The 243,793-nt window shown below is 35.7% G+C and overlaps 4 protein-coding genes across 15 annotated transcripts; 2 read left to right on the top strand and 2 right to left on the bottom strand.

Moving 5' to 3' along the window:
* Nucleotides 1-1,628: 1,628 nt before the first annotated feature.
* DBF4 (DBF4 zinc finger) lies at nt 1,629-30,122 on the bottom strand. Of its 4 annotated transcripts, none has more exons than XM_059171011.1 (12): nt 29,783-30,122; nt 28,124-28,293; nt 24,334-24,513; nt 22,605-22,655; nt 21,778-21,847; nt 21,503-21,579; nt 13,622-13,658; nt 12,355-12,400; nt 8,759-8,887; nt 8,186-8,300; nt 5,022-5,146; nt 1,629-2,756 (listed from the first exon to the last, which is right to left on the bottom strand). In XM_059171011.1, exons 1-12 carry the CDS (start codon nt 29,826-29,828, stop codon nt 1,778-1,780), a joined length of 2,025 nt encoding a protein of 674 aa, XP_059026994.1. In that variant the 5' UTR covers nt 29,829-30,122; the 3' UTR covers nt 1,629-1,777. The 4 variants fall into 4 exon arrangements, with proteins under 4 accessions (XP_059026994.1, XP_059026995.1, XP_059026996.1 ...); XM_059171012.1 differs by having other exon boundaries at nt 12,355-12,397; XM_059171013.1 differs by lacking the exon at nt 29,783-30,122 and adding an exon at nt 28,481-28,635.
* Nucleotides 30,123-30,209: 87 nt separating this feature from the next.
* Nucleotides 30,210-85,234, top strand: SLC25A40 (solute carrier family 25 member 40). 3 transcript variants are annotated; one of them, XM_059171024.1, is made up of 13 exons: nt 30,210-30,434; nt 35,458-35,492; nt 50,532-50,599; nt 52,163-52,283; nt 53,570-53,629; nt 55,866-55,972; nt 66,294-66,361; nt 68,386-68,510; nt 69,514-69,687; nt 73,565-73,674; nt 78,421-78,502; nt 83,107-83,181; nt 83,566-85,234. In XM_059171024.1, exons 4-13 carry the CDS (start codon nt 52,187-52,189, stop codon nt 83,676-83,678), a joined length of 1,011 nt encoding a protein of 336 aa, XP_059027007.1. In that variant the 5' UTR covers nt 30,210-30,434; nt 35,458-35,492; nt 50,532-50,599; nt 52,163-52,186; the 3' UTR covers nt 83,679-85,234. The 3 variants fall into 3 exon arrangements, with proteins under 3 accessions (XP_059027007.1, XP_059027006.1, XP_059027009.1); XM_059171023.1 differs by lacking the exon at nt 35,458-35,492; XM_059171026.1 differs by lacking the exons at nt 35,458-35,492; nt 69,514-69,687.
* Nucleotides 85,235-85,471: 237 nt separating this feature from the next.
* Nucleotides 85,472-88,325, top strand: LOC131829335 (AP-1 complex-associated regulatory protein-like). Its single transcript, XM_059171027.1, has one exon. It carries the CDS (start codon nt 85,830-85,832, stop codon nt 86,733-86,735), a length of 906 nt encoding a protein of 301 aa, XP_059027010.1. The 5' UTR covers nt 85,472-85,829; the 3' UTR covers nt 86,736-88,325.
* Nucleotides 88,326-90,103: 1,778 nt separating this feature from the next.
* On the bottom strand, nt 90,104-230,284 carry RUNDC3B (RUN domain containing 3B). Of its 7 annotated transcripts, XM_059171016.1 has the most exons (13): nt 229,732-230,284; nt 226,722-226,742; nt 211,560-211,675; nt 175,750-175,800; nt 169,885-170,018; nt 159,125-159,210; nt 146,199-146,288; nt 143,340-143,420; nt 127,542-127,710; nt 126,465-126,622; nt 107,675-107,821; nt 99,601-99,722; nt 90,104-92,527 (listed from the first exon to the last, which is right to left on the bottom strand). In XM_059171016.1, the coding sequence occupies exons 1-13, from the start codon at nt 229,851-229,853 to the stop codon at nt 92,382-92,384; spliced, it is 1,443 nt and encodes a 480-aa protein (XP_059026999.1). In that variant the 5' UTR covers nt 229,854-230,284; the 3' UTR covers nt 90,104-92,381. The 7 variants fall into 7 exon arrangements, with proteins under 7 accessions (XP_059026999.1, XP_059027003.1, XP_059027001.1 ...); XM_059171020.1 differs by lacking the exon at nt 107,675-107,821 and having other exon boundaries at nt 229,732-230,283; XM_059171018.1 differs by lacking the exon at nt 175,750-175,800 and having other exon boundaries at nt 229,732-230,283.
* Nucleotides 230,285-243,793: the final 13,509 nt, after the last annotated feature.

The raw sequence follows: 243,793 nt of genomic DNA, 5'->3' as shown, positions 1-243,793 counted from the left end.
AAATTCTATGTGGTGGTCTTGCTACTACCAACTGAAATTTAAGCATTTTAAAAAATGTGAAATACTTATTATGAAAATCTTTGGGGAGGGTTTTTTTGTTTTTGTTTTGAAATCTCTGTCAAATTTTTTTAAGATTTTATTTGTCAGAAAGAGAGAGTGAGAGAGCAGCAGGCAGAGGGAGAACCAGACTGCCCGCTGAGCAGGGAGCCTGATCAGAGACTCTTCCAGCTGAAGACCCTGGAAGCAGGACCTAAGCCATGGCAGACGCTTAACCAACTGAGCCACCCAGGGTGAGGAAGGGTGTTCTAAAGTCCTTCAAAATACTTCAAAATAGTGTGAAAATAAAGTTTAACAACATTTAACTACTAGAGGGGTTCCGTTTGAGTCTCTTACTCCATATTAAATACAACTAAGGCAAACAGTGCCACTGAAAATTGAAGAAAACTGTCATTCTAAAGTACAAGGATTACAGAGCAAGTTTAAATACCTTTCAATTATCTGGAAAAGTTAAGGGAAAACAATACCTTCCACAAATAATTTTCCAAGTTTCATCTAGGTTTCTAGAAGGCTATCTGTAAAATCTGATGTACATTTACATATATACACATGCATTTGTGACGGAAAGTGCTAACTTACAGTGGAAACAAGGTTTGCATGGATTCACTATAAAGACTATTTCAGTGACCATACTTAAAGTACTGGTATGATCAAAAAGTTGTTGAAAAGCTAGTATTTCTCATTCAGACTGTCCAAACAGTCAAAACATATGAACTAATCTATAGGGAGCCATACAGGGTTTCAAAAATTTAAAACTGGTAATCAAAGTTAATTTTTAATGATAACATATTCATAGAATATTCTGAATGAATGAAAAATGTCATTAGCTGTAAATACCACACTCCTGGTAAGTACACTCAAAGGCATTTAAATGCCTCTACCATCTAAAGATAACAGTTGAAATGTTTCTTATATCTGAGAGAATATATATATTTTCTCACATATATGTATTTTTTATATGAGAATATTTCATATATTCTCTTCTCTTAATTATTGAGTTGCCAAGTGCCTGATCAAAGGCAATCTTCACATGTTTCAATACTTTTATTTAGAGTTCACTGCCATCCTCCTCCTTTCATTTCCTGACATCAAATTAGGGTATAATGAGTCATTTTTGGAAGACTTTATTTCTAAAGGTAAACAATTATGAACAGTGGAAAAATTGTTTTATTCCATATAGTAATCTGGTTAAATTTTTCCTTCATGGCTTCTATTTACCCCTGCAAATAACCTAACTCTCCAGTGGCAACACACCAGCATGGTCCAACTAGGTCAAACATGAAGTACTAATGATTTCTAGAACCCAAACACAAAAATTAGTGGTTTTTTTCCTTTAATATGAGAATTAGATTTTTAGAAGCAATATTCCATTGTTATCATAGGAATCTATTTAAAAGACTTTAGAAAGAACAAGACTAAATTTATAATGGTAAATACTGATATTCCCAAAATTTCACTTGAAATTAGTTTTCAGTGCCATAAAACAATTATTCATAAAAATTCCTAAAACATAGTATGTAAAACAAGTCACAAGTTCATTTTATGATTTTTCTAGAATAAGTATCCAAATCTGTAGAAAAACGTAAATATCACCTTTATTAGTATTTACACTTAGTTCTGTAAACAAAGTTGGCAAAAAAGAAAAAAACTAAGTAACTTCCATACCTATTTATAAAAATTTCAAGAATATGATCTTCACCACTTCGGAAAGTATTTAAGTCTAAAAGCCAGTAAATGTAGAAGTTGAAGGAGAAGAGAAAAACATTGACAACAAATTACTTGAATTTTCTTCTTCCCAAATATCCAGAACATCACAAATGCCGCTGTTTTCAGTATAGCTTGTGAAACCCAAAAATTCTGACTTCTCTTCACTAGTCTGAAACAAGTCTAATAGAGATTGTACTGGGGTACTACAAATTCTGTTTCCTTCTTGTGTAATAAGATATTCAGGTCTTTTCTTATCTAATTCCACATTTGGTTCCAGATTTTCTTTTTTATTTCTTCCTAATAATATTTTCACTTTCCGATGGATTGTACCAGAAGGTAAGCCATCCATATTGTTGAAGTCACATTCATTGGGCTCCTCAGGGGGACTTCGGGATGGGGTCTTTGCCTTAATTGTTAGGTGCTCTTGTGAACTGTTTACTGCTAACAGACCAGAATCATGACTAAATATTGAATGAAGGTCCTTTTCCTTCAGATCCTTTGCTGGAAAAAGCACGGTATCTGACTTTTGTTTTGGTTGAGATGCAGTACTATCCATACTGAAATTAGAAACTTGTACAGATGTCTTTAGCCTACATGGACAATGATCTACCCTTAGTTCTTCTAAGTCACTTTCATTTGTCATTAATTTATGTTCAGAAACATCAAGGATGCATTCTGGTTTATTTTTATGTGGAGGTAGATGTGCAAAATTTTGTTTTATGTCATTTTCACCTGTATTTAACATGGAACATTTAGTAGTTACTTTTTCATTGAGTCCTCTCAATTCACTTGAGGAGTGGGGGATGCATTCTGAAATAAACAGAAACTTCTGTTCAGGTTCCTGGATTTCTTTATACAGGAAATGCTGCTCAATTACCTGTACATTATTTTCCTTGAAGTCTTTCTGAGAAATACGTTGCAATTCTTTTGGTTCAGACTTCTTCAGGACACTTGTAGTAATAGGAGAAAGTGATCCAATACTGTATTTTATTCTTTATAAAACAAGAAGAATAAACATTAAATTGCTATAAAAAATTCCTGAGTAGCTTAAAGTCAAACTAATAATCTTTTTTTTTTAAAGATTTTATTTATTTATTTGACAGAGAGAGATCACAAGTAGGCAGAGAGGCAGGCAGAGAGAGAGAGAGAGGAGGAAGCAGGCTCCCTGCTGAGCAGAGAGCCCGATGCGGGACTCGATCCCAGGACCCTGAGATCATGACCTGAGCCGAAGGCAGTGGCTTAACCCACTGAGCCACCCAGGCACCCAAACTAATAATCTTTTAAAACTATTTATGAAACTTAAATTTAACTTAATATTACAAAAATACTGAAATCTTAACAGTTAGCCAAATATACTTCAGATGTTTTTCATAATAAAACTTTACAGATACACAGCTGAAAACTCAAGCCATACAATACACTCTATTCTCATCCATATTCTTCTCCTTCCTCCCAGAGGTAATTACTATCTTAAATGTAGTGTTTAAAACTCCTTCATCCATATAACTCCAAAGGAAGATGAAAGTAAAGGGATTTCGTTTTGCTCTCAACTTCGTTTTCATTATCCTGAAAAATATCCTAACTTTTATGCTTTTACATTAATATCGTCTCCTCATTTTACTTAACAATGTAGAAAATGAGTATTTAGACAAAATAATAATCCTGATGTTTCACACATGTGACCTGAAAACCTCCTTCTTCAGGGAGTCTCTTAATATCTTTGGAATGTTAGTTTGTACTACACAATCCTAAATTACGTATTACTAGCTCACTACTGTTATTTTATGTTATACATGTCACAGATAACACTATAGAAATACAGAATTCAGTCTGCCCTTTTAGAACCAGCATGGACACTTCTATATTTATTTTGTTTACATGTTTATGTAGTTTTCTAGTATAATACTAGAAAATACTAGCCTCTAGTGTTTTCTCTCTCTCCTTTAATGTCTAAAGAGGTTTAGGTGACTTGCACACAGATAAAAATTGTGCAGATAATTAAGGAAAAACCAACTTATATGTGAAGTACTAGTTCAAAATTTTGATGCAGATTAAATTTTTAGGGAATTCTAAATTCTTATAGTAGCCTATATACTTTTTATAATTAAAAATATGGGCGCCTGAGTGGCTTAATTGTTAAGCCTCTGCCTTCAGCTCAGGTCATGATCCCAGGGTCCTGGGATCAAGCCCCACATTGGGCTCCCTGCTTTGCAGGAAGCTTGCTTTCCTTCCCTCACCCTCCCTGCCTGTGTTCCTGCTCTCGCTATCAAATAAATAAATAAAATCTTAAAAAAAAAAAAAGTTGAAAATATGCCTCCTCTCCAGATATCATATTATTAAGTCAGTCATGAACAACTATTCTGAATGTTACAGAAGAAAGAAGTTTAGGTAACCGTTCTACCTAGATATAGTAAAGGCTTTCTAGTCAATTTTCAGAAGCTGTACCTTGGTATCTTATTTTCTAGTCTTTATGCCTTAACATTAGTCTAAAAATAGATATAAGGACTGAATAACCTAATGATTTATCATCAATTTCAGCACTTCAAAGAATTTTTCATTTTGGATTTATGGGAACAATCTAACCAGGACCATTTATTCAACTGTGCAGTAAACTGTCAATGAAGAGCATTGTATTCACACCTAAAAGTCCTGTCAGTACCATTAGTAAGATTTATTGGAAAGAAGAATTTAAGCAAAAGTACTTGGTGAGAGTATAAACAAGCCTTAATGGAGGTTAAGTGAAGAAAGGCTTATTTAAACTCCTTAAGATTAACTAAAAATTCTAGTTTTTTAGTCCAAGTAAATGGTAATCTTTATGGTCCTAGACCAGGGGTTGATAAACTTTAAAGAACATGGATCAAATCTCAAGTTTTACTGGAACACAGCCATACCCATTGACTTACATATTGTCTGTAGCTGCTTTCATTGTACAATGACAAAGCTAAGTGGCTGAAACAAATGTCATGGTTCACAAAGCCTAAAATATTTACTAGTTTACCCAGTTTTTAATAAAGAATTTGCCAACCCCTCTTTTAGACTACAACATTAATATGAAGACCTTAATAATAATCTAAAGTAAGCACTTCTGGTAGTGGAGAGGGGGTGGAAGGGGAGAGAAAAGTAGTAATCAGTTCTTAACCAAATATACATTCTAAAAATATATATCCCTTCGAAGAACAGAAAACTTTGGATTATTTTTAGTTCAATGAAATTGTTTAGAATTCTGTTAAAATTTAAAACTTTGGCTGACAAATTACCTTTTCTTTTTCGGCATGTCCCTTTCATATTCCACAAAATCAAAAATTAACTTAGATACAATATCATCAACAACTTGATAGTGATTACTCTGTGCAAAGTTTCTGTGTTGCTCACTTAGAAGATGCTGGAACAAAATCAAAAAAGCATTTAATAAGTCATTTAATTATATTCTTGTTAATTATATTCTTAAACCAACAGATGCCTTTTTGTTTTCTAATATTTCCATGCCCCTAAAATTAGGTTTCTAATAGCTACTCCAAAGAAATATCCTTTACTACAATTTCAAAGGATGTTAAGTAAAATAAATTTGTGGTTTAAATGGAACTGACAAATGAACTACATCAGGAAATGAAGATAAAGATGGAGAAACACAACAGAAACATTTAACATTTACAGTATGCTAACATTGAGAAAAATCTTCCTTTTTATTTTATCCTTACACAATTGCCACTAAATAAATATGGTAGGTCTTATAAAATATTAAATAAATGAAATGTTATAATTTAACATGTAAGATTCCAAAACAAGAATCCAGAAGGCAGGTTACAAAAAAATGAAGTACAATGAATGCTGTGAAGTATCAAAAAAAGGGAAAAAATTTATTATTGAGGAACACATTTGAGAATGAGCAAGTAAAGGATCTCAAATTACCCAATGCGTATAATGGAGAATATAAAAATTATTCTCAGTTTTTTTTTTTTTTTTTAACTTGAACGGTAGTTGACAGTTTCTCAGTCTAAGAGTGGTGAAGAACAAAAGTAAACAAGCTCAGTTTACTGGGATAAAACTCAAAAGAAATAAAGTTCCTGCTACATAGGTGGAATCTCCAGGCTAATTCTACTGTCAGCTGATCAGAGAATGGCACCTAGAAGGCTGTAACAGGACGATCACGCAAGTACCTCATTTCTGTTTCTCTAGTTTCATGTAACTTTTGATGATTTGATTGTATTTCCAGAAACTAAATTCTCCAGTGATCACAAATAGTATTCTGGACTATTATACTTGCTTACTTGCAGAATTTACCACATACAAGTTATCTATGCCCAGTAATGTTAAATGAGAAACGATTAAAATTTAAAAAGAAACATTAAATAAGTTCAGATTCCATTTATACACATTCTTTGGAGAAGAAATCTCCAACTTTTATGTAGCTGCTCCCTTCCTCCACCTACCCCTTATCATTTACCCTTTTTATGTCTTAAATATTACTTTTTCAATTGAGCTATGTCCCTCATCCTACCTTAAGAACTCCCTCATTATTACCATTGTACTGTACATGCTACTTTTGTGACACTATCACTATCCTACTTGTAAATGTACTGCTTTGTATCTGTCTTCTCTGTAGATGTCTGCCTTGTTTGTTGTTGCTTAATCTTTGGTAATCCAATTTGCTAAATGAATGCCTTGATACAGGTGGAAATGAAGCACTGTGAAATCTAAGATTCAAAAGACAAAGGAATATCTTATTTTCAAGACTAAGAAATATAGATAAAACAACTATAATAAAAAATGATTTTGGGGCTGCCTGGGTGGCTCAGTGGGTTAAAGCCTCTGCCTTCGGCTCAGGTCATGATCCCAGGGTTCTGGGATGGAGCCCCGCATCAGGCTCTCTGCTCAGCAGGGAGCGTGCTTCCTCCTCTCTCTGGCTGCCTCTCTGCCTACTTGTAATCTCTGTCAAATAAATAAATAAAATATTTTTTAAAAAATGATTTTAAAATATCAACCCCAACATCTATTACTCATTTTCCTTCCTGTATCAATCAGTGATCAAGGTTTTCATTTTTAGTCCCAACATTTTCTGAGCATTAAAATAAATTATAAATTTATATTAAGGAAAACATCCATTATAAATTTTTCTATTGTAGCAACAGCAAAGTAATATTTTGGGACAAATCAATAATTTAAATTTCAAAATGATTTTTTGGGAGGGGAAATATTTGGGGTAATTTTAGCTTCTGATTTAAAATAATTCTAAAGTAGCCATATTTTTCTCTGTTATTATATAAAGAAAACACAAAAAACTAATACAAAATACTAATATATTTTGAGTTATAAAACAAACTTCAACTTAGAGCCTAAAAAGAGTGGGTTTACTTCTTAGATATTTATAAATATTATTCTTTTTCCTTAACTTTCCCACCATCTTCTATCAAACCAAGCACTAAAACATACATCTCTACTGAAATTAACAAATGAAATAGCAACAGCTAAAATTTAATAAATTAGCACAGAGCCTGCCACCATTCAAGGTCACAAGAACAAGAAACCAGGATTCAAACCTAGACCGCATGGATCCAAAGTTCTTATTGTTTGTTTTTAATCACTTTAGAAACCATAAATAGTTCTCATCTTCAAAACTGTATCTTCATCCCATGTCCCCTTCCAGCTATTCTATTTCTCTTTCTGCTACTTCAAAGAATAATCTCTACTTTCTTCTCATCCTACCATTAGTAAATCACATGCCCATTTTTTAATTGCTCAGGCCTGAAGCATCTTCTACTCACTCCCAACTTCCAATCCCCTGGCAAATTCTCTTTGCCCCACTTATAATTATATCCATAATCTGACCCAGTCTCATCACTTCTGCCAGGCCACCACCATTAGTTGAGTGGCTTCTTCAGTACTAACAATTAAGCTTAATTTAGCACTCCTGCACTGCTTATTTCAAAATCCACAAGTCATATTCCCTCACTTCCTAGGTTTCTACTCAAATATCACTTTATCAGTTAGCTATTCCTTGTCTAAATAAATAACTACACACTCTTTCTGGCTTCAGTTTCTCATAGAACTAATCTAATGTTCTCTACATATACTTAATTACTTTCTAACTACATGGTTACTATTTCTCCTCCCCTTTCATAGAATATAATTTTCATAAAGATAGAGAATTGGGTCTCCTGTGTTCAATGCTGCTTGTTCAGAGTAGTGACTGGTACAACATAGGTACTTAATAAGTATATGCTGAATGAATAAAAATTAGTTTTAAATATACATTTTCCCACTTTGGGTTCCTAAAATTTAAGATAATTCTATCAAGAAGAGATACATGTTATTTAGTCATTATCAAGTTGCAAACCACAATCAGAAAAACAAGCTAATATTTACACAGTAAATATTCATAGTTTTAGAAGTAACAATCCCCTAAATATAAAATCACATTTACACTTTCGAGATCTTCGTATTTCTGCAAGCAACATTCACAATATCCTTTTTTTTTCTTCTCTTTCAACTGGAGTTGAATTGGGATACCACCACGTTTATTGCCATCCGTTTGGATTCTAATAGAAATATATGATAAAAGAATTATTTGATGAACATTAATAATTTATAAAATGTACAGTCCTGACCTACCAATCTGCCATAATCTCCACAGATATTTATATCAATAATTACTTTTAAATATATTTCTTTCTAAGAAATTGAGAAGAAAACTAAAAATGTAGTAATTTTTCTAGAGAATATTTCAGATCACTTAGGAGAAATAACACACTTTAATTACTTGTAAATACTTACAAGCCACCCCTCAACCTTAATTTATTGATCTAACATGTCTAAAAGTGACATATTTAGAAAAGATTCAGACTTCTAACCCAGCATTAAAAATATACAGGGGGAAAACCATAATAGTGATTACACACACACACATACACAGACACACACACACACACAAAACCATAGCATTTAATGAATTGTTTTAAATGTCTGCTTAAAAAGAAAAAATTAAGGTTAAACAAACCTTAGTTTAACCTGAGTTTGCTTTTGGATGCTAGATGGCTTATCTACATCAAATGGACTGGAGGGCTTCTGAATAGAATAATTTATAAAAGGCATATTGTTCAGCTGAAGATAAAATGGTCTATAAAGTCTAAAAAAATAAAAAGACAAATACATGAGATTGTTTATGATAAAAAAAATACAACTGAAATCTTGTATTTCAAAATCACGGCATTCATCTGGAATCCGAAATAAATAATAGAAATCAATTAGGCTTCCCTTCTCAATTCCTAGACCTAGTATCTTTTTGTTTAATATAAGTATTTTTTTTAATTATGGTAAAATACCCACAAAATTTACTACCTTAAACTTTTTTTTTTTTTTTTTTAAGTAATCTCTATGCCCAAAATGGGATTTGAACTCCAAAACCAACATCAGGAGTCACATGCTCTACCAACTGAGCCAGCCAGGTACCATTTTCAACCATTTTTAGGAATACAGTTCAGCTGCATTAAGTACACTCACAGTGCTTTCCAACCATTAACATCATCCATCTGTATCCATTAAACCACAACTCCCCATTCTTCCTTCTCTGCCCACCCCTTACAACCATCACTCTACTTTATGAATCTGACTACTCTGAAGTACTTCATCAACTGGAATCTTCCAGTATTTTTTCCTCTTACTTCGCTCAGCATAATGTCCTCAAGGTTCATCCATGTATAGAACACTTGTCAGAATTTCATTCCTTTTTTTAAGGTTGAATTCTATGTATATACCACATCATCCATTTATCTATTGATGGACACATGGACTGCTTCTACCACTGGGCTACTGTAAATAGTGCTGCTACCAATATGCATATGCAAGCATCTCTTCGAGAGCCTGCTTTCAATTCTTTTGGATATATAACCAGAAGTGACACTGCGAGATCAGATCATAGTCCCAATTTCATGAAGACCCTCCGTACTAGTTTCCACAGTGGTTACATTATTTTACAACTGCACCAACAGTGCACAAGGGCTCCAATTTCGCCACCTTCCTTGCCAATACCTATTATTCTAGGTTTTTTGTTGGTGGTGGTGTTGTTTTTGTAATAGCCATCCAAATGGCTGTGAAGTGATAGATATCTCACAGTGGTTTTGACTGGCATTTCTGTGATAGTGAACATCTTTTCATGTATTTGTGGCAATCTGTACATCTCTGAAGAAATGTTAAGTCCTTTTCCCATTTTTAAAATCTGATAAATTGAGAGGCACTAGATCGGTTAAGCATCCCTCTTGGTTTTGGCTCTGGTCATGATTCATTGGTCTTGAGATAGAGCGCCAAGGCAGACAGCAGGGAGTTTGTGCAAAGATTCTCTCCCTCTGCTCTTTTCTGTACTCAAACGCACAAGGGAGCTCTCAATCTTTTTTATCTTTTTTTTTTTTTTTTAAAGATTTTATTTATTTATTTGACAGAGAGAGAGATCACAAATAGGCAGAGAGACAGACAGAGAGAGAGAGGAGGAGAAGCAGGCTCCCTGCTGAGCAAAGAGCCCTATGCGGGACTCGATCCCAGGCCCCTGGCATCATGACCCGAGCCACAGGTAGAGGCTCAACCCACTGAGCCACCCAGGCGCCCCAGCTCTCAATCTTGAAACAAAACAAAACCACCCCCCACAAAACTGATAATTTGATTTTCTGTTGACTTTTTTATATTTCATTTTTTTAATTGGATTTTTATTTGAGTTTCGATATAGTTAAAACACAGTTTCAGGTGCTTATAATAGTAATTCAATAAATCCCTAGATCACCCAAGGCTGCTCCTGTTTGCCCCAGGCATTGTTCAAGCTATAGCTTCTATGTTGCCTCTCCATAGGCTGCTATCCCTTTAAGGGTAGGGACCCAGCTATCACTTGCCCTCCCAGCTCATCCTGTGCCAAGTCAGAAGACTTTTAAAGCTCCAGGATCTAAGTCTGAGTGGTTATTCAAAGTTAGGGATTTTTAAACCTCTGGTTTCCAAACCCAGACATGACAGGGATTTATCTTCTCCTAATGGGCTCCCTGGTGTTTTCATCACCTCTCTGAGTCACAGCCTACAACTCCCTCCCTTCTGCAGGCAGCGCCCAGTCACCATCTCTGCCCTTCCTCATCTCTCAAATGAGGCTTATTCTCTACATTGTTGTGAAGTTTGTTCTGCCAGTCTTCACATCATTCTCTGGTTTATTTATTTGGATGCAAGTGCTAACCAGTTGTAAACAAGGGAAGGGGTGAGCTTAAGGTCCTCCTACTCTACCATCTTCCTAAGCTCCCCCACATATTACACTTTATTAAATATATATATGATCTGCAAATATCTTCTCCCATTCTGTAGTTCCATTCCATCTCACTCTGTTATGCACACAAATTTAAAATTTTGTTATTTGTGCTTTTGATGTCATATCCAAGAAATCACTGCAACATCCAATGTCATAAAGTTTTCCCTTGTTTCCTTCTAAGGGTTTAATGCTTTTAGGTCTTCGACTTATTTTGGGTTAATTTTATATATGGTATAAATTAATGATCCAACTTCATTTTTCTGCATGTGGATATGTGTTTTCTCAATACCACTGCTGAAGACTGTCCATTCCCCACTAAATGATCTTGACATCCTGGCCAACAGTCATTTGACCTAAATGTAAAGATTTATTTCTTAGCTATTTATTCTTTTCCATTGGTCTACACATCTGTCTTTACATCATTAAAAAGCTGTTGTGATTGAGCTTTTGGAAAATTCTGAAATCAAGTTTAGGTCTTAATTTTGTTCTTCCTTTCAAGATTGCTTGGGACATTTGAAGTCCCTTGCAATTTGATGAATTTTAGGATGGATTTCTCCCCTTCTGCAAAAAAAAAAAAAAAGTCACTGGGATTTTCACAGGGCTTGCAGTGACTCTGTAGATCACTTTGGATAGCAATGACATCTTAGCAATATGAAGTCTTCTAGTCCATGACGGTGTAATGTCTTTCCATATATTGGCGCCTTCTCTAGGTCTAATTTTGAACTGCATTTTTTTCATAATAATACACTTCATAAAAAGAGGGATTCAATACATCTTTGCCACTTCAGGGAGTACCCAAAAGAATGAATCACACATGTCTAAAGGATGAATGTCAAGAAAAAGTTATAAAATTCTCCCATGCCAAATTAATTTATTTATAGTCTTAAGATTAACCTATAAAACTTCAGAATGAGTTCAGGAAAACTACTAAATTAAATGTTATATTCCACTTTGTACACCAAAATAGTACCTACTAATATATTTAACAAAGTATAAGCAATCTTTAAGTAGTAGTTCTAATCACATGGTATTCCATTTAGCTAGTGAATAGTTATTTGAAATACTATGAAAATGAGTTGGTTTCATGATTGCTCTAAAGCAGATATTTGAAGGAACTGTGACCTATAGCATACTGAAACTAAGCGAAAACTCCTTAATTTTGGAGCAAATTTAATGCTATTTTCTGCAACTTGTGCCACGTGTGTATTAGTAGAATATAAAACTTACATACAAAGACCTAACGGTATTAGTGGAAATAGCTTAATTAGATTTTCTCTTTTAATATTATATTTAAATTACCAATCAACTTAGATACTTACTGGCTCGTATCTTCCACTTTTACAAAAGGTTTTTTGAGTCTACCTGCTTGAGAACATACAAAACATATTATTAGATATGTACAAGTCCAGGAAATTAAAAAAAAAAATACCCTGGCTAAAAAAAAAAATCCCTCCAAACTATGTACAGATCTTCCTCAATTTACAATTAGGGTTACACTTTGATAAAGCCATTTTAAGCTACAAATACATTTAATACACCTAACCCATCAAACATCACAGCTTAGCCCTAGCCTAACTTAAGAACATTCTCAGAACACTTATATTAACCTATAGGTAGGCAACATCATCGAACACAAAGCCCATTATATAATAAAAAATGTTGAATATGTGATGTAATTTGTTGAATATTGTACTGAAAGTGAAAAACAGAATGGTTTTAAGCATATTGTTGTCCACCCTTGTGACCAAATGACTGAATGGGAGTTGCAGCTCATTGTTGCTGCTGCTGCATCAGGAGAGTTTTGTATGGCAAACTGCCCACCCAGGAGAAGAGCAATATTCAAAATTCAAAGTACAGTTTCTACTGAATGTGTATTACACCATCATAAAGGTGAAAATTTTTAAATCAAACCATCGTTATGTCAAGGACCACCTGTCTCCATTATCTCTTTCATTTCAATTCAGTTTTAAGTCTCAGGTGAGCTATTATACAACATCAGTCCATTTCCACAATGACAGAAATTCTATCTACATTCTGAGGATCTTAAAATGAAAGGATTCCCCCAAAGGATCTCTGAATAGAATTCAGAAGAATCATGAGCTAAAACAGGAAAAAAAAATCCAATTTTTATTTTCACAGATCTCTAACCGAAATTTAACACTTCTCCTAGTTATACATATAAGCAATAGGATCACAGTGGTCTTAGCAGTGCCTGTAATTCTGAAACCAAATGAAATACCTTCATATTAGTTTTACAGATCTCAAGGCATCATTTATGCTCACCACTTCCAAAATTACAGTAGAATCACTGCTAGTACTTGTTTTAAGTGTGTAAAAAAAAAAAAAAACCAAGTATATCTCCATTTCATAATTAAAAATTTTCTGACAACTGAATTTCATTTACTGATTTACATGTTTTTTCAAAATATTGTTCTGAAAAGGGGTCCATAGTCTCAAAAAAAAATTAAGACCTACTGAACATGTTCCCTGAAGAGTTGTTTACGTGTTTTTTCAGAGGATTTTTATAAGATCTGTTCTACTTTCTAAAAGCATATCAAATACACTTAAGGATTTCAAAATACTTACTTCTTGCTTTCTGTGTGCCAGTACCTACTCTTTTTCCCTAAAAAAAACAAAACAAAAACAAAAACAAAAAAGAACACTGCATTTGAAAGTACAATAAAACAGCAACTGCTCCTTTTTATCTGAAGATAATCATACAGGAAAAGAACTATATAAAAGAACTATATAAAAATATAGTAATTACTATAGTTTTTTTGGGAAAAAAGAGAAACTTGCTTTTTCAAAAATCAAGTCAAATAAAGAAATGAAACAATGAACATAATACAAGCTCACTTTTACAAGACACCCAACAAATACCTTTCATTCTAGCTAAAATTTTTTTTGCCTTTACAGAAAGAAATCAACCAATGAGGAAAAGCTACAGTTAATAAAATAATCTAAAAATAGTTCTAAGGTTATTTTGATGCCCTTACTGAGCAAACTTTTGTGACAGACTAAGCAAAGGAATTATTAAAGTATTTATAACAGTCTGTCGATTCTTGTCAAGGTGGAATATGTTCAATACAGTCAAACAATCCCACTGATTACTACTAAAATTCTGGTGGAAAATACAATGAGCAACTACATGGGGACTAAAAAGTAAACAAAAGCAGGAATATTGTAGAAGGAAGCCAAACTCAGAGAAACCACTTTAAGGGGGTATATTTCCCAACCTCTTTTTCTCACAATGTTGCCTGAAGGATAAACCTCTAATTACAGAGTTGGCAGCAAGTAGTGGAGCCAGGAAAAAGACTCTAAGGTAAGGGCAAATACACTTAAAATGACGGAGAGATACAAATTCTCAGCAGAAAAACTGTAAAAACAAAAAACAAAAAATAACAACAACAAAAAAGGGAACTGTAGAAGTCTAGTATAGAAATCAAGTGAAAAATACATGATTTGAAATACAGAATTAACTGGATGGGCTTGAAAACAAAACAGAGATGAACAAGTGAAGTTTGGGCGAACTGGAAGACCAATGAATTGAAATCTTTAATTAGAAGAACTGAAAAAAGAAGAATGGGGGAAAAATGAATACCCAGTAAGTACCTTGTATTCTAGGCTATAATTAATATAAAAGGTCTAAATTTAGTGTTATTGGAAATGCAGAAACAAACAGAACAGTAAAGAAAAAGAATTTTAACAAAATAGCCCAAACTTTCCCAACAGATTTATAGTTCTAAGAATCTTAGTGAACAACAAACTGAAATATCTCTAAGTAATCCAAGCCAAGGCATATCACAACCAAACTGTTGAAAACCAAAGATAAATTAAAAATTTGCTAAGTACATAGGGAAAAATGATCATTATTTATAAGAAAATAAAAATCTGGGGTGCCTGGGTGGCACAGTGAGTTAAGCCTCTGCCTTTGGCTCAGGTCCTGGGATTGAGCCCCGCATCGGGCTCTCTGCTCAGTGGGGAGACTGCTTCCCCCTCTCTCTCTGCCTGCTACTCTGCCTACCTGTGATCTCTCTCTCTCTGTCCAATAAATAAACAAGATATTTTAAAAAAAAAAGAAAAAGAAAAGAAAAGAAAAAAAAAACAATCTGAATGACTGCAAATTTTTCATCAAAATTCATGGAAGCCAGAATATAGCTGTAGAACACCTGTGAAGTACTGACCTAAAGAATTTATTCCTAATTTGTTATCCAGTGAAAAGATCTTGCAAGAATGAAGGCAAAATAAAGACATTCTCACATTCTCTTCTACATGACTTTTTCAAGGAAAAAGGTTAACACGCCTGGTAGGTTTATCAATAATTGCAAATGTAACAAAAATAACTCTATCATGAAGACTGGTGGGGTAGGATAGAGAGCTCAAAAAGTTTTAAGGCTTCTATGTTTAAATTTGAAGTAGGTAAAATATTAACCCTAAAAAGACTGTGAAGATATGTAGATATAACTATGTAGATATAATTAAACCTAAGCAACCACTAAAACAAAAAAACATGAATTTGGCCAAAAAGCCAATAGAAAGATCTTCAAACAATCTGAAAAGCAGCAGAAAAAGAAGAAAACAAAGGAATAAAATGCAGAGAACACCATCAAAGAAATATTAGTATATTGGCAGGCCTAAATTGTACTAATATTAAGTGTAAGTCATTAAAACATACCAATTAAAAGAGATGGCCAGATATGATAAAAAGACAACTTTCAACTGTCTCTAAGAAACCAATTTTAAAATAAATACATAGACATGGTAAATGTAGAAGGAATAAAAAAGACAATGTAAACACTAATCACAAGGAAGCTGGAGTGCCTGTAGTATATTCAAAGACCTCAGAACAAGAAATCCTAAAAGGGACAAAGGAACATTATATAGTAACAAGGTCAATTCACCAAGAAGACATAATAATATTAGATGTGTGCACATCTAAGGTTCAAAATACACAAACCAAAAACTGTGATAGAACAAGAAGGAAAAATACACAAATGCACAACATATTTGGGAACTTTAATACTCCACTCTTTCCATAATGGCTAGACTAAGATAGAGTATCAGTATGAATACAGAAAAGCTATGCAATTTGACCTATTTGACATCTATAAGAATATTCTACCCATTAACCTCAGAATATACTTTTTAAGTGCCCATGGAACTTGCTGGCATTAAGACAGACTATATTCTGGGGGCATGTGAGTGGTTCAGTGGGTTAAATGTCTGAATCTTGGTTTTGGTTAAGTTTCATGATCTCAAGGTCGTGAGATGGAGCCCTGTGTTGAGCTCAGCGCACAGCCAGCTTGAGATTCTCCCCCTGCCCCTCTGTCCCGCTCTCTGTACAACATGTGTGCTCACTCTCTCAAATAAGTAAATAAAATCAGTAAAAAAAAAAAAAAAAAAAAAAAAAGACTGTATTCTGAACTATACAAATAGCAGTAAACTTAGAAGAACTGAAATCACACAAAGTATGTGTTCTGACCATAATAGAAATCCACAACAGCTCATTCATTGCTGGTGGAAATGCAAAATGGTACAGCCATTTTGGAAGACCGTTTGGCAGCTTCTTACCAAACTAAACATATTCTAACCATATAATCCAGCAATCATGCTCCTTGGTATTTATCCAAATGTGTTGGAAACTAGTGTCCACACAAAAACCTACACATGGATGTTTATATACATATAATTTACTCATAATGTCAAAACTTGGAAGCAACCAAGATGTCTTTCAGAAGGTGGATGAACTGTGGCAAATCCAGACAATGGTATGATTCAGCAGTTTAAAGAAAAAAAAAAAAATCAAGTCATGAAAAGACATTGAGAAATTTTAAATGCCTATCACTTACTGAAGATGACAATCTGAAAAGGCTATATATTGTATGGCTTCAATTGTATGACATGTTGGAAAAGGCCAAACTATGGAAAAAGGATCAGTAGTTGTTAGGAGTAAGTGAGGGAGGGAAGGAAGAAAAGATATAGCATGGAACATTTTTATGGAAAATATTCCACTATTCTGTAGGTTACTGTGATGGCAAATATATATCACTATTCATTTGTGTGAACCTATACAATGTACAAACAAAAGTGAACCCTAACATAAACTGACTTTAAGTGATGATGACTTGTCAATATAGATATATATACATGTATATAAATATATATAACATATATATTATACATGTAAATATGTAAATAAAGTTCCTAAGTATCTATGAAGTTCTACATAAAATGTATGGAACAGCAGTAAAGCAGAGCTCAAAAAAATTTTACAGTAGACCTGGTTCTTTGGAAAGACGAAACTGATAACTAGCCCAACTGAACAAAAAGGGAAAAAAAGGAATAATGATCTCAGGAATTAAAAATGTCACTAAAACTCTATAAACATTAAAAGCTTAATACAGAAATATTACAAATAGTTTTGCCATCAATTTGACAATTTAAACAACAAGCACAAATTCCTTGAAAAACAATTAATAACCTGAATTTCTTTTATCTAATAAAGAAACTGAATTCATAGTTAGGAATTTTTCAATTAAAAAAAAAAAAATTACAGGCCCAGATAACCTTCCTGGTAAATACTATCAACACTTAAGAAATAAAAGCAACTCTACAAAAACTTGTCTAGAAAATATAAGTGGAAATATGTTCCAGCATTTTATGAGAGCAGCATCACCCTGACACTAAAACCAAACACATCAAAAAGTAAAAGACTAATATTCCTCATGTAAATATGCAGAAAAAAATCCTTGAAGTTTGAGGTAAAATGAGAAAAATAAAAAAAACCTCCAAGGATTTAAAATAGTGAAGCACAACACATTCACTCAACTTTTTTTCTTTTCTTTTTTTTTTTTTTAAGATTTTATTTATTTACTTGACAGAGAGAAAGCACAAGTAGATGGAGAGGCAGGCAGAGAGAGAGAGAGAGGGAAGCAGGCTCCCTGCTGAGCAGAGAGCCCGATGCGGGCCTCGATCCCAGGACCCTGAGATCATGACCTGAGCCGAAGGCAGCGGCTTAACCCACTGAGCCACCTAAAAGATAAAGGCTAACAAGAGCATTTAAGAGAATATAATGCCTTAAAATTTGTATGTCTTTAGTGTGCAGATTTATACATGTCCATTCAAGATCCACAAATGCATCTTTTTTGAAGAGTTTATGTCTTAGTACTTGACAAACCAAAAATTTTCCAGAAACATTTTCTTTTTACATACAGAAAAAATTTTCAAGTATTAGAATTAAGTTGACCAGTTATACATTCTGGATTACAGAGATCTCTCGTATTCTAATCCTTTTGCTTTTGAGAGAAAAGTAAGATGTTTCACAGGTATTTATCACACTTGTCATTGTTTTTGTTTCATGAGGGCAAATACTCCTAGTGATTCACACCTAATAGGACTATCTGTTAAGTATTAATGGTTGCATGTGTAAACAAAATATTCCTGAACATTTTTTTTTTTAGGTTTTATTTATTTATCTTAGAACACAGAGTTGGGGAGGAACAGATGGGGATAGAAAGGGAAAGGAAAAAAACCTCAAGCAGAATGTGGACAGGACACGACGTTCAACCCTGAGATCAAGACCTGAGCTGAGGGGCACCTGGGTGGCTCAGTGGGTTAAGCCGCTGCCTTCGGCTCAGGTCATGATCTCAGGGTCCTGGGATCGAGTCCCGCATCGGGCTCTCTGCTGAGTGGAGAGCCTGCTTTCCTCTCTCTCTCTCTCTCTGCCTGTCTCTCTGTCTACTTGTGCTCTCTCTCTGTCAAATAAATAAATAAAAAATCTTTAAAAAAAAAAAAAGACCTGAGCTGAAAACAAGAGTGAGAAGCCTAATTCATGGAGCCACCCACCTGCCCCTCCCTGAATACTTTTTTTAAAAGATTTGAATTGAGAGTGAGCAGAGGGAGAGAGAAAGAATCTCAAGCAGACTCCCTGCTGAGCACAGAGAATGACATGGGGCTTGATCCTATAATCCTGGGATCATTATGACCTGAGCCTAAATCAAGAATCAGGACACTCAATCAACTAAGCCACCCAGGCACCCCCTGAATACTTTTTTTTTTTTTTTAAAGATTTTATTTATTTATTTGTCATAGAGAGAGAAGCGAGAGCAAGCACAGGCAGAGGCAGAGGGAGAAGCAGGCCCCCCGCCAAGCAAGGAGCCCGATGTGGGACTCGATCCCCGGACACCAGGATCATGACCTGAGCCGAAGGCAGCCGCTTAACCAACTGAGCCACCCAGGCGTCCCCCCTGAATATTTTTTTAAACTATGAACAGTGACCTATTAGCAGATTTAATGTCAATTTAGAGTTGTGACTAGTATTTTTTTTTTTTAAGATTTTATTTATTTATTTGACAGAGAGAGATCACAAGTAGGCAGAGAGGCAGGCAGAGAGAGAGAGAGAGAGGAGGAAGCAGGCTCCCTGCCAAGCAGAGAGCCCAGTGCGGGACTGGAACCTAGTACCCTGAGATCATGACCTGAGCCGAAGGCAGCGGCTTAACCCACTGAGCCACCCAGGCGCCCCGTGACTACTATTTTTAAAAAATGAAAATAGAATACTATAGAAATACTGGCACAAATCACATTAAGGATAAGCAGTATCTCATGAAACTTGTTTCAAATATATATTTATATACACTGCATACAGACAGAAATAATATACTGGTGTATTCTGAAACCATAATTTTCTTGTGGGTTTACATTTTCATACATCTATTTCTACATACAATCCAAAAAATCTGCAAAGTGCAATAAAGATAGTTTATATGTATTAAGCTTACTTCAAACAAGGAATATTCACCCAGTATTTTATAAAAATTTGGGAATATCCATTTGGAGGGTTTTTTTTTTACTTGTAAATAAAACATTCAAAGTATTAATACTTTTACTTAAGTAATAAGTAAACTGTTCTTTTCTGTAAATTATTTCTATCTTATACAAATGTGATTAAAAACATTAAAAAAAGACCTTAAGTGTCTGTGCGTGTAACACGCATTTATGGCGTAGTCATGATATAAAATAGGTTTCTTACTACCAATTTGTTCAAAAGAATTCAAAAGCCACTGTCCAAATGTCAGTCTTGCCAGGACACATGCTTTACTGGCAACCAGAAGATATTTCTTCTATCTATCCGATCAGGTTACTTTCCTATTAATCTTTTAATAATCTCCCAAAGCCTTCCAGATAAACTTAATTCCTTTAAATAGTGTTGCAAGGTCCTATGTGAAGTTGCTAATTTTTCCTGCTTCCTTTCTTACCATTCTCCCACTCAAAAATCAAGTTGTATTACATTACAGAAAATTTCCCAAACATGCCAATGTACTTATGGCTACACATCTCTATATATACTCATCTATACACTTTTCCTTTTAGATTTTAGTCATTTAAGTACTGAATGAAGAAAAAGCAGACCACAAAAGAATACACGGATATGAAAACCATGAGACAACTAAGATGAGAGAAGTTGCAGAAGAAAATAGGTAAATTAAAGGAGGAAATGAGCAACAGATGATAGAACCTAAATGGTTTTGAAAACTGTTAACTTCACTTGGCAAATCAGTCAGTAGTTTTATACCTCATAGGTTCAAGAGTGAATGGGAAGCATAAAAGTGGAGATTTAACAAGTCTGGATGATATAAAGATTGGAAAGTAGGGAAGGACATAGATTAAGAGATGTTTTATTGGGACACCTGGGTGGCTCAGCTGGTTAAGAGGCTGCCTTCGGCTCAGGTCATGATCCCAGCATCCTGATATCAAGTCCCACATCTGAGTCCTTGCTCAGCAGGGAGCCTGCTTCTCCCTCTGCCTCTGCCTGCCACTCTGTCTGCTTGTGCTCACTCTCGCTCCTCTCTCTCTCTCTCTGACAAATAAATAAATAAATAAATAAAATCTTAAAAAAAAAAAAAAAAAAAGAGATGTTTTATTGCACTTATTTCCAAGGAAGAGCCTTGATTCTGTATAGAGGCTTTGAGGAGAAAGCTAGTTTTTGAAAAGGGAAGAGACAAGATATGGAAACATCGGGTCTAACACTGTAATGCCTAATGCATTTACTTAGAAAACATTTTGAGGTCAGGCCAGATAATCATAGTCTGTAGCAAGACTTTGTTATAACACTACCTACAGCAATTGAAAGTATATTATATATATTAGAAGCTTTTCATGCATTAAGCCAATTCTGTTTTCCTTCAGAATGAACTAAAGCGGTTGGTTAAAAGCAACAGCAATCAAAGAAAAAAAAAAATTCCCAGGAACAACTTTTACCTCATGAGAAAATCCTCAAAGTTAAATGATATAGAATAATACAGGATACTCAAATAACGGAAACATGAATACAATACAAAGGTTTACCCTTAGGATATTCTGGCAGTAATACTTTCTGCTGGGTAAGAAAAATTTACAAGTTAAAAAAAAACAAAAAACAAAAAATCTTGATCACTTTAATTAGTTTAAAGATTAAGGAAAATAACATACCACATCTCTTACAGAAGTGCTTGATTTCTTGAGTAAATATAGTTCTTTTTTCTTCTGTTCAATGTAGTATCTAATGTCTTCATTAAAAAAAAAAAGGCTTAAGATTAGCATTTTTCACCTTTAAAGACTGCTATTTTCTTCATATTAGATTAAGGGGAAATAATTACCATTATAGCTATCTCTTGCTATCAGAATTCTCCCTATGTAAAATCAGGAACCACATAGCACAAATTAATACTTTTAACAAATACTGTAAAAAAAACTGATATCCTTACCATCAATATGAAGAATTTTTACTCCCCACGATAAGGCATTTGATAATATACTATTCGAAGGAATAAAATCCTGTAAAATAAAAGAGATTTAATAGTTTTTCTAGAAAATTAAAAATTTAAATGAGGCTAAATTTTAAAAATTATTTGAAGGGTACTGTCACTTAGGTGGGTATTCAGAACAGACTCTATATACCTATGATAGCAATCAGTACATCAGTTTTTTCTTTTGGAATTTATAAATTAACCCTGTTTAATATATTCCCATATTCTTGACAACTCAGTTGTCAAGAATGCAATTTTAGTCTCAGAGTTAACAGTTGCAATAAAGTTCATTTAAAAATAACAAAAATGGGGATGCCTGGGTGGCTCAGTTGGTTAAGCAGCTGCCTTCGGCTCAGGTCATGATCACAGCGTCCTGGGATTGAGTCCCGCATAGGGCTCCTTGCTCAGCAGGGAGCCTGCTTCTCCCATAGGGCTCCTTGCTCAGCAGGGAGCCTGCTTCTCCCTCTGCCTCTGCCTGCCATTCTGTCTGCCTGTGCTCGCTCCCCGCCCCCTCTCTGATAAATAAATAAAATCTTAAAAAAAAAAAAACGAAAAACAAAAATGCCATAAGCTTCATACAACTACAGTAATATTTTAAAAGGCCACAAGATGGAGATGTTTCTTCATGAAAAGTAGATTCTGTTCTTTGTAAAAATGAGATCTATGCTGACATTTAGGCTTTTCCTATTAAAAATGAGGAAAGGAAGATTTCAGGAACATCTCCATTTCCACTTGAGTTCTTAATAAAAGCATATATATAGTAAATTTTTATATTTCATACTTACATGGTCCTTGATAGCTTTTTCAACTAGTAATTTTCCTCTGCTCAAACATACCTATAAAAAAAATAATAAGAGCTCAAACATCAAAAAGTTGTAAAACAGTGCCTCATTAGAAAAAAACTTAAGGGCGCCTGGGTGGCTCAGTGGGTTAAGCCGCTGCCTTCAGCTCAGGTCATGATCTCAGGGTCCTGGGATCGAGTCCCACATCGGGCTCTCTGCTCAGGAGAGCCTGCTTCCCTCTCTCTCTCTCTCTGCCTGCCTCTCCATCTACTTGTGATTTCTCTCTGTCAAATAAATAAATAAAATCTTTAAAAAAAAAAAAAAAAAGAAAGAAAGAAAAAAACTTAAAAATATAAAATAGCTAAATTAATTGATAAAATCTATAAATTTTAATGTAACAATTTAAAGAGGGGACATTTATTTGTATAAGTCTTACTGAGTATCAACACAATGAAGTATAGTAAAAGGCAACTTCCTTAGGATCTTTATAATAAGACCTATTAAAAAGTTTCCTTCTTTTTTTGAAAGAGTATCTAAACAACTGAATGAGAACAAAGCCCAGTTTTGTAGTAAATTGTCTATAACTAACTAGTTCAGATTCTAATTTTGTATTCAAATGGAGACCTGAAAATATTGTATATACATATACAATTTATTTTAAATATATATATATAGTTATTTCTCATTTTAAATACAACACTGGAAAATAAATTGAAATGCTATGACCAACAATTTAATTTGGAACTAGTCACTAGTATATAATCTCATTCCTCCAAAAAAGCATGAAAGTAAAAAAATACATGAGCTTTCCTTGACTTTTCTTCTTGTATATATTTCTATTTCTCCCCCTCACTGAAACTTCTAACTTGTCAATAGAGTAATAGAGATGTGGTATCAGTAACTAAAAGAGGGGCTAGCAAATCTTTTCTGTAAAAGGCCAGGGAGCCAGTTTTAGGTTCTGTAAGCCATATAGTACCTGTCCAAACTATCCAATATTTCCTTTATAGCAGGACAGCAACCAGTTAATATATAACAGGTCTGGCTGAATTTCAATAAAACTTTACTTATGGACTTTAATATCTGAATTTAAATTTGTCATAAAATATTCTCTCAATTTTTGACCAAGCATTTGAAGATGTAAAAACCATGGTTAGCTCAAAGGGTGTTAAAAAACAGGGACAGTCTGGACTTGGCCCGTGCCATAGTTTGCCTACTCCTGCTGTGACACAAAAAAAAGGTTTCCATTTCTATTTTAAATAATGACCTGCTGTTACTTTTTAGTTGTAATTAACTCTTAAAAATAAAAGCCATCCCCAAGGGCAAAAAGTATTATTTCAGAGGAGTATGACCCAAAGTATTAGGAGACAAATCACCTTTCTATAAGACAGTAACCTTATTGACTGGAAAACCACCCATAATAAAGATATTGTTCTCCCTACATGAATTCTGCTGCCAGTCTGCTCTTGATAAATCATGAGATCCTCAGTCTATAGCCTTTCTGAACATCTCAAAGCACATTTTTTTTTAAAGATTTTATTTATTTATTTGACAGAGAGAGATCACAGTAGACAGAGAGGCAGGCAGAGAGAGAGGGAAGCAGGCTCCCTGCCGAGCAGAGAGCCCAATGCGGGACTCAATCCCAGGACCCTGAGATCATGACCTGAGCCGAAGGCAGCGGCTTAACCCACTGAGCCACCCAGGCGCCCTCTCAAAGCACATTTAAGAGACTTACTGAATCTGGAGATTTAAATGAACTTCCATCATGGCTGGGATGAGGTGAAGTTGTTTCTGCAGTATATGCAGATTCTGGACTTGGTACAGGAGAAATTCTTCCCAACGTTTGTGCAAATTTAGCCTCCTTTTTATTTGAAATAAGGTAACTGATATCTTTGCTGAGAAATTCTTCAACTCGCTAAAGGAAAACAAAGTATTTTCAAATAAGCCATAAAACCATAACTGTTTCACATTTCAGGTACCCCTTAAAATACCAATTTGACACCTTGCAATTATTTTGTAAATTGGTGGTTTTTATACTGTGTTCTTCTGAATCTAAGTTCTGAGGAAGTACAATGAGCGTTCCAATAACAGCCAGCATATGCTAGATACGATTTTTAAGTACTTCATATATCCCAATTAATTTAATCCATATAACAACCCCATGGTACTAATATTACTAATATCCACATTTTGTGGAAAAGAAAATTAAAGAGAAGTTAAGTGACTTGGTTGAGGTTACATCAGCATAAATAAAAGAATTTGAATACAGATATTCTGATTCAGTCCATGCTCTAAATGCACTACTGTCCAATAGAACTTAATGCAATGGTTAATGTTCTTTATTAGCACTGTTCAGTATGGTAGCAACTCACCACATGTGACTACTCAGCACTTAAAATGTAATAAAGGTAACTAATTCGACTGAGCAATTAAATTTTAATTTTCTTCAACACAGTATTAATTAAATTTCAATACCACATGTACCAAACGGCTATCACACTGGGCAGGACAGTTCAAATCAGTTAACATCTTACCATAGACTTTAACAGGAAGAAGAGGATCCTTACCCTTTGAGTGTAAGACTGAAAATAATTTCCCTACTAAAATGTCTGAAAATCACTGCTTAAATGCCTGAATTTATAAACCCAAGTACGAGATGTCAATGTTATCAAACATCACTTCCATCCAAGGGCAGGAATATTAAAGTAGAAATAAATACTATTAATCATTATTTTCATAAATGTAAGATTTCTATAATATTTTAACCTACATTTAGTTTCTATAGGATCTCATACCATAAAGGGAAATAATAAAAAAAAAAATGAAGCAATCTATGTAACAGATGAATTAATTCCATCTAAGTGATTAGGTAGAATTTGCTGCTTGCAAAAGTGGCCCCCTTGGTTAAGTATACATCACTACTGCCCTTTGTCTGAGCAGCATTTTCATAAACTAGTGAATAAGATATCCACATTTATTTATTTCAGGGATTACAAACTCAAATGCTCACAAGGACCAGAAGTAATATAAATGCACAATTTACGCATCAAATGCTTTCTTCATTTTCATAAATATGTGGCCTTAGCATTGCCAGAGGTTCCAATTTTTCAAAAAGAACATACTCTCCTACATATTTTTATTTATTTATTTGACAGACAAAAATCACAAGTACACAGAGAGCGGGGGTTGGGGTGGGGAGAAGTTGGCTCCCGCTGAGCAGAGAGCCAGATGCAGGGCTCAATCCCAGGACCTTGGGATCATGACCTGAGCTGAAGGCAGAGGCTTTAACTCACTGAGCCACCCAAGCGCCCCTTAACTATTTCTTAAAGTTGAACCCTAAAACTCTTAGTGTCTAGAGATCAAAATTCCTTTATAATTCATGTAACAGATCATCTGAAAGAAGTCTTTTTTTGGGGGGGGGGATAGAGATTATAATGCCATAAGAACAGAAATAAGACATCACTGAATTATTGGAAAGATAAGTGTGCGGAGGGATCTTAAGTTGATAATTTTTTTTTTAAAAAGAGAAATTAAGTAGTTAATAAGTCAAATTCAGTTGAAAATCCACAGTTCGAAGAAAAAAATGTAAAAATTCATGTTTTTTTTAAATTTTTTTTTATAAACATATATTTTTATCCCCAGGGGTACAGGTCTGTGAATCGTCAGGTTTACACACTTCACAGCATTCACCAAAGCACATACCCTCCCCAATGTCCATAACCCACCCCCCTTCTCCCAATCCCCCTGCCCCCAGCAACCCTCAGTTTGTTTTGTGAGATTAAGAGTCACTTATGGTTTGTTTCCCTCCCGATCCCATCTTGTTTCATTTATTCTTCTCCTACCCCCTTAACCCCCCACGTTGCATCACCACTTCCTCATGTCAGGGAGATCACATGATAAAAACTCATGCTCTTTACTTCATTGGTCTACTTCAAGCCATTTTAGGATAAAAATTTGAAGTATATAACCAAAAGGTCTCCCAAATATTATCAAATGCTTAATTTAGTTCAAAACTTGTTTCTTGCAAGTACCTCAGGAACTGCTGTGGGAATGAGAGAAAAAGGGGGCAAGGTAAGCATCCCTGTACTAACCAGAACTGGTTAGTTTCCTTTTTACTGGCTTTATACATTAGACTTCTGAAGGACTGTTTGAAGGGCTCTACTGCTAATAATACAAATCTAAAATGACTGATTTACTTTTTCTGAAGATTTTATTTATTTGACAGAGGAGCGCATCCAGAGGACAGAGCCCAATTAAATTCGGGACTTGATCCCAGGACCCTGGAATCATGACCTGAGCTGAAGGCAGATCCTTAACCGACCACACCAACCAGGCACCCCTGAAATCACTGATTTAGATCTGGGTTATTCTCATATTTGAGAAAGCTGTGAAACTGTCTCAGATAGCTACTTTGTAGCCATTGATTGCTAGAGGAATTAGGAGGCTAATCCTACAGTAGGCCAGTTATTTTACTTCTCTTAACTCTTAAGCACTTACTTTCTAAAATGAATAAAAGAAAGGAGTCTTTATTCAAAGGTGGCTGGCATATAAAACATGATTTTTAGGAATGCATTCATATGGTCATTATGATACATATTACTGTTATGACAAATGTGGCAATGTTTTAAGAAAATGAGTTAACAACAAGGGGTACCTGGCTGCTCAGTTGGTTAAGTGTCTGCCTTTGGCTCAGGTCACGACCCCAGTGTCTTGGGATAGAGCCCTGCATGCTGTCTTACAGTCTTTCAAATAATTAAATGAGGACCACACCAATAAATAATTCTAAGAAACTTATTACATGTTGTTCTGCAAATTTCTATTCTAGGAATGGCAGATTATTCAAAGATTATTCAACAAATTCAAAGTGCAAGCACAAACCCTTTTAAATAGGAAGAATTAGGAAAGAAATTAATAAATTCTTAACCTCACTTGCTATACCCCATATTAATCTTACAAGAAAATCTTAAAATTTTGCTCAGATTTTCTAATTTCTTAATCATTTACTCAATGTATAAGTTATGAAAGAGAGTTCTTAATATTAACCCAAGCTCTGTCCCCCTAATGACATTCATTCTATTGAGTTGTTTACCAGAGTAATTTAACTCTTTGTGGTTCAATGTGGTTCTCCTTATTCTGCAAATAACATTCTTACTATTATGCTAGTCCAGACAAATTTATGTAGTTCCCCAATAACTATAATCAAGGAGTTCCTGCTATCTGGTGGACACACAAACATTACATTGAGAAGGCAATCAAAGGTTCCACCAGGACAAAGGAGGAAGTCACATTTCTCACACTTTGCGAACTTTACATTACACTAAAAAATCACAGAAATCTGAAAGTCCTATAAGGCTACAAAAAGTTAAAACAAATAGTTTCTTGTTAATGTTAAATAGCTGATAAAAGTTTTAAGCTTGATGCTTATATGGTTATGTTTCCCAATATGATAATCTATAGTGTTTACATACTAAAAAGTACTAGCTAAAATATTTTTCTTTTTTGTTAAAGTGTATATTTTGACTTACCCCTCCCAGATCCTGAATGTCCTTTTGCAGTTTTTCAGATATGGTGATAGAAGGTAAGTCAATGTAAAATATTTTTCCCCAGAGCGGCTTATATTTGGATTTTTCTGGTTTGTTATCAGTTTTCATAGATTTTACAGATCTGTTTTTTTCATTTTTGACTTGGATCCCACCTGTTGTTTAAAAAAAATACAGAATTAGATGTTTTATGTAGACAGAAAATTTCTACTGTTTTAAAAATATTTTTATACAGTCATCATATCACAGAAGGGGAAAAATCTTTATAATCCCATCAGTTAAAAACTCAATGGCATTTTAATATATTTCTTTGTAGTACCACTTGGGATAAAAGCAAAATACCAGGGCGCCTGGGAGGCTCAGTGGGTTAAGCCGCTGCCTTCGGCTCAGGTCATGATCTCAGGGTCCTGGGATCGAGTCCCGCACTGGGCTCTCTGCTCGGCAGGGAGCCTGCTTCCCTCTCTCTCTCTCTGCCTGCCTCTCTGCCTACTTGTGATCTCTCTCTGTCAAATAAATAAATAAAATCTTAAAAAAAAAAAAAGGCAAAATACCATACTTGTTTTAGCAGATACTATATCATAAAATAATTACTGCTCTAAGCCAGTAAATTCAACTTGCAGTAAGTATTTATGCATTTGTTCCTGTTTTTACGTATTATGGTGAAAACTATCTAAAACCTTTTTGAAAGATTTTCCTCCTTTCTACGTAAATTCCAGAGGTATTTACTCAGAAATACTTATGAAGGATCTATATTCTGTTGAACACTGAAAACGGGCTTAAAATGTTAAAAAACCTGTCAACAGAAGAAACCTGTTACCCATGATGCCCTTGTCCACAAAACGTTCCAAGGTTTAGTTTCCTATAGTTTGTCTATATAATAGAACTAAATGGTCCATTTTAAGATCCAAGTCACCATTCACTTCATTATTTCCTTTAAAGACAGACCTGAGATGGAAACAACTTTGAAAATTAAACAGCTTTGAAAATTAACTTTCATAACACAATCTGTTCATACGTTGGAAATTCCTATATATATACGACATATATATTCTAGACATATTAAAAAGAAAAAAACTTGGAAGCTGTTGTATGTTTTACCATACAAAGTAGTCGAAAATGGAAATATGCTTTCATTTCTATCTATAATGTTGAAAACAGCAGTGCTGTGTTTGAAATACAAATAATATCTCTTAACTTTACGAGTGAAGAAAAATAAATTTAAGAATAAGGCCCCAAACCCGCCTACAATCACCCAATTTAATCATAAACCTAAAAGCCACGAGCACCTCTGCTTTCAAACCGGGAATGCAGCCTCAAAGGGCCTAAGCTGAGTCTCAACCTCTGTCCGAGGCCCGGGCAGGTCGCAGGTCCACAAACTGTTTTCTAGTTTTACGACCAACGGCACCCCCAGGAATTTGGGGCCGCGACTGGAGCGTGAACAGCGCGAGGGGCCCGGCTGGGATCCTTTCCTTTTCTTGAGGCAAAGCCCTGGACGGAGCCCTCCTTCAGGCCACAGAGAAGGACGCACCAGCCAGAAAAGAAAAGGAGCAGGGACCTGGGGGAAGAACTCTATAAAGAATCAATGGTGGAACCACGAGGGGAGAAAAGGATTAAAGGGACTGCAGTGGAGGAGGGGCTTCATACCCTGGAAATGTCCTTTGCTGTGGATCCTCATGGCTCTGGAGTTCATGGCAGCCGCCCGGCACCTACATGCTGGGTTCGGGAGAGGGTCACGCCAGGCGGCCCAGAAAACACAGCTCCTCGAGGCCGATTTATCACCCGGTCGCCTCTTCCCCTTCCGCAGACTACCACACCCACGCAACAGAGAAGCCGCGTCTACCGTCCGGGTTTCCGGGGCCGGATCCCACTCCGAGGCGCGGAGGAGGAAGAGGTAAAGCACAAACGAGTGGGCTGCGGCGGTTAAAGATTTGAAAACGCGTCACGCGGCCGCGGCGCCCAGACGCGCGCCCCGCCCTCTCTCACGCCGCGCGCCGCGCCCCGCCTCGCGCTCACCCCCCCACGTGCCCGCCTCCTCGCGCTGTGCGCCCCGCCCCCACGGGCCGCGTCTCCGCCCCCTCCGCCCCTCCCCCATGGTGATGTCTTTCAGGCTTCAGGTCCCCGCTCTTTCACCCGTGTCTTCGCGTCCCTCCGCTCCCTTGAAGAGCCCTTGGGACTCCTGTTGACCTAACACAGTGAATGCAGTTAGCCCCGGAGGCTAGTCCAGCCCGCCAACAGGGTCATTCCCGCCGCCCAGGGTCGCCGGGACCGCCTGCCCACCAGCTGCCTCCTACACCAGGTACGCTTCTTGCCCGCGGGTCGGCTGCCCGGGAGGCTGAAGGCGTGCCGGCTGCGGCCCAACTAGGACTCAGCCTCGGGCCAGGCCGGGCTAGTTGGCAGCGACAGCCTCTGCCCAGAACGCCCCGAGGCGCCGAGCGAGGTTTTCCTGCGGTCACCGCCGACCTTGCCTGCTCGAGACAGGCCGCAGAGGGACTTTCAGGCCGGGAGCGGCCTGGGCGGGGGGACGTCGGAGCCGGGGGTCGGAGTAGGACCCAGCCTAGAGCGAGTTCAGGTCGCCTTGGGCCGTTTGGTACTATTTGACTGTGTGCTGCTCCCTTGACCTCGGTTGTGCACAGACCTGATCTCGTTTTATTGTGAAATTTGTTTCAACAATAATAAGTGGAATTTGAAATCTCAAGTCCTAGGGTTTGGGGTCTGGACCTGCCACGTAGTAGCACAGCACGTACCTTGTGGTTAAATTACCTAATCGCTTTGAGTCCCAGTTTTTTTCACTTGTGAAATGGAGGGAATAATGGGATTATAGTAAGGATTATGTTAAAATATTTTGTAAAGTAAGTCAATTTTGTTTTTTAAGTGGGGAAAAACCGCTTCACAGAATTGTTCTGGGTTTGTTTCTGCTTATAGACTTGTGGAAGAAGAGCATTAACCCTTCCGCTATTTTGCATTCATCAGCTTTTGGCCATAATAGTTTTCCGTTGTTTAATGGTTGATCTATTTATTTAATTTTTTAAGAGAGAGAGCGAGAGGAGGGAGAGAGAGAGAGAATGTAAAGCAGGCTCCAGGCCCAGCGTGAAGTCCAAACCCTGGTTGAACTCCTGACCTAAGCCTAAATCAAGAGTCAGCAGCTTTATGGGCTGAACCACCCAAGTGCTGGTAATGGTTGATTTTTGAACTAATAGAGATGCAAGAAGTTAGTGCCAATATCACTGTTTCACAAATAAGTACTTTAAAGCATAGATAAGGATGGATTGTAATAACCCTTAGCCAAAATGGAGACTCCAAAGAGGTAGGAGGTTCAGGTTTGCTAAGGGAAATGAGAGTTTAGTTGTGGATGGCTTTTAGTTGAAGGACTTAGGGCGAGAAGCATGGAACTATCATTATTAGGCAGTTGGTAATATCTGTCTGTAACTCAGAAGAGACGTGGGGGTGGGATGAAAAGAGGAAAAAGATTGATTTGAGAGACATACAGACCTTCAGCTCCGAAATGATACATAAGGGAATCAGATCTTGAGAGACAGGAGGAGGTGTAGTTTGAACAAAACATATTCAACATTAGATGTTCTGAGGAAGACAACCTATTTGTAAAATATAAGACTTAGAATCACAGACCCATGAAAGAAATATTACATTGCATATTCATTAAAAAGTAAAAAATTTAAAAATGTGAACTACATGGGGCACCTGGGTGGCTCAGTGGGTTAAGCCACTGCCTGCTCCGGGTCATGATCTCACGGTCCTGGGATTGAGCTCCACATCCAGCTCTCTTGGGATCCAGCCCCACATCCGGCTCTCTGCTCAGCCAGGAGCCTGTTTCTCTCTCTCTGCCTGCCTCTCTGCCTACCTGTGATCTTTCTATGCTTTCTCTGTCCCCTTTCTGTGCTTTCCCATATCCCCTAAACCTTCCAAAGACCCTATCCTCCCTTTCTATCACTATAATTCCCTACACTGACAAATTTTCTCAAAAGTACACCATCTCCTCTTCAAGTCCCTTGTTCTTAACTAGTAAGACTTTTTGTTTATAAAAAGCTTTAAGGGGCGCCTGGGTAGCTCAGTGGGTTAAAGCCTCTGCCTCGGCTCAGGTCATGATCCCAGGGTCCTGGGATCGAGCCCCACATCAGGCTCTCTGCTCAGCAGGGAGCCTGCTTCCCTTCCTCTCTCTCTGTCTGCCTCTCTACTTGTGATCTCTGTCTGTCAAATAAATAAATAAATATCTTTAAAAAGCTTTAAGAATGAGAAACGTGGATGTAGAATGTAGTTAAAGTCATGGAAGGAAATGAAATTGCCTGGGAGAGCATAGGAAATAAGAGAAGCAGTGATGAGTAGATGATGATGAAATAGTGAGAAAAATGGAGAAAAGGCCAGAGAGTTAGGAAGAGAACTGGGAACAAAACTTATCATCCAAAGTCACAGAATTAGAAACATTGGGATCATGCAGTCTTCACTATCTGGCTTTGGGTAGTTTTGAGTCTCAATTTTAATCTAAGAAAAGGGTGTAATTAATACTTCCGATGTGAGGAAGAAATGAAACATTTTTGATAGCTTAATTAGTACACACAGTGAGAGCTCAGTGAGTACTACCCTTCTAGTGACCTCTGCACCAGCTCCTCCATCTTCAAGAATTCAGAAAGGCCAAGACTTGAAAAATGGGCCTTTGATTCTAGTGTTTAAGATGTCATTGTTTTCCGGGGCACCTGGGTGGCTCAGTGGGTTAAACCTCTGCCTTTGGCTGGGTCATGATCTCAGGGTCCTGGTATCAAGCCCCCTATATTGGGCTCCCTGCTCAGCAGAGGCTCTGCTATCCTCACCCTCTGCCCACACCCCTTCAAGTGTGCTCTTTTTTCCCCCTCTCACTTTATTTCTCAAATAAATAAATAAAATCTTTTAAAAAAAAAAAAGATGTCATTTATTTCTTTAGTAGGACTTACATATATGACTAAGATATAAGTACTAGTTAAGAACAAGGGACTTGAAGAGGAGATGGTGTACTTTTGAGAAAATTTGTCAGTGTAGGGAATTATAGTGATAGAAAGGGAGGATAGGGTCTTTGGAAGGTTTAGGGGATATGGGAAAGATTTAAACATATTTCTATTGAACGTTAAAAATGAAAACTCAGGGCACCTGGGTGGCTCAGTTGTTAAGCATCTGCCTTCAACTCAGGTCATGATCCCAGGGTCCTGGGATCGAACTCCACATTCCATCGAGTTGGGCTCTCCACTTAGCGGGAAGCCTTGCTTCTTCCTCTCCCACTACCCCTGCTTCTGTTCTCTTTCTCGCTGTGTTTCTCTCTGTCAAAGAAAATAAATAAAATCTTAAAGAAAAAAATGAAAACTCACTTTATGTTCCAGTGAAAGCTGAGTTACCTTTCATATTTATTTTAATGGGGAAACAGTAGCAAAGTTGTATCCTAGCTTTTAGACACACCCTTAACTGCATTGTAGTGATAATGCCAAGCTCTGAATAAGCAGAAAGTCTGTTTTACTGGTCAATAATTTTCTAATCTGTAATTCAAGGTTAGTTTTTAAAAATATTATTGGAATTCAGATCTTTTAGTAGGTACGGGAAAGACTTGGTCATGTATCTATGGCCTGGATGCATAGAAACCCCCTTACTTATGTCAATAATCAGGACTGTTGGTAAGATAATAAAGTTTATGTTAAAGTATATCTTAAAGTATGCTTCAGGTGAAGGATATACATTCAAGAAGAACTGAATGGGGGACGGGGCAAGGTTATTTGTGGTGAGACATTTGTTTAAAGAGTTTTATTAAGTAAAGTTTGAAAACACTGAGCAGAATCATTGTCTAAGTAAATGAAAATTTGGCTGTAAATCAGGAGAAATGAATTTCATTCAGTACTGGCTCTATTCCTAAGAAGTTTTATCACCTTGGGCAATTTTACCTCTTATAGTACATCATAAATGGAGACAATTGTCTGCATAGTCTGCCCCATATCTTTTTGTGGTTACCAAATGAAGCCTAATCTCCTTTTTCAGGCTATCTCACACATACATCCAAATTTGAGTGTTTTGTTCTGGGCACACTTTCCTATTGTCTTTCTTTTGCTTAAGCCTCTCCAACTGTTCCTCTTCCCTGTTCATAGCAAGCCCCATAGCTTAGATTGAGCTTTATCTCCTGCTCATTTGGGGCTTTATGTATATTTGCTATTTGATTTATATGCTAACTATTGATATATTATCTTCCGAAATATGTTCTCTTGTTTTTTTTTTTTTTAAGATTTTATTTATTTGACAGAGAGAGAAACAGTGAGAGAGGGGACACAAGCAGGGGGAGTGGGAGAGAGAGAAGCAGGCTTCCTGCCAAGCAGGGAGCATGCAGGGCTTGATTCCAGGACTCTGGTATCTTGACCCGAGCCAAAGGCAGATGTTTAATAAATGAGCCAGCCAGCTGCCCCTTGCTTGCTATTTTTTTTTTAAGATTTTATTTATTTATTTTGACAGAGATCACAAGTAGGCAGAGAGGCAGGCAGAGAGAGAGAGGAGGAAGCAGGCTTCCCGCTGAGCAGAGAGCCCGATGTGGGACTCTTGATCCCAGGACCCTGAGATCACGACCCAAGCCAAAGGCAGCGGCTTAACCCACTGAGCCACCCAGGCGCCCCTGCTTGCTATTTTTTAAATTTAATTTTCATATCTCATAGTCTCAATACCCTGGTGAGTTGGAGGACCTAACGGTTTTCAGTGGTTGTTAGTTTTATAGGCTAAGCATATGAAAAGATAGCTGTAGCACTGGAGTCCCTGTCTCAGGTAGTGGTGGGCTCAGAAACCAGGGAAATTCAGTGTATCAAGACCTTGAACACAACTTCAGTGAAGGGTAAAAAAAACGCAGAAAAAACAAAACAGGAGGATTCAGAATTTGAAAGTGGATTCAGACAATATGATTTGCAGGTCACTATGACATCTGTGGGAACTGTTAAAGATAATGAGTTGGTTCAGAGGTGATATGTCATTCTGAACTAGAGGGTAAATACCTTAAGGGTGGTAAAGAATACATACTATGTAACTATGACTATAAAATAATCTATCTGTTAATCCCACTTTCATCTTTCCTTCTGCATTGATTGAGCACCTGCCACGTGTTATGCTCAGTGAGATGGGTCTACATAAGACCCCATAGAAATCTCATTATGTAAATTTTAAAAGTTTCTAATAAAGTAGTCCCTTCTTATCCCAGATTTCAGTTATCCTCCATCAACCATGGCCCAGAAGCAGATGATTTTCCTTCTGACCTATTGTCAGAAGGTCAGTAGTAGCCTAATGCTTCATTAACCTCACTTTGAATCACGCAGGCACTTCATCATCTCACATTATCACAAGAAGGAGGGTGAGTACAGTAAGATATTTTGAGACAGCAAGAGACCACATTAACATAACTTTTATTTTAATATATTATTATAATTGATCTGTTTTTATTTACTGTTAATTTCTTTTTTTTGTTTACTGTTAATTTGTTAGTGTGATTTACTTTCTGATTTCTTAATGTGTTAATTTCTAATTTATAAATTAAACTATCCTATCATAGGTGTGTGTATATAGGAAAACAAATACGTTGAGTTTGTTACTGCCTGGGGTTTCAGGCATCCACTGGGTGTGGTGGAATGTATCCCTTGGCAGGTATAGCTTCATAAAATAGAGCCATTTTAAATGTATAGATGGACTTATAATAAATATGTATGACCATGTAATTACTACTGGAATCAAAATACAGAACCTTTCAAATTTTTGTTAGGCTGTATGTTTTTAGTTCTCTTAGTTATATATCTAATACTGGAATTGCTGGGCCATATGAAAATTTTGTGTTTAACATTTTGAGGAACTGTCCAACGTTTCCACAGTGGCTAACTGGTTTTACCTTCCCACCAGCATACGTAAAAGGTTCCCCGTTTCTCCACATACCTATCATTCTTTTTCTTTTTCCTTTTTTTAAAAATTATGAACTTTTTACTGCTGTGAAGTGGTATCTCATGGTATTTATACAATATGCTATGCTTACCACAAGTATAGCTACCAAAAGATATCATAGAACCCTATTACAATACCATTAACTATATTCCTGATTCTATCTTTTATCCCAGTAACTTTTTCAATACGTAGCTGAAAAACTATCTCTCACTCCCCTTCACCCATTTTGCCTGTTCCCCCATCCCCTACCCTCTGGCAGGCATCAGTTCACTGAACTTGTTCCATATATATGTAAAATCATATGGTATTTGTCTCTCCAGCTGATTTATTTCACTTAGTGTAACCTCCTCCAGGTCCATCTGTGTTATTAAGATGGTAAGATCTCATCCCTTTTTATGGCTCAGTAATACTACATTATAATATGTAAATATATATAGCATCTTTTTTATCCATTCATCTATTAATGTATACTTGGGTTGCTTCCATATCTTGGCTATTATAAGTAAGACTGCAATAAATATAAGGGTGTATATGTATTTTTGAATTATTGTCATTGGATTTTTGTTTGTTTGGGTTTTTTTGTTATTTTTTGTTTGTTTGTTTTTTTGGTAAATATACCACAGTAGAATTACTGGATGATATGTACTTCTGTTTAAGTTTTTGAGGAACCTCCATGCTGTTTTCCACAGTGGCTACACCACAACACTACAACAGTGTTGGTGGGAAAAGGGTTCCTTTTCCTCCACATTCCTCAGTGCTTGTTATTTCTTGTTTTTTTCATTCTAGCCATTCTAACAGGAATAAGGTGATATCTCACTCTGGTTTGATTTGCATTTCCCTGATGATGACTAATGTTGAGGATCTTTTTGTACGTCTGTAAGCCATCTGTTTGTCTTATTTAGAAAAATGTCTATCTGGATCCTTTGCCCTTTTTAAAAATCATATTGTTTGTGTTTTTGGTGTTGAATTGTGTGAGTTCTTTATATTTTTGCTTCCACTAGTATTGGATAATCATTTGCTTGTATCTTCTCCCATTTGGTACATTGCCTTTTTCTTATGTAGATACTTCCTTTGTCAGGTGAAAGCTTTTTATATCAGTGTAGTCCCAGTGGTTTCTTTTTGCTTTTGTTTCCCTTTCCTGAGGAGACCTCTACAAAAATGTCGCTCTGGTCTATGTCAAGGAAATTACTGCCTATGTTTCCTTCTAGGAGTTTTGTGGTTTGGGGACTCACATTTAGATTCTTAATCTATTTTGAGTTTATTTTTGTGTATGGTGTGAGAAAGTGGTCCATTTCCATTCTTTAGCTTGTAGCAATCCAGTTTCCTCAGCACCATTTTTTGAAGAGACTGCCTTTTCTTCATTGTTTATTCGTACTGCCTTTGTTGTATATTAATTGACCACGTACGTCTGGGTTTATTCCTGGGCTGTCTATTCTGTTCCACTGATAAATGTGTCTATTTTTGTGCCAGCACCATAATGTTTTCTTTTCATTACTACAGCTTTATAGTGTATCTTGAAAACTGGGATTGTGATGCCTCCAGCTTTGTTCTTCCTTCACAGGATGCTTTGCATATTTGAGATCTTTGGTGGTTCGATACAGATTTTGATATTACCTATCTAGTTCTGTAAAAAAAAAAAAAATGCTGTTGCCATTTCATTTATTTATTTTTAAAGATTTTATTTATTTATTTGAGAGAGAGACAGTGAGAGAGAGCATGAGCGAGGAGGTCAGAGGGAGAAGCAGACTCCCCATGGAGCTGGGAGCCCGATGTGGGACTCGATCCTGGGACCCGGCATCAAGACCGGAGCCTTGGGCAGTCGTCCAACCAACTGAGCCACCCAGGCGTCCCTGCTGTTGCCATTTTAATAGGGATTGCATTCAATCTGAAGATTGCTTTGGGTATTATGGACATTTTAACAATATCCTTCCAGCCCTTCAGCATGGGTATCTTTCTCTTTGTGTTGCCTTCAATTTATTTCATCAGTGTTACATAGTTTTCAGAGTACAAGTCGTTCATCTCCTCGGTTAAGTTTGTTCCTAGATATTTTATCCTTTCTGGAATAAATGTAAATGGAATTATTTCCTTAATTTCTGTTTCTTCTACTTTGTTATTGGTGTATAGAAATGCTACTGATTTCTGCATGTAACTTACATCCTGCAGCTTTACTGAATTCATTTATTCTAAAAGTTTTTTTGGTGGACTCTTTAGAGTTTTCTATGTATAGTGTCATGACATCAGCAAATGGTGACTGTTTAACTTCTTCTTTACCAATTTGGATGCCTTGTCTTTCTTGTTTGGTTCCTGCAGCTAGGACTCCAGTACTATATTAAATAAGAGTGGCAAGAGTGAACTTCCTTTTCTTGTTCCTAAAGGAAAATATCTCCATTTTTCACTGTTGAGTGTAATGTTCACTGTGGGTTTTCCATTCTTTCTATCTGGCCTTTATAATGTTGAGGTATATTACCTATAAGCCCACATTTTTGGGGTGGCTCAGTCAGTTAAGTGTCCAACTTCTGATTTCAACTCACGTTATAATCTCAGGATTATGAGATCGATCACCGCATGAGGCTCTGCTGGGTATGGAGCCACCTTAAGATTGTCTCCCTCTCCTTTTTCCCCCTTTAAAAGAAACAAAAACAAAAATAAACTTTTTGAGAGTTTTTATTATGAATAAATGTTGAATTTTGTCAGATGCCTTTTCTGCATTTGTTGAAATGATCATGGGATTTTTGTCATTTATTTTGTTGATACGGTATATCACAGTGATTGATTTGTGAATATTGAGCCATCCTTGCATCCCAGGAATAAATCCTACTTGATCATTGTGAATAATCTTTTTAATGTATTGTTGAGTGTCGTTTGCTAATATTATGTTGAGGATCTTTGCATCTGTGTGCATTAGAGATATAGCCCTGTGATTTTCATTTTTTTGTAGAATATATGTTTGGTTTTGATATAGGGTAATGAAGGTCTCATAGAATGTATTTGGAAACTTTCTTTACTCTTCTGTTTTTTTGGAATAGTTTGAGGATAATAGGTATTATTAACTATTTTTTAAGTGTTTGGTAAAATGCTCCTGTGAATACATCTGGGTCTGGACTTTTGTTTGTTGGAAGTTCTTTGATTATGGTTTCCATTTCATTACTAGTAATTGGTCTGTTCAGATTTTCTATATCTTCATTCAGGTTTGGAAAGTGTATATTTCTAGGAGTTTATCCATTTCTTGTAGGTTATCTAAATTCCAAACATATAAATTTTTCATATTATTCTCTTAGAATTTTTTGCATTTCTATGGTGTCAGTTGTTAACATTCTTTATTTCTCATTTTCTATCCTTTTTTAATGAGTTTGGCTAAAGGCTTATCCGTTTTGTTTATATTTTCAAAGAACCAGCTTTAGTTTAATCAGCTTTTTTTTTTCTTTCTAGTCTCTATTTCATTGATTTATTCTCGATCTTACATAGTTCCTTTTTTCTACTCATCATGGGCTTTGTCCTTATTCTCCTAGTTTCTTTAGGTGTAAAGTTAGATTTTTTTTTTTTTAATGTTTTTCTTCTTGAGGTAGAGCTGTATCATTTAAATTTATTTGTTAGAACTGCCTTTCTTATGTCCCAAAGATTTTGGACCACTATATTTTTATTTGTCTAGATGTATTTTTTTTAATTTCCTCTGATTTCTTGGTGTCCATTGGCCATTTAGTAGCATTTTGTGTAGCCTCGACATGTGTTTTCTTGTATTTTTCTTGTGATTGATTTCTAGTTTCATACTGTTGTAGTTGGAAAAGATCCATGATATTTCAGTCTTCCTGATTTATTAAAACTTGTTTCTTGGCCTTAATGTGGTCTATCCTGGAGAATGTTCCACGTGCAATTGAAAAGAATGTGTATTCCATTTTTGGATGGAAAGTTCTGTATATACTTTTAGGTCCATCTGGTCTAATGTTTTCTTCAAAGACTCTGTTTCCTTGTTGATATTCTGTCTGGATGATCTACCCATTAATGTAAGGGGTGTTAAAGTCCCCCTTAATGTTTGCTTTCTGCATATAGATGCTCCAGTGTTAGGTTTGTGGGTATTTACAATTGTTAAACCTTCTTTTTGTGTCTTTAGGTATGAAATTAGTCTCCTGTAGTCAACATATAGTGGGGTCTTGGTTTTTTATCCATTCCTCCACCCTGTCTCTTTTGATAGGAGCATTTAGACCATTTGCATTTAAATGTGTACTTATTGCCATTTTGTTAATTATTTTTTGGTTGTTTTTGTAATTCTCTTACTTTTTTTTCTCTCTTGCTCTCTTTCTGTGTGATTGATGACTTTCTGTGTTTTGCTTGGCTTTCTCTTTATTTTTTATGTATCTATTACAGGTTTTTGGTTTGTGTTTACCATGAGGTTCATGTATAAAATCTTAGATATATAACAATCTATATTTAATTGATGGTCTTTTAAGTCCAAACACATTCTAAAAGAACTTTTTTTGCATTCTAAAAGAAACTTTTCCATCTTTTATGTATATGTTGTCATATTTTACATCTTATTATTCATAATTTTTTTGCTTCTAAGTATCACCTTTTCCACTTAAAAGAAATTCCTTTAACATTTCTTGTAAGGCTGGTTTAGTGGTGATGAACTCATTAACTTTCATTCATCGAGAAACTATTGCTCCCTCAATTCTGAATGATAACCTTTCTGAGTTGAATATTCTTGGTGACAGGTCTTTTCCTTTCAGCTCTGAATATATCATGCCACTTTCTTCTGGCCTGCAAAATTTCTGCTGAAAAATCAGCAGATAGCCTTACATGGTTTCCCTTGTCTGTAACTTTTTTTGTTTCCTCCTTGCTAGTTTCAAAATTTTCTGTCTTTAACATATGTCACTTTAATGCTTATTTGTCTTATTGTGGACCTCCTTGGGTTCATTTGTTTGGAACTTTCTATGCTTCCAGATCCTGGATGTCTGTTTCCTTTCCCCAGTTAGGGAGTTTTTCAGGTATTATTTCTTCACATAAGGTTTCTGTCCTTTTATGTCTCTCTCTTCTTTTTGGAGGCCCTATAATGTGAACTTTTGTTCACTTGATGTTGTCTAAGAGATCCCTTAACTTATTCTTGTTTTTTTCTTTCTTTCTCTCTCTTTTTTTTTCCTTTTTCTGATGCTGAGTTTGGATGCTTTCAGTTACCCTGTTTGCAGGTTGCATAACTGTTCTTCTGCAGCCAAGTATCTACTATTGATTCCCTGTAATATATATTTCATTTCAATTACTGCATTTTTGAATTTTAATTGTTAGATTTTTTTTTTTTAAGTTTTCTATCTCTTTTTTGAAGTTCTCAGTTCTTTTCTCTTCAGTCTGGTTAGCATCTTTGTGATCATTGCTTTCCACTCTATGTGGTGTACTTCTTATTTCTATTCATTTTTTTTTTTTTCTTATTCCTTCATTTGGAGCAACTTCTCTCTCCTAATTTGCTTGACTTTGCTGTGTTTGTTTCTATGAATTAGTGAGTGAGTACTTTTACACTTGAGGGTATGGTCTTATTATATGGTCAGACCCTGTGTTGACTATGTGTGCCTGGTGACTTTGACTGGCTGGAACTATCTCGAGCATGTGCTGGGGGTCCTAGAGTATGCCACATTGGGCTGCCCTGGTGGAGTGACCAACGCTGAAGTGGGCATGGGCCAGGGCAGTTCCAGGGCTCTCCATGAAGAAGGCACCCTGGCAGCATAGCTAAAGCTGAAGTGGGTCCAGGGGGGGTATCCTGTCCCATGCAGAGGGCACACTAGTGGGATGACTGAGGCAGGGCACAGAACAGGGGTTCCTGGCATGTTCTCTGTAACAAATAAATTTGAGGTGGAGCCTGAGTTGGGGTGTCCCTGGGTGCTCTGCATTCTGAGCACTCCGGCAATGTAGCTGTAGCTAAAGTGAGCTGGAACTGGGGTGGACCCTGGGCTTCCCTTCCAGCATGTGCCCTGGGAAGATAGCTGAAGCTGAAGTGTTTGCAAGTCTGGGTGTCCAGGGGTGCTCACTGCAGAGTGTGCCTTGGGAGGGTGATTGGAGCCAAGGTCAGCATGGGCTGGGGTGTCCTGGGGGCACTCCCTGAAGGGGCAGCTTTCCAGGTGATTGGAGCTGAAGCAGGCATGAGTCAGGAGGTCCTAGAGTACTCTGTGCTGGGAGTGAAATGGTGTAGGCCTGAGGTGTTCTGCGGTGCTTATGTCTGTGTCAGCTTGGCATAATAGCCAGTGCTGTAGTGAGCACCCACCAGGGGTCTCCTGGTGTATACTGCCCTGGAGCTGCCTTAGTGGGACTGATAGGTCTGGTGTAGCTGGACCTGGGACTCACTGAAACTATAGGCCAGCTGTGGCACCCAGACCTTGCTCCTGTGTGTGCTGTCAGTTTGGAGGGACATAAACCATGGACCTCACCAGCACCACTGACCCAGAGAGAATTCCAGTAGCTCCCTCGCTGTTTGGTGGAGGTCTAGGTCTGGATCTTTTATATTTTAGTTGCTCTTTTAAACCTATGCATTTTTTTCTGTGTCCCAGGGCATGTGGAGCTATGGCAGGGCTCACTGAGGTGGCAGGCCATCAATGGTGCCCAGAACTGTGCTCCACTCTGCATTATCAGAGCAGAGGGTAAACATAAACTGTGGCACACTCACCAGCCCCTCCAGTGTCAAGAGAGGTCCAGCAGCTCCCTGGCTGATGGAATTCTAAGGCTGATATCTTAAACTGAGACTTTTTTTTCTATGCCCCAAGGCAGACATATCTGCTTTAGGTTCCTCAGTACTATCCGTTCCCTTTTAGAAAGTGGGAAGGGACAGTAAAGTCTCCTCCAAACTGAGAAAGTACTTTGAGACTGAAAAACAAAATAGGCGGTTTTGTACAGTTTACATAGAGTTTTATTCAGGGTAACTTACTGACAAGGGAGGTTTAGGTGGAGAATGATCCACGGCAACTGCATAGTTTTTCTCTGCAAAGTCTGGACTTCAATACACAGATTTTATAGAATAAGTGGACATGCAAAGGGCATTGTAGTGAGGCTAAAGGGTTTGCATGTAGCTCAAAGGATTCATGAGCACCTAATTGACAGTAACCTTTAATTAGATCTTGTGGCACCTCCTATGTGTGAGGAATGGGAAAGACTGTTATCCTTAATAGATTCATGGAAGGACAAATTAAGCCTTTCCCTATCCTGAACTTGGCAAGCATTTCTAAGGTATGTAGATTGAGTCTCCAAGGGGCCTGAAACTCATAGCCCAAGAAGGACCATTAAGTGAAATGAACAAGATGGTGGTCTATTTTTTTTTTTTAATTTTATTTATTTATTTGACAGAGAGAAATCACAAGTAGTCGGAGAGGCAGGCAGAGAGAGAGAGAGGGAAGCAGGCTCCCTGCTGAGCAGAGAGCCCGATGCGGGACTCGATCCCAGGACCCTGAGATCATGACCTGAGCTGAAGGCAGCAGCTTAACCCACTGAGCCACCCAGGTGCCCCCAAGGTGGTGGTCTAAAGATGGAATCCGTATTGTCAGCACTCCTACACTTCCATTACAGTCCCCTGCATTTGGGGGTTCCCTTCATTATCTTCTATCCATCTCTCCTGCTATCTTCTGTGTGGTCTCTCTAGCCTTTCTTTATATGTTCTTTTTTGTGCAGAAGCTGTTCAGTCAGCCCTTGGTTCTTTAAGAGGAACTGCTCTATAAATAGGTGTAGATTTAGTATGTCCAAAGGAGAGTTCAGGGTCTTCCTTTGTCACCATCTTGGACCAGAGCTCCACCTCTTCTAGTACATTTTGTGGATGTGTGTGGGGTTTTCTGTTTTGAGGGGGATGTTTGGTGGCTTCTGAAGTGATTACAATTAGTATTTTAACTTATAACAATCTGGTTCAGATTAATACCAATTTAATCTTAGTATACAAAAATTTGCTTTCTTATAGCTCCATTCCTTACCTTCTCTGTGCCTTTGTAGTCATACAGATTAATCTTTATATATTGTATGCTTATAAGCAGAGATTTACTTTATTGTTTTATCCTGTTACCTTTGCCACTGCTCTCATTTGTTTATGAACTCCAGTTACTTCATGCTCATGAATTGGAGGAATTAATGTTTTTATGTTAATATTTTATGTTAGTATGTTAAAATGTTTGTACTATTCTTAGCAGTCTACAGATTCAATGCAATCTCTACAAAAATATCAATAGCATTTCTTACAGAACTGAAACAAATAATAAAATTTTCATGGAACCACAGAAGGCCCTGAATAGCCAAAGCAATCTTGAGAAAGAACAAAGCTGAAGATGTTATAATTCTAGATTTTAAAGTATACTGTAAAGTTTGAGTAACCAAAGTAGTATGGTAATGGAAGAGTGAAACAGGATAGATCACATGGAACAGTGGAACAGCCCAGAAATAAACTCACACTTAACATGGTCACTTGATCTATAACAAAATAGGTAAGAATAATACAATGAGGGGATGACAGTCTCTTCAAAAAATGGTGTTGGGAAAACTAGATGGGTATGTGCAAAAGAACAAAGCTGGACCACTTTTTATACCATGTACAGAGATAAAATGGATTACAGACCTAAATGTAAGACCTGGAACCATAAAACTTAACAACAACATAGTAAACTTTCGGATGTCGGTCTTACAATATTTTTTTCTGGATCATTCTTCTTTAGGGAAAAAACAAAAATAAGCAGTTAGGACTACATGAAACCAAAATCCTTTTGCAGAGCAAGGGAAACCATCAACAAAACAAAAAGGCAGGCTCCCTACTGAGCAAGGAGCCCGATGTGGTACTCAATCCCAGGACGCTGGGATCATGACCTGAGCCAAAGATAGCCGCTTAACCAACTGAGCCACCCAGGCGTCCCTCAAATTTTTATTTAAATTCTAGTTAACAGATAGTATAATACTGGTTTCAGGAGTTGAATTTAGTGATTCCTCACATATAACACCCAGTTCTCAACATAAGTGCCCTCCTTAATACCCATCATCCATTTGGCCCATTCCCTGCCCATTTCCCCTCCATCAACCCTTAGTTTGTTTTTTATAAGTAAGAGAGTCTTATGGTTTACTTCCCCCTCTCTTTTTTTTTCCTTACGTTCATCTGTTTTGTTTCTTAAATTCCACATATGAGTGACATCACAGTGGCATTTGTCTTTCTCTGACTTATTTTGCTTAGCATAATGCACTCTTGCTTCATCCACATCATTGCAAAGGGCAAGATTTCATTCCTTTTGATGACTAATATTCGTGTGTCTGTGTCCCCACACACATATCCCCCACATCTCCTTTATCTGTTCTTCAGTCAGTGGACATTTGGGCTCTTTCCATAATTTGGCTATTGTTGATAATGCTGCTATAAATACCAGGGTGCCTGTGCCCTTTCAAATCAGTACTTTTGTATCATTTGGATAAATACCTATTATTGTAATTGCTAGATAAGGGTAGTTCTATTTTTAACTTTTTTAGGAACTTCTATACTGTTTTCCAGAGTGGCTGCAGGAGCTTGCATTCCCACCAACAGCGTAAGAGGGTTCCCCTTTCTCCACATCCGTGCCAACACCTATTGTTTCCTGTGTTACTAGTTTTAGCCATTCTGACAGGTGTGAGGTGGTATCTCTTTGTGGTTTTGATTTGTATTTCCCTGATGAGGAATGACGTTGAGTATTATTTCATGTGTCTGTTGGCCATCTGGATGTCTTTTTTGGAAAAGTATCTATTCATGTCTTCTACCCATATCTTAACTGGGTTATTTGGTTCTTTTGGGTGTTGAGTTTGGTAAGTTCCTTATAGATTTTGGATACTAACCCTTTATCACATAGGCCATTTGCAAATATCTTCTCCCATTGCAAGGCTGCCTTTTAGTTTTATTTACTGTTTCCTTCACTGCGCAGAAGTTTTTTTTGTTTTGTTTTGTTTTTAAGATTTTATTTATTTATTTGACAGAGAGAGATTATAAGTAGGCAGAGAGGCAGGCAGAGAGAGAGGAGGAAGCAGGCTCCCTGCTGAGCAGACAGCCCGATGCGGGACTCGATCCTAGGACCCTGAGATCATGACCTGAGCCGAAGGCAGCGGCTTAACCCACTGAGCCACCCAGGAGCCCTGCGCAGAAGCTTTTTATCTTAGGGTCCCAATAGTTCTTTTTTGCTTTTGTTTCCCTTGCCTTTGGAGATGTGCCTAGTAAGAAGTTGCTATTCCCGATGTCAAAGAGTTGCTGTCTGTGTTCTCCTCTAGGATTTTGATTTTTTTTTTTTTGGTGTGTTTTTTTTGTTTTTTTGTGTTTTTTTGTGGGGTTTTTTTTGTGGCAAATTTAGATCTTCCCTCCACTTTGAATTTATGTTGTGTGCAGTGTAAGAAAGTGGCCCAGTTTCATTCTTCTGCATGTGGCTGCTCACTTTTCCCAACACCATTTGTTGAAGAAACCTTTTTTTTTTTTTTTTTTCATTTGATACACTTTCCTGCTCTGTTGAAGACTACTTGACCATATAGTTATAGGTTTTTTCCTGGATTTTTTTTTAAAGATTTTATTTATTTATTTGACAGAGATCATAAGTAGGCAGAGAGGCAGGCAGAGAGAGGAGGAAGCAGGCTCCCCGCTGAGCAGAGAGCCCGATGCGGGACTTGAACCCAGGACCCTGAGATCATGACCTGAGCTGAAGGCAGCGGCTTCACCCATTGAGCCACCCAGGTGCCCCTGGATTTTATTTTCTTTTCCGTTGATCTATGTGTCTTGTTTTTGTGCCAGTACCATACTGTTTTGATGACTACAGCTTCGTAATACAAATTGAAGTCCAAAATTGTGATGCCTCCCACTTTGCTTTTCTTTTTCAACGTTGCTTTGGCTATTCAGGGTCTCTTGTGGTTTTATGCAAATATTTTAGGATTGTTTGTTCTAGTTCTGTGAAAAATGCTAGTGGTATTTTGATGGGGACTACATTAAATGTGTAGATTTCTTTGGGTAGTGTAGACATTAAAACAGTATTTGTTCTTCCAATTCATGAGTATGGAATGTTTTTCCATTTCTTTGTGTTCTCTTCAGTTTGATAAGTGTTCTATAGTTTTCATAATACAGGTGTTCCACCTCTTTGGTTAGGTTTATTCTTAGGCTTATTGTTATGGTTGTTGGTGCAGTTGTAAATAGGATCAATTCCTTGATTTCTCTTTCTGCTTCTTCATTATCGGTGGATGGAAATGCAACAGATTTCTCTACATTGATTTTGTATACTACTACTTTGCTGAATATGTGTATCAGTTCTAGTAACTTGCAGGGGCGGGTAGTCTTTGGGCTTTCTACATAGAGTATCATGTCATAGTGAAAGTTTGACATCTTCACGGCCAATTTGAATGCCTTTTATTTCTTTATGTTGCCTGATTGCTGACGCCTGGACTTCCAGTACTATGTGAAATAGTGAGTGGTGTGAGTGGACATCCCTGTCTTGTGAGTGGACATCCCTGTCTTGTATCTGATCATAGAGGAAAATGTCTCAGTTTTTCCCCATTGAGGATGATATGAGGGAAGTACGTTGATAGGACTGTAAAGAATTTAAAGCCCTGGAGAATACATCATAAGTTCTAGACAAACCAAAACCACATTGAGATACCACCTTACACCAGTTAGAATGGCCAAAATTAGCAAGACAGGAAACAACGTGTGTTGGAGGGGATGTGGAGAAAGGGGAACCCTCTTACACTGTTGGTGGGAATGCAAGTTGGTGCAGCCACTTTGGCAAACAGTGTGGCGATTCCTCAAGAAATTAAAAATAGAGCTTCCCTATGACCCTGCAATTGCACTCCTGGGTATTTACCCCAAAGATACAGACGTAGTGAAAAGAAGGGCCATCTGTACCCCAATGTTTATAGCAGCAATGGCCACTTTCGCCAAACTGTGGAAAGAACCAAGATGCCCTTCAGCGGACGAATGGATAAGGAAGATGAAGATAAGGAGTATGTATACTCCATATACACTATGGAGTATTATGCCTCCATCAGAAAGGATGAATACCCAACTTTTGCAGCAACATGGACAGGACTGGAAGAGATTATGCTGAGTGAAATAAGTCAAGCAGAGAGAGTCAATTATCATATGGTTTCACTTATTTGTGGAGCATAACAAATAACATGGAGGACATGGGGAGATGGAGAGAAGGAAGTTGAGGGAAATTGGAAGGGGAGGTGAACCATGAGAGACTATGGACTCTGAAAAACCACCTGAGGGTTTTGAAGGGGCAGAGGGATGGGAGGTTGGGGGAGCCAGGTGGTGGGTATTAGGGAGGGCACATATTGCATGGAGCACTGGATGTGGTGCAAAAAACAATGAATACTGTTACGCTGAAAAGAAAAAAGAATAAAAAATCCAGTAACATTAATTCTAAGTTCTAAAATGTTACATCTAAATTTCTGACTTTTTCCTTTTAACATTCTGTAACAATTACTAGAAACATAACTATCTTTCTGGCTTTAGTTTCAAGTTTGAACATATTCAGATGCCAACTTTGCTGGAATAGATGTCAAAATAAAGCATTGTAGGCCTTTTATTTCTGGAGGAGGAATGTACCTATATTCTTGCATGTGTATATTATTTTCCCACTTATCCATATTCATATAAAAGAATGTTAGGAGTATTTTCTTAGACTTAGAGATTCTGCATATATTTCACAAACCTAAAAAATCCTGTTGTTCAGATTTTTCCATATACAGTAAAATATAAAACAGTAAAAATACATTATACTCACCACCTAGATTTAGCAGATTATTAACTTAGGATATTTATTTTTGATGAAGTATTATGAACTACAACTATTACAGCATTTTAGCCTTTAATATTTATAATATGAATTTCTTCAAAAAAAAAAAAAGGCCCTTCCATTATAACTGGTATTAAACTGGTATTGGTATAATACCATTATCTCACCAAAAAATAATAATTTTTAATTTTATCTAATATTCAGCCCATGTTCAGCCCATATTCAGATTTCTTTATGTACTCTCAAACTGACTTTTAAAATTTTATTTGAACCAGGATGTATCTGGTTGCTGGCTCTCAGAAGATTCCCTTACTCTAGAACAGTTCTCCCTTCCCTGCTACCTTTTTCCCAACTTAATTTCATTGTTATAGAATGAAGACAGTAGTCCTATATGGTATTTCAACTTCGATTTTTTGGCATTCTTTACCCTCTTACTTTAGTCTCTGAATTTTCTATAAATTGGAAGTTAGATCTAATGGATTGTTGAGATTAAAATTAAAGGTTTTTTCCCTGCAAAATGCTTTACAGATAATCCTGATTACATAATTTTGTGTCACAAAATCTAGTTGACTCATGATACCAAGATTGATCAGCATGTTCAGCTTCTAGAATTTTTTGTTTTGTTTTGAAATGATACGAAACATAAATAGGTTCCACTGCCTGGGTGGCTCAGTCAGTTAAGCATCCAATTCTTGGTTTCAGCTGTGGTCACAATCCCAGGAGTCATAAGACCGAGTACTATGTCTGGCTCCATGCCTAGTGTGGAGCCCAACATCAGACTTGAACTCACAACTCCGAGATCAAGACGTGAGCTAAGATAGAGTCTGACACTTAACTGAACAACCCAGGTGTTCTGCTCTGAGAGTTCTTTTTTTTTTTTTTTTAAGCAAAATAAATTTACTGGGACAATGTGAAGATTTATAAATGAGGTTTAATAAATGAAGTTTATTATACTATTTTTTAAAAGATTATATTTATTTATTTGAGGAAGAAAGAGCAAGCATGAGCTTGCTTGTGGGAGGGGCAGAGGAAGACAGAGAAGCAGACTCTCCTCTGGGCAGGGAGCCAGGCTGACACAGGGTTTGATCCCAGGACCCCAGGATCAGGAGCCAAAGGCAGACACTTCACCGACCAAGCCACTGAGGTGCCCCGAAGTTTATTATACTATGAAGTTTTATAAATGAAATTTAATAAATGTAATATGAGCATTTGTGGAATGCTTTTCATATTCCTCAAAGCACTTAATAGAAAGTATTTAATAAATATTTGTCGATTTGTCTTTTTCCTTGTTTTTTAAAAGATTTTATTTATTTATTTGACAGAGATCACAAGCGGGCAGAGGGGCAGGGAAGCAGGCTTCCCACTGAGCAGAGAGCCCGATGTGGGGCTTGATCCCAGGACCCTGGGATCATGAACCGAAGGCAGAGACTTTAACCCACTGAGCCACCCAGGTGCCCCCACCCTTTTTTTTTTAATTTGACAGACAGAGATCAGAGGCAGGCAGTGGGGTGGGAAGCAGGATCCCTGCTGAGCAGAGAGCCCAATTTGGGGCTTGATCCCAGGACCCTGAGATCATGACCTGAGCCGAAGGCAGAGGCTTAACCCACTGAGCCACCCAGGCACCCCTGTTGATTTGTCTTTTAAGGCTTTTTTACATGCTCCTTTCCTTGAGGTTCTCCCTTTCTGGTGTGAAAAGATAAGACAATTATTTTCATTTTTCACTACAGATTTTCGCTACTGATGTTACAAACAATAAAATATTGGAGCATAGAGTTGAAGAAAAGACTTAAACCAGGTGAGTAATAATAAAAGTCTAAAGAAGCAATTAAACCACCATTCATTTTTATAAAGTTGATTATTGGGATAATTGATAAAATTGGAATATAAACTACAGAGTATTAAGTTTCCTCAATTTGATAACGTTACTGTGAAATATAAGAATATTCTGAAGTAATTAGAATAACAGGGTGTGTTGTATGCAAACTACTTTCAAACTGTTGATAAAAAAAGTAAATGGTATGTAACAAGAGGGAGAGTTTGGTGAAATTTTGGGTTAATAGGATCTTGTTTATTTCCAGTGGAAGTGTAAATTGGTCCCTCCTTTCTGCAAAGCATTTGGGCAATTTGTTTCAAGTTTTTAGTTGAGCCTCACAATCTTACTGTTTCTTCTGTAGTAATTCTAGAAAGACTACAAAAAGTTGTGTGTATGAAGATATTTATGTAAGAGTGTATGAATAAATAAGGAAAATTTGATGGTAACATAGTTATCTAACAATATGAGACTGATAAATATAAAAAACTGTATTAAAAATGACAATGTACCTCTATATTTATTGATACAGTGTCTGTATTTTTAAGTGCCCACTCTGGCTACTAAGCAATAGAAAAATATATATTTTTAAAAATATTTTATTTATTTGAGAGAGAGAGTGCTTGGTTGCAAGAGCAGGGGGAGGGGCAGAGGAGGAGGGAAAAGCAGAGAATCTCAAATGGACTCTGCACTGAGCCTGGAGACAGACATGGTACTCAGTCTTATGACCCCTGCAATTGTAACCTAAGCTGAAACCAAGAGTGGGACACTTAACTGACTGAGCCACTCAGACAGTGGAACCTATTTGTTTCTTTAAACAAGATCTTTTAAAAAGATGCGTGTACACAGATATATGAATATTTGTACATATTTGACTAGTAAACATGTAATTTGTATGTACATGTGTATCTGTATGTATTATATAATATGGACATGCATATAAATGTATTTGTGTGTACATAGACATTTGGAAAGATGACACTTAGTTACTAGTGGTTACTTTTGAAGAAAAGGTTTATAAGTGATTTTCATACTTTCTTATATTAATTGGCTTTTTGCAAAGGAGTATATGTTTTCTCACGAAACTTTTCTAAGATAATGCTTCTTTCAAAGATTATGTGTTTTTATTTTATACCTTCATAGCAACTTTTGGTGTGCAGTACAAATAGTGATATATTTGCTAACTCTCCATTAGATGAGAGTATTTGAGTAGTTCTTATGAGGCTAAATGCACAAATTCTGAGACTTATTATTCGGGTGCCTTCATTCTGTTACTTGGCCAGAGTCTGTTTCCTTACTGCTCTCTTACCTGTCTCATAAATATGTTGCTGCTCACACAGCTGAAGTGCATTTGGAGAATCAGAGTACATATTTTATTGATGACAGTTGTGTATTGCCTTTGTATAGAACTTAGATATTCATTTTTGATACTCATCAACATGTGCTTTAATATTAATACTGGTTGTTTTTATAGTTTATTTAATTTATGGAAATCAAACTTAAAGGCATGTTTGTTTAAACTTTTATTTTACATCTTTTCCTTAACAGATTTTTCTTCATTCAGTTAAAAATATGGATCCTGAATCAGAGGGACCACAGATTATCAAAGTGACACCTCTTCAACAAATGCTTGCTTCTTGCAGTGGAGCTATACTGACATCACTAATGGGTAGAAAATGTTACTGCTGTAGATTATGTAACTGAATGATTTCCATTTGAGGTCACCATCTGTGAAATAATGCTAAAATTATGATTCATGCTGCATCATGCTCTCTCTCCATGAGCATGGTAACATGAAAAGAACCTTGGACAGAGAATCAAGAGACTTGACTTTTATTCCTTGCTTTGCCATTTGCAGGCTAAATGCGCTTTGGGATAGTCCCTACTTCTCTCTGAACCTCATTTTTCATCTATAGAAGTAGAGGCTGAAACCAGGAGTTTTTTGAGGTTCCTGTCAATATTGAATTTTTATAATTCTGTTAGCCTTTTTTGAAATAGAAAGAAGATAGAGTGAAATATTAGTATAACGAATAATACAAAATTTGGACAAGTTATGGTAGAAACAAATACAAATTATTTTTTCCTTTGCTTGCATTAACCATGAATTTCTTTAATTCCTCTGGGCCACATTTTTCTGGTTTTTTAGTCCATTTCTTTCATAGAAAGACAAATGACTTAGGTGATAGTTTGTATTTCAATGGTTTTTAAGTTGGCCAGTTTATTTAAGGTAGATGATTAGGACAAATGTATTGCTTTCAGGTGTAATATTTTACTTCAGGTCAGCATGTTAGTGTTGCAAAGATTTTAGAGATCATCTAATGATTTACCGTGACCTCCTCATTCTTAAAGGGGGAGAAGTTTTCCTAGAACCACTATTTGGCCTTTTTTTTCTACCTGGATAAAATAGCATGCAAATTAAGACCATTCTCCTTTACCATGCTGTTCCTGAATGGACTAACACTGTGTGGTAGTAAAGATGATTTCTGGCTAGCTTATTCAAATCTTCATTATGTATAGTTTTTATTTGATACAGCTGAATTTAACAGATGAGGAAGACTAGTATTGTTTGATTATTGATTAGTTGTAATACAGTGTTATTCTCAAATTTTTACATAGACTTCCAAAACACTTATTCTTTACCTTAGATGATGTATTTTCTTTAAAATACTAGTATTTTAGTTTTAACATTAATGGAATTATTGTTATAGAAATATTATAAATGACAGTTTAGTAGTCATAAGAGAAATCATTACATTGTCTTCTCATTGATCCTCTTTAAACAGAATTCAGGGTCAAAAAATGAGAATGTTAAATTTAAAACCATTTTAAGATAGTAATCTTACTTATTATATAGTCATGAAGAGGAGTTGATTTGATATATTTTGTGAATTTTGGACAAATATCTGTACCATTTATAAGTATCACTGCCTAATTAAAATTTATGTTTCTTCATAGTGACACCCCTCGACGTTGTTAAAATTCGACTCCAAGCCCAAAACAACCCATTCTCCAAAGGTATGTGTCATGAATGGAGAATATTGTCAAGCTTTTAAGTGTTACTTTATTCATTTTTTTTAAAAGATTTTATTTATTTATTTGATAGAGATCACAGGTAGGCAGAGCAACAGGCAGAGAGAGAGGGAAAAGCAGATTCCCTGCTGAGCAGAGAGCCTGATGTGGGGCTCAATCCCAGGACCCTGGGATCATGACCCGAGCCGAAGGCAGAGTCTTTAACCCACTGAGCCACACAGGCACCCCATTTTATTCATTTTTGTTTGAATAATTTTTTTGTTAATTTTTAAAAGCTCATACCTCCTGGGCGCCTGGGTGGTTCAGTGGGTTAAGCCGCTGCCTTCGGCTCAGGTCATGATCTCAGGGTCCTGGGATCGAGTCCCGCATCGGGCTCTCTGCTCAGCAGGGAGCCTGCTTCCCTCTCTCTCTCTCTCTCTGCCTGCCTCTCCATCTACTTGTGATTTCTCTCTGTCAAATAAATAAATAAAATCTTTAAAAAATAAAATAAAATAAAATAAAATAAAAGCTCATACCTCCTTAGACTCAGGCAGAAATTTTTTTCAGTATTTGTACATCATGGGGTCTAGCCAGAAAATAAATAATATATAAAACAGTCATAACACTTTTATATACCTAATTAAAGCATAGAATGGTTTAATATTTGAGTATATGCCTTACAAGTAAGACCAGAATTCTAAGCATAAGGGGCCTTAGAATCTAGCTTCCTTCATAGTCCAAAAGCTGTGCACATTCTAAAACATTCATCCAACAGTTATCTAACTGTTGCTTGAATATAGTGGTAGAAAATGATTATTTTATCAGGCAGCTTGGTTAATTGTTGGCCAGTATAGTTTATATGAACTTGAAAAGAACAGTTATACATCTTTATTAGATGGGCAAAAATAGCAATTCCTTGATAAACCTCTTACAGTTTCATAAAGATTATGACAAACATGTTTAACTAGCGGAAAACAGACTGCTTGGACTGTGAGAATGTTGGCTCAGACAGAAATGCCACTCTGATGAGCACAGCACTGAGATGGAATGAACAACAGTTATAGTTCAGACAGACACCAGGATAGATGGATTGTAGGAAGAGACTAAAAGGAAAGCAGTTTCCTACATGCTTAAGAAATCCTTAAAAACAGTAGGAGACACTTAGATCTCTGTATCCAAGACTCATATATATGGTTGAACAGAAAAGATAATTTTGGCAGGCAGGGTGAGTCCAATAATGGGAAAGGGTAGCTATGAGGGAAAGTTGAGGTAAATTAACTAGAAGCTGATAAATACCGAGAATGAGCAGCATAAATACAGAGAAAGAGTCAACATAGCACTGTTTGCATTGATAGAGAAGAACTTTTTTTAAAAGATTTTATTTTATTTATTTGACACAGAGAGAGCCCAAGCAGGGGGAGTGCCAGGGAAAGGGAGAAGCAGGCTCCCTGCAGAGCAGGGGGAGCCCAATGTGGGACTGGATCCCAGGAAGCCAGAATCATGGCCTGAGCCTAAGGCAGTCGCTTAACCAACTGAGCTGCCCAGGCACTCAAAAAGAACTTTTTTTAATTGTGTATTTTTCTAATTGAAATGTAATTTACATATAACATTGTATTAGTTTAAGGTGTGCCATCTGAGGACTTGATGTATGTATATATTGCGAAAAGATCACCACAGTAATTTTAGTCAGTCCCCTCACAAAATTAACAATTTTTTCATGTTAAGAGAATTTTTAACATTTACTCTCTTAACAAGTTTCAGGTGTCCATTAGATTTCTGCATATGTTTATATAAAGTGTATATACAGATATGTATGTTTAATGTATGTGTAATTCAAAAAAAATTTTTTTGTCTGAATTTCCCTTGGGTACCAGAGTTTTCTTGTCAAGTGGAAGAGATGTATACCTATGTGCTCATTTCAAAACAGGTTTTCCTCCTTGATATTCCTATGCATTCCCTCAGATACCCTAAAAGAATTTATTTGTGTGCATTTGCTTACTACATTTATGAAAACATAAGATCCATCAATTTACTCAAATACTTTTCACCACTTTGAGTTTAGAGGCTAGTTCTTTGTCATTAGGTAAATTAATTTATGTATTTTACATCATAAAAGGTAAAAACAAAGTTGTATCTCTTTTCATAATTTTCTAGTCCATTCATTGTACTTTGAATTTGTTCCTCTGTAAAAATAGTACAGTTTTGTGAAATAATTTTTGACTGTTGGGACCTTTTTTGTTAGGAAAATGTTTTGTGTATAGTAACGGACTTATGGATCATCTGTGTGTCTGTGAAGAGGAAGGCAACAAAGCGTGGTATAAGAAACCAGGACGTTTCCAGGGTACATTGGTAAGGAGATTATGTTATTTATAATTACATTATGTTTTCTGGTTTTATATTTAATCTGTGTATGAAAGATCTACCAGTTGCAGATGAGTATTAAGTCCCTGATATAGTCAGCACACTTACTCACAGTTAAAGCATAGATGTTTAGGCAAGAAAAGGGAAGTACTCCTTTGCTTTTAATTAACTTGTTACTTTCATCTATTCATGCTTTTTTATGTGGAAAGAAAAAATGGAGTCAATATTTTAAAACTTCTTAATTAAAAAAAAATTATGTATGTATGTATGTATTTTATTTGAGAGGTTACATGCATGCAGGGAGGGGTGTGAGGCGCAGGGAGAGAGAATCCACAAGCAGACTCCCTGCTGAATGCGGAGCCTGACTCGAGGCTTAATCCCACAACCCTGAGATGATGACCTGAGTCAAATTGAGAGTTGGCCATTTTACTGACTGAGCCACCCAGGTGCCCCTAAACTATTTTATTTTAACATATTTGTAGATAATACTCAGCTTTAAGAAAAATATACAGACAGATCCCTTGTATCTTTTCCTCCCCCCACCCCCCCCGGAGGTTAAGGTCCTACAAAAGCAGTACAATATCACAGCCAGTATATTGATTTTGATACATTAAAGGTATAGAACAATTCTATCGCCACAGCATCCTTCCTGCTCCCCTGTTATAACCACCTGCATTTCCTTTGTGCTCTCAACTGCTCCTTAACTCTTGGCAGCTGGTAATGTGTTCTTCATTTATATCATTTTCTCAGTTCAAGAATGGAATGATAACAATAATATAACATTTTTGAATTAGTACTTTTCACTTAGCATAATTTATCTGGCAATTCATCCAAGTTGTTGCATTTATCAATAGTTAGTTCCTTTTATTGCTCCCTAGTTCCAGAGTATTGATGTACCAGTTTGTTTTCTCGGTTGTGGCCAGTTTAGAGCTTTTTAAAATAAAGCTGCTACATAGATTCATTCTCAGGTTTTTGTGTGAAAGCAAATATTAAAACAACAAACCACTCACTGGTTTTCTCTGGGAGCACTGTTTACAACACTATAAACCAGATATGTGGGTTTTTTCATCTGTGCCAAGCCATTCCTCAGTTACCAGTGAACACCAACCAGGTATCCTATAGTTTAAGTCAATACTGACACCATAAGACTGCTCCCACTTCAGATGACAGTCACAGGCCAGGTTGTCACCTGTGTTTTTGACTAACTGGCTGTAAATCTGAGGGTCCCACAATCCCCTTCGTGGATTCAGTGAATTGCTAGAATAGCTCACAGAACTCCAGAAAACAGTTTACAAACTAGGTGACCAGTTTTTTATGAAAGGATACAACTCAGGAGAAACCAGTTAGAAGGGATGCATAGGGCAGGGCTTGAGGGGTGGGTGTGGAACTTCCTTCTCTTGGTGTGTCACCCTCCTTGTACCTCCATGTGTTCACCAACCTGGAAGCTTCCAAGCCTTATAGTTGAGGGATTTTTATGGAGGCTTTCTTATATAGACGTGATTGATCAAATTTGTTATAAATAACAAAGATACTCTTTTCACCTTTATTCTCTGGATCTATTTTAGGACTGAGAACAAAAGGCTGAATATTATAACAAAAGATGCTTCTATTGCTTTTTGTCAATTAGGAAATTACAGTGGTTTTAGGAACTGTGTGCCAGGAACCATAGACAAAGACCAAAATGTATATTTCTTTTTTTTATTTTTTTAAACTTTACAAAATGTATATTTCTAATTATAAATCATAATATCACCATAAATCTTTGTTTCTCTAGAATAAATACCCAGGAGTGCAGTTACTAGGTCATATGAAAGTTGTATGTTTATAGTTTAAGAAACTGTTCTCTAGACTGGTGGTACCATTTTGCATTCCCAGCAGCAGTATGTAACTATTCTCCTTCCTTGACATCCTCACTAGCCTTTGATGTTGTCACTATTTTTATTTTAGCGGTGATCACTCACTGTGGTTTTAATACACATTTCCTTAGTGGCTACTGATATTGAACATCTTTGCATATGCTTATTATTTATTAGTATATTCTCTTCAGTGAAATGGCTCTTATGTTTCCTGTCCATTTTCCAATTGAACTATTTGTATTTTTACTATAAGTTTTGAGAACTGTTTATAAAATCTAGACAATAATCCTGTTAAGTGTGGATTTACAAATAATTTTTCCACTCTCTTTTATTTTCATCCTCTTTAAACAGGGTCTTTCGTGGAATTAAAGCTTAATTTTGAAGAAGTTCAATTTATCATTTTTTTTCTTACTTTAGGTGTCAAATCTAAGAATGCTTTATTTTTCTTTAGATCTGAAGATTTTCTCCTGGTTTTTTTTTTTTTCTATAAGTTTTACAGCTTAATGTTTTATATTTAAGTCCTTTATCCATTTGGAGTTATTATTACAGGAGGTATGAATCCGAGGTTTACTTTTTTCATTGTTTCTGTTCATTTTGCCTTTGGATGTCCAGTTTCATTTGTTGAAAGCTGTCTTTCCTCCAGTAAGGTGCTTCTGCACATTTGTCGACAATCATTTGGGCACACTGTGTAGATCTATTTTTGGGTTCTTTATTCTTTCTCATTTATTTGTCTATTACATATTTCAGTAGCACACAGTCTTTTTTTTTAAAGATATATATATTTTTAAAATTTATTTGACAGAGAGAGAGATCACAGGTAGGCAGAGAGGCAGGCAGAGAGAGAGGGGGAAGCAAGCTCCCTGCTGAGTAGAGAGCCTGATGTGGGGCTTGATCCCAGAACCTTAAGATCATGACCTGAGCTAAAGGTAGAGGCTTAACCCACTGAGCTACCCAGGTGCCCCAGTGCACAGTCTTAATTACTATACATGTATAATAAGTCCTGCAATCAGGTAGACTGATTTCTCCCTCTTTATTCTTATCTTTCAATATCTTTCAACATTTCAATGTTCAAAATTATTTTAACCACTCCTAAAGTTCCTTTGCCTTTTCATATAAATTTTAGAATAATTTTTTTTTAAAGATTTTATTTATTTATTTGACAGAGAGAGATCACAAGTAGGCAGAGAGGCAGGCAGAGAGAGAGGAGGAAGCAGGCTCCCTGCTGAGCAGACAGCCCGATGTGGGACTCGATCCCAGGACCCCAAGATCATGACCTGAGCCACAGGCAGCGGCTTAACCCACTGAGCCACCCAGGCGCCCCTAGAATAATGTTTTTATATCTGTAAAAAAACTCACTAAGATTTTTATAGAAATTGTGTTAAACCTAAATAGCATCTTTACTGTGTTGACAATGAACTGGATAAACAAGAGAAAATCAAAGTTCACTATGTATGTACAGGGGCTCCATAAGAAAATGTACCCCACAGGCAGGCAGTTGAGGTTTATTTGTCATCCACAATTAAAAAGAGGCAAGGGTCTGGGATTTCAAGGAAGGAAGACAATTCACTGCAAGGTGAAAAAGTAAATGTTTGGTAAACAGATGTGTGCTGGGCCACACAGAAACAGTGGGGCAGAGGCGCCTGGCTCAGTGGGTTAAAGCCTCTGCCTTGGGCTCAGATCACCATCCCAGGTTGGGCTCTTTGCTCAGCAGGGAGCCTGCTTCCTCCCTCTTTCTCTGCCTGCTTCTCTGCCTACTTGTGATCTCTGTCAAATAAATAACTAAAATCTTAAAAGAAAGAAAGAAAGAAAGAAAGAAACAGTGGGGCACAAAGAGGAATTTTAGCAGACTTTGCTAAGGTTCCTCCCTGTCTACTACACCTAATTTATATTACACTATAGTTATCTATGGTGAGAGCTCCCTTCCTAGAGCAATTCCTCTTTCTAAACTCTTTAGACAGAGGAAGGGTCAAAGGTTCTTCCTGAACTTTCTGTTTCTTAAAAATATTCAGCCTAAAATAGTCTACATGCCAAAGAGTTGCATTTTGTGGTTGCCAAGTTTTGCTCCCCTATAACAGCATAAAATTAAGTCTTTTTTTTTTTTAACTATTCTGTCAGTTTCTATCTTTGAGTTGATGTATCTGAATTATACTTCATAGAGTTACAGATACTGTAGAACTTAACCCTTGTTAGAAAACAAAATTCAGTTGAGTAAATTTGAAGATTTAATTGGCTTTATTCAACAATTCATGATTTGGGCGGCATTACATCCAGTAAGTAGAAAGGATCTCTGAGAAGACTTTATAGACAGAAGACTTTTTTTTTTTTTTTAAAGATTTTATTTATGTACTTGACAGACAGAGATCACAAGCAGGCAGAGAGGCAAGCAGAGAGAGAGGAGGAAGCAGGCTCCCCGCTGAGCAAAGAGCCCGATGTGGGGCTCGATCCCAGGACCCTGGGATCACGACCCGAGCCGAAGGCAGAGGCTTTAACCCACTGAGCCACCCAGGTGCCCCTAGACAGAAGACTTTTATAGGCAGAAGAAGATGGGGCTAGAAAGTTAATACTCTAACAAAGAATAGATTGTTACAGGCAATGTCACCTTACTCTGAAGGCAGTTGGGACTCTCTCAGGCATATTACCTCACTAGTGCTAACTTGGTAATTACACATTGACGGGTTAAAGGTCATGTTCTTGGTAGAGGCAGAAACTGCCTTTAACTTAGGTATTGTCAGTGTGCTGACGTGGGGTTAGCGTAAGTGACTCCATTTGGGGCCTGTTGTCTCATTGTTAACAGCCTGACATTTCCTTTTTGGGTTTTTTGTTTTGTTTTGTTTGTATTTTTAAATTTTACTTATTTAAAAGAGAAGGAGTAAGTGAGAGAAAGTATGAGTAGAGGGAGGGTTAGAGGGAGAGGGATAAGCAGACTACATGCTGAGCAGGGAATCCAACTTGGGGCTTGATCCCAGGATCATGACCTGAGCCAAAGGCAGGTACCTAACTGACTGAGCCACCCAAGCACCCCTTCTCTTTGTTTTCTCTTGCTGTTTTATTTGTCTTCCCTTCTATGCATTACTTGAACATTTTTTAGATTTTCATGTAGTTTTTGTGCATATATTTCTTTGCTGAGTCTTCCTTATTTTTGTTTGTTTTGGATGTGTTCATAAATGATCATTCAGTGGTTTTTTTAATGATTTTTTCTTAAAGATTTTATTTATTTATTTGACAGACAGAGATCACAAGTAGGCAGAGAGGCAGGCAGAGAGAGAGAGGGAGGAAGCAGGCTCCCTGCTGAGCAGAGAGCCAGATGCAGGGCTCTATCCCGGGACGCTGGGGGACCATGACCTGAGCAGAAGGCAGAGGCTTTAACCCACTGAGCCACACAGGTGCCCGCAGTGATTTTTATGTTGACCACTTTAAAATCTATGTCAGATAATTATAATATTCTTATCTCATTGTTGGCATCTATTGTCTTTTTTCATTTTAGTTTGACATCTTGGTTCTTAGAATGACAAATGATTTTTTTATTGAAACCAGGAAATTTTGTGTATTATATTGTGAATCTCATTTAAAAATTATATTTTAACTGGCTTTTTTGACACTTAACTCAGAGGAAAGGGGTTCCACCTTGTTAGTGCTGGGTATAGCTGGAAGTTCAGATTCCTTAATTAGCATCCACGGACACACTGTGTTGCGGAGGATCTCTTTACTGTTGGACAGGTGTGATGATCTGAATGTTGAAGTCTGCCCAAAATTCATATGTTGAAATCCTAATGCCTGAAGTGATGGTATTAGGCATGGAGCTGAAGTTGATGATGTCATGAAGGCAGGGACCTAAGGAATTAATGACCTTGTAAAAGAGTCCCCAAGCGCCCTTGCCCTTCAACTATGGGAGGATACAATAAGAAATCAGAGACCTGGAAGAGGGTCCCTCTGACCTAACTGGTACCCTGATCTGGGACTTCCAGCCTCCAGAACGTTGGAAATAATCTCTGTTGTTTGTAAGGTGGATGGTTATAGCTGCCCAAACACACTGAGAGCAGAGAGGAGTTCTGGCTTCCCTTATAGTTTGCACTGACACTGGTGGGGTGATCTCATTCCTCATGGGTTAGGGTGAAAGCCCTAAGCCCTCACTGTACCTCCTCTGCTCCTCTGACACTACCAGCAGAATGCTTGCCATATTCATCTTAGTTACTTTAGATTCCCAGTCTGGAATTCCAGAATCTCCGCCATATATGAGTCTGATTCTGTTGCTTGCTCTGTCTCTTCAGATTTGTTTTTTTGTCTTTCAGCATACTCTGTAATTTCTTTTGTTGAAAGCCACACATGTTGTATTGGGTTAAAAAAAAAAAAAAAAACTGAGGTCAGTACAGGTTTATTGTCCGGTGATAGGTTTCTCTGATTAGAAGTAAGGCTGTGTTTGCTGCTGGTTGTAGCTTTGTTATCAGAGAACAAAATTCCCTCCAGTGTCCTCTTTTTTGTCTTGCCTGTTATCTTTGAATTTCCCTAGAGACTTCTCAGAGTCTGAGTCTTGTGGTTCTGTCAAAGCTATGATCCCCTGTTGCTCTACAAGAGCCCTGTAGATGTGGTAAGGTCTGCAGGAAGAGAAATAATGTGTAGTTCTAGGACTAGGTCTTATTCTTAAGGAAAATGAGTTGGGTGCTTCCCTTACCCCAAGTTGGTTAGATTTTGATAAAACTGCAGTGGTTTAGGCTCTGAAAATATATTTTACCTTGAGATTAGGCTTTATTAAGGAGAATCCAAGTTTGGGGTATATTTCAAAACGGGTACATTTCTCCTTCTGTTGCTGAAAGCAGGAGGAGATTTTTCCCTAATCTTCACAGTGAGAATCTGGTAGGACTCATAGAGCTAAAATTCATGAGAGTGTGGGGGGCCCCCTTCAGTTTTTGACCCTCAAGTGTATATATCCTGACCTTTCAGCCAATTTGTTATTTATAAAGTATAGTTATTAAAATTGGTTCTAACTGCAGGCTTCTACTCAAGTAAGCTGTGAGTCTCTGTATCTTTTAATCCAGTTTTCAGGGTAGCAGTTTGCCTGTAACTTCAGTTATTTTATAAATCTAAGAGCAGTTGTTAGTTTTTCAGTTGAGCTTTTTTCTTATCATGAGGACGGAAGTGGCTACTGTGTCCTTCAGGGCACTAAACTTGATGTATCCTAATTTCAATTTCAACCAGTCAGTTGAAATATTTTCTAACTTCCCTTGTGATTTATTTTTTTGCTATGGTTATTTAGAAGTGTAATACTTAACTTATTAATAATTGGATATTTTATAGAATCCTATTGTTGCGGATTTCTAGTTTATTCCAGTCAGAGGAATATACTCTATAAATTTACAGATTTTTGAAATTTACTCAATCTTGCTTAATGGTCCTACATATGATCTGTCTTGGTGAATATTTTATGTCCACTTTAAAACCTATATTCTGCAACTGTTGGGCATAGTGTCCTGTAAACCATCAGGTCAAGATGGCTGATGTTTTATTTAGATCTTCTAAGTTCTTACTAATTTTTTTCTTCAATTCTGTCAGCACTGAAAGAGGATATAAAAATCTTCAATTATGATTGATGGTTTGTTTCTTTTCGCTTTGAGTTCTTTCAGGTTTGCTTCATGGGTTTTGAAGCCCTGTTTTAGGGAAATATACATTTATACTTGATATGTTTTTCTGATACATTTTTATTTTAATGAAATGTCTTTTTATCACTGGTAATACTCATTATCTTGGCCTCTTGTCAAATAGTAGAACAGCCACTCCAGCTTTCTCATACTGTTTATAAGGTGTTTCTTTTTCTATCCTTTTACTCCAAGACAACAGAGCTGGGCCTTGTTGTTTTTTTTTAAGTCCCTTCTCTGACAATCTCTGATTTTTAATTGGAAAACTTAGTACTTACTTTAAAGGACTTCCTAACATGGTTGGATGTCAGTCTATTATCTTATTTTATATATTTTTTGCTATTTTGTCCCTCTTTTGTTCTTTGGTTTTCTGCTTTCTTGCCTTCTTTGTAATTAGTTGAATTATAATAATATTACATTGATTTCTCTGTTCCAATTTCTAGAGAGACAATTCTCCAAGTCTTTCATGTTTCTACATATCTTGGGAACAAGGTGCGGACTGCCCTTAATACGTTCCTTACCATCTTTTCAAGGATTTTGTATAGTGAATAACCTTGGAAGATACAGTGTCTCCCTCTAGAGCAAAGGGAAGGTATCCTCACTGCCCGTTACAGAGGATTTGGGTCCCCTCAGGTCAGATTCCCCCTGCTGTAATAAAGGCCACTGTGTGTTGATGCCATCCAGCCTTCTTCACGTAGTCCTATGGAAATTGGGGCTCAGGAAATGGGTACGAAAATGCCGATACTGTGGCTGCTGCTGTTCCTGTGAGTAATAAACTGTCCTTTACCTCTTAAGCCAGAGATTCTTGTCTTCCACCAGCTCTCCTGATACTACGGCAGACTAACTTGTTAATTTTCACGTAGAGCGCATGTACTTAGGCCCCTCATGGTTCTTGACAGGATTCATTCTTTCCTCTTTCTTTGTGCTGTAGCTGCGTATATAGTACATCTTTGTACATTACAAATTCTACAACTCACTGTTAGAATTTTATTTTAATGAGTCTTATATTTTCAAAAGAGTTAAAAGGAGAAAGGGGGAAAATAAATTTTTCATATATAACTGTATATTTACCATTTCTTTATTTCCTTCCTTTTTTGAAGATCTAAGTTGCTATTTGGCATCATGGCCCTTTTTCCTGAAGAACTTTTTTTCAGCATTTCTTTCATGCAGGTATTTTGGCAGTTTTTCTCTCAGTTTTTGTTGTACTGAAATGTCTTTGCCATACATTTTGAAACCTGTTTTTGCAGCATACAAAATTCTGCAACTTAAACATGTCATTCATTATATTATCTTGTGACCTTCCCTATGTCTAATGAGAAGTTAGCCTTCATTTGTATCATCTGTTCTCTAGATGTGTTTTGCCACTTTGCTTTTCTTTTTCTGTTTTCGTTGTCTGTTTTTATTTTGCTTGGGATCTTTTCTGATTTGGGGCTCTGTAAATTGATGTTTTGCACATATTTGGGGAAGTTTGGGGCCATTATTTCCTATCCTGTTCTCTCTCTTTCCCTCTGTGATTCCAAATAAATCTGTTTTACCACTTGATGTTTCCCATCAGGTCCTTGAGCTTCTACATTTTTCCTCATTCTTTTTCCCCTTCCTCCTTCAGACTAAAGATCTGTGTTCATGTTCAGTGACTCTACTTGCTGTTTCCTTTCTGCTGCTAAGCCCACTTAGTGAATTTTTCATTTCAGGTTTAGAATTTTCATTTGGCTGTTTTTTATGGTAACTGTTTCTGTGCTGAAATGCCACATCTGTTCATTCATTAGCTGCATATCATCTTTTAAGTTTTTGAATATATTTTTAATAGCTGTTTTAGAGTTCTTGTTTGCTAATTGTATCATCTGAAATTTCAGTGTTGGTTTCTGTTGACTACTTTTTTTTAAATTTATGGGCACATTTTCTTGTTACTTTTTATGTTTTAGGAATTTTGATTATATAGTGGACATTATGAATGATGCATTCTTAAAACTCTGGATTTCTTTTATATTCTTCGAAAGAGTCCATTTTGTTCTAGGAGCAGTTAACTTTGGCTGGATTCACACTCCAAAGTCAGGCTCCTCTGTGTTGGTTTGCAGCTGAAATTTCCACTCAGCCTTTAGCTGATGTCTTTATGTGGGGGTTGAGGTGAGGGGTGAGCAGAACTTAGTTGTCATGCTCTGGGATTGCATAATTTATTGGTGAGCCAAGCTTGGTGGCTGATTTTGTATGCAAACTTGGAGGCTTATGGTTTCTCTAGAGCCTCTTTTCCTACCTAAGTTTCTGAATATTCTGTCAACCTGAATTCTGTATCTGCCATCTCAAGCAAGTAAATGTGCTGTTCTTTGCCACTTTTATGCAAAAAAGCTGCAAATTTGCAAATCTCACTCATTGTCTGTCTTTTAACAACAGTCTTCCTACTGATTTTTACCTGCAGTTTGATTCCTTTCCAGAGATTTCAAGTATTGGGTTTAAATAATATTTTCCCAGACTCTGTAGTTGTTCAGGAGAGTCAATATGACCAGTTCTCTGCCATTACTCAATTTCCTTTTTATAATAATCTCTTAAAACTAGGCATCTAAGCCCTAAGTAGAATACTCTGTAGCTGAGTGACATAAATTTCATTCTGTAAGCAGAAAGTATTATTCAGAAATGTTTTACTTATATTTAAAACTTGAGGAAAATTCCCTTAATTTTTTTTTAAAAGAATGGGTATAACATAAATCTGAGAAGCTCATATTTTGAAAATATATGCTTGAAAGAATAGAAGTACCAATCATTTATCAAAAAGTTTATATATCAGGTTCAGGGATATATTTGGACTACTTTTTCCTCTTATAATTTTAGGATGCCTTTTTGAAAATTGTTCGAAATGAGGGCATTAAATCCCTGTGGAGTGGCCTTCCCCCTACCTTGTAAGTTGCAATTTAATATTTTCTCACTAAATAGTGGTTACTGTTTTGTTTTGCCTTATAATTGGCATAGTTGGATAAAATTGTACATTTGTACTATTGGGGCTTTTTCATTTCCTGAAGCATTGTTTTGTGAGTCCCACAACCACCCAGGAAGGGCAAAGACACAACAATAGCTGACCAGGCAGGCATAAGACTTCCAGAGCCCTCCCCGGGGACATCCCATAGGACAGGCTTATTCTTCCAGCAGTGAATTAAAGTGGTATATGCAAAGTGTTCCTGAAAACGTGTTTGAATGACAGAGTCTGGGGCTTATGTTGGGGATTGATGGCAGGCAAGTTCTTTCTTTGTAATCACGATTACCAAAACCCAGACCCCCAAAAAGAAAGCAAATGTTTGCCAAAAGCCACATTGTTTGTACAAAACAACCTGGACAAGTTGATTTTGTGCTCCAGACATACCAAAAATACCTTATTATAGGGCATATTCAAAGGGCTGCATTCCTTGGAATTGACCAAAGGTAAAACATGCATATATGCTCATCTTCATATAAAGAAGATGAGCAACCAGGCCTGCTGTGGTCAGTCTTTGGTGCACAAGCATAATTTTTTTTTTCATTTTCAGAAATTAAGAACTTGGTGTTATTTGACTTTTATAATATGAGATACTGTGATATGCATACTTTCCCTTTTCTGGATAATCTTAATTCTCTACTAACTAGCTATTGTATGAGTTAATATGATAAACTAGTAAGGCTAAATGTAAAAATCCCAAGTAATACATTTTTTTCCTTCATTTCTTTTTAATGTGTCTTTTTTGTGGAGCAAATTAGTCACTTTCAGGCATACTTTCTTTCTTTTTTTCTTTCATCCATTTTATTTAAAATTTTATTTATTTGACTGAGAGAGAGTGAGAGAGGGAATGTGAGCAGGGGGAACGGGAGAGGGAGAATCAGGCTTCCCGCTGAGCAGGAGCCTCTCACAGGGTTCCATTTCAGGAACCTGGGATCACAACATGAGCTTGAAGGCAGATGCTTAATGACTGAGCCACCCAGGTGCTCCTGACGCATACATTTTAAAAAGTGCCTAAGGTTATTAAAGTTAGTGGCTGATCCAAGACCAGCAATCTATTCTATTCCTAAATTCTCATTATCAAACTTCACTATGGAACATTAGACATTTCAGTGTCTAATGTCCCTTAGACCATAAATGTAAACTGGTTTCTTGTTATGTTAATACATGTAACATGAGAGTACTTGCAACTTTGTGTTTGATTTTATTAACCATTTTGAGAGGCACCTGGGTGGCTCAGTGGGTTAAAGCCTCTGCCTTCAGCTCAGGTCATGATCCCAGGGTCCTGGGATCGAGCCCCCCATCGGGCTCTCTGCTCAGCGGATATCCTGCTTCTTCCTCTCTCTACCTCTCTCTCTGCCTACTTGTGATCTCTGTCTGTCAAATAAATAAAATCTTTTAAAAAAATAATAATAATTCCCTTTTGATAATTTCATTTGCAAGAATATGTCATTGGAATTTCTTCAAAGCTACATATATATAATTCTGCAACATTAATTGTAATTTATTTCTAGAAACAAGCAGGTATGATACTGGTCCATAGTTCAAAAATATTTTATGAATGTTCTTGTATTATTTACTTTAGGGATTTTCATGTTACAGTGAATGTAATTGGGAAGGAAGATTATTGGGAGACCAGAAACAATAGAACAAATCAAGGAGGTAGAAGAGTGTCCTCTTTAGTCTTTTCCTATTTATGACCTGAGCAAGTGCTCTGTGACTTACCTTCACAACTAAAATCTAAACTTCTGTAGGGCATATACCTATTGTACATCTTTTTGTTGCCTGCTAAAGTTAAACACTAATAATTTTAAGATAAAAGAAAAATCAATCTCATTGGCCGGTTCATTACGGTTTTCAGCTTATATATAAGGATTTTAGTTTATATTTAGTAATAATACATTTAAGCCATTCTACAGTTTTGTGTAAATCTTTTTGTTGGTGTGTTTCAAACAGAGTTATGGCAGTTCCTGCCACAGTTATTTATTTTACCTGCTATGATCAATTATCTGCTCTTCTGAGATCAAAGTTAGGAGAAAATGAAAGTCGTATACCAATTATTGCCGGAACTATTGCCAGATGTAAGTAATAAACTTACTATATTTTCATTTTGATTTCTGTTTAAAGCGTCTTTTAAAATTTTGACAGTCACAGATAATTTTGTATAAAATGCAGAGTATTGTAGTTTGTACTAAATTGTTAGTATCTATACTCTAGAAGTCATATAGTATGTAGTGATTGCCGTCAGAATAAGATGTGATCAACCCATCCCTGCTGAATCTTGGACAGAAAGTTTAGACTTTAGATTCTAGATTTTAGAATGACATCGGATGTCAAGTTGATGTCATATTGATGCCCAAGTCCTGAATCATTTTCTTTTATAGACTCTGGGATTCAGAGTTTAATCAGAAGATTTACCCTGTGCAGAAAGATACTTCTCTCTGTGCTGCAGGAGTTTAATTGATGTGTGATATTTCTGGAACCGCTCATGAAAGAGTTGAAACCAAGGATATGATACCTGGTTGGCTCAGTGGAGCACACGACTCTTAATTTTGGGGTTGTGAGTTTGAGCCCCATGTTTGGTGTAGAGATTACTAAAAAAAAAAAATAATAAGATCTTAAAAAAGAGTTGAAACCAGAGAGGGAGTTATATGAAAACAGGCTTTTTTTTTTTTTTTTAAGATTTTATTTGTTTATTTGACAGAGAGAGATCACAAGTAGGCAGAGAGGCAGGCAGAGAGGGAGAAGGGAAAGCAGGCTCCCCACTGAGCAGAGAGCCTGATGCGGGGGCTCAATCCCAGGACCCTGTGATTATGACCTGAGCCGAAGGCAGAGGTTTAACCCACCAGATGTAGTTAACTAGAGCCACCCAGGCGCCCCTGAAAACAGGCTTTTAAGAAATATCTTTATCAAGGAAAAAAAAAAGCACCAATATGTTGGCATCATTAGATATTTGATTTTAAAGTTTGTAGACATTTCAGAATGAAAGTTATTTATATAAAAATGCATGAAATATTTTTGCATGTGCGTTTGTATAGTACATGGCTTTGTTTTTGTTTTCTTATATTTGCTTATTTGTATTAGTTGGTGCAGTAACTGTGATAAGTCCATTAGAATTGATTAGAACCAAGATGCAATCTAAGAAGTTTTCTTACAAAGAATTGCATCAATTTGTCAGCAAGAAGGTGTCTGAAGATGGTTGGATTTCCCTTTGGAGGGGCTGGGCTCCTACTGTTCTTAGAGATGTACCATTCTCAGGTAGGATTTATCTTAGTATCTGTTAAATTTTAGGTAGTGTTGTCTTATGTATATATCACTTCTATTTTTTTTTTATTTGTTTACTTCAATTAGCCAACATATTATACATCATCAGTTTTTAATATAGTGTTCAATGGTTCATTATATATATATCACTTTTAAATTAAGTAAATTTGAAGTCCTTTTAGGCTAAAGGTAAGTTATCTTCTTCAATGACCACAAACTCCTAGTTCAGTGTTGGACTGTCAGATCATTATGTGTCTTTTTTTTTTTTTTGTCAATAGTTTTATTTATATAAACTATTTTTGTTTTAATATTTCAATTGGATATATTTAATGTGAAGCATACATGATTAATTCTTCTCCACTAATATTAGCTTGCCTATAGTGCTGTATAAGATATAATACAAATATTCTAATTACAATGTATTAATACACTAATTTTGAGTTTTATAAGCAAATGTTTGTTGCATGATAGAGAATGCTTTTTTCCTTGCTTTCACTAAGTACCCAATAGGTTTCTTAATTTTAAAAATTTTATAATAATGTTATGGGATAGGGAATATTTCTGTTACCAGTTTGTTATAAGAGCCACAAAGAGGTTAATTTGTTTGATCAAAGTCACAGAGCTAGAACGGGGTGGGATTATGGACATTGGGGAGGGTATGTGCTTTGGTGAGTGCTGTGAAGTGTGTAAACCTGGTAATTCACAGACCTGTACCCCTGGGGATAAAAATATATGTTTATAAAAAATAAAAAATTAAAAAAAAAAAAAAGTCACAGAGCTAAAAACTTCTTCAGTAACAGTATGGGTGCATTTCCAAGTTCGATTATTCCATTATTCCACTCTTCATTTATTTCAATAAAAAGTTTTACTTTACAAAATACAGTATGCTGATGGAATCATATCAAATCCATGGATTTGTAATTTAAAATTATTACAAGCTTGTACATGACTGCAAGGAACTCATTTGATGAATATTAAACTATTTATGTACTAGATACTTTATACTTTGGAAATTTGAAAAATAAAGTATAAGACTACCTGGCTATTACTTTTTCCAGGAGAAAATCTCCTCTAAATCATCTGTTCAGTAGAATCCACATATACAATTTATAAATTTTCTGTATTTTATTAAATTGAACTAGCTGAAAATTAAAATTTTAAATTATTATAAAATAAACCTAGGACTAACCATCATAAGTCTTTATTGGACGAGTAGTTTCTAATTCAAGCCTGACTTTCTGTTTTCCTTCTGTTTCATTTGTTTTTTTTTTTAAAGATACTATTATATTCACATTAGCTAAAACAGACTACCTTTAACATTACCCTAAGTGCAATAATTACTAAGGTAAGTAAACTATTACAAATCAAAATATAAAATATGTTTAAGAGCACTTGTGAATTATGTTGACTTCTACTAAAACACTATTATAAATCAGATAGGAGGAGATTGTGCTAATTATTGAATTGTGGAGAGGGAGAAAATCATGAAAAAGAAGTACAAAACTAACAAATAGCTTATAAAATGTGCATGCTTCAAAGTTCCTCCTTCTTTTCCCTTCAGTTAATCCTTCTCTTGTGCTCTCTTCACATCTCTGTGCATCTATGCATCTTGCCCTTTCCATTAGTATTTCTCTTCAGGCTTTTGTGTTTAGGTATATGATTTAAAAATACAGATTCCTAGGCCAATTATTTGTCTTTAATTATTTGACATTTGATAGATAGGAAATAATGTAGTATACATTATGAACTATTCTAATAAAATGAACACTTGTGAGGTCACCATTCAGTCTCTGAACTAGAACACTGTACTTTTTTAAATCATGAAACCACATATATTCACCTCCACTGTCACATCTCCAGTGGTAACCACTGTACTGGATTATATTATTCATTTGATTTAAAAAAAATAGTTTTACCACATGTCTTATTGCCAAACAATAAGTTACTTAGTTTTGCCTCTTTTTGAGCTTTAAAAAAGGCTTATTTTACTAAAAAATCTTAAGATTCGTTTTAATGTTTTTTTAAAGATTTATTTATTTATTTGACAGATTACAAGTAGGTAGAGAAGGGGGTGGGAAGCAGGCTCCCCGCTGAGCAGAGAGGCCAATGCAGGGCTTGATCCCAGGACCCTGGGATCATGACCTGAGCCAAAGGCAGAGGCTTTATAATGCACGGAACCACCCAGGGGCCCCAGATTCGTTTTTATTTTTATGTGAAACTTTTTTGTTTTCTTTTTCACTCTTGTTTATTAGTAAACAAGTAAGTGCTATTTTGAATATATTTAACAGATTCTTGGTGGACACATACAAGGATATCTCTAGTATTCGATTTGCTAGTTCATATAAGTATTTACATTTTAATTATTACATGTCAGGTTCTTTTCTAAAGTGATTGTATAGATTAGTACATCTACCAGCTTCCTGTTCCTTCATTTCATACCCTCATCAGTATTTTTAGTGTCAAAGTTCTTAAGTTTTGTTTCTGTAGTAATTTAAAGTGGTATCTCACTTTAACTTATATTTATTCATGAGGTTGAGCATTGTTTCATTGGCCATTCATTTATCCATAATTGATTTGCACTTAAGAACTGAGATAAATATTCGGCTTTATTCCCCCCTCCTATGGCTAGATCATTATCCCAGCATCATTTATTGATGCATCATACTTGCTCTGGGGATTTGCACTGTCACCTGTCACATCAGAGCTTCTTGTGTGCATGCATCTGCTCCCTTGGCCAGTTTGTCTGAGCCTGTGCTCATACTGCAGTGTTGTCTAAATTACTAGTGCATTACTAAAAATCTTGGTACCTTATTTTTCCTCTTAGGAATGTCATCTTTCTCTATTATAGAATTCTTCTTTAAAGTGTGTTAGTAGAATTTTAAATTTTTCTCCATAAATATTATATATAACCCTTTTTTTAAAGATTTATTTATAGTTATACCCACTTCCAACTTTGGTAGCTATTTTAAAAGCTCTATTAAAATAAAAATTCCAAATCTTAGGCAGTGTTAAAATGAATTTCCCTGTGTTAGATTATATATAATATTCAGCTACTTTTAAGACCATTATTTCACTTTGCTTATCTTTTGGATTTTCTGTATAGACATACATATGTAAATTATAACTGTTTTGTTTCTTCATTTTTAGTCAACAGAGCATTTTTTTTTCAAACTATGCTTCCTATGACAGTTTTGAATAATAGCAATGATGTTGCATCCCTATCATTTTTCTCATTCTAAAGGAAATAATTCTGTTGTTTCACCATCAATTACTTTTGTTAAGTGTTCTTCATGTATATTCTTTTTCTAGTTAAAGAATTTTCCTTTTATCCCAAGGTTTCCAAGAAATTGCATTGCTTTAAAAGTGAAAATGGGTTGAATTTTATGAATATTTTCCCATCAGTTTTAGATGATCCAATAATTCATTTAAAGGGTTTGTTACATTTACTACCTTTGCATTCCTCTTTTGATAACCCAATGTAGTCATAGTATACGATCTTCTATGAAATACTTCTGGGTTTGGTTCCCTTTTTTTTTTTTTTTTTTTTTTTAAGAATTTTTATGCCTGTGTTAATGAATGAGATTGAACTGTAGTTGTCCTTTCTCCTACTGTCCTTGTCAGGTTTTGGAATTAAAGTACTACTTTACTGTTGTATAGAGGGGTTTTTTGTTTATAAGACTGCTAGAGTATTTCTGAAAACTTGTTTCCCTTTTGTTTTCTTTTTTTCAATCTCACCTAGTATGTGTGTCCAAGCAGAAAGTAGGGTGTGTCAGGGTTAGACTTTCCCTTTTCCTTTACTATTTAACCATGTATATTTAAAGTCCACATTTCACTTTTAAATTATGTGTCATTTCATTTTCTGTTTTTATAGCAATGTACTGGTATAACTATGAAGTTTTAAAGAAGTGGTTCTGTGCAAAATCTGGTTTATATGAACCAACATTTATGATCAACTTTACTTCAGGGGCATTGTCTGGTTCTGTAAGTTGATATTCTTTTCTTGTTAATATTCCAGAATAATGATAATTGTCTTATAAAAACAGAATGAAAGATTAATAGCATTTCATATCTATTGAGATATCACATTTTGGCTGCAGTGCTTTGAAAATTTTCTAAGTATTGACTATCCTGTTTAGAGGAAATAATTTATTAGCCACTAAATATTTTATTTTATTCTATTTTTTAAAGATTTTATTTATTTGAGAGTGGGAGAAAGAGAGCAAGCATGAGTTGGGGGAGGGGAAAAGGGAGAAGCAGACTCTCTGCTGAGCAGGGAGCCCAATGCGGGGCTTGATCCCAGGACCCTGTAATCATGACCTGAGCCAAAGGCAGATGCTCCACTGACTAAGCCACCCAGGCACCCCTGGCCACTAGATATTTTAAAATGCACTTTGTTTCTATGTTTTTATTATATTACAAATAAATTATTACATTTTATCTGAAAATTTTTTGATTTGTTAGATCATTATAGTTATAATATTTTAATTAGTCTTTATTATTTACCAAATATTTGTCTCTTTTTTCATTAAATTAATACCAGTAGATCTGGTTAGGTAATATTTCATGGAGTGTCATTTCATATGTATAATCAGACTGAGTGGAAGTAATTTCATCTCCTGCTGCTAATTCCTGTTTCTTTGGGAACATTTTGGCTAAGTATTTCTTTTTTTCTTTTTTTTTTTTTTTAAAGATTTTATTTATTGATCAGAGAGAGAGTGGGGGAGAGAGCAAGCACAGGCAGACAGAGGCAGAGGGAGAAGCAGGCTCCCTGCCAAGCAAGGAGCCCGATGTGGCACTCGATCCCAGGATGCTGGGATCATGACCTGAGCCGAAGGCAGCTGCTTAACCAACTGAGCCACCCAGGCATCCCTGGCTAAGTATTTCTTAAAAGAATCTTAACAGAAATTAGAGTCAGAAGGGAGGAATCTCAAATGACTATTTTTAGGTAGTAGAGAGTTCACTGTACCCACTCCACATAATGCACAGCTGTGTGTAGAGGTCTTTTATGCAGATCCACATCATCATGATCTTGACCACAGAGTTTTCTTATCTCCACAAACTTACGAAATTAATTTGTGATGACCTAGAGTGAGACTCTGACCTCCTAGAACCAAATGAAAACAAGAGTGAAGGAACATAGTGAAGGGATAGAAACCTGCAGGAAAATACTGGAATAATTGTACCAGAAACCCTGGGCTAAGGAAGCCACTGTGATTGAGCTCAGAACTTAGACTGAGTGCTACCACGCCTGGGGTCTCTGAGATTAACCTTGTGGTTTATAAGCCTATGGAGACAAAAGAGCAGTGACTTTCTGGGTAATTTAAGTAATTAAACACCAGCAAAATGTTTTTTATCCTTCTTATTTTTGAGGTGATTAAATGTAACTTAACTGTATTGCATTTGTATCTCAATCCAGCATGAATTAAAAAAAAAATACTACTTATATATAGAAACTCATAACAATTGAGTTACAAAACTAATTTTGTACTTATAAGTAAGTGTTTAAGTCTTTTTTTAAAAGTTGAATAATGTGAGATGCCTGGGTGGCCCAGTCAGTGAAGCGTCTGCCTTCGGCTCAAGTCATAATCCCAGAGTCCTGGGATTGAGTCCCATATCCAGCTCCCTGCCCAGCAAGCAGTCTGTTTTTCCCTCTCTCTGCCTTCTTGCTCTCTCTCAAATAAATACAGTTTTTTAAAAAGTTGAATAACGGCTTCAGGATGTTGCCCCAGCTTTCCGGTAATAGGAAAGAAAATTCTCTATTTCACTATTTCTCCTTAAACATAGAAAATTAAATTTAAAAAGTTTTTAATGATCTAGAAAGTATCACTGCCTTTTTACCGTTTTCAAATAACAGCTTGTCCCTGCAACAGAAGAAGCACATCAGTGTGATGTTCAGGGTTTCTGTCACAAAACAGAACAGCCTAAGCCACATCATTTTTGAAAGTGTCAAAGGCTTATATAACATTTGTCACTACCTTTTGCTACTATGTGCTAGATTGTGGAGAGAAAGAAATAGTAATTTATTTTCCCTTATCTGAGATCTTTGAAACTCATTTCAGTTCAGAAGCTTAAAACAGCATTGTTGGGGTGAAATACAGTGTAAGTGATTTCAGGGAGCATTTTAGGAGTGTATTGTCAAATGTGAACAGGGAAGTAGAAGTTTTTACTTTGCATGGCTGTTAAGTCAGATATTATAGACATTCTTTTCTTTTTTTCTTTTTAAAGATTTTATTTGTCAGAGTACACAAGCAGGGGTAGAACCACAGAGAGAGGAAGAAACAGACTCCCTGCTGAGACAGGAACCTGATGCAGGACTCTATCTAGGACCCTGGGATCATGACCTGAGCTAAATGTAGACACTTAACCAACTGAGCCACCCAGGTGCCCCTAATATGGAGACATTTTTTTTGGTAACATATATTGCATTATTAGCCTATTAGCCCCAGGGATATACAGGTCAATGAATCACCAGGTTTACACACTTCACAGCACTCACCATAGCACATTCCTTCCCCAGTGTCCATAATCCAACCACACTGTCCCTACCCACCTTCCCCCAGCAACCCTCAGTTTGTTTTGTGAGATTAAGAGTGTCTTATGGTTTGTCTACCTCCTGATCCCATCTTGTTTCATTTATTCTTTTCCTCCCCCCCAAACCCCCCATGTTGCCTCTCAACTTCCTCATATCAGGAAGATCATATGGTAATGGTCTTTCTTACAAGACATCCTTTTTTTTTTTTTTAAGATTTTATTTATTTGTTTGAGAGAGAGACAGTGAGAGACAACATGAGCAAGGAGAAGGTCAGAGGGAGATGCAGACTCCCCATGGAGCTGGGAGCCTGATGCGGGACTTGATCCTGAGACTCCAGGATCATAACCCGAGCTGAAGGCAGTCGCTTAACCAACTGAGCCACCCAGGCGCCCCCTTACAAGACATTTTTTTTTTTTTAAAGATTTTATTTATTTATTTGACAGAGAGAGAGATCACACGTAGGCAGAGAGAGAGGAGGAAGCAGGCTCCCTGCTGAGCAGAGAGCCCGATGTGGGACTCGATCCCAGGACCCTGAGATCATGACCTGAGCCAAAGGCAGCGGCTTAACCCACTGAGCCACCCAGGCGTCCTACAAGACATTCTTAAGGGAATTTAACTATTCTTTCAAAAAACCTTCTTTGCTTAATTAAGTCATTATGAAAATAAACAGATTGATTTTGAGATTTTTTTTTTTTTAAGATTTTAGTTATTTATAAATATAGAACTTTCCTATGACCCTGCCATTGCACTCCTGGGTATTTACCCCAAAGATACAGACGTAGTGAAAAGAAGGGCCATCTGTACCCCAATGTTTATAGCAGCAATGGCCACCGTCGCCAAACTGTGGAAAGAACCAAGATGCCCTTCAACGGACGAATGGATAAGGAAGATGTGGTCCATATACACTATGGAGTATTATGCCTCCATCAGAAAGGACGAATACCCAACTTTTGTAGCAACATGGACGGGACTGGAAGAGATTATGCTGAGTGAAATACGTCAAGCAGAGAGAGTCAATTATCATATGGTTTCACTTATTTGTGGAGCATAACAAATAACATGGAGGACATGGGGAGTTAGAGAGAAGGGAGTTGGGGGAAATTGGAAGGGGAGGTGAATCATGAGAGACTCTGGACTCTGAAAAACAATCTGAGGGGTTTGAAGTGGCGGGGGGTGGGAGGTCGGGGTACCAGGTGGTGGGTATTATACAGGGCACGTATTGCATGGAGCACTGAGTATGGTGAAAAAATAATGATACTGTTATGCTGAAAATAAATAAATGAAAAAAAAAAGATTTTAGTTATTTATTTGAGAGAGGGGGAGAGAGGATGAGAAGTGAGAAGCAGACTCCTCAAAGAGCTGGGAGCCTGATGAGGACTCGATCCCCAAACTCCAGGATCATGACCTGAGCTGAAGGCAGTGGCTTAATCAACTGAACCAGCCAGGCATCCCTATTTTGAGATGTTTTTTTAAAGTGTGATTTGTAAACAGTTGTAACTGTATTTGATAAATATGGTGAAACCCATAAATATGGCACCTGGGTGGCTCAGTTGGTTAAGCATCAGCTTCAGCTCAGGTCATGATCTCAGGGTCATGGGATCCAGCCCCACATCAGGCTCTCTGCTCAGTGGGAAGCCTGCATCTCCTCCCTTTGCTCCTCCTCCTTGTGCTCATACTTTGTTTTTCTCTCTCTCTCTCTCTCAAATAGATTAAAAAAAAAAAAATTAAAGGATTTGTTCGTGTAAATTTAATTTTTTAATTCCATTTTTGACATTTGAAAATTTTTATATGCTTACTACATAATTCAGAAATTCTGCTTTAAAATATGTATTATACCTTCATGTGTAGTAAAGGAATCATAGGACTTGCAGGAGCATCAGAAATTGTGAAGTCTGGTTTTGGAGTCTGAGTGGTCTGTCTGGTTGTAATTCTGACTCTTCCACTAGTAGTTGTGTGACTTCAGGAAAGTAGGGGAACTTTTTTGAGACTATTTATGTCTAAATTGTGGGAGAAATACATAGGACATGTTATCTGTTTTCTTTAATAAAAACTACTCTTTGAATGTATCTGACTTCATCTTAAGTTCAGTTTAGTTATGATCCCAGTATTTGTCCTTCAGTAATGTGCTACTTAGAATATAAAAATATTAAGAAAAAATTTAAAGGTAGATTTAAATTAATTTTACTTTTTGATAGTTTGCAGCTGTCGCAACTTTGCCATTTGATGTGGTAAAAACACAAAAGCAGACTCAACTTTGGAAATATGAAAGTCATAAAAGTAAGTTTAATTAATTTAAAACATTATCTCAAGATGCCATGATTGTTTTTATTTTTCTTTCCAGCTGGGACTGTTTAAATAAGAAAAATAAGAATTTTTTTTTCCCTCTGCTGCTTTGACCGAAACTAATATACTATTAGAATGGAATGCCCGGAGGAAAAAAAATACTCTCAACCACCTCCAAAACTTAAGAAATTTAAAAATCTATATATTTTGCCTGCCATCAGTTAAGTCTCATGCCTGCTAAAAAGAAGATGACATACTATATAACTATTATTTCAAATAAATCTAGACAAATTAGGGTGAAGGATAGGAATTTAGTGGGAACACTTTTTCTCTTGGTGTGTTTTGTTTCATTACAATGTGTATACATTTCATTCTTTTTCTTAATGTTTTTGAGCTTCCCTTCCTTTTAATACATTTTTTTCCTCCTATTTTTACCTCTTTATAACCTGTAACTTCTTCTAAAATAAGTGTACTCTTAGTTGCTTCTACTAGAGTCCTTCTGTCATTATTATCTATAGAAAAGTATGGCAAACCAATTGGAAATTATCTATTACAAAATGGTGTCATATGAATCCTGTGATCGATTAATCTATTCTAATGTTAATAAATTGTTCTAACTCACCAGAATATTCTGCATACAAGTAAAATAGGTATTTGTAATTGTTGAAAGAAACACTTTACAGACAACTGAGTCTCATATTAGTGACTACTTTGTCTTGATTTTCTGAAGTCCTCATAATAGAGTTCTCATAATAGAGCTAATTAAAACCTGGGGAAGTCAACAAAGTTTATTATCAGTGTTCTTCAACTTCCGTTTTGAGTGGGAGCCTGCTAGCTGCCTAAGTCCTATCTGTTTTCCATGGATGGTTCAAAATTATTGTTTTATTCTCCCTTCCAAATCATCAGAATTCCTGTTTACTCTTCTACATGAAGTATTTAATGTAGTAGGAATATTCTCTGTGGTGTGATTCATGACTATGGCCATGAGCCATGGGTCATGATGTTAGTGAGGGAGAAGACAGGAAACTCTACGGTTAGATTCTGATGCTCACTAAGGTTTGAGAGCCACTTACTTGGGTCAGTAATCTTCGGAGTCACCTGGGGTGCTTTTTAATGACAGCTGAAGCTGAGCACCACCCCCAGTGGACTCTCACTCAATAGATCTACGGTGGGGCTCGAACTTTTATATTCTGCACGTGTTCTCTACATGATAATGACTGTACATCCTCCTTGAGATGGGCATCAGGGAAGCATCTTCTTTCACAAGACTCAACTCTCTATCACTGTTTTTTTTTTCTAGTGTTTCTCCAATAAAGCCCAAAGGAGAAATCTTTAAGCCTTAGGCCTTAATTTTATATGATTATTCTTGGTCATTTTTACTGGTTACTCTGCTTCAGCTACGAACCAGTCATATTTAGCAAGACATGCTTCTTCTGATGTGAGTGATAAACAGCCCATATTTTTTCTCATTTTTATATTATTTATCCCCACAGAAGAGGTAAATCAGCTCCCTTTAGAAGTGGCTTTCTCCACTCTAGCTCAGCTACACCAAATCCATTATCTCTAAGCAAAAAGAAGAGTAAGTGTTCCATAGAGAATGATGCTGAGTTCCTTGTAAGAATGTTATCTCTGTAGAAGCACACTGCGACTGTGTCTCCCATCCATTAGCTGACTCCTGATTCGAGTGCACCATGCTGGTCTCTACAGACAAGTGAGGCTGTCTCTAGGCCCTCAAACACCTCATAATATAATGGAAAAGAAGCATAGTGGGTTGTAGTGAGTCCCACATTTCATAATAGAGGTAACTTTTTCTGATGAGTCCATCATTTACAATTTAAAAAAATTTAATGTCACCTTTCAGCTTTTGAAACCTGGCTCATATCCACCGGTTTTTGACAGTTCCAGTTAAACTTCTTTTTCTGTGAGCATATTCAGTATTTTAAAATAATTCAACAGAAACTTTAAAACCTTTAAAAAATGGTTATATGTGACAGACTTGTAAAGAAAAGCTCAGTCTTAGTAGTCATGAGGACATTGCCAACCAGAAGGGCAGCAAGAGGACATTTTATCTGTGCCAGGTTTTGGGGGAGAACATGGAGCCGTGGGAACACTTCTGCCCAGCAGGTGGCAAGTTTGGAAAATAATCTGGCAATCTCAAAAAGGCTCTTTGAACAAGCAGTTTCACCTTCGGTATGTGCCCTAGAAAAACGTCTCACCTGTACAAGGATACTCACTTAAGGATTCTTAATCTCAAAAGTTAGAAAGCGCTGAAATGGGCCCTGGCCAGGCAGCAGGTCAACTCTGATAACCCATGTAATGCAATCACACAAAGCAATTAAAATCAATCAGATACACCTGCTCTTGGCAATATAGATAATCCTAAAAAGCACATTACAAATGTACAGTGTGCTAGCATTTATACAAAGTTTAAGAGCATGAAAAGCAAGAGTATATGTTATTTATGGATGTGTTCAGATGTAGTGAAAGTTTAAACACAAGCATGAGAAAGGTAAAGGAAAAAAGAAACACAAGAGAGTAGTTACCTCTCAGGAGAGAGGAAGGAGGACACTGAGAAGGAATAGATTTGCTGTATAGTTGCTAAGATTTGATAAATGTGGATGGTCAATAAATGAGTGTTTCTAGCAATAACTCTAGAGGGTTGGGACTTGGCAGGATACTTCAGAGATTCCATTAGAGTGTGAATGAAGCTTACCTTCAGTTACAACGCTTTCCATCCATTCTCTTCTGCATTAAGTGCATGCTGCTGTTTAAATAGGGACCACTTTGGGGCATGAATCCTTCAAGATCAGAAATACCTGGCTACTTGGCTTCCTTTCTTTCACTAGGTGTTTCCAGAATTTAATTGGAATAATTTAAACATGAAGTTGCTGACTTGTAATATAAAATTTTGGTCATTGACTTAGAAAGTTATATTTTTTCATAAATACTTTGTTCTTGGTTTCAAAAATGTATCCTTCCTGTCAGATTGCTATAGTTGCTATCTTTATATTTGTAGTATTTATATTATCATAATATGGCTTCCTAAATAAACTCAAAGCCCCATTTATCTTCACAGAGAATCTGATATTTCTCTAAATGAGATTTGAAATAATGAGCCCATTCCACTAAGTGGTAAAATTCTAAAAAGCCATTTTTGAAAGCTCTCTTTCTCTAGCCTTCTCCTTTTTCCCCCCTGGGCATGCTTAATAATACATGCTTTAATCCTTCTGAATGACTCAGAGTTGTTGTCATCCACGTTCACATTGACTATCGTAGTCTTAGAATGCAGCTCCAAGCAGCTAGTGAGGATGCCATACCAGTGTTTGCCCCTCATCCAGCTGATGTCAAACCAAGACTTTGCCCCTCATCCAGCTGATATCAAACAAGACTTTGACAGCCTCGGTGTGTCAGCTGTCAACAGTATTCATTCGGTAGTGTGCCTGCTTCTTAGCAGATTTTTTTTTTTACCTACTGCATCTAGTAATCTGTGGGCTAATTAAGCCAGCTGCTGAGAATCATTGTGTAAAATGAAGATAAGTAAACTTCATGCATGAATAGCTCCTAAGTAGCTTTATGTTTAAATCTCAGTGACATCTTTAAAAAAAGTTTTTTACTTTCACATTTTTAAATGGTTGCAAATAAGAGACGTTACTGTTAATTAACTGTTGCAGATGCCAAGTGAAGTGTGTGCATTTTTTATAACTGTACTTCTAGTGACTGTAGAGTTTGAAATACTATTTTGTAATCATTTTATTTATAAAAATATTTATTTATAAAAATAAAATGATAATAAATAAATTTTTATTTATAAAAATACAAAATTTTGATTTTAAAAAAGGCTTAATCTACCCTTTGGAAGAGACAAAACTAATGTAATTTATATCAAGACTGATACATCTAGGGGCACCTGGGTGGCTCAGTCAGTTACATGTCTGCCCTAGGCTCAGGTCATGATCCCAGGATCCTGGGATTGAGTCCTGCATCGGGCTCCCTGCTCAGAGGGGAGTCTGCTGCTCCCTCTCCCTGCCGCTCCCCCTGCTTGTGCCCTCTGTCAAATAAATAATCTTTAAAAAAAAAAAAAAAAAGACTGGTACATCTATTCAGAAAGGTTTTAATAAAGGCAGACAGACCTCCCTAGGGAGAACAAGCTATTCTTTTCAGAACTTCTTAGGGAAAAAACCACTTTTTAAAATGTATACAATAAGAATGTAATGAAAAATGGTTATCAGGGCTTGTTGGCTTTGGGAACCCCATGAAGATTTCTACACATCTTCTAAATTTTTCATTATTAAGGCAGGGAAATACATGTAAAGGATATGACCCACTACCAAGCTTAAGAAACTTAATCATAGAATCCATCTGTATATTCCTCCTCGATTATATCTAGTCCTATATACCTTAAAGTTATCACCTTTTTCTAATTTTTCTTTTTAAGGATTCCAACTGTTAAAGTTTGGGATAAAATTGAGGTAAACAGATTTGTTCTATTTATAATGATTATACACACCAAAGGCTGTAAACATTTTTATGTGTATTTGTGTATTAGAATTTATTAAATGGTAATCTATAATGTATCATTTCTTTATTTTAACATTTAGTTTCTTTGCCTATGTCAACCTGGACTATCATGAAGAATATTGTTGCTAAGAATGGATTTGCAGGATTATTTACAGGTAAAAATACTTGCTTTACCAAATTGTTGAATAAAATTATAACTTTGACATCTGTCATCTTCCTAAATTAACCTTAAGCAAGAAATTATTGAAAACATTCCCTATTTAGGAAACCACACTGATGCTGTTAAAGCGAACATATTAGGGGCATTTGGGTGGCCTAGTCAGTTAAGCATCTGCCTTCAGCTCAGGTCATGATCCCAAGGTCCCCGGATAGAGTCCCATGCCAGGCTCCCTGCTCAGCAGGGAGTCTGCTTCTCCCTCTGTCCCTTCCCCTGCTTGTGCACTCTTGCCCTGTCAAATGAATAAAATCGTTCTAAAAATTTAAATTTTTCAAAAAAATAAAGTAAAATTTGTACTGATTTCTTTCTATTCTCTTTTCAGGCCTCATTCCCCGTTTAATTAAAATTGCTCCTGCTTGTGCCATTATGATCAGTACCTATGAATTTGGGAAGACTTTTTTCCAGAAGCAAAATGCTCGAAGACAGCAATGCTAGTGATGCTGTTTCAACTGGAAATAACAACCAAAGCCAAGTAATAAGATAGAGACTCTTAGGCAAGAACTTTCACCATTATCTCAAAATGATTTTATATATTTCTTATAATTTAAATGAGTAGTAATTTCTACTTTGCCTCTGAATCATAACCCTAATTTTAAAATAAATTTTGTTATGCTGATTTTTGAGATTTTGAAAAAGGTATTTTAGAAATCACTATCATAAAGTGTTCCTGTAAAGAAGAGAAAAATTACTCCTTAGCACTGAAAGTGAAAATCTCTGAGAGTTTGATATTCTGGATTTCGGTATAATGTCAATGGGAATGTGTCACATAGATTAAAACAGTTTGAATTGTGTGCTGAATGATGTGCAGAGTCTAGAAGAAAAATGCCCTTCCTTCATACACACTTAAATCATGCACAGATACTTAAGTATTCCAACAAAGTACATAATAGATGGCAGTCTTTAAATAATGTTATTCACGTTTACCTAATTACCTATTAGATACTTTAATTCAAGTTTTGTTTTTGTTTTTGTTTTATACCTCTCATTGCCATTTTAAGGCTTCACCCATATTAGGATTTCTTCACCCAAAGGTAATGGCTATTTTATCTTTATGAACCAGAATGTAACTGTTTATGTGATAAAAATATTTTTGATGACTAAAAATTCTGTATTATCTACTGTTTCTGCAAGAGAGAAGGAGTCTTTACTGATTGTCTTAAATGTTTGGCACAGTGAATCTTGGGTGTACAGTGGGAAAAAACCACATTGTATTTAGCATGGTAAAAATAATGTTTCAGCCAGGGAAGGGCCTCGGGTTTCAGCCATCTTGGAATTCAGGTATCACTGTTTGTGGAGCTCTTGAGGTCACTTGTATTATCTTCTTCTAACAACACTGAGATGAATACATATAAGCCACAAAATACTTCCAAAATGTCTCTTGATTTTACACATCTCATGTTAGTTAGTATGCTACATCAAGAGACTAAAGAGGCAGCCATTTCCCTGAAGAAATAGCTTTTAGTCAATACAGGATAATGCCTCAGTAATGTAGCTTGTGGCTGTAGGAATGAAACAAAGCTACCATGGCAGGACAAAAATAATTTTTAAAAAAATTTTCTCAGGATCTATATCCCATAAGAAAAAGCACTTTATATGCCTTGAAATGTGAAGTATTTTTTTTTCCCCTAAAATAGAAGAGTATAGTCAGGTGACAGATCTCTAGTGTTGGTAGAGGAATTATGTACTTTATATTGTAGTAGAAAAGAGTTTGTATGTTTCATCAGAAATAAAATATATAGGGTTTGTATGTAATCTTCTGTTTACTTTATCCTGTGTTGATTTACCTTAAGTTTTGCAACATTCATATCTATAAAATCATAAATGTTTGACATTAACTTATATTTTCATTAAAATATTTTATGCTTTCTTAAAATTATCACTGTGTTTCAAGCTGAATATTTTCAAATAAAATTATGTTCATGATGTACTTTATGTAGGAAAGTTTATCTTGAACACTGCTGCTTAACGGTATTAAATTTAAATTTACTTTTGTCCTGTTATGTTTCTTTTTGGTAACTGGTAGAAAAATTTAAATTTATAATTATTAAGAAGCAGTCATGTATTTCAGCTTAATATAAATACCAGTAGAGAAATTCCCTCCCTCCCCCAAAACAGACTATACTTATAGAAAATTCTTCCCATTTATACCTAAAATAAATTTAATTCCCCAGTAGCTTTTCTAGTACATATTACAGCCATGTATCTGGATAAAAAGGGTGAATTGGGGGGTCTGGGCGCGCGACGCGCGCGGACTGGCTTCTCTCAGGGGCTGGAGGCGGTCACTTTAGCTAGATTGGGGTCCCGAGGCGAGCAAGGGGCCATGAGGACGGCGAGGGAGTCCAAATCCCGCAGCCTCACACTCCTCCCTCAAGCGGCAGCGACTCGGTGGCCCGTGGAGTAACCGCTGCCTTTGTTCCGAGCGCCGGTCCCTCCTGTCACCTCAGCCCCTCACGCAGTCGCGCTCCAGCTGGCCCGCCCTTGGTCCCCGAAGCCTCATTCGGCTCGTGCCGCGCAGATGCGGCTGCCGGGCCTGAGTGTGGGCTTTGAGAGGGAGGAGGAGGAGAAGCGGCGCCTGGGCGGCATGCGATGGGGAACTGCTGCTGGACGCAGTGCTTCGGGCTCCTGCGCAAGGAAGCGGGGCGGCTGCAACGTGTAGGAGGCGGTGGAGGATCCAAGTATTTTAGAACATGCTCAAGAGGTGAGCACTTAACTATAGAGTTTGAGAATCTAGTAGAAAGTGATGAAGGGGAAAGCCCAGGAAGCAGTCATAGGCCTCTTACTGAGGAAGAAATTGTCAACCTAAGAGAGAGGCATTATGATTCTATTGCTGAAAAACAGAAAGATCTTGATATGAAAATTCAAAAAGAGTTAGCCTTACAAGAAGAGAAGTTAAGACTAGAAGAAAAAGCTTTATACGCTGCACAGCGTGAAGCAGCCAGGGCAGCAAAGCAGCGAAAGCTCTTGGAGCAAGAAAGGCAGAGAGTTGTGCAGCGATACCATCCTTCAAACAATGGAGAATATCAGAGTTCAGGACCAGAAGATGACTTTGAATCTTGTTTGAGAAATATAAAGTCACAGTATGAAGTTTTTCGAAGTAGTAGACTCTCATCAGATGCCACAGTTCTGACACCAAATACAGAAAGCAGTTGTGATTTAATGACCAAAACTAAATCAAGTGGAAATGATGATAGCACATCCCTCGATCTAGAGTGGGAAGATGAAGAAGGAATGAATCGCATGCTTCCTATGAGAGAACGTTCCAGAACAGAGGAAGACATTCTCCGAGCAGCACTTAAGTATAGCAGCAAGAAGACTGGAAGTAATCCTACATCAGCCTCTGATGATTCCAATGGCCTGGAGTGGGAGAATGACTTTGTTAGTGCTGAAATGGATGATAATGGCAATTCCGAGTATTCTGGATTTGTAAATCCTGTATTAGAACTGTCTGATTCTGGCATAAAGCAGTCTGATGCAGATCAACAGAAACGATAGGGTAAAATTGTGTGACCCTGTTTATCAGTTGTGACCAAATGTTAAAAACCAACTAGAATGTATCAGTGGTTGTGCTGAGCCTTTTTGTAAGAGGGAGATAAGAAAACATGTTGTAAATGCTTATTACAAAGGAATAGGAATGATAGGCTATATCTGAGTTGCTTCAGAATTAAGTGCAATTTCATCATCTGCCTTCTGCTTTTCAAAAACAGTATGATGGTTCTGTCATGTTATCAGTTAAATTTATTTTAACTCTTCTTTATAGCATTCGTGTTTACTATTTGTAGATTTTCACTTTTTAAAATAGTTTTATTAGTTTTACTTTGAATGCTTTCTTAAGCCTATTTCAGTAGTTAACTATGAAAATATTAAGACACTTTGTGTTAATTCTCAGCAGATGTGAAGGGAGCATGAGGAGGGACTGCCAGAACAGATTTATAAGTGTTCCCTTTTCCATCATTATTTATTCCTGTGACTTATTTAAATTTTATTATCTAATAGTAAGCACAATTAAGTTGATGACCCTAAAGAAATGCTGAAACACCAGTTTTTTTCTACACTTAACTGCATTTCGTAGTATAATAATGTTGATTCAGCCTGAACAAAGGATATGAGATGTTCAAATAGGCTTTCAGAGTTCAGACACTTGAAGTTAGTATTCAAAAGTAATATTTAAGAAAATACATATATTTAGGTCTTCACTTCCTTTTACATGCTGCCACTATAAATAAATATTGACTTTAAGTTAATTGATATATTAAATTTCGAGGTGTCATTTTTTTAAATTCTATATTTCCAATGAATGGTCTTAGAAAGATTTTACACAGAACATATTCTCTGTGCATGATTTATAAGAAAGGAAAACCTAAAAAGGCAATACGGGTATTTCGAAATAAAATCCTTTCTGGAGTGAAAGGATTCATTGATTTTATTAAGCTTTCCTTTGCCTTGTAATACAAGGTACTTTAATGGGATGGAACTAAGCATATCAGTATAAATAACTGCATTTGTGATATACAGTGAACTCTTCTTTTCCCTAAAGCGTGTGTCTCACTTTGAAAGGCCAAGGCTATAAAGCACTCCCTAATTGCTTGTCTTAATTTTGCTGAGGATTGAATATGATTTTAGTAAGCAAACTCTTTTCTGATTTTTCCTTGGTGTTTTTGTTTTTCTTTTTTTCTTGCAGCGATGACAGTGCATGTTCTCAAAAATATAGGAAGGTCCAGATATAAATAGTAACTTAAAGTTCTTGCTGTACTTAAAAAAAAAAAAATCATGTGGCCCTTTCAATATTTGAACTGCTAGGCAATGACATCTATAGTTTCATCTTCTTTTTATCTCATAGAAATAAATTTGATGCTTTAAATATGTATATATATTAGGTAATGCTATTATTTATGACTATCTTAACATAATTTAAGTTGTAGCTTTGTCACTGGAAATATTTTAAAGGTAATCTATATTCACATTGCCTGTGTTATGCTTTTTAAAGTTTGTATACATCAGATGTATATTTTTGGTTTGGCATAAGCTACTATTGTAATTTTTCTTGGCATTTTGTTCATAAAAAATTTTTTGAAGGAATGGTAACTTCTCAAGGATTGTGAATAAACACATTTTTACATTTAAAATTAAAAAAAAAAAAAGGGTGAATTGAAGCTTTCTTTATACTTAAGTGGTAAAGAAGCATTAATACTTTAATTTTAATTAATTGAATTTAATTTTAATTTTAACAAAAAAATAGCCACTGAAAAGCACTTGACAAGAGGTCAAGTGCTTGGTAATGTTTCTGAAAGCAAATAGTTTCAATCTATGTGAAGTTTTCTAACAAATACATTTACTTTCTTAGGTGTGTGTACATTTTTTAAAAAGAAGTTCAAGTATTACATGTTTGCCACCTTCCATACAACACACATTTGACTTTTGAAAGAATAGATATGAAGTTAAAATAAATTTTTATTTCTAGGAAACTATTCGCTTTGCTTATTTAACTACATGACTCCTTTAAATTCTTCCCTTTCTGGAGCATGAATTCCAGGGATATGGGAAAGTTTCGTGTTTCAGGTTTTAATTTTTTTCCAAAATGAACTTTTAAAATAAATTTTAACCTATCATTTAACATTTCCTCAGATTTTTTACATGGTTGGCAGTTTAAGAAGCACATGAGAGTAGAAGTGCTTCAGATACAGGCCACAAATAGAGGCAGAGCTACTGATTGACAGAGGGCTGCAAAGGGAGTGATGGGGATGATGAGGACACAGAGGATTCTCCACTGAGCTTGGGGGCAGAGAAGGAATGTCAGGAAATGCTTTTAAGATTAAGACAATTAAACGTACCTGGCACCTGGCAGTGGGAGTCTCAATCAGGCAATGGAATTCAGTCCCGGGAAGGAAAAACAGGAAGGCAACTGGAAGCCAAGCAAGTATTTTTGGTACAGGTCTAATAATTATAGAGTGGTTGTTCTTGTTCCCCCCTCCCCCAAGACCAGCAGTTATTTTAACTGAAAAGAAAAGAAGGTAGCACAGTTGAGCACAGCACACACCAGAATGTGTCACCTGTAGTAAGGCTGAATTTTATGTAGTGAAACTTTGGGTTCATTTGGGTTTTAGAGAAATAAACAGTGCTATAGGAAATGGGGACTTACATAATAAGGATTGGTTTGGACCAGAATAGACTTTGAAAAGGGACCATAAGGACATTGATGTGATTTTTATCGGCCCCTTCCTATCAGTTAAAAAGGACTAATTCTAAAACTAAATAGAAGCTGCTTTGTTTCCAGAAGAACAAAGGGAACCAATTAAAAAATATTTAAGAGCTCTGATGTTCAAAGCAGTTGTGTGACATTTCAGAAGTAATCCATCGTATTTGTTGATCAAAACTGGAGATCTTACCTAACAGTAGGAACTTTGACAAAGAATTTCCCTAAGTTGTAAATTTGAGATACACTTTTAACCACTTGAAAACTTATGTGTAAATCTAATAAAGATGACTTAAATAAAAACTTAGTTTATATCATTTCATTCAATGCTGACATCACCTTGATGCCATCATAGGTGCTGGGAAGATGATGATGTTTCCATTTTATGGTGAGAAAACAAACATGGCTCTTACATAATTATGTTATTAGCACTACCAAAATCACTACCTGTATTGTACCATTTCAACAGATACTATGTATTATAAAGCAGATCATGTTATTTTTTTAAATAAAAGGTATTTGAGTTGAAATAAAGATTTCTCCAAAACTTTTTGTCATATCAATATTTTAGTGCTGAGTAATATACACTTACCATAGTTGCTAAAACAAAGTTCAGTGTACAACTTGAATCCAGTAACTTGTCTTGAAGGAAAAAGTATAACTACTAATGCGTGGTACAAAACTTTTAATATACATGCAACAAGTATAGTACATCAAGGCAACAAAATACACATGGAATTATTAGCATATAATTCAGCATTCTGTTTTGGGTAGGGTGTGTAAACAGTAAACACCACCACCTAAAATTAAAGATTGAGACATACATTGTTTCCTCATGCAAACATTAACTACATGTATAACTAGTGTGAAATGAACTGTATAGAAACCTGAATTCACATTAGCAGATGAATTTTATACCAGGAGCTCCAAGAAAGGAGGAAAAGTCATGATCCTCAGATGTCATGTTTAAATCTGCATATAGCAGCATGTTAAGATGCATAAGTTACTGTATGCATTAGACAAATCTGGAAAATGTGATCAATTATGGAATCTTGAATTTCCTTCCCCTATTATAAAAATGTATGGAAAAAAATTTAACAATGATTTTTTAAAATTATTGAGGAACAATAAATATCAGTTGAGAGTGGACCATGGATAAAGCATTTGAAACATTCTGATCGTTTTTTAGGAAGGCAGCAATAGAGCTTAAGGCCAACCTAAGAATTTTCAAGTTCCTCTCCTTAGCCATTTCCTTCTCCCTCCTCCCAGGGTTTTCACTGTCCTCATTTTTTATCTTCCTTCCATCCCCATGCTCATTAATAATTGCTTCGGATACCTCACTCATAATAAGGTATATAGAATTAAGAGTAGATACCACTAAATTGTTAAAGGTACCATTTTTCAAGAATATTTGCATTTTTACAAGTACTAAAGCCTTAACCTAAAGAAGTAAAAACTCTGAGTATGTTCTGGTACTTCTAGGATAACTTATTTTAATGGCTTCCAAGCCTCCTTTGTTCCTGAAATGACTTCATTTGAACTTCCTTATAAGACTGGCATTCTTATTATTTATGATCTTAAATTCCAAATCATGAGAATAAAGCTCCTAAATCTTGCAGAGAACCACCACACTCCCACATTTCTAATACAAAGAATGATGTATAGTATGTTCAGCGCTCTTGCCTCCTCTCATAAATTGTTGTACTGTTCCTACATGTCAAGCAACTGAGTTTGAATGTAATGTTTTATTAATAAACAAAAATAGCATATGAAGTCCCCATTAAGTATTGTGTCCTCTTCATGTAAACAATGTATAAAACGTCTTTGGCACAACTGGTCATGTTTTCCTCATAGTACTTACGATAGAAAATATACTTCAGACATTTTCTCTTTCAATATGGTGGGATTTTGATGGATGAAATCTATAAATTCCCAAAACTGCAAAAAGATTTTATAGCGCATAATTTTTTTAAAAAGGAAACTAATTTTTTTTTTTTAACCTGTAGAAGTGTAGGGGTTTCGAACATTAACATCGGTTTTTTAACATTAACATGGCGTGATTCATTGTTATACATAAGGGAGAACAAAACAGCACTGTATGTCAGACATATTGTTGAGTATGATAAGACTCTAGTAATCCTTACTTGAAGGTTCTCAAATCCTTACATGGACTCGAAGTCTTTCCTAATAAAATACTTTTCAACATCTGTTCTACATTTTTAAATGTTTCCAACTACTGAGGAATATTTGATATTTTTAAATAAACTTTTAAGAAAATCTTGGGAAAACAGTTTATTCATTTTACCAAAATGATGTAAAACACTTTCCCTAGGACCCTGACAAATTTAGTAATGGCCTAAAGATACATTCCTACAAAATTTATAAAATGTTAATGGAAAGTTGTACCAAATGATAACTATTAAAGAAAAAGTGAGTAAGCCACTACAAAACCAGCTGAGAACCTCCTCATACAAAAGAGGCATTTAAACATCAAAACCTAGGAAGAAATGAATGAAAAATGAAATTAAATCATTTTTTAGAAAATATAATCACTGAATAAAAGTAAAAGAAAATACTTAGCTTTGTCTCTGGAATAAAACCTTGAACTCAGTCTCTGGCAATTATAGTACATCTAAATACATGAAAATCAGATGAATAATAAATTTACATCACAATTAGCAATGGATTATTAATTTAGAGGATATTTGAAGGTTTTTAAAGCCTATTCATTTTTAAACTTCCTCAGTGACAAATATAAGAATCTTAAAATGGCAGGATCATTTTCTCTCAGAAGGGCACATGGAGTGGACTGAATTCTCTAATAGAAGCAATAGAATTCCAGACATGTGTCAGAACAATATAAAATTCCAAAGGTTTTCCCAGCAGTCAAACTTATTGTAAATAGAACATTTGCAACATAAAAACTTCTGGCTCTGACATAAAATTTTTCAGGATGGAGTTAGACCTGGACTCGTCATCTCTGTTGTGGGACTTGCAAGGTAGTCATTAGATTTGAGACTTGTTAGAGATTTGTAACTTGCCACTGATGTTAGAGATCCACAGAGACCGAGTAATGAGGGGGTATCTTCTTTACCTGAAAGTTAAGATTAAATAACAAATATTTAATTGCCCTTGAAGAATGTTACCAAAAGATCCTATAAAGCTAAAAACTTACATAACTTTACAAAGTACTCAAAACATAGCCAGTTATATATTTCCGTAACTTCAATGCCATCCTTCAAAAAACATTACCAGAGGATTATGTGTGCTCCTCATAACATTTCTAGTTACGAAAGTTTGAGATACCATGTTTTAGGAAAAAAATAAAAACTTTACCGTTTTTTCAGAGTATGTTCATGTTCCCTTGGTAAAGGAAATAAACTAACAGTACCAATGCCCAGGCCACAGAAATACCAGGAAATCCCTGTGTAGGTTAAGTAATGCAGCAGAAGCAAAACTGCTTCAGTTCAGGAGGAGGGCTGGATTGGGAGAGCTTCAGCCCACTTACTGAACATTTATTCAGCTTCTACCTTGCCTCAGGAACTTTGTCACATCCTGGACTCCCATAGGCCCGTGAGGAAGGCTGGCAGATCTGTTTTCAAAGCTGGGGAACACAGGTTCTTTCCAAAGCTGGTTAAGTTTGCAAATACTAGCTAGAAGTGGCTGGTTTGAGGCTGTGAAGGGCTGAGGTCTTTGAAAATTAGCAGGTTTCCAGAATAGATAAAAAGCTTAAGTTTTGCTTACACAGTTAGAGAAGTCTAAACTGAACCAGACGGCAGGTGTTTCTGAATGCTATCTATAGTTTCAAATGGCCCCTCTGAAGTGTTCCTACAGTCCTTTGAACTCTAACCTACCTAGCTATACTGTATGATAATTGTGGGGCTCTCCATTCTTCTAAACCATACACTGAGAAACGACATGGAATTTCTTGTGTTCTTTATTATATTCCCAGTGCTGAGCACATAGGAGATGCTCATTAAATAATTATATAATTAACAAGTCATGATTCCATAAGAACAGTGTTGGGACCAAGAGAGCTCCTATGTCTTTTAACTGTATGACCTTAAGAAAGGCGTCTTCTCTGAGCCTCTCCTTTGTAAAATAACAAAGATGACTAGCTATGTTAACTTCATAGTTTTGCTGACAAGCACAATACAGGAAAATATAACAACCTTAGAAAAAGATACAGAAGAGTAGTTGTTAAATTCCAATTTAAAATGTTTATTGTGTTATTTCAGGGTCAAAACATTTAGATGTTTCAAGGACCCTTTTAATGTTTAAGCTTACTGACCCATTTCAGGCCAGAATCAACTTTCTGGAATTCTTATTAAAGATTTTATTTATTTATTTGACAGAGAGAGATCACAAGTAGACAGAGAGGCAGGCAGAGAGAGAGGTAGAGGGAAGCAGGCTCCCCGCTGAGCAAAGAGCCTGATGCGGGACTCAATCCCAGGACCCTGAGATCATGACCTTAGCTGAAGGCAGCGGCTTAACCCACTGAGCCACCCAGGCGCCCTGGAATTCTTATTAAATGCTCCTGGAACTCAACTGCTTTAGATGGTCTTTCCAAATTTTATATTTTAAATGTACAATTCAGTAGCATTAATTACATCCACAGTATTGTGCAACCATCACCACTATTTCCAAAAATTTTCATTACCCCAAACAAATTTTCTACCCATTTAAGCAATAAGTATCCATTGTCCCCTCACTCCCAGTCTCTGGAAACTCCAATCTACTGTCAATGAATATGCCTATCATATATCATTCTTACAAGTGGAATCATACAATATTTGCCCTTTTGTGTCTGGCTTTATTTCCCTTAGCATGTTTTCTCAGGCCCATCCATTTTGTAGCATGTATCACAACTTTATTCCTTTTTCATGGCTGAGCAGTATTCCACTGTATGTTTATACTACTTTTTATCTATTTATCTGTATGGATACTTGGGTTGTGTCTACCTTTAGAGTACTGTAAAAAAAAAAAGCTGCTGCACACATTGGCACACCAGTATCTGTTTGAGTCTTGTTTGCAATTCTTTGGGAATATATACTTAGAGAACATTTTTTAATATAAAGATTATCATACAGTAATGCAAAAGATGAAAATCTAAATGCCTAACACGGTTACACAATGAGGTACTGTAGAGCTGTAAAAGAGAATCAGAAGGATCTCTACTTCTAGGTATTGATTTCCAGGATACCTGGATTATGTTAGGAAATGGTTCACTGTTGTCACAGAGAATGATACTGTGAACAGACACAGCAGCCAATGTCTGTCTTCATATTCAGAAGAGATTGACTGTGAATATGGAGTTCTTTGTAACTGAATTCACTTTTCTTTTCCTTATAGGTACAGAGGAGTGACATGAATTTTTTAAATCTACGCTTAAAGTCTAAAAATGAAAGAAGCAATGAATGACCAGAAAATGAAAATAAGAAAATAATTCCATTAACAATAGAATCTAAAAGAATAAAATACCTAGAAATAAATTCAAATAAAGAAGTGCAAGTGTTGTACATTGACAACTACAAACTATTTTCTTCATTGGCTTTTTATTTACCTTGTTCTTTTTCTACCATTTGGGCTGAGAAAATTAATTCATTTATTTTCTTTCATTTTTAATGAAAAGTATATAAAAATTATTAATTTCCTCTAGCTACTGCTTTAAGTATATCTCACAAAGTCTGCTATGCTGAGTTTTTATTTTTTAGAAATTCATAATTCCAGCTTATATTTCTTACTTGCTATTTCTTTTCTTATATGATAACAAGTCTTTTTTTGTTTTAACTTCATGTTATTTGGAATGGTTTGTAGCTTTGTTCTGTTACTTTATACAACTAGAGAAGTGTAATGCTAGTCTCAGTCTCTTCCCCTTATAAGCTATTTGATCTTTTTGCCTAGAATCCCTGAATATGTTTTATTATTAATATCTAATAATTTTAATAGATACTACTTGGGAGTTGATTAATACAGGTAATTTTCTCAGGCACTTTGTCAGCCCTGTCAATTTGTTGATTTCAGTCTTTTATTTCCAGACATTTTTCTCAGATTACAGACTCAGTATTAGTTCTGCTCCACTGTTTTACCTTCTTCGGTGATTCTACTGATATAAAAATCCTATCTTCTTTTTTTAAATAAGATTGATTTATTTAGAGAGGGAGAGCATGCATCCGTGAGCAGGGGAGAGGGAGAGAAGAGAGAGAATCTCCAGCAGACTCCCTGCTGAATGTGGACCCCCCCTGCCCACTGTGGGGCTCAATCTCAAGATGGTGAGATTGAGCCAAAATCAAGTCAGATGCTTAACTGACTGAGCCACCCACGTGCCCCTAAATTTTCTCTTCTTTGCTTGACTTCTAATTCAAACACTTCCTAACTCATTTTATTTCTTTCCACATCATATTTTCATTCTCTTGGTTTTCCTGCCTTTCTTCAATGTTGATATTAAGATCTCTTTCAAATCTATTCTTTAGACAGCTGTTTTTTAATATTTTCTTCTAATACAACTTTGCCTTTTCTGCCATTTCTTCTAGAGTAATGAACTATCAATTCATTTCTTCCTGTTTCTTAAATTTTTTTTTTTTTTTTTGAGAGAGAGATCACATGCTGGGAGGTCAGGGGTGGGGGATGGGGGAATGGGGGAGAGGGTGTCCCAAACAGACTCCCCACTGAGTTTGGAGCTTCATGCAAGGCTTCATCTCAAGACCCTGAGCCCATGACATGACCCTGAGCCCATGACCTGAGTTCAGATCAAGAGCTGGATGCTTAACTAATGAGCCACCTGGGCACCCCTCTTGAACATTTATGTTCCTAGTTTTTGATTTCTAATTTAAAATGGTATTACAGCTTTAGATGCTTGTTTGAGGATACTTAATAAAATCATATGGTTGTACTATAGTCTTTTTTTTCCTGCTTCATTACTATTTTCCTGGGGAGGGTTTCATTAGCAGAATTGTTTTTCTCAACTTAGATGATTGTTTTTAAAGAATAATAATTTTGTACACACAGGAGAGTTAGCTGATTTGGCTGGTTTGTGAAATTTTTAACTAAAGGACACTCTTGTATCAGGGTATCAAAGTATAGTTTCCTTACTATATGGCTTTTATGGGAGGGCGGGAAGGATACTATGGGTAGAAAGAATGTATGTCCATCAAGTTTTAAAAAATTTTCTTCAGTGGGACACCTGGGTGTCTCAGTCAGTTAAATGTCTGACTCTTGATTTTGACTCAGGTCAAGATCTCAGGGTCATGAGATTGAGCCCTTCCCTGGGCTCTGCACTCAAAGCCACGGTACAGGAATGGCATGGGGAGGGGGGTGTCCTGCTTGAGATTCTCTCTCTCCCTCTTCTTCTGCCCCTACCCTCCCAAATTAATAAATAAATCTTTAAAAAATAAAATAAATTTTATTTAAAGTTCTACATTATCCTAAATATATTATAGCTCTTTTTTGTTGCTCTGTTTTAGTTGGTAAATTTTTTGACAAACATTTTCTTTTTTTGATAATTTTATTAGCTATTTGGGTAGGGAAATTCTGGAAGTCATACCTAATCTGGTAATTAACCTTGAATTCTTAAAGTCAGCACTTTACTCTCCCTGTCTCTGTGTATTCACACACTTTATTTTTTAGAGGCATTTTAGGTTCACAGCAAAATTGAGCAGAATGTGCTAAGATTTTCCATATCTCCATATCTCTTATGAACCTCCCCCACCAGAGTGGGACACTAGTTACAACTAATGAACCTATGCAAACACATCATTATGAACCAGGGTTCACAGTTTACACTGGGGTTCACTCTTGGTGTTGTATGTTCTATGGGTTGGACAAATTTATAATGACAAGTATCTAACATTTTAATATCATAAAGAATAGTTTCGCTGCCCTAAAGATTCTCTATGCTTCACCCATTCATCACACACACACACACATACACACACATACATACATGTTTTTATAGTATAAAAATTACCCATTATCAATCTTAACCTATTACTATTAATATGTCTATAATGATAAACTGATTTAAATCCTAAATAAATGTGTCTTCTACACAAAGAGTCATCATAAAAAAATCCAGAGAATGGATTAATTTTTAAAATATACATATTCTAAATTATGAGAGTGAATTCAGTTTACTCTCTTCCACCTACCTTTGTGCCACTAGGATACTCTATTTTGCTATCTTTATTATCCACATCATTAAAAAGACTCATTTTTAGTCAGTATACACTATATACTAAACTATTAAAATAGACTTACAGCCCTCTGAGAACATTTCAACAACTATCTTAGAAGCAAAAAATTCAACTTAACATAATTTCCCATTGCCTGAGCCTTCTTGTTTGTTTGTTTGTTTTAATTTATTTATTTGACAGACAGAGGTCACAGGTAGGCAGAGAGGTGGGCAGAGAGAAGGAAGTAGGCTCCCTGCTGAGCAGAGAGCCCAGTGTGGGGCTCGATCCCAGAACCCTGGGATCATGACCTGAGCCGAAGGCAGAGGCTTTAATCCACTGAGCTACCCAGCTGCCCCCTGAGCCTCCTTGTTAATTGAATTTTTACTCTATACTATCTCTACCTTGTTCCTCACATTCTATGACATTCATTCATTATATACTTACTCTACCAACTCTATCAATAATTGTCTATAATGTGACAGGCTCTGGTAATACACTGGTGGAAAATATGCACAAGATTCCTTCCCTCATGAAGCATACATTTTAGCAGGGAGCTGAGGACAAGAATCATAGTGTAACAGAGGGCAGTGTGACAGAGTGCCTGGGGTGGGTGAAGATGGATATGGAGATGATGATTATTTAAGGGATGGCAGTCAATGAAAACTTCTTTAAAGCAATATTTCAATAGAGACCTGATAAATGTTACCATTCAAAGACCTTAAGAAAGAAGTTTCAGGGCCCTACGAAAAACAAGTGCAAAGACCGCTGAGGCAGGAACCAACCTGAAGGAACAACTAGGAGGTCAGTTTGCTGGGGTGCAGGGTATAAGGGAAGGCAGAAGCTGGCAAGGCCATGATCATACAGGAGGCCATGATAAGCAGTCTGGATTGTATTCTGAATGTCACTGAGAGCCCCTGGAGAGTTTTACATTTGGGTATAATATTTTCTCACTTATGTTTTCTAAGATCACTGATGACTATATGGAGAATGGGCTACAAGGGGACAAGAATGAGAGAGGAAAAGACCCAAGAAAGAGCCGTGGCAGTAGTTCATCCATGCAGCTTGCCCCATGCGGCTGAGAGAAGGTAGTAACAGTGAAGATGATGAAGAATCAAGTGTAGACAGCGTGTGTGGCAGGGAACACTGATAGGACATCCTAGTAAGCGGACGTGGAGTGGTAAGGCGGAGGAGGCGAATGTAGTGACGTGGGTGGTGGTGCTATGTACTGCCGTGGAGCAGGCAGGAGGAAATGGAGACCCAGAGTAGTGCAGGTCCCCCTGCAGTAGGGAACTCTTTGCCAGCCCCCACCTCACGCACACTGGCGTGCAGAGAACTGGGAGGCAGAGATAAAAGACCTGAGCACCAGTATCATACTCTCACCACTTATCCAACCCGAAGTGCAAGAGTCACAGCCCGAGCCTGTGCTGGGGGCAGGAGAAAAAGTAATTCTGAACCAGCTAAGCTACTGGAGTTTAAAAATGCACAGGTTGAGTCTTAGACAATGAAATGTGATCACAGAAACTGGCCTGAAATGTTTTGTTATTGAACCAAGATGTTGTTCAGGAAGATGCAGAACAAGGGAAAGAGGGGTGGACAGAGCACAGCTGAAAGCAGGAGCAGGAAAAGCTGCAACTCTCATATTTGTTCCCAAGCTATTCAAAATACCCAAAAAATGAGCTACTGAAATTGACTCAAGAATGAGGAAGTGGTCAGCTGTATCCAAAGCTGCTAAGCAGTTTAACAGAACAAAGGCGGAGAACTGACTTTTGAACTGCAGTGGGGGACCACCTTGATCAAGTTGTTTTAGTACTGGGGAGAGACACAGAAAGCCCAATGGGCACAGGTTAAAAAAGACCAAAGCAGAACTTTTTAATCCTCTTGCAGCTTCATTCCTAGCACGCTTCACAGAAATGTCACTGCTGCTCTTCAGCATTCTGCAACCAAAGCACAGCAATGCAGGGAACAGTAATTTCCAAATAGATTTTATTTCTCTTACCTTCACTGATTAAATTTAATGTGTCTTGTTTCCCATCTCCTTCTTGTGACTGACCTGGATCCAGTGAAGTCTGAGAAAGGCTGACTTCAGCTGATAACTGGTCAAGACTTTGGTAACTTTTTCTGTAAAACAAGGGTGAAATACTACTTGGATTTCTTCTCACAAAAAAGAATTTCTAGAGATATTCTTTAATGATTTGCTTCAATGAATTTCTGGTTTATTTCTCCCCAGTTCTTCCCCTAAACTCTGTCTCTATTGTTGCTACAATATGATCTCCGTTATACTTTTCCCTCCACACTCTCTGGAGGCCTGTGTGTTTAATCTATTGAAAAAGGAAAAGAAAAACAATTTGTCAAACTAATTTAAATCCTTGCACCAATTTTGATTATTTAGCTCGTGAGAAATTGGCAATCTTCTGGTTATTATCAATTTTCATAGAAGCAGAAAATCTACAGATTACTCTTAATGCAGAAACCAAAATGACATAACTTAATAATGACCTAGTATCTCCTAGGCACTTAAACATTCTTCAATGTTTTGAAATTTTTACAAACGGTTTTTACATAATAATAAGTACAAATTATCACAAATTCCTGCAATTTAGAAGTTTAAAAATGTAGGATAATAACATAGCTATTTCTGTTAATACACTATCAAGATAACCTCCTTCCCTTGTGTATTTGCTACTGTGACCTCAATTTCCATTAAACAAATTAATGAGAAATGAATTATAATAGAGGAAAAATTCAGTTATAAATGTAAAGTTATTAAGGCTTATTATTAACCTTCCTCATATTTGTTTTGTCAGGATAAAAACAACTCAAGAAATGCATGCAGCTTTGGTATTATTGACATTTCAAGAAGAGAATGGAATTCATTATTATTTCCAAATACATGTGATCCAGGAGAAAGAATATGCTTTTCAGATTTAACCTCTATTACCCAAGGTAGCAAAATCCTAATTTCTTAGAAATGTCATATAATATTACAAGAAAGTATATAATTTAAATGATCTATTCCAGAGCTACTCTCTATTCATACATATACAGTAAGCTTACTAATCCTAACTAATTTCTTAGAAATGTCATATAATATTACAAGAAAGTATATATAATTTAAATGATCTGTTCCAGAGCTACTCTCTATTCATACATACACAGTAAGCTTACAAATTTATTGAAAGTACATATATTATGCATGAGGGGATATATACAACAGTATCTATTTGTTTTTTTCATCTAAGAAATGAAGGATGAGATGATGGAATAATTTTACCACTTTACAATGTAGGCAGTGTTCTCATTTTATAACAGATGACTTTTCAAATGTCAAATATAAGAATTCTTAGTTATATTTTTAAGTAGCAGGAAATGCTATTGTAGGAAACCACTGACAATTATTACAATAGATAAAACACATATGAGCTATACAACATGTAATGAAGAAGGATACCCAGTATTTATATAAGGCTTACCAAATGCTAGGTACTGTCCCTACACATTTTATATATATATTAACTTATTTAATCCTCACGACTACCCTGAGAGGTTGGGATTTCAACTATTCCCATTTTATACAGCGTAGACTGGGGCACAAAGAAGAGATCAGATTTTAACCTGGCAGCCTGGCTCTAATTCTGTTCCCTATCTAGGCTATCTCCTTCTCAGTACAGGAACAAAAAAATTTAGTTTTCTGTTTTATTAAAAATCTTCTTAAAGAGCAGCCTTATGGCTGAGACTAACTATGTAAACTATCCAGTATTGAATTATATCACTGAAAATTTTGCTTGGCTTTCATTAAAAGTTTATTTCTTTAGCTACAAAGAAAGCAGGAATGCAGGAATTCAATAAAGTTATAAATTTTCTTTCCTAATTATTTTTCTGTGCCTAATAGGTAGAAGGCTTGTTTTTATACTTTTGGCTTTAAATGAGCTTCTGACACTGGTTTTTTTCATCATAGGAAACTTGATAGTTAATATTAAATTTTAAAAATTCTAGAAATATTTACAAACAAAATACCCAGAAACAAAAAAGACATAAAATTAATTTGAAAATTTTAAGGACTGAGAGCTCGTGGGCACATTTTACAGCAATCCAGGGCTGTCACTAGCTGCGGGGAGGAAAGCCTAGAAAAGCCTCCTCTGATAAAAGCAACATAAAATGAACTTTCTGCATTACCTACTGAAGTTCCTTTTAGATATTACATTTCCAAGTGGAAAGTGATTGTGGAAACTATCTACCCTTCAATTTGTTACATTAAGTGAACAAGCTTGCATTCTATAGGCTTCACTTAACCAAATGCTAATGAATATAGAAACAGAACTTGGTAGACCATGATTTCTGAAGTAATAATGGAAAGTCCAAGCCAAAGTCAAGTCCCTTATTCAAAAGATACTCATAACAGTACCATGTAATATTTTCCTTGCATGAAGATAATTACAGAGCCACCACCTGGGAGCAATCTAATCGAGCTGTTTGCAACAGTGACAAGGAATTTCCATATTCTTTTTCCATATTCCTACCTGATTGCCAATACAACTGGCAGCTCCTTCTGACAAGCATGTTGTCCTAGAGTAAACTGTCTGCGGGAGTTCTGCCTTTAAGAGGTCACCACTAAGTCCTATTTTAGAATTCTAGACTCTTTAACATCATACTGTAAGATTCAAATGTAACCCACAAGTCACATCAAATCAATCAATAGTCTGCTTCCTGAAGTAGATTTTTTAAAATAGCAATATCTTTCTTCATCAAAGTAAGAACCCCAGACAGTAAGATAAGGAATCATGTCAAGTATCATAAGCATCTGGGATGTAATAAAACCCATTTTCTTTAATATCTAATTATTTAAAATTTTAAATCACTCAAATACAAGCTATTATACAAGGAAACCAGATACCAAATAGAGGCAAATTAAAAGCAACTTGAGCAAAAGGCTTGAATTCACTTATTAATAAATTTTCTACAATCTTAAACTTTATATCAATGATCAGAAGTCATTATGTGGATAATCAACATCACCTATTTTCCCAATAGATGTAGTGAGGCCAATAATAATTTACATTATCTGGTAGTCATGGTAGTCACTGAGCAAAAAAGAGTGTTAGGCTCAGGAGACATTATCCACATGAAGAAAATAAAAACACAGATTTGCACACTGTAGATGTAGAGGCACATGAATGTGCACGGAGCCAGTGATGGGCTGTTCTTTTTATTCTTAGTTTGATTTTCATAGAAATGTATTTAATGAATAAATGAGCATTTCCTTTATCAGAATATCTATATACTCTTAATCTAAAATTAATGGAAGGATGCATGGGAGCCTGAAAGGGAAGGCCATATGTGAATCAGGTCAATGCAAACCTCATAAGCTGTAAAAGATTTTTGCAGCCTCATTGCTTCGGGGAGTCCTACTCCAAAAGTACTGGGAAAATGTATATGGGAAAGAGAACTTATAAGACATCTGAAGTAATTATACCCACTCATAAGTCATCAAAAAAATTAGCCTACATAGATCACAAAGGGGATATAAAGGCTCATAATTCTCAATAATCTGGTGAATAATAGCCAAATTAAAAGCAATGATAAATTTAGAAGAGTAAAAAAATTAAGTAGAAAATAAAAATATCAACAATGAATCTGATCTTTTAGGATGGAAATGAGTGGACTAGGCAATAATCCAACAAGATTATATAACATATACTCTAGTAACAGTATATAACCAGTATCTAATAAGATCATGTGGCCTAGACTTTGCATATAAAAAACACTAAACAGAACATACTGGAAGAAGAAAGTAAAGAATTGCTATATGTGTGTGTTTTATATATTATTTATTGTTGAGTTTTTTAAAATTTTTTATTTTATTCTTTAAATTTATTTTTATTTATTTATTTTTAAAGATGTTATTTATTTATTTGACAGAGATCACAAGTAGGCAGAGAGGCAGAGAGAGAGGGGGAAGCAGGATCCCCATTGAGCAGAAAGCCTGATGTGGGGCTCAATCCCAGGACCCTGGGATCAAGACCTGAGCCAAAAGCAGAGGCTTTAACCCACTGAGCCACCCAGGTACCCCTTATTTTATATATATATATTTTTCTTTTTTTTTTAATTAAAAAAATTTTTTTAAAAATTTTATTTATTTGACAGACAGAGATCACAAGTAGGTAGAGAGGCAGGCAGAGACAGAGAGGGAAGCAGGCTCCCTGCTGAGCAGAGAGCCCAATGCAGGACTCAATCCCAGGACTCTGGGATCATGACCTGAACAGAAGGCAGAGGCTTTAATCCACTGAGCCACCTAGGTGCCCCTACTGTTGAATTTTTATAGTCAATCTGTAATGCTTTAAAAAATTTTAACATGATATTCCTATGTTTGAGATAAAGGAAAAGATATAAAACAGAGCATAATTAATTAGACCTTGCCAGGTCTAAATAATCAAGAAAAAACTGGAAATGAGATTTTTTTATTTTTTAAAGATTTTATTCATTTGACAGAGAGAGAGAAATCACAAGTAGGCAGAGAGGCAGGCAGAGAGAGGGGAGAAAGCAGGTTCCCTGTGGAGCAGAGAGCCCGACATGGGGCTCAATCCCAGGACCCTGGGATCACGACCTGAGCCGAAGGCAGAGGCTTTAACCCACTGAGCCACCCAGGTGCCCCTGGAAATGAGATTTTTTAAAGGTTTTATAAAGAGTATAGTAAATGAAAATAAGTGTGAGATATTCTACTGTGAAAAGGATTCTTCTATCAGTAGGTAATAACTCAGCCAGGTTATCCCATCACTCATTTTAAGAGAGAGCAAGGAGGAGAGCCTGGGTGGCTCAGTTGTTAAGCATCTGCCTTCAGCTCAGGTCATGATCCCGGTGTCCTGTGATTGAGCAGAGTCCTGAGATAGAGCCCCACATTGCATCCGGATCCCTGTTCAGTGGGAAGCCTGCTTCTCCCTCTCCAACTCCCCCTGCTTGTGTTCCCTCTCTGCTGTCTCTGTCTGTCAAATAAATAAAATCTTAAAAAAAAAAAAAAGAGATGGCAACTAGACCAAGAAATTCATTAAATCAAACAACACTATATCATTCCTTTTGGAGCTAACTCGACAGAGCTCCTAGAGAAATGGACATCCCATATTCTTAGCAGGAAATTATAATATCACATAATGACTAATTATAGGACCAGTTTCTTTCTCCAAATTATCAAGAGCACTAATATTCCTTATTAAGAGGTTTAGCCACCAGTTCCATAATTTGCAGGTTCTTGATAAATGTTTGTTAAACATTACTGGTCAAATTAAGAGGAATCAGTGATGAGGTTACTTCAAGAGCTTTGGCTTACACTACAGATTTGAGGGGAGCAAAAACCAGATCCTGAGAAAAACATTGATTTGTTTCAAACATGATTTACTGAGCACTACTCTGGAAATCCAGTCTCCATTTTTACATTGAAAAGTTGGGATTAGGTATTATGCTAAACAAAATAAGTCAATCAAAGGAAGATAATTATCATATGATTTCTCTGATATGAGGAATTTGAGAGGCAGGGCATGAGGTTGTAGGGGGTATGGAGGGAGAGAGGGAAAAAAATGAAACAATATGGGATTGGGAAGGAGACAAACCATAAGACACTTTTAATCTCATGAAACAAACTGAAGGTTGTTGCGGGGAGGGAGTTAGATAGGGTGGCTGGGTTATAGACACTGGGGACGGTATGTGCTATGGTGAATGCTGTGAAATGTGTAAGACTAATGATTCACAGACCTGTACCCCTGGGGCAAATAATACATTATATGTTAATTTAAAAATTTAAAAAAAATTAAAAAGTTGGGATTATATTTTCAAAACTGGGGATCTGCTGGTCACGTTAATTTTACGTAACTTTTACAAACTCTAACAAAGTAGAGTTGAGGACAGTGGGCGAATGCATATTCTGAAACATGGAAGATACAAAGTTATATAAGAACCAAACAAAAGAGATTATATAGAACACAAATAAAGATTCCCTGAGAAGTAGTAGGTGCCATGCAATTTATTTCTGACTTGAAGAGGCATTACCCCCAGAATTACATGTGAAGAAGGTAAGAGGTGCTGCTTACTGTTGTTACACAGCAAGTAGGGTAGCAGAGATTACTTCCAAGTCCTGGCCCTAAACTCTGGGTCCAGTGATCTCCATACTACAGCCCAGCTGCATACATTCTGTTCAGGAATGTAGGAGGGCCATCTAAAAGAGCACCAATATCGACAGTAAGGCCAGATGAAAGGACGATGCTGAGAAGGCAAGAGTGTTCCCTCTTCAGCAAGTGGAGCAGTTGAGTCAAGGAGTATAAAGTCTGGATCCATGCTAGACAGACCAACAAGCAATTTTACTCCTTTTTTTTTCTGATACTGCAATTACTTTTGCTGCTGCCATAATACTTCATAAAAGCCAGTCATTATTACCACATGCACAGGCAAATTAGAAATAACTCTTCCACTCAGACTCACTGGTGCCTCAAGATGTAGGTCTTACAGGCAGGTCTACATACAGGTCTTTTGGCTAAAATATTTTACTTCCTATTATCTAAAGTGACAATGTGGTTATTGCAATAAAAAGCATACTATTAGTCTTTTAATATCAGGAGTTAATGTTATAATATTTTTATAGTTATAAAAGCAGGAGCATCTCATGTGTTATAGAGAGATAAGTGGACCAATTACTGTAATAGATTCTGTTTTTCAATCAGAAATATGAATAAACTAATATTTTTATTACTTATATATGTCACAGAAAAATAAAATTATAGACCAACATAAGAAGACATATTCTAGTTGTTTATAAATTTCAGAGGTATATAAGGGAACTTGGTTCAATCCATGAAAGACTCAGTCAACACCTAGAATCATACTTAGCACCATGGTTAGTAGATGTTGAAGAGAGTTCTACTGATTCATTCTGTAAGCAGTCTGCTCACTTTTCTCTACTTATCTCTAGCAATCAGTGAAACAAACAAGCAAAAGAAGCATTTTTTAGCAACAGAAGGTCAAACTGATTTTGAGTACTCCCTTTGATAGATGAAAAAAATCACACAGTAAAGCAGTTAGAAATTGCCTACACTGAAACAATCCCTGTAGAAATGTCTGGTTACTAACTACCTAGTGAAAAGCACTCTAAGAAGCCCAGATGGAAATGTGTTTCTCTACCAGTGAGGTTTAAAAATAAGGGCTTAAAAAGAAGAGTGGAGAAGAAATTTAAAAAAAAAAAAAAAGGAGGGAGGGAGAAAGGGAGAGGAGGAAGGAGGAAGAGAAGAAACGGAGGGGGAGGAGGGAGGAAAGGGAGAGAACAGAAGGGGATAGAGGGACAGAAGGAAATGATCAGAAAACTAGCCAAAGAGAGGAAAATAAAGATCTTGAAAAAGTTATCAAGATGAGAAGAGTGGCTAAAAGCCAAGAGAAGGTAATACAATTTTTATGTTATCTTTCAAAATGGAGATACTCCAAAAGAATATAGCCTATTCCAAAGGAATGCAGCTCTCTCAACATTTCAACACTATGACTTAATGTAACAGTCCTAAATAGTGGGACAAAGAAATACAAAAAGAATCTTATGGCCCACAGGTGGCGTGATTATATTTTCTATAGCCTCCAAAAATTAGATTTCTCAAAAATAAACAAAACTTTCTCAGACCTACTAAGAACAATATCTTTTCAATCTATCATGAGATGGAATTTTGTGTTTTCTAACTAGCAAGAAAATTAATCCTAAACCAATACAAATACCAAAGCTAAAATTCAAAAATGGATGGCTCATTAAATACAAACTCATAGACGTAACTGAAGGACTGGCTGAAGACTTAAGGGAGAAGCGGGTAGCTGGTACAATACTGCATAAGAATTTCTTAGTTATTTTACTTCCCCAGGGTGCCTTGGCTTCAAAACATTAACATATTCACTGCCTTAATCGGACTTTATCAAGACAAAGTAGTCTTAAATTCTACTTTTGCCCTAAGTTAATAATGAATTCATAAAGAATAAGTGAGAAACCAAAGTGGATAACCATGTGTTTTGGTACAACTAAATTTGTAATTAGTTGGAAAAAAAAGTATTACACTTACTCATACCACTGTTTATTGTGTTTTCGGTAAAGCAACGTATCCAAGGCAACAGCATTGACATCCAGAGCTCCTGGGGAAGGCCACTGGTTGGTGAGGTGGGCAGTTAACTCTTGTCTTGATCTTAAATCATTATTCTTTAGCACAGTCCTGTGAATATTAAGATGGTGAGTGCTTTTGTCTTCACTGTTCTGCAATGGCAGAGGAGCCTAATGGTATCAATCTGGCCCCCAAAATTCATCTTTTTAAAATGGTATGTTAAGATTGTCAACAGAACTATCGGGGCTATTAATGTCTCCTACCACATATGGTTTTCATTCTTTCTCTACAGGCTACAACAAACCACTAACATGTGGAGTTCAGACTTCTGATCTTTTCCACACAGATATTACTAAAGGACTAAAGGTGCATCTTGCACTTTACCTAAAAAATTTTGGTATCTTAAAGTTATAGATTATTAGATTCCAGTTAAAATAAGAAAGAATTCCATGTATATGATTTTCTAGCATCAACATTCACTCTATTAATTTAACTTAGTAAACAAAAAAGAATTAAAATGAATAAAAAATAAAAATAAATGCAGAAAAATACAAAAAAAAATCCATAAGGTGTCCGGAATTTTTTAATGAAAGTAACTACAAATATACCTTTATGAAAATAATTAAATCAATGGTAACTGAACACTATAGCCCATTTCAACTATGGAATGAAGCCATTGTAACAGTTCACAATTTACTCTCGGTTTTGTAGAACCATTACTCATTAATAACAATTTGCAAAAGAGCTAACTTTGGGCCAAAATTTAAACCTCACAAAACAATTAATAACTGTCACAAGACTAATTCAGCATTTGAACTGGTGGTTAAAGACAAATTTAAAAGCATAATTCTGTTTGCAAAGGCCCTATTCTACCTCTAAAAAGCTTCAAAATATCATGTAGGCAAGACGCCTTTTCTAACAGGAGTCCATGACTTTGGTATACCAAAGTCTGAGCCATCATCTCAGAAGCAGGGAGGTACTATGTGTCTGCCACTAAGTGTCTGAAACAATCGTCCTGCTGTGGGTGTCAGAACAGTGGTGTGCTGGCAAGACAATCCTGCACACAAAAAACGAACCTACACAATACCTCTAGCTGTAAACTATGACTCAGATGGAAAATTTGATTTTTATATGTCTCTATATATTTATATGTCTCTAACAGGCTACTTAGGAATATTTCTGCTTTTACAGGGTATCTGTGTATACTTTTGCTCCATCTATGCCACACACAAACATTACTTGAAGTAAATACTAAGTTTAATCTTAGAATGGAATACTAAAAAAGTAAAAGAGGCAGAAGTCTGTGAGAAGGTATCACATTAAGATATTCTTGTAGGCTACCTGAAACAATTTCGTTTCACTGGAAAGAGAATGAAAATTTTAAAAAGGAATTTTAAGGTACTTTAACATGGGTTTTTATGAAAATAATAAAGAGTTCAGAAAAACTTGAAGACCGTCAGAAAATCAGGTTAAGCAGAAATGGGGTTACTGGCTAGAGAATCTATTAAAATAAACCACATTTGGGATGCCTGGGTGGCTCAGTTGGTTGGACAACTGCCTTTGGCTCAGGTCATGATTCCGGAGTTCCTGGATCAAGTCCCGCATCAGGCTCCCAGCTCCATGGGGAGTCTGCTTCTCCCTCTGACCTCCTCCTCTCTCATGCTCTCTCTCATTGTCTCTTTCTCAAATAAATAAATAAAATCTAAAAAAAAAAAATAAGCCACAATTATTTTGGCTTCTCTTATTGGACTTTTCTCTTTCACATATTCACTCTCTCTAGGGTCTCAGAGAGTGTCACTGGGAAACCGAACTTCGATGTCATCACTGTTTACAGGAAAAAGAGCAGAATGTAAGAAAGACAAATATGCACCTTTGAGGAAATGACATCGGAAAATTAAGTCAATATAAGTAATTGAACAAATTCCAATTTAGAATATATTATTCCTGGAAATTGAAAAGTTTTACATTGCATAAATGAAAAAAAAAGAACTAAGTTTCATGGAAGTTTTTACACAGTACTTGTCCCTGGAAAATTTTTGCCTAATGACAACTTATCATACTGTCTTTAGAATTCTGTGTTTAGAAATCCCAATGACATTGTTTCCTATGGGCAGCTGCCCTCAAGTTCCTACTGGCTTTGAAACAGGAGACAGAGATTGCAGTGTACTGGACAGGCTCAGCTTCTATCCAGGCTGCACCTGCTTTCCACCTTCTATGACGAGTGTGGAGACAGACAATACTGGCTTTGAGTTGCCACAGCAAATGGGAAAGGTTCCTAGAGAATCCTTGTGTAAGGCCCCTTCTCTCACTGCTCTAGTATACGAAGGAACAGGCAAGCAGATTTAAGGGATGTTGAAAACCCTACCCCTGAATTCTGAATCTTGATTCTGTCTACTTAGATAATGAAGAGACAAAGCAGTTTATTTCATTCTAGCAGTAGGCTCTGACCAAAATGACCAGCACAGAGACAGACCTCAAGTTCCTCCTTGCTAGCTCTGAAGTAGCTCATCCCACCTCTCTCCAAGCCTACTTTCTCAGTCTTTATTTCCATTCCTTGAGTTGTTGATATCAATCTAAGGAATTCCATTTTTGCTAAGAGTTGACTGTGCTTTCCTACAATCAAAGAATCCTATTACTCACTGAGAACAAGCAAAACATACCTAGTTAACCTTAAGACCTACACAAAGGTAATATAAATGCAGTTAATATGGAAAACGAGGATATTTTTCTCATTGGCCAAGCTTAAAAATAGGTTCATCTTAAATTACTCAAATTTTCTCCTAGTGTGAAATCAGTGGCAATTTAAGGTAAAATTATGTGATTTTTAGCATTTAACTTTACTTAGAACTCTAACCAATGTTAACACTAATAAACTAATCTAAAAATTAAATCATTCTATATGAGATAGATTCTACTTATCATTTCTGTCTATGACACAAGTCTTTTATAAGCAACTGAACATCTCATTAAGGTAATAATTCTACAGAAAGGTACAATAAAGGAAAATTATTTATTACAAAAGTAGTAGCAACATACTTATCACAGCTAATTTTAAGAACTTTCCTGTGGTAGCTACCTTAAATTGCTAGATAGATCATTTCTCTTCAGATTTTCAATAGGAATTATGCAAGAATTTGGCCACAAAGATTCTAATTTAATCCCCTTACAGTTTTACTGAGGTACAATTAGCAATTAAAAACTGTATATATCTAAAATGTACAACTTGATTTTGTAGACATAACAATATAATCATCACATTCAAGCTAATTAACATATTCATCACCTCACAGATGTCTCTTGCGTATGAACACTTGAGATATACCCTCTTAGAACACTTTAGGTATACAATACAGTATTAAGAATACTCATGTTGCTGTACATAGATCTCCATAATTTATACATCTTGCATAACTGAAACATTTTACTTTCTGAACATCATCTCACTTCCCCCTCTCTCCAGGCCCAAAGGGGTACAAAATGGTTGTCCATTCTAATCTCTGCTTCTATGCATTTGACTATTTTAGATTCCACATATAAGTGAGAGCATGCACTATTTGTTTTTCTCCATCTGGCTTATTTCACCTAGCATAATTTCCTCAAGTTTCATCCATATTATTTCAAAGAGCAGATTTGCTTTTTTTAAGGTGGAATAATTCTCTGTAGTGGGCTTGTGTGGATAAAGACACAAGGTCTTCATATATCACATTTTCTTTATCCATCCATGAGTTTCCTTCTACTTCTTGGCTATTGTGATTGATATATATATACTGAGATATAGCATGGAAACATCAGTTTGAAAAACATGTGGGATACATGGAAAGGAGATTATTTACTAATTTATTTACTAGCAGAATGTGTGCTTGTGGAGCAGGTATTTTAGGAGACTTCTCCAAGAACAAAAGAGCTGATGGGTACCATTTCCTTACCCTGTCCCCCAGCCTGGATATGCAGACACCTACAGAACTACTGCAAGCACTCTTTATGTAGCTTGCTAGCAGTGCCTCCCACCCCTGTTCTCTCTTATGGACTGTCCACTCCAACCCCCACTGGGTAGCTCTACAATGTGGTTCCAGCTCCCCTCCCATAGCAAACCTACTCACCCACTACACTTATTAAAAGTGTACCCTACCCCCACATTGTTCTGCAGACCCACACCATCCAACCTGCCCTAGGCAGCAGTCCATCCAAAGAGGCACCACAAATCTAGCACTGTGCAAGCAGCCCAACAGTGTCCAACACCACTCCAAAAAGACTGTTGCCCTGATGAAAGGGAAATACACCCATGCACCAGCTCTTCTGCAGTCCCAGCGGTGGGCTGGGGGCAGACACCCAGTCTGACTGCAGGCCCCGCCCACCAATGAAAGTCTCTCAGGGGATAACAAAGAGAGAGTGACCTGTCGCCAGCTCTTCTGCAGTCCCAGCGGTGGGCTGGGGGCAGACACCCAGTCTGACTGCAGGCCCCACCCACCAATGAAAGTCTCTCAGGGGATAACAAAGAGAGAATGACCTGTCGTTTGGTGTGACCACAGTTCTGGCAAATGCCTAGTCTGACCCAACTCAAGTCCAAAGACCCACTAACAATAAAGGGACCAAATGCTGCTGAAACAGGCAAAAGTGCCATCGCAGATGATAGAAGGGAAAAGCACTAAGTCACAATGGTAAGGGGCATGCAACACACATAGCTGATGCCGCTGAAGCTCCAGGTTCTGGTGAAGAGGGGACATTGCCCTGAAGGGCACTATAGGAACTTTTCTTCATAAGGCAACTACTTTCAAGAGTAGGAGACTCACATGACTTTCCTAACACAGATAAACAGACAGAGAGAGTTAGACAAAAATAAGGAAACAGAGAAATATGTTCCAAATGAAAGAAGAGGTCTAAATCACAGCAAGAGAGTTAACAAAATAGAGACAATCAATATGTCTGATAGAGAATTTAAAATAATGGTCATAAACATAATCACTGAACTTGAGAAAAGAGTGGAGGACCTCAGTGAGACCCTCAACAAAGAGACAGAAAATACAAAAAAGAATCACATAGAGATGAAGAACTCAATAACTGAAATTAAAAATTCACTAAGAGAATAATGAATTAATTAGAGGAAGTAGAAGGATGGATCAGTGACCTGGAGGACAATGTAATAGAAAGCAATCAAGCAGAACAGATTAAAGAAAAAGAAAAAGAAAACAGTAAGAATAGATTAAGGGAACTCAGTGACACCATCAAGTGTAATAACATCTACACTATAAGGGTCCCAGAAGAGAAAAGAAGGGGGCAGAAAATTTATTTGAAGAAAGAATATCTCAAAACTTCTCAAATCTTGGAAGAACACAGAAACCCAGAACCAAGAGGCACAGAGATCCCCCAGTGAAATCAATTCAAGGAGGTTCACACCAAGACACATAATAATTAAATGACAAAAAGTAGTGATACAGAGAAAATCTTAAAAGCAGCTAAAGAAAAGAAAATAGTTACATACAAGGGAAACTCCATAATGCTATCAGCTGATTTCTCAGCAGAAACTTCATGGGCCAGAAGAGAGGAGCATGATATATTCAAAGTGCTGAAAGTGAGACATGTGCTGCTCAAAATAGTCTATCCAGCAAGGCTATCATTCAGAATAGAAGAAGAGATGAAGAGTTTCCCACACAAACAACAATTAAGGGAATTCATCACCATGTAACCAGCCTGATAAATAATGTTAAAGGAGATTCTTAGAGTGGAAATACTATTAAAAAGAGCAAGAAAAGTAGGAAGCACAAAAGCACTAAAATTAAGTATGTATACAAAAAATAAGTCAAGGAATTCAAGAAATAGAAGGATGTAAAGTATGACACCATATGTAAGAACATGGGGGTTAGAAGTAAAAATGTAGTGCTTTTAGAATGGGTTCAAATTGAAGTGACCATCAACTTAATATAGACTATTATATGCAAAGATTTTATATATAAACCTAAAGCTAACCACAAACCAAAAACTGGTAATAGGTAAAAAACAAAAACAAAAACAAAAACAAAAACAAAACAAAGAAAAGAATTCAAGTGTATCACTAAAGAAAGCTACCAAACCAGGAGAAGAGAGCAAGAGAAGAAAGGATCAGAGAAGAACTACAAAGACAACCATAAAACAATTAACAAAATGGCATTTAAATACATACCTACCAATAATTACTTTGAATGTAACTGGACTAAATGCTCCAACCAAAAGAAATAGGGTGATGGAATGGATTAAAAAGCAAGATCCATCAATATATTGTCTACAAGAGACTTATTTCACAGCTAAAGACACATGCAGATTGAAAGTAAAGGGATGGAAAAACATCATGCAAATGGAAGATCAAAGAAAAGAGCTGAGGTAGCAATACCTATATTGGACAAAACAGACAAGTACTCATGTTGGTTCAGTCTGAAGAGCATGCAGCTCTTGGGAGTTGTGAGTTCAAGCCCCATGGTTAGGACAGAGGTTAAATTAAAAAAAAATTTTTTTTTAAATTGGACTTTAAAACAAAGACTGTAACAAGAGACAAAAAAAAAAAAAAAAAAAAAAAAAGACACTACATAAACATAAAGGGAAAAATCCAGCAAAAAGATATAACAATTGTAAATACTTATGCACACAGCATGGGAACACCCAAATACATAAAGCAGCTAATAACAAACATAAAAGATGTAGCAATATAGTAATACTAGGGAACTTTAACACTCCACTTACATCGATGGATAGATAATCCAAAAAGAAAATCAACAAGAAAACAGTGGCTCTGAATGGCACATTGGACCAGATGGATCTAACAGATATATTCAGAACATTCCATCCTAAAAAAGCAGAATACACATTCTTTTCAAGTGCACGTGGAACATTCTCCAGAATAGATCACATTTTAGCCCACAAAACAAGACTCAACAAATTAAAAAAAGCAAAACAAACAAACAAACAAAAAAAACGAAGTCATAACACACATCTTTTCTGACCACAGCACTGTGAAACTAGAAATCCACAAGAAAAAAATCTGTAAAGAACTTAAATATATGGAAGTTAAATAACATGCTACTAAACAATGAAAAGGCCAACTAAGAAATCGAAGAGAAAATAAAAAAATACATGGAGACAAATAAAAATACAATGTTCCAAAATCTTTGAGATACAGATAAAGCTGTTTTAAGAGGGACATTTATAGCAATACAGAACTACCTCGAGGAGCAAGATAAATCTTAAGTGAACAACCTAAACTTATACCTAAAGAAGTTAAAAAAAAAAGAAAAACAAAACCCCAAACCAGGAGAAGGAAGGAAATAATAAAGATTAGAACATAAATAAAAAACAATAGAACAACTTAATGAAACCAAGAGCTGGTTCTTTGAAAATACCAACACAAATAATAAACCTTTAGCCACATACATCAAAAAAAGAAAGAGAAGCCTCAAATAAAAAATCAGAAATGAAAGAGGAGGAGAAATAACAACCAAATCACAGAAACACAAGCAACTATAAGAGAATATTATGAAAAATTATATGCCAAAAATTGGACAACCTAGAAGAAATGGATAAATTCCTAGAAACATATAACCTCCCAAAACTGAATTAGGATTGTTATCCCCATCATCTATTTCATCCATTCCCTCACCCACCTCCCCTTTGGTGACCATCAGTTTGTTCTCTATAGTTAAGAGTCTGTTTTTTGGGTTGTCTTTTTTTCTTCTTTGCTCTTTCAGCATTTTAATTTTTAGTAGAGACCCATCTCGGGTAAAATGTATAGTCCCAGTAAAAGATACTTCATTGTTTCCAAAAAACCTATTTGCTTCTAATACATCAGTTAGTATTTTATCATACTGATCTGCCTCATATGTTTTGTACCCATATTTCCATATATGCTATTCTCTTTACCCAGAATAACCTTCCTCTTTTTCCCCTCACCTGGTGATCTAAAGAGCTTCTGAAAAGCCCTATTCAAACATCAACATCTTAGTGATGCTTTCTCTGGACCACTATTCCTGGTCTACTTACATAAAGTGCACATACCTTTATTACTATACCTATACATATGTATCTCTATACACGTATCACACCATTTAAATTATCAGTCAACTTTGATATCCTCAAAGTTACCTTATTCAGACTTATGCTTCACTTTAAAAAATATATATATATTTATTTATTTATTTATTTATAGAGAGAGAGATGGGGGGGCTGCAAGAGTGGGAGGCAGAGAGAGAGAGGGAGAGAGAATCCCAAGAGACTCCATATTGAGCATGGAGTCCCACACAGGGGCTTGATCCCATGACCCTGATATTATGACCCAAGTTGAAACCAAGAGTCAGATGCTCAACCAACTGCACCACCCAGGTGCCCCCTTATTCACATTTAAATTCTCAGTATCTAGCACAATTCCTATGAGAATGTAGATACTCAAGTGTTTATACATTAGAAAATATTATTTCAAAGGTTTATCTTTCTAAAATGGAAATCTGATCTGATATAATATTGGTAACTCCTCAGAGCTCCCTAGCATGGCATATAAAGTCTCTTCTCATCTGGCCCCACATACATACATGCTTACCCTCTGTGAGTAACAAGGAGCCACCATGCTACTCCCTATATTTGCTGGGCTATTTAATCTTTAATCAACTTGCTTTTGTTGTCTTCTCTACCTGGGAGGCCCATCTTTTCCCACAGTAGTCTATCAAATGTCAAAAACACTTTAACGAATTAGTATAAGCATCTAGTATAACCATCTTAAACCCTTCCCAGTTCATTCTCCTTTACAATGAAATCCTTTGTTTCCCACTGTATCCCATACATAACTCTATCATAGCACTTTTTTTTTTTTTTTTTTTTTTTAAACTTGAAAAATGGTTTTTTATTTTTTATTTTTTTTTATTTTTTATTTTTTTTTTATTTTTTTTTATTTTTTATTTTTTATAAACATATATTTTTTATATACATATATTTTTATCCCCAGGTCTGTGAATCACCAGGTTTACACACTTCACAGCACTCACCAAATCACATACCCTCCCCAATGTCCATAATCCCACCCCCTTCTCCCCAACCCCCTCCCCCCGGCAACCCTCAGTTTGTTTTGTGAGATTAAGAGTCACTTATGGTTTGTCTCCCTCCCAATCCCATCTTGTTTCATTTATTCTTCTACCCACTTAAGCCTCCATGTTGCATCACCACTTCCTCATATCAGGGAGATCATATGATACTTTGACATCTTATTGTTCTTATTGTTTCTATGACTGTGGCCTCTGTAAGCACTATGAGGATAGGAACTAGACCATATTTATTTCTTTATTCTTAGCACCAAGCCAAGAACCCAGGATAGAAGGGCTCAATAAATGTCAGCAGAATAAATAAATATTGAACTATAAATCAGCAAATTTTATCATTATCAAAATAAGCTGTGGCCTATTCTTTTTTTTAAATCCAAAGGACAAAGCAGAATCTAAAGAAAAGGAACTTTGAAAAATAATATCCTCAGGGAGAGACAGAAAATACAGAATATACTATACTTTAAAACTGTTAGAAGGGTACCTGGGTGGCTCAGTCAGTTAAGCATCTGCCTTTGGCTCAGGTCATGATCCCAGGGTCCTGGGATTGAGCTCAACATCAGGTTCCTTGCTCAATGGGAAGCCTGCTTCTCCCTCTCCCTCCATCTGTTGTTCTCCCTGCATGCACTCACTCTCTTTCTCTATGTTAAATAAATAAATAAAATCTTAAAAAAAACTATTAGATTTTTATTTCCCTGATGCCAAGTGATGTTGAGCATTTTTTCATGTGTCTGTTGGACATCTGTATGTCTTCTTTGGAGAAATGTCTGTTCATGTCTTCTGCCCTTTTCTAGACTGGATTACCTGGTTTTTGGGTGTTGAGTTTGATGCAGCCATTCTGGAAAACACTACAGAGGTTCCTCAAGAAGTTAAAAATAGAGCCACCCTATAACCCAGCAATTACACTACTGGGTATTTACCACAAAGATACAAATGTAGTGATCTGAAGGGGCACCTATACCACAGTGTATAGCAGCCATGTCCACAATAGCCAAAAGTGGAAAGAGCCCAGATGTCCATTGACAGATGAATAGACAAAGAAGATATGGGGTGTGTGTGTGTGTGTGTGTGTGTGTGTACACATATACACAAACACACAATGAAATATTATTCAGCCATCAAAAGGATGAAATCTTACCATATGCATTGATGTATATGGAATGGGAGGGTATTATGCTGAGCAAAATAATTCAGTCAGAGAAAGACAATTACCATATGGCTTCACTCATATGTGGAATATAAGAAACAGTGCAGAGAACCATAGGGGAAGGGAGGGAAAACTGAACAGGAAGAAATCAGAGAGGGAGAAAAACCATGAGAGACTCTTAACTATCAGAAAGAAACTCAAGGTTGCTGGAGGGGAGATCTGTGGGGGGATGGAGTAACTGGGTGATGGACATTAAGGAAGGCACACGATGAACACTGGGTGTTATATATAAATGGTGAATAACTAATCTCTATATCTGAAATTAATGATGTACTATATGTTGGCTCACTGAATTTTAATTTAAAAAGCTATTAGAAATTAAATACCAATGCATCTTTCTTATTTTAAATAATAAAACATTTAGGTAGCTTTCATGTCTAGGGAAGCAATTTAATTCTGTTAAGACCATAATAAATATCTTGTGCTTTGCTAAACATCACAACAAACTTCTAGTCTAGTGGTTCTCTACCCTGACTATATATTCAAATAACTGGGGAAGCATTTAAAAAATTCCAATACCTAGTCTCATCTCAGATCAATGAAATGAGATTCTATGATGGTGGGGTCCAGGCAATGCTACTTTTTAATGCTTCCTAAGTGAATCTAATATAAATTATTTTTCTCCTACAAAATAATAATAAAATTCCTTATGTATCTGGCTGTTCCTTCTCGGTCTCAGTGGAGGTACTTTCTTCCACTTAATCCTTAAACATTAGTGTTCCTGATTCCTTCCAATTCTGTTCTCAAATTCCTAAGATTCCATGTAAATACAGAGAAACTGGATTTTAAAATGAGGTTCTATGTTTTTTTCAGCCCTGAATATAACATTCATTATTTTAAAAAAGAGAGAGAGAGAAGTTTTCCACAGTTTGGTCTTTTTCCTTTCAGAGATTAGGCTCAAGTCTGCTGCTACTTACAAGTTTTACAAAAGATCTAGAATTCCATAATCTCTATTCTGATAGTGGTGCTTAGTCAATTCAAAGCTATTATTTTGTTCATTTGTTCAGGCTTTGGCCTGTGTCTCCAAACTTGAGTGTTATCTTCTTTCCCACTTACCTGAGGCTATGCTGATGCCCATGAGGATATACTTTTGGCAGCTGGATATATAAGGCATATGACCCCTGGCACTTAGGATTTAATATCTGTGATTCGAAGCATTCCTGAGCAATCCAAAAGATGAGTGATACAAAGCAATTTTTAATTTGGTAAGGCAGCACATTTGAAGCCCACTGTTATGAATTCAGTCCTGAGAGTGAGTAGCAAAATTCCTACCACCACTGCAACAAACCTTTGCTTTATTTTCCACTTAGCATTTATATATGTATCTATGTCTCTCTCTCTCTCTCTCTATATATATATATATATATATCTGTAATTCTTAGGATATACTCCAGTGCCATTTGCGACATGGCATACCAAAAAAGTCTTAAACTATAATCATCATGAAAATAAAAGATAGTGATCTACAATATCACACTGCAAGTAATTGGCCTTAAGGGGAGAATAGAATTAGGAGCTAACAATTCAAAACCTATTCAACTTTCTAACTAGAACACAAAGAAAAAGTCACAATATTAATAAAATTCCAAATCAAATTTAGAATATTGGTTAAATTCATATTAAGTAAAGAAATATTACAATAATTTAACAAGAACAACAAAGTAAAAGCCATGTGACAGAAAAGACTGGAGGGAAGGATTGAGGCTGCTGACATTGAGGCTTCCCATGAAGGCAAAGACAAAATGCACAAAACTGAGGTAAACTACAAAAAGAGCTTCCTCAAGGTGAAGTTGACCTGCACCAGAGGAACGCAGGATGAAAGAGTAATGCATACGGCAAGAGAATGCCACCTACTGGTGCTTTGCAGTATTTGCCCATGTTGGTGTATTCTGCATTCTGTTGGTGCTTCTTACTGAGAAACATTTACCCCTAAGAAAAATCAGCTATGGCTCAAGGGGATTTCTTCACTTTGCTGGCATCATCCCCTTATTTGTGAATCCTGTATGAGTTAGTTCACACTACAGAAGTGATTATATAGCAAGTGCATACTCTCAAAAATAAAAGAAAGCAAAACAAAGAACAAAATCTTCATCTCATTGGTAACTGAGGAGGGCATTAGCATCTTCTTCTGAAAATTAACGGTATCCTGTAAGGACTAATATAATATCCTACAACAACCAATACTAGCCTATAATATACTATCATCCTAACTGGTGAGGAAAAGGTCTTGTGTACAGATTTTAGCCAATGTACATGGAGAGAAAAGAATTAGGAATCACCATTTTACAAATCCCACTTAATCAACAGCTCCAGATAATGTTCGTGCTCATTCTTGGTTCAAGCCATTAGATGAAAGGCTGATAAAAACTTTTACAAAGGAAAAACATAGTTGTCACCACCTGAATCCACTGTTCAATGTTACAGTCTTTAGAAGAGGGACAACCAGCGTGCTTGGTTATGATGTGGACAGGACCACCTACAAAATACTCTTCTCAAAAAAGTTAAACTCCTATTTAACCAGCCTCTTAGGATACTGGTTCTCAACCCTGACTACACAACAGAACATGTAAGCAGCCTTTTACACTTTCCTGAGCCCCAGCTTTGACCAATTAAATTAACATCCCTCAAGGTGAGCTCAGTCAGGCATTCTTATTTTTTGCAAAAAATATTTTTAAGAAGCTCCCTGAGTGCTTCTAATAATCAACCAGAGTGGAAAACCCACTAGTCCAGAGTTAAGAGGATATACTTTACAGGATATACAGCACAGAACAGTGATTCTTGAACTTTAATGTGTCAGTTATACCCCTGAGGATCTTGTTAACAACAGATTCCCATTTGGCGGGTCTAGGGAGGGCACCAAGAATCTGCTCCCCGATGACACTAAAGCAGTCAGTCCCCTGTGAGTAGGGAGGATACAAACCAGTGCTGTCCAAGGGAAATATAAGAAGAGTGGCATATATAATTTAAAACTTTCTAGTAGCCACAGTAAAAGGAATGAATTTTAATAATGTACTTATTTAGCCCAATATATCTAAAACACTACCATTTCAATATGTAGCCAATATAAATAGTTCCTAACAAGATACTTTAAATTCTTTATTTCATGCTGTCTCATGTGGATGTTATACTTACAGCACATTTCAGTTCACACAACTCACATTTCAAGTCCTCACCAGCCACATGCACAAAATGGCTAACATCCTGGACAGCACCGGTAGAGAAGAACAAAGAAAGAAACCTCAAAGAACTAATGCTGGACATTCTATAGGAAAAGTCTGCAAACAGATAACAGGACAAGTATGAATGGGAGAAACTAAAGTCTTCAGAGACATAATTATATGTCATGTATGATTTTGTTTCTTAATCCAAAAATGCAACTACAAAAAGGTTGGGTCTTTTATTTTATTTTATTTTATTTTTAGAGAATTAGGGAAATTTGTTACAGATGAGCCTTTAAATGATAAAAAGAATGTCTCTAATTTTACCAGGTATGATTATTATAAGATTACGTGAGAAAATGTCCACTTTCTTAGAGATGAGCAAATAAGTATGTAGGAAAGAAAGAACAGGATTTGCTTCAAAATAGTTCAGCAAAAAAAGAAAAGGAAAATGAAAAGTTAAAACAAATGTGACAAACACTTGGCAACTAACTATTCAATCTAGGTGATGGTAATCAGGGCTTTATTATACGAATCTCTATACACTTGAAAATTCTTTAACAAAAAGTTTAAAACATAATAATAGCATTAGAATTTAAATGCTAATTTTATTTTTTATAAAGGTCAACTCCATGCTAAAGGGTGGAAATAAGTGAACAAAACAATGGTATTTATGTATTAATAATATGTGTGTTATTTACAAATTGTACTTTAAGGAGGCTTCCTTTCTTTATGTACTCAGTATAAAACATTTACCAAATAAGGATGCCAAAATTGAGCCTCTTTTCTAGTCTGAGTCACTTCTCTGTAAAACATTGTCTTGCAGTTCCAACTGTTGGTACGCCCCTTGCCCAAATATACTGACAAATGCTCTACTGAAGAATATGCCAGCAGTTTTAATCAAACATCATAACTAAAGGCAATGAAATGACACCCATATCAAATCTGTAATTTCTTGGTGTAATATGTAATTTCTCATTATCACTCAAGAAAGTACAATACAGTGTAGTTTGACCTAATTATCTGGTATCTGGCTTTTTTCTCTTCCGGATGCATTTTTTTGATTTTTCTGTCTTTACATGGATAACAGAGTATGCACTATGTATTATCATGATGTTAACTCTTAGTAATAATTGTTACCTGCCAAAAATATACACGATCAGGAACTACCATAATTTGTTCACTATTAACTGGGCCAGGATGACATCACTGCACTCTTGTTAGGATCTATGCCACTCGCTCTAAACCTTGTGAAGCAGGATGCTACAGCATCACTGACTTCTGGTTTGCAGGCTGACAGATCACACCATCACTACCCACAAGGAACTACACAAACATGGCTGTTCAACTATAACAATGCACTAATTTTAATAATGTGTGGTTCTTTACTTTTGTTATATGTTCCTTCACGAGGGAGCCTTATTGGACATGACTATTCCTATAGCTTTTCACACCATAAATAGGAAAACTACATGAGCCAAACAGCAAAAACGCCTTTTTACAAATTTTAATGGTATTAATCATGACTAAGGTATTTAGATTTTACTCACTATTCTGACCCTCTCTAGTCCTGAGATTTGAAATTAGCATTTTACAAAGATCTAAGCCTGTGGATGAGCACAAACCTTTCCTTCCATGTATGATTCTCTTCAATTCACAATGTGACCAATAATGTCCATCTGTCCACTTCTTTAACTTAGGAGCTCTTTGTGAAGACAGACTATATCCTTCTTATTTTTTCTATTCTTGGCACTCTCAAGCACAGAATTATACATTTAAATAAATGTTTACTGAATAAAACTAACCTCAAAAATGAAAAGGTTTCCCACCAGATAGCATAAATAATATGACAGTAAGTTTTTATAAGACCATAAACAATACATTTCATAATCTTATGAAAGACTTTCCATACATTGATTCAAAGTGTAACTAATACATTAAGCTTGCTTGTATTTATTTTATTGGATGAAGTTTAACATGCAAGCAAAATTGAATTAAAACTTACCTAAATAAAATAAAAATATGCCACAGATTTCAATAAAACTATGAAAATAAAAACCTAGAGTGATGCTGTATTTCTCAATGAAATAATGGCATTATTCTTAATCATTATTTGGAGATTTAAAATTTTTTGACACTTTAAAATTCCACCAACATAAATTTAATCACCCAAATACACCTTAGTCAAAGACTAATAATCCAAAATAATCCAATTAGTATTCCATCAGTAATTGATGAAGAAAAGAATTATAGTTAAAAGTGGTACCAGTAAAGTAGTAAGTAGCCATGTATATCTTCCTCCCAATATATGCAAATCTATACCGTAATTATAAATATTAATCCACATGCCATTTTGAAAGTGGTTCTGAAAAACAAATATTTTGAAATTTGGGGATAATAAAATCAAAGTCAAATTCATTTGTTTGAGCTGCAGCATTTGGGCATAATAAAGTAAAATATTTTAAATTTACCATTTATCTACATGTATTTAATAAGGATATTTTAAGGTTTTTATAGACCAAAAGAGAGGAATAATCTTTGAATGTTTCCTTTGTTCTAACTGTATTTTACATGATAGCATTTAATACTCATAGTAATCTATAAGGTAAGTTTTATTTCCAGTATACAGATAAAGAGACAGAGGCTCTAAGGTATTATTAAAGACTGAGCTCATAATAATAGGCAAATACAAAGCCAGTGTCTGAACACAGTCCATATCTGTAAGAAAGCTTTAGAATGCTCCTCTAGTGCACCATGCTCACCTGTACTCTACCCAAAACTATCAGATGTTCACATTTTAGGAGTATTCAAAGACAAATTAAAGCATACTTTAACAGTTACTCAAAAATACATCTAAGCACTGAGAAATATATAAAACGAATAAGCCAAGTGACAAAGGATTTAAATCAACTAGGAAAAGATGATTAACATAATGTGAAAGCAAATATTACATGCTTTGTAATCCACTTAATACTCTTCTCCTGACCTTTTCCTTTACACGTTTAAAATTTTAATCTTCTCAGGGCCACTACGGTTTTCTCAGGATTAACAAAAAGAATTCCAGTGCTCACATTTCATTGCAGGCCTTCCTAAATGTTGACAAAAAATTTCAGCAAGAAAAGAAGGGAAAAAATGTCCACTTTCTCCCAAAGCCACAAATATGTCTACAGTATTTATTCTGTACCTTACAGATGATTCAGTTAATGTAGTGAATTGAGAAGATTCTCAGAGGAAGGTATCTTACTCTTCTGTTTAGTATCCTTGTAAGTTGTTTTTTGTACAAAGGACCTTGTAAGATACCAATTTACCTGGCTAAGAGTATATAGCCATGTTATGTGAAAGTACATCTTTGACCCTAAACTCAAGAAAATAGCCTAATTCTGATTGGTGATTTTACTTTCAGTATTTAATTTTTGCTCTGGTAATATTTATTTAAAATATCCTTAAAGGCATTAAAAAATTGTAAGTATCAACGACACTTTTCTACTATATAAGTGTAATAAAACTATAACTCAGATTCTTTTTTCAAACTAAAAAGTTTGAGTCTCTTCCTTTACATTATCAAAAGTACAGTAAATGTGACACATTTTATTTTCCAATTTCACAATTATTTTTAAGTTAAAAACATTGAGACAAACTATCAGCATCAATTGCAAAGGAAAAATTAAATAATCTTCAACTTTTCAAGCTGTAAAGAAATAACTAGAAATCTCCATTGTTCAGATCTGGATATTTTTCTCCCTGCTTACAGAAGCAAAGAGTTATGGAAGGTATTAATATGTCTCTCAATGAGTGATATTCCACAGGACAAACTCTCAGTAAAATATTAGAAAAAAATAATATGTGAACATAATTCTTTTTTCCAAGACACAAATTCCTAGAAAACACTGAAGTTTTATGTTAGTTAATAAAAGATTTTTACTTAAAAAAATCATCTTTCATGTTTACTAGGTCTCAAAAGATCTCCCTGGAAATTATATGATAATTAAAAAAGGAAACATAATAACTGTACCAAGAGAAGAACACATTAAACAAATGATTAAAATTAATATTAGTAAAAAAGACCAACAGATTCCATGGACCTCTAGATATCATATCCCCAACACTTACAGATACCCTACTTATATTCCAACCACAAATGGATAAACTCATTCTAATCATGAGAAAAAGCAAACAACTCAAATTGAAATTTGAATTTACATTCTATAAATTGAATTTACATTCTATAAAATCACTAGCTTGTATTCTTCAGAAATATCAATTTCATACAAGACAAAGACTGAGAAACTGTTCTAAGTTAAATGTGACTGAAGAAATGAGACTAAAGAAATGAATAACCAAATGAAAAACATGATTCTGGACTGGGTCCTGTACCAGAAAAACCAAAGCTGCAGTAAGAGATATTATTTGGACAACTGATGAAACTGGAATGAGTTATGGATAAGATGAAAGTATCACACTGATTTAAATTTCTGAATTTGACAGATGATCTATGGTTATGTAAGAGAATACCTTGGTTCTCAGGAAAGACACAACTGATGCATTATGTGATAAAGAGTTGTGATGTATGCAAGAGGGAGAGAATTATGAGCAAAAGTGGCCAAGTGCTAAAATTTGGTAAATCTAAGAAAGGGCTTATTCTTCGTACTATCCTTGCAACTTCTCTGAAATTTTGAACTTATTTCAAAATAAAAACTTTTAAAATCATCTTTTCAGATTAAATAAATATTAATGCGAGAAGATTTTCACCATAAACAATTATTTGATAAAATCAAGTTTGATGGAATGGTATGATTAGTACAAGTGCTTTGAATAGTGTCAAATTAAGGAGCTTATACCAATACATACCTTTCTTCAGGAAAAAAACAAAACCCAAATCCAAAAAGCCTAAAAACTACTGTTATGGAAAAAAGCTATACTAAACTGTGCTTAGTGATACTCTGGCACACATGGGAACAAACACTGCATAATTATTGTACTTTGAGTGGTACTGGTTTTATATCCCATCTTTGAATTAAACAGTACATCAATAACTAAATAAATAATTTAAAATTATGTATATGCATTTGAAAGAATACATATCAAATTATAGGAGTTAACTCTGGGTAGCACACACCTGAGGATAGTTTTTATTTTGTTCCTATATTTTGTAATACTGCCATGAGCATAAATTACTTTTATGACAAAAAAAAGGGAAGAGTAAACTTTTTAAAAAGAGTAAGGGAAAAAGAACTTAATAGCAGGTAATTTGACTTCTCAGAGTTTGAATCCTATGTCAAAACATGACATTTTCTTATGTTTACATACTGCCAATATTTTCCCAAAAGGATCTCACTTACAGCTGATCTTGAAGCTCCACAATTATATATTCTAATTGTTCCTTTTCCAATTTATGAGCCAGATCAGAATCTTCAATCCTTTGAAGTAGTATTTTATTCTGGGATACAGACTCAGACAGCTGGTTCTCTCGAAGTCGTAAGAGTTCTTCAAGATAACCCTGAAAATACAGTACCAACAAGATAAAGCTACCACAAAATTCTAATGTATATCTTGAAGATCAATACTGAGTAGGTTAAATGCTATTCTTTCCATATTTCAATAAAATAATCTCTAAGTATTAATGATGAAATAATAAAAAAATAATCATTTTAATTGAATACAAAAATTTAACATATGTTCTCCATCCTTTAAAGCCCTTCCCTGAAGTTCAATAAGATGTTTGCCTGCAGTGGGTAAACTGGAAATTTATACATTTTGACCACCTTCACCCATTCTATTCATCTCCACCATGTTCACATTCCTGGTGAACTGTTTCTTTTCTCAAGAGCAATGTATTTCTTTAGCCTTAATATTGCTTTTGCCTTAAGGTCTATCTTGAATGATATTGTTATAGAATTCTTTTTTTTTTTTTTTCATATTTGTCTGCTTTACATTAACCCTCTTAATAAATGTTAAAATCTCAGAACCTATAAATGAAATGGTATACAGAATAAATGGCTTATTTTTAAAATTTAACTTATAATTTTTTAGAGGGTGGGAGGGGCAGAGAGAGACAGGGAGAGAGAGGAATTGAGTAGGATCCATGCCCAGCGTGGAGACCAACATGGGGCTCAATTCCACAATTCTGAGATTGTGACCTGAGTTGAAATCAAGAGTTGGATGCTTAACCAACTGACCCAACCACATGCTCCTAAATGGCTAATTTTTATATTAAAACATAAAATTAGAAAAAGTTGAACAAACAGAAGCCTCTTTTAAAACTCTGCATGATTTTTCATCAAGACAAGGATAATTCAAGTACAGAAAGGAAGTAGCAATGGGTCAACACTTATATTCAGTTAAAAGATATTTTGGAAGTGACAGTCCAAAGGCAAAAATGAGAATCAAATCAATGACTTTTGGCAACTGATAAATACCTTCTGTTCCAGGGTTAGCTGATACTTTTGTTTAACTCTCTTACACTTGTTGAACCAACTATTCTCATCCATGATGAAAGGAGGCCCGACATTCTCTGGAGTGCTGCTTTCACTACCACTGCTTCCCAAAGTCCTCAGCTCTTCCTCGTCACTGCTGATGCTGTCAGAACTGGGAATATTAAAATTTTAAAACTAAAGTTAATATGTTTCACTCCATTAAGAAATACTTCTCTATTTTGTAAGTTACCAGTGAGCCAACTCCAAAATATTTAGCACTCCATATACAATTATATTAATGATATTATAAAGACTTTTTAGCTTTCTGAAAAAAAATGATAATCTAGTATAGACTGCTGACTTCCTCTCATGGAGTTAAGTCTCAAGATGCTATAGAAGTTGATCCGAAGTTTGTAAATCTAAAGAATTTAACATAAGAACTGTGAGAATGTTCTGAGAAGAAAGAAAAGATTTCCAGAGAAGAAAACCAGAAAACCTAGACGTGTTTGGAAAGAACTTTTTAGATGAGTTTTTTCACTGTCTCAAGTAGATTACTGCCTGTCCAGTATCCAATGCTGTGCAGACAAACAGCACAACCAGCCTAATGTCAGTGAGGTGTAATATAGGGCAGTTCAAGGTCAGTTCAACTTTAGCAAAGAGGAGATAATAAGAGATTCAGAAAAACTGGTCACTCCCAAGCATTTTCCATTGAAGGAAGAAGGAGAAGCAGAGGTAAAGCAGAGAAAACACTCTACAATCCATATCTGAAATTCCTAAAGACATCCATTTGGTAGAGGAGGGCAGAATAAGGTTAAAAAAAAAAGAAGAAACTAAATGAAGAACTGCACTAAAATGGATATCTGGTTTAGAAGAAAGAAGAGGTATTATACTAAAGAAAAACAGGGAAAAACATATTTAAAAATATAAGCAATGATATTAACATAAGAAAATATACCATATTCAAAATATTTAAAAAAGCCTCCCTGACCTATCAAATGGAGACACAAAATAAGAAAATACAGTAAATAGTAATTTTTTTTTTTAAAGATTTTATTTATTTATTTGACAGACAGAGATCACAAGTAGGCAGAGAGGCAGGCACAGAGAGAGGAGGAAGCAGGCTCCCCCTCAAGCAGAGAGCCTGATGTGGGGCTTGATCCCAGGACACTGAAATCATGACCTGAGCCGAAGGCAGAGGCTTAACCCACTGAGCCACCCAGGCGCCCCAGTAAATAGTAAATTTAAAACAAAAAATAAGATGGCAGAATAATCCCTAATACAAAGTAAGTTATAAAAATCTTTAATGGGTTAAACCTTACAGCAAGAGCCAAATGTTTAAGTTTAATTAAGACAAATAAGGACAAGAGTGCCTGGGTGGCTCTTTTGGTTAAACGTCCAACTCGTGATTTTGGCTCAGGTCATGATCTCATGTGTCATGGCGTCAAGCCCTGCGCTGAGCTCTGTGATCAGTGCGTAGTCTTTTTGAGCTTCTCTCTCTTCTTTTCCAAACTAAATAAATAAACATTAAAAAAAAGATAAGGACCAACAGTAAGTTGTCTACAAGATATGTATGAAAACAGAACAATTAAAATTAAAACTAAAGAAAGAGAAAGCACATAAAAAAATATGGCTCAAAGCAAATCCAGTTCAGAAATCATAATTTCATAGGTTTACAGAGATCTAATGGTGGAAAATATCATAAGCATCAAAGAAAGATACATATTTCATTTTCTGAAGTCTGTGTTTATACCTGCTGGGCTCTGGAGTCCAGGGACCAAGTATGTTGCAAATATGAACAAGAGACCTCTGCATAAGGAAAAGTCCTACCTCCAATGAGACATGCTCAGCCAGGATCTAGGAAACAAACCAGTAAACAAACACATACCAAAAGAAAGTTGCCTCTCATAGCCATGGCTTTTAGTGGACTAGAGAAAATAAAGCAGTGGCTGATGGTAAACCTCCAGCTCTGAAAAACAGACCAAAAAACTTCTAAAAAAATAATATTTGACATTAGAAATTAAATCGGTGAAATAACAGGCAGATACAGTTGAGAGAGGGAGTTAATAAAAGATAAGAAGAAATTACAATTATTTCAAAATAGTAAGAAAAAAACAACTGCTATGCTAGACTAATGTATCCAGCAATATTATCTTCCCAGAAAGAGGGCAGTCTAAGTGCACATACTGAGAAAACTAAAACCCGAGAGCTGTACCAAGAAATTCTCCTAAAAGAATTAATGATCATACTCAAAGAAAAAGGAAATCATCCAAGAAAAAACAGTGAGCAAAGAAAATTTTAAGCTTATGGGTAAGCCTAAACAAATATTGAGAGCATGAAACAGTAATAGTGATGCCTGCTTTGTGGAATTTTAAATACATCAATGAGAGAGTTAGAATTCTGGACAGTAATAGCACATGTCAAGAATAAAATGACTAAGGTTACAACAATGCAAAGTCCTCATTTATATGGATAGGTAGTAAAGATATTAACTTTAGACTCTGTTAACTTTTAAGTATCATATTAAAATTAATGGAGTACCAATACAAGAAGAAAAGTATAGTATGTGACTTGTAAACTAGTAGAGAAATACAATAGGAGGAGAAGAAAAATCAATACAAAAAGGAGAAATAGAAAAAGAAATGAAAAAATGTAGAATAGAAAGCAAAGAGTATGAGGCGCCTAGTGGCTCAGTCAGTTAAGTATCTGACTGTTGTTGTAGGCTCAGGTCATGATCTCCTGGTCATGGGATCAAGCCCCACATTGGGCTACACACTCAGCAGGAAGTCTGCTCAAGATTCTCTCCCTCTCTCTTCTTCTGTCCCTAACCCCATACTCTCTCTCTAAAATAAGTAAATAAATCTTAAAAAAAAATTAAGGCAAAGAATACAATGGTAGATATCAATACAAATGTATCAGTAAATGTTCTAGTAACCCCAGTTTAATGAGCACTGGGTGTTATATGCAACTGATGAATCACTAAATTCTACCCTTGAAACTAATAATACATTATATGTTAACTAAACTGAATTTAAATTAAAAAAAAGAAGATAAAGCCTTTTAGACTAGATTTTCTAAATTCCAGTTAAAGATATCTTGATGAGCACTGAGTAATATATGGAGCTGCTGAATCACTATACTGTACACCTGAAACTAACCTAACACTATATGTTAACTACACTGGAAATAAAAAATTTCAGTTAAATACTACTTCAAAAAGATATACTTAAAGAAAAAAGGACACAAAAAGGCTGAAAAGCATTCTATTTCATAAATTCCTGTTGTACATTTTTTATATATTAACATAACTGAAATCAGGATACAGCTCACAACTGATGACATCTCATCTGCTCTCACGTATTAATGTCTCTAAACTGAGATGCATTTACAATGGAAGTCATGCAGGTTAGATGAAATATGGTTAAAAAAATATATACTAAAAAATGCTAACCTAAAGAAAATTGTTGGGACTCTATTTACATCAGACAAAATGGGCTTTAAGGAAAAAAAAAAATTACTGTGTATTTACAGCTATTACATACTGACAAAAAAATTCATTATTTCAGGAAAATCTAAGAATTCAAAACTTAGATGCATCTTTTAAGTTAGATTCAAAAACCAGAAAGCAAAAATTCAAGGTACCATCTGAAAAAAAATTGAAAAATCAGATATAACAATGAAAGAATTTAATTCATCAACTCAAAGAGATGAAGCTTATAAGAAAGGATATAAGTAAAAGATATAAGGATATAAGGAAAGAATCCTTATAAGAATGGATATACATATCAGAACAGCCATTAATAAGCATAAGCTAATGAATATAGGACACAATCATTAGAATACTGACCAATTCTAGGCCATTTTTAAACAAATTTCAAAAAACAAATTTTATGTGGACCATATTGCCCATCACAACTCCAACAAAAGCCCTGAAAATTAAAATTTATATTTCAAATGTTCTTTGGTCAAAAAATTGGAAAATTTTAGTTAAAACAACTAAAATAAAAAACAACTTATCAAACTTATAAGATACAACTAAAGTAGCACTTTAAGGGATATCTATAGCCTTATATACTTTTTCTTAAAAAAAGTTTTTTTAATTTCTTTTCAGCGTAACAGTATTCATTGTTTTTGCACCACACCCAGTACTCCATGCAATACGTGCCCTCCCTAATACCCACCACCTGGCTCCCCCAAACTCCCACCCTCGCCCCTTCAAAACCCTCAGGTTGTTTTTCAGAATCCATAGTCTCTCATGGTTCACCTCCCCTTCCAATTTCCCTCAACTTCCTTCTCCTCTCCATCTCCCCATGTCCTCCATGTTATTTGTTATGCTCCACAAATAAGTGAAACCATATGATAATTGACTCTCTCTGCTTGACTTATTTCACTCAGCATAATCTCTTCCAGTCCCATCCATGTTGTTACAAAAGTTAGATATTCATCCTTTCTGATGGAGGCATAATACTCCATAGTGTATATGGACCACATCTTCCTTATCCATTTGTCTGTTGAAGGGCATCTTGGTTCTTTCCACAGTTTGGCGACCGTGGCTATTGCTGCTATAAGCATTGGGGTACAGACGGCCCTTCTTTTCACTACGTCTGTATCTTTGGGGTAGATACCCAGTAGTGCAATTGCAGGATCATAGGGAAGCTCTATTTTTAATTTCTTGAGGAATCTCCACACTGTTCTCCAAAATTAGCCTCATATACTTTTTTTTTTTTTTTTTTTTAAAGATTTTATTTATTTATTTGACAGAGAGAAATCACAAGTAGATGGAGAGGCAGGCAGAGAGAGAGAGGGAAGCAGGCTCCCTGCTGAGCAGAGAGCCCGATGCGGGACTCGATCCCAGGACCCTGAGATCATGACCTGAGCTGAAGGCAGAGGCTTAACCCACTGAGCCACCCAGGCGTCCCAGCCTCATATACTTTTAAGAAAAGAAGCAAATTTAAATAATGAGGAAGAAAAAAATCATAAAAATTCTCTATAAAATGGGTATAGACAGAACATATTTCAACATACTAAAGGCCATATCCGACCAGCCACAGCTAATATCAAAATTTAATAGTAAAAAACTGAAAGCCTTTCCTCTAAGATCAGGAAGAAGACAAGGATACCTACTGTCACCACTATTATTTAGCATAATTGGAAATCCTAGCCAGAACAATCAGGCAAGAAAAATAAATAAAAGGCATCTGAATTGGAAAGGAAGAAGTAAAACTGTTTGCAGATGATATGATGTTATATCATCTTAAAGACCTTAAAGACACCAACAATAAACTGTTAGAATAAATGAGTTTAGTCAAGATGCAGAGTACAAAATCAATATACAAAATAAGCTGTATTTCTACACACTAATGACAAACTATAAGAAAAATTAAGAAAACAATTCCATTATAATTACATCAAAAAGAATAAAATATCGCAGAATAGATGGAAAACAGGAGGTAAAATATTTCTACACTGAGAACTATAAGACAGTGATGAAAGAAACCGAGAAAGGCACAAATAAACTTCAAAACATTCTCTGCTCGTAAATTGAAAAAATTTATTATTGTTAAAATGACCATACTGCCCAAAGCAACCTAAGATTCAATGCAATACCTATCAAAATTCAATGGCATTTTTCATAGACCTAGAACAATCATAAAATCTGTTCAGAACCACATCTACTAAACAGCCAAAGCAATCTTGAGAAAGAATAGAGTGGGGGGCATTGCACTTATTGATTTCAAAATACACTACAAATCTAGTTATCAAAACAGAATGATAATGGCATAAATGCAGACACACAAATCAATGGAACCAAATGGAGTCCAGAAATGAACCCACGCATATTTGGTCAATTAATTTATGACAAAGGAGCCAAAAATATACAACTATTAAAGAATAGTACCGTTAATAAGTGGAGCTGAAAAAAACTGATCAACCTCATGTGAAAAAATAAAGCTGGATTCCTATTTATACCATACACAAAAATTGACTCAACAAAATAGATTAAAGACTTGAATGTAAACCTGAAACGGTAAAACTCCTAGAAGAAGACAGAAAGTAATCTCCCTGGTATCAATCCAGACAACATTTTGGATTTGAGACCAAACACAAAGGTAAATAAAAGCAAAAGCAAAAATAACAAACAGGCCTACATCAGACTGAAAGGCTTCTGTATAGTGAAAGAAACCACCACAAAATGAAAAGGCAACCCACTGTCTGGGAGATAATATTTGCAAATCATAAACAATAAGGAGTCAATATCAAAGTAGAAACTCAACAGTAAAAAGACAAATAATCTATTACAAATGGACTAAAGACCTGAACAGACATTTCTCCACAGAAGATAGGTGAAAAGCTCACAGGTACATGAAAATATGGTCAACATCATTGGTCATTAGGGAAATGAATTATCAAAACTACAATGAGATACCACCTCACACACATTAGGATGGCTATCATCAAAAAGACAAAATATAGCTAATGCTAGTGTGGATGTGGAGAAAAGGGAGCCCTTGTGCACTGTTGGTGGGATTGTAAATTTGATACAGCGACTATGGAAAACAGTATAGAGTTTCCTCCAAAACTTAAAAACAGAACTACTGTATGATCCAGAAATTCCACTTCCGGGAATACATCCAAAGAAAACAAAATATTACCTTGAAAAGATATCTGCACCCTACAAGTGATACCATGTATGACAGACGAGAATGGAAACAATTGAAGTGTCCATCAGTGGATGAATGGATAGAGAAAGATGGGGTATATGTATATAACAGAATATGAAATCCCACCATTTGCAACAACATGGATGGAACTTGAAGGCATTGTACTAATAAGTGAAATAACATCAGAGAAAGACAACTATATGATTTCATTCACATGTAGAATCTAAAATACACCCCCTCCCAATAAAACTAGTAGAAAAAGAGACTAGATTTGAGATTACCAAAGACAGAGAGGGCAGAGGGAAAGAGGAAATGGAGAAAGGGAAGGGGAACTGGAACAAGGTGGTCAGAAGGTCCAAACTTCCAGTTATAAGATAAATAAGTACTAAGGATGTAATATACAACATGATGACTAGAGCTAACAATGCTGTATGAATATAGAAAAGTTGTTAAGAGAAAAAAATCCCAGAGTTTTCATCATAAGGAGAGATTTTTTCCATTTTCTTTTATTTTTGTGTCTATAGGATAAGATGGATGTTACTTCTTCTTCTCCCTCTGCCCCTCTACCCTGCTCATGCTGTCTCTCTCGTTCACTCTTTATCTCTCAAATAAATAAATTCTTTTTTAAAAAACTGGAAAAAACTATAATATTGACAAATCTTTGGCAAAAATAATTTTAAAAATCAAGGAAAAAAAGATCTAGGAGCACAAAAAGCAAAAGGTAACATACCTAGAAATGAAAAAATATTTAAAGAACTCACTGAATATCATGATATATATATTTTTAAACTTTAATAAAACATAATTTACCAAAATTAAATCAATAGTAGAAAATCAGAATGAGTATATGAGTACCAATGACATTAAATTAGTAATTTTTTAAAAACTTCTAAGAGTAGAAAGGGAAGACTGATAATGAGTTCCTTGTAAGGACAAGAAAGAAAATGAAAAGTTCTCTACAATGACTCCAAGGAACTATATAGACACTTCATAAACATTATCTCATTAATCCTGATGATATCCCCATTAATTATTGCTCTACTATTTAACAGATTCATCCAACAAGGGAAGATAATAAAAATAAGAGATTAGTGGTTTGTTCAAGGTCACTTTAGTAAGAGAAACTGAGAAAAACTTTCTTTTTTACATTATAAAGTTTAAAAACAATATTACATTGTCTCTTAAGATTTCAATGACCAATAATCCTATAGCTGTCTTAAAAAGCTAACTGGATGGTAGACAAATAATATAGCTAAGAAGGTGTACTGATGCCAGATCACAAATGGTCTATATGTTATGTTAAGTCTTTTATTCTGTGCACAATGAAAAGTTGATACTCATGAAAGTATCTCTTATTCTAAAAGACAAAGAAATTATGCACATTTTGGTGGAAAAATCATAGTTAATAATTGCATGGAGTACCAGGTGTGGTGCATAAACAATGAATCTTGGAACACGGAAAAAATAAAATAAAATGTTTTTTTAAAAAAGCTTAATATCAGAAAAAAAAAGAATTTCAGAAACATTCCTATATTTTAAAGAACAAAATCTTTTAAAAATTTTTATGGAGGCAATGAAAGAAATATCAGTAATATAAAAAGAAAAATAGTTTTCTTTATCAAAAATCTAATGCTTTATTATCTATAATTGTTGAAAAGAGAGTAAGAACTATAATCACCTTCTTTATTCTTTTACTTCTAGCAATTAAGCATTTATTTTTAACAAAGATAAACAAAGAAGAAATAATGGGTCCTAATAGAATTTAAGGAGGTAGTAGTGATGGTGCCAAAGGGTTTGCTGATGGATCCTCTGTGGATTATGGCAGGGAAAATTCAATGATGATACCAAAGTTTTGAGCACAAGCTGCCAGAATGACAGAACAACTATTCTTGGAATGGAAAAGGCTAAAGGAAGAACACTTGGGAGGAAAGAAATTAGGAGTTCAATTTTGTACATGTTCATTCGAGGCGCTTATCACACATCCAAGTGAAGATGGTGAGTTGGCAGCTAGATGTAGGAGTCTAGACTTTAGGGCAGTGTTCCAGGTAGAAGTATAAATTTGGGAAAGAGTAGCATAAAGATAATATTTAGAGCCATGAAACTAGATACTACTTAACAGAGTGACTACACATAGAAAAGATGATCTGGGAATGATCTCTGAAATAGTCTGACATTTAGAGGTTGGGGAGATGAGGAGGAATGGGGACTGGGAGTAAGGAGGAGCCCACAGGAGGGAAACCAGAGAAGTGCTGAAGAGAGCAATCCTGTTTATCAAACTGCTAGGAGGTCAAGACAGAAGAGGAAATGATTAACCACTGGATTTAGCAATGAAACATCACTGCTGACTTCAACGAGAGCACTTTCACGGGTAAGTATTAAAGCTCAGTTTGAACAGTGCAAGGGATATTGGAGGCAAAAAATTAAAAAAAAGAAAGCTGGGGACAATTTTATAATAAAGGAGAGGTGACTGAAAAGTAGCTTGAAGTGACTATGGGGAAAGTTTCTCTGTTTGTTTTTAACACAGGGAAAATAACAACATGACTGTATGCGGCGATCTGTGGGAAGATCTACAAAAGAGGGAAAATTAATGGAAGAGGACAACTGTTGGGAGGATGGGATGTCATGCACAGGCCAAAGGGCTGGTCTTTCATTGCAAAATGATTTTATCCCTAAAAGGAGTGGGGGAAAGGCAGAATGTATGGGACAGAATGTCTAAGGGCAATTTGACAACATATGGAACTTTACAGTCTCTTTAAATCAGCAGTTTTGTTTGTAGACATTTGCTTCATTAAGGACACAATCATGTTTAAGTACAAAGAAAAGACTTAGCTATAGGAATGCGTATGACATTATATTTAAAAGCCAAAAAATGAAGGTGTCATAAGAGACCAATAATAATTAGCTACTGGACTTTTTAGACCTAAAATCCATTCAAGGAAAAAATGTTTAAAGATGTTTAAAATTATATCACGATGTAACTCAGAAAAATTGAGTTTTCTCACTGGTACACAACCTAAAACTAAAAATCAGTTTTAAATATGAGATATATTTTAATATGTTTCTATTAACATATTTCATATATTTAACTTCAAAATATAACATTCCATTTAAAAAGACTAATGGCTAATAAACATTTTTAAAAGCTCAGTGGCACCAGTAATCAGATACATGCAAATTAAAACAACAAAAGAAAAAAAAATAGGATATAATTTTTTACTTACAGAACTGGCCACACTTTTAATACTTAATTTTTTTAAAGATTTCATTTATTTATTTGAGAGAGAGAGAGAGAACATGAAAGAGAGGAGGGGGTAGGGAGAAGCAGAGTCCCTGCTGAGCAGGGAGCCTGATGTGGAACTCGATTCTGGGACTCCAAGATCATGACCTGGGCCAAAGGCAGTCGCTTAACCAACTGAGCCACCCAGGTGCCCTTCACACTTTTAATACTTAGTTGGCAAGAGGGGAAGCAGGCAATTTCACTTATTGTCTATAGAAACTAAATTGGTATGGCCTCTCTGTAGGGCAATTTGACAGCGTATCTCAAAAGCTTTAATAATATATATGCTTTATCCAAGAAATTTTACTTCCAGGAGTTTAAGCAATCATGGTGTGTTTGAAAAGATGTAGTTACAAGGTTATTAACTGCAATAGCGTATGTGACAGTGAACAACCAAGTGCATCCTAAAGGTCCAACAATAATTGGGTAAACACATTATAGAGATAATTAAATTATATTCATTCAGGGAAATGAGACTGTGAAAGGATAGTTAATTACATACAAAAATGTTCATTATGGAGTATTACATGTACATTATAATTCCATTTTAAAGAAAAAATATATCTATGCATAGAAAAAGCTGGAAAGCTATCCATCAAAATGTTAATGCTTCTAAAAGCTGTTTCTTTTTTTTTTTTAATTTTTTATTTTTTTATTAACATATACTGTATTATTAGCCCCAAGCGTACAGGTCTGTGAATCATCAGGTTTACACACTTCACAGCACTCACCATAGCACATTCCTTCCCCAATGTCCATAACCCCACCACCCTCTCCCTACCCCCCCCCCCCCCCGCCACCCTCAGTTTGTTTTGTGAGATTAAGAGTCTCTTTTGTCTCCCTCCCGATTCCATCTTGTTTTATTTATTCTTTTCTTACCTGCCCCAGCCCCCCACGTTGCTTCTCAACTTCCTAAGAGGTGTTTCTTAAAGGCAAGATTATGAGTGACTTAACCTTTCTTCTATCCACCTGTCTTTATTTTCTAATTTTTCTATAATTAATATGTATTACTTTCCAAATGAATTAAAAGCAGTAATTTTGTTAAGGACAGACTTCTACAGTTTCTTAAAATTAGAAACCCAATAAAGCTTTTTAAAATATGTTTAATACAGGTATATTTCATGGAAGAAAACGAATGTTGAAAATACTGGTTCTTGGGGCACCTGGATGGCTCAGTCGGTTAAACATCTGTCTTCAGCTCAAGTCATGTTCCCAGAGTCCTGGGATTGAGCCCCACATCTGGCACTCTGCTCATCAGGGGGCCTGCTTCTCCCTCTCCCTCTGCCTGCCACTCCCCCTGCTTGTGCTTGTGCTCTCTCTCTGTCAAATAAATAAACAAAATCTAAAAAAAAAATAATAAAGTAAAATATTTTTTCTTTATTACAATCAGAATAGTTTAAATCTTTCAGAAAAGATCTCACATGGTCAGTAATGCAAACATGCTTATGACTAGGTTAAACTGGTATTTGCCTTCTCATTTTATTGTTCTTTTTTAAGGTAGTAGAAACCCGTCAGTATATAAAGGAGAGAAAGTGATACATACATGTTAGGATTAGTGCATCAGAGAAAGAGGAAGTTGCATACAAATTCACACAAAAAGTGGTTAAGCAAGTTGGAGACATAGAGCATATATCATCAAATTCATATATATTCATATATCATCAAATTCTGAGGGGACCAGTTGAGAAGATTTCATTATTGTAAAGTAATGTAATAATTACTATAGTCTCTTATGTGAGTAGGAGAGAAAAATTAGTATTTGCATTTATCTTTATATTTTCAAGTCACTTCCTAAATCATTAAAAATAGCCTTTCTACCTACATGTTAATGGCCAAACCCCTAATGTCCAGCTGCCATCTTGTTCTTTAATTTGAGACCTGTGTATATGACTATGGACAAGTTATTTAACCTCCCTGCATTTCAGTTTGTTCATTTATAAGATTTAGTAGTCCTATGTCACTGTCTTTTGAGGATTAAATAAGTTAACAAAAGGAAAGCACTTTGAACAATGCCCGATATACAGAAAACATTCAATAAGTATTATCACTATTCTTTTTACAAGTATTATTTTTGAACTATTTGTTATCCTCATAGAATGTTCTATAATCTATTACGTCCCCAAAAGTGTAATTTTATGCCTGTTAAAAATTCTTGCTATAACTTTTTTTTAGATTGAATGTACTAGAATTATTCCTTTTCCCAAGTGATTCATTTATCTAAGTTAGAAATCTTGGTACCATAGTACTGTGTTACTTCTCCCTCACTACCTGAGTATCTTCACAGTCCTATCTCTCCAATAGTGACTTCTCTCACTAGATGATTATCCTGGGGACAAGGACTATACTCTTTTTCAGAATTTCATGAAGCATCTACATTCTTGAAACCTATGTATCTCTGGTAGTTAGGGAAGTTTCTTTCCTACATTAGGTCCTTAATAAATGCATCTTCAATGTGTGTGTGTGTGTGTGTGTGTGTGTACATAAATTACACATATACGTTATTATTCTTTCTTTCTCTTTCCCTTACAGCTCTGACCTTACCATAACATTTTTAAAGTATATAAAGATGATCATTCTATTTAGGAAGCCAATTCTACAAGTGGACTTACAAAAAAATCTATAGATTTCATTTGATTAATTTTCGATGCTGATGAGATTGTAGGAAATTCTTAATTCTCATAAAATCCTGATAGTAGGATTAATTGGTACAACTCTTTTATATAGACACACTTCAAGGGCCATAAAAAATTTCATTGTCTTTTCCTGAGTAACTGTAAATTCACAGCGGAAAGAAAATTGATTTGCACAAAATGTTCATTATTCTTTCCTTTATAGTGGAGAGACAATGGAGAACAATCTGAATGATGGAATTCAGTTTTGAACTCTCAATGGACTATAAAAGAGCTATTAAAGTTATCATTATAATGACTATAGCAACAGAATTACAAGCTGTTTTCTAAGAACTATACTTAATGCTGCAATTACAATTATGTAAAAAGTGTATTTACATTAAACACTAAAGATGTAAATGAAGTTTTTATTTTTCAATGATTACTGATACTGAAATAAAAGCAGTTTTACACAGAAATCAGTTGCTTTTTAGTTACACTAACAATGAAACTGCAGAAAAGGAAATTAGAGAATTGATTCTATATACAATAGCACTAAAAACCATAAGATACCTTGGAATAAACCTAACCAAAGAGGTAGAGGATCTACACTCGAGTCATTCGACTCGACTATACCGGTCATTCATGAATGAAACTGAGGAAGACACAAAAAGATAAAAAAGCATTCCATGCTCCTGGATTGCAAGAATAAACATTGTTAAAATGTGTATGCTGTCCAGAACAATCTATACTTTAACACCATCCCAATCAAAATACCATTGGCATTTTTTAGAGTGCTAGAACAAACAATCCTAAAATTTGTATGGAACCAGAAAAGACCCTGAATCACCAAGGAAATGCTGAAAAAGGAAAACAAAGCTGGGGGTTTCACATTGCCTCATTTCAAGCTTTATTACAAAGCTGTGATCACCAAGACAGCATGGTACTGGCACAAAAACAGATATGTAGACCAATGGAACAGAATAAAGAGAGCAGATATGGACCCTCAACTCTATGGTTAAACAGTCTTTGGCAAAGCAGGAAAAAACATCCAGTGGAAAAAAGATAGTCTCTTCAATAAATGGTGCTGGGAAAATTGGACAGCTACGTACAGAAGAATGAAACTGGACCATTCTCTTACACCATCCACAAAAATAAACTCAGCATGGATGAAAGACCTCAATGTGAGACAGGAATCCATCAAAATCCTATAGGAGAGCATAGGCAGTAACCTCTTTGACATCGGCCACAGCAACTTCTTTCAAGACATGTCTCAAAAGGCAAAGGAAACAGAAGCAAAAATGAACTTTTGGGACTTCATCAAGATCAAAAACTTCTGCACAGCAAAGGAAAACAGTCAACAAACCAAAGAGGCAACCTACAGAATGGGAAAAGATATTTGCAAATGACACTACAGACAAAGGGCTGATATCCAAGATCTATAAAGAAATTCTCAAACTCAACACCCCAAAAACCAGATAATCAAGTAAAAAATGGACAGAAGACATGAACAGACACTTCTCCAATGAAGATATACATATGGCTATCAGACACATGAAAAAAATGTTCATTATCATCAGGGAAATTAAAATCAAAACCACATTGAGATACCACCTTACACCAGTTAGAATGGAAAAAATTAATAAGGCAAGAAACAATAAATGTTGGAGAGGATATGGAGAAAGGGGAATGCTCTTATACTGTTGGTGGGAATGCAAGCGGATGCAGTCACTTTGGAGAACAGTTGTGGTGATTCCTCATAAGTTTAAAAATAGAACTACCCTATGACCTGACAATTGCACTACTGAGTATTTACCCTGAAGATACAGATGTAGTGAAAAGAAAGACCATATGTACCCCAATGTTCATAGCAGCAATGTCCACAATAGCCAAACTGTGGAAAAAGTCAAGATGTCCTTCAACAGGTGAATGGGTAAAGAAGATGTGGTCCATATATACACTGGAATATTACTCAGCCATCATAAATGATGAATACCCAATTTTGCATCAGCATGGATGGGACTGGAAAAGGTTATGCTGAGTGAAATAAGTCAAGCAGGGAAAGTCAATTATCATATTGTTTTACTTACTTGAGGAACATCAGGAATAACATGGACATTAGAAGAAGGAAAGAAAAAGTGAAGGGGGAGGGAATTGGAGGGAGAAGATGAACCACAAGGGACTGTGGACTCGGAGAAATAAACTGAAGGTTTTAGAGGGGAGAGCGGTGAGAGGATGGGTGAGCCTGGTGGTGGGTATTAAGGAGGGCACACATTGCATGGAGAACTGGGTGTTATATGTAAACAATGAATCTTGGAACACAACATCAAAAACTAATGATGTATATTGTATGGTGACTAACATAACACAATTTTAAAAAATTAAAAACAAATAAAAAAGAAAAAGAAAAAAATAAATAAAATCAATGCTAAAATAAAAAAGCCTATGCCTTATCAATGTTTTAAACTCCAACAATCATCTTGAAGCACTGAGCTAGCATCACTTCACTGATATAGCACATCTACAAAGTTTGGACATGTGGCAGATCCAACACTTAAAATAATTATGCAAAGCAGAATCAAAAGTAGTATTACTTGCATATAACACCCAGTTCTCATCATACCGTGTGCCCTACAACTAATGAATCATTGAACACTACACCAAAAACTAATGATGTACTATATCTTGGCTAATCGAATTTAAATTTAAAAAAACGTTGGGGGGCTTGGGTGGCTCAGTCATTAAGTGTCTGCCTTTGGCTCAGGTCATGATCCCAGGGTCCTGGGATCCCACATTGGGCTCCCTGCTTAGCAGGAAGCCTGCTTCTCCCTCTCCCACTCCCCCTGCTTGTGTTCCCTCTCTCACTGTGTCTGTCAAATAATAAATAAAATCCTAAAAAAATAATAAATTTAAAGAAAGTAATATTACAAAAAAATTATATTTATTTTTTTAAAGACTTTATTTATTTATTTATTTATTTATCACAGAGAGAGAGAGAGAAAGAGAGACAGACAGAGAGATCACAAGTAGGCAGAGAGGCAGGCGGGGTGGGGGGAAGCAGGCTCCCTACTGAGCAGAGAGCCTTATATGGGGCTTGATCCCAGGACCCAGAGATCATGACCTGAGCCAAAGGCAGAGGCTTAACCCTCTGAGCAACCCAAGTACCCCCCTCAAATAGCAATTTTAATCAATATATTATATAAGATATTCAACTGTAAATTAAGATTTCAATAACATATTTCAAAGTATCAAATACCTTTGGGTAAATTTCAAATATGGTGTGTAATCTATTACAGCAGGAAAGTTTCCATCCAATCCTTCTCCCTTGAGGCAGAAGCTAAGACAAGAGACAATAAATATGTCATAATACATTAACTTTTAAATCAATGTTAAGTATTATAAACAATCTCTTGTTAAAGACATGTGTTTCATCAAATTGCAGGTAAATTTTTAAAATTTATATTTAATTCATATGTTACCTGCTGTAAATAAACATCTTAAAAAAGATACTCTATGTTCACTACCAATGACAAAGGATTGCACAAGTTAATATACTTTAATATGAATATATCATGCCAAAGAAAAACTTTCTGAGAAATTTGTTCAAACATTATTTATCGGACACTACCTTGGTCTTCGCTGGATTTTAAGACATCATTAGAGGATTTTCAAATGAAGACTTGTTCACATTTTATACAAACTCTAATGTGACACCGACTAACTCTCCAAAAGGTTTAATTAGAAAAATAAAAGTTTTCTAAACTGTCTGAATAGGTGAAAGGGCTTGGATGTTAGATCTAAAAAGAATGCTAAAAAAAAATCCTTTAATCTTTTTTAAATTATTCTTTATTTTCCTGTATTTTTATTTTTTTCCCTTTAAAAAAATTAACATAATGTATTGTTTGTTTCAGGGTTACAGGTGTGTGATTCATCAGTCTTACACAATTCACATACCCCCAATCCCTGTAATACTGATCACCAAACTACCCATCCCTTCAACCCCCTTGAGAGCTCCAGTAACCCTGTTTGTTTCCTGAGATTAAGAGGTGCTTATGGTTTGTCTCCCCTTTGGTTTCATATTGCTTCATTTTTCCCTCCCTTTCCCTATGATACTCTGTCTTGTTTCTCAAATTCCTCAAATAAGTGAGATATGATAATTGTTTTTCTCTGACTTATCTCGCTTAGCATAATACCCTCTAGTTCTATCTACACTGTAGCAAATGGCAAGATTCTGGGTATTTATGATAGCTGCATAGTATTCCATTGTGTGTGTGTGTGTGCATGTGTGTGTGTGTACCACTTCTTCTTTATCCATTCATCTGTTGATGGACATCTGGGCTCTTTCCATAGTTTGGCTATTATGGACATTGCTGCTATAAACATTCAGGTGCACGTGTCCCTTTGGATCACTGCCTTTGTATCTTTAGGGTAAATACCTAGTAGTGCAATTGCTGGGTCATAGGGTAGCTCTATTTTCAACTTTTTGAGGAACCTCCATGTTGTTTTCCCAAGTGGCTGCACCAGCTTGCATTCCCACCAACAGTGTAGGAGGATTCCCCTTTCTCTACCTCCTCGCCAACATCTGTCAGTTTCCTGACTTGTTAATTTCAGCCACTCTGACTGGTGTGAGGTGGTATCTCACTGTAAAACCCCTTTAATCTTTAGTCAATCCTTTTTGAGGACATGGCAACAGGAAAGGTTGAGATTTGCCCAAAGTCATACTGGAAGTCTCAAAGCCAGTAAAGAAACTCTAGATCTCTTGGTCTCCCAATCTAGTCATCTTTGTTTTGTATGATGATATATCCAATTGGATAATAATAATTTTTTAAAAAGGCATTTAGTTTTATTACTATTATGGGAAGAAAAAAGTACATCTTCTTGGAACATTAATGAGAACAATTACAAGATGTAGATCGATCTTTTAAAAAAAACAAATTCATCTATGAATTCCCACCTTCTGGTTTCTTTGGTAAGTTTGCTTGTTGAAATACCATTCTAATATGTTAATATCAAGGGCATGGATATACTTTTTCATACTTGAATGAGGAGTAAACAGAAGTGGCCCCACTTTATAAGAGCTTTCCTTCATTTACAATACTAATACTAATGTATCTTTAAGAGATTTGCTTTCAGCACCATGACAGGTGAAAAAGTAACATTTAGGATAAAAAAAAAAAACAAGCTCTATATCGCATCTATCATGCTCATATTCTGAACAATTAAGCTAATAACTGAATATGACTTTATTAAATCTTAAATAGAGGAAAATTACACTGACAAAATGAAAGTATTTTGAAAAGGAAGTGATTTACTAAAAAACAGTAATGTCAGTGGAAATGAACAGCATTATTTTCTGATTCAAGACTAAGAGTAGATTTTCAGTTAAGTTTTATACTTATTTTGTTGATATTCTTGAATTTTTAAGTGATATTTTTCAAAAGAATTATAATATTTCCATCATTCTTAAGTTTGAGTTCTTGTTATAAACAAACCTTTTACTTTTAGCATAATGTAAACTCTTAGATGCTAAAGAAATGCAAAAAGATACTCCCATAAATCTATGAAAAACTTACATTTACATTTTTAGTTATTACAATCTTAGTCTGAAATCAATTCATCATATTGATAATAACAAAAGCAAATATGAACAATATTTTTGATGGTCTAGATTCAGTGTACAAACATAAGACACCCAAGATATGCCAGGATCTTTTTTATTTCGATACATGAGGTAATGAAAATCTTTCATGCTTTGAATCTACTTTTAGTTCATCCTTTTTTATTTTAAAGCAGTAGCTAAAAAAATACTAAGAGATAAGATCCAAAAATTTCCTCCAGTGCTACCAGGGTATATAATTTTTCTGCTGGGGAAATGCAGTCTAGGATTATTTTGCCCAAGCTAGTAAACAAACATGTCAGTTAATTCCTTAACCTGAGAGTCTTAGAGCAAACCCAGTCAGAAAGCTGATGTAGCTGGATAAGGAACATGAACACGAGTTAAATATCAATATCCAGCTGTGTGCTCTACTTAAGTAGCAAACCAAGAAAAAAAACCTAAGTAGAAACTATTATGACATCCAATAACTTAAAAACTGAATACATTTAGATTAAGTACCTGAAATCAATAGCATTTAGTCCAAGCAGCATGCCAGCAAGCATATTTGCTTCCTCACCTAAGACAATTGCTCCATCTTCATAAAATCGCCTAAAAATGAAATGGGTAAATACATAAATATTAAAAGCACACTGAAGTTTTGTCTATAGAAATTAGAGACTAAAGTACAAAGAACTAAATTTTATTTATCAAAATAAAAATTATCTGGATCACCCAATTCTTGTAGATACTTAGGAGGAAAAAATGCCAGCATAACAACAAAAAAAAATCATTCTAAGCGTTTCCACTTCTCTCAAAATCCCTAAAGCGACCTTCAATGGGCCAAGATTGTCTACTACTTTTCCCTAATAGGGAAGCAATATGAATGTAATTTGAAAGATGGAAAATTCAGTCATTTATACTGCTCTCTTTTTGAAACTATGTAGACTATTGTGGTATACACTGAACAAACACAAACACACATTATTTTTTATGTAATTCCAAACACACATTATTTTTTATGTAATTCCACTGAACAAATACAAACACACATTATTTTTTATGTAATTTTTATGTAATTCCAAGTTCATATTTGCTTTTTATGTAATTCCATAAAATTTTTTATGTAATTTAATGTAATTTATTAATTAAATGAAAGATGTGATCATTTGTAATTCATGCTAACCTTTAGCACTACAATACTAATGGGCTAGCAGGGTGACTGAATGAAAAGGAAGTGTTCATTATCTCTTAAAAATATGAATATGAATCTATCAGTGTTACTTCCTATAAAGCTTTCTGTTTCAGCTAATGTTAGTTGTTAAAATACTAAAATTTTTACATTAATATCTTAAAATAAATATTTTGAGAAAATATCATGATATGAGCCAAAAGGTATTTTTCCACAAAAGAATGTAAGATCACTGTATTTACTTTCCTTAATACTGCACAAAAGCTAGTTTATGTTCAGTAAGCAGGGATCATTTAATTGTTATATCTATTTATATTAGATGCCACTGTGTAAGACCTCACTAACTAAAGGAAAACATTTTAGTAAATGAAATTTGTCTTACTCTTTATGGTAAAAAAGATTTTAATATGCTCATAATCCCACTGCCAATTTTATATAACTCACAGTTTAAAAATACTTTTATAAACATTATCATCATTTGGTACTTGCTCAAAAACCCCATGAAGCAAAGGTGGAAACAGCTATCTTTAGTTTCAAATTTACCACCAAGAAAAGTTAAGAATTAGGTTAAAACAATTTGCCCAAGCACATGCAGATAAATTACTTATGGAAGAAACCTTATTCTTCTAACTTTAAGTTCTATATATTTCCATTAAACAATACCATAACACAATAAAAACAATTCAAAGCAAAAAAAAAAAAAACCCATACCACTATAAAAAATATTTAAAGAGAATTTAACCTATGTTATAGTTCATAAGGAATTTTAAATGAATAAAAAGTACAAAGGAAAATAAGATAACACTATTCTACCTACTGTCAGATATAAGGCTACAAATAAATACTGTGGGAAGTCTAGCTTGGAATAGATGTTTTCTGTTTCCAATATGGGAACTGTTTTTATTGACTTATACAAAAAAGAGAAAAATTAAAAACTTTCAGTCTGACAAAGATTAATAAAATACAAGGAAGGAATTTCTATATATTTAACTAAGATATTCCACAAAACATTAAGATATTTAAATAAATCTATATACCTGAGATTCTGTCACTGTCCCAATAGCTAAACTGGCTGTTGAAAGAGCATTTTCACTCCTAGAAGAACTATGATTGTAATGGCTCTAGATCCCCAAATTCTACAGAATACGTGGCTTAGAAAAAAGTCTGATCTTTGATACTAGATCACCCATTACTCCAAGTATTTCTCTATATAAGAAAAGGTTTACTTTTTTTTTCTCCATCTTTAGTCCACCATGTTTTAAAAGTACATTCTAAAAATCAGATCAAAACAATTTCTGCTTGCTTCCTAATGTCAAAATTGATTTAGGCACTGTTGAAGAATATCAAATACACACACAAATCTAACCAATTTTAGAGATTTCTTAGTCTAAAGATCTTACATATGTGTATATAATATTGTTTTGATAAATTTTTTTGGTTTTAGTTTTACTAATAATTTTTGAGGTTAAGTAATATAAGTGAAACACTTGTTACATGTGAAATAATTCCATTCAAAATCATACCTGAAGTGTAATATTGTACAGACCTCATTTATTATAACAGTCTTAACTGAAATAAAGGGTATGGGAGAAAAAATGGAAGAGGAAGTGCTAGCTAAAGAGTTGTCCAGGGGTGCCTGGATGGCCAGTTGGTTAAGCACCTAACTCTTGATTTCAGCTCAGATCATGATCTCAGGGTTATGAGATAGAGCCCAGCATGGGGCAGCATGCTTCTGAGCATGGAGCCTGCTTGGGATTCATTCATTCTCTCTCTCTCTCTCTCTCTCTACCCCACCCTCCCCCCACCCACATTCATCCTCATGCTGGCATGCACACTTTCTCTCTCTCCTTAAAAAAAAAAACCCATAAATGAATTGTTTCTTGTATGGTGGACATCTCCATTGTTAGAGTGGGCTAAGAAAAAAGTATTTTTCAGAAAATACACTTCTAAGTTTGAGATAGCTTTTTAAAAGTAGCTTAAGTCAGTATTCATAAGAATAATGAAGTAATCTGAAGATTTTTTATCATTTAATCAAAGACATCATTCACATGTATTAAAGAATCAGACGCCATTAAGAAAATTAATTTTTATTCTCTTAATCAAATCAACATATCAACAATTTTGAATGAAAGTCTGATTCTTGTCATCAACACTTTCAAAGACTTAAAAAAACCTGTAAACTTTAAAACTCTTCATTTTATCTTGTTGAAAAACTGGAACATTAATAAAGTTTGCTTATATAACCAAAGTTATGTGACAAATGAGACAAAGGTCAACCCTAAGATGACTGAATTCAGTAATAATAAGGTATACACTAAAAATTCCCTTTCTCTAGTTGAAAATATTTTTTGTTCTAAAGAAAATAATTGTATGAGAAGGATCTAACCAAAACAGTAAACTGAATTGCCAAAATGCATTATAAACACTGAAAATGAAAGATAAAAAAGATATATAAATCTTCTATTTAAAGCTTTATACACTGGATTGTATCTCTAAAGAAGTTTTGCATGGTAGAAGCAAAGGAAAATTATGAGCAAATCTTGATATTACTGGGATCAGGAAGAGAAACTTCCCCTTTTTATTAGGTATACTCCTTCCATTTATTTGTCTGTTGAGTAGAAAAATATTTGAAGACAGGAAAACATTTAAAATAACACCCTAATAATAATAGCTTTTTTCTCTTATCGTATATAATTCAACTCTAATTGAAATATAGCTCTACATAATGCTATCTTTAGTATTCATTCTGTAAGAGTATTTGAAGCCCTTTTAGGTAGTTCAGTAACAAATACCCTGTGGATGGCATCCAAGGTGAAACGTCAGTGTAGATCATATCAGTACTATATAATATCATGCTTCAGATTTTCCCTTTTTGAGAGTTGAAATTATTCTACATACTGAAAATGCAATATTAAAATATGAGAAAAGCTATGTTATAAACCAAAGAAATTCCATTATCACATTCTTGTTCCCTTGCCCAATTTAGTTTCTACACATGAAATTTTAAGGGAGGAGTTTAGAAGTCTCCCTCATGACATGAAAAATAGATTATAGCATTATAAATAAATGTTATATTTCATTCAAAGTCCAACTGAATCAGAATGAAAAACTGACCAGAGGTAAATCTCCAAAGATCTTGCTAAGAATGTGAGATTCATTAATGATTTTATCAACAAATATATAATAAATTCCTACTATGGGGCAAGAACTGTGTGCTAGGTACTAAAGATAAATGGGGAACAACCTAAGCATGGTCCCTCTCCATGGAGCTTCCTGTCTAGGGGAGGGGACAGGCAACAAACAAAAGAAAAACATAATTAGAGTTGATGATAAGTAGTATAAAGCAAATAAGCAAGTGGTTGAGGTAGGGAAAACCTGAAGGAGAACTCAACTCTGAAGAAAATCACTATTAGGAGAGACATTCTTTGGTGTTTAGCTTGAGATCTTAAGCCCACAGAAGTCTGATCACACAGGGCTATGTAGACCATATAAAAATAATTGTAAATGTGAATGTTATTGAGAGTCAATCACACTTACAAATACTTTATATGAATTATCCTCTTTAACTTTACTAGCACATATTACGCCAGAGAGGAATTAAGCAGTTGTCTAAGGGTCTACAGCTAGAAAGTGGTAAAGCCAGGATTTGACTCCAGGAAATGTATACGAAGAGAAACAATTTTAATGCTTCTTAAGTGGGAACTGACCCAAACTTTTTAACTTTTAATAAGATTGGCTGGAAGATATATGGCTAATGGAAGAGGGCAAACTGGAAGCTCACTTAGAACAACAATAGGGGAGTATAGACAAGAGATAAATGAGGTACTATTACTCTAGCAATCATGGAGATTTAGGAAATAGACCAAGACAGATTTTTGGAGAGAGGACTGACAAGACTTGCTAATTAGGAATGATTATAGAGAATGAGGGATGAAGAGAAATAAAATATGAATTTTAGGCTCTGACTTGATCAAACATGTAGGTAAGTTGTGAAACCATTTGCTAAGAAAGAGGTAAAGAAGGCTAGAAGGAAAAAAAATCAAATATCTGAACTATTTATGTAGTGATTTAAATGTGGAGTCATGATCATACAGGTGGTATTTAGAGTAATTCTAAAAACTATGAAGACAGGCAGAAAGGAAAATGAATGGAGAATAAAGATCACCCAATGCAGGGCTGAGCCAGGAGAATACTGACATTTCAAAGTTGTAAAGAATAAAAGAAGTAAAAAAGAGAGACAGAGACAGAGTCAAAAGGGCAATTACAGAAGGAGAAGGAAATGTCATGGAACATTATATAAGTTAAAGACAGGTTTTTCAATAGAGTTAGTATTTAACTGCTTGTTTTAGCTGGGCAATGGTGTCACGTATGGACAAGGGATCTATCCATTTGGTAGCTTGTATATTATTGGTATCCTTTTAAAAGTTATCCTTTGTGGAGTGGTGAGGGAAAGACATTGCCCAAGAGTGAATACAAGGATGACTCTAAGGTAAGGAAATGAGACAGTATGTATAAACATTTTTTGAGAAGTGAGGTGATGAAGCTGAACATAGAAACGAGCAGAAGGAAATAGAAGTTCAAGGGAGAAGTTTTTCTTTTTGAGTTAGGAGATAGCACTATCTGTTTATATGTGGGTGGGAATGATCCAACAGTGGGAAAAAGATTAAGAATGAGAATAGAGAAAGTAGATAAGTAATGGAAGAGGTGAATGGGGATAGGATCCAGAAGAAGGTGGCCTTTGACAGGAGAAGAGACATTCCAACATGACAGAAAAGAACCAAAGGTATATGCTTCCAGTATGTCTGATGCTAGGATTAAGAGCATTCATTTATGATAAGTTCAATATTCTAATGAAAGGAAGTCTTAAATTATCATGCTAATGAAATATCTAGTTATCTGTATACAGCAATTTTTAAAGGGCACTCAGAATTCTTGTTACTCTCAGGTCACATGGTCTACATGCATGACCAAGAAGATTATTCTTACTTTTACAACAGAATAACATCAAATATATCCTTCAGGTTTTTCCTACTTGTTTCCAGGAATTACTGTTTGCATGGCTCTTGGACTATAAAATATTTTCACAGTTTATTCATGTCATAGCTTATATCAATACTTTATTTTTTTTAAATAAGAAGTTTATTTAGACAAGATGCTTGATGAAGGGAAAACTATCGAGGATTCATCTCTTATAGACTTATTAAATCCTCTCTAAAGACAGATTACCCTACATTTAACATCTATGTACAAAAATGTTATAAAACCATCCTTGATTTATTTTATACTAATAAATGAAAAATATTAAAATTCTCCAAACAAGATATGTCAAAATTTTCATGTTCTTTTTTTTGGTTAAACAGTGAAAACAAAGTAAGTTGCTAGAATATAAAGAGTTGAATGAGGATGAGCACAGAGAACGAGAGTATTTTCACAGAGTCATTATTTTTCCCCATCCCATCTCAATTTGATGTCAATCAAAATACACCACTGGATATTTAGTACCAAAAAAGTGCAATATGCTAGTGCAAATGTGCAAGTGACTTTATGTACAGTAAAGAAATGGGAAAGAGGATAATGTCTATGCTACCTAAAGCAATCTACACATTTAATGCAATTCCTATCAAAGTACCATCCATCTTTTTCAAAGAAATGGAACAAATAATTCTAAAATTTATATGGAACCAGAAAAGACCTCGAATAGCCAAAGGGATATTGAAAAAGAAAGCCAACGTTGGTGGCATCACAATTCCGGACTTCAAGCTCTATTACAAAGCTGTCATCATCAAGACAGCATGGTACTGGCACAAAAACAGACCCATAGATCTATGGAACAGAATAGAGAGCCCAGAAATAGACCCTCAACTCTATGGTCAACTAATCTTCAACAAAGCAGGAAAGAATGTCCAATGGAAAAAAGACAGCCTCTTCAATAAGTGGTGCTGGGAAAATTGGACAGCCACATGCAGAAAAATGAAATTGGACCATTTCCTTACACCACACACGAAAATAGACTCAAAATGGATGAAGGACCTCAATGTGAGAAAGGAATCCATCAAAATCCTTGAGGAGAACACAGGCAGCAACCTCTTCGACCTCAGCCGCAGCAACATCTTCCTAGGAACAACGCCAAAGGCAAGGGAAGCAAGGGCAAAAATGAACTCTTGGGATTTCATCAAGATCAAAAGCTTTTGCACAGCAAAGGAAACAGTTAACAAAATCAAAAGACAACTGACAGACTGGGAGAAGATATTTGCAAACGACATATCAGATAAAGGACTAGTGTCCAGAATCTATAAAGAACTTAGCAAACTCAACACCCAAAGAACAAATAATCCAATCAAGAAATGGGCAGAGGACATGAACAGACATTTCTGCAAAGAAGACATCCAGATGGCCAACAGACACATGAAAAAGTGCTCCATATCACTCGGCATCAGGGAAATACAAATCAAAACCACAATGCGATATCACCTCACACCAGTCAGAATGGCTAAAATCAACAAGTCAGGAAATGACAGATGCTGGTGAGGATGCGGAGAAAGGGGAACCCTCCTACACTGTTGGTGGGAATGCAAGCTGGTGCAGCCACTCTGGAAAACAGCATGGAAGTTCCTCAAAATGTTGAAAATAGAACTGCCCTATGACCCAGCAATTGCACTATTGGGTATTTACCCTAAAGATACAAACGTAGTGATCCAAAGGGGCACGTGCACCCGAATGTTTATAGCAGCAATGTCCACAATAGCCAAACTATGGAAAGAACCTAGATGTCCATCAACAGATGAATGGATCAAGAAGATGTGGTATATATACACAATGGAATACTATGCAGCCATCAAAAGAAATGAAATCTTGCCATTTGCAACAACATGGATGGAACTAGAGTGTATCATGCTTAGCAAAATAAGTCAAGCAGAGAAAGACAACTATCATATGATCTCCCTGATATGAGGAAGTGGTGATGCAACATGGGGGCTTAAGTAGGTACGAGAAGAATAAATGAAAGAAGATGGGATTGGGAGGGAGACAAACCATAAGTGACTCTTAATCTCACAAAACAAACTGAGGGTTGCTGGGGGGAGGGGGTTGGGGAGAAGGGGGTGGGATTATGGACATTGGGGAGGGTATGTGCTTTGGTGAGTGCTGTGAAGTGTGTAAACCTGGTGATTCACAGACCTGTACCCCTGGGGATAAAAATATATGTTTATAAAAAATAAAAAATTATTAAAAAAAAAAAGAAATGGGAAAGAGGAAAATGAAAAGGAAGATCATGTATTAGTCAGGATGTGGTGGAACAGAACTGTTTTGTTTTGTTTTGTTTTGAACAGAGAATGTATTCTTGGTCTGTAGGAAGAGAGTGCTGGAATAAAATAACAAGTTCCTTCTTTAGTAGATACTTTCTGTCTACTGCTGGAATGCATCAATTTTGTCCTTCATTCTCATTTCTAACTGTGTGGGTTTGTCTGCTTCACTGATTGGCTGCCTTTCAAATGGGACTCCGATCTGCCTCAGAGACAGACCCTGTGTTCACAGAGGTTTTCCTTAGTTTGTTTAGTGTTGTATGCTTAAATCTTACACAGCTCCACAGAACCACGTGAACATTACTATGATTATTTTTCTCAGTCTTGACTTCTCCTTTGGGCTTTTCATCCACCATGGAGAATTTTGGAGTCTCCTCAGCTGCCACTTCACAAAGGAGGTACCAGGTCATCCACTGCGAATGAGTACACAAGCAAGTACCAACACAGACAGAAGAAGCACTTCATTTCTTTATATGGCTGAAGATCATTCCACTGCATGGAATACACATTATTTATTCATTCATTCATTAGTTGATGGGACATTTAGGTTGTTTTCCCTTTTTGGCTATTATGAATAATGCTACTATAAATATTTGTAGAGACACTTTTTGTGAACACATTTTCAATTCTCTTGGAAATATATACACACACATATATAGGAGTCACATGCAAGGTCATATGGTACATCTATGTTTAACCTTTTGAGGAACTGCCAGACTGTTTTTCAAAGGGCCTGCATCATTCTGCTTTTCTACTGTCAAAGTATGAGGGTTTCAATTTTTCTAGGTCCTTGCCAATATTTGTTATTATGTGTTCTTTTGATTTCAGCCATCCTGGTGGGTGTGCAGTAGTATTGCATTGTGGGTTTTTTTGTTTTTTTAGTTTTTTGCATTGTGATTTTGATTTGCAGTTTTCTGATGGTTAATGATTCTGAGCATCTTTTTTTTTTTTTTTTAAGATTTTATTTATTTATCTGTCAGAGAGAGAGCACAAGCAGGCAGAGTGGCAGGCAGAGGCAGAGGGAGAAGCAGGCTCCCTGCCAAGCAAGGAGCCCAGTGTGGAACTCGATTCCAGGACCCTGGGATCGTGACTTGAGCCGAAGGCAGATGCTTAATCAACTGAGCCACCCAGGCAGCCCAATAGTGAGCATCTTTTTTGTGTTTATCAGTCATCTGTATATTACCTTTGGAAAAATGTCTATTCAGATTCTTTGCCCATTTTAAAATGTTTTTTTTTAATTTCAAATTTTCAAGAGTTCTTTATATATATTCTAGATAGAAATCTCTTAGCAGACATAAGCAAAAAAATTTTTTTGCAAAACTTTTTCTCAGTCTTTGGGTCATCTTTTTACTTTCTTGATGGTATTCTTCCAAGCACAAAGGTAAAATTTGATTATGTCCATTCATCTATTTTTTCTTTTGTGGCTTATACATCCAGGAAACTATTCTTAAATCAAGGTCATGAAGATTTGCATTTATGCTTTCTTCTAAGAGTTTTCCAAGTAAGTCTGATCCATTTTCAGTAATTTTTGTATATGCTATGAGGAAGCAGTATACAAGCAACTTTTATTAGTGTTTTTCATCTTAATAATGTAAAACTTTTAAACAGATTCAGATTTCAAAAGTGCTTTTTAGCTCTTGAAAGATACATTAATTGCTTTCTATAAGTGCGAAAAGTATTTATCAACTCCATTTTTACTTTGTGAAAGCTCAGTAATCTTTGAAGTTTTACTTTATACTTTCCTCCTTCCTTCTCTTAGTCCTACTAAATACTTCTGAACACAGTTTTTGTCATTTTAAATTAAGAACTGTGGTACAACTGTAGAGTAATAAGCAGGTCTCCATAAAACTAATTTTATCTCTTTATATTTTCCATATTTGCTACTTCAAATTCTTATCAGAATGTTTTCAATCTTGTTTTAAGTGTCACATTTGTGTTTCTTAGCTTAAGAAACTATTATTTTTCAGTCTATAGATGGGGAGAAATTAAAACTTGAAGCAAATTAATTCAGTTTCTCTCTCATCTACTTTAATTACCGTACTGTCTATTTCTCAGTCTTCCCAGTAAATTACCAAAACAATTCCCTGGTTTTTTTTTTTTTTTTTTAGGCTTGGATTCTAATCTCAAATCTGCCAACCTCCCAACTCTGGCTATTTCTCAGTAACATCTCAATCCCTAAACCATGAAACTCTGCAAGCACTGTTTTCAATTGCTCACTAAGACATACTCCACCTTAGGGAAAAAAAAACAAAAAAACCCACCTGAATTTCTCTAATACTATGGAGCCACATGACGTACTCCTACCAGTGGATTTACTGTATTTCTCATCCCCATACTTCCTCCACCCATTCTTATCCTTGGATTTTCACTGATTAATATTCTCAAGCTTGCCTGTCTTAGCTCATGGAGCTCCTCCTTCGGTACTGGGGTAAACACTTGTATCACCATTTTACAGAACGTCATTACTCTTTCTCATTGAAGAGTAGAACACGAAGAAATTACTTGACTCAGAAACTCTCAAGATTCCTAAAGGATCAGAGATCATTTCTCATTGTTCTACAAGCACTTATATCAGCATTCAGACAAAAGGTAAGGTTTAACTATTCTTTCCAAAAGTTTGCTTGTATTTTACAAATTTAATCTTCCAAATAATAGATATGCTTTGGCTAGAGGTTCACAATTAAGTTTACTTACAAATTAAGTTTCTTTGGTTTGATTTCAGTAAAAACAAAGCAAAACAAAACAGTATAAATAGTTTAAAACAAAAAAAGGAAGACTTTGCAAATGTGTTTTTCAGTTAACTTCTAAGATGAGAAATTTAAAATAACTCCTTACTTCCTTTCTTGGGAATTAGAGCCATATATTCACACTGAAATACTATGCGTGTATGTGTATACATATATATAAACATTATATATTTGCATGTATGTGTGTATAAACATTTCCTAAGCCATGTTTCTGTTTGAATAATGTATGCTTATATATTGTTACAAGAGTATTTTTACTTCATGGACTTTTTAGAGTTGAATCATTTCCTTTTTATCAAAAAGGACAGCTAACACCTTAGAACAAGGCAAAAAGCATTTCCCTTTAAATATTTAAACAACTCATTCTAAAAATAATCCTTTCAAGAATTATTTCTACCCCACCCAACTGTCTAAGAAACAAGAGTAACAACTAGATTATTAATGCGTAAATTTCTACTCAGGAGAATACCATAACCTTAATGCAACCCTGTTATTGCACAGGAGATGATTATTGCTTAACCTTGGTTTTGATTTCATTAATTTAGGAATTTTAGGTTTGATCTATGAGATTTTGATACTACTTTTATTTTCAAAGCCTTAATAGCCTTAATATTTAGTATCTTTCATAATCAAACTAAATTATTAGTGATAATAAATAAGAAATAAATTTTTCATTTCATGAAGTTCATCTCAAACATCTAATAATTAATCATGATTTCACAGCCCATCTTTAGAAATATCCCTAAAAAATCATATTGCTATGAAAGAATTCAGTAAGTATCTAACAAATAATTATATGGTTCGATAGAGGTATTAGTTAATGATATGGCAATAATCATTTTGTAGTACATAAGTATATCAAATCAACATGGACGTCTTAAACTTACACTGTATATCAATTATATCTAAGTCAAGTTGGAAAAAAAAAGAACTAAACAAAACAAAAAAATATACCATAATAAATGCCCAGATTTTCTCAAAATCCAAGATGCCAAATATTGTATCAGGACAGGGAAATTAAGAGTCCAGATATATGATTTATTTATCTGTGAACCTAATTTCCTCTATTAAAACTGGTTTATAGTTGTCACTCTCTTCTTCTCTTTCACAAATATGCTTTAGGAGGTAGAAATCAGTATGGTAATTTAGCAGCACCTAAGGCAGTGTGGTCCAATAGAAGGTATGCATCTGTGCTGTGCAATTTGGTAATCACTAGCCGCACATGTCTACTGAACACCTAAAATGTGATATGGCAACTGAAGAAGTGATTTAGTAATTTCACCTACTCTTAATGAATATTAATTAACATAGTGGCATGTGGTTAGTGACCATTGTATTAAACAGTACATGTTTAAGGTATTGAAATTATTGAATATTTTCATTTACAAATACTTTGGAAATAGAGAAAAGTGGTTTCTTTTTTTTTTTTTTAAGATTTTTATTTATTTATTTGACAGAGATCACAAGTAGGCAGAGAGGCAGGCAGAGAGAGAGGGGGAGGTAGGCTCCCTGCTGGGATGGGGCCCCATCCCAGGACCTTGAGATTGTGATCTGAGCTGAAGGCAGAGGCGTTAACCCACTGAGCCACCCAGGAGCCCTGAAAAGTGGTTTCTTTAACAGAAGCTATCAACAGAGGACTTTATAGGAATGCCTGTTGTCCTAATATGAATCTTTTTTCTATCACTCTAAAAAATATAATTTTTTATATTATTTATATTATTTATAAAGTCCTGTTTTTCACATGACACAGCATAGTCATCTCTTCAGTGAATACAACCTAAGAAAAACAGCACTGGTATAGCGTGCCCTTAAAAGACAATTGAGCAATCATTAGTTACATATATTAATTAAAACAAAGAAATAAAATGTGGTAAGAGTAAAAATGCTATAGGAATTTCATGGTTAGATTTTCCTTCAGATTAAATGGTCAGGGAAAAGTCTGTGGAAAGAATGGAATCTCAAGTATTAAAAGTGTAAGAAACAGAAATGATTCAGAGAAAAGATGTTCTAGGTATAATGTGAAGCCTGAAAAGATAAACCAAAAATGTATGTTTAGCTGATGAATGGAATTTTCCTGAGAAGACAAAAAGGAAGAAATAAAATAGTTGAGGACTTTAGAAAGGAATGAATCTTCATTCTATCTTTATTTCTAATCTTTAGGTGACTGTTTTAAATATATATATTTTAAAATCAAAAGGACATTTAAACCTGGTTGTTTTGAAGTCTCTCAGAGCTGTAGAGATGTATTCAGATAAATGTTTTTCCATGAGTGCTACTCTGATCCAGGCTCTACCCTAAAAGGAAGAAAAAGAATAAAATGTGAAAAAAAAATTACAAATTAAAAATATTTTGCCCACTGTGTCATCAAAAATATAAGCATTTTAATATGTAAAGAACTCAGTCAAATAAAACTTTTGATAATGCCTAAAAAATAAGTAGATGAGAACACATAAATTTTGATTACATATAGTATACCGTTATATCTCTAGAGATACAGGATGCAGAGATATACAGGATATAATACTAACCTTCTATCTTCTGAAGAGACATAACTATTAATATTGGGTCAGAGACTTCTTTTCATAACTCTCTACCTTAATGCCCAGATTAACATGCTAATTAAAATGAGTCCCCTTATGAAACATGAACAGTTCGTCTATTCTATTAAGAAAAAAATAATCACTGTCATACCATTTGTTTAAGAAAATTTCCCACCTATTCTTCCAGAGGGAGGTTTTAGATAACTAATAACCAAATTTCATTATTTATCATGCATCCAAATCATGAATTACTGAGTTTGTATCCAGGACATTCTAAAAACTATTACTGAATATTAAGCCAGAAAAAAACAAACACATGGCAAAATTACTCAGAACCATATTCTAGCGGAAAATCACAGAAACAGACAATTATGACTAAATGTGAGTAACTTTATTGAAAGAAGTAATATCATTCAATAGTTGAGTAGCCAGTTAATTATTTTTTAGTAATCCAAAGCATTTCTCCTGGACTCTTTGTTTAGAATGAAAGAATATAAGAAGTCATATTTGTAAGAAGAATTTAAAAATTTGATTACTTTCATTTTCCCTCAGCCCTCCCACAAATCTCCAGAAAATCCATGAAGATTAATGAGATAGGAAAATCAAAACACTGCAACGACAGTTGAGAACAGAAGTGACACTAATCAATATATATAATGGTTGACTACCCATCTGGAGATAAAAAGCATTCTTTAGAAATGTCTACAACTCTAGTGAATTCACCAAACTTCTGGATAGGAAGGATCAAAAAGCAGTCATTCTAGACAGTAGTAAAACCTGACCAACTAGAAGCAGCAGTATTGTTGGGAAATAAAGGAATGATAAGGGTGTGATTAGCATGACAGTCAATTTGCGCATCAAGCTCAAAACCCCTTTCAGCTTGACAGTGCTCAGTCCATTGTTTCTGCAGAGTAAGCCTTGAGGAACCTACAATTAGCTGTGGCTGACCTAACAGGAAGGAAGCGGCAAGCCATTGGTCAGCAATTCCAAGTTTCTCTCTTGAAATTTCCTTTGAAAGACAAGGAAGCTGGCGTGGGCTTGAAACAAAAGGCTAAGATTTCACCAGAGCAGAAGCTGGGAGAGTTGCTCTCCAGAGAAAGTTAGACACAGGAGACTGTGCTGTTGCTATATAAGAAATGTGGGGAAAGTCCTGCTTCCTGATGTATTAATTTCAATCCATGCAAAAGTGGGCTGTACCTAATTTCCTGTCCTTGGATGTTTACGGAATTCATTATTACACTGTAATAATACACTGTGCTAATTTTAAGGTTTCTTTTCTTTCAACAAAAAAAAACTCACTAGAACAGAAGACAAACAGGTATAAATGTCATTGGAACGAACACATGGGGGACATGTTCCCCACCAAGTGGGGAAGTCGAAAAACCAGGTTTAAGATTTTAGACTTTATCAGTTGGATAATGGTTTAACACTTAAGGTTTGTTTTTTTTCCTCCAGAGACACAAATATTCATTTCTTTGTCACTGAAAGTTTTCGACTGACAAACAAATAAATAAATAGTAGTCAACACTTACTCTTTTTTTTTTTTAAGATTTTATTTGTTTATTTGACAGACAGAGATCACAGTAGACAGAAAGGCAGGCAGAGAGAGAGGGAAGCAGGCTCCCTGCTGAGCAGAAAGCCCGATGGGGGACTCGATCCCAGGACCCTAAGATCATGACCCCAGCTGAAGGCAGCAACTTAACCCACTGAGCCACCCAGGCGCCCCAGTAGTCAACACTTCTTAAGGCTGTAATTAATATATGCTTGGCTCTGTTTTAAGATATATTAAGATATTTATATATATTAAGATATTTAATCTTCCCGGGGTGTCTGGGTGGCTCAGTCAGTTAAGTGTTGAACTCCTGATTTGGGCCCAGGTCAGGATCTCAGAGTTGTAAGATCGAGGCCCCTTTGGGCCCCGTGCTCATCGGGGAGTCTGCTTGAGAGTCTCATTCTCCTTCTGCCTCTCTGCCTGCTCAAATTCTTGCTCTTAAATAAAGAAGGAAATCTTAAAAAAAAAAAAAAAAAAAGATATTTAACTTTCCCAAGAATTGTGTGGGTTACGTTACAAAACTATCCCTACTTTTCTCTATAAGGAAACAAAAAAAAAGACAAATCAAGAACATAGGAAACATCACCACCAAACTAACCAACCTAATTGAATAAAAACCTATATATTCTATATTCCTTTCTGTTTCAGGGGATAAACTGTAATCATGTAAGAGAACAAAAAGACAAACTAGAGAATAGGCAAAGATATCTGTATTACATGCATCTGACAAAAGACTCATTTATCAAATACAAATAATTCTTACAAATCCATAAAAATAAATAAAAAATGGGGCCTACAAGGGGAACACTTCAATGACAGATTCAATTTCTTTAGTGGATATGGGAATATCCAGATGTTTTCTTCCTTTTTATGTTAGTTTTAGAATTTTTTTCAAAGAATTTGTCCATTTCATCTACAGTTTAAATTGTGTAGGTATGAAGTATTCATAATATCCTTTTAGGATTTTTAATGCCTATAGGGTCTATGGGGTTGATTGGGCTCTTTATTCCTGATACTGGTAATTTGTAATCTCTCTTTTTCTTTTTATGAATGCTTCTTGCTGGAAGCTTATCAATTATATTAATCTTTTTAGAACGACCAAGTTTTTGTTTAGTTGATTTTCTCCAAGTGTACATTTTTTTCATTTAATTCAATTTTTGCTTTTCATTATTTCTTTCCTTCTTTTGGAGTATGTATTTTTTAATAGGTTTTTAGATGAAAACTTTGATCACTGATTTTTAGCCTTTACTCTATTTTTATATACATAAGAGTCTATATTAAAGTTTATTTTCCTCTAACCACAAGTTTTTACATGTTATATTTTCATTATCACTACTTTCCACCTATTTTCCAATTTCAACTGTAATTTCTTCTTTCATCCATGAGTTATTAAGAAGTCCCTCTCAATGTTGACTCACATAAGCATTTTCTAGTTTTCTTTTTGTTATTAATCATAGCTTAATTCCTTTGTGGTTAGATAACACACTTTAGATGATTTCAATCTGAAATTCAAAGAGATGAATTATAAAATCAGCCAATGATCAATTTTTGTGTAGGTTCTATGTTTGACATGAATAAGTATTTTATAGTTTTCTATCTACACTTTATTACATATATAGTATATTATATTATATACTATGTTATATATTATATATATATTTATATATATTAAATACGGAATATATACTCCAGTTCTCTGGTACTACTAGTCTTTATTTATATTTTCTACTACAATTACTTAAAGGCTCATTATCTTGGGACACCTGGGTGGCTCAGTGGATTAAGCCTCTGCCTTCGGCTCAGGTCATGATCTAAGGTTCCTGGGATCGAGCCCCACATCAGGCTCTCTGCTCAGAGAGCCTGCTGCCCCCCGCTCCACTCTCTCCTACTTGTGATCTCTCTCTCTCTCTGTCAAATAAATAAATAAAATTAAATTTAAAAGTTCATTATCTTCATCTCCCATAGGTCTGTTTCACTTTTTTTTTATATTTCTTAGTTTTGGTCATTTGATCTTGTTTTCTGATATTTGTAGTGGGTTTTGATCGAATACTGGACATTGTATATAAAATTCTGTAGCTGCACTAATACTATCTTTCCTTAGAATAGATTTAATTTTCTTCAAATAGGCAAGGAGTATACTTGAAAATCACTCTACACTATTTAAGGGCACCATTTTAGGTCTTCTTTGCGCTGGTCTTCATCTGAATTTCCCTTACTCCCAAGGGAAGAGATCGCAAATAAAAAAGAGATCCCTAGGGTATTTTACAGGGCCCCTCCAACTTGTTTGACCTTGAACTCTAACCTCTGTCTCTTCAGAACAAGAGTAGGAAATCTTCAATCAGCTTTTTTAGCCTCCTATCTGCTGCTTTCAGCTTGGCTTATGAAACTCCTGCTCTGTGCTTAAGGTGGCTAAGAGTTGGCAAACAGCTCACAGGAAAACTGCATGTAAACCTCAGATGTATATGTCTGCTCTTCTCTCAGTGTATTAAGTCCTGGTTTCACTGGCAGTTCCCAGATCCCTCTTCTGTTTCTCTAGCCAGGCAAAACTAAATGAACTCGAAAACTCTCTGATTAGCTTCTATACCAACAATGTGAACAGACAAATGCCCATAGGCTAAAAGCCAAGGTGAACTTAGGGCTCACCTCAAGTACCAACCTTCTCTCCAGTATTGCGGCCACTGAAGTCCTCATGCCTTGGTTGTTTTCTTAGCTCTTAAATTTGTTGCTCTGCGTATTTCACCAAAACTTTACAGCTGTTCTTGGCAAAAGGGTTGCTCCGATATAAGCTATTCTATCATCACTAGAAGCAGAAACTGGTTCATTTCTCACCTCCAAGATCATCTGGTTTTTTGACTCTAGTTTTACCCTTCTAATATGACTCTCTCTCCTTCCCTGTGCATGCTTCATACTGTATTCAGTGGATCTTTTTGAAAAGTAAATTAGATTATAGTACTCTGTTGTTTAAAAAAATTACAAGAAAAAGAGCCTCAAGTTGCACCTCATTGAATTTAGAATAATATCTAAACTGCTAATATACCTTGCTGCCTCTGCTCACTATTTGCACAGTACCTTTCTTCCCATAATTCACATCCTGGCTCAAATGTTGTTGCCTCACACAAGCCTTCCCTACCTACACTATCTAAGAGAGTGCTTCCTTCCACCACTCTGATCTCTTTCTAATCTCTTAACCTGCTCCATTTTTTCATGGCTCCTGAGATTATATTACATATATAATATGTATATATAAAATATGACACACATAATATTTGTTTTCTACCATCCTTTTCACCAATACCACTATATCATCAGTATTTATAACAGTTTCTAGCACACAGTAGGTCCTCAATATGTATTTGTTGACTTCCTGGAGGAAACTCAAGAAGATAACTAACTTGCTCATTGCTAGCAGTCATTAGAGGCACCAGTGACAGATGGGGAAAAGGAATGATGTGAGGAAAATGGCATTTATAATGACTCATATGAAGTTAGTATTTAAAATGGAGAGAGTATAAAACAAATGGGCAGAATCAGAGTATGTCTGGTTTCTGCTTGGAAAACTCTTTTTTTATTTTTAAAGCTGCCCAAGAATGTCTCACATTCTTCAAGGTTTGGAACCATCACTACAAAAGTCTAGAGGTAGGAAGAGAGATTTTTGAGTGACTAATAGAAAATGATCATAAAAATAGCATCTTCACAAACCTATACCTTACTGTAAAGTTTTAGTATTTGATAACTCTGGTGTAGGTGTGATTAATAACCCCCTGTCCCCAACTCAGCCTCTTTCCATAAAAAATTTGGCTAACCTGCTCTACGAAAGAGCAGTGACAAAGTCTGCTTTTTTTTTTTTTTTTTTTTTTAAGATTTTATTTATTTATTTGAGAGAGAGAGAGAGAATGAGAGGGGAGAGGTCAGAGGGAGAAGCAAACTCCCTGCCAAGCAGGGAGCCTGATGTGGGACTCGATCCTGGGACTCCAGGATCATGACTTGAGCCAAAGGCAGTTGCTTAACCAACTGAGCCACCCAGGTGCCCCCAAAGTTGGCTTTTAAACAAAGGAAAAAGTGAACGAGAGGACGAGACCTGAAAAGACCAGGAGGGATTAAGGATTTCTGTCCTAAGAATGTGTTAAGGACTACATTCACAGTTCTGACATGCTATAGGTGCTCAATAAAAATTTATCTGATGGAAAGATGTATGAATATATAAATGGCTGATGGACCAGCATACTCAGAAATTGGTCTAATATGTTAAACTCAAGAACAGAATGAATGTACAGGATAAGCAACCACAAACTAAGAAAGCCTAACCCAGCCACAAACAAGAGCTGTTCTTAAAAACAAAGAAAAAGTGGGGTGCCTGGGTGGCTCAGTGGGTTAAAGCCTCTGCCTTCAGTTCAGGTCATGATCCCAGGGTCCTGGGATCAAGACCCACATTGTGCTCTCTGCTCAGTGGTGGGCCTGCTTCTCTCCTTCTCCTTGCTCATACTCTCTCTTTCAAATAAATAAATAAAATGAAGAAGAAGGAGAAGAAAGGAGGAGGAAGAGGAGAAGATAGGAGGAGGAGGAAGAGCAGATAGGAGGAGGAGAAGAAGAAGGAAGAAAGAAAGAAATCCCATATACGGAAATCCCGTTCCCAAAACCTTCATATATTGTAGAAAGAATAGCTGCCAAGGTATCTGAGATGTCAGATGGAAAGATTACAGACATGATCTTCAGTTCAAATATTCTATTCCATTGTTAGGCTTTGTTTAAGCCCCAGAAAATAGGTTCAACTGGTTATGGACTGAGCAAAGAGAGGGACTGTCAGCATTTCACAGATCTCAGCTTAGTGATTTTCAGATCTCTCATGGTGGCAAGTTTACGACGTGAATCTAAGTTGTACAGTAGTTCTGCGACATAGACAATCCTGATTCAATCAAAACTAAATTTAAAGAATGTTTCTATACTGAATTAGTCATTCTCCGTAAAGGTACCTTGTCGTCCACTGCTTAAAGCATCATCCACATAGCCCTAAAGGTATAATCAAAGGTATTCTTCTGACAAAGAATTCAGAAATGAAAATCTGTTTGGGTCCCAAGTGTACAGAGTTGCACATTATTTAGCAGGTGAATTTGGTGCTGTCGTTCTGTTTTCACAAGTGTTAAGGCTGGATGAGATGGATACTACATAGGTTAGTAGTCATTCTAGAAAGCAGCTCAAAGGCCCAATAAACCAGCCATCTGAGGTATTTGCTTAATCCTTCAATCCTGACTGTTGCCAGGTGTGATTTACTGGGTGGATTAAGTACTTTGCTCTGCCCACTGTAATGAATAAAGACAGTAGTAATCTTTGCATGCACACTTTTCCCAGCATCACCAGGCAAATCATAGATCTCTCTTTCCTCACTAAATGGAATCTGTTTGAGGCCTGAGCAAAACAAAGATAGATGGTAGGATTTGGAACATGATTGTTCTGTGATGTTTTCATACTCAGCACTGGTTTTGTACAGAATAAGTATTAACAGAATAAGTATTAACAGCATCTTGCTACATGGGGCATATTCCTTAGAGTCTCACTAAGAAAGATGGCAGCTGGGGTTTGCATTTCTGCACTCCACCTGGGTCAAAATGCTACATTTCTAATGTTTGTTATCTTCTCAATTACATCTTGTATTTTGGTATATGCTAGTTCTATAAATATATTCTCCCCTATATGGAGGGGGCTTAGAATACAATTGTCATGATAATTGTTCCTTCTTTTAATTTGAAAACAAGAAACTAAAGTTTATGTGCCACCTGGGGTACTTTCTATTTGTATAGACTTGATTAACTCAAATTATAGCTTATCTTTTAATCTTAACCTACAGAAATCAAGATATTATTCTTAAGCCATAAGAAAAACATGAAAGGAAAAAAGAAATAAATGCAATGAAGATGCAAAGGGGAATTCAGATTGCACATTTTTATTTTTTTTTTTTTATTTTTTATTTTTTTTTTACATCACTTTAATTTTTTATTTTTTATAAACATATATTTTTATCCCCAGGGGTACAGGTCTGTGAATCGCACATTTTTAAAAAAGATTTTATTTACTTATTTGACAGAGATCACAAGTAGGTAGAGAAGTAGGCAGAGAAAGAGGAAGGGAAGCAGGCTCCCTGCTGAGCAGAGAGCCAGATGCGGGGCTAGATCCCAGGAGCCTGAGATCATGACCTGAGTAGAAGACAGAGGCTTTAACCCACTGAGCCACCCAGGCACCCCTACACATTTTTTGAACCTGTAGTCAATCAATTAGAAAGTAAATAAATGCATAAAGTCAAGAGTTTGAGAAAATAGAGGCCAAAGGACTACTAAGACAACATTATGGCTAAGAAGAGAGGTAGTAATATAAAAAACAAGATTTCAACTTTTAAAAGAAAAAATATTTTTAAGACTTTAGCTATAATTGACCTAAAAATGAAGGCATTTAGCTTGAAAAATGTATGTCAGAGAGGAGAACTGATTCAATCTAAAAAAAAGCTAGATGTCATTGAAACAGAAAGTTAACCACTTCTCAAGACAGCCCCCTGACTGGAATGGCAGAAGGCAGTGAAGGAGGGAGTAGCAATTTTAGAGAGTGAACTCTATGGCTTTAGTCTTCATAAGGTGACAAAAATCATAGCTATCAACTTTACTCAAATTTTAAAATGTTTAACTATGTTTCTAATCATCTCATTAAATTTAAATATTATAAATTGCATTTTTTAAAAAATTAGTTTTTGTTTTACAAAATATTTAATTTCAATATAACTTTATAGTAATTAAAATTACTAACCAGTAACTTTCCAGAAGAAAAAATATCCTAAATAAAAACAGATGCAGGAACAATAAACTTGGAATCTATACTTTTGAAAGATGATTATTATATTTTCATTTATTGAAGATACATAATTTATAAGTTTGTAACTATTTTATTTATTTATTTGAGAAAGAGCACAAGCAGGGGAGGAGCAGAGGAAGAAGCAGGCTCCCTGCTAAGCAAGGAGCCTGATGATGGGAGACTTGATCCTGGACCCTGGGATCATGACCTGAGCTGAAGGCAGACACTTAACTGTCTGAGCCATCCAGGTGCCCTCATTCTGTAACTCTTAAGTGCCAAAAATAATAAGGAAACCTAGTATGACAATCCAGTAAAAAAATCAAAGTCCTAAACCAAAGCAGATACAGCTTATATGAACAGCTCAGACTTTTTATAATCTTAAAAACTACTGAGAACTCCAAAGTGCTTTCATGTGGGTTGTATCTATTCATATTTACTATATTACAAGTTAAAACTGGGAACTTGAGGTAATTAAAAAAATAAATAAACCAATTATATGTTGACATAAATAACATATTTTATGAAAAATAACTATCTTTTCCTAAACAAAAGTATTAGTGACAAAAGTGGGTCTGTTTTACATTTCTTTAAATTTTTTTAAATGTATGGCTTAGGGGCGCCTCGGTGGCTCAGTTGGTTAAGCGACTGCCTTCAGCTCAGGTCTTGATCCTGGAGTCCTGGGGTTGAGTTCCGCATCAGGCTCCCTGCTTAGCAGGGAGTCTGCTTCTCTCTCTGACCCTCCCCCTTTTCATGCTCTCTCTTTCTCATTCACTCTCTCTCAAATAAATAAATAAAACCTTAAAAAAAAAAGGCTAATTGTAACATGGAAAATATAACCATATCAATGAACTTTTCATATTGCATTTCATGCCATTAGGTCTGAATAGATCTTTTACCCATGCATATTTTATAATTCCATGCATTGATCATTGGAAATTATGAGTTTTGCCAGTTTACCAAATGCTAATACTTTTCATTAAACAATTAAAAAATACATATGCTAATTCAACATTATGTTATCAGGAAACTCTGTAAGTACAGGGAAACTATTAGGCTTAAGATGGTGATAATAAGTTTTCTAAGATTCTAATTTTTACTCGGAAGTTTTAATTTTACCATTGGCAACCAATGCTGTCAGCTGCTTCGCTGGAATTAACAGGCTCACTTTGTTCATTTTTATTCAAGAAAAGCTACCAAATGTCCAAGTCTAAAAAACTATCATTTGTATGCTTTTCTTTTAAGTAAAAATAGTATTACATGGCAAAAGTTTCTAATTTAGCTCACAAATCAAACTATATGAGTACTTCTCCTTGAGACAACCATCATATTTTAGAATGCTGCAAATGCTTTATGCATACTTTCTATTTTATTACTCAGGATATTAAAAAGAGAGGCACTCAAATGTTGAAACTTAATAAAATTAATAATGTTTACTGCACCATCATGAACATTTTTAAAAGGAACTGGCTTTTCTTTTTTCTTTCTTTCTTTTTTTCACAGGGTACAGTGGAAAAAACTCAGTGTTTAGTAGGAGTTAGATGCCACTGCCTTAATTCATGCTAAGGAACTAGCAGTTTTGCCACCATTGTTTCTGTATCAGCAGTGCAAGTGTCAACACAGTATAAAAGGCAATTAACACCTTGGTACTACATGAAAGTACTTTTGACATTATGAACCCTCAGGGTTCTTCAGGACACTGAGAGCTACTGGTTTGGGAACTCAAGAAATGTCAAAACTTCACAGAATAGGAAATATTTTATTGTGCTTCTCAAAAAAGAATTCATAGTGACTAACTTCAAACCTTCTTGCTATTCATAAGGCAACAAGGAAGATTCAAAAACATTCTAAATAACTACATGCAACTAAAAAACAAAACAAAACAAAACAGAAACGGACCTACAAAAGATTTTTGACATGGTCAAGTGCTTAATCCCAAACAAGAAAAAAAAATGTATATAGCAAAGAGCTCAAATTTTTCTATTTCAGTCAAAAACTGCTGGGGATTAGATTATACACATGGCATATTATTATTTATGTCTTACCTTAGCTCTAGAAGAACTGACATTTTCCATATTTTCAATGCTGCAGATACAATTCTGTGAAACTTTCCGGCAAGCCACTCTGATATAGTCCCAGAAGCTACGAGGACTTTCATAACCAAACCAGGTTACTTGACCTTCAGGAGACAAATTGTAATACAAAATAAAAGAAAACTAGACTAGAACATTCCAAATGCAAGAATAAAATTTTGAAAAATAAAAGACAGCCTAGTGTGTCATAGTGAAAAGGGCGCTAACCTGAGTGGCAAAAAGCCTTCAATCTAGTCCTGCTCTCCTTTAACTAGTTGTGGTACTGTGTACAATTTATTTAATGGATGGGGATCATAGTTTTGTCAACAACAAAATCAAACAAATGAAAGAAAAAGAGACTGGACACTAAAAAAAATCTCTTGCAGTTTAATATTCCATTATTCTAAGGCCATCATTTAGACAGGTCCCAGAAAACCCTCCTTATGGTTCTGGTTAACCATTAATTCACATGTCAAAGGTTGTATTCGAAAGTTTCTCTACTTAAAGAAACAGAAAAAATAACACAACACTTTTCCTCCTCTTCATAAGGAAACTTCCAAGAAATGAAACAATGTTGTGGTCTATCTTCTAAGTTTATATGATGAATTAGAATCCTGTGTTCACTGATCAAACATAATCTACCGAACCATTCTCATCTACAAAGCCGTAAAGTTCCTCTCATTCACCTGCTCTCTACTAGTTGGCAGCACATGAAAGGTCCTTCAGGCATTTACCATTAACAATTTTTCAGATGCGGGTAATTATATGTCTACTCATGAACAAATGTTCTTTTACATGTTATCTTACATCAGTATTAATATTTCTATAAGGGACTCTGAGTGGTGGGTTCATGGGCAAGGTTTTGTACTCTGAGCATTTTAAAGTAAGATATAAGAGACATCTCAATCTTTCTTTAGTTTTCTGGAATGATTAGTCTTACTTAGGGAAGTTGTTTAATCTTAAAATAGAAAGATCTGCTTTGCATTTTAAACTGGGCTTCCTTACTTATTTATCTCAAATCTTCCTGTCCCCAATAATTGCTTCTCTGTAGAAACATCAAAAGTATCCTGTCAACAAGCACCATTTTAGGAGTGATGTCTCAAATGATAATCAGTGGTTTCCAACCACAGCAGCCTCTAACAATAACTGAGCTGCTTTTTAAAAAATACCCATGCCTGGGCTCCACCCCAAGGTAAATAATCAAAATCTTTAAGGGCAGGCCCAGACATAGGTATTTTTTTAAAAGATCCCCCTGGTATTTCTAATAATGTATGTATGGGTAATTAACCAATAGAAACAGTACTTATCATGATAGGTAACTCTTATTCATTATTCAGGACCTTTTAAAGTCCTTTTCTTCTTGTAATCCATGTATGATCTCCATAGTGGGTCAATTCCTCCCTATGCACTGACACAGCACCCTGTGCTTGTTTATCCTTACAAGTGTTTACTTGATTATCTTACATATTAGGTGGTAAAATCTGTAAGGCAGGGACTGTGTCTTATTTGACTTCAAATCAATCTCCAAACCTAATGCTTGGCTCATAGTAGGCATTCAGTAAATATTTATTAAACAAATCAACTGGCAAATCAACACAAAACATCACCTTAATTGCAATGCACATAAAATTTGAATTTTAAAAATCTATCTTCTTATAGTGACAGTTCAATAACAATCTGGTATTAAGAAATGTGGATCCTAGATTTCAAATGTCAAACATTCCAGACAAACATACCTTTCTTTGTCTTTATAAATAAAAAAACAAAAGCATCTCAAATCCTTGTTCAACTCAGTGTCTCTAAACTCAATGTTTCTTTAAAAATCAGATCTTACTACCTACAAATAAAAATGTACAGAAATACTTATAATCTCCCTTCTTCCTCTCAATCTCCCCCGTCACTGTCCTTTGCCTCCTTTGTTCTTCGAATTAAGAAAGTTGGCGGTACAGTACCTCAATATAATTTGTCTTTAGGACAATTTTCATGTCATCAATTTGTCAGCCATTTGGAGAGGAGGTAGGATGCCTACTGGTTAAGAATGTGAGTTTTGAATCAAAGTGATCTGAATTAGATCACTTTTTAGCTATGGGATCTTGAGCAAATGAGTTAACTTCACTCTGTCAATCTGGGTTTCTTCTATAAGTTGACAATAATGACAGTACCTACCTGATAATACTGTTGAGAGAATTAGATGAGATAATCTATGTACACCAATTAGTTTATAGCCTGGTACAGATGTTAACAATTATTACCACTGTTATCACTATTATCATACAAATAGTTAAGGGGTCAAAGCTCTCCTGTACTGTAAACAAAGTAGGAATGGTATGCAAAATTAAAATTTCCCCTTTACTTGCTCAGAATCTAGAAAAATGTTAAAAATTTACTCCCTAATGCAACCTTTTCCCATATCAACAATTTCAAATTTATCTCCCTAAGATATTTCTAGTCTCAAGTAATTTTCTTTGGCTTTTCTTAAGACCATTACATAATTTAAAATGAGAGGTATAGCCAGACTTCAATCAAGAAAGGATCTTAAAGAAAGGGAACATCACAAGTTTTCTTCATTGACTTTATTTTAAATCTTCTCATGAGTTTGACATGGCTAAGGAAAATAATTTATGAGAAGTTTTAAAATAAAGCTGTCCAAAAAACCACAAAAGAATATAACAAAGCCCCGTTTTGGAGGAGAGGAAACAAAGATAGCAAAAAACCAAAATCTAGGCTAAGGTTAAACAGAAGGAATGGACACTACATCCTTGGGGCTCCTGCTATGGGTAAAATGTGCTGTGTATAAGACTTTCACCCAAGAGACCATGGCAAGATTCCCCAGATTACAAACTAAAAAACTGAACAATTGACAGAATAACATTATTATCATTTGCAGGGCCTTAATAAGCCTGTAGTATCCTCACAACACGTTTAACAATTTAGCAAACTAGAGGTAAGGATGACTTGGCTTGATTCTGCCTTCCTTCCTCTTTCATGTGCATCATTTCCAAAGTGAAGTTCTGAATTCAAGACACTGTATTTTTCACATGCGAAAGAATCTGCTTTAAGAGAAGGTGTATTCTCTCGTTAGACTCTTCAAACAAACACTCTTGTAAATTGTATATCCTAACATTTTATATAAATAATAAAATAATTTCTGCATCTATTAAAAGGTTAAATTTAATTAAAAAATAATGAAAACATCCAAATGGTTACTTGAGATATTACTACTTGAAGATCATTTTTACTTATGTACAGATTAATAGCAGAAGATGTACTTAGGCTATTAGTCCGTAATCACTATTCAACAGAAAAATTAAAAAACAAACCTACAAGCTAATTGTGCTTTTTAAAATAACTATTGAAGCAATAAACAATCACTCCCCAAATATTTTCATTTCCTTTAAAAATAATCATAAAACCAATCATACAGCAAGGAAAGAACTAGTCTATATCTTGAAGAAATTTTACTCTGGAGAAGAAAAACACTGTCACTAACAGACTTCTTTTAAAAGCCATGTATAACATGCTTTCTGTTACATTTTTTTTAGAAGTTAACTTTTACCAATAATGAAGTTAAACAACTTTTCAAAACGTATTGACATTCCATCAAACTGACTCTAAATCATTTTACGGCAAAGAAAGAAAGGATGAAAAGTTTGCTAGACTAAAAGTTAATGTGCTACTAACCAGCTATGTGATATCTTTCCCAACACATTGCCTTATTTTCAGCACCAAAAAATGACCTGTGATCTCTAGGGTCCAAGGTTATTTTAAAATAACTCTTCCAAAAAAATTAAAAAATAAAATACTCTTCTATATTTCTTAAGTTAGACATCTGTTCACATGATGCAATGATATTTGTGTTTTGCTTTTATCTTAGTTTACAGCTGGAACGAGACCTTCTAAGAACAAGGACTAAATTTTCTAAAGTGGTTCTCTACTAAGTAGTGGCTGAGACATGATCTTTCGATAATATAAAATATAAATGAATCTGTTTAGTGACTTCCTTTCTCTATCCTTTGTATAAGTGTTTAACTATATAAAGAGCAAATGAAAATCTCATCCCCCAAGCCGAAGCCTCATTAGTGTTACAATGCATCAACTAGATGACAGTGTCATCCTAGAACTGCTATTCAACTAGACAAGCAATAAGAGACAGTCCCATTGAATTTTAATTAACCACTCTGATACCACTGCAGAAGTTTTCGGATACTTAAAGGAAAATGGTTTTTTGTGGATTCACTGCTGTCAATTTATTAGCATTTAGATGAATTTAACTTTTCACTTTTCACTTTACATTTTCTAACAGCAATCTTGAATTTCTTACTGCTAATTTATAAAAGTCAGTTCAATATTTTCTATTATAATTTTGCTAAACAGAGAAAACTCCCATTTCTGCAAGAGCACAGAGTCTTTTCCTTCTTGAAAAGAAACTACTAATTTTAGTTGAGGTTCATATTTATTAGACTACCCAGCTTTGAAAGTAAAATAACGTCCTTGATTAATTTTCTAAATAAAATTTCATATTAGTATTATAAAAAAGGAATTTAAACACTTCACAAATAACTTTAATTACATATTAAGCTGAATGTTAAATATGAGTCGATTAGATACTCAGTTGTACTTAATATTGCTAGTTCTGTATGTTACTTACAGGACCTCTCAAGTACGTCATTTCACAACTATGAAGCACAGTTACTCATTTACAAAACGTAATTACTATTCTTTTTTAATGACAATGTCTTGTTCACTGCTAAGGAATTTATAACAAGTATCTATACCATAAAAATAAGTTAATTCTTAATCTTTCAAGACAAAAAAGTTAAGATAACAAGGTTCACCAAAAATCTGACTTAACTTTTTATCCCAGTAATTTTACCAACGTTCCAAGTAGAGGACAAAGACTTTGTCTTTTTCTTCTACCAGCTTTTTAACAAAAGGGTTAGAGTACTGGCTGACTGAATTAGAGTCCCAAAGGCTGAACTCCATATGGAGAGCAATACAAAAATGTGAGCCCTGAAGAAATCAAGAATAATCTGTTTCAGTAGCGATTAAGGCTATAAATAGAGGACAGAAAACAAATGAAACTGTCTAAAATGATTACTTGTGGGAATGAAGGTTGAGGAAAAGAGATGCTAGTTTTCTATTTCCCATTGTCTTAATTGTAATCCTTAAAAATAATGACTATATATTTCTTTTAAATATTAAAAAATATAATTAAAGTCTAGGCCATTAAGTATAGAGCCTAGCAGTGTTTTGCAGATAGGAGCAACTCTTGAAAAGTTTTGAGTGAGTGAATAAAGGCATGCATTCTGCCCAAGAGAAAGGAAACTAAGGAATATATTCCCACTAATGATTCCAGAATGGCAAAGCAGTTACTGATACTGCCCTTCTGTGTTTTACTGAGTGACTTTGGAAAAATCACACAGCTTCCCAAAGCCCCCAATTTGCATGTAATACAGATATTATTACACAGCACTTATAAAATTGAGGAGATAATAATTCTTATACTGTTAAGAGTTACAATAAAATGTAATTGCACAGATATGCCTCATTAATAAGAGATTAAAGCCATGGGAACTTAAAGAAATATGGATGGGGTCACATAAAAGGAAGGAGAATAAATGGATTATTATATTGTGTGGGTTTACAACAAGATTTTAATTTAAAAATTAGCATAAGCATATTTGTGCTCTCTGGATTAACAAAAACAAAAACAGAAAGCTTTGCAAAACCCATGCAATGTACTAAAAAAGATCACTTAACTGATACAGCCCTCCCCAGTAAGTCAATTCCATGCTCCCGCGCAGCTCAGTGGCGGGAGACATCACCAGCATAGAGTACCTTGAAGAGGTATTTGGAGATGAGCCAGCCATCTGCAACTTTGGGATATCTCTTTAAAAATATAAACAACAACAACAACACACAGATATTTAAGAAACCTGCTATCAAGTTTACAATTGCAAACTGAATAGCCCAAATAAGATGGCTACACATTACCTGGATGCAATAATCACTACATTTCCTACCTAATAAATAAAATGAACTCAGTTAGGATGAATATGAGGTACACTCAGCCCATATACCAAGCTGGTCCGTTGTCACCTATTCTACTGGAGAAAGGCGAGTATCTGTAAGTCACAGAAATAGGCTCCCTCTTTGCTTGCAGGGCCATCATTCTTTTCCAGACATGATAGGCTGATGATGACAAGGCAAAAGGAGCAAAAACTTGTTTGAATCTGCTAGCTTTGCACCTCAGAATTTATAAGTTTGGTTAGGAAAATTATTAAACTATATGTCTTATAAGGTTTTAACTTCAAAAATAAATACCTTTTTTTTTTTCCTGTTAAGAAAATTCATTTTGAAGAACAGCTCTTGTTTTGGGGGCCTAAGAAGAGTTAAAATTTGTATGTTTTTTTTTTCTTTTGTTAACTATGAGAACAGCACTTAGATTAGATATCAAGTAGAATGTTCTTCAGTTTAACCGATGCTGACAAAATGCCTTCTTCATGCAAAATACTGTTTTATTTCCTACAACCTCCAATTATTGTTTAACAACCACCATCTGAAAAAGTACAGTAAATTCTTGCTATGTTGTTTGGAAATTCCTAGTATAATTACACAGGAAAACTCTAAAGCCGAATTTCTAAAGTTGCATTCCTCAAAAATGGTTTCTTCTTCTCTCATAACCAAACACTGAAATCTCCAACAGGACATGGTCTTATAAACCTTGCCAAATATTTATACTCTTATGAAACCAACAAAACCAACCACACACACAGTCAGTAATGTAAGAAAATGAAAGGAAGATGTATATAGTTTGTGCTATTGGCTACATTTATGTGTTGACCATTCACTCTCTATCTTCCTACTTCAGTGTATAACTTTTTAAAAAGATTTTATTTATTTATTATCAAAGAGAGAGATCACAAGTAGGCAGAGAGAGAGGGGGAAGCAGGCTCCCCATTGTGCAGAGAGCCCATTGCCGGGCTAATCCCAAGATCCCAAGATCATGACCTGAGCTGAAGGCAGAGGCTTAACCCACTGAGCCATGCAGGTGCCCCAATGTGTAACATTTTTAACAAATATTAAATATGGAAACACATATCCAAAAAGAACTATAATTTGGTATTCTAATTGAACCCACATTAGAAGGTTATGTTATTGCTACAACTACTACAAAAATGAAAATTTTTCAGCATTCAGATGTAAATCAGAATAGAATGCTTTTCACTGAAAATATTAAGAAAGCCAATTCTTAATGTTTAAATCACATTTATTATCCTTGCCCTAAAAGCAAAGTTATGTATCTTATTTTTAGTGATTAACCAAAAAAGTTATCAAAAGTAAAAGCAATGTCCATGAAAATCGTACTTAAAAGAAATTTTACTTCAAAAAATATATTAAATAGGGGACACCTGTGTGGCTCAGATGACTAAGCATCTGCCTTCTGCTCAGGTCATGATTCCAGGGCTCTGGGATAGAGCTTCCTGCTCAGTGGGGAGCCTGCTTCTCCCTCTCCCCCTGCCTGCCACTCCTCCTACTTGTATGCTCTCTCTCTGTCAAATTATAAATAAAATGTTTAAAAAGTATATTAAATAAGATCTATCATGTCCAGATTTATGTCATGATATAATCAATCCCTGGTATAAAGTGAGAAACAATTACTAACTCTGTTATAAATCACAATTTATAGATAGTGGGGTTTTTAAAAAACTATTAGTATGTTAGCCTTTATGTCCTCATTACACAGATGGTTTTTATTTTGGCTGTAAAATACCATGTGAAGACTTTAAGAAACTAATATGCTTTCACTTATATGTAGGCCTTAGTTGCTTTAATCATAATTTAGTATCTTACTCTTCATCAGTTATAAGGAACCAGGAGCATCCAGAGAAAGTAAAAATCCACTAGATTCTAAATTATCTGTAATTAAATTTCAACAGCTCTTTCATTTTATAGATGAGAAAGCAGAGGCTCAAAGAGAGCCTGCCTAGACACATCTCTGTTTGCTGTCACCTCATGCTGATCTACTCATGAGACAAGATTTGACAGATGGAGGAGAATCAGTCAGTTGGTTTTCCTGGTTGGTTATGAGTTCTCACTGACAGCTTCAGAAATACGAAAAACAAAACAAAAATAAGTAGTAAACATATAGTGTGACCAGGGTGAATATTTTTCATACAAAATTAAAATTCTTAGCATAGTTGCTGCCAAAAAAGTAAATGAACAAGTGAACTACAAAGCTCACATTATTTCAAAGTGGCCCAAGGAATTATTTGGACAAAAGGGTTTCATTTGCAACTGAAATACAGCCCTTTGTTATAAAATACATTAATGTTAAGAAAAAGTGAAACAGTATTTTACCATTAAGTAATGACAGTTTCAACAAAACTAAATATATCCAAGTGTCCTGTTCAAAAAAATATTCATTCAAATGCACCAGGGCAATCTTATCACATATAGTTATAGTAGGTATTAATTTCTGAAATTTCAGTCAAAAGAAGAATCTATTCAGAGGTGGATATAATAAAAGAATGTTTAATCATACTAAAGATACAGTATTTTCTGACCCAAAGAGTATTGAACTTTGAAAAACAAATATCTGAAAATGAATCCAACTATAATCTTTTTATTAATGTGGAAATTGGCCTTCATCCACAAAAGATCACTGACCATAAATAAATGCCTTTGTGATAAGACTGAATATAATTCTAATTCACTAATGACATTTATTCTCCCACTTTTTTCATGTTACCTCTTGTTTCAACTTTAGCTTTCTATTCATTTTGAGTTGATGACTAAGCTACATTAATTATGATTGATATCACTTGATAAATGTTAATGACTATGCAGAAGGTGAACATCTGCCTTCGCTCTATCCTAATTTTTTCTCTTTCTCTGTGTATATATTTTTCTAATAAAGTTACAGGTAGATGACTTTATTTTTAAATGATAGATTCTAAAAATAAGACCCTTAAATGGATTTGTAAATAGCCATTTGTAAGGCAAATAACAAAACTGATTATAAATTATCAGACAGTAATTCAGAATTTTCACAAGTTTTTTTTTTTTAAATTGGCAATACCAAATAGAATATACTTCATTTTGTCACTGATAATATTCGTGGACATTCTTGTTATTTGAAATTTTGAATCTTCAAAATATGTAAGAGAAAAATCATTCAATGAAGCAACATTTAGACTGTAGTATATACTGTAATTCAGCTAACAATGAAACAATATTATCTTTTCTGTGTGGTAAATTTTCATTTCTTAATAGGTTATGAAATTAAATTGTACCGTCATATAAAATTCATCTTAAGCTTCCAAAAGACTGCTTTCAAAATGACATTTATAGGTAGATGATAAGTACATTAGAAACAAAAGTATTTGTTCATTGATTCAACAATTTTCAAAACTGAATATCAAAAACATGAAAATATTTTACATTTTAAGGTCATAGTGACTTTAAAGGAAACATATGCAGGAAGAATTTTAATAAAATATTAGGTTATATCAATGAACATCTCTTGAAATCAGAAAATCATAAAGACATAGGAAATGAAATTACTGATACCCTCCAAAAATGAACTGAAGTTCACTAAACTATGTAATCTCTTCCTTGTTCTATAATAATAAGAAATATTTGAGCATTAAAAATGCTGAATTTGGGGCACCTGGGTGGCTCAGTGGGTTAAAGCCACTGCCTTCAGCTCAGGTCATGATCCCAGGATCCTGGGATTGACCCCACATTGAGCTCTCTGCTCAGCGGGGAGCCTGCTTCCTCCTCTCTCTCTGCCTGCCTCTCTGCCTACTTCTGATAAATACTGTAAGATGCTCTATACTAATTCCACAAAATTCCACAAAAACCATCAGGTCAAACTGGAAATGTCCAATTATTTTTCCAGAAGAAATCCAAAGGGCTACAGATACAGATAATAAACATAAGCATGAACTATCATCAGAGACCATCAATTCCTCCAAAAGCCAAGAATCTGTATTACCTGGCAGACTCATAAATTTCTTTACCTCTCTCATATATTAAAAAAAATTCAAAAATATCTGAAGCAATGTTATCAACGGTAAATATTATTTAAGCATTCTAAAAATATTTTCTTTTGTGTGGTACTCCCACTCAGAAGTCAAATCTAAATTGAGAATCTTCAATTTGAAGGGATTTGGGAAGTGAAATTCATGTAAAATAAATCTAAAAATATTCCAGAACTAACAAAGTTTAAAATCACTAGTAAATCTCTCATTCCATAAATAAATAAATATTTAAATTGGGGGATTAAATGACTCCTTGAAAATTCTAAATCAGAATTTTCAAGGAGTCATTTTAATGACTGAGCAACCTGGGTTGCTCAGTGGGTTAGGCCTCTGCCTTCAGCTCAGGTCATGATCTCAGGGTCTGAGGATGGAGCCACACATTGGGTTCTCTGCTCAGCAGGGAGTCTGCCTCCTCCTCCTCTCTCTCTCTCTCTCTGCCTCTCTCCCTACTTGTGATCTCTGTCTGTCAAATAAATAAATAAAATCTTTAAAAAAAAAAAGAAAATTCTGGTTTGGTTGTAAAACATAAAGACCAATTTGTTCACATCTCCAAATATGTACACATACTGAAGACATTTTTATTGTTCTTCACCCAGAACTGCTTAGCAAATACCATAATTAAGAGTAGTACTATGTGGGGGAGGAGTCAAGATGGCGGAGAAGTAGCAGGCTGAGACTACTTCAGCTAACCGGAGATCAGCTAGATAGCTTATCTAAAGATTGCAAACACCTGAAAATCCATCGGCAGATCGAAGAGAAGAAGAACAGCAATTCTGGAAACAGAAAAACAACCACTTTCTGAAAGGTAGGACCGGCGGAGAAGTGAATCCAAAGCGACGGGAAGATAGACCCCGGGGAGAGGGGCCGACTCCCAGCAAGCGGCGGAGCAACCACGCACAAAATCAGGACTTTTAAAAGTCTGTTCCGCTGAGGGACATCGCTCCAGAGGCTACCCGGGGCAAAGCCCACATGGGGTCAGCGTTGCCTCAGGTCCCGCAGGGTCACAGAAGGATCAGGGGTGTCTGAGTGTCACAGAGCTTGCGGGTATTGGAACGGGAAAGCCGGCTACAGAGACAGAGCCGACAGTAAGCTCGCAGCTCGGAGTGACCTTGAACCGGTCGCAGGCTCAGTGAGCTCGGAGCGCGGCCGGAAGTCAGGCAGACGGGAGTAACTGGGCGCTGTTCTCTGAGGGCGCACTGAGGAGTGCGGCCCTGGGCTCTCGGCTCCTCCAGGCCAGAGACCAGGAGGCCGCCATTTGTATTCCCGTCCTCCGGAACTCTACAGAAAGCGCTCAGGGAACAAAAGCTCCTGAAAGCAAACCAGAGCGGATTACTCACCCCGGCCCCGCTAAGGGCGGTGTAATTCGCCTGGGGCAAAGACACTTGAGAACCACTACAACAGGCCCCTCCCCCAGAAGATCAACAAGAAATCCAGCCGAGACCAAGTTCACCTACCAAGGAGTGCGGTTTCAATACCAAGGAGAGCAGCAGAATTCCAGAGGAGGAGAAAGCCAAGCACGGAACTCATGGCTTTTTCCCTGTGATTTTTTTTTAGTCTTGCAGTTAATTTAATTTTTTTCTTTTTCATTTTTTGTTTTTTTTTTCTCGCCTTCAGGTAAAATTTTTTTTAACTGTTACCTTTTTCTTTTTTAACGATTTTTTACTAGTTTATCTAATATATATATTTTTTCTTTTTTATATTTTTCTTAGGTGTTTTCTTTTTTTTAAATTCTTTTTTTTCTCTTTTCTTTCTTCCTTTTTGAACCTCTTTTTATCCCCTTTCTCCCCCCTCACGATTTTGGATCTCTTCTAATTTGGTTAAAGCATATTTTCCTGGGGTTGTTGCCACCCTTTTAGTACTTTACTTGCCCCTTCATATACTCTTATCTGGACAAAATGACAAGACGGAAAAATTCAACACAAAAAAAAGAACAAGAGGCAGTACCGAAGGCTAGGGACCTAATCAATACAGACATTGGTAATATGTCAGATCTAGAGTTCAGAATCACAATTCTCAAGGTTCTAGCCGGGCTCAAAAAAGGCATGGAAGATATTAGAGAAAACCTCTCGAGAGATATAAAAGCCCTTTCTGGAGAAATAAAAGAACTAAAATCTAACCAAGTTGAAATCAAAAAAGCTATTAATGAGGTGCAATAAAAAATGGAGGCTCTCACTGCTAGGATAAATGAGGCAGAAGAAAGAATTAGTGATATAGAAGACCAAATGACAGAGAATAAAGAAGCTGATCAAAAGAGGGACAAACAGCTACTGGACCACGAGGGGAGAATTCGAGAGATAAGTGACACCATAAGACGAAACAACATTAGAATAATTGGGATTCCAGAAGAAGAAGAAAGAGAGAGGGGAGCAGAAGGTATATTGGAGAGAATTATTGGGGAGAATTTCCCCAATATGGCAAAGGGAACGAGCATCAAAATTCAGGAGGTTCAGAGAACGCCCCTCAAAATCAATAAGAATAGGCCCACACCCCGTCACCTAATAGTAAAATTTACAAGTCTCAGTGACAAAGAGAAAATCCTGAAAGCAGCCTGGGAAAAGAAGTCTGTAACATACAATGGTAAAAATATTAGATTGGCAGCTGACTTATCCACAGAGACCTGGCAGGCCAGAAAGAGCTGGCATGATATTTTCAGAGCACTAAACGAGAAAAACATGCAGCCAAGAATACTATATCCAGCTAGGCTATCATTGAAAATAGAAGGAGAGATTAAAAGCTTCCAGGACAAACAAAAACTGAAAGAATTTGCAAACACCAAACCAGCTCTACGGGAAATCTTGAAAGGGGTCCTCTAAGCAAAGAGAGAGCCTACAAGTGGCAGATCAGAAATGAACAGAGACCATATACAGCAACAGTCACCTTACAGGCAATACAATGGCCCTAAATTCATATCTCTCAATAGTTACCCTGAATGTTAATGGGCTAAATGCCCCTGTCAAAAGACACAGGCTATCAGAATGGATAAAAAAACAAAACCCATCTATATGTTGCCTCCAAGAAACTCATTTTAAGCCCGAAGACACCTCCAGATTTAAAGTGAGGGGGTGGAAAAGAATTTACCATGCTAATGGACATCAGAAGAACGCAGGAGTGGCAATCCTTATATCAGATCAATTAGATTTTAAGCCAAAGACTATAATAAGAGATGAGGAAGGACACTATATCATACTCAAAGAGTCTGTCCAACAAGAAGATTTAACAATTTTAAATATCTATGCCCCCAACGTGGGAGCAGCCAACTATATAAACCAATTAATAACAAAATCAAAGAAACACATCAACAATAATACAATAATAGTAGGGGACTTTAACACTCCCCTCACTGAAATGGACAGATCATCCAAGCAAAAGATCAGCAAGGAAATAAAGGCCTTAAATGACACACTGGACCAGATGGACATCACAGATATATTCAGAACATTTCATCCCAAAGCAACAGAATACACATTCTTCTCTAGTGCACATGGAACATTCTCCAGAATAGATCACATCCTCGGTCCTAAATCAGGACTCAACCGGTATCAAAAGATTGGGATCATTCCCTGCATATTTTCAGACCACAATGCTCTAAAGCTAGAACTCAACCACAAAAGGAAGTTTGAAAAGAACCCAAATACATGGAGACTAAACAGCATCCTTCTAAAGAATGAATGGGTCAACCGGGAAATTAAAGAAGAATTGAAAAAAAACACGGAAACAAATGATAATGAAAATACAACGGTTCAAAATCTGTGGCACACAACAAAGGCAGTCCTGAGAGGAAAATATATAGCGGTACAAGCCTTTCTCAAGAAACAAGAAAGGTCTCAGGTACACAACCTAACCCTACACCTAAAGGAGCTGGAGAAAGAACAAGAAAGAAACCCTAAGCCCAGCAGGAGAAGAGAAATCATAAAGATCAGAGCAGAAATCAATGAAATAGAAACCAAAAAAACAATAGAACAAATCAACGAAAGTAGGAGCTGGTTCTTTGAAAGAATTAATAAAATTGATAACCCCCTGGCCTGACTTATCAAAAAGAAAAGAGAAAGGACCCAAATAAATAAAATCATGAATGAAAGAGGAGAGATCACAACTAACACCAAAGAAATACAAACTATTATAAGAACATACTATGAGCAACTCTACGGCAATAAACTTGACAATCTGGAAGAAATGGATGCATTCCTAGAAACATATAAACTACCACAACTGAACCAGGAAGAAATAGAAAGCCTGAACAGACCCATAACCAGTAAGGAGATTGAAACAGTCATTAAAAATCTCCAAACAAACAAAAGCCCAGGGCCAGACGGCTTCCTGGGGGAATTCTACCAAACATTTAAAGAAGAACTAATTCCTATTCTCCTGAAACTGTTCCAAAAAATAGAAATGGAAGGAAAACTTCCAAACTCATTTTATGAGGCCAGCATCACCTTGATCCCAAAACCAGACAAGGATCCCACCAAAAAAGAGAGCTATAGACCAATATCCTTGATGAACACAGATGAGAAAATACTCAACAAAATACTAGCCAATAGGATTCAACAGTACATTAAAAAGATTATTCACCATGACCAAGTGGGATTTATTCCAGGGCTGCAAGGTTGGTTCAACATCCGCAAATCAGTCAATGTGATACAACACATCAATAAAAGAAAGAACAAGAACCATATGATACTCTCAATAGATGCTGAAAAAGCATTTGACAAAGTACAGCATCCCTTCCTGATCAAAACTCTTCAAAGTGTAGGGATAGAGGGCACATACCTCAATATCATCAAAGCCATCTATGAAAAACCCACCGCAAATATTATTCTCAATGGAGAAAAACTGAAAGCTTTTCCGCTAAGGTCAGGAACACGGCAGGGATGTCCATTATCACCACTGCTATTCAACAGAGTACTAGAGGTCCTAGTCTCAGCAATCAGACAACAAAAGGAAATTAAAGGCATCCAAATCGGCAAAGAAGAAGTCAAATTATCACTCTTCGCAGATGATATGATACTATATGTGGAAAACCCAAAAGACTCCACTTCAAAACTGCTAGAACTTATACAGGAATTCAGTAAAGTGTCAGGATATAAAATCAATGCACAGAAATCAGTTGCATTTCTCTACACCAACAGCAAGACAGAAGAAAGAGAAATTAAGGAGTCAATCCCATTTACAATTGCACCCAAAACCATAAGATACCTAGGAATAAACCTAACCAGAGAGACACAGAATCTATACTCAGAAAACTATAAAGTACTCATGAAAGATATTGAGGAAGACACAAAGAAATGGAAAAATGTTCCATGCTCCTGGATTGGAAGAATAAAATTGTGAAAATGTCTATGCTACCTAAAGCAATCTACACATTTAATGCAATTCCTATCAAAGTACCATCCATCTTTTTCAAAGAAATGGAACAAATAATTCTAAAATTTATATGGAACCAGAAAAGACCTCGAATAGCCAAAGGGATATTGAAAAAGAAAGCCAACGTTGGTGGCATCACAATTCCGGACTTCAAGCTCTATTACAAAGCTGTCATCATCAAGACAGCATGGTACTGGCACAAAAACAGACCCATAGATCTATGGAACAGAATAGAGAGCCCAGAAATAGACCCTCAACTCTATGGTCAACTAATCTTCAACAAAGCAGGAAGGAATGTCCAATGGAAAAAAGACAGCCTCTTCAATAAATGGTGCTGGGAAAATGGGACAGCCACATGCAGAAAAATGAAATTGGACCATTTCCTTACACCACACACAAAAATAGACTCAAAATGGATGAAGGACCTCAATGTGCGAAAGGAATCCATCAAAATCCTTGAGGAGAACACAGGCAGCAACCTCTTCGACCTCAGCCGCAGCAACATCTTCCTAGGAACAACACCAAAGGCAAGGGAAGCAAGGGCAAAAATGAACTCTTGGGATTTCATCAAGATCAAAAGCTTTTGCACAGCAAAGGAAACAGTTAACAAAATCAAAAGACAACTGACAGACTGGGAGAAGATATTTGCAAACGACATATCAGATAAAGGACTAGTGTCCAGAATCTATAAAGAACTTAGCAAACTCAACACCCAAAGAACAAATAATCCAATCAAGAAATGGGCAGAGGACATGAACAGACATTTCTGCAAAGAAGACATCCAGATGGCCAACAGACACATGAAAAAGTGCTCCATATCACTCGGCATCAGGGAAATACAAATCAAAACCACAATGTGATATCACCTCACACCAGTCAGAATGGCTAAAATCAACAAGTCAGGAAATGACAGATGCTGGTGAGGATGCGGAGAAAGGGGAACCCTCCTACACTGTTGGTGGGAATGCAAGCTGGTGCAGCCACTCTGGAAAACAGCATGGAAGTTCCTCAAAATGTTGAAAATAGAACTGCCCTATGACCCAGCAATTGCACTATTGGGTATTTACCCTAAAGATACAAACGTAGTGATCCAAAGGGGCACGTGCACCCGAATGTTTATAGCAGCAATGTCCACAATAGCCAAACTATGGAAAGAACCTAGATGTCCATCAACAGATGAATGGATCAAGAAGATGTGGTATATATACACAATGGAATACTATGCAGCCATCAAAAGAAATGAAATCTTGCCATTTGCGACAACATGGATGGAACTAGAGCGTATCATGCTTAGCAAAATAAGTCAAGCAGAGAAAGACAACTATCATATGATCTCCCTGATATGAGGAAGTGGTGATGCAACATGGGGGCTTAAGTAGGTACGAGAAGAATAAATGAAAGAAGATGGGATTGGGAGGGAGACAAACCATAAGTGACTCTTAATCTCACAAAACAAACTGAGGGTTGCTGGGGGGAGGGGGTTGGGGAGAAGGGGGTGGGATTATGGACATTGGGGAGGGTATGTGCTTTGGTGAGTGCTGTGAAGTGTGTAAACCTGGTGATTCACAGACCTGTACCCCTGGGGATAAAAATATATGTTTATAAATAATAAAAAATTAAATTAAAAAAAAAGGGTAGTACTACGATCATATGGTTCCAAACAGAAGCAAGTACCTAAATATGTGGAGACTGTGTTTTAGAATTTTAAACATGCACAAAATTATATAACATATTGTAAATCTAAGACAAGAAAATATTTCAGATGTTTCAAAACAAATAATAAATCCTCAAGTGAAAAATGATAAGCTTAAAATGAAATAATAAAATACCAAAAGAAATTATGTAGAAAGACCAATATCTAGGAGAAAAAAAGGCCATTACTGATCAAAATGGACTACATAAAAGCTAGTTCTATGTGATATAAATAGCTTTTTTCTATTTGAGGGTAGTTAAGAAAACTCCCTCCAAAAAAAGAAACAGGCAAAGGTCATAGTAAGGAAATTACAAAAAAAAAAAAAAAAAAAAGATTTTTACTAAACATGAAAATACCCTTAATCTCATTTGCATATAAATGCAAATTAAAATAACAGAATATTTTATGTTTTATGTTATATTTTATATCTTATAGGCCAAAAAGGTATTTTTCCCCTGTCAAATTAAAATTTTTTAATTATTAAAAATATTGTAATACTAACAAAAATACAATGAGTATACGAGAAAATAAAAATTACATAATTATTGGTACAACTTTTATGGTAGACAATACAACAACATGTATTAAAATCATAGTATATATATCAAAATGTGTAAATACTGTGATTTCAGTAATTACAACTCTAAGAATTCATTAGCTACAACATTAACAGGAAATAATTTTAGGGAAATTAGAAAACTATGTATACATAAATGTCAGAACCTTAACAGCATGATTATAAAAGGGAAAATTAGGGTAAAATAAATAGGAAATTAATTATAGTTAATTCATGCAACAAATTATGTACTTGTTAAATATGAAATGGAAATACATTCAAGAAAATAGAAAACATTTGTTCAAACAAAACCTTACACATGGATGTTCACAACAGCATTACTTATGAGAGAAAAAAAGCAGAAACGATCTAATGTCCATTAAATAGATACACAAAACGTAGTATATCCATAGAATGGGATATTATTTAACCATAAAAGGAAAGAGCCACTGATACACACTATTATATAGATGAATCTTGAAAACTTTATGTGAAGTGAAAGAAGCCAAGCACAAAAGGTCATGTATTTTGATTTCATTTACATGAAATGTCCAGAATAAGTAAATCCATAAGGTCTGAAAGTAGATTAGTTGTTGCCAGGGGAGAAGGGGTCGAGGGAAAAGTGACCCCGTAAAGGTATGGAGTTTCTTTTTAGAGTGATGAAAATGTTTTGGAACTAGGTAGGCAGTACTAGTAATTTACCCAACATTGTGAATATACTAAATATAAATCAATTATACATTTCAAAATGGTTACAATGGTGAGTTTTATGATGCATTAGTTTAATCTCACTTAAAACTACTAAAAAATAAAACTAAATGGAAAATATGATATGGCCATGGAAAGATACCTAAAATATACTAAGGGCAAATACAGATCATAGCAAAGGAAATACAACTATATACACATTCATACATACATAAATATATAATATATGTGACAGTTATAGCAGCTGCAATTTTATCTGCAATTTCTGGAAGATTTTATTAATATTCCTGCAGCTCTAAATTTGAACCTTTGATCACTTTTATGAGTAGAAAGGAAGAGGGAAGACAAAAAATGACAGCCCAAGAAGATAAAAGTATATACAGAGAAAAGTTAAGTTAAAAAGTCAAGTTAAGTAGTCTATATGTCAGTTAGGGGATGAAATCTGAACGTGAAGAATGAGGCTTTGAAAAGGCAACAGAAAAACAACAAAAAATCAGTTTAATTTAAAGTTTAATACTTTATGCTTTAATACTAAAAAAGTTTAATACTAAATACAGTTTACAAGTTTAATACTAAAGCATAGGAATATAACTTGAATTGAAAAAGGTACATGAATAAGAGAGAAATTTGAGTGACACTTAAATTTTTTCAGTTACTTTTTTCATCATATTTGCTTTACAAACTAAGGCTTTTTGTCTTTAGAATCTATTTGTTTATTATTTACTACTAAACTTAAATTTAGTATATTATATAGAGATTAATTTTATTCCTTATACAATTTAACACACTAAACCAAATTTACCACGCTACATATAACCTTGGGTATTTTCAAGAATTGAATATTATCATTTTCTGAAATACAAAATCTGCTCAAGCTTTCCTAAATTTCCAAGTACATAACTTAAAAGGGTGTTTCTCTTGTCCATTGTCTAAGAGCCAAATTCTGGTAACCTTCAGAGCCACTTTCTTATCTTTTATATCATGTTTTGGCCTAAGTATATGGGTTTTTATTGGGTGAGTTTGCATTCATATGTTACTACAGAAACAATTCCAGTCTCATTTTGTGTGCAAACCAAGAATCAAAAGTTGGAAAACCTTCAAAAATGAACAAAGAAAATTCAAAAGCCAAATGAACAGGTTTATCTTTATCCATTGTTTCTAACAGTGTTTATACTACACTTCAAAAGGTGGCCTCATGGGGAGGTAACTATTTATCATAGAAGTCAGGAAGAGCTTTGAGGTTCAAGCCAGTGTTCCTGAGCAATGCTTAGTATCATAACAGTTCAAGTGGACTGGAGAAATTATAAAATATTAAGTCACAGGCATTCTAACTTATTTTAAGAATATGAATCCAGATGTTATTAGGAAAAAAAAAACCCCAGAGATTATTATTCTTACATCAAGGATTCTATTTTCCAACAAATATTCACTGAGTGCCTACCATGTCCCGGGCACTAGAGATCTGGGAACAAAAAGACAAAGATCTCTGCCCTGGTGAAGCTTACATTTCAGTGGTGGTAAAGACAGACCATTAACAGTAAACATAATAGTAAGTAAAGTCACATAATACATTAGAAGTTAACACTTAAAAATAGTTTTAAAAACATTTTAAAAAAGAGGAGAGGAGTGTTTGGGGGATGAAAGGAGAGGAGGTGAATTATAATTTAAAATATGGTAGAAGAGTTTAGGCATCAAAGAGAAGTTTTGAATGGATGACGGAGTTAACCATTCAGATATCTAGAAGTGTTTTCTGTACACAGGGAACAGACACTACACTAGTGGACTCTGGCAGGAATTTGCCTGGTGCAATCAAGTGAAAGCAGAAGACCGGTAAGGCTAGAACACAGCAATCTAAAAAGAGAAAAGGGATTCATTGCACTCAGGTAAAACCAGAAAATAATATCAGAATCAAGGTAAAATCTAAAATGAGTGTGAGTCAGCTAAGCCCAATGTTAATAAGTAAAATTAGCAGAGTCACAGGAAATCTGACATAGTGTCTTATACTTGATCCTTTTTCTTTACTAATAGATAACATTACTAATTGATACTCAGAACTTTTTCATTTTAATCAGTTATATTCCATATAACCTTTACAAAATTCATTACTGGATCCCATCCCCACACCACTTAGCTGAAGTTTACAACTGTTTCTGGTCACTTTACTACTAAATTTCATATTTTCCTTAAACTGTCTATACTACTAATCTATAATCAAAGTCACAGGTAACATTTTAAAGAATTCAATTTTTACTTGAGCCACTTTTATGCTTCTTCCCTGTATAAAGCCTTCCCTGACCTGTCCAAGCAGAATGAGTTTATTCCTTATTTTGTGCTACATTATGGTCATTAATACTTCTGTTATGACTCAATAACACTACTGTACACTATTATTAATGTATTCTCCTTCTGCCCTCCAAGACAGACTTTCATGTGAAAGCGTACCTTAACCAACCTCACAAGATCCTACCACAGGGCCTAGACCAATTACTAAATGAGTTATCGAGTGCAACAAAGAGAATAGGTTATGTGTATATAGAAACAGTCAGGGAAAACAAGGGGATAGTTGGGGGCAGGGGAGAAGAAAGTAAAGGTGAAATGTCAATAAGACACATCCTCCAGAAAAAGAACAGAAATTCATGCTATGATTCATTTCCAAAGAAGAAAAGTAAAAGTTACATTTAATCAAGAAAAATGTGAAAAGGTGATGGTAAAAGAATGTTCTTTGGGTGTCTTTTTGTGTTCTATGATAAACTACCAAACTTCCTAAATTAATTGGGGATCAAAGAGTGGGAATTTTAAGTTTTACAATGAAAAAGTAGGATCTTTCCCCCCTATTTTAAAATGGCTTAATGGGAAGCAATAGAATTTGGATGGGTCATATTTTAAAATTCACAGTAAATATAATGTTGAACAGTTTTATGATTTTTGAAAGATATCACAAATAATGTAACAAAGACCATAAGATACATAACAGTTCCATCATCAAATACACACACATCCTGACAACAACTTCTTCATGCTGTGGCTATATAATCAATACCCCTTCACCAACCTCTAAACCCTGATCCTATTCTCTGAAACTATAGTTTGGCGTTTGCTAGAATGTCATATAAATGTGATCATATAATATCTAACTTTCAGAGTTTCACTTCTTTCACTTAACATTATGCATTTGAAATTCATCAATGTTGCTGTGTGTAGATACAGGTTTTGTCCTTTTTATTGCTGAATCTATTGTATGGATATGTAACAGTCGATTTATCCATTCATCTTGTGAAGGACAATAATGTTGTTTCCTGTTTTACCAATTATGGATAAAGCTACTATAAACAGGTCTTTGTATAAACTAAGTTTTCATTTCTCTTGAGTAAAGGACTAGGATTGCTGGGAAACCATTTTACATTCCTACCAGTAACATAAAAATATTCCAATTTCTCCACATTGTCATCAGAACTTCATAGAGGTGTGCTGTAGCACCTGAGTGTGGTTTTAATTGCATTTCCCAAATGACAATGACATTGAGCATCTTTTCATGTGATCGCTTGGCATATGTGTACTCTCTCTGGTAAAGTATCTGTTCAAATCTTTTGCCCATTTTTAAGTTGCGTTGGTTGTTTTCATATTATTGCATTTTTATGGCTCTATGTATATTCTGGATTCAAGATGTGATTTGCAGCTCTTTTATCCCATGAGTGTCTTACTCTCTTAACAGTATCTTCTGGAGGAAATATTTAATTTTGATAAGTTTCATTTTGTATTATGTTTTTGTTTTTATGGATTAAGCTTCCATTATTATATCAAAAATCCACTAGCTTAATTGAACATATAAAAGGTGTTCTATATTTTAAACTTGGTCTATGATCCATTTTGAATTAATTTTTGTATATGGTGTGGGGGATGGGTCAGTGTTCTTTTTTGCATATAAGTATCCCATTGTTCTGGTACTAGCTGTTGAAAAAGATTATCATTTCACCAAGGAATTGCCTTTTTATCTTTGCCAAAAATCAATGAAGCATAGTTGTGTGGATCTACTTCTGGACTCTATTCTACTCTTTTTCTTTACCTATCTACTATCTAAGCTTTCACTAATAACACACTGTTTTACTCATGTGTCTTTATAATAAGTCTTAAAATCAGTTTGAGTGCACAGCTTTTTCTTCCTTATGAAACTGTCCAATTTGTCTGGCCACGGAGAATTAGTTTGGTATCTACAAAAAAGCCTGCTATGACTCTGAGATTGAACTGAATCTATAGACCAGTATGGAAAGAACTGACATCTTAATGTTCAGTTTTAGAAGAGTTATCTTGTCCAAAATGTCAATAGTACTAAAGTGGAGAAACCCTGCTATAGACTTTTCTGTAGATGCATACTACAGACTAAAAATTTGTGTCTGCCCATTTTTGCAACCTAATCCCCAATGTGATAGTATTGGAGGTGGACTGCTTGCATAGTAATTAGGTCATAAACCCTCATGAATGGGATTAGAACCTTTATAAAGAAGACCTCCTAAATCTCCCTCAGTCGTTCTGCCATTTGAAGACAAAGGCAAAAAGAACCAAGAACCAGGACCTCACCAAACATATCTACCAGTGACTTAACTTACCAGTCTCTAGAACCATGGGAAATAAATTTCTGTTGTTTATAAACCATCCAGTCTATGGTATTCTGCTATGTAGCCCAAACAGACTAACACAATGCCCTTTAAGGAAGTTCTCTTCTAATACCTGGTTGGTAGACAGGTTTTACCATAAATAAATGTTGAAACTTCGTGAAATGATCTATTGAGATTTTTATTCTTTAATCTGTTAATAAGATGAAATATATGAATTGATTTTCAAATATTGAAATGCCCTTGCATTCCAGGGTTTGATTTGTTATTATGTTATTGAGGATCTATGTCCACAAAGAGTATCAGTATTTAGTTTTCTTTTCTTATAATATTTTGTCTACTGTTCCATCAGGCTAATGCTGACCTAAAATGAGTTGGCAAGTATTGTCTCTTCTTCTGGGGAAAAGAATGAGAAGGATTACTATCATTTCTTGCTTAAACAGTTGGTCACAATCAACAAGTGAACCTATGTAAGCCTTGAATTTTGTTATAAGGTTTTTAATTACTAATAGATATTAGACAGGCTATCTATTTTTTTGTTAATTTTGTTAGGATCTGTCTGTCAAAAAATTGGTCCATTTTATCTGAGTTGCCAAATTTACGGTCAGAGTTGTTCATAATATTCACATATCTTTTGAATATAGAGTTTGTGGTAATATGCCCTCTTTCATTCCTGATATTGATAAATTGTGTCTTTCTTCTTGGTCAGTCTAACTAGAGACTTATGAATTCTATCAATGTTTACAAACAAGTAGCTTTTCATGTCATTGGTTTTTATCTATTGTTTTTGTATTTTTGTGTACACTGATTTCTACATTTATTTATTCTACATTTATTTATTTGTTTGTTTGCTTGCTTATTTTGGTTTTTTTTCTTTTTTTAGTTTCTTAAGGTTGAAGTTTAGATTACTGACTTTAGACCTTTCTTCTTTTCTAACATAAGCTTTTAGTGCTTTAAATATCCTTCTAAGGAAAAAAGAAAAATAATTAATTAATTAATTAGAAAAAAGCCTTCTAAGCATTGCTTTAACTGCATCCCACAAATTTTGATACAGTGCACATTCATTTTTCATTCAGTTCAAAATACTTTCCTTATATTATTTCATTAATTTATTTTAAAATTAACCCATTTCTCTTACCCTCCCATCCCTCACCTCTGGCAGCACCTATATGTTCTTTATATCTATGAGCTTGGTATTTAAAATTTTTTATTATTTTTTTAGACTCCACATGAAAGATCATATGACATTTGTCTTTCTCAAATTTCACTTAGCCTAATACCTCGCACTCCATGCATGATGTGCCAAATGGCAAGATTTCATTCCTTTTTTTTTATGTCTGAATATTTCATGGGTTAATATATACCATATATATACCATATCTTCTTTATCCATTCAGTCATTGATGGACATTTGTTTCCATATCTTATCTACTGTAAATAATACTGCAATGAGCATGGGAGTGCAGATTTTTTTTTAAGATTTTTTTTATTAATTTGACAGAGATCACAAGCAGGCAGAGAAGCAGGCACAGAGAGGTGGGGGGGGGAAGCAGGCTCCCCGCTGAGTAGAGAACCTGATGTGGTTCGATCCCAGGACCCTGAGCTGAAGGCAGAGGCTTTAACCACTGAGCCACCCAGACATCCCTGCAGATATCTTTTTAAAACAGTGTTTTGATTTCTTCAAATAGCCAGAAGCAGAACTGCTGGATCATATGGCAGTTCTACTCGCGATTTTTGATGAAGCTCCATACTGTTTTTCATAGTGATGGCACCAAGTTACACATCCACCAACACTGCACAAGGGCTCCCTGTTCTCTACATCCTCACCAATACTTATTATTTCTTGTCGTTCTGGCAAGAGTCATTCTGACAGGTGTGAGGTATTATCTTGTGGTTTTGATGTGCATTTCCCTGATGATGAGTGATACTGAACATCTCTTCATGTACCTATTTGCCATCTCTATGTCTTCTTTAAAAAATGTCTATTTAGATGTTCTTTTAAAAATGTTTATGTATTTATTTTACTGTGTTCAGTTAGCCACCATATAGATGTTCTGCCTATTTTAAAACCAGATTTGTTTTTGCTGTTGAGTTGTAGGAGTTCCTTATATATTTTAGATATTAACCCCTTATTGGATATATGACTTGCAAATATTTTCTCACATTCAGTAGGTTGCCCTTTCATTTAGTTGGGTTCCTTTGCTTTGCAGAAACTTTTAGTTTGATGTAGTTTTTTCTTTTTTCTTTTTCTTTCTTTCTTCTTCTTCTTTTTTTTTTTTTTTTGCTTGTATTGCTTTTGTTTTTAGAGTCAGATTTCAAAAATCACCACCAAGACCTAGAGTTTACAGCCCATGTTTTCTTCTAGGAGTTTCTTCAGGTCTTGGGTTCATCTTTAATCCATTTTGAGTTAACTTATTGTATATGATATAAGAAAGTGGTCCAGTTTCATTCTTTAGCATGCAGCTGTCCAATTATTCTAATACCACTTAAGAAAGAGGTTGTCCTTTCCCCACTGTATATTCTTGTATATTGCTGTAAGTTAACTGGCCATATATATGTGGGTTTATTTCTGGGCTCTCTATTCTGTTTCATTGATCTATGAATCTATTTTCATGACAACAACATACTATTTGAATTAATATATCTTCATAAGATAGCTTGAAATCAGAGAGTGTGATGCCTTCAGTTTTGTTCTTTCTCAAGATGGCTTTAGCTATTTGGGCTCTTGCATGTTTCTATACAAACTTCAGGACTGTTCTACTTCCATGAAAAATGCCATTGGATAGGGATTACTTTGAATCTTAGATCGCTCTGAGTAGTACAGATGTTTTAACCATATTAATCCCTCCAATCCATGAGCACAGAATATCTTTGCATTTATTTGTGTCTTCTTCAATTTCTTTAATCTTCCAATCCATGAGCACAGAATATCTTTGCATTTATTTGTGTCTTCTTCAATTTCTTTCATTATTGCATTATAGTGCTCAGTATATAAGTATTTCATCCCAAGTAATTCCTGGGTATTGTGCTTTTTGACTGTGCATGATACTGTTTTCTCAATCTCTCTTTTCTGATAGTTCATTATTACTATAGAAATACAACAGATAGGGGTATCTGGGTGGCTCAGTCAGTTAAGCATTTGCCTTCAGCTTAGGTCATGATCCCAGGGTTCTGGGATCAAGCCCTGCATCACATCACTCAGTGGAGAGTCTGCTTCTTCCTCTCTTCTCAGCTCATGCTCTATTTTTGCCACTCTCTCTCTCTCCAAAAACAAAACAAAACAAAACAAACTTAAAAAAAAAAAAAGAAATATAATAGATTTTTGTGTATTGATTTCATATCCTGTTTCACTGTTGTTTATCAGTTCTAACAGTTTTTTTTTTTTAATGGAGGCTTTAGGGTTTTCTATATATAATGTCATGTCATTTGCAAATAGTGACCATTTTATTTCTTCCTTTCTAATATGGGTGCCTTTTATTTCTTTTTCTTGCCTAATTGCTCTGGTTAGAACTTCCAATACTATGCTGAAAAAAAGTGGTAAGAGTGAGCATTCCTGTCTTATTCCTTATATTAGAGGAAAAACTTTAAGCTTTTCACTGTTGAGTATGGGGTTAGCTGTGGGCTTGTCATATGTGGTCTTTATTATGTTGAAGCGCATTCCCTCTATTTCCACTTCCTTGATAATTTTTATCAAAACGGCTGTTGAATTTTGTCAAACACATCTGTGAGATAATCATGATTTTTTTTTAAAGATTTTATTTATTTATTTGACAGAGATCACAAGTAGGCAGAGAGGCAGGCAGAGAGAGAGAGAGGAGGAAGCAGGCTCTCCGCTGAGCAGAGAGCCCGATGTGGGGCTCGATCCCAGGACCCTGGGATCACTACCCGAGCTGAAGGCAGAGGCTTTAACCCACTGAGCCACCCAGGTGCCCCGATAATCATGATTTTTATCTTTCATTTGTTAATGCAGTATATCACATTGACTGACTTGCAGATGTTATACCAGCTTTGCATCCCTGTAATAAATCTCACTTGATCATGGTATATAATACTTATAATGTATTGTTGAATTCAATTTACTAATATTTAGTTGAGGATTTGTGCATCTATATTTGTCAGGAATACTGGCCTTTAATTTTTTTCTTGTGACATGTTCTCTTCTATGATGTGTTTTTGTTTTTCATCAACTTAAAATAATTTGTAGTTTTCCTTGAGACTTCCTCTTTGACCCATGAGCTATTTACAAGTTTTTTTTAAATTTCCAAATATTTGGTGATTTTTCAGATCTTTATTTATAATTTCTACATTAGCTGTTTATAATCAGAGAAAATACTTAAATGATTGCAATTCCCTTAAATTTGTTAAAGGTTTGTGGGTTATGACTCAAAGTGAGATCTTTTTGAATATTCTATTTGCCCTTGAAAAGAATATACATTCTGCAGTTATTGAACAAGTTATTTTATAAATGTCAATTAAGTTAGTTGGTTGATAATATTGTTCAGATCTTTTCTGTCCTTAATGTTTTTAGGTCTACTTGATCTATTATTATGAAAGGATTGCTGAAGGTACCACGTATAAATGTGGATTTTCTGTTTTTTAGTTCTCTAGTCAGTTCAATCAGCCTTTGCTATTTGAAGCTCTGTTGTTTAGGATTTATCTTCTTGGCAAAGTGACCCTTTTATTATATAAATATTCACATACAATCCCATCAATTTTCCTTACTGTAAACTCTACTTTGCCTGATGTTAAATATAATCACTCCAACTTCCAATTAGTTTTTGCATGCAATATCTTTTTCTTTTCTTTTTTTTTTTTCAAAGATTTTATTTCTTTATTTGACAGAAAGAGATCACAAGTAGGCAAAGAGGGAGGCAGAGAGAGAGGAGGAAGCAGGCTCCCTGCTGAGCAGAGAGCCCGATGCGGGGCTCGATCCCAGGACCCTGAGATCATGACCTGAGCCTGAGCCTAAGGCAGAGGCTTAACCCTCTGAGCCACCCAGGCACCCCTGCAATATCTTTTTCTATCCTTTTACTTTTAACCTATTTGTATCACTATATCTAAAGTGGATTTCTTTATACATTGAGTCTATTCTTTTTTTTACCCAATCTCTTTCAACTGACACAGCATTTATATGCATTAAATGCACTTACTAATATGGCTGGATTTAGATTTATTGTTTTATAATTTTTTGTTTACCCTTTCATTTTTTCCTTCCTTCTTTTGAATCATCTGAATATTTTTAGCATTCCATTTTAATCTATATATTGGCTTTTTGGCCAAACCTTTTAGGATTTTATAGTAACTGCTTTAGTTCTTACAAAATAATACCTAATCTTTAACAGTCTACTTAGTTTTTATTTTACTATTTCAAGTGAAATAGACAACCATATTGGTCCCTTACTTTCTGCTTTTTAAATGTCACTTTTGGGGTGCATGAGTGGCTCAGTAGGTTAAGCTTCTGCCTTTGGCGCAGGTCATGATCTCAGGGTCCTGGGATGGAGCATCGCATCACATTGCATCGCATTGGGTTTTCTGCTCAGCAGGGAGCCTGCTTCTGCCTCTCTCTCTGCCTGCTTCTCTGCCTACTTGTAGTCTCTGTCAAATAAAATCTTTTAAAAAAGTCACTTTTACATGAAAACATAAAACATCCCAACAATTGTTGGTAATTTTCACTTTCAATAGTCATATGTTAAAGATCTTAAGAAGAGAAATAAAATCTGCTATGCAACTTCGATATATTCACCAGTTCTATTGTTCTTTCTTAATTGATGAAGTTCCAAGTTTCCCTGTAGTATCATCTCCCTTGTAAAGGGAAGAAGTTTCATTAGCATTCTTTTACATCAGATCTTCTAGCCAATTCTAGTTTTCCTTCATCTGAGTATTTACTTTGCCTTCACTCCTGAAGTACATTTCTACTGGATATAGAATTCTGAGTTTGCAGCTCTTTTCTCTTAGAACTTTAAAGATATTTTTCCACTGCTATTTGGTGTATCTTTGGCTATTGTCCAATATGTCTTGGAAGCTCTGTTCTTCAGATTAGGTAATTTCTACTGACCTATTTTCAAATTCATAAATACCTCTACTATCTCCATTCTGCTATAGAGCTCCACATAGTATTTTCAGATATTGTACTTCTGCATTCTAAAATTTACACTTGTTCTTTTTAAAAGTTTGTATTTCTCAATTCAGAATGTCTACTTTTTTTTTTTTTTTTTACTCATTTTAAGAATGTTTACATCATGAAGCATGGTTATAATGGCTGCTATAATATCTTCAGTAGTTACTCTCAGGATGGCATCTTTGCCTTCTTTTGAGAACTGGTCATATTTTCTTAGTTATTCATACATGAGGCAATTTTGAGTTTTACACTAGATGTTTTTATATTATCTTTAAACTCTGAATTCTGTCAAAAAATCCTTTGGAGTATGTTGATTTTTGTTGTGCTTTGTTTTGGGAGGTAATCAGTTTGGTTAAATTCAGATAGCCAAGTTCTTTTTTGCCTCTTAACTTGGAAGAGATTTCAGTATAAGTTTAGTTTGTAAAGCCTTTGCTTTGGGTCTTTCCCATATATACCTGACATTCTGGAACCTGGCAGTATCCTAGCTCTGTACTCAGAATCTTGGGTGTGAAACCAGAACTCATGCTGCTCATTAGCATATAGAATTAGGACATTCTTCTCTCCAGCTTTCTCTTCTCTGATAAGGATCCTCAGCTCTCAGGTCCTTCCTTTATTAATTTCTCTAGCCTGATGAAAGTTTTTTCTCTTTTACTAGAACTTTTTTTTTTACCTCTTTCCCCCCACTGTCAAACAAATTTGGGCAACTTAAGCTGCACTTAGGTGGAAAGCAGCAAGGAAAAAGAAAACAAATGGTTAAACTCCAACACTCTCTGACTCATAGAGGCTCTTTTGCCCTATTCTTTGGCCAAAAAAGAAGGTTACTGTTGGGGCGCCTGGGTGGCTCAGTGGGTTAAGCCGCTGCCTTCGGCTCAGGTCATGATCTCAGGGTCCTGGGATCGAGTCCCGCATCGGGCTCTCTGCTCAGCAGGGAGCCTGCTTCCTCCTCTCTCTGCCTGCCTCTCTGCTTACTTGTAATTTCTCTCTGTCAAATAAATAAATAAAATCTTTAAAAAAAAAAAAAAAAAAAAAAAAAGAAGGTTACTGTTGGAGTTTTTGCTATCTGCATCCTCAGGGCAAATAAGAACTGAGGCCCCCTGAGGTTAAAGCTAAGGATACAGGAGGGAAAAGAAATACACAGGACACTCACTCCTATAAAAATTTCTCTTCAAATTTTGGCATCTTTCCTCAATCTGATGCTACTGTTTATTTTTTGATGTATACAAGTACTAGTTTTCTGTATTCTTTACAGAATTTTTAGATGTAGCCAGTGGGAGAGAGGTATGGACTGAATTACCTCCCTTAAAAGTCATACACTGAAATCCTAACACCCAACATGATTATATAGGTAATTAAGGTTGAATGAGATCATAAGGCTGGGGTCCTGATCTGATTGGACTAGTGTCTTTATAAGCAGGCACATCAGCAAACATTCTCTATTTCTCTCTGCCATGTGAGGACAAAGCAAGAAGGTGGTCACCTTCTTGCTTTTCCATCTATAAGCCAGGAAAAAAGTTCTCACCAGAATCACGATCAGCTAGTACCTTGATTTTGGACTTTCCAGTCTCCAGAACTGTGGGAAATAGATTTCTGTTGTTTCAGCCACCCAGTCTGTGACATTTTGCTATAGCATCCTGACTATAACAGACAGTTTGGATCATAGTGGGCTTACTCCATCTTGGCTAGAACTGTAAATTCAGTTAGGTTTTTCCATTGCAATTTTTGAAGGCTCTAACATGGTAAGAGTACAGTATAGTAAAAGACACAAGATAAATAGAACCCATGCTCCCTGAAAAAGGATACAGTAGAAAAATAAGGGAAGTTTTCTTAGGAAATTTGCCAGAAATAAGAAGAATGAAATGAAAAGTTAAGAATGCAAAGAGAAAAACCACCTGTAAGAAAAGCTTAAGAACCAGCTAGAGGGGTGCCTGAGTGGTATAGTCAGTTAAACATCTGACTCTTGGTTTCCCCTCAGGTCCTGATCCCAGGGTTGTAAGATCAATTCCAAGTTGGGTTCTGTGCTGAGACTCTCTCTCCCTCTCCACCTCCCCCCTTGCTGTCTCTTTTAATCTAAAATAAATATTTTTAAAAATAGAGGGGGGGTGCCTGGGTGGCTCAGTCGGTTAAAGCCTCTGCCTTGGGCTCTGGTCATGATCCCAGGTTCCTGGGATCGGGCTCCACATTGGACTCTCTGCTCAGCAGGTTGCCTGCTTCCCACGCCCCACCCCCCACCTCTGCCTACTTGTGATCTCTATCAAATAAATAAATAAAATCTTAAAAAAGAGAGACAGAGAAAGTAAACTGGCTAGAAAGAAAGGAATAAAAAGGAAGCAAGAATGCAGTGGAACTGGAAAATGAAATGACTAGTGAAATAAAAGCTTTAGTGGATAATAAGCAGGGGTATACCTCATGCTCAAGTAGGAAAGAACCTTGTAGACTCCTGCTTCTCCTTCTTCCTCTGCCCCTCCCCCTGCTCCTGCATGCTCTCTCTCTCAAATAATTTTTTTTTTTAAAGGATCCTTGCATCCAAGGGAAAAAATAGGATTTCCACAATGGAAATAGGTGGATTTATATAAATAGATAAAAATATATTATATACTATATCAGATAAACATTAACATATATAATAAAGTGATTTACATATTACAGTATATGTGATATATACTGTACTAATATATATATATATATACATGCCTGAGTATTTTTTTTTTTGAGAGGTAGAAAGAGACTGAAGGGCAGAGGGAGAGAGAAAAATCTCCAGCAGACTCCACGCTGAATGCATAGCCCTACGTGGGGCTCATTCCAGGGACCCTGAGATCATAACCTGAGCTTAAATCAAGAGTCCAGCACTTAACTGACTGCATATCCAGGCACCCCTGAGTATTTTTTAATGAAAAATATTTTGAAGCACATCACAATAGAGACTATCTAAAAGGAACTAATGAACACTGAAAATCAGGGCCATAGTTGTTTTATTTCAATATTACATAATTTGCCCATTAAGTTTAGCTATTCACTCAACAACAAAGGGCAAGGATAATTTTCAAAGAAGAGAAGAGAAAGTTTTGGAGCTCTCCTTAGAGATAGCACTAATGTGTCTATGGAGTGGGAAACAATGAATTTTAGGAACATCCTCCTGCTACCTAACACAGAACAAAAGGAAAATTGGAAATGCCAGATAAAATATAACAAACACACTTAAAAATACAGTTGTGAGTTAAACAACTGACTCTTTGTTTCCCCTAAGGTCATGACCTCAGGATAGGGCAAGAGAGCCCTCCTCAGCTCCAGGCTCAACTGCTTCAGATTCTCTGCCCATCCCAGCGCTCTCAAATAAATAAATAAATATTTAAAAAATTAAAATAAAATAAAATATAGTTAGCACATGAAAAAAATCACAGAAATTCTTAAGAAGCCAAAAATGACAAATAAACAGTAAATAAGGGAATTTATAAAAACCCTAAAGCTGAATATACCAAAATAGACTCAAAATATAGAAAGCAAAAATAGACCTATAAGAGTAACTTGATCCATCAGAATAATAAGTTTCAAATTTTTAAGTATTAATAGATCAAGCTGTCAAAAATGTAAATACACTCCAGGAACATAATCAGCAATTAGAGAATACACATTCTTCTCAAGATGAATCATTTATTAGAAGTGACCATAAGCTAAGCCATTAAGCAGAACTTACAGATTTCAAAAAATCATCCATAAAGACCAAATTCTTTGACAATTCTGTTATCATAGAAGTAAAAATGAAAAGGTAAAATTCTTGTTTCCAGTGACATTAAAAATTAACTTCTAAATAACACATAAGCCAAAAAAGGAATAATAATGAAAAGTAAAATTTACCTAAAAATCAACATGGGTAAAAATATTATATATCCCAACTTGCACATGTAACTAAAGCATTACCTGGAGAGAAGTTTGAAAAATAATCTGCTAGGGGCACCTGGGTGGCTCAGTGGGTTAAGCCTCTGCCTTCAGCTCAGGTCATGATCTCAGGGTCCTGGGATTGAGCCCCATATCGGGCTCTCTGCTCAGCAGGGAGCCTGCTTCTTCCTCTCTCTCTGCCTGTCTCTTTGCCTACTTGTGATCTCTGTCTGTCAAATAAATAAATAAAATCTTTAAAAGAAAAATAATCTGCTAGGAGCTCAACATAACAAAATAGACTCAAAGAAAATGTAACAGAAGAAATAATGATATGATTAGCATACAATATGATCAAAAAAGCCATAAGTTAATTACCTGAAAGACTAATCATATTAACAAATCTCTGGCAATATTGTTTATGAGAAAAAGGGGAAAAAGAAATAATATTAGAAATGCAAAAGGGAACCAACTGGCCAACAACTACATGGAAAATAATAGCACAGGTATCCACTAATGGAAATTTCATTCCTTCACAAAAACGTAAATGAAATGCATCAAATCCTTCAGAAGAAGGCGAAGATGGTTCACAAATAATGAGGGTAAGGAATAAGTTTTTTAGAAAAAACAGAATCTTCGTTTTAAAAAATTGTTACAAAGATGAACATGTGCCATAAGTTTTATTCTTTCCGTCTCTTCAGTGAGCTTCAACTTTCTAAAATCATTTAAATTTATTGACTTTTAAAATGTGCCACATTGAAAGGGAAAAGTACAACTAACTTGGCATTAAACAATTAAGAGGGCACAGAAAAGAAAAAACTAATAGTGCAAAGAATAGAGATGAGAAGTCATCAACAACCTGAAGAGATCTATAAGCACACACATACCCTACTTGGCCCAGGGTTTTTACTGGCAAAATCTAAAAACAATTCCAAACTAATAGAAAATTCTTACAAAGAATTTAAAAAGATAAAACGCCTCTGATTCATTTAGTGAAAATAATATAATCTTGATAACCAAACAAGTACAAAAGAGAGAAACTACACAGAACAAAAACTCCTACAGTATTAACAAACTAAATCCTAAATCTGGCCAAGTATATTAAAATAATACATGAGGAGCGTCTGGGTGGCTCGGTGGGTTAAGCCGCTGCCTTTGGCTCAGGCCATCATCTCAGGGTCCTGGGATCGAACCCCACATCAGGCTCTCTGCTTGGCGGGGAGCCTGCCTCCCCTTCTCTCTCTGCCTGTCTCTCTGCCTACTTGTGATCTCTGTCTCTCTGTCAAATAAGTGAAATCTTAAAAAAAAGAAAAAAAAAGATTTAAAATGATACATGAGGCTCAAGCTGGATTTATCCCAAGATTATACAGATGATTTAACATTAGGAAAACCATTTATGTAAGTCTTCATATTAAAAAATTAAAGAAGAATTCTAATTCCAGATAAGATAAAGTAGATGCTCTTTCTTTTTCCTAAATGCAAATACAAACTCTCAATATTACATATAAAACAAGTATGAGAGTACTCTGAAGATGGAGAATAAAAGGAAGACTGGCCAGGGACACTGGAAGCCAAGAAATGACACAGCAGGTAAGTTTCCTTGTCTTTTAAGTCCCAGACTCTGCTAGACACATTAGCAACCTGAAACAGGCTGGCCTTCTCTTGAGTGTTCTCAGTTTTATTTAATGGTGGAAACAAAACTTTTAACAGTCTAATGTGGTTCTAATCTTTTGTAGGGGAATATTTAAAGCAATTATATGTATTTTTAAAAGTTTTTAATTTTAATTCCAGTATAGTTAACATAAGTGTTATATTAGTTTCAGGTTTACAATACAGTGATTCTACAATTCTATATAATATTCAGTGCTTGTCATGAAAAGTACACTCTTAATGCACCCACCACCATTTCCTCTCTGGTAACTACCTGCTTGTTCTCTTTAGATAGTTAAAGTCTATTTCTTGGTTTGTCTCTTTGTTTTTCCTTTGTTCACTTGTTTTCTTTGTTAAATTTCGCCCGAGTGTTAAATCATATAGTATTTGTCTTTATTTTATTTAGCATCATACTCTTTAGGTCCATCCATGTTTTTGCAAATGGCAAGATTTCTTTTCCTTTTTTTTTAAAGAGAGATAGTGATAGCTTGAGCACAGGTGAGGGCAGGGGGAGGGGCACAGGGAGAAAGAAAATCCTGAGTAGGCTCCAGGCTCAGTGTGGGGCCCGGGTGGGGCTCACTCTCACGACCTAAGCTGAAATTGAGTTGGATGCTTAACCAACTGAACCAGCCAGGCATCCCATTTTTGGTATGGTTAAATAATATCCAGTGCGTGCGCATGCGAACGCGTGTGTATGCAGAGCATATTTTTAAAAAGATTCTATTGGGCACCTGGGTGGCTCAGTTGATTGTGTGGCTGCCTTCGGCTCAGGTCATGATCCCGGAATCCTGGGATCGAGTCCCACATCAGGCTCCCAGCTCCATGGGGAGTCTGCTTCTCCCTCTGACTTCCCCTCTCATGCTCTCTCACTCTGTCTCTCTCTCTCTCTCAAATAAATAAATAAATAAAATCTTAAAAAAAAAAAAAAAAAGATTTTATTTATTTATTTGTCAGAGAGAGAGAGAGAGAAATAGAGAGCAAGCACAACAAGAGGGAGCAACAGGCAGAGGGAAAAGCAGGCCCCCCTCTGTACAAGGAGCCCGATGCAGGACTCAATCCCAGGATCCTGGGATCATGACCTGAGCTAAAGGCAGATGCTTAACTGACTGAGCCACCCAGGTGTCCTAATGTACCACATTTTCTTTATCCATTCGTATATTGATGAACACCGGCTCTTCCATAATTTGGCTGTTGTAAATAATGTTACAATAAGCACAGGGATACATATATCCTTTCAAATTACTGTGTTTGTATTCTTTGGATAAATACCCAGTAGTGTGATTACTGGATTATAGGGGTAGTTCTATTTTTATTTTTGTTCTATTTTTAATTTTTTTAAAGCAACTCTATTATCAATGGAGAATGAAGAAAATGAAGAAAAGTGTGGCTTTTAAGTTTAAGACTGGAAAATGATGACATTCATAGACTGTGATAAATTATGGATATACAAAGTAGTACCTGAAGCAACCACTAAAAAATTTATACAAAGAGGAGTACTCAGAAACAATATAGATAGACAAAAATGGAATTCTAAAAACCATCCACATAACCCACAGGAAGACAAGAAAAGGAAAACAGAAAAATCAACACCAGAGAGAACAGAAAACTAAAAATTAAAATGGAAAGCCTATTGTATTTACCATGTTCTTTCTTGCTTCTTTTATCATCTAATTTCTGCTTGAAGACAGTTCTTTGCCCAGTCTACTGGTAAAAAATTCCTTAGTTTTCCTTGACTTGAGAATGTCTAGATTTTCCCTTTATTACTAAAGGATAATTCTGCTGGATAGAGGAGTCTGTGTTGGCACTTTTCTCTTAGCACTTGAAAGAAGTGCTTCCATGGTTTCTGATGAGAGATCTATCATTCAAATTGTTTTCCCCCTACAGACAGAGTGTATTTCTCCTGCTACTTTCAACACATTTTGTCTTTATTTCTCAAAAGTTTAATTATAATATGTCTTGGCATGAATTTCTTTGGATTTGTATTATGATTCAGTTTTTCAAATCTATATGTTTACATCTCTTGACAAATTTGGGAAATTTTCAGTCATATATTTTTAGCTCATTTTCAGTCCCTTCCTCTTTCTCCTCTTAGAGATACTCAAATGAAGAGTTAGATCTTTTGTTATAGTCCCACAGGTCTCTGCAGGTCTATTTATTTTCTTTAAGTCCACTTTTAAATTTTGGATTATTTTTAGTCTTTGTTGTTTAGATATGTTTCTGTCTTCTAGTTCACTGATTTCTCTGTCCCCTCCATCTTCCTGTTGAGCCTATCCATTGAGTTTTTATTTTGGTTTTGTACTTCTCAGTAACAAAATTTCTATTTGGTTCTTTCTTATATCTTCTATATCTTTGGTGAAGTTATCTACTTTTTCATTTATCTCAAGAATGTTTGTAACTGCTCACTAAAGCATTTTTATCATAAACCCATTTTATCAAACTTATGATTTTTGTCACTAATACTTAGTATCTCTGTCATCTCAGTGTTGATAACTATTGATTGCCTTTTATCATTCAAATTGAGATCTTCCTAGTTCTTGGTATGATGAGTCATCTTCAAATAAAACCTGGACATGTTCTTTTCATAAGTCTCAGGACCTTATTTAAAACTTCTCTTTTCACTGGCTCTCTTTGACAGTTCTAGCAGTGGAAGGGAAGGAGAAAGGGGCACCACTCCATTACTTTCAAGTGGAGGAAGAAGTCCACTTTTCCCAGTTGGCTTCCACTGACATTTGAGTGTGGGGAGTCCTCACTGCTGCTGGGTAGAGGTGGGAGTCCAGGCTTTCTACATGGTCTCCATTGACAATGACCTGGGAGTAGCCTTGATACTGCTGGGTAATGGTGAAAGACATAAGTCTCCAACAGGTCTCTTCCAATCAGCCTCAGGATGGCAGGGAGATGACCCCTCATTACTGCTGGGTGGAAATGGAAGTCCAGGTTCTTTATTAACATAGTGGGGGTGGAAGTTAAATGAGAAGGGAAGGCTCACAACCAGCCAGAAAGGAAGAAGTCCCAGTTCTCTGCTTGGCCTTCTCTGATACCACACTGATGGTGGTGGTGGTACAGTGTTACATCTCATGAGGACAGAAAGTTCTAAGTTCTCCATTTAGCTTTTTGTGGCCTGGGTGGGAGTGGTACTAGCCTTTTTCTGTGTCATTTGGCTGGAGGAGGGAATGTCTAAAAGTAATCCATCTTGGACTGCCTGCGTGATTTGGTTAAGCGTCTGACTCTTGTTTCAGCTCAGGTCGTGATATCGGGGTCATGAGATTGAGCCCTATGTCGGGCTCCATGTAGAGTCTGCTTGAGATTCTCTCTCCCTCTCCCTCTGTACCACCTGCTTGTGCTCTCTAAAATAAATAAATAAATCTTAAAAAAAAAATAAAAGTAAAAGCTCTTTGCCTTGCTTTCTGTACCTGCTATTGTTTATAGTCTACTGGCTTATCCAGTCTTGGATATACAAGGCAAGCAGAAAATCAGGGGCGCCTGGGTGGCTCAGTGGGTTAAGCTGCTGCCTTCAGCTCAGGTCATGATCTCAGAGTCCTGGGATCGAGTCCCGCATCGGGCTCTCTGCTCAGCAGAGAGTCTGCTTCCCTCTCTCTCTATCTGCCTGCCTCTCCATCTACTTGTGATTTCTCTCTGTCAAATAAATAAATAAAATCTTTAAAAAAAAAAAAAAAAAAAAAAAAAAAAAGAAAATCAAAGAACCCATCAAGTCATTCCCAAAGTCATGCAGTTCCTAGAAAGTCTCCCTTCTTCTCTCTACCTTTTGGGGTCTTCTTTTTTTTATATATATAATAATATCCAGGGTTTTAGATATACTTAGTGAGAGATATAGGGGAAAGTATCTCCTCTTCATCTTTAGAAGTTCTCCTAAATTTCTTTTTTGGAGCCAGCTCATCCATCTCTAAAGTGGATGACAAAGGAAACAATACTATATTTATCCCTATCAAACTTGTACACAGGCAACTTACTAGAGAACTAACTAAAACATTAAATAAGGAATAGTTCAATTTTCTAAAAACTATGGGATTTGACTTGGTCTTAATTTCAATGTAAACCCAAAGTGTGATATGGGAATCAAAATGTCACTGTAATCTTAAGTTCTGAACCAATACAGAGTTCACCTCTCTGAAACCCTTTACTCAGCTTTTAGTATCAGATTTTAAGAGCAATACTAATAAACCACTGATAAACCAGAAGAATAAGAGAGTGGTGGTTCCGAACATTAAAGGAACTAGAGCTACATTACCTAGAAAAATGGGGGACTAAGGAGAAAGGATTCTATAATAGCAATGTTTTAATATTTATTAGGCTCAAAACTAGAAAATTGTGACTGACAATAGATCAAAGCAGAGTCAGATAGGTTGGCTTTATTTATGTAAGATTTTTCTATCAATCTAAACTGCCCCCAAATGTGATGAACTGCTTTATTATCCTTAGTTCCCACATCGGAAGTATTAAAACCAAGACTATATGTCCACCAGTCACAAATATTGTTGAGTGGACTGCTTCAAGAGAGAGCCTAGAATAATTTTTAATCCGTGACTCATGGCGCTACCTGAAGTGGCGCTATAGAGTTGTAGGGTGGGATACAATGGCTGCTGAGCAGGTAAAACGTCCAATTTCCCCAATCTGCTTAGACAAGACATTCCACTTATATACCCAGCATCTGCAGTTCCTTTCTATTAGGGCAGGTGCAGATGGGGTGGAGAGAAAGATGATACTTTAAAAAAAAAAAAAAAAAGTCCAAAAATTAGCTAAGATCTGAACTGAGTTCTCTTTGAATTCTATATTTGTGATTAGTTCCCAGTTCTCAGCTATATTCCAGAAAAGTAAGATCATCACCTTATTGAACAATAACTGTAAACAGGATAATGTATGTAATTTTAAAAGCTTCCTTTCAAAAATTAGGGGACTTTTAAAATGAATAAAGAAATAACTGTTTCAAGTTTTCTACTTTACCTGTGTCAATACAGCCTATTTTGTGCCTGGAGGTAGATTTTATCTTTCTCCAAAAAAATTTAATATCTAAACTAAAAGTCCTTTTATTAAAAAAAAAAAAAAGTAGCTGGAGAAAAGTAAATCTCACAAACCCACAAAGTTATACATTTTAAATTTGTACTTCTATAAAGGCAAACATTGGAAAAATTGGTAGTTATATACTAAATTTTGGTGTACTATCAAAATAATTATATAACTTCTCCAAATGTAAAAGCAATTTGTTATATGCTAGAATACTAAAATAACATATGGAAGTCTGTAGATGCTTAAGTCTTTAAAATACTTCATCTCAAAAGTTAAAGATCATTGCATGCTTCATATCTATACCAATCAGAGTGACCATATTTGTTAATGTACAGGAAATTTTTTAAAAAATATATATTAAATTATTTATTTTGCTTAGCTTAAAAAGATAATATAAATTTCATTGTCTCATCATTCTTACTGTCTTAGTTATACTAGTGGAATTCTTATCCATGAATCAACCAGGGATTCCATTTTCAACATGGTAATTCACTGGCTCCTCAGAAATGACACTTAAGTAATTCCAAAGGTCTATCATCTAGACTTTGCTGAGGCAGGATTCAGAAGATGGCAGGCTAGTGTGCAGAAGGGGTCCATGTATGTGGTCATGAGCCTGCCCAGTCACTTTGCATGGATATCTCAACATGGCCTGTTTTCTTCTGATAGCTGCTTATGTATTTTGTGAGGAAATCATATGCTAAATGGTATACTCAATCAAAGGAACTGAAGTATTATGATAAAATATTTGTAAACATTAAAGTATATCAAGTTCTACTGTGTTGCATGTGTTTTTAAATCATGTATTATTTATAAATTTATATGTAAAAATTTTAAATATTACACCACACAATATAGTAACCCAAACAATATGTCAAAATACTCTCCTATCCTTTGCTTTTATAAAAACTTACTTTCTTATAAAAGGTAACATTAATGGCAGAAATTTTAGGAAATACAGGACAGCAAAAATAAAAATGTAACTTTTTAAATGCAAAAATAACAAACTTTTAACAGAAAAGCATCAGTGATTTTATGGACCTCATTTTAAGTTGCAAAGGGCTGACCGAATCCAGATTTTCTTTTCCTATGTAATTAAATTCAACCCTTTGATATAGGTCCAGAGGACTGCTCAACTTATATAAACATTTAGGAGTAAAGCTTGAGGCTTTCAGCATCATAAACCACAGAAAAGAATTATACTTTATCTTAAATTTGATATTCTAATAAGTTATATTACCAAAGCAGGCTACTGATTTAAAACTGTACCATTAGGATAGTAAAGATAATAAAAAGTTAAGTGAAAATATCTGATGATCAAGTTTCCTTTAGGAAGACCAAGGTAATGGAATTAATGTAATAAAGTTATTATTTATTACTTCTAAGTGTTATGTTGCATAATATTTCTTCATGTTATCATCTGTATTTTACAGGTATTTTAAAAGTAAATGTATTTCATAAATCTGAGAGACCACAGCTCCCATCTTACCTTTTAAGGTTTAAGAGATTTATCTTTCTAATGTAAATATATTTACTGATTTATTTTAAAACCATAATTGAGCACATTTTTTACATACCTCTTTTAACTATTTGTGGTGAAAAGCTTTTTAAAGATTCTGAAGTTTAATGAAGTGGAGATTAAGCAAAAAACTTCATGCCTGGATGCTTCTTTGTAAGGTAGTTAAAATACCATCTAGTAACCTTCAAAGATGGGCTACTTTTTAATTTAAGCTTTCATTTTAATTACTTAAAGAAAGTGACTCTGCTCCATGTATCTGACACTTAATGCATTCAACACTTTTAATACATCCTGGAAACAGGCATAAATTGGAGAACAGAAATTCATTTCCAGGGACAAAGGATAGGTCAAAAGACTAGGCATTCTAAGATCAGTTTTATGTTTCTTAAGATGCAATATGGCTATTATCTAAATCATACCAGACTGTATGGATTCTAAAATTTCAAGCTTATAAAAAAGAAAGTTGTTGTGAGACTAAAAATACATTGATTCTGTTACCTTTTAGCCGGTGACTTAGAATCTGTTCCAAAATAGCTGCAAAATTGTTAAATTCAGGAGAGGAATCATCAATTGTCTCAAAGCAGGACCGATCAATCAGGGTCTTCACAGAAAACCTGGGAAAGAAAGAGTTAATTCATTCACCTAAGTAGGAAAAATGGAAAGAAGTATTATAAAGATACTTCATAAGTATTATGTATACTGAAAACTCTACTTATTCAAATTTTCTCTGTGAATAGAAAATTTTACACAGACACCAGTCTTTCAGTTACATACTTCCTATCTATCGAACACAGTAAGACTTAGGAGTAGCTCATGGTCTTCACGGACATTAAAATCAGAATTTGAAAATGACCTAAATTATTAAATCCAAAAACTCAAAAGCTACCCTATAGCTAATAAGAAATTTAAGTGTCTGACCCAAACGCTTTTAAGAGTTTTAGAGCACAAAATTGAATGAAACAGGATGCAAGTATGCATGAGGTGTAGATCCAAAGTTTTTCTGAGCTTCATAAAAAGGAAAAATTACAAATCTGTAAAGTGTGCTGTATTTTTCCTTCTTATCAGAATGTCCCTTGTCTCTGTTTTTGACTGTCATAATCAATGTGTTTTCCAAGACTCAGCTCAAACACCACCTCTTCAATGAAAAATTATCTCCTGTATGTTCCTAGCACGAGCATTTTGTTTGTAGGGCCCCGTAAGAGACCATTTCAGTTTATCTTACTGTTGTTATCTGTAGTATCTATCTTACTAGAATATAAATTCCTTCAGGGCGACTATAAATGTGTGGAAACATATCTTCTGCACATTTAAAATTTCCTCAGCTTCAGCAGAGAGGATCCCTTGTCAGTAACTACTTGATTTATATGTAAGCTCTATTATGAAAGAATAGGAAAGAAATATTTACATGCCAATACCATGGCAAGACAAAAGAAAAAGTTTATGATTGTTTACATGTAACCACATTCATGTCACCAGCATCAAAGCTGGGATACAAAACAGTTCTGTCATCTCAAGCAATTGCTTCATGCCATGCCTTTATAGTCATACCCTACGAAGGGTGAAAAATGAGTGCCTACGGAAGGACAATCAGTGAGGAAGGAAGAAATAGGGCAAACTATGACATTTTTAAGCAATTAGAAATGTAAACTATGAGGGAGATAAAGGAATACAAATACTTCTTGGGTTTTAGTCTTGTTGGTTTATACTATTCAATCAGGACAGAAAATAGAAATAAATATAAAGGGTAATATAAAGAGATCTTTTTATATGATTACATCTAAAAACGCTACACTAAAAATTCTCTTTGTCTCCAGTTATAATGTGTAGGGAAATGAAAAAAAGTAGTAAAACATTTATGTAGTACACTATAATTTAAAATATTAGAAATACTGAGAATTTAAGGAGTTTTCTTTGTAAAAAAAAAAATTACCAACAGTAGTTTGCATTCTTACTGGATAACTTAAAAATATGGAGTGAGTGTATTTTCTATGCTTTGGCAAATTATTCCTTTCTAAGTGTGGACCAGTTTCCAACATTTTATCCTTTTGCATTTTCAACTGTGAAAATCTTAGGGAGGCCTTATAATGTGAAGTGGCTTGCCAGTACCACTTTGCTGGGACCTCCTTTTTGTCATAACCACTTGGTGGTTATGACACTTAACTTCACTACGTTCTACCTAAATTCCCTTGAATAGCAGAAATGTCAATATTCCCATGATAAACAAATTCTTTCTTTCTCTTTTTTAAGATTTACTTATTTATGTTAGAGAAATTGAGAGAGAAAGAGCAAAAGCGGGAGGGGTAGAGGGAGAGGGAGACTCTGAAGCAGACTATGTGGGGCTCAATCTCAGGACCCTGAGTTCACAACCTGAGCCAAAACCAAGAGTCAAACATTTAACCAACTGTGCCACTCAAGACACCCTTGTGATTAACTATTTCTTCTGTAATTCCACTTAAGTTCAATTCAAATTTCACTTCTAGTGTCAGCACTTTCGTTTCTTTAACACATTTTCATCTCTGTTGGACAATTCACTCTTTTAATTACCCTTATTTTGTAAAACATCATGTGGGTTTATCACCAAGACATAAGGAAGCTATACAATTACATGTTTTAATTTCTGTGCATGAACTAATAACACATGCAAAGTGACCAGTGCTAGGCAGACTTAGAAACAAATGATGTGAGTGGTCACTGATTGTGGTGTGCATATGTTATTAACACACTGAGTTGTAGACTATGGTGCCAACAACAAAATCTCATCTTAAGCAATTACTCACAGTTAAAGAACCATGGTAGTCAAACTCAAACTGTGTTGGTATAGGCTGGTAGTAAACAAATTGTAGTAACTGAAACAGTACATAGTAGAACTGCACAAATTGAGGACTGCCCCATTTATTAATTACAAACAGAACAATTCATTGCATGTTAGCATAAATAATGTATAAAATATATCTTTTCCAAAACAAGAAAAAATTAGCCAGAATAGCACTGTTGTAGCTCTTTGCAAATATCTTTAATGTGTTGAACAGAAGAGAATAAATCCTCCCATCTGCTTCTGTGGTCAGTCTACTTTAGTATTATACACCAAGCAGCCTCTGAAAAACACTACAGACTTGTTAAAGAATGGGAACAAAAAGGGAGATACTTTCTTAGAACTGTTAAGAAAATAATTTCTGACCTTTGGACCTCTGAAGAGGTGAGGGTCTGGGAGTATACTTTGAGAACAACTACCTAAGGCATTTTTTGTATGTAATGAAATAACATTTCTCTTAGGTAACCAGAATAGTAGTAATTATATATTCTTGAGAGCACTGAGAAAATAATTATTCAAATAATTTTCAGCCTTCTTTGGTCAGGACAAATAACATTTACCTAGGTGGATTAATGTTCAGTACATACGACTATAACTACAACTGGGACTCAAAGGCAGAAGCCATTATGTACAGAAAAAGTAAGAACAGCTAAGAAAGAAGTAACACTGAAGTGGTCTCTGGTACCTAAAAGATAGTCAAGTTAGATAAACATCAGAAGCAATGCATGAGTAAATGAATAGAAACAAAAAGAGGATAAACAGATAAATCAGGTTAAAGAGAAACTTGAAAACTTGTTTTTGTTCTTATGCCCATCTCATTGATAATATAGGGGAAAATTCTGCCAATCCTTAGCAAACTTTTAATAAGAACAAATAAGTACAATGTTCTTATTCAGTAAGAGATTGAAAAATGTTCCTAAAATGAATAAACGAAACCCCTAGTCTGGATTTTGACCTAAATAAAAGGAAACTTTGGAACATTATGGGGCGCCTGGGTGGCTCAGTTGTTAAGCGTCTGCCTTCAGCTCAGGTCATGATCCCATGGTCCTGGGATGGAGTCCCAGCACTGGGCTCCCTGCTCAGCAGGGAGCCTGCTTCTCCCTCCCTAAATCTCCCTGCTTGTGTTCCCTCTCTGGCTGACTCTGTCAAATAAAAAAATAAAATCTCTTAAATAAATAAATAAATAAAATGTGGCATTTAAGACTGTAATGCATATCAGCAAAATGAACAGAAATTTTTACTTAAAAATAACACAGTACTTATTTCATCAAAAAGAGCTATGTTTGGGGACACCTGGGTGGCTCAGTGGGTTAAAACCTCTGCCTTCAGCTCAGGTCATGATCCCAAGGTCCTGGAGTAGAGCCCCGCATCAGGCTCTCTGCTCAGCGGGGAGCCTGCTTCTCCCCTCTTTCTCTGCCTGCCTCTCTGCCTACTTGTGATCTCTGTCTGTCAAATAAATAAAATCTTTAAAAAAAGAGCTATGTTTAAATATTCAGTTTGTTTGACAGAGAAAGAGTGTTCAAGGGTTGGGGGGGAGCAGCAGACAGAGGGAGAGGGGGAAGCAGGCTCCTGCTGAGTAGGGAGCTGATGTGAGCTCCATCCCAGGACTCTGGGATCATGACCCAAGCTGAAGGCAGATGCTTAACCATCTGAGCCAGCCAGGTGCCCCTGGATATTCAATTTCTACCAATAAAAATTTGATAAGATTTTTGTCACTATTATCTTCTAGAAATAATACAACAAATTATCCACATTGTAAATTATAATGGGAAGATAGACCATGGATATTAATACATATATATTTGAAGCACCAAGAGCCATACACACATCAGTTGTCAATAAAATATATGCATCTTTTTATTATCTTATCAGTAGCTTGTATTCCTACAGAAGACACTATTTGCCTGATGAAAACCTAGGGTGGTAAATCTCAGAACACTAAATTACTTTTAATCCAACAACTGAAAAAAATAAAAACAAAGTCCAGATATCCTAAAGCATACCTTTAGACACAAGTTCTGGTATTTCCAAGCATGAAGATATTTAAGGGTGAGAAAGCATTTTAAATACTCTATTACATCAAGGTTGATAAGGAAAAAAAATAATGTTTCCTGCCTTTGCTTCATCATTTATATCCTATTCTCTTCCTACCAACACAAATAAAAATTTCAGAAGGTAACTCAGTTCCTCAGAATCCATGTTTTACTTCTAGCTAGCCAAGTCTTCCCACTCAACACTTATTTCGCTAGAATTATGTAGCTAGCTCCATTATGCCAAAATAATAAGAATCTTTTCCTCCATAACACAGTAACTAGCTAAGATATGCTATAAAAACCAAACCTGTAAAAAGAATTTCAATACATCTAAAAAAATATAACACAGATGCTGAGCTATTTCCTGATAAATGATGACATTAATATTAGTCATCTATTTCCTGAAAAGGACTGATTTTAAAATAATGAAATGACAATTTGATGAATGTCTAAAAATACCAAATCCAAGTCTAAGTAACAGCTTTTACATAAGAATTAAAAATTCAAAAATGTACATAAAAGGGTCATATAATGAAGCACAGTTGTTTTTTTTTTAAGATTTTATTTATTTATCTGACAAAGACAGAGATCACAAGTAGGCAGAGAGGCAGGCAGAGAGAGAGGGGCAAGCAGGCTCCTTGCTTTGCAGAGAACCTGAGGAGGGCCTTGATTCCAGGACCCTGAGATCATGACCTGAGCCAAAGGTGGAGGCTTAACCCACTGAGCCACACAGGCACCCCTGAGGCACAGATTCTCTTTTCCTTTCAATGCCCAAAGAAAATTTTTGTTAGGTCAGAAATAGGAAAGAATGATTGTAAATAAAACCGTCGAACCTAAGAAAGCACAAACTACCGTCTTCTCTTTGGCGACATACCGGCAAAAATAAGATAGTTACCCAAACTATGTTTAAAAGATTTTCATTACAGTACATTAAACTAATTCCTCCCATGAGTCATAGATTTGTACACAATTTAACCATAAATAATTAAAAAGTAAAAATGTAAAAACAAAATATAAAATTAGTACTCTCTTAAATTTCTACATTACTGGAAAGAAACTGTTAAAAAGTAGAAATCTGCCTTTAGTATTTGAGGCTCTGCATTAGTTATATATACATATATATTCACATACATGCAGAATGATCCAGTAGGAAAAAATACATTCCTATCCCCTTACAATAAGCAAACATGCTTCAAATACCATAAATTTCAGGATGCCTGGGTGACTCAGTTGGTTGAACGTTTGACCCAATTTGGGCTCAGGTCATAGTCTCAGGGTTGTGCAATGGTCGTAGAGCCTGCTTAGGATTTCCCTCTCTCCTCTTTCCTCTGTACTCCCCCCACCCCTTGCCACTCTCTATCCCTCTTAAAAAAAAAAAAAAAAAAAAAAACCATAAATGTCACACAAAACAGATTTTCTTACTTATACCATTAAATCTCTTCACCAAAGAATTGTATCTGAAGATAACAAAAGTACATAAAAGCATCTAGAATCATCACATTTCAAAATGAAAAGGATTTCAGATAAGTAATTCATAATTTGTATTTTTAAGTAGAACATAACTATCTAAATCTTGCAATAAAATTCTTACCACTATTTCACACCAAAATTACAGAATTCCTTTTAGCAGGAGTCTACAACTACTGTCACAGACCAAATCCAAACTGTTGCCAGTGGAACACAGGAAAAAAAAAGTCCCAATCAATTTATCTGAAATGGTAGCCTAAGTCTATCACTTAGACAAGACAATAGTCTTGACTATTTTAAAAAACTTTACCCTATATAAAAATTAAAAGGAGAGAGATAAGTGTATTTTATTTTTTTTAAATTTTTTAAAGGATTTTATTCATTTATTTGACAGACAGAGAGAGGCAGGTAGAGAGAGAAAGGAAGCAGGCTCCCCACCAAGCAGAGAGCCCAATGTGGGGTTCGATCTCAGGACCCCAGGACCATGACCCGAGCCAAAGGCAGAGGCTCTAACCCACTGAGCCACTCAGGTGCCCCAGAAAAGTGTATTTTAAGATATTTTTCCTCTCTGTACTTTTATTTATTTATTTTATTAAGCACCTGTGAAGTGCACGATTTTATTTCTTCAATAATTTATTTATTTTTATTATGTTCAGTTAGCCAACACACTGCATCAAAAACTAATAATGTACTATATGTTGACAAAAGTTCTTTTAAAGAGAATTGTTAATCTAAGTATTTTAAGAATGAGATACTAAATAATTAACATCTTGTATTACTATAGAAGCAGACTGATGACAACAGATTGCCCAACATAAGAAATAACATTAGATGCACTATATTAAAAAAAGGGGGGGGGCAAGACAAAATTTTCCAAAAAATAACAAAAAACAAACAAACATCTAAAATTAGAAAGCTAATAAACCAAGAAAACTTCCCATCTTAACACAAATTAACTTATTAAATCTCTTATATGAAATAACTCCCAATTAAAATCATTTTAATGAAGAATACTTTATACCCTTGGACCACTTATTCTTCTGGAATCCAAATGCTCTTTATCCAATAACAAACAAGAATATTCAAGAAACACATTTTAACATCAGTAAACTAGTAAACTAGATATTCACAGCAGCAATACAGCAATAGAAAGAATGGGGGCTTTAATATCAGAAGGCCCTACATTCAGACCTGTCTGTGCTATTATCCATTCCTGTCAAGACACTTAACCTCTCTGAACCTCAGTTTCCTCAGTAATCAATTACCAAATTATTGTGATGATTAGAAGAGATACCATACATAAAGGATTTTTCAACTTATACAAAAATTACTAAATGTTAGCACATACTCTTTCTTTTTAGAGCATCAGTATTTCACTGAATAACATCTAAACACAGAAAAAAGAGGCAAGAATTTCAAGTGTCTATGTGTAAACTCATCTTCTAAAGGACTTAACAGGAAGCAGTCATGGTTTATGAGTATCAGAAATGCTAAGAAAATTATGGTTCCCATGTTCTGATTATATGGCTCAAATACAAACATATATACCCATGCACGATTTAGAACCAGTTCATATGTAGCCGGATACAGTGAAGGAAGCACCTAAGAGGAAAGCACAATGTATTTTGAAACCAGATATATTTGGGTTTGAATTCTAGCAATGTTAGGTTTAAATATAAAATAAATCTGATTGAAATAGAAATTGCTTCATATATGAAGAGCATATTAAAGAATTTTCATTACTAGTCATAAATGCTCATCTAGCATTTTTCCTCCAAAAAGCATATTCTGCATGCATGAAATAAATTAATGTATCTTCATCAGATGTTAAACACAGTTGTTTCGTGTTTTTAATTTTATTAAAATTTGTACATACATGTATGTATACCTGTATGTATATATGTATCATATACACACACATATGTGTGTATACATATATAGGAATAAATAAATAAAAACTTTATATATATATACACAAAGTTTTTATTTATATATAAAGTTTTTATTTATTTATTTATTTGTTAGAAACAGAAAGAGAGCACAAGCAGGGGGAGCTGTAGGCAGAGCAGAGAGAGGGAGAAGCAGGATCCCCACAAAGCAAGAAGCCTGATACAGGTCTTAGTCCCAGGATTCTGCAATCATGACCTGAGCCAAAGACAGACACTTAACCAACTGAGGCACCCAGGTATCCCTTTACTTACATTTTAATATTAATTTTGAGACTTCATCCAGAATACAAAAGATGTGTTAATTTTTAAGTGAATGTACTAAGAGAAATTAAAAATTTCAAAATCAAATGTTAAATTTGAATATATGGGGGATACTGTTACTTCTTATAAGGACAATCACCATTACCGGAAAAAATGGACAATGTGATTTTATTTAAGGCAAAAAAATGTGTGCATTTTGAGCATTTTCTTTTAGACAATATTTTCAAAACAGTATGCATTTTATATCTTTTACCCATTTTTGTGAAATAAGCTCTATAGACTTGAAAATTAGAGTAGATGCTTTGGTAACGAAATACTTAATAAAAATTTGTTTAGCTCAGCCTCACCTTTTTAAAAAAACTATTATTCGAACACTGGAAGAGATGAATTTTTTTCTATTTCCACATTAAATTCAATTAGCATAACTCCATTCAGAAGAAAGCAAATTCTACTGCTGAAACTATTAGACATTTAAAACTCCTCTGAGTAATCATTGGAGTGACTTTTAAAAAATAAGTGATGATGATTTTCTAATTCAACCTTCAACCTTATTTTGGAAATGTCATCCACTGCTATTATTCTTCACTAGTTATAGCTACCTCATTTGATAAACATGCCTACCATGCACTAAATGCTGGAAATAAACTAGATGCTGAGTAAACAGATTCCAGTGTTTGAGAAATTCACATTCTAGTAAAAGACAAAAAAGATAACTAGATTTCAGCATAATTGGTGCTATATTTATTTATGTAACCTATTCCAGATAAGACTTCAGATTGCTTATGAGGGCATATAAAATACCATCAGTTGGTTGCATAAATTAAAATTGGGGAAGATGAAAAATGTGGGAACAGACTAAGCAAGATGGAATAAATGGTGGTAGACTCATGTACGGAGTACAGCTAGCAAAACTGGGAGGAATTACAGGAATCATATGTTTGAAACCTGCAAAGAGTGGCTGAAACAGTAGGAATTAGAGAAGTTTAAGACTCCAGAAAGAAGAAAGCCAAAAATCAGTGCACTGCTATAGTTGCTTTTACCCAGGAGTGTCTGCTAGTTCTGAGTGTGGCAGGGCTAACTCCCACAGAAGGCTGCTAGGAACAGAAACACCAGGAAAGCTTTTGAAGGAGACCTGGGAAGACCTCAAACACCTTCTTGTCATCAGAAGACTAAAATCCTAATCAGAAAGCCTCTGGTTAACAGAATATAGCATTTGATAGTTCCAGAAAACAAAGTAATAGTTTAGGACTATTGGAGAAAGGGTGCTGAAAAATATACCTAATCTATGTTTAAAACTGTGGATGGTCAGGGGCAAATGAAAGGCTGAGCAAGACTTACCAGGGTTGAAATCCAGCCTGGATTTGGCACATCCCTGACTAGATGAACGTGATCATCTACCACTCTAGCTTCCAGAATAAGATAACATTAGTAAAGAAAGTGAGCACTACCCTGTATTATGAGCCATGGGCCCTAGTATGCTCTTGACCATGTTTTCTTCAAATTGACAGATGCACTCCACCTGTTTACTCTTCTGTGGTCTTTTCCTACTTTATGTTATGTTCTGATGAATACTTTTGACATAATGGTTGACAAAGGGTAAGTGTAATAGAACTTAAAGAACAAAAGTGCTGAAAAAATTTCATACTATCTGACATTCAATAAAATAAATCTAGATATGCCAAAAAAATAAGACCACATGACAAAGACAGGAAGAAAGAAAACTCAAAAGAGATGTAAGATGATATAAATATTCTAAATTAGAGATGAAAACTTTAGGATAACTATAATTAATATGACCTAGGGAAGACAGGAAAAGATGGATATAGATAAAAAGATACATATTTTTATAAGAGATTTAGAGTCTATTTTAAAAGAATTGAATCAAAATTCTAGAACTATCTAAAATTAAAAACTCGTTTAATTTACTCAGTAGATGAGAAACAGTAGAACAAGATTAATGAAAAGGAAAAGAAGTCAATAGAAAATATACAAACTGAAGCAGAAAGAGAATAAAGAAGAGAAGATACAGAAAAGGAAGAACCTAAGGCAAGTAGGCCCTGGTAAAATTTAACATACATGTAACTGGAGCATAAAAAGATAATAGCCCAAATTTTTCCAAACCTAATGGAAGAGCAATGGCAAGGGTAAATATGCAGGTAAATACAAATGTGTATTAACTGAATATCAAGTATAAATATAGCAATAAGATTCTTGCAGAATTTAAAATATATATAGACAAAGTGTATAGGATGAGAAGGAATAAATTAATTAAATTTATATTACACTGTGATAAATCAAGAATAATTGCCAAAAGAATGGGAACCTAACATAAATACAAAATAAGAAAAAAAAATATGACTACCAAGTTCACTGAGAGAAAAACTAGAATAGTGGAATTTAAAAAAAATACGGATCTATAAGAAGGCAAGGAAAGAGAAAAACGTCAATATAAAACAAAGAGAAAAATGGTAGCTATAAACCCAAATACAATAACATTAAATATAAATGGGCTAAATACTCTACATAAAAGACTAGATAAAATCCCAAACTCAATTCTATCCTGCCTATTAGAGACACTTTAAATTTAAGGACAAGAAGATTAAAAGTTAAGGATGGAAAAAGAGACACCATACAAACATTAACTGAAAGAAAGCTGTTTTAACTCTATTAATAGCAGACAAAATAGACTTTAAGACAGTAACAGTATTAAAGAAAGATATTTCATGGTGACAAAGGAATCCAACCCCTAGGAAGAAGTCACAATAAGATTTATTTATTTTTTTGAGAGAGAATATGAGCAGAAGGGGCAGAGGGAGAGAGAATCTGAAGCAGAGCTGGATGCAGGACTTGATCTCATGAGCCTGAGATCACGGCCTGAGCCAAAATCAAGAGTTGGATATTTAACCAACTGCCTGACCCAGGTGCCCTAAGAGCTCACAATCCTAAATCTGTGCACACCCAATAATAAAGCAACAAAATATTGACAGCAAAAATGACAGAACTAAAGGAGGAAATAGACAAAAGTATACTCAGAGACAGACCTTAACATATCTCTCACAAAATTAGACTAAGCATATAAAAAACTAGTACGGGATAAAGAATATATGGAAAGCACAATTAACATACTTAGATACAATTAACATGGAACATGCAATCAATGACAGATTATATATATTTTTCAAACACACATGAAATATAAAAATTAACCATATACTATATTACAAAGCAAGCATAAACAAAATCTCAAATGTTTGAAGTCTTTCAGAGTATGTTCTCTATAAGTATAGTGGAATTAAGTTAAAAATCGGTATCTAAAAATAACTAGAAAATCCCTCACTATTTGAAAGTTAAATAATAAATGTTTAAATAACCCTTGAGTTAGAGAAATCCCAACAGAAATTAGAAAACATTTTAATCTAATTAATAGTAAAGATACAACATTTCAAATCTTGTGAGCAACCCCAAAGTAATGCCAAATAAGGGCATTTCTAGATTTAAAAGGCATATATTAGAAAAGAAGAAAGGCCTAAAAACAATGATCTAAATTCCCATCTCAAGAAATTAGAAAAAAAAAAAGAAAAACAGGAACTTAGAGTCAAGGAAATAATAAAAGAAACCCATGAATTAAGAAATAAATACATGGCAGAGAAAACTAACAAAGCCAAAAGCTGACTTTTGAAAAGATACATAAAATTCATAAACTCCTAGCAAGCAAAAACATGAAAAAAACAGAAATTAGCAGTATCACGAAAGAAAATGGAAACCCACTATAGCTTTTTTAAACAATAAAGTGATATGAAGAGATTTGAAAGATCTTAAGAATAAATTTGGTAATATATACGAAAAACTCACTGAAGCCTGATTTGTGAAGAAACAGGAAATATGAGTTGTACAGTGTCTATTAAATAAATTGAATCTGTTACTAAAAAGACTTCCTACAAAGACAATTAGCAGTTCAGATTTCTTCCCTGGTGAATTCTTTAAAAAGTTTAAGAAAGAAATATTATTCTAATGCTATACTAGTTCTTCTGCTGAAGAATATTTCCCAACTTGCTTTATAATGTCAGATCATCTTAGTGACAAAACTAAACAAGGACACTGTAAGAAAGAACAATTACAGATAAATCTCTTCCTTGTACAGGTGAAAATCCCAAATGGAATATTAACTCATCGAATGCAAAGATAAGTATAAAAGATAATACAACACAATGAAGTGTTTTTGTTCCGGAATAGTTTAACCTTCAAAAGTCAATCAATATGATTCACTAAATAACCAGAAAAAAAGGAAGAGAAATTATGTATATTTTGATAGAAAAAAACATTTGATTGCAAACATTTACCCCATGGCAAAATTTTTAGTATTTTCTGCAATACTGTGGTTATCCAGTGCAGTAACAGAAGAAAACAAAGGCATGAACTTTTAAACAAGCAGATAAAATGACTGTATTCAAAGTTTAAAAAAATAAAAAATGGCAGAAAATCTGTTAGAATTAATAAGTAAATCTGGTAAGATTACTACATTACAAGACAAATATTTTAAGAAGTTGATTTTATGTCTATATACCAGCAAAAAAAGAAAATTTAAAAAATTTAGTGATCTGTTACCATATAAAAACATAAAAGAATAAGTTTAGAAAGGGACATATATATATTTTCACAACTACAAATATTTTTGAGAAAATTTTAAGACTATTTAAGTACATGAAGGGTAATACACTTTTTCTTGACCTTATTGCTAGTTACAAAGTAGCATCCTCTTCACAAAAATTCACTGAGCTGTACACTTATGCTATGTGCACTTTCTGTATGCAGATTATAAGTCAATAATAATTTATACGAAAAATGTGAAAGCAAAGTGAGCTAAGAATAATGCTAAATGCAATACTCCCATGTTCTACGTGTCTTTTAGAGCTTGGCCACAGATTTAACACTAAAATTTCTAAAGCTTACAAGAAAAAAGAAGTTGTCAGTTACACATTTGTGTCCAGTAGATATAAATAAACCAACTGCCTAGAGAAACAATTCTTGGCACTAAAATAAGACAGCTATTTCTCATAGAAATCTTAACAAAAAGAAGACACTTCTTGACATAATAAACAATGTTCTTGACAACTTCAAGACCTTCTGTGACTGTTTCTTCTGATGACACACAATATAGGCCGATGGAATCTTACCAATGCACAATTGTGAAAAAGCAAGTGGTGACAGGATTGTGTGAAGCAATGCTGTCTACATACCCAGCTGCTTTCTGATATTTGGACCAACTCAGATACAGATCTTCTAAACTTGTAAGACTGAACACATGAGCGGATAAGCTTCACATATTCCCCCTTGAATATCCAATCTTTCAACAGAGCTTCTGACATTTATCAATCAGCTATGAGTTAAGATAAGGGAAGATAAGGGAAGTTAAGATAAGCAGGAAAAGTTACATATGTGGAGGACAGCTATTTCCCTGAGTATGAACTCATTTTAGCTAAGAAAAGAGATAATGACCTATACATGCTGTGAATTTTATCCAGGACTAATAGCTGAAAAGATGATCATGCTACCTCTGTCACCAATACCTATCAGGGCTCTTAACAATCCTCAGAAATGATACTGAACCTTCTCCAAAAGAATACAACTAAAAATGTTGATCAAAGACCAAACCCAAAGTTTTGCTACACAGAACATGACTAAAAGAGCGTTAGCCAAAAATATAATCACTTTAGCCAAGGTATGAAGAGTCTCATGAGGCATATTCAAGCAAATAGTTACTAGGAAAGTAAGTCCCTCAATTTGAAGTTCTTTAAAGGATTATCTTGCCAATCACACTAACATTTTATGTATCTGGAGTTCACCCACCATGTTTAAACAGAGCTAGAGACATTTTTTCTGATTATTCATCAACTAGATTGTTGAGTTCAGAGTGCTAAAGCTCGCTTACTTAACTGAGGCCTCTGGCTGCCTTTTTTTTTTTTTTTTTAAACACATGACAAATTTACTTATTTGCTTTCCTAGTTCACAGCCAATTCTAATAAGTATGTGAAGATAGGAAGCACAAAGGAAAGAGCTGCTAGAAACAGGCAGAGTTGTAATAACAGATAACTTGGTAGGAAGCAATAGCAGAATGCAAACGCAGAGGAAAAAACTTCAAACACACAAGCTTCTTAGGGCTATGTCGCAAAAAGCTCTATATCTCAAGAGTCCTCAAGGGCAGCCACCGCACATATTCACAGAAAGAGATTCAGAGTGAATTCTTCAATAAAGATTCTATTACTCTTTAGAGAGTCTTTTTAAAGAAGATAGGGAAATTGTGTAGTACATTTTTAAAAGTGATTCTCCCAAAATGTTTTAAATATTAATATTTATTTTGGCTTAGATTTAAACACTTAAATTCTAAACTTCAGTTATACGGAAGACTGCAATCCACAACCAATGCTGGGTAGAGCACTATAGTTGATGGGAGAATTTTAAGCTTAACTCAAACATTTATAACATGGAAAAGATAAGCACCTCATTCCCTGACTACACTGGAAAAACAAGGCCCTACTGTTACTTGAAATAAGATTCAAATTATGAAATAATATCTTCACCTACAGAAAACCAAGAATAACTATGTACATCTTATTAGAAGTACTTGAATTTTGAAAACCATCGTTTGTCTCCAGTCATCACACTTTCTCCCTAAGTGGTTCTTGTTAATCCTTTCTATCCACAAGACAGGAAAATTATGACTGTGTGAGGAGTTTCTCTTAAGGTATTAGGTAAAAGTTTAATAAATTTTATATTAAAATCTGTTTATGCATATATAAACTGAATACTTAAATAACTTTCTCATAAAATGATGTTAACCTACAGAAAGAGACTTTCCATTTTAATTCTCTTTGCCAACAGAAGTAAAATAAAAAGAATATGTAAGTTTTTCAATAAAACATGAAGCATAAAATGACAGAAAAAAACGACTAATGTGCCTGGTTTTCTATGGATGAAAAATAGAAATAAAAAAAAAACCTGTAGGACTTTAAAAAATTAATTTTTCAAAGTTCTACATGGTAAAGAATATGCAAGGGAAATGCTAGTTGGTACACAGAGCCAAAATCAGCCTATGATTATTCTGGAGTTGAGCATGGAATATTTAGAGGCCTCAAATTACCTAGTTTCTCTCCACCACGATCTGTAAAAAAAAAAAAAAGGATGATAAGATAGTACTAAGTACCATACAAGTATTTTAAAGGCTACAATGCATAAATTTTCAGTAGAACAAAAATAAGAGATGAAATAATTACATACACAATCACAATGAATAGAAATTAAATTCAATTCACGTCCTATCTTACCTAACCCAGCAACCCACTTCAAAAACTCCACACCATAACAATACTGTTCGTGTGCAAGGCTTTAAACCTAAAGAATTGCTTAGTTACATAATAAAGCTTTAAAACTCAGCTGAGAATATGTCTAAGTTGTTTAAGGGGTAAAGAAAAGCATTATCGTATAAATAATATAGATACAGTGGAATGATATGTGGTGATAGGGGGAGCATTTTGTTTTGATTTGCTTTGGTAAACTGTTCACAAGTTTTCTAGAATATCAGTGGAGGAACATAAAATGGAAGGCACAGTTCAAAATGTTTTTGTTTAGAGAGAAAAATGCACATACCTGATCTAGCTGCCATTAAACATATGTCTACCATTACCCTGCTCATATTTGGAGAAATTCAAAATAAAGTATCAACACATTTTATTTGCAATCTATCATTAGTTTTAAGGCTGTTATTGAAGGTTACTAATGATCTAGGCTAAGATGATTTTACAGATCTGAAACCTAGATAATGAAATGCTTGCATGGCTTGTTAAAGGACAAAGAACTAAACAACAAAGTAAATTTAGAACTCAAACTCTAAACCAACTTCTTCACAACTTAAATATCAAATCACCTCTACTTAATATATAAAAATTTAAAAATGAGTTCATTAAGAGACAAGGGTGAGATACCACACTTTGGTAACTTTGAAAGGCAAAGAAACATAAATGCATAAATATTGATTTGTTGAGTCAGAGCTACTTAAAACATCCAAATGGCCTCGAATGACTTTTTTCCCCAAAAAGTAAAAGCCTTTTAGACAAAGCCTATCAAACAGTTCCCATTATTATTAAGGAGGATGATAATTTATATAAACCATCAACTCTTCAGATGTGAAGAACAGCCTTAGTAGTAAATCCATATAAATACACTAGTTGAAATCTAAGCCAAACATTGAAATCTATTTTAGCTACAACACTATATTTATGTGTAAATTATAACTGAGGTCAGCACTTATATTCTTTTTGCAATAGAAAACAATAATCATGCAAGTAAAATTAATGAAAATACAGCAAGCCTGGACAGCTGTCCACACAAATCAGTGTGATATGACTGATATGTCTTAAATATAACTTAAAATGTTATTTAAATAAAATTGAGGTACAAGTCCTTTCTTCTGGCCTTCCTCTGATGAGGGAGCAGATGAACATCAAGTAACTTAAAATCAGCCAGGACAAAAACGGAGAGGCAAAAGAAAGAGTACCCACCACTGAAATTATTCAATCAATAAATATTTACTGAGCATTGGATGCTATAGTATGAAGAATTACTTTTAGAAAAGAAAGAAAGAAAGAAAGAAAACAACTGAGCAAAAAACTGCACTGTAAAGTTTAACTCTGAGGGAGCTTTTATGAAACACATTACCACAAGAATGTTGGATCCTGCTTAAGATAATCATCTTTTTAAAAAATCAAGTAATAATCTTTAATATATGTAAAATACATTAGCCTTGCATATTGTTCTAATTTCCTAACTTAAAAAAAATTTGCCTGGATTTAAAAAAATTGAATACCTGTCTTCCTCAAAGGTTGTATCCTAGACAGCACAAATGGTAAATTTAACCAAGTCCAAATTACTTTACTGTTTACAGCTCAAAGTGCCATACAGTTAGTGAGGCAGCCTTCCTGCTATGTAGGCAAACATCTGTAATAGTCCAGGTTAAAAAAAACAAAAAGTCGCTCAAAGTTATTGAATAGAGGTCCCAGTATAAGTATTTGTATGCTCTGTCAGATGCTTGATACATTTTTACACTAGAAATACACAGAAATTGAAAAGGAGGGAAAGGTGTCATTTTTTAACTCTTAGAGGATTACCAATGGTTGCTGTTGAGGTGTTTGGTGAAAAATCAGTTATTTCCAAATATAGACACTAATTATTCCCTTTACCTTTGTGTATTTCCTAGAATAAAGGAATACTACATTTATAATCAGAAAACCTTTAAAGAGGGGCGCCTGGGTGGCTCAGTGGGTTAAAGCCTCTGCCTTGGGCTCAGGTCATGATCCCAAGGTCCTGGGATCAAGCCCTGCATCCTGCTCTCTGTTCAGCAGGTAGCCTGCTCCCCTCCCCAACCCCACCTGCCTCTCTGCTTACTTGTGATCTCTGTCTGTCAAATAAATAAATAAAATCTTTGAAAAACTAAAGAAAAGAAAACCTTTAAGGAAAGGGAGACTTGGAATAAATCATTGACACGAAGACTAAGTACCCTCCACAAGTCCCACTTGGAGAATAACAACTGCAGAAACTGCACTAGCACTGCAATTTAAAAGTGGAGAGAAAACACACACACACACACACACACACACACACACACACACACACGGCAGGCTTGTAGTAGACATTCAATACTGGGGGAATGAAATAACTGGCTACATACGTAAACAAGCCAAAACAAAAACAAAATGCATTCCGATTTTGAGGCAACACGGTAAGCAATCACAGAAACGACGACTTCGCCAAAACGTGGCTGACAGCTTAATGGGCACTCAATGAAAGAGCTTTTCCTTCCTGTCCTCCTCTCTCACTCTGACACTAGAAGACACATTCAAAACAAATCCTCCCCCAGCCCCGCCCCAAGCCTGATCCTCGCCCGGCTCCAGCCCTGAAACTGTCTGAAAGTCCGGGGCCTCACGGTGCCCAGACCCGGGCCCCTGTCAGAGCTCTCGCGACCGCGGACACGCCCGGTGCGGCAGACACAGCACGGCCCCCCAGTCTGAGGGACCCCCAGGGGCTCGCGCACTCGCCCTCAGCCCTCGGCGCCGGCGGCCCCCTCCCGTCGCCGCGAGCCGCGGGCCGCGCCGTACCTGCACACCGTGATGAGGTTCCTCCTCTCCACCGCAGCATTGCGGGCGCTGAGGCTCTTCTTGCCGCCGCCGCCGCCGCCGCCGCGGCTCCCGCTCAGGCCCCCCAGGCTCCGGGAGGCCATGGCGGGCTGACCCCCGCGCCCCTTTTGTCTGCTGCTACCCCTCCCACCCCCCACACCTGCTTCCCAATGCTCCTGTTCGTTTTGCTACCGTGGGGGCACTGGCGAGTCGTGGGGGGAAGGAGCGGGGACCGACGGAGGGTGTGGAAGACCGCGGGGGAACTCGTACCCGGGCACTGGTGGCTCACGCTCCGCACCCAAGCTACACACACACACACACACTCACACACACACTCACGCGCACACACGCATGCACCTCCCCCGCCCTCGCGCGCGCCGCCGGCCGCCAGGCGGAGCGTGCGGGGCGGTGTCGGCGCTCCCCGGCTTCCCGAGGGACCTCGGCTGCCAGCACGCGCGCGTGCCCGCCGGTCCGCACGCCCTACCACCTGCCTTCGGCCGCCACTCGCGCCCCAGACGCGACTGCTGCGGTGAGGCCACGAGCCTCGCACGCGCGGCCCCGCCCTCCCTGCACCTATCAGGTCAACGCAGTCCACCTGGAGCCAATCGCGACACGCAGGGGGCGGGATCGGCCTCGCGGCTTTTAAAAGCAAGGTGCTCGAGCACCGCCCCGGCGCGTGGGCAGCTGTCAAGACGCCGGGCTCGCGCTCGCAGCCCGCGTGCCGCAGGCAGCGGGCATGCAGCGGAGCAGAGCTGCAGTTTGCTTGGGGATTGTGGGATGCGAGGCGCCGGAGAGACCCGGGAGGAATGCAGATCGTTGTCGGGAGCCCAGCTTTAACTGCTGGGATCTCTAGATTTAGCGGCTAATATTTCCACGGCGAAATCCTATTCCCAGGTCCTCAGCCCAGAAAATGCGGCAGTCCGGCGCTCTCAGCAGACCCAGGACTTGACTCCCAGGAAAGGAGCAGGGTTCCTTTTGTCCTAACTCCCTCCCGTGGTTTGGAAAACAGCTACAAATAGGCCGGGGAAGGAAACTGCCCGTAGAATATCCCCCTTTGGGTTGTGATGGTAGGATTTCTTGACCGTCCACGCCACGTCTCTCCTACCTTGGCCCCAGCACGTCCTGCAGCCGGAACCGGCCGCCCACGTGAGAACGAGCGCGGTGCTAATGTGCACCCTTCTCGCTGCCTGGGCAGAGACCCCGAAACTGGATGAGGAACCGTGAGTCTCAGGGCAGTTTGGGCCTTGCTCTTCTGGGCTGCTCCCGGAGAAGAGGGCCGCCCTGGTCGTGCGTTTTTGGAATATAGCGCTCACTTTGCAATGCTTCTTCATCCTCCAGCCTTACCAGCAGGAGATCCTACCCTCTGCTGCATTCTCTGGCACTCACCTAAGTGGCTCTCTCCCTTTGCAACAACAAGCTCAGACTACGGAATGAGGTCCGTTAACTACTGTCCCTGTAGATCCTAGCACGGTACCCCGCATATAACAAGTTCTCAGTAAATGTTCGTTAATGTAACTTGAAGTTACATTTGGCATTATTTTACTGAAATTTCGCAATTTTGGTGACTCCAGAGTCCATATAACTTTCACCTCTGGTTCTGAAGTTTTTGTCAAAGGATATTGTTACAGAACATAGTTTAGTATAGATATCCCTGTACGTCATGTATATTATACGAAGGAGGGACTGTTAACGGTGGAGGGAATGCTGAACGCTTTAAAAACAGAGTTTTGTATAATAAAGCCGTAGATGACTAATATGAGTTTGTAGAAAATTTTAAATCTCTAAAATTATTAAAGCAAAGACAGCCCTTTCAGTGACTAAGTTTAATCATAGTAGAATAAAGATCAGTGTAGGAAAAAAAAATACTTGTCTCAACTAACTTACTGCAATAAACATTCACACATTAAAATTAGAGAAAATAACTTAGACTTTTAACTTTCACAATATTAAAAACAGGACTGTTATCTATGTTAGTGCTCTCATTCCCAAACATTTCTTGTCTTCTCTATGGTAACATGGAAGTTTTTAAGGAGAGTTGCCGTTCTAGAAGCTCCAATTAACTTGTTTCCTCTTGCTACACCAACAGTTTGAATTCAGAAGCAGCCATCAGGAAACAGATGCACTAACTAGACAGGCAGTCTCTGCAAAGTATTTGCACTGGCTATGACAAATACAACTCACACTGAAATTTTTATTATTTAAACACAGATAAAACTGCATGAGGAGGGACACCTGGGTGGCTCAGTGGGTTGGGCCGCTGCCTTCGGCTCAGGTCATGATCTCAGGGTCCTGGGATGGAGTCCTGCATCAGGCTCTCTGCTCAGCAGGGAGCCTGCTTCCCTCTCTCTCTCTGCCTGCCTCTCCGTCTACTTGTGATTTCTCTCTATCAAATAAATAAATAAAATCTTAAAAAAAAAAAAACTGCATGAGGAAAGAGTGGAAAGCCATCAATTAGCAAGGAAATTCCTAGGTACCTGTGCTGGTTTTCCCAAGGGAGAGAAAACGCGCGCGCGCGCACACACACACACACACACACACACACCACCCCCCACACCCCACCCCCCTTAATACTTATCAAGGAGACAAAACCGAGGGCACCCGGGTAGCTCAGTAGGTTAAATGTCTGCCTTTGGCTCAGGTCATGATCCCAGGGTCCTGGAGTCGAGTCCCGCATCGGGCACCCTGCTCAGAGGGAAGTCTGCTTCTCTCTCTGCCTCCTCTCTCTCCATTTCCCAGAATAAATAAAATCTTAAAAAACAAAAAACAAAACAAAAGGGAACCTGGGTGGCTCAGTGGGTTAAAGCCCCTGCCTTCGGTTCAGGTCATGATCTCAGGGTCCTGGGGAGAGCCCCATATTGGGCTCTCTGCTCAGTGGGGAGCCTGCGTCCCTTCCTCTCTCTCTGCCTGCCTCTCTGCCTACTTGTGATCTCTATCAAATAAATAAATAAAAATCTTTAAAAAAATAATAATTTAAAAATAAATAAATAAAAGAAAACTGAGTGGACATATCAAATATGGAAGAGTGAGGCATCATTATTCTCAAAATTAGCTTTATAGTCTCAAGTACATTTTTAAAAAAAAGATTTTTTTTAGTTGAGAGGGAGAACATGATAGAGCACAAGCAGTGGGAAGAGGAAGATGGAGAAGCAGACTCCCCACCCAGCAGGGAGCTGAACTGAGTTTTGATCCCAAGACCCTGAGATCATGACCAGAACTGAAGGCAGACACTCAACTAACTGAGCCGCCAGGCACCCTCAAGTATATTTTCCTGTTGTTTGTGGTATATTTATATTTATGACTGAGACTTAGTAAAACCCCATCTTAGATGAATAGGTAATAAAGTTTTTTCAAATGCTACTTTTTGGGGGATTCAGTTGATATAGGTATTTGCTGAAAAAGATTTCTTGTTAAGAAAGGCCATTTTTTGTATGTACAGTGAGTTATTCAGCTGCCACATGGGGGCCTTATTTGATAACGCTTTTTCTTAATTATCCTGAGCAATATGTCCAGCGTTTCCTTCTTTCTCTAGAAAACAAATCTGGAACTAATTAATCAATTGTATCCAAAAGCATAATACTATTATAAAGCCACATAACTTTTCACACTACTTTTCCCACTCTTTCTGGCACCGGTGGCAGTTCTGTATTTCATTTATCTGAGCATTTGAACCAAGGCTATTTGGAGATGTAGAGACTCCCAAGAAAAATAATGAAAATAGTAGGTGCCTAACTTTATGTATAAGAATACTGTAGAACTGAGTATTCACCATTTTCCCAACCTCCTCTTTTTCCCCATCAAGAAAGACAATATTACAATTCTTAAACACTCTATATCTAAATATCCTCAGATCTAAAGTGCTATAAGCAAGAGAGAAAGTACTAAACCATTGCTTAGTTTAATCCCAAAGTGACCTAAGCATGCCTAAACACAGGAGCACGACAGAAAAAATGGATAAATGTATTTTTTTTTTAAATCCACAAAGTGAGAAAAGGGATGTGAAGACAGAGCAGAGGTTAGACAGGAGAGAAGACAGTACAGTGCTGGCTTTGAAGATGGAGGGAGGGGGCCAGGAGCCAAGGAGCCCAGGGGGCCTGTGGAAGCTGGAAAAACAGCCCTCACAAACCCATGCCCTGGGTAATAGTGGAGACCCGTGGACCCAATCAGGCATGGAAGCAAGAACACAGAGAAAACTCAACAAGGGTAGCCTGGGAACATGGACTCTAGGCTGCTTCTGCGTTCCTGTGGAGGCCTCAGCCGCATAGGGAGGACCAGCTATGGTTCATCTTCATAAAGCCTTGCTATGGATGGAAGCACAGTTCAAGGCTGGAGCGTGTTGAGGGGATGAGAGGACACCCCAAAATGGAAGATAACAAGTGAAATACTTAAAGTCCATTGGCAGAATGTGCCAAAGGCAGACCCAGCCTTTTTTCTCCTCAGAAAACATCAGAAGAAGGGCCCCCGCAGGAAGGCGAGACTACCACAATTGTCTCAGGGTTTCCACATCCTGCTCAGGACCTGCAAGGAAGCAGAGACTACTTCCACAATGGCTTATGAGACTCGGTCTCTGGACTGTTTTCATTTGCCACATGAGCCAGTCCTCAAAACTATTTATTGGATGAATACAATAAAAGAGCAACCCAACAAGTGAATAAATAGACATGTTAAAAAGAACCAAATGTTGTCACAAAATTCACCATTTTCTTAACATGGAGGTGCAGAGCTGGCAGTGAGATGGGGATTGGAAAGGATCCTTTTTTTCTTTTAATCTCCCTAGGAAGGACCTGAATAAACATATCCCTCCCTACAGTCAGACTTACTGGCAGGTGTCCTTGGGCCCAGAATAGAAAGGTATGGCAGAGCTCTGTTGCTGCTGCTGTAATTGGATTGCAGGCAAGCACCCCCCAGCGCCTCTCCCAGCACATTAGAAATCTGAGGGGGTGGGTGCTAATAACCCATAATCAGTGTTGCCTTTGCCAACAACCGAAAGAAAAATGAACCTTTAATTGAGCGAGACTTGGCATCAGTCAGTGATGGGACTTTAGTCAGGCAAAACCGACAGATTACTGAGTCAGACATCCAACTGTGAGAATTGTTCTCTACTGGGGTGAAGAATGCAAAAATGTGAATAAATGGCATATCTTACCCACCCAGGACCATAACTCACCGTGAAAAAAAATAGTCTATATTTGTTTTTAAATCTTCTGGAGTTCCTTTTCTATTTTAGCAGAGCTTAACTTGTTTTGTAACTCCAAGCCCCTTCACAGAAGTGTTGTTTTATTATATGCTGATACTCGTTTCTAAGAGACAACTGAATATAATTAAATTAGCAGCTACCTAGCCAGAGAGCCAAAGAAGGAGCTTGAAGTATCAGTAGTGGGCCTGAGAATTCTGGCAGGATTGTGGTGGCGGGTTAGCAGAAGTTTAGGATCTCTTTGAAGTCCCACACATAAATAGAGCTACTGAAGAGCAAAACCAAGAAACCCAGCTGTGGACATTTACCACAAAACTCGCTGATGAGATGGTCTCATGACCCCAAGTGCAAAGAGGTTTCGAGGAATCACCAAGAGCCACAAGCCCTGGGTGCTCTCAGCAGCTGTGAGAAAGCAGAGGGAAGCCAAAGGGCAGCTACAGACCTAGAAGTGGAAAATCTGAAAGAGCCAAAAGGTGGAAACACTCACAGGCTCATGGAGAACTGTGCAGGTACTGGGAGGGGCTTTGTCCAATCCAGTCAGGAGTGGGAGGGGTCTACAGTTAGCGTGGAACTATGAACTTTCCAAAATGACCCTCCAGGGTTCCCTTCTAGGACAAAACCTCACGTCAGAGGAAACTACGGGGAACAGAATCAAAACTGAGCAGGACTGGCGCTTTGGACTGAGAGCTGGCCCACCAAAACAGGTGAAAATCCAGGTGCAGACACTTGTGCTAACGACCCTGCCTCCCACCAACTTCAGGCAACCAGGTGCTTCTCTGTTTCTCTGGGGTCATTACTTTGTTGAAATATCTGGATACATTTCTGCAGCTCAACACTTGTCACTCTTTGAGACAGTTTTGTATTCACCATCTGGGTTCACCTTAATTTCAATCAATTAGTCCTAGTTCTGGCCTTCAGAGTTATAAAGAAGTCTCCTCCCTCTTCCATATATCTGGTTTCAAATAATTGACAACAGCTACCATGGACCCTCTTAAAGCACCTCTCTTTCAGGCCAAACATCTCTATATTGTACAAAAGCTCCTTCTAGAACATGGCTTCCAGAATCCTCAGCTTGGCCCCCTGCCTCTGGGCTTATTACAGCTCAATGCACAGTATAGTAAGAAAAAAAAAAAAAAAAAAAGCCAATCCTGGAACCAAAAAGCTTATATTTAAATTCTGGAAGCTCCACCTCCTGGCTAGTCTATTATCCTCTCTGGACCTCAGTTTTCTCATCTGTCATATGGGGATAATGTTATATTATAGATTTATACTGAGGGTCAGTGAGATAATAAATGTAGCCACTTTGAGAACTCTAGAGCCTAGACAAAGTTTACATCAATGTTTGGGCACAAGTTCTCAAAGTTGTAGTATCACTGGTACCCCAACATGTATTTCTAGAAAGAGATCATTCCAGAAGTGATCCATTGTAAAGAGGATGTGGTGGAGCTATCTTTTCCCTTATTCTAGTCTCTAGGTTTTTCTTGATACAGTTTGGATTACACAAACTGGACAGGCATATCCCCTTGTTGGTCCTCACTGACCTGGTATTAAGTTGAGTAAGAGCCATTCCACTGACTCTCATTTCCTTGATTTTCTTAGACAAGGTCATATCAATGTTATACAGCACTATAATGAAGAGAGCTGCTATCAGCCCCATACAGAGGACCTCTTATGCTAAATTAGACCAGTCTGTCATTCTTTCCCCAACTCAGCCCTAAGGAATATTTTTTCTAGTGGAGGGAATGTACAGAAATTTCTGCACCTTCCTCATATAAAAACATTTTTAAAAAACTCATGGAGCAAATTTTTCCATAAACAAAGCAAAAGAAAAATGACAGACTAAGAAACATACTTGAAAACTAATATCATGGACAAAAAGCTCATTTCCTTTATACACAGTACTCCTGCAGATAAGTAAGCACTGTTTCAGTGGAACAATGAAGGTGGAAGCCACATGAAGAAGAGAATGAGGGGAGTGGCATAGGGGAATATTAGATAGAGGGATATTTATATATCCTTTATATTAGATAGAGGGTATTTTATCTCTATTGTTTTGTTGTTGCTTTTCACCAAAATGACTTGAGCACATTTTAAATGTGACAGAATGAATCTGCTAAGAAGGAAAGGTTAGTAAACCAAGACAGAGAAAAAGTGATCAGAAAAGAGAATGCAAAGAAGCCATGAATTCCAAGGCATGGAAGGATGAATTGAGCTTTGGTTAAAGGCACCAATTTACAATTGTAACAAGGAAAAAGGCTGAGAGTGTTGGTGCAGATGTAAGCAATTTTGAGATTTTATTATTAGAAAGTCCAGGAAGTTCCCACCTGATAGCTTCTGCCTTATCTGCAAAATGAAAGACATCAACGGGTGAGAAATTGAAATAGACCCTCTAATAGTGAGTAGTAGATTAAGTTGACTAATGAAATCTAGAATTCTTGGTCAGTGTTTGAAGACCCATTTGAGTGTGATGATGGTGAAATCATATTGAGACATATCCACCCTGTAAAGTGATTTTCTTTGGTATTGTTATTGTCCTAGACATCTCATCTGGCTGCCATAGTGAAAAACCATAGTCTTGATGGCTTTAAACAATAGAGATTTATTTCCTCAAAGTTCTAGTCTGGGAAGTCCAAAATCAAGGTGCTAGCCAATTTGTTTCCTGGAGAGAATTCTCTCTCTCTCTGGCTTATCATTGACTGCCATTTTCCTTTGTGTTCGCATGATCTCTTCTTTGTGTGCAAAGGATGGAATTGGGAAGTGGGAGAAAGCCAGATCTCTGATGTCTTTTCTTGGAAGGGCACTAATGTAATCATCAATGCCTGCCCTAATGAGCTCATTTAACCTGAATTACCTCCCAAAGGCTCCATCTCCAAATGTTATCTCATTGAGAGTTAGGATCTCAATGTATGGATTGGGGGTGGAGAGGAACATAAGCATTCAGTCCTGAACAGTTAGAATCAGCCGGCATGCAGGTAATAAGTAAGATATTGATTTCAAGCAGAACTGAGATTTTATGGGAGCATAAAAGAAAAAGACAGAAATACAGGGAAGTTTGTCTTCACAAGAGTATGACTAATGCTCTTTAAGTTGGATACAGAGGGAAAGAAAAAAGGAGGGAACTGAGGAGTTGAGGTGGAGAAGGACCAAAGGACTGGATGGTCTGTTGAATTCCAAGAATAATCATAATGGGCATAGTTAAACGAGCAAACTGGGAGAAGAGATTGGATATTGTGGCCAGAGAGCAGTAGGCTTAGATTGCCTATTCTGATTACAGCAGTTATAGGTGATGAGAAAATCCAGTGTTTGTAATCACGGTATTGTGTGGCAACAGGGTGTGTGGATAGGTCTGATGATGAGAGCAGGTTAAAAAAAAAAAAAAAATTCAGACGTCTGACTGTTGAATGGCCATTTATGTTGTGAAGTCACCCAGAATTATGGCAGGGTTTAGCATACACAGGAGCTATTGTGTTCTTACCTCCAATAATTTAGGGAGAGTAAGTGGAAGATTAGTAGATGACAGTATGGTCAAATCATTTAAACCTCAAGGACTGAGAGAAATTTTGTTGGTTTGCTTGCTTTTTACAAGAGAGTGGAGAAAAACGGCCAAGAAGTGGCAATAGAAACCAAGGAGCACACTAGTCTTCTGGCTCTAAGTTTTGAAAGGGATGAAAATATTTCAAAACAAAACAAAATGAAACAAAACAAAAATCTGTTTGAGAGTACAAGGGAAGCAAGAGTCCTCAGGGGAGATCTAGGCTTCCGTTGAGGAAAGAGGGTGGAGAGACCAAGAGCAAAAATTAAGAGGTCACCATGGAAGTGGTGGCAGATAAGGTCAAGATCAAAGAAGTGCAAAATATATTGGTACAATAAGGTAGGGGTGGTGAGGCTGGCATTACAGGCTGTGCTGAAGAATACCTTGACAGGTGTCACAAGTTGTGTTTGTTTGTTTGTTTGTTTGTTTTTTAAGACTTACTTTTTGGATAGTGGCTGATTAAAACAAACTGAATTTTGCCTTAACAGTTTCCTTAAGGAGGGCAACATGGACCGTTAGCTCAGAGGGCTTTTTCTTCCTTTCCTTTTCTCCTTCCTTCCTTCCTACCTTCCTTGCTTCTTTCCTCCCTCCCTGCTTTCCTTCTTTGACTGACTTTCTTTCTTTCTTTCTTCCTCTTTCTCTCTCCTTCTCTCCAAATATTGGAGAAGGTATTTAACAAATGAAAAATTACAGACTCCAGACATTGCATGGATTATATCAATTAATCTTCAGAATTGTTCTCTGAAGTAGGTACTGTTATATTCTCCCATTTACAAACAATAAAACAGAGACTTAGAGAGGTTAAGTAACTTGCAGAAAGTCACACAGTAAGTCACAGAGCCAAGATTAAACTCTTGATCTATTTGCTGCAAAATGGATCTATTAGATCCATCCTTTTTTTTTTTTTTTCATTATGCCATCTTTTTTTTTTAATTGAAGTATAGTTGACATACAAAGTTACATTAGTTTCAGGAATATAACACAGTGATTTGACAGGTTTATATGTTGTGCTATGCTCACTACAATTATAGTTACTACATGTCTCCATGCAAACCTACCACAATATCATTGTCTATTTTCCCTATGCTGTATCTTTTTCATCCTTGTGACTTATCCATTCTGTAACTTGAATCCTATATCTCCCACTTCCCTTTACCCAGGTTCCCATCCCCCCCTTGGCCCCTCTGGCAAACATCAGTTTGTTTTTTATATTTATGGAGCTGTTTCTACTTTTGTTCACTGTTTTGTTTTTTAGATTCCACATATAAATAAAATTATATGATATTTGTCTCTTTCTTTGACTTGTTTCACATACATAATACTTTTCAGGTCTACCTATGTTGTCACAAATGATCCCATTCTTTTTCTGGGCAATTAATATTCCATATTATACATGTGTGAATAATATTACATATTTTACGTATGTATTATGAGTAATATTATATATATCTATATATAAATCTCACATCTTCTTTATCCATTCATCTGTCAATAGACATGGGTTGTTTCCTTATTTTGGCTATTATAAATAATTCTGTGATAAACAAAAGGGTCTCTGTATCTTTTTTTGGAACTATTTTTATTAACATATAATGTATTATTTGTCCTAGGGGTACAGGTCTGTGAGTCATCAGGCTTACACATTTCACAGCACTCACCATAGCACAAACCCTTTCCAATGTCCATAACCCAAACACCCTCTCCCTATCCCCCACCCCCCAGCAATCCTCAGTTTGTTTGTGAGGTTATGAGTCTCTTATGGTTTGTCTCCCTCCTGAACCCATCTTGTTTCATTTTTTCCTTCCCTACCCCCAACAACCCCTACCCTGCCTCGCAAATTCCTCATATCAGAGAGATCATATGATAATTGTCTTTCTCTGATTGACTTATTTCGCTCAGCATAATACCTTCTAGTTCCATCCACATCATTGCAAATGGCAAGATTTCATTTCTTTTAATGGCTGCATTATATATATATATATATATATATATATATATATATATATATATATACACACACACACACACACCACTTCTTCTCTATCCATTCATGTCTTGATGAAAATCTAGGTTATTTCTATAGTTTGGCTATTGTGGACATTGCTGCTATAAACATTTGGGTGCACATGCCCCTTTGGATCACTACCTTTGTATCTTTAGGGTAAATACCCAGTAGTGAGATTGATGGGACATGGGATAGCTCTATTTTCAACTTTTTGAGGAACATCCATGCTACTTTCCAGAGTGGCTGTACCAGCTTGCATTTCTACCAATAGGTAGGAGGGTTCCCCTTTCTCTGCAACCTCACCAGCATCTGTTGGTTCCTGACTTGTTAATTTTAGCCATTCTCACTGATATGAGGTAGTATCTCACTGTGGTTTTGATTTGAATCTCCTTGATGGCTAATGATGATGAACATTTTTTCATATGTCTGTTAGCCATTTGTATGTCTTCTTTGGAGAAGTGTCTGTTCATGACTTCTGCCCATTTTTTGACATGATTATCTGTTTTGTGTGTGTTGAGTTTGAGGAGTTCTTTATGGATCTTGGATATCAGCCCTTTATCTGTAGTGTCATTTGCAAATATCTTTTCCCATTCCATGGGTTGCCTCTTTGTTTTATTGACTATTTCCTTTGCTGTGCAGAAGCTTTTGATCTTGATGAAGTCCCAAAAGTTCATTTTTGCTTTTGTTTCCTTTACCTTTGGAGATATATCTTGAAAGAAGTTGCTGTGGCCAATGTTGAAGAGGTTACTGCTTATGTTCTCCTCTAGGATTTTGATAGATTCCTGCCTCACATTGAGGTCTTTTATCAATTTCAAGTTTATCTTTGTATATGGTATAAGAGAATGGTCGAGTTTTGTCCTTCTACACATAGCTGTCCAATTTTCCCAGCACCATTTATTGAAGAGACTGTCTTTTTTCCACGTATATTTTTTCCTGCTTTGTCTAAGATTATTTAACCATAGAGTTGTGGGTCCAAATCTGGGCTCTCTACTCTGTTCCACTTGTCTATGTGTCTGTTTTTGTGCCAGTACCATGTTGTTTTAGTGATCACAGCTTTGTAGTAAAGCTTGAAATCAGGCAACATGATGCCCCCAGTTTTGTTTTTCAACATTTCCTTAGGAATTTGGGTTCTCTTCTGCTTCCATATAAATTTTAAGATTGTTTGTTCCAGCTCTTTGAAAAATGCTCATGGAATTTTGATCGGGATCAAGAAATTAAGCAAACCCCACACACAGGAAGAGAAATAATCAAGATTAGAGCAAATATCAAAGAGATAGAAACTAGAGATACAGTAGAACACACCCATGAAACTAGAAGCTGGCTTTTTGAAAGAATCAATAAGATCGATAAACCATTGGCCAAACCAATCCAAAAGAAAAGAAAGAGGACCCAATTTTTAAAAATTATGAATGAAAAGGGAGAGATCATGACTAACACCAATGAAATAGAAAGAATCATCAGAAATTATTATCAACAGTTATATGCCAATAAGTTAAGCATCCTAGATGAAATGAATACATTCCTGGAAACCTATAAACTTCCAAAACTTTATCAGGAAGAAGTTGACAACCTGCATAGACCAATATCTAGTAATGAGATTGATTTGATCAAAAAATTCCCAAAAAACAAGAGCCCAAGACTTGACAGATTCCCTGGAGAATTCTACCAAACATTCAAAGAAGAAATAATACCTATTATCCTGAAGCTGCTTCAAAAAAATACAAACAGAAGGGAAACTTCTAGACTCTTTTTATGCAGCCAGTGTTACCCTGATCCCCAAACCAGGCAAAGACCCCACCAAAAAGGAGAATTTCAGACCAATATCCCTGATAAATATGGATGCCAAGATTCTCAACAAGATCCTAGTCAATAGGATCCAACAGTACATTAAAAAGATTATTCACCATGAGCAGGTGGGATTTTTCCATGGGATGCAAGGGTGGTTCAACATTTGCAAATCAACCAATGTGATAGAACAAATCAGTAAGAGAAGAGAGAAGAATCACACGGTCCTCTCAACTGCTCCAGAAAAAGCATTTGACAAGATATAGCATCTGTTCCTGATTAAAGCAATTCAAAGTATAGGGATAGAAGGAACGTTCCTCAACTTCATAAAATCTGTCTATGAAAAACCCACAGCAAATAGCATCCTCAATGGGGAAAAGCTGATAGCTTCCCTTTGAAATGAGGAACATGACAAGGATGCCCAATCTCACCACTGTTGTTCACCATAGTACCAGAAGTCCTAGCAACAGCAATCAGACAACAAAAAGAAATAAAAGGTATTCAAATTGGCAAAGAAGAAGTCAAACTCTCTCTCTTTGCAGATGACATGATACTTCATATGGAAAACCCAAAAGACTCCACCCCCAATACTAGAACTCATACAGCCATTTAGTAATATGGCAGGATACAAAATCAATGTACAGAAATCAGTTGCTTTCTTATACACTAACAATTAGAGAAATTAGAGAATTGATCCCATTTACTATAGCACCAAGAACCATAAGATACCTGGGAATAAACCTAACCAAAGAGGTAAAGGATCTATACTCAAGGAACTACAGAACACTCATGAGAGAAATTGAAGAAGACACAAAAAGATGGAAGACCATTCCATGCTCATGGATTGGAAGAATAAACTGTCTATACTGCCTAGAGCAATCTATACATTCAATGCCATCCCAATTATTCTAATATTGTTTCATCTTATGGTATCACTTATCTCTTGAATTCTCCCCTCATGGTCAAGTAGTTGTTCATCTCTCTTTTTTCAGCTTCTTTATTCTTTGTCATTTGGTCTTCTATATGACTAGTTCTCTCTCCTGCCTCCTTTAACCTGGCAGTAAGAGTCTCCACTTTTATTGCACCTCATTAATAGCTTTTTTTAATTTCAACTTGGTTAGATTTTACTTCTTTTATTTCTCCAGAAAGGGATACTCTAATATCTTCCATGCCTTTTTCGAGCCCAGCTAACACCTTGATAATCCTCATTCTGAATTCTAGTTCTGACATATTACCAAAGTCCATATTGATTAGGTTCCTAGCTGTCAGTGTTGCCTCTTATTCTTTTTTTCATGGTGAGTTTTTCGGCCTTGTCATTTTACCCAAATAAGAATATATGAATGAGAGAATAAAATACTAAAAGGGTGGCAAAGACCCCAGAAAACTATATGCCAACCAAACCAGAAGAAAACCAAAACCAGGGGGAGAAGAAAAGGGGAAAAATAAAAATAAATAATAAAAAGTTAAAAAATATATATGTGTTAGACTGGTGAATAGAACAAAGTCACCCACTTGATTTTAGGTGTATTCT

The sequence above is a fragment of the Mustela lutreola genome, chromosome 4, assembly GCF_030435805.1.
Source record: "Mustela lutreola isolate mMusLut2 chromosome 4, mMusLut2.pri, whole genome shotgun sequence".
Lineage (NCBI taxonomy): Eukaryota > Metazoa > Chordata > Mammalia > Carnivora > Mustelidae > Mustela > Mustela lutreola.
The sequence above is the reverse complement of the archived record's forward strand: the minus strand, read 5'-3'. Positions and strand labels throughout refer to the sequence as shown.

Excerpts from the sequence above, each read along its gene's own strand:
- RUNDC3B (XM_059171016.1), bottom strand. The coding sequence starts at position 229,853 with ATGGCCTCCCGGAGCCTGGGGGGCCTGAGCGGGAGCCGCGGCGGCGGC. Across the intron at positions 175,801-211,559 it reads TCTAAGTCACCGGCTAAAAG|AGATATCCCAAAGTTGCAGA; the intron begins GTAACAGAATCA and ends ATATTTTTAAAG. Across the intron at positions 92,528-99,600 it reads ATTAAATTTAATCAGTGAAG|GTAAAGAAGATACCCCCTCA; the intron begins GTAAGAGAAATA and ends CTTAACTTTCAG.
- DBF4 (XM_059171011.1), bottom strand. The coding sequence starts at position 29,828 with ATGAACTCCAGAGCCATGAGGATCCACAGCAAAGGACATTTCCAGG. Across the intron at positions 24,514-28,123 it reads ACATTCAGGATCTGGGAGGG|CGAGTTGAAGAATTTCTCAG; the intron begins GTAAGTCAAAAT and ends GTTTTCCTTTAG. Across the intron at positions 21,580-21,777 it reads AAAAATTCTTCATATTGATG|ACATTAGATACTACATTGAA; the intron begins GTAAGGATATCA and ends TTTTTAATGAAG.
- SLC25A40 (XM_059171023.1), top strand. The coding sequence starts at position 52,187 with ATGGATCCTGAATCAGAGGGACCACAGATTATCAAAGTGACACCTCTT. Across the intron at positions 55,973-66,293 it reads GACGTTTCCAGGGTACATTG|GATGCCTTTTTGAAAATTGT; the intron begins GTAAGGAGATTA and ends TTATAATTTTAG. Across the intron at positions 73,675-78,420 it reads CAGGGGCATTGTCTGGTTCT|TTTGCAGCTGTCGCAACTTT; the intron begins GTAAGTTGATAT and ends ACTTTTTGATAG.
- LOC131829335 (XM_059171027.1), top strand. The coding sequence starts at position 85,830 with ATGGGGAACTGCTGCTGGACGCAGTGCTTCGGGCTCCTGCGCAAGGAA.